This window comes from Sciurus vulgaris, assembly GCF_902686455.1.
Source record: "Sciurus vulgaris genome assembly, chromosome: 15".
Classification (NCBI taxonomy): domain Eukaryota; kingdom Metazoa; phylum Chordata; class Mammalia; order Rodentia; family Sciuridae; genus Sciurus; species Sciurus vulgaris.
In genome coordinates this window covers 76,912,448-77,179,206 of record NC_136476.1, presented here as the reverse complement: position 1 = coordinate 77,179,206, position 266,759 = coordinate 76,912,448, and the positions used below count along the sequence as shown (strand labels likewise).

Genomic DNA, 266,759 nt, shown 5'->3' with positions numbered 1-266,759 from the left:
TGAAATGGGCTCCCCACAAAAGTAGGGGAGATGTGCGAAGAGCAGCTAGACCCGCAGAAGGGAATAAAGGGGAATCGTTCCCATCTTTATCTAGAATGAAGAACAGAGAAACGCCACGTGCATCCCTGTCCTAAAATGAAAACAGTAAGTTGGGGCTTTGGAGTCAGAAGTCAAGAGTTGGAACCCTTGGCACCTGCTGGTCCTGTAACTCTAGGCAACTGAGTTAACATATCCAGGGCGCAGTTTACTCGTTTGTGAAATGGGCACAATTACTTGTCTCTTTATGGGGCAGTGGGAAGACTCGGTGGGAGAAAGATTTCAGCACAGTGGCAAGTGCAGAGTTCTCCATAAATGGATGTGCTCAGTAATGTGATGGTGCATACTATCTTAGGTGATTGGGAAAATCCACACTGGCCAGAGAGATGAGTGCAAGGTCACTTGTACAGAAATCAAAGATTTCATTTATCACAACAGTTTCACACATGCATTTGAGAAACAGTCATTTATAAATGGAGCAGGGGATAAGACAGTCTCCCAACAGTCCCAGTACAAATATGAGTTCCCAGGCCTCTTGCAGGTGCTCCATGACTCCAATTTGGGAGAACTCATGTACCAAACAGAGGACTGGACCATATGACTGAGATGTCCATTCCCAGCCTGATTGCTGGCAGCAGCACCATGTTGGACCAGAACAAAACTCCCTCTGATGCAAGGTAAAATGGACCAGAGTCAATAATTGCTGGGTGCCAGGAATGAGAGCAGGAAAGGCTGGTGGTATTCAAATGGCAGAGAAAGTGTGCCAGTGCAGAACTCCCTTCCTGGTTTTTCCATTGAGAAGCAGCCTGGGAAGCCTCAGGGCCTGGGGAATCCCTCCTGGCTCTTCCTCCTGCCCAACTCTCTTTGTACAACAGCAGAGATCACAGCCTCCGCTTCTTCAGTGCTTCGCACCAGGCTCCAAGCTTCCTGCTCGTTGCCAGCTTCCATTCTCCCCACCCCTGCCTGCCTCTCAAGGTTTGCATTACCACGTGCATTTTTCAGATGAGGAGGCCAAGCCACAGAGGGTTAAGTAGCTCTGGATACTGTGCAGTCTGGTCCTCTGTGCAAGAATCCTTGGCCCCAGCTCCTTTGCTCAATGTCCAGTGTCACACTCTGCCACACTTGCGGTCTTGAGCAACTGCCCAGTTCTACTTTCTCTGAAACAGAAGCAAGGTGCCCACCCCCAGGGAGGTTCACACCCTCTCTACCACTCTGATTTTTCTAGAGCTCTCTGTGGCTCACTGTGGAGCCAGGGAGGAAGAAGGCAGAAACACAGGCTGCTTGACTCTGAGCTCTTTGATCACAAGCTCCGGCATACACATACCTTGGAATTATCTAACATATCATATCATTTCTAAACCCCGAAACTCCTCTGAGACTATGGGAGGTGGACCTCTGAATCTGTGCCTGCATAGAGCTGGAAAATATCGTATCAGGATGGAGAAAGCACTGGGGAACATCTGGCACAATCCCTCATTTTGGAAATGGGGAAATTGAGACCAAGAGAGCAGAGGAACTTAACACCCATAATCCTGTGATTTCTCCATTTGGTGGCTGGAAAGGCACATAGGCTCAGGCGATCTATCACCAAATAATGAAAAATAATAAGGACGACAACGGTGATGATAACCACTACTCATTTAGGAGGGTCAAGCAGGTTCCCCACGCTTTGCTTTATGCTTTAACACATGTGTTTCACAGTTGGTCAGCCTGTTCCTTCAGGGTCACGTCTGCCTTGTATGGGTGCCTAAAAGTCCCCTTTGTTTGTCCTCATTCCTTTCCAGACTCCTTGGCTCTAGATATCAGTCAGGACTATTTATCTGGATCCTCACCTCAGAGCGAATGTCTTGCTAATATGAATCTCCTCTGATAAAGAAGTTGGATATATTCTTTTGCCAAAAGACCACCTCTTCCCCAGAGTGAGGATGGGAGAAATGAAGACCACATGCAGGAAACAATCGGGGTACCTGTTCTCCTTGAGAACACCTCTTCCCACTTGTGGGGACAGCTCTCACTGGGCGCCCATGTTTGTACAATTACCCCCATCCCCTGCAGCACTGTCGACAGCTTTAGTAGTGGACACTTCAATCAAACTGGATTATCAGAATTTGGAACTGGAACTTGGACATGACAACTGTGGTTAATTAGCTGGACCTGTGAGGACGGGTCATCTCTGAAGGCCAAGGCTGTGCTGTTGAGGTAACTGTCTTCTATGATTTTCACAGAGAAAGGCAGAAAGAACCTCACAGAAGGCTGGACTGACCAGGGAAGACCTCTGGGTCAGTGGGGTTCTTTTGATTGTCAATTTGTCTGAGAGCTAACTAAAAAATAAGTTATTAGAAGACGTATTTGCTGATCATCCAGTAGCTTATAGCAGATTCCTAGAAACAGAACCAAGACAGGGATCTCGTCAAGGGATGACTTGAAGGAGTACTCTCTGGAGACCTGGAACACCCCATGGTCGGCAGGGCAGGGATGCTGCTGGGCTTCCAGGTTAGACCACAGAGGGGCCTGAGGACTAAAGAGAACTCAGAACATACCCTCACCCCATCTTCCCTCTCTGCCCACCACTTCATGCCTCTGCCTCGTGTCACACAAGCATCCCTGCTTTCCACAGAGTAGCACTGACTAGCAGGGAGATGCAATCTTTATTTGTGGTCCACATTCTAACCTGGGTTAGATGACTACTCTTTATTTCAGTTAAAAAGTCGGCCAGAGTGGCAGGGTCATACTGCCCAAACCTAGCTATTCCCTCTGCTGTGGATGGAGGGGCACAATTTCCAGAGAAAACATGGAGAAGATCTGGCAGAGAAAATGGCTTCTAGGCAGGAGGCCTCAGTCACCTTTAAAGGATGGAAGGGTAGGAATGAGGTAAGGAAAGGGACAGAATCTTCTGCTAAGGCACAGAATAAGCAAGAGCAGGGAGGTTGGAGCAACGCAGGGCTGGGAGGACTGGGGATGGGGAGAGATTTGTTTTGTTCCAGCCTGGATCCACTTTGTTGGTATGCTAGAGCCAGCTGCTGCTAAGTCATAAAAGCTGATTATTAAATCTCCAGGAATTTTTACACCAACTGGTAATCACAGCCTTCAGTGAAGATTCATATAAACTTATAATTAAATAAATTATAACGGTAATTCTCAAAGCATAGCTTCACAATAATTTTACTATGCTTCATGACAATCTATGCTCTTAAGTTTATTTTAGTGATTTATCTAGATGGAAGAAATACTATATTTGACTGCGTACTCTGGCACATCTCTTCCTGACTCCAATGACATCATGTTGGTGGCCTGAAATCAGCCAAGGTAGGAATAGTTATACTACAGAAATCAGTGAAATCTGTAAGCCCATTGTTTAACATTTCCCAGAACACCATTTGCCCATGCCCTGGGTCCCCTCGGGCCCCCACCACCCCTGCTTAGCTCTCTGCATTCAGATTGTTTATGGGTTCATTGCCTTATTAGACTGGGAGCTCAGTGCAAAGAGGAAGTGTATTTGCTTGACTTGGTTTTCCAATATAATCCCGTGACAAAATAGTGCCTGGCACAGAACACATGCTTAGCAACATTTTTATTGGATTAATTAGTGAATGAGATGAGTTTGGTCAGATAGAGGCATTTGGGACACTTAACAGAGGACTCAAGAGTGGGTTGCAAGGGCTGTCAATCCAAATGTTTCCTAAGTGCCCTCAGCAGGAATGTGTTTGTTCCTTTGTATTTTGGTGGCTGTCGTTTTGGGTGCTGGGGATGGAACCCCGGGCCCCATGAATGCTAAGCATGGGATCCACCCCTGAGCTACACCCTGGCCCTGTCCTTTAATTTTAATGAGAATTTTAAACTCTGAGTTTCATACAAACACTGCAGACTCAGCCCTAAGGTCTAAAGTTTATGGATTTCCACACCACTGGACTCCCAGTAGCATGACTCTAATTATGCCCCATAAATGCCACAAAGATGCCATGCAGAATGGGCATCGGCAAAGGTCACTAATCGTTACACAACAGATTTCTCAGCCGGCCCGCCTCCCAGGTTAGATTTTCAAGGAAGGACCCCAAGTGCCAGATGTTCTTCCTCCTTCTGCTGAGCTTACAACTGCTGCCTCCGGCTCCATACAGCTGACCCTACAACAGTGGCATTTATTATAATAATAATCAGAAGCACAATTATAACGACTCTATTTTGAGTGCTTTCTCTGTGCTGGCCACTTTATTACTTCAATTAAACCTTGTAACTACCAAGTCAGGCATTGTTATCGTCCATGTTTCAAATCAGAAAGCAGGCTCAGAAAAGATAAGTAACCTGCTTCAGCTTCCATAATGATAGAACAGGATTTGAATCCAGATCTGTCTCCAAAGCACAAATTCTTTTTATAGCCAAAGTGAAGAAGGCCAATGGCAAGATAAGTTCTTTTCTGTGCTTCCTGTACAGGATCAGGAATTATTTCTCAACAGTGTTAGGTCCTGATGTTGGCCTCTTCCTGTCTACTTTAGGCAAGTATTAATAACAACTTACCGATCTCTCTCGCTCTCGCTCTCGTTCTCTCTCTCTCTCTCTCTCTCCCTCTGCTGGGACATGAACCTAGGACCTCCTACATGCTAAGCACTGCACTCTACCACTTAGCTACACCCTGCCCCTACTTACTGTTTCCTTATATGGAAGGTATTTGGAAGTGTTTAAAAAATATAGAACTATTTTAAAAGAGGTTAGAAGATGACATGCTTTAGAAATGGAAAATAATTCATGTCAGGCACACTCAGAAGACTGAGGCAGGAGGATCACAAGTGTGAGGCCAGCCTCAGCAACTTAGCAAGACCCTTAGCAACTTAGGGAAATCCTGTATCAAAATAAAAAATAAGTAGCTCAGTGGTAAAGCACCCCTGAGTTCAATCCTAGCACACGCACACGCACACACGCATAGTTCATAAAATTCCTTAAACACACACACACACACACACAAAAAAAAAATCTTCGATGAGGTATTGTTTCTGTTCTTGTAGGCATTGGTGGACACCCCAAATCACTCAACCTCTCCATGCTTTGGTTTCTTCTGATAATAGTGTTCACTTTAAGAGTTGTGGGGGAATTAAAATGAAATTATCTATGCCAATGTCTGGGCAGAGAAGGGCTCTGTAAATAGCCACTGGTGTCATTAGGGGACCCCCCCTAGAGAAAGGCAGGGAGGTGTTTAAGGTAGGTAGGCTTGTGCCAGCCTGTGGAATTGTAAGGCACGGGGCTGAGTTACGGACCAAGCCTGGCAGCAGAATGCATCCAGAGCACCTGTACTCATGGGTGCCTGCTCTGGGCACTATCTCCTTCAAACCTAACAACAAATTTCACATTCCCACTTCACAGCTGGAGGCTCAGAAACTTCACCTCACTTTGCTCAGTTTCCATTGCCTGGTTGTGAAATGGCAGGGCTGGGACTAGAACTCAGATTTCCTTCAGAGGCACCGCCTCCTGTGTGGGGCTGGGAGCATGCCAAGCAGGGGAATGGGCAGTGAGAAGCTGCCGAAGGCAGAAGACTGACACCATTGGAGCTGGATCAAGAAGACATTTCCTGCAGAGGGGCACAGGGGCCCGCTGGCCTCACAGCCTGTGCCTGCCAGGGATTTAGCAGGAAGAGCTGGCTTTTGTTCTAGATGAATCAGGCCAGCTGTTTCTGAAAGGCCAACCCTACTCTTCTGGGCTCAGGGCACCAGAAGGCATTCAGCTGTCCCCGCAGGTCACCAATGGTGGGGGGGAGGGGCGGTACTTTGTACACTGGTCTACACCATTTACAGAGTTATATTATCATCACGCGGAACAAAGGGCTTTTCAAATGTGGTTCTGTGTCTTGGTGCTGTCAGGCCAGCAATGAAGTACCTTCTTTGAAATTTGGAAAAACTTTTATTAAAAAAAAAAAAAAAAAAAAAGACAGCTGATGGGATTAAGCCTTTATTCAAAAGTTGATCTCCTTCATTCCCCCTAATTTCCTTCTCCTCCCTTCCCTCCCCCCCGCCTTTTTTCCGTGCTTCTCTATTTCTTTTCCCTCTTTTTTTCCCTCTCCCCCATCTCCTTATTCTCTCTGACCCGTGACTTCAGCAGTCACAGCACTTCGTTGGAATCCAAGTAGCCTTGCTGGAGGAGGGCCGCTGGAGCTCCACTCTCCTGCCTGTCTTGTTAGTGACCTGGGGAAGTCATTCACTTCCCTGGACCTCCCTGGTCTCCTCTGCAAACTGGAATGCTGAAAGAAACTACCCTTAAGCAAGATCATACCTGGCTTCAAGGACCAGGAGTGTTGCCAGACTCCGGTAGTGCTGCACTGGCCCCAAACTGGGTTCTGGACCCAAGGACGGCCCGAGGGCATTTGTTTCAAAAGATCAGATAAACTGTCCTTCAGTTCCTTAGCCCTTAGGGCAAGTCACTCTTTTTTTTTTTTTTTTTTTTTTTAATTTTTTTAAATTCTAATTTGTTGTACATGACAGTAGAATGCATTTATACATTTTGATAGATCATACATAAATGGAGTGTAGTCTCTCATTTTTCTGATTATACGTATTGCAGGATCATATCAGGTGTGCAGTCATATATATATATATATATATATATATATATATATATATGAGGTAATAATGTCTGTTTCACTCTACAATCCTTCCTACCCCATGCTCCTCCCCCCTCCCCCTCCCCTCCCCCTCCCTTCACTACCCTCTACCTAATCTAAAGTAATTCTATTCTTCCCTATCCTGCCCCACCTCTTATTGTGAATTAGCATCCACATACCAAAGAAAACATTTGGTCTGTGCTTTTTGGGGTTTGGCTTATTTCACTTAGCATGATATTCTCTAGCTCCATCCATTTACCAACAAATGCCATAATTTCATTCTTCTTTGAAGCTGAGTAGTATTCCATCGTGTATGTATGTGTATATATATATATATATACACTACATTTTCTTTATCCATTCATCTGTTGAAGGGCATCTAGGTTGGTTCCATGTTTTAGCTATGGTGATTGAGCTGCTATAAGCATTGATGTGACTGTGTCATAATAGTATGCTGATTTTAAGTCCTTTGGGTATAAACCAAGGAGTGGGATAACTGGGTCAATTCCAAGTTCCATTCCAAGTTTTCTGAGGACTCTCCATACTGCTTTCCATAGTGGTTGCACCATTTTGCATTCCCAACAGCAATGTATGAGTGTACCTTTTTCCCCACATCCTGGCCAACATTTATTGTTGCTTGTATCCTTGATAATTGCCATTCTGATTGAAGTGAGATGAAATGTTAGAGTAGTTTTGATTTGCATTTCTCTAATTGCAAGAGAAGTTGAACATTTTTTCATATATTTGTTGATCGATTATATATCTTCTGGGAAGTGTCTGTTCAGTTCCTTAGCCCATTTATTGATTGAGTTATTTGTTTCTTGATTGTCTTATTTTATACCTGTAACTTGTAAGAAACTCACTGTGCACATCAAGCACTTCATTTTTTTCTCAAATGGAAGCCACTGGACTTGAGAAACCTAGTATCTGATTAGCAAGAAGCGTGATGTTCCCCACATGGAACTTTCTGCCTCCGCCTGGTGTTCCCCAAACTGGGTCTGAACAGGCCCTAGCAGGGAGGGGGTCAGCCCACTGCCCACACCAAGTAGGCAAGCTAGAGCGTTTCCTTTCTTCTTGTGCAGTTTTGCTGCTTTGACCTTGGCCTCAGACAGGTGACCCTGCAGATCCAGGTGACTGGGCAGATGCCAGGGGGCTCAGTGGTCCAGCTCCCTCTTTGCTTAGTCCAGACCTGTGCTTGGTTTCTCACATAGCCATTCTCCAAGGTTCGAGTCAGCCTGAAGCCCTGTATCAAAATTTGTTTTTATATGCTGCCTCAGGGACTGACCACCCTCTTCTTTACTCCAGATGCCCTCCATGTCCCCCTTAAGAGATGAAATGCAACCCTTGGGCAGTTAAAGGCAAAGTACACCAACAGGATTTTAAAGCCATTTTTTCTCTAGAACTGAAAAAGAAAATCACTTAAATCTTTAAACTGTCAGTGGGCAGCCTGCGACACCTCTCTTAAAGCATACATCTTCATCATAGCATAAAATACAATCGATGAAGTCTGACTTTATGAGAACAAAGAAAAGACTCTGGGACCCTTGAGTGCCCAGGGCTGGGGTTTGATAAGTTCTACATTTTACCTCTATCCAGACAAACTCCAGCTTCATCTCACCCACTTCCCGCCTGAACCCTGTACCCCTACGCTCCTGACTTACCAGTCCCCGGGAAAGTCGTGCTTCCTGGCACCCTGGTGCCTCTAAGCCTCTGAACCCCAGCTCTCTCTTTCTTGGGATAACCCACCATGACATTTCCCCCTGACTCCTTGGAAAGCTTTCACCAACTCCTCCAAAGTGTATTGGCTGCCTGTCTGTGTCCTCAGCTTCCTTCTCTTGCCTTCTGTGCACTACTGTGCTGAGATGGGTTCCCTGTCCTATTAGTCTTCATCCCAGAACTCCCTGTCATTCCCTCACGAGTGATGCTTACTTGTAATGGTTAGTTATTGGGTTTTCTGTCTCTTGACTTGGCTGTGAGCTTCCTGAGAACAGGGCCAGATATCTCTTTCTTCACTGCCTCCAACAGTGCTTAGCACCATACTCTGGACAGAGCAAACCCTCAACACACACTGAATTATCACAGTATGTGAGAATTATCTGTTTCTAGCTCTGCCAGTTGGACCCCCAACGGACAGGGACCAAGCCTTGTTCACTATTATGCTTCCAGTGCCCAGCACAGAACGTGGCATATTATAGACACTAGTGAATGTCTGATGGATGGATGAAATGGATTAGAAAGAAAACTAACATAAAGCAGGAATAAAAGAGGATCAAATGAAGGAATTCCAAATAACCTTACAGAAACAACCAATTGATAATTCTACTATTTGAAATAAATATGTCTTTTTTTTTTTTTTTTTTTTTTTTGCTCACTTGTACTGTTGTGGGGGGGGGGAAAACAACTTCTAATGGAGTTGGACCAGGTCGACCTTTAAAAAACAATCACCACCGAAATCCAATGACTGGAGTAGCCTTTTAATGACTAGGCAAGATGTTGATATCAATTTACATTAATTAGTAAGTGTAAGATACCTTCTCAAAATGTCTGCTCCCTTAATTTCCTAGATTTGTATCGGATATCACTTCTTAGTTTTTCCTGTTTCATATTAAAACAAAACACCATAGCAATTGAAGTGCCTTCAAAATAGTCTTTAGCTTAAGTAAAGTAGCCATATCTCTCCCAGTTTCCCCAAATCAGAGTACAGCACCTGACTGTCAGCAATCATACCTAAGGCTGCTCTAGAATATTTCGGATGGACATTATTTAGCAAGTATTCTTCCATGTTGCTGCCTATTCCTTATATTTCTCTGGACGAGTCATTCAACCTAGGCCTCAGCTTTCTCAGCTTTGTAACACCAACACCTCCCTCTGAGCTCACGAGAGTTCAATGAGCTAATGGGAGGGGCTGTCCTAGCTGGTGAGAGGACAGACTTTGGTGGTCATGTATCTTTCTAGAATCCTGGTTCTGCAAATTCCTTATCATCTCTTTTTTTTTTTTTTTTTTTTTTTTTGTGGTACTGGGGATTTGAACCCAGGGCCTTGCAAGCACTCAACCAACTGAGCTATATCCCCAGCCCTTCTTATCATCTTTGATTCTCAGTTTTCTTATCTGCAAACTGGAAATCACAGTGCCATATGTGGAGAGTTGGTATAAGGATTAAAATGAGTTCTACAAAATGCATATGTAATATTTAACCTAGTGCCTGACACAAAACAACTCTTAATAAACGGTAGCTGCTGTTATTACTGTTCTTATTGTTGCTTTCATACTTTCCTCTTCCATGGAGTTCATGTATCATGATTAGTTAACTGTTACCAAATGAGTTCCTATTTCCTTGACTCTTATGTAATTCTGCAAAGTACACCCTATGGCACAAAACTTTTTCTTCTCAAAAATTTACTTAGAAGGTTTAAACTCCCAAGAAGTGCCAGCACAGCCACATAGTGCCCCTTCCTGCTTCGTGAGCTCCTGATTCTTTAAGACCCAATTGAAAAATCTCCCCTTCCAGAAAGCCTTCTTTGACCCCCCCACAAAAGAGTGAGTGTTCCCCAGACTCTCTTTACCTATAGCACACTATCCCTCTCTCCTAGGTATCTTCAGGTCCTCTCCCTCTAATCAATTCCCACTTGGTCCCAGAGGATTTTTCTAGAAACACACATAGAGTGTTATATGGGAAAACAGAATTTCTTAAAGGCTAATATGAGTGTAAATTGGGACAAGCAAAGAAAAAGACAATTTGAAACATCTTTCGTTCTCTTTGACCCAGCGATTTCACCTCCAGGATTTTTTTTTTTTTTTTCTAAAAATGTCAAAATGGCTTATCTACAAGGTCATTTAAGTGTTGTGTATAGTAACAAAAAATTGGAAATCCCCTACCTGTGAACTAGTAGAGGATTATTTAAATAAATCCTGATGCACACCTACACTCATATACCAATACATTGTAAACGAGGAATGAGGAAAGACTTAGTGAGGCTACATGGGGGCATTCCCGAGAGTTAGCCATAATTTTAAGTGAAAAATAATGTGCAAATAATGTATCTGAATACCAGCATGTGTTTTAAAAACAATAAGAAGGGATATAGATGTATTTGCATGCACTTACATAAAATACTTTGGAAGGATATATAAGAAATTGGTAACATTGTTACAGGGCAAAGACTTGCCACACAGAGCTGAGGCAGCCTGGCGATCCTTCAGTTGGTTCTGGTGATCACGCCAGAGATTTCAAGCATGTTGCTCAGAGAAGCAGGCATGAGTTTCTTGAAGGGATAGGAAATGAGATACTCTCAAGCGAGAGAGTGGTTTCTCTCAGAGTGAATGAGGAGAGCACACTCCTCCTACCCTCCAGTTTTATTGGGGGAGGGGGTCCCCCCAGGGAAGTTTCTAGAGAGTTCTATTCATGTCCATCTCTTGTCTTTTGACTGATATCAGACTTTCAAATCCCCACTGCTCGTGACAACTCTAGGTCACTTTGGCTCATGTGCCCCAGTTCTAACTAGAATCTGATCTTACAGATTGTAAGTTAGAGGGAATTAGCTTCATCACCCCAACTTCCAGGATCTGGTCTATGTTAGGGTAACAAAAGTCCCCTCCTTCGGGGTAACTTGTGAACTTTTTATTGGCATTTTGGGCCTGCATTTCTCCTGCAGAAAACAGGTTGTTGCTGAGGAATGGAACATAGCCTATTGACTTAAGCCAGGCATGGCTGCAGGTAAGATGCATTTTGAAAAAAAGAAAGCATGGGGGGTCAGCACAGTGTGCCCAGTTTATGGAATTATTCCCTTAATCACATGTTCCCACCACTCACATCTATCTGTTCCCTATTGATATTGATCTCTTCAGGAGACAACTGGGTGGCTGGCAGATGGGGTCAGAAAGATTTTTCTGTGCTTCTCTTTTCATTGCTTTTGAATTTTAATGTACATGTACGTATTACCTACTCAAAATAATAATAGAGTCAGGGAACACCTCTAATTCCAGCTTTTGAGAAGCTAAGGCAGGAGGATTGCAAGTTCAAGGCCACCCTAGACTACTTAGCAAGACCCTGTCTCAAAATTAAAAATGAAAGGGTTGCAAGTACTCGGTGGTAGAGTGCCTGCCTACCATGCACTCTACCACAGATTCAATCCCCAGCCATAGGCACACACACAGATTTTGCTATCTGTGCTTGTTGCTACAGGTCTGGTGGAAAAATTCATGTTTGGGAGAAAATTGCTCTTGCATTGGGAAGAAATACCTTCTAAGTAGCTTTTGGTTGTGCAAAGCCAAAGATCAGAATCCAGAGTGGAGGAGAAAGGTTAAGCTATCATAAAGTGGAGGCTGCCTTCTTCAGATGAAAACATAGTTCTGATTTTAAATAATACTCTACCTGTTCTGGAACAGACATGAGAGCTGGAGTTTGGCTCACTGGAGGGAGAAGGAGAGAAAAGGAAAGAGAAAAAACCCAGGTCTAAATAAGAACGGAACTCAGAGCTGGGATTTCTCTCCGTAAATGCTGTAAGCTGGGATCTCATTTGGGGAAGCTAAGTCTGCCGTCATATGTGTAATGAGGTGTGAAGGCCAACAACTGTTTTCGTACAGAAGCTGAACCATCTCATGGTGGACTCTGTTTACCTAACACAAGCATTCGCCCTCACGTATTACACAATTTGAAGCCAGCAAGCACCTCTACCCCTCCAAGAAGTCTTTTTTTTTTCCTCTTAATTTTCTGATTGGTTTGTATTAATTGCTGATGATTCAGACTCTAGATTTAATAGGACATCAAGGTTTCTGGTACAATACACACACACACACACACACAGAAGGATGGAGGAACTAGGAACTTTAAGAGGGCTCAAGAAGGAAGTGCCAAGGAGGAAGCCCACAAAGAAGAAAGGAGGACTTCTCGAGGTGGTCAGAGGACTGGGGAGGAGAAGGAAGTGAAGGGAGGGTTCCCAAGGACCGGCCAGCCTGGGAGCTCATCTGGGATAGTTTACTGGAAAGCTCAACTGAGACAGGTGAGTGGAACTAGCGAAGGAAGACTTTGAGAGACACCGTGACAGCAAGGAGCAGGATGAGACCTGAGTCATTGTCACAGATTGCTCAGCCATGACCAGGGAGAGCTTCCTGTTGCCTCCACCAAACCCATCTGTGCGCATTGTTCCTCTGTGGGCAGCTGGGGACTGTGTCGTTCCTTTAGCATTGATAACTCACTGGACGCCTGCCTGGCTGGAGAGATGCCCATCACGCCAAACGACCTCAGTATGAACCTATCCCATTACTCCAGGTGGCACACACACCTACTCCGTGCCCCAGCGAAACCTCTAACCTCAAAGCGAGGAAGGGGGCTCTGGGCCCAGGGGAGTGGTGACAAGAAAGCTCTGGGCATCTGTGCTCAGTGTAGGAAGTGGAACAAAAGGTGGGGGCAGAATTTAAGCTCCACCCCTCCCCAACCCAAAACAGGATGGTTAATGATACTGCTGCTACAAGCGTATGGGGCAATCTGGATGGCAGGCATCTGGCAAATCTGACAACATTAGTCATTTGCTAGAAACCTACCAAGGGTCGTGCGATGGACTAAACGTTTGTGTCCCTCCCAAATTCATATCTTCAAACCCCAAGCCTAATGCATTTGGAAGTGGGACCTTTGGAAGATAATTTAGTATGCAGTGGAGCCCTCGTGAGTGGGATTAGAGCCCTCATAAGAAGAAGCCAAAGAAGGAGTTGCGTGCTACACGGCTCTAATCCCAATGACTCATGAGTCTGAGGCCAGCCTCAGCAACATAGCGAGATGCAGTATCAAAATAAAAAATAAAAAGGACCATGGATGTAGCTCAGGGATAGTGGGCCCTGTGTTCAATCCCCAGTACCACCAAAAAAAAAAAAAAAAAAAAAAAAAAAAAAAAAAGGGAAGAAAGAAAGAAAAAGAAAAGAAAAGCCAAAGAGCTCTCTGCCTCTCTTTTCACCACGTGAAGGTACAATAAGAAGTCAGCAGTCTGCAAGCTGCAAGAGGGCCTCATCAGAACCCAGCTGGCACTCTAAAGTGGGACATCCAGCCTCAGGAACTGGAATAAATAAATCTCTGTTATTGTGAAGCCCGCCAGTCTACGGTACTTTGTTATAGCAGCGCAAATCGACCAAATCAAGCTACTGTCTTCCTCCAAGGTAAATCATAAATTTCTTAGCTAGGTATATTAGTCAGCATAAGCCAGGTTATACTTCATTAACAAATTAACTCCCCAGTCCTAGTAACTTCTTGATCAGAATACGTATTCAGTGCCTGTGAGCCACACAAGCACCTGTGGACCCAGACTGGTAAAGAGGTTACCACCTTGGAGCTGACCGGTGGGCTCCAGGTCACTCCATGGAGCAGGGTAGGAAAACTAAGCGCAACTCACACCTGCTGTTTTTATGCTGTGGTCCAGAAGTGATACGTGTGACTTCTACTTAAAGCCCTATGGTGACACTAATCATGTCTTTTCCTGTAAAACAAAAAGACAAGGAAATGCAGAGAGAAAATGGCTGTTTGATGAACAGGAAATATCTCTGTCCTGAGTGGCATTCTAGACTGCCTGCAACGTGCCCCCAGGAGCCCTCCAGCTTCATTTCCTTTGACCTGTCACCACCCCCATTCCTTAGAAATTCCCTTTTTCTTCCTTCTCTATCTGCTGAAATTCTACTTCTTCTTTTAAACCCAATTTGATTACTATCTTCTCCATTTCTGATCCCGTGGGATGAAGTTAATTCCTGCTTTGGCCACATCTCTTTGTGTATATTCCCATTAGCACTTGAGTTCTATGAGACTGAATTCCTTGCATCTTCCACAGTGCCTGGCACGTAGTGTGCACTAAATAAATATTTGCTGAAGAATTGCTTCTACTTTAGAATTTTTCAAATGATACTCAAATTGGATGTTTTTCTCCATATTCATCCACCCACTCCCAATAGGCCATGAATTCAGGGTGATACAGGTCAGGCTTCATTCATCTCCTTTGGCCCACTACCTGCCAGCAATCGGACATTTTTCACTAAATATTTGGGTGGGGCGAATTTGACTTACCTTATATTTAATTTTGAATGAGAATGTTAAAAAAAATTGCAAATTTTTTTTTTCTTTTAAATGAGCCTTGGTGACTGAGAATGTAGCTCAGTAGTAGAGCACTTGCTTAGCATGCAAGAGGCCCTGAGTTTAAATCCTAGCACCATACACGCACGTGCACGTACACACACACCCACAAGATTTGGTTGTATGTATATTTCAATTTAAAAAGGAATGATAAATATGCATGTGTCAATATAGTATGAAGATTTCAGTTTTTGGGGTAAATACTAAGGAGTGGAATACCTGAGTTACATGGTGGTTCCATTCCTAGTCTATCAAGGAATCTCTATGCTCATGTCCATAGTGGTCGTACTATAATTAATTATACCTACAATGTATAAATCTTCCTTCCTCCCCACATTCACACCAGTATTTACTAATCATATTCTTTTTAAAAAAAAAATTTTAGTTGTTGATGAACCTTTATTTTATTTATTTATTTACATGTGGTTCTGAGAATTGAACCCAGTGACTCACACGTGCTAGGCAAGAGCTCTACCAATGAGCCAAAACCCCAACCCCTTAATTATATTCTTGATGATTGTACTTGAAGTGCAGTGTAGTTTCAATTGGCATTTTCATGATAGCTAAGGATGTGGAATATTTTTTCACATCTTTGTTGGCCATTTGCATTTCTTCTTTTGAGAAATGTTCACCTAACTTAAAAAAGACACACATTACCTACATACATGTCCCCATCATAATGGTAATTGAAACCATGGGAATGAAACATCTATGGTTCCACACAGATAGAAAAACTGAGAGATAACAAGCATGCCCTTTGTGCCATGATTAAAATGTAGGGTAGACACTTTAACATGCTACTTGCTTGTATGACCAGAATGTTTAATAGAGGGGTATATTATATAAAATTGCCTTTTCTGCTCTCTTGGCACATCTGAATCTATTCAGTAACTGCAATTTAAAGACGTGCTCAAAACAATTCAGAACCAGGCTCACTTTCATACTTTCAAAAGTGAGCATGTAGACATTAACCCAAAGCAATTATAGAAGGAAAATAAAATAATACTCAATGTTTGAGAAATAAAAGAAAAAAAAGCAATGATAAACCAAAAAGAGAATTATTGAGAGAATCAATTTTACAATCACAAAGGTGCTTTTAGATGATAACAATCACTGGTGTATGAGTTTTGGAAGGTTACCTGTAGATAAATCTAGTAAATCTCTCTTGGGTACCGTAATATAAGCTGGAGCTAAAGCGATATGGTACCCCAGGGTAGAATCTCATCCTGGCCTCAGATTAAGCAGAACCAGGTTCCAAGTGCTGTAGGGGACACACTCAGTCCTGTGTTCTTGTCTGTTCCTCTCTCTGAGCCTATACTTCATTATTCTCATTCACTAAACTCCAGCCTTTTCTACTTCCCAGAAAACAGCCACTTGAATCACAGCCAACAGCTACCTGGTTTCCATCTCCTTTCAAGACAACAGCAGCCATAGTTGTTTTCCAATTTCAAGATTCCAGAGAAAGACTCTGATTGGCTCTGCTTGCTCAGATGCCTACCTGGTCCGTTCACTGGGGACCAGGGTGGAAAGTCCCCAGGAATACACATGGCTGTGTCTCCCTATGACCTATTTACAGAGGAGCCAGACCCCAGAAAACAGCCTGAGAAGAAAAAGCTATTGCCATCTATTAAAATAAGAAAGGAGAAGTATTCTTTAGAAGTATTCTTCTAAAGTAGTTTAGAAAGAGAGAGCATTAAATACAAATATAGACTCTGAAAAAATCCATCTAAGGACTTACTGTCTTGGAAGTAATTAACTGGTGGCACCCACTCAACAGCCACCCTCTCACGTCCCCTGTGATCCATCCCTCCTGCGCCTCCACTGTCAAGTTCCGCGGATTCTATCTTGGAACTTCTGTGCAGTGACTCCCTCCCCATCACCTCCATTGCCTCAGATCTTTGGTCTGGACTGTGCAACAGCCTCTCAACTCAACTCAATGGCAGTCTTGTCTCGTCCTAATCATCCAACACATGATGGCCTCCAAGTGATCTTTCTTACAAACACATCATCCTGCCATTCCCCTGCTTTAAACCCTTCGTTGGCCCCATCTCCTTCCCAACTTCTTAGCCCTGCCTCAACACCCTCCATGACCTGGCACCAGGCCCATCTCCTCTCCCCAGAACTTCTTCCTGTCCCTTTTGCACCAACAGCCTGTGTTTCTGCATCGTCTAAAGCATTTGCTCTCTCTGTGCCCTCTGCCTAGGTGCCCTTCCCACCTCCATGATCTCTGCCCAGTGGTGCTGCTTACTCTACCAGGTTCAGTTAAGTGTCCTTCCTCCCTCTGGGATGCCTCCACATTGTTTCCAAGGTGGACACACCTGTCTCCCCTGCTGTGTCCTCTCAGAGGAGTTGTCAAGTCTCACTTCTCTTTGAATCCCCGGGTCCAAAGCTATGGCCTGGGGCATAGGAGGAATCCACAGATGCTGATGGAAGGAAGGAGGGAGGGAAGAGGGCAGGTGAGGAGGGAGGAAGAGGAAAAGGAAAGAAGAGAAGGGAAAATGGAGGGAGAGAGGAAGGAAGGAAAGAAGGAAGGAAGGAAGGAAGGAAGGAAGGAAGGAAGGAAGGAAGGGAGGGAGGGAGGGAGGGAGGGAGGGAGGGAGGGATGATGGATTCAGAAAAAAGCCAAGGGTTTGAAGCTACAACATTTGTTTTCTCCTCTCTGTGAATACCTTGGACATATTACAGCTCTTCCCTGAGTCCACTCTATAAAATAATAATAACATCTTTACCACCTAATGCACAGGCTTATTGGGGATCACATAAAGAAGAGAATGTGGAAGTACTTGATTAATTTCTATGCAAATATTAGTTATGAATTGGTCATTGTGTGGCATGTATTTTCCTAAGTACAACCCCGCTCTTCGGGGAATCCTTTCACAGGCTGCACTCCCTGCAGTGGGTGGGGCCCTGGGGTGGGGAGGGGAGGTTGGTCAGTGGTGTTTTATCAATGAGTCATTACCAGATTCTTGTGAGTCAGGTGAGACTAACTTTGGGATTCATTAGGGATCAGGTGGAGCAGCTGAGCAAGATGACATCATTCTATTTGGGCACTTTGTATACTTATCTTAATTCTTGGGTGCTCCTTTCCTCCTGATTCAAATGAATACTATAGAATAGCCGCAACTACTGGCAAGTAATGATTTCAACTTGGAATCCAACATTTTTACTGGCTTCTTTCTGAAGAATCTGGGTCCATTTCATTTGAAAAGTGCCTTGGACTGAGGGCAGAGCCCAGTGTTCAGAGTTTGCCTAGCATGCACAGGCCCCGGGGGCCAGCCCCAGCACCTCTCGCCTCCACACACATACACAAAGGGACCTGAACCTGACATTGCGGTGGGAACTGTTCCAGCATGCTACTCCTTGTCTGTGTGAATCAGGGCTCTCACAATACCCTCTAACCAAAACAGGAGGCAGGGGGAAATTGGAAGCTGCTTGGGTGGAGGACACCCTTGTCATGTTGCTTTTGTCTGGCAGACCAGATGGGGCCTGTTTAAGAGCCCTGGCAGGGTAAGAAGTGAAACAAGGTGAGACAGCAGTGAGCAAGGGTTCCCTTATGTAGAAGTAGAGGGTTTCTTGAGTGCTGGCCCAGGCTTCCTGAGGAGGGCCTGGGCACCCTGGGGCCTGGTTGGTCCCTGACTACCCATGTCGAAATCATTTTGAACTCAAGATGGTTACAAAGAAGTAAGCAGAGGAAGAATTCTCTCTCTTTCCCCCATCGTCCTTTTAAAGATGGGCAAGAAATTCTCTTGCTTGAGACAAATCTTATCTTCCCAGTGATGGCCCCAAAGAATCTGCAAACAAATCTTATTCCATTAGTTTGCTTCCATGTATTTGCCTTCCCATAGTTTCCTGTCTCTAAAAGTCTAAAACCGCTTTCCTTGGTCTGGTCAGCTTATTTTGCTTTGTTGGGGAGTTACCTTTCATGGAGGTTTCTCCTGCATCAGGTGCACCCAGGGGCACCATAAGTGTTACCTAGCTTGCTTTTCTCTTGTGAATCTGATTTTTGTTACAGGGCTCTCTCCCAACAAATGTACTTAAGAGGAAGGAGAAGCTGTATTTCTTTCCCAGCCCCTGCAATTCATCCCGGCATGGACGGATATCACAGGCACTAGGTGAGGGAAAGAAGCCAGATTTTAAAGCAACATACTTGTGGTGACTTGTTATAGGAGCCAAAGGAAAAGAATGTACCCTCCACAGTGGCTGTTCTGTTTTACAGTCTCATCAAAAATGGAAGGCATGTCAGAATTGTGTCACATGCCCCTTCCTAAGCCAATCACTAACAGGAGTACTCGACTTCCTCCTGCCCCTTGGTAGGAGACCATTCTGTCCAGAGCCTCCCAGTCTCAGATCGTGAACAATATCAGGATCTGCCTTCAAGGAAGGAGAAAGGCATAGCTTTGGATTGGCAACCAATAGTGCTTACCTCAAATGATTTGCCCAAGGGATTAGAAGACTGGCTCGGGTAGAGAGCTTGCCTGGCATGTGCAATCCCCAGCCCTAGAAAAAGAAAAAAAAAAAGTTTCTTTATTTAATATGTACTTTATTAAAGCAAAAAAGAAAAAAAAAAAAAAGAAGAGAAAGAAGAGAAAGAAAAACCAACAAACAAACAAAACAAAAACAAAACAAAAAACCGTTGGACTGGACTCTGAGGACCATGGTTTGCAGCCTTCCAGACCAAGCATCCCACGTCCAGCACAGTTTGGCTCCACCCTCTTCTCTTCCTCTTTGCAGAGAAGGCAGGGCCTCGCTGAACCTTTATTGTGAGTCATTTAACCAAGGTTAAATGAGGCCTTATGAACACACAGACATCTTGCAGAAAAATATTCCACTTCCCAGAACTGACTCAGGCCCTATTAAGGAAACTGTTCTTGTTTTCTTCCTGTTTTAGCCTTTCTCTGACATATCATCCTAGAATTTCATACCTGCAAAAGCCCTTAAAGTAATAATAATGGTAACAGTTAATTATTTATAATGTTCATTTCTTGAGCATTTACTAGGTTCCAGGCACTTTGTATGTATTATCACATTTAATCCTCAGGTCTTCTCTATGAGGTAGGTATGTTTATTATTGTGCCTGTCTAGTAGACTTTAGAACCTAGGAAAATAAAGCTAAATGCTGGCACCAGGATTCAAACCAGAATGTATTAAGATTCTAAAATTTAATGCTCTCAAACACTCTGAAATTCAATTTTTTTAATTCTACGGGTGGGAAATGCCACAGTATTTTGTGTCCCCCCAAAAGTTCCTATGTTGAAAATTTAATCCCCCAATTCATGTTAATGGTATGTGTAGGTAGGACCTTTGGGAGGTATTTTAGTTAGCTATTGCTGTGACCAAAATATTCCAAGAACAACTAAGAGGAAGAAAAGTTAATTTGGGGCTCATGGTTTCAGAGGTCTCAGTGCATGGATGATGACTGACTCCACAGCCCTGGGCCCAAGATGAGGCAGGACTCTATGGGACTGGTGGAGGGTTGCTGCTCAGCTCCTGGTTTCCAGAAGCACAGAGAGGAAAGGGGGGCCACAGGGAAGAAGCCCCCTCCCAGGACAGGCCTAAGTGACCCACCTGCCTACAGTTACTACCCAGTCAGTTCATTCAAAGCAGGATGGACTGATTAGATTATGGCTCTCATAATCTAATAATTTACCTCTGAATTTTCTCACATTAATAGGAGATCATAGGGGACATCACATATCCATAGCAAGAGGTAATTAGGATTATATGAGGTCATGAGATTGGGGCTCCCATGCTGGCATTAGTGGCTTTAAAAGAAGAGGAAGAGAGATTCAGGCTAGCATACTTGCTCTTTCTCACCATAACATGGGCACACCATATTATGACGCAGCAAGAAGCCCTTGCCAGATGCTGAGCCCATCTTAGACTTTCCAGTCTCCAGAACCATGAGCCAAATAGATTTCTATTATTTATAAATTACCTGATCTCAGTTATTCTGTTATAGCAATGATACTGCCGTTTATCAGTGATGAGTTCTGCTTCCTCAGATGTTGAAGTATAATGCCAGAGCATATTAAACAGGTTTTATTTAAAGGTAGTAACACAGACTTCTCCCAGGATGGAGAAGGGGGCCATGGCTGATGTTCTAGAATCCCAAGAAGTGAGTGCACCCTGCATCTTTTATAGATTAGGGCCTCCTTTGTTCTCCTGCTCTCTCCCCCTTATCTCTCTCCTTCCTGCCTAGGCCCAGAAGATGCCAGTGAGATGGCAAAAAGGTGAGAAGCAGATGGGCAGGAGAAGGGCCAAGTGGAGGCAGGGGCCCAGGGCGCATTAATTAGTAATTCCCTGCCTGCAGCTTTTGGGGAGGGGGAGTATAGGCAGGTAATCTTGGTGATCAAAGGGCTCTGGAGACACTGACATTCTGATCTACCAGGGTAGTCTCAAACTTCCCAGACTCAGAGGCCTCCATCCCTCCATTCAACCTTATTGCCTATAATTTTGGTTTCAGCAATGGAAAACAAACTAAGACAGGGAATGTCAACTGCCTGGGGATAAGGTGACCAGAAGGTGTAGAAGAAGCTTCTCCATTGCATGACTCATGTGTGGATGAGTGAGTGGCTGCCCCCTCCCTTCCAGTGCAGCCTGCAGCTGGAATTAGCTTTTTCTCTCTCTTCACAAGAACCAGATATGTTCAAATGTAGCAGATATGTTTAAACTGAGTTGAAGCAAGAGAGAAAGGTACTTGTTTGTTTTGGGAATCAGAACAATGGGCATTTTTTCCCATTTTTTCTGACAGAGCCAGAATCAAAACCTGCGAAGGAAATTTGTTGGCTATGAGAACCTGACCTCTGTGGACAGAGTCTTCCTAAGAACGTTAGACTCATATTTCCAAGTTTGAAAGCCTCATGAAGGTTTCGGTTAGCTGAGATTTGTTTTGTTTGTTCGCTCAGCTGAGATTTTTCACTGAAATCACCTTGGGAGAAAGGACATCTTCCTTATCTTAAGCCTTCCCATCCTTCATCTTTTATGCCTCCTAAAAGAATTTGCTGTTGTTTTCTCAATAAAAACCCTCTTCAAGGGCTGGGGAGATAGCTCAGGTGGTAGAGTGCTTGCCTCCCAAGTACAAGGCCCTGGGTTCAATCAATCCCCAGCACTGCAAAAAAACAAAAACAAAAACAAAAAACAACAAAAAAACTTTTCATTACTCTGTTTTTCTTTTCCTTTCTTTTTTTTTTTTTTTTCTTTTTCTTTTTTTTTTTTCTTTTTAATGTGTGTGTTCTGGTGCAGGGATTGAACTCAGGGCCTTGCAGATGCTAAACATGTACTCCATCACTGAGCTACACCCCCAGCCCAGCCATGTGCATTGCTTGTTGAGTTTATCCCTTTACAAATTGCCTTTGTGGCTGAGCTGAATAATGTTTTTGGTTCTGTTACGCTTTATTCTAATTGATTTCTATTGCATTACTATTATTATTTCCAGCTAGTAACATGATACTTGGTTGAACATCTTATTTCCAAGAGCTTTTCAGTTGATTCTCTCCAGTTTTCAGGATAGAATTATACCATCTGCAATATTTGAAACAGAAAAACAAAACCTGCTCCCCTGATTCCACCACAACTGCTCTTTTTACCACATGACACTACATTTTTCCACAACTCTACATTTTCCAAATGACCAAATGGTTCCTTTATTTGTGCCATAGAGACAAAGCTGTCTGAGTGAGTAGTCTTTCTCGACCAAATCCAGTGTGCAGACACCTGTGGTTTCCCCTATGCAACATATCCCTCCCCTATTTTTTGGTGGCAGCCCCTCACCTTCTTTGGGGGAACTGTTCTTCCTCTTCTCCTGAGGTCCTGGCAAGATTTCATTGATCTCATTCACATGCCTCCAAAGAGGCCTTGGTTTCCACCATCAGTCAATCCAATTAACTCTTCCAGGAATGTATATCTTTAGAGAAGGGACACCTGGCCAGAAGGACATTGGAGTGGAGTTGTCTGGAAGGCAAGCCTGAGGCTGCCCTGATTTCTGTCTCTCCCAAGAGCTGACAGTTCAAGTTCTCTTTTGATTCCCAAAGCTAACCAATATTCTTCCAATGCATTCTCTCTCTCTCTCTCTTTTTCTGAAGTTGCTTCCATTACAAAGATAAAGATACTGGCACCCAGGAATCGGTTGCAGACAGTAGACCCTATAGTGAAGGGAATTGTGTCTTTTCCAAAAAGATACATTGAAGTTCTAACCCCATGACCTTGTGTGAAGCAGAGTCTTTATGGAGTTATAAAGGTAAAACGATATCATCAGACTGAGGCCTGATCCAAGGTGACTGTGTCATTGAAAGGGGAAATTTGGACACAGAGGCTCACGTAGAGGGAAAACTCTGCGAAGATACACAGAGGGGTGCCATTTCAAGACAGAAAATCGTGGAGTGAGGCCTCTACAAACCAAAATGCTTGACCCTGGCAGGAGCAAGGAGAGAGCCTGGAAATCGGTTCCTTCCGTGGTGTCTGTGAAGGGATCAGAGCTCCACCAACATCTTGATTCCAGCCTTCTGGCCTCTAGAATGTGAGATGATAAATTTGTATTTTTTAAAATTTATTTTATTTGTTCTAATTAGTTGTACATCGCAGTAGAATGCATTTATACATTTTGATAAACCATAGATAAATGAGTGTAATTTCTCAATTTTCTGATTGTACACATTGTAGGATCACATCAGTCACATAGTCACATATGTACATGAGGTGATCATGTCTGCTTCACTCTACTATCCTTCCTACCCCCATACCCGTTCCCCTTCCTTCACTCCCCCCTACCTGATCTAAAGTAACTCTATTCTTCCCTAGTATCCCCTTCCCCTTACTGTGAATTAGCATCCGTATATTAGAAAACATTTGGTTTTTGGTTTTGGGGGTTTGACTTATTTTGCTTAGCATGATATTCTCTGACTCCATCCATTTACCAACAAATGCCATGATTTCATTCTTCTTTAAAGCTGAGTAGTATTCCATTGTATGTATATACCACATTTTCTTTATCCATTCATCGGTTGAAGGTCACCTAGGTGGTTCCATAGTTCAGCTATTCTGAGTTGGGCTGCTATAAATATTGATGTGGCAGCATCACTTTTGTAATATGCTGATTTTAAGTCTTTTGGGTATAAACTGAGAAGTGGGATAACTGGGTCAAAATGTGGTTCCATTCCAAGTTTTCTACGGAATCTCCATACTGCTTTCCATAGTGGTAGCATCATTTTGCATTCCCACCAGCAATATGTGAGTGTACCTTTCCCCCCACAACCTGGCCAACATATATTGTTGCTTGTTTTCTTGATAATTGCCATTCTGATTGGAGTGAGATGAAATCTTAGAGGAGTTTGGATTTGCATTTCCGTAATTGCTAGAGATGTTGAACATTTTTTCATACATTTGTTGATCAATTGTATATCTTCTTCTGTGAAGTGTCCAAAGGAACGTGCAATCTTTTCAATGATGTGTATCAGAAAAATCCCAAACCTAAAGAATGAAATAGAAAGTCAAATACAGGAGCCTTACAAGACCCCAAATGTACAAAATTACAGCAGACCCACACCAAGACACATAATGAGAATCACTAAAATACAGAATAAGGATAAAATCTTAAAAGGCCATGAGAGAAAAAAAGCAAATTATGTATAGGGGGAAACCAATTCAGATCTCAACTGATTTCTCAATCCAGACCCTCATGGAACAACATATTTCAAGGTCTGAAAGAAAAGGGATGCCAACCAAGAATTTTATATCCAGCAAAATTAAGTTTCAGATTTGAAGATTAAATTAAAACCTTCCATGATGAACAAAAGTTAGAAGTATATACAATAAAAAAAAAAAAAAACCCTGTACTACAGAACATTCTCAACCAAATATTCCATGAGGATGAAGGGGAAAAAAAGTGCAAACCAGCAAAGGGAAGAACTACACTAAAGCAATAGTCAAAGGAGAAACTAAATCAAATTAAAAGCCAGAAATAAACCAAAATGACTGAGAATACAAATCATATCTCAGTAATAACCTTGAATATTAATGGCCTAAACTCACCAATCAAAAGACATAGACTGGCAGATTGGATTAAACAAGACCCAACAATATGCTGTCTCCAAGAGACTTACCTCATAGGCAAGGACATCCACAGACTGAAGGTGAAAGGTCAGGAAAAAACATATCACTCATATGGATTGCATAAACAAGTAGGGGTTTCTGTCTTCATTTCAGATAAAGTGAACTTTGAACCAAAGTTAATCAGAAGGGACAAAGAAGGTCATTTAATTCTACTGAAGGGCATTATACATCAGCAAGACATAACAATTGTAAATATTTATGCCCCAAACAATGGAGCTTCTATGTACAAACCCTTCTCAATTTCAAGAATCAAATAGACCACAACACGATAATGCTGGGTGACTTTAACACACCTCTCTCACTACTGGACAGATCTAAACAAAAACAAATTAAAGAAACTATAAGACTAAAATAATAATTGATATTTAACAAACATATGTAGAATATTTCATCCATCAATAAGTGACTATTTTTTCTCAGCAGCACATAGATCCTTCTCTAAAATAGACTATATCTTATGCAACTAAGTAACTCTTAGTAAATACAAAAAAAATGGAGATAATATCCTGCATTCTATCAGATCATAATAGACTGAAATTAGAAATCTACAATAAAATAAAAAATAGAAGCTCTAATACTCTAATACATGGAGACTAAATAATACACTATTGAATGATGACGGGATAGAAGAAGAAATCAAGGATGAAGTGAAAAAATACTTAGAGGTAAATGAGAACACCAATATAACATATGAAAATCTCTGGGACCCTATGAAGGCAGCACTAAGAGGAAAAAGTCACTGTATTGAGCTCATACACTAAAAGAATAAAAAGTCAATGATGAAATGACCTAACATTACATCTCAAAGACCTAGAAAAAGAACAAATCAACATCAAAAAGCAGTAGAAGTTTTTATACGCAAGCGATGAAACAGCTGAAAGGGAAATGAGGAAAACAACTCCATTTGCAATAGCCTCAAAAAAAAAAAAAAAAAAAAAAACTTGAGTATCAATCTAACCAAAGAGATAAAATATCTCTACAATGAAAACTACAAAACACTGAAGAAAGAAATTAAGGAAGACCTTAGAAGATGGAAAGATCTCCCATGTTCTTGGATAGGCAGAATTAATATTGTCAAAATGGCCATACTACCAAAAGTGCTATACAGATTCAATGCAATTCCAATTAAAATCCCAATGACGTACCTTACAGAAATAGAGCAAGCAATCATGAAATTCATCTGGAAGAATAAGAAACCCAGAATAGCTAAAGCAATCCTTAGCAGGAAGAATGAAACAGGGGGTATCGCAATACCAGAACTTCAACTATACTACAAAGCAATAGTAACAAAAACAGCATGGTATTGGCACCAAAATAGAAAGGTAGATCAATGGTACAGAATAGAGGACACAGACACAAACCCAAATAAATACAATTTTCTCATACTAGACGAAGGTGCCAAAAATATGCAATGGAGAAAAGATAGCCTCTTCAACAAATGGTGCTGGAAAACTGGAAATCCATATGCAACAGAATGAAACTAAACCCCTATCTCTCACCCTGCACAAAAATCAACTCACAATGGATCAAGGACCTTGAAATCAGACCAGAGACCCTGCATCTTATAGAAGAAAAAGTAGGTCCACATCTTCACCTTGTTGGCTTAGGATCAGACTTCCTTAACAGGACTCCCATAGCACAAGAAATAAAAACAAGAATCAATAACTGCTGGGATAGATTCAAACTAAATAGCTTTCTCTCAGCAAAGGAAACTATCAGCAATGCAAAGAGAGAGCCTACAGAGTGGGAGAATATCTTTGCCACTCATACTTCAGATAGAGCACTAATTTCCAGAATATATAAAGAACTCAAAAAACTCTACATGAAGAATACAAATAACCCAATCAACAAATGGGCTAAGGAAAGAACAGACACTTCACAGAAGAAGATGTACAAGCAATCAACAAATATATGAAAAAATGTTCAACATCTTTAGTAATAAGAGAAATGCAAATCAAAACTACACTAAGATTCCATCTCACCCCAATTAGAATGGCAATTATCAAGAATACAAGCAACAATAGGTGTTGGAGAGGATGTGGGGAAAAAGGTACACTCATACATTGCTGGTGGGACTGCAAATTAGTGCAGCCACTCTGGAAAGCAGTGTGGAGATTCCTTAGAAAACTTGGAATGGACCCACCATTTGACCCAGCTATCCCACTCCTTGGCCTATACCCAAAGGACTTAAAATCAGCATACTACAGAGATACAGCCACATCAATGTTCATAGCGGCTCAATTCACAATAGCCAGACTATGGAACCAAACTAGATGCCCTTCAATTGATGAATGGATAAAGAAACTGTGGTATATATATACAATGGAATATTATTCAGCTATAAAGAATAATAAAATTATGGCATTTGCAGGCAAATGGATGAAATTGGAGAATATCATGTTAAGTGAGATAAGCCAATCTCAAAAATCCAAAAGAGGAATGATCTCGCTGATAAGTAGATGATGACACTTAATGGGGGGTGGGAGGGGGACAAGAATGGAGGAAGGAGGGACTGTATAGAGGGAAAAGAGAGGTGGGAGGGGTGGGGGGGAAGGAAAAAAACAACGGAATGAATCAAACATCATTACTCTATGTAAATATATGAATATGCAATTGGTATGCTGTTACTCCATGTACAAACTGAAACAACATGTATCCCATTTGTTTACAATAAAAAAAGAAAAAAAGAAAAAAAAAGCAGTAGAAGACAGGAAATAATTAAAATCAGAGCTAAAATCAATGAGATTGAAACAAAAAAATTCAAAAAATTGACAAAACAAAAAGTTTCTTTGTATTGTTTTAAACCACTCTGTGTATAAAACTTTTCAAGGCAGTCCTAGGAAATTCACACAGACCTTCAAGGAAGTAAGACCTATTTGGGATGATGTTTGGCAAAGATCACTAACTGTTCGCTAAAACCTCTCTTCCTTTTGGTTGCCCACAGGTAGAATTGTAGCCAGGCACGTGGCTACTTTGCCAGCCTCCTGTATTTAGAGTGTCCCATGTATCTGAATTCTCACTGATGGAATGAGGTAGAGATGATGTGCTAGAATCCAGATGTGAGGGCAACCCAGCTTCTACAGAGAAGAGAACATGACCTTAGGAAAAAATCAATGACAAAGGAGCAAAATTTCCCTGCTACCCCGGACTGCTCTCTTCACTTATGAAAATGTCACTTGAGTTTGTCTTTTTATAAAAGGTGCTTGACTTTCCCTCTAACTGATCCATGGTGCTTAAGCTGAGTTGGAGTGAGATACCGAGAATCTTAATTATCTTCTAGAATGGCAAGTGTCAACCTATAGAACATGGTGGGTACATAAACGGTCTCTCTTAGTCATTGGACAAGCCAAAGCCAATGGAAAAGTGTGCCTAGAGCTGTTGAAACCAGTAGATTGGCTGTTGCCAAAACTACCATGTCTCTTACATTAGGGTGATAAAAATTTTTTTTGTTTAAACCCTAAAGTCTTAAGACGTTTGCCCCAAGGCAAGAATTGAAACTCAGGACTGCTCTGTAACCAGGTGGAAAACTTTTATTGAGGACATGGACTCAAGACGCTGAAGCCAAACTCAGATTTTAGGAGTTGCTGAATTTCAATGTCAGCCAAGTGTGTGATGTCGCCAGGCTTCCTGTATGAATGGATGGCATTATCTGGAGGTTGCTGAGGACTCGTGAACTCTACCCACTAACTGCCTGCAGCCTCGTCCCCCTCCTGGAGAAGGAAGCTAACACTTTCCTCATGCCTTCGCCTCTTTACCGCTTAGCTGGGACTCGCTCCATCCAGGGTGGGTAAACTGTTCTCCCAGCAATGTCCAACATTTATGTTTGATTTGGGTTTGCTTTCCTTGCTCTTCCGGGCTCTAGAAGCACCACAGCTCATAAGCTTACAGAAAGCTTTCTACCCTGTTCCGGTATATCACATAACACCACCTTGCACTGAGGAATTCACTTCACATCGAAAGTGGTGGTGGCCTATTACGGATATGGAGAACAAGAAATTCCCAAAATAATGAGGCCTGAGAAAAAGAAAAGGGAGCAAAAATGAAGGCCACGCATCGACAGCTTACCTTTCATCTCCCAAGACGAAAATTTTCCAGATGCTGGCTGCGGGCAGAGAGGATGTTTTATCACCCTCAAAAGAAAGAGTCTGTAGGAGGCGTCATCTCCTCCGGAGCAAAATCCATTTTAGGCACTGTCCACTGTCCACTGACCTTGACCGAAAGGACGCACATTCCTGACTGTCTAAGCAAAACTGACATATGTCCACTAGAGCACCCCTCAAAATAACCTACATAAACCCATCCCTTTCTTTGTTCAGTGGGTCCAGCAGAGCGGGTCCTCAGGCACCATTTCATCCCCCTGAATAAAGAGCTGAGATGACGCGTGCGGTTTTCATCCTGTCCGGTCTTTTTGTGCTAACAGCCTAATGCCAAAATGATTCACTGTTTGCCTGACGGTCCCCGCCCCTCCATGATCCAGGAGTATCTGGCCATATACAAGAGCAGAAAGGCTTTGACGAGGCCCCCCAGTGTCCACTGGGAGATAACTGCTCCCCATGGGAAGGATCCTTGCAGCAAGTCAGCACCCACCTATGAGGCGCTTTCCTGGTATCTGGCTCCAAGACAGCAGTGAGGCAGCCTCTGCTAAGAGTCTCCCAGTAGCCTTTCTTACCAAAAGTTGCAGGATTTAGAGCTGGGTGCATGACTTTCCAGAATCAAGACAGCATTTCTAGCCTCCTAGGCATGACCACAAGAAGTGACATGTGATAGCTTTAAACGACATCACACAGAAGTTATGCTTTGTGTTCTTGTCCCTTCCTTCATTCTAGTGCCTGAAGCATCATCTTGATCTATAAGGCCGACATCACACATAGCACAGGAAAAAGGTAGAAAACTGGTGTCCCTGACAACTTATGGCAATATTTCAGCCTGGACTGTTGCAGGACAGACTGGTTGAGAAGCAACAAACAACTCTTGGAGAGGAGAACTCCAAACTTTTTACTCCAATGGGCCCCGAGGAAAATAAAACTCCAAATTCCGAGCCCCCATCCATAATTTCTCACGACATTTATAGGGTATCTAGTGTCAGGGATTTTTGAGTGTACCTGATATAGGGTTGTGCACAGGGGTTTCTAGTGGGAAGCATGTTTTACAGAAACAGAGTGTGATAAGGAGAAGAGCTGACTCCTTTTACAAGGCCTGCAATAAATCTCTAGTCTTGGGCTGGGAACCTCCACAGGTACGTTCACACTTCAAAGGGGAATAGTCAGACTCCCAGGGGAAATTATCTATAATCCAAAAGGTAGGGACACAATCCAAAAGGTAGGGTCAATCAGGTTTCCTAGAGAAAGGCTGAGAGAGGGAAAGGGAACTGACCCCTTCCCCAGGCATTGGTTTCTTACCATAACATTTTTATAATTTCACTTCACAACCAAGTCTGGTTTTGCCATCACAGGACCACTTACCGGGACCTTTTTGAAAGAAACTTCCATGTTGTTTAAGGGTTATTGTCTGGGACTTTCTGTTGCCCAACGAGGTCAAGCTGAATCTCAGCCAGTGCAATTGGTTCAGGAACCAAGGCATGGAATCACTCAGATTAACACCTAAGATACACTCCCAATGTTCAGCTTTCTGTCCTGAAACTCTGGGCTCTGCTAGTCTGTAAGTTTTCAGACTTCACTGGTTATCTATTATTGTGTAACAAACCACCCCAAAACTTTGTGGCTTAGAGCAACATACAACATAATCGTTATCTCTCAATGCTCTGTGGGTTGGCTGGGCTTAGCTGTGTGGTTCTTGCTTAGAGTCTTTTATGAAGTCGCAGTCAGATAACAGGTGGGGTAGTGCCATCTGAAGGTTTGACTGAAAGGTGACTTCTACATTTGCACTTAGTGCTCTCCCTTTGCCTGTGGCCTTTGTCCCCAGCAAAATAGCCTGAGCTTCTTGCATGGTGGCTTAGGGCTCTAAGAGAGAGGAGGAAGCTGCCAGCTTTATTAAAGAACGAACAGATCGTCTCTTCTCACCACATGTTATTGGGCAAGCAGTCTCAGGCCAACCCAGATTTCAAGGGGAGAGGAAACAAATTCCATCTCTCAACAGGAAGTGATAAGGAATTGGCAGCCACCTTAAATATGCCACAAAGCCCCTAGGGGAAAAGTTTCCACCAGGGGCTATAACCATGTTCTCTTGACTTGGAAGCTGAGGCTTCCATTGAACACTTTGGCTCCCCAAGTTCCAAAGAAAACAGGAGGAAAAAAGGGGAACTTTCCTCAAGGAAATGCCTGTGAGCCCTGAAGTTTTGGTTTCTGTCCATGGTTAACTGTTGCCATTGTTCTCTGAATTCCAGCACTAAACAAAGTTCTTGGGATCAATTCCACACACACAAATGCCCCCTTCCCCTCTCTTGGTTCAAGATAGCAAGATTGAATAAGCTCTAGAGAACTGCCTACCACATTGTACCTACAGTCGATAACGTATCGTATAGAAAAAAATGTCTTAAAAGGTGGATATCATGTTGCGTTCTCACCAAAATAAAATAACAAAATTTTTAAATGGTGAAAGACTGCAGTCCGCTCTCTTGCTGACACACTCACCCACATGATGCAAGAATAAGCAGACTTTTACTCTTGTAATTCCACCACAGGGGCTCAAAGCTATGAAAAGGGATCACTGACTAGCACCCCTCCTCAAGGTTAAACTGAAGTGTGACTTTTATCTATGCAGACTACAATTTTGTAGTCGTGAGAGAGGCCCTGAGGTGTCAAGAAGAGGTTCGGTGACATTCCCAAGGCTGTTGTATAAAGTTCTCACTGGGTGCTAGACCCTGTTCTTGGCACTGGAGAGACCATGTGAAGAAAGTCTAGGCCCTGACCTCAAAGAACACCAACCCGCTTTGAACCACGTTCTAGCAAATCAGGTTTGGGATCACCAGATCTTCTGTCTTTCCTATGTTAAATCTGGAATAATTGTATCTTAGTCTGTTTTCCATTGCTGTAACAAAATACCCGGGATAATGACCTTATAGAGAGAGAATGTTTATTTTGACTAATGGTTTCAGAGGTTTCAGTCCTTGGATCTGTTGCTTTAGGGCCTGTGATGAGGCAATAGGTCATGGTGGGAAGCACATGGTGTAGCAGAACTCCTCACTTTGTGGCCAGAAAGAAAGAAAGAGGAAAAGGAAGGAGCTGAGGTCCCACTGCCTCCTTCAAAAGCACACCACCAATGACCAGGAGACTGGTCCCCATATCCTAAAGGCTTCACCATTTCCCAAGAGCACCAACCTTGGAGACCAAGCCTTTAACATGGGCCTGGAGGGAGATTCCAGAAGCAAACTACAGTAAGCTGCAAATGCTTTCATATTTTTAAGATTAAAACGTTTCTCCATCATTTTATTTTATTTTTTTTTATTCCCCATCTTAAAAGCCATGGAACACGTGCCTGCTCCATTGCTACAAACGCTTATAAGGCAAGACCTGTGGTCAGCTGTCTGCTGAAAAATTCGGATCACTTCTCCCCCCTGTTTCCCAGGTCTCAGTTGAATTGGCTGGAGATCCAACGACACCCAATGAAGTCACTGGGTTGTTTTTTTCCTTCTCTCCTTAGAAATAGTGTCCTAAATGAATTACAATTTCCAAGGGCTTTTTGGCCAACATTTTCAGTTGAGCCATGTGGTTCTGCCAGGGCTGGAGCTCTGCTACCTTCACCTGGTTATCATTTGAAGTGCAGGAGGATGGTGGAGTCCTTGGTAAATCATACTAACCTATGACTCTCATGAGTTATCACAAAGATGGAGAAGAGGAGACTGTATATTCAGTCTGTTGCTCTCCTCCCACTGACGGGGTCCCTTGAAGGAATGCTGTTCTGTGATGACCATGATCTTTGTCTTTACAGGGCTTGGTAGCCTTGCAACGCATTTTCACATCTGACTCATCCGCTCGGGATCACCAAGAGATCCTGTGCTAAAGGAGAAGGACGACAGTGCTGACCCTTTGCTTTGGCGTTATGAATGTGATTATCTGGCACACAGCAGGTGCTCGTGGCATTGGTTGGGTGATGCTGTGAGTTTGCAAGGGAGGGATTATGAGCTCTGATTTATATGTGAAGAAAATGAAGTTCATGAGAAGGGGGACAGGACAGGACTTGTCTGAGGTAACGGCTGGACAAGGGTCTTCAGAATCTAAATCCTCTGCTTCTTCTACCATCTTAACTCACTGAGTAACAGGATTCTCTCACATTTTAATAATAAAAACAATACTGTTGGTAACATCGGCTTTTGTTTCTGGAGCAATTAACCCTGTCCAAATACTGTACTAATCATTTTCTCTAAGTAACTTCATTTAAATTTATGGGGTGAGTATGATTATCCACTTTTACAAATGGAAAAGTCTAGGATTCAACAAGGTAAAGTAACTTTCCCAAAGACACACACAGGCAAGAATTTACTTGGGTGTTAAAGGAAAGCTTGGTTCTTCCCAACTTCAAAGTCCACCCTACAACTTTCCTCATGAATACAATACCCTTGGAATGTGTTGCTAATGATCAAAGTTCAAAGTTATTATCCAGATGTCCCCATCTTCTCAGACAAACTCTGTGTGGTCAGTTAAGGCTTTAGCTGTATTTGCAATCATTTATATGTCTTGATAAGGTCTTTTCTGAACTTAAGGACTGGTTGGCCTATTACTTTCCTAGGAATCTGTAACTGAAAGTGCTGAGCTTGATCAGCATCTCCCAAATATTGTGAGAAGGAAAGCCATTTATTCCTCCTCTGTGAAATAAGGATAAAAGGCAAGTCTGGGATATCTTGTGCCAGAAAACCAAGACGTGCTCAAAGCTATGGAGACACATCAATGCACACAAGGATAATGTTACCTAAGATCAAAAGAATAAATCAAAAAGTAAAACATATTTATTATTCATTCAACAAACATAAACTGAGCAGCATCTCATATGTGCAGGGGCTGTACAACCTGATGGGGACAGAGGGAGGAGCAAGCAACTTCCTTTCTCATAGGGAGTTCCTGGCTAGTGGAAGGAGACATATGAGTAGGTAATTATAACAAAAGATAAGTGACAGAGAAAAGAAAGTGTGACTTGGCAAAGGAGAGTGAATAATTGCATCAGAGTTAAGATCAAGAACTTGGGCTGGTTGCTCATTTTCTGGTTGTAGAGGTGCAGTAGTCAGTAGGTTGCATCTGAGTTTCTGGATGCACTAATCAACCCCCATATAGACCAGGTCGCCTTGGAAGTGGTGAGTTCCTGGTTCTAGAATGTTCAGAATCAAAGTGAAACAAACCCCTGTTTGGGATGCTGGAGCCCGCATTCCTGAGTGGGGATGCTGGGCCCAGGTGGTAACTGTCTTGCTCAGGCTCCAGTACATTAGTCCTCCTCTGATTTGTCCAGGTATTAAAGAGAGGGAAAAAACCCCACCAAAATCCAAAGTGTGTCTCCTACGCTCACACATCCCTCAACACATGTGGGGTCCTGGGGCCTCTCCCACACACCAGGCACCTCTCCAGCAGGCACCAGCTGACTGTCAGGCTATTCAACTGCGACATCATCTACCTAGAGATACTACCAGATCCCACAGCTTGAGGGCGAGTCCCACAAGACTGTCCCACTTCAGACACCAATGAAGAGTAACAGGCTGGTCACCTATTCTCTCACCAACCTGCTATGGATCAGGGCTTCCACTACCTGCTCCTCAGGTTCAGTTAACTTGCTAGAGTGGCTCTCAGAACTCAGGGAAACACTTTCTTTACACTTACAAGGAAGAAAGGATATAATAAAGAAAATGGTTGAGCTGTCAGATGAAGAGATTCATAGGGCCAAGTCTGGGAGGATTAACTAGGCCATTCAGAAAGAAGCAAAAACAAAAAGTAAATGCTCAATGTGTACCTCATCATCAATGGATCAAACATTTGAACGAAAGAACGAACAAATGAGTGAATAAATAGACTATAAGAAAACTTCGTTCTACAGTTTCTGCAATTTATTTAAAAAAAAAAGAAAATTTTAACAAATTGGGATATTAAATGCTTTAAAATATCTAAGTGGCAAACCCCACAAAATCTACTACAAATGGGATTTTAAAACAAAGGGAAAATTTATCCACAATTTTACTTTCTAAAGCACAAAAGCACATATCGGAAATCATTCCTGGATCAGGTGCAGTGGCGCATGCCTGTAATCCCAGTGGCTTGGGAGGCTGATGCAGGAGCATAGCAAGATCAAAGCCAGCCTCAGCAACTTAGTGAGGCCCTAAGCAACTTAGCAAGACCCAGTCTCTAAATAAAATACTAAATAAATAAATAGATAGATAAAGGGCTGGGGGATGTGGCTCAGGGGTTAGGTGCACCTGAGTTTAATCCCCAGTACCAAAAAAATAATCATTTCTGCCTTCACCAACTGCCAAACAATTATAGGATTAGGAAAAACAATGCTTGTGAAACAATGGTTGTTTGAAAGCATCTTTCATCCAGTCTCATCTCCAGGACTACCTAACTTAAAGGTGCCTTCACTGCTGATGGATTCCCCCAGTCACCCCCACTGGTGTTCATTGGCAAGCAGCAGTGGTGGCAGAAAGAAGTCAGAGTCCCCTAGGCAGAATCCAGTTCTGCCCCAAACATGCGGGGTGACTTTGGACAGGGCCCATTCCTTCTTTGCATCTTACTTTGAACTTACAACTCTACCACTGGGGGAAAGGAAGAAGAATAAAATCATCTCTGGCACTGACAATTACCCTTCCAGAAGAGTCCTAAAGAACTCTTGTGTCAAAAAGAAATGTACATTAAAATAGCACTGAGATAGCTTTTTTCCACTATGGGACCAGCAAGTATTGAAAAGACTGTTATTACTCATTGTTAACAAAGATACAGGGCAACTCTTAAAAAAAAAAAAACAAAAAAAAAACTCAAAGCTGACTGCTAGTGGAAGTGCAAACTGATAGAACTTTTTAAAGAATGATTTGGTCACATACACGGAAAATAAAAATGCATACCTTCTTGGACCCAACAATTTCCACCTTGAGGAATTCTGAGAAACAGAGGATGATTTCAAGATATGCATTGAAGCACTGTTCATCATAGGGAAAAAAATGTAAATAACCCAAACACCCATTAATTGCAAGCTAGATAAATAAACAATGGTGTTACACAGTAGTTAGAGCTCAAATTCTTACTTTCGCCCTTTGTATGAAATGTTGGGCAATTTATATAACCTCTCCATTACATAAGTTTTGTCATCAGTAAAAATGAAACCATGAAAGGCTTATTTTGAAGATTAAGTGAGATAATATTCAGAGTAAGAACTCACAACCATGTCTGGCACATAGTAAGCACACCCAAAATGTTAGCTATTATAACCATGATATATGTTCCCATGAAAATTGTGGAAGTCTATTGGGTGTCCTTTCAATGGAAAGTTGGGTGTTGTTTAGATGCTATGGGGGTTACCTGATTCTACAGAGGTCTTCTAGGTTAATTTGCAATTCTAGCGACTGTAGAAAAGTGATAGCAATGCAAATTACTCTTCCCCACATAGAAACACAAATTGATTTTGTTCAGTAAATGTACAACAAAGATGATTCCAAACATCACAATTTATATATAAAAAATAATAACCCACTTTGCATCTACTACCGAATTTATTTCTGCACATCTTTTATATACATTTGTGATAGATCGGATTCTCCTTTCAACTGGTTTTGATATATTACTGGTGACCTCATTAAACACCAAGTTGAGTAAAATCTTTGACAAGTGATCATTTTGTATTTGTACAAGTTGTTTACCTTTAAAAAATTAAATTATAATTATAGTTGTATTTGTAGAATAATCCTATCTTCATTATAAGATATATGTCTTTCTATTTCTTAGAGAAAGCCTGAAAGGATGGGTACACAAGTGTTTGTGAAGGATATCTTGGGTGGGGTGGGTGGATAATATTTCATTTTACTTTTATTCTCTTCTCTATACATTTCATGTTGTTTAAACATTTATTTATTTGGTGCTGAGAATTAAATGTAGGGCCTGGCATATGACAAACTCAACTGCTGAGCTACACCCCCAGTCCCTCTTGAAACAATTTTATACTGGACACTTGCTTTAGGGCAACTTAAAACAAGTAGACAATAACCACAAAAACCTATCTTCTTTTTAAAAAGACAAACCAGGAAGTTCTGCTGCAAGTGGTCACTGGGATGGGGGGAGAGAGTGTCTCGGGTCAAATGTGAGTGGCCTCTTCACTGCAGGGCTTGGTTATTGATGTAAGGAGCCCCTTCCGGAAGCAGGCGGATCAGCTTCGGTCCCTGTAGACCTGTTTTTCCTGATATGAGCACTCGGGCATGAAAAAACAATTGGAAATGGCAAAGCGTTAAGTCCTCTTAGTGGCCAGGCTGGGGACGGTCAGGTCTGAGAGTTGGGCCTCAGCTTGGGCTCCTTCAGTCTCTTTGATCTGGATCTGGTTAATAAATTCAGACTCGGGTTACAGTCCACAGGATGTCTTCTAATCACATCCCTTCTTTCTACTACGGGGAAACTGAGTCCTAAAGAGGGAAGGGAACCCATGGATGGCGTACAGCAACCTGGGTGTCACTTCAGCACTAGAACTCAGGCGTCCAGAGTCCTGGCCAATGATTTCAGACTTCATCATACTGGACTGATTGTGAAAGGCCTCGAAGGCCACGCCAAGAAAACTGGTCAAAGAAACACGGCCTGTTTGAATGCAGAAGAGCCAAAGCCAGGACTGGGATTTGAAAAGAGTTTTCACTTAGAGCAGGTAGGAATGGAAGGATTAGGGGGCTGGACTGGGAAGGGGGCCACTCTGAAGACCTGATGTTCCACCAGGTCTTTAATAAACTCCCTTGCAAAGCAACCTGTCATTTAATTGCATTTGAAAAGAAAACTGGCTGCTCTTTTTCTGTTGTGGTTTGGGGAAAAACACAGTCAGAGAATGCTGTCATGCAAAGGAAGATGGAAACTCCCTCGAAATGGAGAAGTGTCCAACAAGAAAGTTGCATATTGGAAAGGCGGAACTTTCTTCATCCACGTGAACTGGCTTTCTTGGGGCTGGAGCTTGGCTGGAGCTTAGCTGGACCTCTTCTTGGGGTCCCTGCCAGGAATGGAGGAGAGAAGCAGCCTCTGGGCACTAGAGAGGCCGGAGACGATTCTGGCATTCAGTTTTAAGTTTCTCTTTATTACACACAGTGTTCCCCAGCCTTGATGCCCAAATCTCACAATTTTTACCATTTCAACCAACAGACTGCACTACTGTTACTTCACTTTTCTGCACATCTATTCCTTTTTAATAGATGTGTTTTAAGAGAACAATGATATGACTATGTCCGTTTTTTCAATTGAAAAAAAATTTTATTTTTGATAGAAATCAGCATCATTTCCACAAAAGTAAATACAAGAACAAAATGATGTGATTAAATTCTAGTGAGCTCTTGTTGCCTACTCTTTGTTGGAAAGGGAGGTTGGGTGGGTGTTAGAGAACTTTTAAAGACTCATTAGAAAGAACCCAAGGCTTTCCTTGATTTAATCAGAAGGAATAAAAGACAACTGACAATGAAATGACTGGTGGTTTGGTTACTTAAGGGCTTTGTGTGAAACAGCTAAAATTAGCTGCAGTTCCACTGCTGACAGTAGCCAAACTTTGGAAAGTACTTTAGTCTGGAGCTACTGGGAGAAGGGACCTCAACTCAGAACAAGTGGGGTTCTTGACAAATGTCACAGAAATGAATTTAAGGATGTGCCCTTTAAAGGCACAGATGGGTTTATTTAGGAAAGAGGAGACACGTTCAGCTGGAAATGCAGGATATCTTCAAAGAGAGACTGTAGGGGTGTGCCGACTACTTTTTCTTCATTTTTTTTTGCATTATTTTAATGTTTTTGTCAATGCATTGTTATTATGCATTCTAGTGGGGCTCATTGTGACATTGTCACATATGCACACAGCACAATTTGCTCCAGGTCATTCCCCAGTGCCTCCCCTTGTGCAGGTTTTTCTTTTAGAGGTAAGTTGGTGAGGGGTGGGCATGGGAAGTTATTTGGGGATGTCATTGGTCTGCTGATCACAAAATGGTTTCATGGTGGTTCAGGATCCTTAGGCTGATGTGGTCTCCATTATTTGATTAGTAGACAACTTTGGAAAGTACCCTAGATTATAGGTTTCTTAAAATATCATATCTCTCTTTGCTTAATCTATTTACTATGTAGGCTAATTAACAGTGCATAATGCAATTTTCATAAGGAGGTGAATTTTCAGTAACTCTAAGATTGTGAGTGAAAATTTGTAGATTTTCCAGAAATTTGGTAGCAAAAGGCTTGGAAGAACTGATTTTCAGAGCGAGAGTCCCAGGAGAGAACTGGCTTGAGGAGAAAGGTATGTAGAACTTGAGCACAACGTTTTTGGATTGAAGTTATACTTCCTTGTCTTTCTTTTGTCTTTTTTCTACCTTTTGATTAATTTCTTATATCCTGCCCCATCGCTCTTTGGCTAAGAGACTCTGGGAAAGTTTCTCGATCCCTCTGAGCCTCTGAGCCCTCACCTGTAAAATGAACATGTTAACAGAATGTACACTCTAGAATTCTGCCAGATGTGGGGATGTGGGTCACATGAAGTGCTTCACCTGAGTCATATTCTATGAGAGGTAACAATGGTAGGAGACACAAAGGCTTTAGTAAAATTCCTTAACTGGAACCTACAGCTATTAGATGTGCTTTGGGGAACTGGGCAGAGTCTGGGTACTTGTTTGTATCGCAGAGGAAGCAGTAGGCAGGATCCAGCAGAACCGCAGGATGGAGGAGTCCACTCCACCAGGCGGATTTGTGGAAAGTGGAAGCATTATCTGGGATTCTCAGAAACATCAAAGAAGTGAAACTGGGACTGGGGGCGAGCCTTGGGGGCGTAGTGCTTGCCCAGCATGCGTGAGGGCCTGGGTAGATTGCCCACACTGGGGGAAAAAGAAGGAAAAGAAAAAAAGAAAGAGAAGTTAAACTGAATGAAGATATATTAGAGTTTGGAGGTAGGTATATTGTCCCTAAAGAAAATGGGGACAGTTAAATACCATGTCCCTGAATGTCCCTTTTTCTGTTCCCTAAAACCTAGGCCAGGAAATCCAGATATGTGTTCTCTTGAAAGACCCTGCCTCCCTCTTACGCTCACTGGGAACCAGGGAAAGTCAGCGCTCTCTGTCAAAAAGCTACTTTCTCTCACCGACGCTGGGACAGTAGCTCCTTGGGATGCTGATCATGCTGATGATGTCTCTGCTCCGAGTGGGGATAGGTGCCAGGCGAGGGCTCTGTGGGAAGGGACGTGTGTCGCTCATCCACCAGTCGCTGCTGGACAAAGTGCTGTGAGGGAGAGAAGGCGCTGCTTGGCAAAGCACCTTGAGGGACCCAGGTGCCATCTGTCAGCCTGTCGCCACTGAACTATTCTGCAGCAGTCACTGCCCTCTTGTGAGCTTTCCCCAGCAAATCACCGCCTCCCACGCTGGCTCTGGGCACCGTCTTCTGCTTTCCTGCAACCTACCCTACTGCCCTGGCACAGCTGGGCTATGGACGTGATGGGGGGCCATGCAGGATGGATGCTTGGATAATACTGGTTGAATATTAAAGTGAAAGGTAACACCTAAATGCCAGGTCCCTTGAGGCCCCCGGGAGATGACTGTAATTACTGTTCTCTATTTTGCATATAAGAAAAAGATAATATATAATATAATATAATATAACATAACATTAGGCGAGTGCCAGAAAATTCACAGCAGACCCATATTCCATGCCTGCACTCTTTTCAATATTTCCATGATTCTTCCAAACATAGCTGATCTTTAGGTCAGGGCATGGGATGGGGGGGACACAAGGAAAATGAGTAAAATTAGGATTTGCAAAATACTATACATAATATGATCATATGCATGTAAAAGCAAAACCACACCACAGCTATCTCTTTATGTAGGTGCACTCATATATGCAAAGGCTTAGAAACAGAGCTAGCAGTGTAGGATGGAGTGGGCTGGGGAAAGGAGGACTATAGCTTTACTGGCTTTGTTTAAGGTTGTACTAAAACATTTCTAAATTCTTTGAGTTATTAAAAACTTAGAGAAGGACTTATAGGTCAAATTGTGAGCCTCCCTTTACCCCAAGTTGAACTGAAGCCCTAACACCCAATACCTTAAACTGTATTTGGCAATAGGGTCTTCAAAAAGGAAATTAAGTTAAAAGGAGGTCAGTAGGGTAGACTCTAATCTAATGCCACTGGTGTCCTTAGAAGAAGTGGAGATTAGGACCCAGATCCACACAGAGGAAGTCAAGTGAAGACACAGAAAGAAGAGCCATCATGAGTCAAGCAAGAAACTGCCCTTCAACACCTTAAGCTTGGACTTCCAGCCTCCAGAATTGTGAGAGGATCATTTCCTATTGGTTAAGCCAACCATTCTGTGATTTTTTTTTTTTTTTTTTTTTTTTTTTGTTATGACAGCCCCTAATGCTATAGTTTGGGTCTTTGAATCCCAAAGACCCAGTGCTAAAAACTTGATTCCCAGCTTGGTTCCATTGGGAGGTGGTGGATTCTTTAAGGGGTGGGGCCTAGTGGGAGGGAGGTCTTTAGGTCATTGGGGCATACCTTGAAAAGGATCATGGGACCCCAACTCCCTGCTACTCCCCTTTGCTTCCTGGCCATAAGGAGAGCAGTTTTGATCCTGCATATGCTCCAACCATGCTCCCATGATGATGTGCTGCCTCCTCACTGGCCCAAAGCAAGAGGGCCAATCAACTATGAGCTGGAACCTCCAAACTGTGAGCTAAAATAATCGCGTTAGGTATTTTGTTATGGTGTTGGAAAGCTGACTGACACACCTAGCAAACTAATACAAAGCCAAGGTAAAGTTCCAGTCTTCTAGGAGCTCCTAGTGAGAGATGTCCCATAATATCTTGAGATATAATATCAGGGGAACTGGGAGAAGGACTGCAAAATGCAAAAGCAGGTAGTATGGAACTTGAGGGTAGGAAGACACTAGGACTCCAGGCAGAGATCACAGAGGACGTGGCTTTTGACCTGGGCCTGAAAGGAAGAGGAGAAAATCAGGCTGGCAGGAGATGGGGGGCGATGGGCACTGTTTCTGGGGCACATACACAAATCAAGGCTGGCGGTGAAAGTCTGTCCTGTGATGGATCAAAAAAGGAGTGCTGTCCATCAGCACAGAAATGTGGTGGAGAGGCAGCCCAAAGTGTTTGTTGGAAGTGTTTATATATATTTGTCAGTTCTTGCTGACAGCTGTAGGCCATTATGGAGTGTGTATGGATGTGTGTGTATGAGTGTGTGTGTGTGTGTGTGTGTGTGTGTGTTTCTGTGGTACTGGCGATTGAACCCAGGAACACTCTACTACTGAGCAACTGCCCCAACCCCTATTTTTGCTTCAATTTTTTTGATACAGGGTCTCACTAAGTTGCCCAGGCTGGCCTTGAACTTGCAATCCTCTTGCCTCAGGCTCCTGAGTTGCTGGGATTACAGGCTTGTGCCACCATCCACTTGTGGAGGGTTTTTAAGCAGAGAAGTAATATAATCATATCTGCCTTGTAGAGTGATCCCTCTCATGGTCCATGTGAAAGGGGATGAAAAGTGATGCTGAAGAGCCTTTCAGGTCCACAGAAATGTTTTATTTCGTGCACCCAGTTTTTAAAAAAAATTAATTAGCTTTCTAACAATATGTATGCTACAAATAATTATAAATACAATTATAATTTATCCAATATTTAATATATTATTTTACATTTATATTATAAGCATCATAATTAATTCCAGTAAGTTAACAATGCATTAATGTTATAATTATGTTAATGTAATTTTGGCATATATTACAAATATTAATAAATTGGAAAATCTTATAAAATTTCAATTTTTTTTTTCAGTAGTGAGGATTGAACCTGGGGGCACTCTAACACTGAGCTACATCTCCAGTCCATTTTATTTTTTTCTTTTGAGATGAAGTCTCTTAAGTTACTGAGGCTGACCTCAAATTTGAGATCCTCCTGCCTCAGCCTCCAGAGTAGCTGGGATTACAGGTGTACACAGTGCTTGGCTTCACATTTTTTAAAAAATGTTTTAACAAGTGTTGTGAGTAAATTGTGTTCATCCCTCACACCCACAGAAAAAATAGATGTGTTGAAGTCCTCACCAGTGGTACCTGTGAAACGGACTTTATTTGGAAACAGGTCTTTTAGATGAAATTGAGATGTAAACGAAAATGCGGTCACAAAGGGTTGGGGTGAATCCTTAATCCAGTATATGACTCGTATCCAAGTAAGTGGAGCAGAAGAGACACAGACACCTGGCAAAGGTGGCCAGGTGAGGATAACAGAGGCCTAGCTGGGAGTGAGGCAGACACAAGCCAAGGGGCGGCAGCTTGAGGAGGCCAGCAAGGTGCCCACTCCGCCTCAGCGGGAGCGCAGCCCTGCAGATGCCTAGGTTTGGGACTTCTACGCGCAGAACTGTGGGAGAATACACTCCTGTTGTATGGAGCCACCCAGTTCTGGTACTTTGTTACTGCAGCCTAGGAACCTAAATAATAAGGAATGGACGTTCCCTCCTAGCAACACTTGGCTGGAGTCCCTGAGGACATGCCTTGGGGTGAGTCCTCACCAGAGGCATTGCTGCTTCCTCAGGAGGTGCAGATGCAGCAGCAGAGGTCCAGGGACAAAAGACAAGTCTCATTTACCGCCAAACTGTAGGTGGTGAGAAAATAAGAATCACTGTGGATTTTTTTTTTCTTCCCAGTATTGGGGATTGAACTCAGGGCCTTGTGCTTGCAAGGTGAGCACTCTACCAGCTGAGCTATCTCCCCAGCCCATGACTATGGATTTATCCCTTAGTTAACTGGCGAGACCGAGGCAGGAGCACAGGGCTAATAGTTGGTGACAGTCAACAGAAAGGCATTACATCTCCCATGCTTAAGATCATGGCAGGGACAGGAATATACGGTCAAAACTGAAGTGGGAAACGATTTTAAGACAAGCAGTGCATACCATATGCTTAAGATCGATGGTAAGGACTCCCCTTTTGTCCAAAGCGGTGTAAAGAGTTCTGACCTAAAGTAACCAGGACCCTCATTTAGATGCATTTTCATGTTAAAAGATGTGCAGGGGAGGGGGGGAGACTTAACACACTCTTAGACACACTTAAGTGTGAAAAATGGCACACTAAGAGATTATGACATGATCATAAATGTTGCTGTGTGACCTATAAAGAAGCCAATTCCTGATCCACAACTGTATGAACATTGTTCACCCTTTGGCTTCCTGGCCACTCTGCAGGGGGCATGGTCACTTTGCTGCCTGGCTACTCTGCTCATGGGGTAGCCAGCACCTTGCTATTCTAATCAGTGCAGTAAATGAATTTTTCTGACCCTCGGTTAGCCATGTTTGAGTCTGTCCTGTGCAAGCTAAAGCACCCACTGAGCTGGTGACAAGACCTTGGACAGGAGCTCTGTAGGAATGTGAGACACAGAATGACCATGTGTTCTTGGGAACGATATCTGCTAGGTCTTTGGAACTTGTAAGAATTCAGACTTATTCCTCTTTGTTTTTAGAAATAGTCACCCCTTACCTCGTGAAAGGGAATTAGCTAGTATTTGTTATAATCTATTATATTTTGTATCATTACTATGAAACAGGCCTTGTGCTGAGGGTTTATATATTGTGTCATTTAATCCTCCCACCACCTATGAAAAACCCCCACTTTATAGATAAGAATACTGAAGCTTGCAAAGCTTATGCAACCTAAATTTTAAGAACTAAAATTTAAGACTAGGGGTATAGCTCAGTGGGAGGGTATTTGCCTAGCTTGTATGAGGCCCTAGGTTTGATCCCCGGGAATGAAAAAGTCCAAACCAAAAAACTAATATTTATTTGATGCTTACAAGGTGCCAGGCACTGAGCTGAGTGTCTGTTCATTGAATTCTTACCATACCCTATGAGGTGGCTATATCTTTATCCCCATATCATGCGCCTCCATTAAGATGAGTGAACTGAGAGGTCAGGTAACTTGCCCAAGTTAGTAACTGCTGAAGCTGTGTAATGATGAACTTGTTGGTTAAAAGAGCTTTTAATGTTCACATTCATTCATTTACTAGTGAATGTCTTTATGCTTCATGCATTTTGGAGAGAAGGCCCCTGGTGTGGCTGAGAGAACACCAGTCAAAATGCTGAGAGATGTAGGCTCTGATCTAGCCTGGCCCTCCGTGACTTCATTCATGCAATACAGGGGTTCTACTGACTGATCTCGAAGTCCCCTTCCTATGCCAAGAGTCTAAATTTTGTGATTCCCCAGCCTTGAATGTAAGTCACCAATTATTGCAGCAACTGAGAATGTCAATTTGCCATGATCTCAGTCAACAGCAGGGCCAGGATTTTAATCCAAGTCCACCTGACTTCAGTGCTGTCTCACTTCCTTCTGGGATGTGAGGAAGTAACAAAGAGGCTGAGGAAAGCCTGCTGCCAAGCCAGGTCTAAAAAGAACCAACAGCCAAGCAAAGGCTGGGCAGTCTGCTTCGGAGCTGGCCTGGTGTGGACCTGTGGCACCCTCTTGTGGAGCATGTTGGAAATGCTCTGCTCCCCTAGGTTTTTCTGTTTTGACACAGAATAGACAAGGATAGTGTGAGTAGGAAGTGGTTTTCCCAGTAGTTTTTGGAAACCAGTGACCCTAAGATAGGATGGGAGAAACTTAAAAAAAAAAAAAAAAAAAAAAAAAAAAGGTAGAAAGGAGACAGAGGAAGGGAAAGGAAATAAGATTTTTTACAGAGGTTCTACATTCTTTTCCAGATCTGTCACTCTCTAAACCTGTCTCTTGTCCAGGCTGGTTACTTTCAAATTCCTGAGAAATCTACAAATCCACAATTAACTAATCTCCCAATAATTGCATTGAACAAAGAGATATAATATCATGAGGAACCTATAATGTAGGGGACTTTCCAGTGCTATCTATTGATCAGATAATGAAGACCTACCACATCAGCCTAAGGAACCGGAAGTTGAGAGATCAGAATAACCATCTTGAGATCGCCAGACTGAGATGTATGAATTCAAATATTTTAAGGAACTCAAATAACTGGAATCTCACAATATTTGTCTTTTCAACTAGTTTAATGTCTTCAGTGTTTAACCATGCCGTAGCATGTATCAAAATCTCCTTCTTTTTGAAGGCTGAATAATATCCCATTGTAGATACAGACCATGTTTCATTCATCCATAGACATTAGTGGAGTTAATAACACTGCCTACCCCATAGTGTAATTGTGAAGCCTGAGTAAAGGGCGTATCAAAGTGCTTGTTTATACACAAATAAAGTCAACAAATCATTCCTGTGTGCAGAGAGAGCGTGAGTTATTTTATTAAAAAGCACTAGTATCTCTCCTGATACACTCATAATGGTAAGGAAACGCCCTCATGGGAGCATGGGACTTCACAGTTTACAAACCACATTCACATCTGTGGTCTCGTTTTAATTCCTACCCCTTCTCTGTAAAGTTCACAGGACAGGAACTGCTAACCCACATTTTATAGAGGGCTGCTGTATCTGCTGTCTTTCTGTCCCTCAGGTGTGTTTGGATAGGAAGGAAATACACTGTGGGACACTGTCCATCTAGTCACCTCCCTCCCAGAGAATTATACACCCTAAGGCTATCAACTTAAGGCCAGAAGACTGAAATTTGAGAAGTGATTTGGGCTACTCTGGGGCAGAAGCTTGAAGACTCAGTAGGTTGTTTACCAGGTCTCTTTTCCCCCTGCCATGAAATATGACAATAGTCCAGAGAGAGACAGAGAGAGAGAGCAAGAGAGCGAGCGAGAGTGAGAGTGAGTGAGAGAGAGAGAGAGAGAGAGAGAGAGAGAGAGAGAGAGAGAAAGATCCAACAGCCTGGGTGCTGGAGGGAAGATGATGTGGCACAGGGAAGCAGTTGGAACATTTTGGATGTAGAGGTGAGCAAGAAAAAATACACCTCCATGGTGGTTGTTAGTCACTGAGATTTGGGAGTCATTTGTTACACAGCAAAACCTAGCCCAGACTAACTAATCTATCTGTAAAGGCAGTATTCTCTCCCGACCACAGGGAGTTGTGATGTCAGACTCCGAATCAATCCTGACTGGTCCACAATCGTGTGTGTGTGTGCACATGTATGCTTGGGGTGGTATGGAGGATACAGGAAAAAGAAGACCCAGCCCAGATTGTCTTGGATGCTAGCCAACCTTCCAGACCAGCAAAGCCTGCAAAAGCCTATTTCCCATTCTTTCCTTCTTCTCTCCCTGATTATTCATCTTACTCTTTGGAAATGCTTCTGGTCTCTGTTCAAATCCATGATACCAGATAAAGGTTTTCTTCTTTCCCAACTTATATGGAGAAACGGCTTCAGGCGCGATTGACTGGCTCTTAGAAATAATAATAGCCACTTCTGCTCTCTGGGTGTTTATTCACTAGCAGGCACCATGCTAAGAGTTTTTCATGTTTTGCCTCATTTTATCTTAATAACTGCCTTAGGAATTTGATACTGCTACTTCCTCATTTTATAGACAAGGAAATGAGGAATTAGAGACTCTCCTTAAGGAACTCATCCAAAGCTTCACAGCTACTAAGAGGCAAGGCTGGGCTTACATCCAATTACAGCATTGGGTAATTTCTGACTTGTCAATTTGGTTTCCTGTTATATTTCTAGGCTCTGTTATACTCGCTTGCTCTGCTATTTCTTTCTGTTCCCTCCCCTTTTCCCTTTCTTTTATTTGCCCATCCTTTCTTTTTTGTTACTGGGGATTGATCCCAGGAGTTCTTTATCACTGAGTGAACACTCCCCACTGTGCCCTGAATTTTTTATTTTTTTATTTCGGAGACAGCATCTACCTGTTTATGAGGCTGGGTTCAGATGTTATAACCAAGAAACCCCCAAATGATAGTAGTTTTCATGAGATAGAAATTTATTCCTCTCGTATATGAAAGTCTGGGTAGGTAGTCCACAGTTGATATGGCAGCTGGAAGGCACCCCCAAACCATGCTTCTGTCTCATGGGAGGAAACAGGAAAGGGGAGGAAAAAAATAACTGGATGCCACATACCTTTAAGTGTACGATCCAGAAGTTATGCACATCGATTCTGCTCACATCCCATTGCTGAGTCACCTGGCCATGCCTAGCTGCAAGGGATGCTGGGAAATTTAGTCTTTACTCTGAGGGGATTATTACTAATGGTGGATGAAATGAATGGGTACTGAGAAACAATTAGCCATTTCTGCTACATTTCTTCTTTGCTTAAGAGAAGGCAGGCATTAGAGCAGCTTGAAGGCTCAGGGAAGCTGGAGTTAAACCCTCAAGCCACCAAGATGAAGAATGGGAGGAGCAGTAGAACACGAGAACTTTCTCACCAGAGTCATTCACTCAGGATGCCTGTTTGAGGTTCTCCACGGGACTTTGGATAAATGGCATTCCTTTGCCTAGCTTTAGTTCTGAACAAGTTGAACAACAAAAGAGGAAGAAGCAGAGGGAGGCCAGGATATCCCCTTTATATATATAGACATCATGGAGAAGAGGATTTCAGGGCTGGTAGCTGAAGGGAAATGCTAATACTAGTCCCCAGACCTTAGCTTAGAAGACAAAGGCAGGCCTCCCACCATGGGGGCAGGGTGCTGAGTTACACATGACCAAGTATGCTCATATTTACCCAATAGGTCAGTCTTTCTTCTCCTCAAGAATGCATAAAGCAGGAGAGGAACGAGGAAAGTGCTCAGAACAAACCCTTCCTCATTGAAACCAGGACTGGGGAAAAGGAGTTCTCCTGTACTGTCACACAGAGCAAAGAGTGGGACTTAAAAGAATTTGCAGAGCAAGTGACTCGGGATACGGTGTCAGATACCGTCAGTTACACTTTCTCAGTTGATCTAAATAACTATTCTGTGGAACTAGAGCTTCCACCCCATTTTATAGTTGAGGGTCAGAGAAGTTAAGTGATTTGCCTAAGGTCACAAAACTAAAAAAGAGCTATGTTGGAAATGGAGGTAAGGTCAATCAGCTCCCAAAACCACAGTTTTTCCTCCTAGGATACCATTCACTCATTATCCCCTTCCAAAGACAATATTCTATGACACAATAAAATCCTGTCCTTGGGCTCGGGTAGTGGCTCAGTGGTAGTGTGCTTGCCTAGTACGTGCGAGACCCTGGGTTCGATCCTCAGCACCACGTAAAAATAAAATAAAAGCATTGTGTCCACCTACAACTAAATATATATATAAAATCCTGTCCTGATGGGGACAACTGACCATGGGTCTCTTGTGTTTCTGAAAGTCTTGTGAGCAGAGGCCTGTCTGCTCTTTGCCCCAGACAAATAGGCCCCAGAGGCCTGTTTGCTTTTTGGAGACAAAGCATAGTAAACAGGCTTAGAGGATAAAGATAGTGTTTACCTCCAGAACAAAGATAGAAATACTCCCCATTAGAAAAGATTGGATTCCCTAAGTTTGGGGTTCTTCTGTAACACTACCCACTGTGTGTACAGGCATCCATTCACATGACCACCCATGGGACTTGGGGACAAGTAAAACTGATGCTAGCATGCTGATGCTCGTGCTGCTTGCTATGCTGTGAATAATAAAATTCTTTGTCTCTGAACCATAAGTCTCACATCTTCTGCTTATATCCATGACACTGTGGCAGGCTAACTTAGCTGGCAAATAGTGTAAAGTCTCAGGGTTTTTTTGTTTGTTTTGTTTTGTACAAGGGATTGAACTCAGGGGCACTCAATCACTGAGCCCCTTCCCCAGCCCTATTTGGTATTTTTTATTTATACACTGAATTGCTTAGTGCCCCACTGTTACTGAGGCTGGCCTTGAAGTTGTGATCCTCCTGCCTCAGCCTCCTGAGCCACTGGGATTACAGGCGTGTGCCACTGCGCCTGGTTAAAGTCTCAGTTCTTGACAGCACCTGCCATCTCTGTGCCATTGTGAGAGTCACGGATGGTGGATACTGCTTTGTCACATCACGTGTGCTTTTACATTTCCTCCTAAATGGACAAGGTCAAAGCATTAAAGAAGTAATTTAAACTCGAATCTCCCTTATTTCTAGTTAACATGCCTGCCTTGAAGCAAGAATACAAAGAAAGGGTTGAATCTATTTTAGCAAGTTTGTTTTCTACATAAATCTTGTGGTGTGGTCATTTTGCCACACTGAATGTGACTCTAAAGTTCAAAGCTGTGTGTGTATATATATATATATATATATATATATATATATGTATATGCATATACATATATATACATATATGTATATATATGTGATACTTGTCCTTTTTTAAAAAATATTTTTTAGTTATCAATGGATCTTTTTATTTTATTTATTTATATGTGGTGCTGAGGATCAAACCCAGGGCCTCACACATGCCAGGCAAGTGCTCTACCACTGCGCTACAACTCCAGCCCTGTAACTTGTCCTTTATATCAAAACCACCCAATTCTTTCGACGGTCAGACAAAGAAATGGCTTAAGAACCAATGTCAGAGGAAAACTGAGATAATAGTCTTGAGGATTTTTCCTGAAAACATTTCAAGTATGCTTCCTATGTGTTTTTTGTTGTTGTTGTTGTTGTTGTTGTTGTTAGGGGAGAACTTTATAATGTCACACTCTGACTCTAGAATATTATATTTTTGGAGGTCAGCATAAAGTATATGGGAAGGGAGAATGTCAGCCCATAAGGGAATGCAGTGTTGAGGAAAAGACTCTCTAGTCTCATGCACTTGATTTTAACTTCTTTGTCAACCTGCCAAATTTTGAAGCACCCCATTTGCCCTCAGTACTGCATTTCCTTATAGGCTGACATTCCTCCCATTGCCCTGGTCTTTCTTTCCACTCATTAGTGGTGACGGTGTGTCTGTGGGGAGGAACTGGAATGGGGTCTAGGTCAGGGAGTCCTGGAGTGGAGGTAAGGTTTGGAAGAAGGCCTGGTTTCTTGAACAATAAGTCTTTCTATGCTGTTAAGAAGGTAGCTGGTTCCAGGCATTGGAATGTAGATGTAGAGTGTAGGCTCCTTATGGACTTTCTTTTTCTGGTTTAGCCTCAGCAGCAGCTCCAGGACAACAGGAAAAACCCCTCCCAATGTCCAGCACACAAGCATCTATGTCCATTTCACCCTCCTCTTATGGTTTAACAAGTGTTGACATACTAGTTTCTTTATCTCGTTTTATTCACTTAAAGCATTTTTTTAAATTGCCCTGTATTAGAACATATAAGTGGGCCTCATTCTTTTTAAAGGCTGCATAGTATTCAAAATATGAATGTACTATAATTTACGTTAACGGGTCTCTAGTAATAGATGTTTTGTTTGACTCTAGTCTTTTGCTATTACAAATGATTGCCAAGAATATTGTGTGTATACCTCTCTTTACATAGAAGTGACTTTTAAAAATGTTAACTGAAAATGCTGACAGATGTTTGTCCCAATGGCATTCTTATTAATTATGCTGCAATTGGTTACACGCAGTATCTCCGAATTTTGAAAACTTTGGGGATTGTTATAAGAATTGACTTTTCCTACCTTCTGTAACTGCATTGTTTAGCCTATGGCAGGCATTCTGCATTCACAACATTTCTGTTCCAAACTGTATTAAAATGATATCTTAAGCAACCATTAGGGATCTACATTTAAGCTGGCTATGGTGCTATAAGTGCAATTAAGGGAGAAAGTACAGAGTGGCACTTAGAAATGGTAGCTTTAGAGTCACGTGTGGCCAAGTTCAAGGCCTAGCATTTCAATTTTTACCTCTATTGCTTTAGGACTTCAGACCTGTATGATACTCAGTTTTCTAATGCAAAAAAATGGGAATACAGTATGGATTTAATGTGGATGCTGTAGGAATTAAATAAGAGAATAGGATTTTTGGATAGCTCCTGGAACATAAAAATTATTCAATAAACATTAGATACACAGAAAGTTAATTCAAGTGACGATTGGATATACAGAAACTCTATAGCCGGGCTTAAGTTCATACCTGGACAAGTAAAGGCAAATGCTCATAGATTTCTCCTTTATTTAGCACAAGAAAGTTCTTTTCTTCCTTCCTTCTTCCCACTGGAAAATAATGGATTATCGCCTTATATTAGATCATCGTATAACAATCATTCCCATTTGAATTCCTATATGCCAGGCATTTTGCGTATATTATTTCATTTAATTTTCATGAGGACCCATGTGCCTTAGATATGGCTATTCTATTGCAGAAGAGACTGAGGATCTGAGAAATCGATTGATATGTGCAATGGCATTAGTAGATGGCAGAAAAGGGACTTGTACCTAGGTCTTTCTAAAAATAAGAGATTTGTAAACTGCCATATATATTTTTTTCAACAAAATATCACTAACCCATGGCAGAACCCATTCAGGAAAGATCTTAAATGTCAAAGGTGAACTTGAACTTCATTTGGGTGTTCTGAAGCCAAGAGCACTTATTCATTGTGTTCTCTAGGTTTTATAAGTCAGCAACAACACATGTTGTTGAATACATTAGAAAAACAGGTTTATGAAGCATACATACTGTTTTGAAGACAGACACTAAGAGACTCTTGGAAACCTGCAAACCATTGCTACGTGGTGGTTCCTTACTGTCTATGAACTTTTGTTTGTGCAAGACACAATGTGTAAACACAATGCTTAGGGTCCACAAAACTTTTAGGGATGCCCAATAATGCTTTAAGGTCTTTTAAAATTGGTAGAAAAATGAATTTTTACCTGCAAAAATGTCTTGCTATATATATTTTATTTTTTAAAACTTTTTTTTAGTTGTCGATGGACCTTTATTTATTTATTTATATGCGGTGTTGAGAATCAAACCCAATTCCCCACACATGCTACGCAAGTGCTCTGCCACTGAGCCTTTACTCCAAACCAGCTATACATTATTAATATGTTATCTCTATACCAACGAAGTTGTAAAATAAATTAAAAGTAATATAAAAATAAATAAATCCATATCCACAAGTCACAAGGTTCAAGAAAATAAAAACGTGGATTGCATAAACATGTGTTAACTTTCTGGGGCGGTGATAATGAAGGCCGAGTTGAAAGATGGGAGGTGGAAAATGTCACAATTTCCCCCTTCTCGTCAAAGGCACCTTCAAAGCAAGATTAAAAGAGACAGAGGTGATACACACGCCAGAAAGGGATACTTTCTAGCTGCATGATCTTGGACATGTGAGTTGATCAATGTGAACCTCAGTTTCGCCACCGCTGAAATGGGGAGATATCTCTGGGGTGGTTGGTCAGGGACCTAGTCTGCCTTGTTCACGGCTGTGTATAAACCAATCAGTACATACATGTTGAAAGACTGCAGTAAATGCATGCTTAGCACAGTGGCCAGTATACCGCAAGGGTCCACTTAAGTGGTGTCTGCTAGCATTCAAAATAGTGAAAAAGTCTCAGAGACCAACAGCCGTAGAGCTCCAAGACACACACGCACCCGCACCCGCACCCCAGCTGATTCCACGCAAACCTGCGCACTAAGTTCCCAGGGAGGCGAGGACACGCGACTGCGCTTGCGCATCAGTGCTTTCCCCCGCCCCTTCAGTCGCGAGTCTAGTGGGGCGGGCCTCGGCGGCTGCTCGACGAGTAAAAAGGGGAGGACCGGGAAAGGGGCGTGGCCAGAGGGCCGACCTCCACCACCTTCTTCCGGGCTCCGCCAGCTGCGCGCGCATCCTCCCCCCTTCTTTTGTGGTCCGGCCCATTGCGAGGGTGACAGGAAACCCTGTGCAGGGAGCGCCGCCATCTTGGACCAGCCCGAGGAAGATCCTGAGGGAGCCGCAGGAGCAGTCGCCGCCGTCACCGCTGCTGCCGCCGGCGCGTCTGCACCTCTTGGCTAGCCCGCCTACCTGCCGGGGCTCGGCCAACCGCCCCCGCCCCCTCTCCCGCCGCGGCCGCACTCCTCTTCCTCGTCCTGACGCCCCCCTCCCGCCCGGAAAGCTGCCCAGCCACCAGCAACCCCCCAGGTAACCCAGGCCTTCCGCAGTGTCCGTCCGGCCCGGGCCTCCTCGCCTGGTCCTTGCAAGGGGCGGTGGCGGCAGCGAGCGGGCCGCGGCGGGCGGCGCCCGGGCCAGGCCCCGCAGGCCGCAGCGAGCCCGGGTCGGCGGAGGGCGCCGCGGCGCCGGCCTGACAGGACGCGTGCGGGGGCGCAGGTGTCCCCTGCGCCGCCCGGGTCCCCTCGTGCTGCCCGCCGGGCGCAGGGCTCCCGGGCGTGCGGGGAAGGGTGTGTTCCGCCTCTCCTTCCCCGCCTCCCGGGCAGAGCCGCGGCTCCCGCGGGCCCCTCTCTCCCGCCGCTGTCCCCGCGGCCGCAGGCCTCCCCCGCAGTGTTTACCCACGCGAGCCGCGCCGCCGTCCACCCACGAGCCCCAGACGTGGCATTCGCACCCCATAGGCCGCATCTGGTCCCGAGTACAAAAGGCAGCAGCCCGTAGCCTCACCGGCATCTTAGACTAGCTCCCGTGCCCTTGTCGATGTGGGTAGCGGGTCTAGACCCGGCTGGGGACGGGTCTGTGGGTCTGTGCTTGCCGGGTTCTGGATTTGGTGAGCCTCTGTAAGTCCCGTGGATTTCGTGGAAGGCTCAGAACCTACATAGCATTTAGAAATGATGAAGAAAAAAGTTTTGGCATTTCCAGAATTTAAAAAAAGAAGACGCAACAAGAACGTTTCGAGGGTCTGCACTCTGCTGTGTGCCGGGCACAGAGAGCTGTCTATACTTATGCTTATATGGCCTCACGTCGTCCTTGAAGATAGGGTTGCATTGTTCCCCATTTTACAAGTGTGGAAACTGAGGCCTGAAGTTGTGATGTAGCTGGCTAACGATGGTACACACAGACCGACTTCTCTCCACACTGTGGCTGGTGTTCTCTATATTATACTCCAAGTTAGTCCAGAGACCCTGTCTGGTCGTGTCTGACAACTGAATTCCTTTTTTCCTCTGTTTGCTCTGGATGATAACTGATTACCCTTTTATGACCTGGAGTCTTCAGGTCAGCTGCTACACTGCCAAATCCTCATGCTCACAAACCTTGGAGGAGATATTGCAGGATTTCCATTTCGTTTGTGAAGTAGTAGTTTCCCAGAAGGCAGGTGTTTTCTTGGTGTTCCCGCAGCAAGTGTCAGAGCTCAAATTTGAACTCTTGGAAAATTTACTATTTAGTGCATTACTGATCCAACTACCTTTTTTTATTTGGGTACAGTTATTGAGGACAAACTTGACCTTACAATAATCCAACTTCCACTTCTTTCTCTCTCAAGACTTTCCAAAGTTTTTTTCCAGAGTTCTCTTTTGGTGATTTTACTTGATCATGACTTGAGGCATGTAGTAGTTAAGGTTTTGTAGTCCACCTGCCTAGTCCCATTTCAGTATTGTCCCTTCCTAGATAAGTGACCTTATGTGAGTGAGTTAATCCCTCAGACTCAGTGTCCTTATCTATAAAAGGAGTAATTGTACCTACATTTTAGATTAAGTGGGATTTAAGGAAAGCCTTTTGAAAGTTGCTCAATTTAAGTGACCCAGTGCCTGTAATGGGTGTGTGATATCTGTTGTATGAATGAGTGGAGCAAGTCTTTAGAGAGCTGAAGAGTTTGACTTTTAAAGAGTGGGCTTTAATCCTGGCTCTGCACTTAGTAGTATATAACCATGGGTATATCATTTCTCTGACCTAGTTTCCTTATTTGTAAAAGGAGTTTTTAAGATTAGAGATTGTTTATAAAGTAGTTGGGATATAATAAGTACTCAGTAAATGGCAGTGATTATAAAGATGTAAAGCCTTAGATTCTGATATATTAAAAATTCCTTGGTTATGTGCATATATGAAAATAGCATGATGAATCCCACTATTATGTATAATTATAATGCACTAATAAAAATTCCTTGGAATTAAAGCTATGTTTTCACTTTTTATATTTCCTGTTAAATTTTATAATTGTTGCATACTTCAACTTTCCAACAGAATTGTGTTCTTAAAAGTAATTTTTGTAATTATCAAATATCTTTCTTAATCTTAGTAAGATTCAAGATAACAATGTTAAAACTAGGACTATTGAGAGATATTCCACTTTAAAAAAAAAAAAGCTCATAGCATTTTTATGTGGTTAAAAGTCAGTGGCATCTGCCTTCAGTTCAGTGACTTGGAAGACTAACTGGAGAATCGAATGGTAAGTCTCTCTCAATATAAAAAATGAAAAAGATTGGGGGTGTAGCTCAGTGGTAAAGCACCTCTGGGTTTAATCCCCAGTACCAAAGCAAAACAAGTGTCAGCCATGGTAGGAAAAAGCAGTTTGCAAACAGATTGGAGTTAATTATATTTTAGTTTTTAAGACCTTTTTATTCTAGACAATTTTAAATGTATACAAAATAGAGTAGTACATCGCCAGTAAAAAATTCACTGTTAACTAATCCTTTTAAACTCTAGTAGCAAGTACAGAATTTTGTTTTTTGACTGTTAAGTATTTATATGAACAAAGGTACTTCCTATTCAATAGCATACCATAATTAAATGGAAGATTTTGCCCTTTTTTTTTTGACACTTTAAGCAATCCAGTTATTATAATCATTCACATTAACTATTTTGTGAAATGTGAGTTTTTTTTCTTTTTTTTTTAAAGTGGGTCTCCAAAAAGGGGCGTATTATTTTCAGAACTTCTAATACTGTTGCAGAAAGGAAATTCACCACTCATTTTGATTAGATTAAGTTGTTAGCTGCAGAAGTTTTGTATCTACCTGACAGGTAGCATTCCACTTTAGTGGGCCTGTAAGTAAATTAGCATACTTCTGTTCTTGAATTCAAGGAAGACACAATGTTATCTTTTTTGATCATTGTATTATCAAATCTAGCACAATGCTTTGTGCTCAGTAGATAATATTTTCATGATTAAATCACAAAAGCAGTCCATCTTGGTGCTTGTGTTTATAGGTAAATGTATTGCTTATTGGAAAAAACAAAAACAAAAGATCCTGAACAGTGAGGCGAAGAAAGACTTCAGATCACCAGGAATATTTAGTGGGTTGCTTTTCCCATGCTGTCTTGAATCAGCCATGTAAAAATTTTACAGTAACATCATATGCTCTAAGAAGTAGAGTAAAATGGCCATAAAATAATGTGAAAGTGTATAAACAAACTTAGTAAGGAGTTAAACTATTAAAAAATGAAAAAAATCCTCGCTATTGGGTGTTATTTTTTTTATTTTCATACTTTGTGTATTTTAGAACACATTACCAAATGAAATAGTTTTTTCTTATGTTACTGCAGGAATGTATAAGGTTTATAATTTCCCTCTTTGCCCTTTATTCTCTCAGACATGTATTTTCTGAGTATGTGTGTGTTTGAAATGAGGTATGCTATCTCAAAACTGCAGCATTTTTAACTTAACAAAATCATTGATATGTTTCCAGATTAACGCACATAAGTCTAACTGGTTTTTAAACTGAATGTATATGATTTCATAGTACATATACATGTACTTTATTCGGCCATTTCCTTGTTGATGGGAATGTAAGATTGTTCTCATTTTTTTTTTTTTTTTGCTATAAAAATGGTGCATTAAGTGTATCACACAGCCTTATGGACTGAAGTTTTTGTTTCTGTAGAATATTTTTAAGTGGATTTGGGAACCAAAGGATGATTTGGATTATTTTGAAGATGTTTAAATATACCGATAACTTTACAGAAGTGTGGCATTCAGAGTTCACATCTCTGTGCCTGCACGTTGCAAAACTAGTCATTTAAATATTTGTATAATTAGGACGGTATCTGATTTAGTAAATGAAGACCGTGTGTTCTTCTTTTGGCACAACAGTGACTAATGTTTATATGGAAATATGTTTATGAGTTTGTTAAGTGAAAAACATGTGTTTTATGTGTTGACATACCCCATCTTAAAATATATGTCTGACCTTAATAGTAGTATGTTTCATATTCAAGATATAAAGCTGAAAAATCCTTTGTTAAAGCCAAATTAAGTGTAATGCTTAACATAAGAGGGATCATTTGACTACATGGAACAATTTGGGTTTGTTATGCATTTAGTAAACATTTCTCTTGACAACTGGGAAATTTTATCTGTCTACCTGTATATGCCATTTAATTAGGTCCTTTAGGGAAAACCATGGCTTTGGAATCAGGCCTGGGTTCAAGTTTTAGCTCTACCATTTACTACCTTGTAACACTGGTTAAATTAGCAGATATCTCCAGACCTCAGTTTCTTCAAATTTAACATGACAGTAATGATTCTACAGAGTTGTGAGAGTTAATGAATTTATGTAAGACAATATAGGGAAAAGTAATGCACATCATCATGTGGTTTACTCTCAATCGTTAGTTTTCATGAAACTTTTTAAAGTAGATAAATGATAATGACTGCTAATATTACTGTTCATTTGTACCTACAAATTTTTATCACAATGCATCTTTTGCATGTAATTGTTTTATATTTCTTACTCACAATATTAAATTAGGACCAAGTGAGTGAACTGAGAAAGCTCTGTGTCCCAAAGCAATACCACTGAGTTTTTCATAACCATGTGGAGGAGGCGGGAATATGTAGTGGTTAAAGAGGAATCTCTGCAGACAGACAGTGTCAGATGCTGTAGTGTCATGTCCACTTAAATTGTGGCCTGGACATGTTACTGACCTGTTGCAACTATTTCTCATCTGTAAAATGAGAGATAATAGTAACTATTTTGTAAGGCTAGTAAAGATTAAGTGAAATACATGTAAAATGTTTAGCATATTGCTTGGCACATGTTCTGTACCCAGTAAATGATAACTGTAACAATTGTGTTTGTTGTTAGTTTACAAATTGTTCATCATGTATTTGATGATGCCTGTTGTCTGAAATATAGTAATTTTTTCCCCTTGTAAATCAGAAGTGGCTTGATGTGGTGGTCCACTTCTTTAATCCCAGCTACTTAGGAGGCCAAAGCAGAAGAATTGCAAGTTTGAGGCTAGTTTTGGCAACTAGGCAAGACCCTGTCTCAAAAAGGATTGGGACTGTAGCTCAGTGGTAGAGCCCTGGCTAATAGTAAAGCCCTGGTTTAGTCCCTATCAACACACATACAAAATCAGAAGCATTAAAGGAGATCTTGTCTGTATGTCATCTTTATTTAAATGCTAAAGAAGTGGAAGTGCATTTCTGATCACATCAGGAGTTGTATACAAGTTATAGAACATTACCAAGGTGTTTTTGTTTGTTTGTTTGTTTTTTCCCCACTCCACGTAGTGGAAATTGTAGTGTTGAGTGGACTTGTGTTTTCAGAGTATTTGAATAGACCAACATTTCTTGCCCCTCTTTTGGATCTTTTAAGTTCTCAGAAGGTAAAGCAAAAGCAAAAAAAAAAAGGAAAAATTTCCCTTTACAAAGCTACGCAAAGGTATGCTTTTCACTAACTAATTGGTGCTGTTTGGTGTTTAAGAAATGAGACCGAGAAATCCTTTTTTAAAGTAATACTAAGCATAGGGGCCCCTTGAATATAGTTCTATTGCAAATATATAGTTGACTGAATATAAACTATTGGAATGTTTTTAAACCAACCAGTTTTTTATGTTGGAGTAAAAAGAGCCGGGGTATGTTGGGTTAGCAGCTACGGTGTTAGGTATTTTGTTTCCTTTTTTATATAGAAATTAGTAAGTTTGAGTAGTTTTCCTCTAATTCTGTTTTTAGGTTTGTTTTTGTTTGTTTTCTTAAAGAAACTTGAGCCCCAAAATTGTGTGATGAGGTAGAGGCAAAGAAAAGTGCTTGTATTCAATCTGAAGTAGTGATTATTTTGTTTATACTATATTGATTTTCTAATTAAAATTCTCAATTTATTAACTTTGTAGATATTTAATTAATGAATGCTTTGTGTGATAATAAGCAAGTACACAAATTTGTAAAACTAGAATTGGGTTATAATTTAATGATTAGTCTTTTGAGCATTTGAGGTAGAAATTGGGATTGTTTGAGGCCATAATTGTGTGTGTGTGTGTGTGTGTGTGTTGCTGGGGATTGAACCCAGGTCTTTATACTTCCTAAACCTGTGCTCTACTACTGAGATTCAGCCCCAGTCCTTGTAATTGTAATACAGTAAAATAGAAGGGAGCAAAGTATATACAGCTGTAACTTTTAGAAGATGGAAAGAAAATAGGAAAATTAAGGGAAGGAGCACGAGAGAAACAGTAATTCAAAAGTGACTATTTACTTTTACTGAAGTTCAAGTAGGGGAAGAAGCGTATAGGAGTTAAAAATTAATTAGAAAAAAAGTGTACTCTTTTCATGGAGAAAAGTAATGCAGGTTAGGAAGTTAATAACCTTTAAAAATCATTTCTAATGCAAGAGGTTTTTTTGTGTTTGGCATCTGGTTCAGAGATCTGGTGAATAATCCAGACCAAGTTCAACCTCAAGACCAAGTTCGTTCTTAAAAGTTTTAAGTCCCTAGTGGCTGGAAAAGAGATGGAAAGTGATATTCCAAATCAGAGTTAATCTAACTCGAAAAACTCCCTTTCCTGACAGAACTGGTTAAGGGAGTTTTCTATGATGTAGAAGACTGATTGTAAATGTGTTACAACATGCCAGACTGTAATGGGGAGCAAGGAATCTGCTTGTACTGAATGAAATGCATTAGCTAAATGGGAAGACTAAACTGTGTGAAGTGATTGTTTAATAACTTGCTCTAATTAAGAACTTCCTCTTCCTTGATAATGATTCACTTATTGTGAATATTCTTTCTACAGGTAAATTTTGTTATTTATATAGAAACTTTCCTTGAAATTTGGTATAATTTCAATAGAGGAATTTCTCTAGTCATATCAGATATCTTGCTTGTGTAATTTGATATTGACCAGCACAGTACAAATCAAATTTTAAAAAATACTGTAAACCAATTTTCAAAAAATGGGTTTTTATATTTATATCATTTGTATATGTATAACTGATGAGAATAAACTTTATTAGAAGTTATTGCCATTATTAGAATTACCCCTTGTTTCTCTGGCACCAGCACAGTGTCTGACACATTAAAGGCATTCATATGATTTGTTTGGAGAAATTTTTGTTGTCATTGTTGAGATGGCATCTCACTGTGTTACCCAGGTTGGTCTTGAATTCCTGAGCTCAAGCAGTCTGCAGTCTCAGCCTCTTGAGTAACTGTAACTATTAGGTGTGTGCCACCACACCCTGCTGAGAATTTTTTTTAAAGTTCTTAAAATTGGAAACAAATTAGAGTTCTTTAGGTTAAGTCTGTGTGAAGGTAATGAATGGGCTGTGACCTTTTGAAATATCTTTATATATAAACTTTCAAATTTTACAAGCACAAGTAAATTTTTCTGGTAGTATTTCTCAGCATCTATTATTTCTTCAGCACACCCCTAATATATTATTAATCTGCAAGTCCTGTGTTGAACCATATGAAATTGCCAATGATAATTGTCCTTTTAAAAAATAAAATACATAGTAACCATAGTTTCATGTAATTCTATATAATTCTGACATCATCTTGATTTGGAAATCATGTGATTGCTCATTGAATGCTCTGCTATTGATTCAGAGTAGACGATAAAAGTTATGTTTGTGTTTACTTTCTATCATTCTGTTTAAAATCCAACTGAATAAGTATACTGTCTGTAACTTTCTTGATCTGTTAACAGCAGAAGGGATGTTAAGGGGTGGAGGACTCTTTTTTTAGAGATTTTTTTTGGAAATTTTTCCAGAGTAACATTTCTTTTTAGATATTCCTAAAGTGAAATATTGGAGTTTTTTTGTATATATGGTGTCTCATATTTCTGTGGCTAGTGCATGATAATGTTAAAGCCCCATTTATTGAAGAGAATTGGTGTATTGATCATTGGTGAAGAGAATTTTACTCACTGTAACCAACATTTTGTTTGCATTCAGTGTACTTTATTTTATATATGTGTGTGTGTGTATATGTATGTGTATATATATATATATATGAAATAATTTACAGTACCTGTATCTTTTTAAAGGCTAGCAGTGATAAGTTTGGATAACTTGTGTATACGTTTCCTTCTGCAGTAACACAGTTTTCTTTGTTTTTAGTGCCACCATGGCAACTGCACCATACAACTACTCTTACATCTTTAAATATATTATTATTGGTAAGTTTATTTAACTTATACTCTAATTCCCTAAAGAATGTTGATATACAAAACATTTGTATACTTAAACATTTGTATATGTAAATATACCTTTTGCATTGTGGCCCTAGATACTTCTGTAGTATAGTGCTGGGTACCTTGTGAAGTGATCTTGGTTGTTCTTGAAGGCTACCTGATAAATTGTTAATACTAGGAATGAAGAATGTGATTAATATTTTAGTGGTGCTGAAATATTCTAAAAATTACTTGAAAATTCAGATATTCCCCTGGATTCCAAAAATAGGAAGAGAACATTGATTCAGAATAATTTCTGTAATACACATAAAATATAATATGGGTATATTCCCTTTGTTTCAAGATTTTGCCCAAATTGAGTCTTAATGCTTTTCAGTCATGTATAGTTGTAAGATAATAGTTTAAGTCCACACGCCTTTTGATGAATTTTTCACATTAGAACTTTTTGCTCTAATGTTTATGTAATTTTGTAATCCTCTCTTTACCAAGGGTTAGGGTTAGGGTTAGGGTTGCTGTAGTGTAGTCACGAATGAGATTTGTTTTGTCACAGTCATGTGATACAAATGCTTTTCTTTTATGGCATTCTATAAGAAAAAATATGAGAAAAAATATAGAAAAAATATGAGATAAGACAGAGGATCTAGTGATTCAAGCTTGCAAAATTTAGTTAAGTTTGTTATTTCTACTAATATGCTACCTCATTTGTTACTCCTTTGCATCTGTGTGTTCAGTTAAGGGGGTAAAAAACTTTTATACAGCTCAAAGTAGTAACATTTTCATAATTTCCCGGTAGAATTGATGGCTCACTGTTAACATAATAATTTATAACCAAATTCTCTTGCTGTTAAAGGTTGGAACTGGTCAGTGAAAATGTACCTACACATCTTTTTAATCTATTATAAAGAAGGGAAAACCACATTTTCTAAGTGTTCCAGAAACTTGTGATATGATATGGTAAGGGGCATAAGAGTCATCGCATATGATGATAATATAAAACTGAGAAATGTAATTGCTATCTTAAACTTCTTTTCTCTTTTTTAAATAGGGGACATGGGAGTAGGAAAATCTTGTTTGCTTCATCAGTTTACAGAAAAAAAATGTAAGTTCAATATATGAAGGAAAACTTTAGTAGCCTTCTTCATTGTCACATTTCTACTTTTTTAAGTCATTTTCAATGTACTTTATGAATTTAAATATAACTTTCCCTATATTTACACTTTTGTCTTTAGATACAATGATTTTTTTACTTTGGTATAGGTAAAATGAAACATTACCAAATTGAGTATTGTTTTTTTTTTTTGTTTTTCTGTGGTGCTGGGGACTGAACCAGTGCCTTGGACATGCTAGGCAGGCACTCTGTACCACCGAGCTACACCTTCAGCCCAGAGTGTTAATTTTTATATATGGCATATGATCAATCTGACTCACTTATTTAGATTTCTTGATGATAAAAATGTTATTTTTAAAAAATGCATAGAATAATGTCAAATTTAAATAATCTTTTATTATTCTTTGTTTTAGAAATGGATTATCTTATTATGGTACATTTGCTGCATATATCATTTGTTAACTAACCATTAGATATGAAATACTTAAAATGGAATTTTTTATATTTATGACCAGTTGATTAAGATTCAGAATACAACACTTACACTTTGGGTGATAAGCGAAGGGGGCAATTTGTTGTGATTGATATGCTAAACATAAGTGAAGTTGTTTGTATATGTTGAAGTTATTTCTATAGCATTTTTGTGCTACTTACCACAGAGATTTGATGTAACATCTTATGAAGTGTCCTTTCATCTGTGTAATTGTACCAGAGAATAGTGAGTTTAGGTTTTAAGTGATCTAATTATAAGGAAAGGACTTGTACTCTTGGCTTAGATGTATGTAACTTGTTAGTGTGTAATTATAAGTATTTATTAAATGTGGTGAGATGATTTTCTTTGAGACACTGATAATATTTTCCAGGGTAAAATTTGTTTGACTAACAATTCCTAGAGTCCTGAAATCTTTAGTTGATTTTTTTAAAATAGGTAATGATTGTCAGATGGCTCACTAGTATAATTTTGGCATTGTGAAGAGTTTATTAAAAATCTTATTTGTACATTGCAGATTCTTTTAGTCCAAGGGGTCAGCAAACAGTAGCTAGTGGGTTAAATCCAATTATTGCCTGTTTTTTAAAATAAAATGTTATTGGAACAGCCATGTCTATTTTACGTGTTGTCTGACTGCTTTTTTTTCCTTCAGAGGCAGGTTTGGGTAGTTGTGACAGAGCCCTTCTGGCCTACAAAACTTAAAAAAATCTATTGTTCGGTTCTTTCCAGAAGTTTGCTGACCCTTATACTAGTTCATTCACATTTCTCTGACTTCTAGTTCTTTGCTTCCCCCACCCTGTTTCCCATTCCCCAGTGGTAGAATTAGTCTAGAGCCTACAAATATTAGTCTTTTGATTATTCAGTGGATTTTCCCCAGTAGTCTAAATTTGAAGTTTTCTGAAAGTTGGGATATTATATTTTTTTCCCCCTCCTTAACAGTTATGGCTGATTGTCCTCACACAATTGGTGTTGAATTTGGTACAAGAATAATTGAAGTTAGTGGCCAAAAAATCAAACTCCAGATTTGGGATACAGCAGGACAGGAGCGGTTTAGAGCTGTTACACGAAGCTACTACAGAGGAGCTGCGGGTGCACTTATGGTGTATGATATCACTAGGTAAGAGGTGAATAACTTTTCAACCTTCATACTTGGGAATAGAAATCTGCTTTGAGAAATGTGGTTTATTTGTTATTGATTTAGGCTTTCTTTAGTTTGTAATTGGATGACTGAATGTATTTGGTTTTACAATTTAAGTTGCTTTGTACAACTTGATATAACATGTTGGTTTTTTTTCTGAAAGTTGGTACAATTGAAGAAAACTTTAGGAGATGGTGGGTGGAGCTAGTTGAAGAATACAGTTCTGAAAAGCAGCATCAGTTGAATTGTTTGAGAAGAAATGATTATATACGAAGCTTTCTTTGTTCTTTCACTTCAGTAGAAAGCAAGCAGGTCTTGAGGAGTTACTTCATTCAGCCTCTAGTGCTAAAATTGATGCCTTCTGAAAATAAGACCAAAAAGTTAAATATACAGTTTTGCTAATCCAGCATGATAGATTGCGAGTGTTTCTTATGCTAGCATCTGAAGGGAAAAGGGTGCTATTTTAATATATATAGCATCATTTTTTTTGACATTTAGATGGTGATTTATGTATAATACTTAAATATTTAATTGTTCATTTACTTAAATTCTTTTTTGTCCTAACATGGATTGAAGTGACTTTTAATACCACACGCAGCAGGATTAAATTTATATCAACATGGCTATTTCTGGAAACTCAAGGCACTTGATATAAAGTAACAAAACTGGACTGTAAGGTTTACTTTGGAGAACATGGAAAACTGTGCTGTTTGTCTCCTGTAAGCTAGAAAATGAACTGGATCACCTTTCATGTTGATGCAAAGCACCAATCAAAAGCAGCGTGACTCTCTCTTTTTAGGGGGTAGAGATAGGTGAGTGGGACCAAGCGATAATTACTTTGAAGCATATTTCTGTTTAGGAAATGCTTTATACTATTTCCTCTTATAGAGTTGCAGTGTGGATTAGCATATTAAGACCTTGAGAAATTCTTCAGTAAAGAAATTCCTTACTGTTTAACTTTGTTTAATTTGGTGTTTCCTAAGTTTATTTTATTGAGGAACACACACTATGGGAAATGCTGCCTTGGAATAAAGATGGTGTCTGATTGTAACTATAGTACCTAAAGTCTCAGTAAATTCTAGAACTGGGTGGTCTCAGGGAAAAACAGTAAAATAAGCCTTAAATGCTGTTTGCTTTAGCCTGGCTGTTGGTAACATGATCAGTAAATGGTATTATGTTATAAGACTATTTAAAAACCTGGCTATCTGTGTAGAAATGTCTTCCTTTATTAAAAATGCCTTGCATTATTAATAAATTTAAATATGGTGATTTATACCTAAAATGTAACTTACATTTAAAATGTTTTTGCTTTTAAACATCTTTTAAACATATAGTAAAATATGTCTATTCAAGTCATCAAAAGTACTTCAGGTAGTAACAATAGAATGTCCATCAACTGATGAATGGGTAAATATATGGTATATCCATACAATAGACTGTTTTTCAGCTATAAAAACAAATGAAGTACTGATACATGCTTCATGGAGATGAACCTTGAAAAACATGCTAAGTGAAAGAAACCAGGTAGGGAGGCCACATATTATATGATACCATGTATGAAATATCCAGAATAGACAAATCCACAGAGACAGAATATTGCCAGGGCATGCGGAGTTACTGGGAGGGTTTCTCTTTGGGGTCATGTAAATCTTGTAGAATTAGATAGTGGTAATCAGTGCGCAATTTTGAATACACTAAAAACATCTAAATTATATACCTTAAAAGGGTAAACTTCCTGATGATTGTATTTCAATAAAAGTGCATGTAATTGTTACAGATAACAGGTACTTCAGGCTCTACACAGTGCTTTCTTGACTGACACTTTATAGTGACATTGATGTTGGCATCATCGACACCAGTTTTCCTATTCTTAATACTTGATATTTTGTAAACTTTCAAGTCCCTGCTTTAATAAGACTTTTAATTCTTGGCATTAACTGTGATTGTTATGGGATACATTTCTAAATTGAGAGCAGAGCTTATCAATCATTGCAGTTGTTTTGCCAAATCAGTTTTGATATATATCTAATGTCCACCCTAAAGTTAGGAATATTTTAGTACTTTTTTCAGTACTAGAACCACCAGTTAATGGGTATTTGAATGATTCTTTATTCATAGATAAAAAATTATAGTGAATTTCAAATTAGTAACCCAACAATTACCTGGATCATTGGCAGAAGTGAAGGTACATGTAAATAATATGATTTACATGATCTTGATGCTACTAACAAAGGATGTGTAGACTTTTCTTTTTACCAGAGTGGTGGCAGTTTATAACAATTCACTCTTCCTGTCAGCTTTGAAATTTTTAAATTCATCAAAATCAGAATAAGTCTGTTTGGATTTAGTTATCATTTGTGTAAGAAATAAAACATCCCTATGTGTGTGAAGTCACAATATGCTGGTACTGCCAACATTGAGCAGTGGTAAGGCTTGTGCTTTTTAAAAATGATATTTGAGTGTTGTTTACTTAGAACATTTTAAACCATTAGGGAAAAGGTGCTATCTTGATATGTGACATCATTTTTTGACATTTTGGGTCTGATTTATGTATAATTTGAGATAGTCAAAAAAAGGGAAAAAAAGCATCTGAATAAGGAATTCTTCTCAGTTCCCATTGGGGAAAGAGTAAATATTTGGAATAGTAAATATTATCTGAGCACTGGCATTTAGAGATCATGGAATATATTCAATACAAGGCTAACCTAGAAACACTTTAAGGACACATGGTATGTGTGACAGGGTTGTAGATCTTGATCTGAATCCCTATGGCCTTCTCTTTCCTTACATGGCATATGAGTAAGATGGATTAATGTTCAGAGTCTAAAAATCAGAAACATTTTTAACTTCATAAATTATAGCTTGACTTCTTTGTTTTACTCTGTATATTATCATACATTACAAATGTTCTTTAGCAATGGAGTTAAATTTGATAATTCCTTTTAAGTTGAAAATAGCATTAGTAAAAAATGCACATAATATTCTGATAAACCTATAGTAAAATCAAGTGGAAGCATCATAAGTTGGACCATTTGTATTTGGATTTGCTTGCTATCCTGGGGCCGACTTGGCTAGTGCAAAATTAGCCTATGACTTTTTAAACTTTTGCTTGAAGAAAGTAGAGAAATAGGACATTTGAATCTGGAAATGCCGCTGGGTAAAAAAGAATGCAAAGTGAGGCTAAACTTCCTTTCTGATATCTGAGAACTTGAATTTCCAGTTGAGTGTACAAAATACCCTTTTAAAACCAGTTTTTATGCTTTATAATTAACTTACTCTTTAAATTATTACTAAGGAAAGATGAATTACGTACCAACTTATACTGCAATTGTTTGGTTTCTAATTGAAAATTAAAACGCAAAAAATGTTTTCTATTGAATGTGTCATTGACTAGGCATTTTGGTACTATGTTGTGTCCATTTTGTGGTTGAAAATCTGAATAATTTCAAAATAATCTTGATTTTGACTTCAAATTGTTCCATGCTTACTTACTGGTTTATTTATGGGTATACTTTAAGTGTAAATAATTTGATTCTGACATGTCTTTAACATAGTTGTTGGGTGTTATTTATTTAAACATAATGAGTTTAGCTAGGTTTTTAGAAAATTACATGGTTGTATTTCACAACTGTTCTTCAGAGTAACTTGTCTAGTCAAAGTAAAAACACTCTTAGGATCTATTGACTAAAGCGTGTATTTTAAATATTTGCCGAAGTTTCTTATTTTCTGTTTAAATGGTAGTTGTATGTGGAAGTCAACAAAATTAAACTTTAATTTTTGCAGAAGAAGTACATATAACCACTTAAGCAGCTGGTTGACAGATGCAAGGAATCTCACCAATCCAAATACTGTAAGTTAAATGATATCTTACTATACAGAAAAGTTAAGATCTAAGCTAATCCAAACAGGAAAGCCTTTTACTGGTGAGATTTTTATATTTGGGTATTAGGAATGAGGTTTTTTGTTGTTGTTGTTGTTTTTGTGTGTGTGTGTGTGTGTGTTGTTGTGCTGGGAATCAAACCCAGAGTCTCATGCATGCTAGGCGAGTATGCTACCAATGAGCTATATCCCCAGCCCCAAGAATCTTTATTTTATTCTTAAATTAACTGAAGAAAACTTAACATTTTTTCTAGTTCTAATTGCTCCAGGTTTTCTGTTTTATTATAATTGGTTTTTTTGTTCATGTTTGTGGTTTAAAAGGGTACACAGGACTGTTTTGCTGTGAGTCTAGTTATTTCAGGTAAAATGTTAAAGATACTTATTGTATAAGGTCCATGAAGGAATGTAATAATCAAATTAGGCATGTCCTTCCTGTCTCCTTTATACCTACAATCTAACCAGATCTTCAGAAGAAGAAAATAAATCTCTTCCTGGAGGTCTAGCTCATAAATTACATTTTCTATAAAGTTGCCTTTGGCTTCTATATAGAAGTTATAGATATTCTCATTTTGATAGATATTCTCATTTTGTTGCCAGTATGTTCTATACCTCTGTGATATTAGCATGCCACTTTGTGTGTCCCCTCTCCATGAGATGAGAAGCCTGATTTTGAAATTCTTAAGTAATTGGGAGGGAGACATATTCCTCTCTCCTTACCTCTCATGAAGCCAAGGCATTGGTCTAGTTAACCATACTGCAGGCAATTTTCCTTGTTTTGAGTACCTGTCTTATAGCCCTGTATTAGGTGATTTTGACTTTTACCAGACTTGATTTTTAAAAAAATTGGTATCTTTTTTTAAGTGCTATTCTTTAAAAGACTAATGGATTATAGGTTAGGATTTCTTTCCTTCTCAGGGGGCATTTGTTCATATTGAGTGAAGAATGCTTACTTTTGTTGTACTGCTTGATTGATGTCCTTGCAGGTTTACATTTGGGTCAAAGTGATTATTTACTTCACTGGACACAAATTTTTGAAAGTGTAAAAGCCAGGTGCAGTAATTTCACATGAAAAAAATTTAACTGATGGAAGCACCTTTTAATTGACCCCCTACCTGGATTACTATATCTGTTTGGAAGGGGAAAGGACAGGGAGATTTTGATGTGCAAAATAAGCTTTTACACACACACACAGCATACCTCTGACAGCTGGTCCTCCAGAAGGCACTGCCCCATAGAAAGGCCAAAATCCTTTGCTATTTCAAGACTACACACTGTTTTCTTAAAACTTCGCAGAGCTTTCTTTAACTTTAGCATAACTTTGCTTGTATAGATGGTTCCAAATTGAATATTAAAAGGTGTGCAATATTTTGCCCTGAACTTGAGCCCATAGCATTTGAACCCTGACCCTCATCCTCAGTTGCCCCCGTGGATACACATTTGTGTTTACCTGCTATGAACTTAGTCCTGCCTAGAGATAGTATAGTAGGAGAGTCTTTGTCTGCAGGTCACAGTGAGGGTTTCCTATTGGTTCTAATGTTCTCCTACCACTGACCCAATGAGTGGCTTTTGGCAAGTCCCTTTGCCTTATTTGGGCTTTAATTTCCTATGTGTCACCTGAAGGAGTTGGAACTAATGGTTTTGAAACTTTCTGATAGTCCCAGAACCTTTTATAGATATGTATATATAAATAAACATATATGTATGTGTACATATACATATATATATACGTGATTTAGTAATATTACTCAATCTTTGGCCTATACCAGAAGTGAATAGACTGGCCAGTGGAATCACATCTGACCCACAGCCTAGTTTTGAATGGTTTGCAAAGCTAAGGATGCTTTTACATTTTTAAGGGGTTAGTAGAAAACAAAAACAAAACAGCAAAGAATATGTAGGCCGGGTATGATGGTACATGTCTATAATCCCAGCGATTGGGGAGGCTGAGGCAAGAGGATCGCAAGTTCAAAGGCAGCCATAGCAACTTAGCGAGATCCTGTCTCAAAAGAAAAGATAAAATGGGCTGGGGATGTGGCTTAGTGGTTAAGTGCCTCTGGGTTCAATCCCCCCAGTACCAAAAAAAAAAAAAAAAAGTGGAGACCATATGGGGTCTACAACCTGAAAAATACACTACCTCTTCTTTACAGAAAGCTTGTTGAGCTCGGGCCTGTGTGACCTCGAAGGTCTTTCTTCCTACTAATGTCTTTATGATACTGTAGACCTGCCTGATGGGTAATTGCTAGTACTTGGTTGCCTTTTTGTTCTGTCAAGATTTTCTGGGTTTCAGAATTTGTGTGGTTGGTTTAAATGGTTCCTTTTGTTTTAAGATGTCTTTCTTTTGATTACAAATTAGGTAATAATTCTCATAGGAAATAAAGCAGATTTGGAGGCACAGAGAGATGTCACATATGAAGAAGCCAAACAGTTTGCTGAAGAAAATGGTGGGTTTCTTTTAACACTTAATGATCACACTTGGGAGAATTTCTAAGAGAAGTTGGGATTTTGATACTGCAGATTATTTGACAAATTTTTAAAAATGCAAACTAATCAAAAATCTCAAGAATGAGGAATAAAATGTGTTTCTACTTCAGTGAAATTCATTTTAGGAATAGTATAAGTAATTAATGAGAAATATTAAGATATAATCCCAATCAAAACCATACCCTCTTTCATACAGTAACTACGGGAGGGATATTGACAGCTGATGGGGAAACTTACTCAGATGTTACTGAAGAGAAACACTCTCGTGAGTTAGTTTGAAATGTCCTAATTACAGTCTCAATTTTATTTTTAGGCTTATTGTTCCTTGAAGCAAGTGCAAAAACGTAAGTATAGTTGAAGTGTCGATTATGTTTCAGTTATACTGTTTCTCAAAGTAGAACCATGTATACAAAAAGTATGTAATATACACACATTGTAGATACACACAAATAACTAATACATCTGTGTGTGTGTGCTGCTGGAGATTGAACCGAGGACTTTGTGCATGCTAGGCAAGCACTCTACCACTAAGCTACATCACCAGCCCCACTTGTAGTTCTTATGGCAGGAAGAACAATAAACAAATAGCCCTTCCCTTTTCACATTTAAAAATAAGGTGAACTTTTATTACTTAAAAGATTGTACCTTGATTGTACCCATTGGTAACCTGGGTTAATAAATGAAACTGTTTACATTTCAAAAGTGTTTGACTTTCATAACAGGAATTTGGCATATTGGATGCAAGTTTGGCTAACCTGTTCACATAATCTTAGGATAATGTTAAAAAGCATGACTTAAAGGAATCATCTTCGTGTGTGTATGATATTGGGCTTTAACCCCTGGGGGCTCTAACACCCAGTTACACCACCCCCAGCACCACCACTGTGTTCGAAATAGGGTCTTGCCAAGTTGCTCAGACCAGCCTGGAACTGGGAATTCTCTTGCCTCAGCTTTCTGAGTCACTGGGATTATGTGCCAGACTGGGAATATTGTCTAATCAGAGACTTGATGATCATTTTCTAATTGTTCTTCCATTGAATCCTTGTACTCCCAATCATTGTTCTTCATTTGTTAGGTCAAAAGTCCTTGCAAGTGACAAGTGGGGGCTAACTTATTTTTGTTTAGTCTTACCTGTGTTGTTAGTCCCAAGAGAACTGAAGTGTAAACATGGCTAAGCATGAGTGTGTTAGCATCATGTGATAAAAACAGGACCGTCCATGCTTGTCTGATCAGACAGTGCAAATCCTGGAATCCTGTTCAGCTTGTTTGGAGAAATTTCCATTTCTATTTGGCATACTCTCTCTGTTGTCACAGAAATGACCTATCTCAACCATCATGTTCTATGTTACATGCACCATTTTAATGATTAGAACACATGTAATGCCCAGATAGGGTTTGTGGAAACAGATGTTAGTATGTGTTTATTCACTTTCCACCAGAAATATCTTCCCACATTCTCTTAGCCCAGTCTTCAAGTAATCTCTTATTAGATAGCACTGGCTGAGTTGAAGACATCATGGTAGTTGACTAAAGGCTAGCAAAAAAAATCAATGTATAATGTGGTATTTATAGAAATCTATGGTTCTTAAAGAAAATTGTTAATTGCCTCTTAGGGGAGAGAATGTAGAAGATGCTTTCCTTGAGGCTGCCAAGAAAATCTATCAGAACATTCAGGATGGAAGCCTGGATCTGAATGCCGCCGAGTCTGGTGTACAACACAAACCTTCAGCCCCGCAGGGAGGTCGGCTAACCAGTGAGCCTCAACCCCAGAGAGAAGGCTGTGGCTGCTAGTGACCTCTTTGCTGTGGCCCCTCATTTGACCTTTCACCTCTGTCTGTTGGAAGCAGTACTTTTTACTGCCACGTTGTCTTCTGTACATCTTACTGGGTTTAATTAAAAAACAAAAAACAAAAAAACAACTCTGTTGTAAAAACAGTTTAACACAATACTAAACTGCTAAACAACTAGATGTAATCAGGTTATCAAAGGCAAGTAGAGTAATAAATCTCTCCTGCATGGTAAATCTAGAATTTTTTTTCCCCCCTCAATTGTCCTCGTGATAGATATGTCACCAATATATGATTTAAACTGAGCACTGATGCTGGACTTGATGATTTTTACCCTCCCTCCTTGGCAAGTCATTGTCTCACTGTACGGTTTAATTTGATGATATCTTCAGCCTTTCTCCCTATCTTTAACTGTTTTATGTTTGTTGTAACCAGTAAGTTCATTGCTGTGAAATGACTTCTGATGGTAGAGAAGGGTTTCTACAACCGCTTTTGTTTTGTTTTGTTTTGTTGGATAAATTCCCTGTTGTCAGGTGGCATTTTTCTTGATGAGGTTTGCTTCTGTCTTAGCCTTGCACAGGGAAAAATATCCATTTATTTTTTCTCTTGTGCTTAATTAATAGCTTTATCTTTATCTTTTTTTTTTTTTTTTTTTACACCATTTATCCTTTCCTCTTTAACAGAAAGTAAATATGTATAAAATTTGAAGGAACCGAACTAACAATACATCTTGTGTATATTATTTTAATGAAGAAAATAAATTGATTACTGGCATTGGAACAGTATAAAATACCAGTTTGTACAGTATGACCTGTATGTGACCATGTTACTCCCTGCCATTTCACACAAGGAAATAGACACAACTGCAGTTCACAAGTAATACTGGCTCCACCCCTTGGTGCTGGCAGTGTTTGGGGACATTATGCTGGAAAGAGCTCCTAGCGTCAGCGGATTAACACTAGCAGATTCTGTTCCATCTTTGCACTGTGGCTTACCTGCTGATTTTCTTAACTCTTCTCGTGCAATCGACAATGTGCTAACCTGCTTTTCTCTTTTTGTAAACATTTTGCATTATGGGCTGCATTCTTGCCTTACTGTATAGAAAAAGAAAAAAGGCTGGGTTTATTATTGCACATTTTAAGCTTTTATATCTTTATCTTCTTGGAATGGTCAAGATTGTGAACCAGATAGCCAGAACCATAGGTCTGCTGTTAAGGGATTTTAAATTGTGCATTTTTAACACCACAGTGAAATGAGATTATCTCTTGTGTTCATAGTAGAAGGGGCTAGTTTATGTCATGTTGGCATAAATCCTTTTGTAAAAGGGAAAGTGTTTCTAATGGCGTTTCAGTGTTTGTGCTGATACAAAGTAAGTTATTACTTTGCCCTAGGTGGTTTGGCCACTGAAAGAATACATATTTTAAGAGAAACAATCTTCCTTCTTTAGAAAATAGTTTGTTTTACTAAGTTCTTCACTTCTGTTGATTGATTTTTTAATCGTTTATGGTTCAGTGGCTGGGGATTGAGAAGTTACTGGAATTGTAGGATAGATAAACCTGATCATACTGTATAAAATGCACTCAGCTCAACTGTTGTGTTTTAAATACACATTTTAAATCCCTATTTACAGACACTAACATAAAATTACATCTTTCTGGGCTATAAACCTGTCGTAGTTCCAGAGTATTGTATAGTCAATGTTAAATAAAAGCCAAAACTGGAATGTGCAGAAAATAGGATTTGGTTTATTTGTGGACTCATTTTTATTTTTGTCTCTGTTAAACTTTTTTAAGGAGATTCCTGGAGTGGATTGGGATATTCTGTTAGGCTTACATTGGTCCATTTTGCTTACACTGTTGCATCACAAGGGATTTGCCCAGGGACCATGACCTGCTGGTGTGTGTATATAATTACAAAAACAAAACAAACAAACCACCTACTGGGATTTAAGGTAGCAATCACAAACTAAAGACTGCTTGTTTAGGTGCAATACCCTGATTCCCAAAGTTAGTTACAGTGGGTCTTAATTGTTTTTGTGACAGAAGGATTTATTCAGACTGCTGTACTCTTCATTTGATGTAACAAAATGCTATTAATCTAAATATTTGTAAATAAAGTACCTGTATCTAGATTAAATTAAAATTGGTTGCATTATTTTCTGAACTATGATAGGATTTATTTTCTTCAGGTGAAGAGTTTTTTGATGTAAGTGTTCAGTTATTATTACATAACTGTGCTTATTCATTGTATGAAGAGGTCTCCATATGCAGCATATAAAACCACATCAATAAGTAATTAAGCTAGTTTCGTCCTAATATTTACATAACCCTTGGATTATTTTCATTTGACCTTCAGTTTGAGGTCAGCATGTGTGGTGGCTGGTAGTGTTCTCCATTGACTGTACATGGGGCCAAATTTTATTATTTGCATGTGTGATCCCCATAATAAACTTGGGTGCTCAAAAGTAGAGGAGCAAATTGTCCTATTGTAACATCAGTGTGCCAGACACTGGGTAGTCCACTTTGGAGAGAATGCAATTCTTTTAATTTTTTTTTTTTTTTTTTTTTTTTTTTTTTTTTTTAATTGTAAACAAATGGGATACATGTTGTTTCTCTGTTTGTACATCAATTCTTTTAATTTTTAACCCACAAGAGTCTCCCGCTTGTGTGGTCACCTGCTTCTTTGGATTACTCATTGCCCTGCACCCTTGAGAAAGCCCTTGGATTAGTTATTGGTGCTCAGTATTATTTATGCGTTAGACATTCCAGTACAATGTTCAAGTTATTTTTCATGGATAATAAAATGTTTGATGCAGTAATGTTGATTTTATTTTTTGGGGGGGTGGGACTGGTTGGTGGCATATACAAATACTAGTTAGAGGCAGCAAAAAATTTTTTTGGAAAGATGTCTTTTGAAATCATGTATTCGGCGTCATAACATTAATTACCTCACTTCTCTAAATCCCTAAGGCCATAGTTTTTATAGAACTTCCTTTGCCCTTACATGCATTGTTTTAGATGTAACCTTTATAAAAATAGAATTGCCCAATTCACTTACCTTAAAGAGAAGACCAGATATCTTCCATTCCTGTTCATTTGGGTCTATGGAGAGGGTTCATGTGGCAGTTTAGTTACCCACATTCAGCACAGGCCTGGAAAACTGTCCCCTTGAAGAATGTCAGAACTGTGAATGGGCCAAGCCTTTAACCATTTTGCTAAGACTTGCAAAAATGAAGGAAAATGTAAATACAAAAAACAAACCAAGTTTTGTTGTAGAAATATGGCTTCTAGAACATAGTCAATAAATTGTATGTCACTTCCGTTGTCTTTATTGTAATTACATTTATGCAGTAGCTTAATGATCCAGTTCTAGCCCAACTTTAGGAATCTAAACCTTGGTGGCAAGGGATTATTGTACTGTGCTATTTTGTATGATAACATGGTATAATGCTGATTATGGCTCAAAAGCTATTTGGTGGCCTAGAAAACAGTTCTTGGGAAAAATTGAAACCTCATCTATTACATGTTTACCCTTTGGGAATAATTCTATTACCACATAACTGTGATGGTATTTTTTTCCCTGTAGTACTGGGGATTGAACCTAGGGGGCTCTATCACTGAGCTACATAACTGGCTCTTTTTTTTTATTTTGCTGAGGCTAGCCTCTTAATTTGGAATCCTTCTGCCTCCTAAGTAGCTGGGATTACAGATGTGTGCCTACCTGTTCTTGTTTTTAGAGAAATGTATAGATTATGGAATTGAGCTGTTAATTATAATTCAAAAGTTTAAAAGTCTTAAGTACAATATGAACTTATGACTGGGTTAGTGTCTATAAAAAATAAAGTTTTCCTAATTCCCCCCCCAAAGAATATTATTGGCCAAGGAAAAGTGTCTTAAGCATAATGGTCTTATAGTATTTTTGAATCAAGAAACATTCAAAGATGGTAAATATGACCAATTTCCAGGTAAAGGATGGTAAAACCATCTGGAAGATTGTCATTTTCTTGGAATTAAATTTGATGGCTTTCACATGTCATAGATGTGTGAAATATAAAGTTAGATGACAGACCCAAGTTGCTTGTACCTTTTATTTTTATATGAAAAATAAATTTTAAGCAGAACCCAAAAATAACTTAAAACTATATAAAAGAAGAGGGGCTTTAAGGTAAGTACATTCTTTGAAACTAGATTTTCCAGTGTACAGATTCAAATAATACAATTAATTAAGGTCAGCACTGTCTTTATAAAAACACATTCCAAGATTAAAAATTCAGCCATCTAGGAAATTGGTTTAAAGTGTTTACAACTATTCCCATATATACAAGTGGTTTACAAAAACATTGGCATTCGTGGTACAAGCACAATAGAGTGGGCTTTCAGCATCTTGATCCGCTGGATCTTGATAAAACCAAACGACGATGCAATCTGGGAGCTAGTGAGGTAGTGGAGAAAGGTTTGTCCTCAGCTGCGTTTACACAAGATAGTACAGTACTCATCCCAGTGGGCCATCCTTTTCCTACAGTGTAAGACAAAAAGGTGCAAAGGATGAATTCAGGCCTTCTGACAGTGAAAACTGCCTTATCAGAAATGATGGCACAGTGGCTGACAGGAAAAATCATACATGGAGTACCTCTGGACTTACTTTTCCCCCCCCAAGACTGAGGTCTGAACCCAGGCCCTGATGGGCTAAGTGCACTATCACTGGTCTACATTTCCAGCCAAAAAGTATTTTAAGATTAACCACTTCAAGATTATGAGAGAAAAAAGTTAAAGATTTTTTCATAAGACTGCTGGAATTGAAGATCATCCAATTGAAAGTGCTTGGTTTTAAAAGATCTCATGTGGGCTGGGGTTGTGGCCCAGTGGCAGAGCACCTGCCTAGCATGTGTGAGGCACTGGGTTCGATTCCCAGCACCACATATAAATGAATGAATAAAATAAAGGTCTATCAACATCCTAAAAAAAAAAAAAAAAAAAAAAAAGAAAAAAAGATCTCATGTGCTAGGGATATAGCCCAGTGGGAGGGGAGTGCTTGCATACCATGTGTTAAGGCCCCAGGTACAGTCTCCAGCTCGTGAGAAGGGGGAAAACAGAAGGAAAGAACTCTTTAACATGTACCCTGTGAGCAGGAAGCTGTTAATGGCATCCGTGCTGGTAAACGTCTGGCAGTTCTGATGGACCTTGTGGAACTTGGAAGGAGCCCTGGAAAGAAAGGAAATGTGCAATGGCTCACAGGCCAGCCCCCCACTCCAACCTAGTTCAACCTTTATTCCACGGAAGGCTGGATTTCAGCCCCAGGTTTTAAACCATTCTAGCCACCTTGCCCCTCCTCCTGCTCCAACATCTCATTTTCCTGCATTGGAGCATCTGAACTCTTGGGTGCAATCTTGAGCTGATAACTGAACCTGGCTCCTGACCCTCCACGTGCTCTTCTCGCAACTCTAGGCTGCAACTCTAGGCTGCTACGGGGCCCACCTGTTTCCATGCCTGGTGCTCATCCTCTTCCTTGACCCTGCTCTGAGGCTGTGATGGAACTTCTGGCCTTCACCTCACTTGGGTCTCACTACAGAAGGTGTTAATGTAATCATATTCAGATCTTGGCTCTGCTACTAATTAGTTTTTGTGACCTAGGTAAGTCACTTACTTGCCCCTCTTGGGCCTATTAAAGAGAAAGTTGTCCTTGAATTTCCTTGTGGTTCAACCATTACAATAAACGGCTCAGACTGGCCACTAATTCCTGGATTTGTCCTTTGCTACATCTTTGACCAGGTCATTTATCATTTTAGTATAAAAGGACATGCCGGGACGTAAAGATAAAATGGGATGTTATATGTAAAGGGTTCACAGTGTGTGTACATAATAGGCACTCAAAAACAGAAGCTATTTTCTGTCTCCTACAGTAATTCTGGTAACAGTTCAATGAGAATAGTTTCATGTTCCTCTTAACCTTATCTAGGTAAGTCGCACACAGGAAACTTTTGTGAAATTCAGTTTGTTACAGACCTACAGTTAAGAGATCTTCATTCAAATTTTTTATTGCAAAATAATAATAAGCACTATCATTATTATTAATAGTCATCTTTCCCCAGGACACAGGGAGACAGACAGATGAAACTCAAGACTCAAACTGGCCTCATCAGTCTAAGGACATGGAGGACAGAAGGAGCGGAATCACTGCATCCCTGCCAGCTCGCGCACTCTTTAGTGCTGATCCACTTCCTAAGCCTTCGGCTTTCCTTTTTGGATACCTATGAGCCAGGTGACTCCAGCTTTCCCACAGGCCACAAAAAACTGTCTTTGATAAACTTTTCCAGAGTTGAAGGTGGCATTTTGACCCTGGTCCTCTCTAGATCATGTATCCCAAAGCTTTCAAGTACTTCCCATGTAACATTAAACTCTGAGGGCTTCCTCTTACCTGACTTTGCCCGAGTGGACAGTCTTCTGCAAAGGAAGACTCCAGGTGAGACAGTGACGACGCTGAATCTGCAGAGGTGCTGGTGACCAATTCCCCTAAAGCATCCACTTGTCTCCTCAAGCTATGTAAAGTGCCCTCTGTCTGCTGCTTTCCTTTGATTAATACTTCCGCTTGCTTGGACATACAGCGGCGAAGCTGGGCCTGAAAGTGTTAGACAGAACAGGTTCTGTGCAGCAGACACGGGCCAGTGTTTGTTACACCGCTTCCTTATCCTCCACAGTAGGAGTGACTGCTGGAAATGCTGAGTCCTCAGAAACAACTGAAGGAGGTGCCAGGGAAGGACGGAAGCCCCTGTGGGCCCAACAAACTTTTACCATTTGTGTTGTCATTAACTGGGTCTTTCGCCCATCCATTCTTTCCACTGTAGCAACACTCAGGATTTCTGCCTCTCCTGACTCCCCACCTAATTACTGCCTCGTCTTTTTTCTTGTCTGTCAAGGATCAGAGGCTTAGTTAATGCCTGGGATCTGCAGGGTCTCCTCACTATGTGTTTGATTCGGTGTCTTTCAGCCTCTGTGCTCTAATCCTGAGATGATTCAGTCCGAAGCAGCACACTACACCCTCCGCTGCACTTTCTGCAATGATGGAATGTTCTGTATCTGGTTGTAGCTATCTAGAGCAGCCACTAGGCACACGTGGCTACTAAGCATTTGAAATGTAGCAACCAAAGACTGAATTTTTAGCTTGATTTCATTATATAACTGACTAAAACAGCCATGTGTGCAGGAGAATGTCCCTGGCAGTCACAGGGCTCCACTCAGTGCTGCAGTGCTGTTCCCTCCTGGGCTCTGCTGTGCAGGAGCGGCCACTGCCAAAAGATGCGTCCTGTCCTCTCATTCTGCCTCCCTCTCATTTCAGCTCCTAGTACTGAACCCCCAGATCCTTAGGTTGAAGCTGGTCACTAAATCCCAGTCTCCTGCTAACAGACCACAGGCCTTCACACAACATGCTCTGAGCCACACAATTCCCTATCTGACACTCAAAGGCCTGCTTCTCCAGGGTTCTCAACCTTTTCCCAACCACTGGCGTGTGGTGTCTTTACAGTTCATCACTGTGTCTCTCCTGTTTCAAATACTTAGTTTCTGTCAGTTCCAGCTGAAGTAAAGCAGCACTGCGCAGGTTAAAGAATTTTGGACTTAATGTCAGAATTCATGTTTTTGGGGTGCTGGAGACCAAACCAAGGTTTGTGGTTCTTGCTAAGCAAGTGCTTCACCACTAGCTACACCCCGGCCCTAGAATTCATGATCTTTTAAACGCTGACTGCCATTCACTAGTTGTGTGATGTCCACTTCTCTGAACTTCAACCATCATGTCATCTATAAACTTTTGAGTGCTGCAAAATAGTGGATGTGAGAGCAGCTTGTGAATGAGAAATTTCCCCCTCTTTCCCCCAAGTGCCAAGAATCTCACATCGTTTTGTTTTGTTTTGTGATGCTGGGGAGGAACCCAGGGCCAAGTGCCCTACCACTGAGCCACACCACCAGACTGGTTTTTTTTAAGGGTAACCTTGAGTCGATCTTCCCGGTGCCGCAGTCTCTCTCGGAGCGCTTCCCCACGCCAGTGCTCATCCTTTTGCAAAAGGAAAAGGGAGACCTCAATGAGTCACCAAGTGCCACGGGTGGGAGACGACCACCTTTCCACTCCCGCACCTCCAAACCTGTTTTTAGCTGGACTGGAGGAGTGGAAACCAGACTCTCCTCCTCCGAAGACGAGGGAATAGCACAATACACCCTTACCGTTACGTGAACTTGGGAAAAACTAGGTTTTTCTTCAAACGGCCTCTCCTTCACAGTGAATGGGAAGTTCTCCTTCAAGCTTTCCAACTCTCCTTCTAGGTTTTCATTTCTTTCCAAAACAGCTGTTAGATTTTCTGGTAGTTCTGGAAGAAACTGGTTGAGGTTCTTCAAGCTGGTTCTTATTTCGTCTTTAACCTCAGACTTAAGTGTCCTCATTGCATCACTGATTTCCATTTGTCTTCTCTCCAGGTCTTTTTGGTTTGCTATCTAAACAAAGAGTTAAGTACCTAGAGTTGAGCTATCTAACGTGTCTAGTATTCAAAGATTTACAGTTAACAACTGCAGACAATCCCTGTCTTAAGATGGTTCAACTTAAAGACGTGTTTTGAGACAGGGTCTCCCCGTGTTGCCGAGGCTGGTCTTGAACCTGAAATCCTCCTGCCTGAGCTGCCCAAGTAGCTGGGATTATATACAGCTATGTGCTACCATGCCTGCTTCAACTTAATGATTTTCTGGCTTTATTATGGTGCAAAAGTGATATACGCTCAGTAGAAAGTGTACTTTGCATCTTGACCTTCTGGGCTAGCCACATGCACACTCCTTTGATGCTGAGCAGCAGCAGCAAGTCATGGCTCCCAGTCAGCCTGACCTGATCACAAGGGCAAACAATCTCCACAGTGTACTGTGCTGCTGAAGTACGATACTCGGCAGGGTAGGTGTATTAAATGCACTTTCAACCTATGATACTTTCAACTTAAGACGGGTTTATTGGGATGTGACCCCATCAGAAGTTGAGCTTTTGAACCATGAATAGTAGAACTGTAAAAACATGATCTTTCAATTACTCAAGTATCTCCAAGCTACCAAGTAAACAATTTTATTATATTACCATTCCAATAGGCACAACTTCCATTTTGAAAAGCATGTGCATAATGTTTCTCGAAGGTGAATTACTCTCTAGAAGTCGATTTCTTTGAAGTTAGAGCTGAATGCCAATCTCGGTTCCTGCTTACATTACCAGTATGACCTCAGAGCAAATGAGCTGATCTTCTGTTACCTCACTTATATGGAGATAATACCTTCTCCTCAGAAATAAGAGTGAGAATTTGGATGAAGCACCCTGGTGGTACCTGTCACCGCCTGCGGCAATTTGTTACCGCCTGCAGCAACAATTGCGTGGGTATTTATTGGAGGTGGACTGGAAACTGAGCTACTTCTATCTTTCTCTTTAGTGCACTGCTTTCTTGCTTGTTTGTTTATAGAGGATAGAGGAAATGAGGCTTACTTGCTTTGAGAGGAGAGAGAGAGAGAGACTTTGCTTAAGAGAGACTTTGAGAGAAGGACAGGCATTGCTTAGAGCTTAGAGGAAGAGAGACTTGCTACACCTTGCTTAAGGTCTACTGCTTCTTACTGGTGCGTCCTGCATCCTGTGAACTAAGGGTGCGTCTACCTAAGATGCTTTAGTGATGCGTCCCGCGTACTACGATCTACCTGTCTGTGATCTGCAACCTAAAGGTGTGTTCTCAGTTCTCCGCTCTGCGATCTGCCTTCCGCCACTGCCCCTACTCGCTGCTTCTATCTGCTTGCTGCTTCTTCTTCTTCCTTTCTGCTAATGTCTTCTCTGCGCTTCTTTCTGCTAGCTGCTGATCCTCTGTCTTTTCTTTCTGCTTGCCGCTTCTTTCTGCTAGCTGCTGCTCTGCTGTCTTGCTCCGCCTACACTTATATCACCTCCAGGAGGCGGAGAGCACGCCTCTTATGCAAAGATTAAGCAAGCTGCTAGATGTCTGAGCAGGCACGATTAGGAGTGCTCGAGAACACATGTGCATGCATTGTGTGCGTGAACGATAACCTGAGTGTGCTTATGTCAATTATGTCAATTAACCTCCTTGCTGCCGATGTGATCAGGTGCCGTTCTGGCGCCGTCCGCATGGCACAGCCCCCAACAGTACCTAACTGGCAGCTGTAATAATGAAACTTCAAATGAGAAAAGGATCCTTTACTGAAACAGGTCATACATGGTCTGGACTGTAGTGCGAAGCTGCGAGGGACCTGAGGGATGTCCTGGTCAAACGCGCTCACTTCACGGAACAGTCCGGTGGTTTGAGCAGCCTGGAGTTTTCCCGAAGTGTTGGGCTGTTTAACACCTGAGATTTGTGGCTCTCCCCATAAGTAGCTTATTAGCAAAGCTATTAGGTTCATTCCTTCTGTACTGCTAACTGCCCTACCAAGTTTGCAGAGCCAGCTAGAATAGGTAAGGGATGTGGCTTGTAAATCATTTTTAAAAGTATTTTCCCTTGAGTCAAAGGGTGTATGTGTGTGTGTTGGGGGTGGGAGGATTGGGGACTTTGGCAGCACAGGTGAAACTGGAATGGTTACATGGAATCACCCAAACTACAAAGTAAGGCCAACTGAGTGGCCACAGCAGCTCCACTAGAATTCAGGGCTGGCCCAGATGCTGGTCTTGGCGAAGGGACAACAGGAGCATCTAGTGTTGGAGACAACCAGTCCATGCATGAACTGGTTTTATGCTTTCCACCTGGTTACATGTTACCAAAGGTTTCCTTGGAATTATTTTTTCTTGCCTGGAGATTTGGTTATTATAGACTTATTTCTAGCATAAAAATATTTGGGCCATGATAAAGTTTAATGCTAAAGAATTGTTTTATTTCAATAACCTACATAAAAAGCTTATTGAACTTAAGAAGAAAATTTTAGTTTTGTGTTTGTTTTTGTTTTTTTGCAGTACTGGGGACTGAACCCATCCCATGATGCTCTACCACTGAACTATATCCCCAGCCCTTTTTATTTTTTACTTTGAGACACCTCAGTTGCTCAGGCCAGCCTTGAACTTGGGATCCTCCAGCCTCAGCCTCCCAAGTAGCTGAGATTACAGGATTATAGGTGTGCATCATCACATCTAGCTTTAAGAGAATTTTAAAAGCATATTTTTTGGGGGTAGGGGGTAGGTACTAAGGATTGAACTCAGGGGCACTTGACCACTGAGCCACATCCTCGCCCTATGTTCTATTTTATTTAGAGACAGGGTCTCACTGAGTTGCTTAGTGCCTCGCTTTTGTTGAGGCTGGCTTTGAACTCTCGATTCTCCTCTCTCAGCCTCCCGAGCTGCTGGGATTACAGGCGTGTGCCACGGCACCCAGCTTAAAAGCATATTTAAACAAACAAATACTTTTAAACAAATACTTTTTTCTCTTGGGGAGGTATATTTCAAAATTTTAAGTTAAATCTGTTGTTTTAGATTTGACTTACAGAACCTTCTTATCACCAGCCCTTCAAGATTTCCATAAAGAAATAATCCTCTTAAGAGATACTAAATCCATTACAACCTGTTTAAGCCCTGAGGGCAAGGAGTGCTTACTGAGCCCTCCTGCCGAGGCCGGCCAGCAGAGGGTCCTGGTCACACACCTGTTTCCTGAGCTCCAGGTACTCCTGCTGCATCTGGGTGAGCTCCTTCATCAGGCGCCTGGCCCGCTCATGGTTGTCCTGGGCTACCAGCTCCATGGTTGCCATCTCCTTCTGCATGCAGCTCTTCTCCTGTTTCTGCTCCTAGACAGGAGAGAAATGACCCCGCGCTCCAAACATGGCTCACATATTCACTAGCTCTGTGACTCCATCTCACTCCTGACCTCAGTTTCCCTAGCTATAAAATGGGGATAAGTCTATTTTCGTCTTTGGTATAGCCAGGAGTCCACACATGTCAATCTATTAGCCCAAAGTCTGAACCCCCATCTGCTGCATTTCCTTTGTTAAGTTACTTTCTCTGAGTCTCCATTAATTGTCTGTAAAATGGGAACACCAGAACCCATCATCATAATGTTATTGGGAGGAGTAAACTTTAAACATCTATATTCTATCTTTACAGTCACCTTGTCTATTGCTAGCTGCAAGTATACCACCCTCTGGGAACACATATGGTTTAAAAGTTCCTTTCACAGAACAAGGCTCCTTAATCCCATCAGAACATTATTCCTGTAAAAGTCATTGAGCCACTTGCCTCTACCCACCACAAATAGCTCTCAACTATTTAATTATACCCACCCAAATTTATTTCAGGGATAAAAATCACGGTAGATTGAGCTTCCTGGTCTTAGGATAATGATTAATGCCAATGCTGACTAAAAAGCGCAGGATGAGAATAATTTGTAAGCGATGACTGCAGCTGTGTAAAAATGTCTCCCAAGCCCTCTCCAACACCCTCGTCCCCAAAGTGGGCCACCGCAGAAACTCACTCTACTTTGTGCTGACACTGGTTCATGGGATGCTGTCCAGCCAGCAGCCAGCGCTACTCTGGGGCTGCAGCCCAGTCGCAGGCAAAACTTACCATGAGTTGCAAGAGCAAATTCTCCACAAGCACAGCAACAACAACAGCTGGCTTAGGGACTGGGTGGTTGGGTATTAATATTCTCGTGTTGCAGTTTAAAAATTTAAATGCAGCATCATCTCATAAACTGCCAGGGCGACAGGTACTCACAAGAAGGTTTTTCTCCAGCTGGCTCCGCTGGATCTGGAGTGCTTCCTTCAGGCTGGCCACCTGCTTCTCGGCTTTCTTTCTCTCTGTTAAAAGCTGGTTCCGCAAGAGGCTGAAGTCTGCCCTCATGGTGTCTGTCTCCTTCTGGAGAGCCAGCAGCTCGTTTGACTTTTCCACTAACTGCTGCTCCCGTTCTGAAAGCTGCAGCTCTGAAATGAGCATTTTAGGTAGTTTGGCAGGAGACCCTGGGGCAGCTGCAGGCAGAACTTTCCTTTCCTTTCCTCACAGGCAGACTGCATAAGAGTGACAGGCTACCTGCTTGGGGCTGCCCTCCATTACCACATCTCACCAGTATGCCCCGACCACTCCGTGAGACCAGGAAAGATCCAAGTAAGGCACATCCTGAGGTAACTAGTTCCTGGAGGCCTGATGCCAAAATGACAAAAACTCTTTCCTCATTTATTCTCATTGAGACAAAATGAGAATAAATACAGTCCCAGTCCTCAGATGCAGGAAACCCACAACAGACTCCTGAAGTTTTTTTTTTAATAAAACTTGATTTGGTACTGCGGATTGAATCTAGGGGCATTTTACTCCTGAGCTACATCCCAGTTTATTTTTTTTGAGACAGGGTCTTTCTACGTTGCTGAGGCTGGCCTCAAACTTGCAATCCTCCTGCGTTAGCCTCCAAGCAGCTTGGATTACAGGCGTGCATGACTGTGCCTGTAATCAAACTATACAAACTTTGATTTTAATAAAGGGAGACACACCAGTACTTCCTTCACAGGAGGTGGTGCAGTAGAAAAGGCACCGGATTTGGAGCTGGTTCCTGCAGCAGCCTGGCCCCATTTTATAGCTGAGGAGCATACTTCCTGGTGTTTACTGGAACCACATAGGCAAACACTGGGGACAGAGTGAGCACTCAATAAAGATGCTTACAAATAAAAGTGGCATTTTAAAAGAGATTTTTTTTATCACCCTATCAGGAGTAGCACTCTACCCGTATTTCACGTTCAACACCTCTGGCGCAGTCAGGACTCAGCGTATTTGTTAGTTTCATTTTCATTATGAAATGACTGGGTCTAGGTGTATCATGAGTTGCTAGAAAAAAGGAGTGACAACCCTTTCAGACACCCGAATCCACAACATTTTCTGAGCCTATTAAACCCTGTGGTTTAAGAAAGAGAAAAATTGTTCATTGATGACCATGTACCTTGGATTTTCAAACAAACTTCATTTACATAAGGTTCAAGAAGGAGCAAACTGACTCGAAGGAAATACTTGTATTTTTTAAGAATATTTTTTAGTTGTCAATAGACTTTTTTTACTTACATGTGGTACTGAGGATTGAACCCAGTGCCTCACATGTACTAAGCAAGTGCTCTTCCACTGAGCCAGAACCCTAGCCCCCCAAATACCTGTATTTTAGTACCACTTACTATGTCAACTGAGGACAGAAGAATTGTTAATATTGTTTTTTTGACTGGTTGAGCAAAACAGATCACTATTCCCAAAGTGCATAGTGTGCTGGGGAATATCTCCACCCTTCTTTGCCATACTGTTCCACTTTCTTGAGGTAACATCCTTAAAGGAGGCAATGTGGTAAAGACTGCTTTCAGTCTTAGGATCAAACTTCTCCAGCAAGACACACATCCCCCTTGTCTCTGTTCCTGTCTCCTCATCTCTCAGGGCTGCTGCTTTCCTGCTCAGCTTTTCCTGCCCCTGCCTAGGCCCTGGCTGGGGCCCAGGTCTCCTTCACACACTTCACCCTTCCGTCCTCTGGGCCCTGCCCCATCCCTGCCCTGGGCTGTTTCAGGGTACATACTGGTTTGGGACAGAGTCTTCTCCAGGGTCTCGCCCCACTTCTCCTCTTCTTGCAGAGTCCTCACCCGCTCTTCTGCCACTGACATCTGAATGAGCACCTGGCTCAGTTTGCTTTTCTGGTCCATTAATTCCTTTTCCAGCTGGTGCCGCTGCTCTTTCAGTGTCACTTTACTGGCTTCTAATTTATTTTCTTCATTTTCTCTCTCTCTATGGAGCCTCTGAAACATCTTAACAGAGAAAAACCTTGGTCATAAAATAGTAAACACTCAGTGTCCCAGATGAACATGAGACAGATTTCAGTTCAACAGAAAGGAGAAAAACAGCTACAGGACAGAGTAAGTGCCTTTGCAAAAGTGATGAAAACTGATGAAGCAGAGGCTGGGAAGCCACCTGGGCAGCAAAGGGCATGTGGCATTATGATTCTTTACAGGACCAATGTCCCATGACTTTAAGGGACCATCATTTATATTAATTCCAAGAGAGTCACAGAGCTGGTGTAAAAGCTGCACTTAGTTACACAGGGCAGCGGAGAGACAAGGGTGCTTTCCAGCAGCTCTCTGTCACAGGAAAAAGTTCATACAAGTAAGAGACGGGTCCTTTCATGTAGTCATGAACGTGTAGTACCGTTTCTTGCTGGTCTAGCTTCAGCTTGTTTTCGTCAATCTCATTCTGAAGCACTTGGAGTTGTTGCTGTTTAGCCTCGGCTTCTTTTTGATAGTTCTCAAACCTCTCTATCCACTCACTGATGTCCTTCTGGAGCCGAGTCTGCTCACCAAGCAGTACATTCTGACGGCTGGTGGTATGAAGCAGGTCCTGTAGGTAGAACAAATCGAAATTACTCACACTGTCTTACAGGGGTGGCCAGTGCCAATCCACCATCTACCATGTTTGATGAAATGAGAAGCATTGTTTCCATAGCCTTTATCTCTCAACAAACTTACAGAAAAGATTCAGGAATCAACTTAATTGCTGGCTTTCCTCTTTTTTAGTGCCTAAAGAATAAGGTGTCAAAAATCTTCAGTAAGACTCTCAGTTCCTCTCAGCTTTAGCTGCCTTGTCACTGAGGTGGGTGGATGGGGGGAAACAAAAAACAAAGAGCCACCTCACAGCTTGTTTGGAAATTAAATGCCTTTTTAAGGAACCCAAATTAAGCATTTTAAAGCATATTTCTAACACAAAAAATATTCACAAGAACCTTTGCAGGATTTTTTTATAAGTAGACTATTTTGATTATAAGTTTTATATTTCTCAGAAACACAATCTTAAAGGTACAAGGAAAAGAATTTAGATGTTTAATCTAACTTCTAATTTACACAGTAGAAAATGAGACCCAGAACTTGCTTGAAGTTCTTTGAAAATCAGATTATAGCACTCTTCTCACAGGACAACACTGAATCACCTTCAGGAAAATGATGATAAGACCAGGGTCAAGAATCTCCCCTATTCACATCAAACCCTGTGCATCAACAGGTGATCAGTTCTAAGGCTCGTCTGGAGGCCTTGCCTATGCCATGGATAAGGGGTGGTCCCCCTCTGGTCCCCAGAGGAACTGCATGGCTCTGGTCTAGCCACCACTATATGTACTTGTTTTGAGTAAAACTTCGTTTGAATCAAGAGTTCTAGGGCCAGATTAAATTAGAACACCACTGCTGTATAGCGAAGTGTTACCTGAGAGATGCATTATATAAATGGCCCTATGACCTGCTGGTGTGATAGGAAATCAGCCTACTTGACATTTTTATTATGTCGCCAATTGTATGCATGCCTTCGGGATACTAACAGAAGATCATACTTGTTAACCTTACCTGTTTTGCTAGGTTCAAATGGTTCTGTACATTAGCTAGTTCCTCCTGCAGTGACTTCACAGCTTCTCGTTTTTCTACAGAAACAACATTTTAATAAAATAACACACAGTATGTATACATAACAGATTTTCACCAGTCGCCTTCCCAAAAAAAGTCCAACAGAGTGAATTCAAACTTATTTCTGTTGAATGAATGACGATGTCACACTCACTTATTACAAGTCAAAAGACAGGGATAAATGCACAACCCAGATCTTGACTGGGAGTCCAGGTTTTTAAATATTTTTATATTCAAAAATCTCACAATAAAAACAAGTGGTATACACTTGTAATTCCAGCAACTTGGGAGCAGAGGCAAGAGGATCACAAGTTTGAGGCCAGATTGGGTTACCTTAGACCCTATCTCAAAAAATGAAAAGAATAAAAGGGGCTAAGCATGTAGCTCAGTGCTACAGTCCCCAGAGGTTCAATCCACACTGAAAACAAAGATTCATAAATAATATTGTTGGTGAGATGCATGGTGTAAAAATATGTACCTTCTACATGCTGGTAATGTAAATTTAATACTTTTTAGGAAGACAATTTAGGAATTAAATTTATATCTATATTGTCTTTGTCAATTACTAATGTGACTCAACATATTATAAGAAAACTAAGCTTAGGTTTCCTCATATGTAAATGGGTAAACAACAGTTTCTATCTCCTAAAAATGTTATGAGGATTAAATGAGAAAATGCATTAGGTCGAGTGCATAATAAATGCTCAACAAGTTATTATTAGCTAGAACGACAGCAGTTTATCCTAAAAAATTATAAAGATTTGGTAATAAAAAATGTTTATTATTTGCATTAAACCACACACACCCCTAGGAAAAATCTGGAAGAATATTTACCAAACTGTTAATGCATTACCTTTGAGGGTTGAAGTCAATAATAATTATTATTTCATCTTTTTTGTTATGTTTTAAAATTGTTCTCTAAAGAACATGAATTCAAGTTTTTAGAAAAACAGATATATTGAGATAAAATTCACATATCCTGTATGTCCTATTTAAAGTGTACAATTCAAAGGCTTTTAGTATCTTCAAGAGTTGGGAAACCATTACCACAATCTAACTAGAAAGAAACCCTTGCCCATTTGCATAAATTACTTCTGTAAAAAGAAAAAAAATCACACAAAGAATTTAACAAAGGGGGGAAAAAATCACATCTCTCCTGCTCTGCTGCCTCCTACCGTGGAGCTGTGGCTGCATTGCTGAAATGTCCTTATGCAGTGACAGCTTGTCTCTGTTTAGCTGGTCCAGCTCCTGCTGTAGTTTTCTGACATTCAATTCCAAGTTTTCTAAATTTGACTGCTCCATTTTGCTATTTTCTTCTGTAGTTGCTAAAACCCTACCACACAAAAATAAGTCAGACTGTCAAATGTGAAATAGTTAAGCACACACAAGATATGACTGAGGAATAGCGTTGCCCTTTCACAATGTACAGTTATGGAAAGTCTGAATGAATATAAATCTTAAAAAAACTCAAGATTGTTGAACTCATTTTTAAATGAAGTCTTATGAGCTTTCTAAATAGGAGATATTTCCTCCTCAAAGTGACTTGCTAAATTCAGGTTTTATAAAAATCATGGATAAAAAATGGATGATATTAGAATTCGGGACATCTGAGGATCAAAACGTACTGCTAACTTGTGACAGGCGAAAAAGCAGGAAACACAGTGGTACAGGGTTTATCCCTATCATAGACATGCCTGAGGTGTATTCTACGTATCAAGGGCAGAATGACTGAATCTTTGAGTAGGTGTACTTCTGATTTTTAAGTAACTGCCAAACTGTTTTCCAAAACAGTCGTAGCATTTTACATTCCCATCAGTTGTGCATGAAAGTACTTCAATAACGTGGTATGGTCATTCTGATAAATGTGTAGTGGGTATTACATTGTGGTTTTAATTTGCATTTCCTTAATGAGTAATGTTGCTGAACATCTTATCACATTTACTTGCCATCGTGTATATTCTAGAGTGAAATGTCTGTTCAAATCTTGTATCCATTTAAAAACTTTGCTGTTATAGCTGGGTGTGGCAGTACACACCTGTAATCCCAGCAACTCAGGAGGCTGAGGCAGGAGGCTTGCAAGTTTGAGGCCAGCCTCAGCATCTTAGCAAGATCCTCGGTAACTTATTGAGACCCTATCTCAAAATAAATAATAAAGGGGCTGGAGAGATAGCTCAGTTGGTAGAGTGCTCGTCCTCGCAACCACAAGTCCCTGGGTTTGATCCCCAGCACCACAAAAAAAAAAAAAAAAAAAAAGAACATAAATAAATAATAAAAAGGGCTGGGGATGTAACTAAGTGGTAAAGTGCCCTGGGGTTCAATACTCAGTATCAAAACAAAACAAACAACAATGACAACAACAAAACTGGGTTATTTTCTTACTATTGAGTTTTGAGAATTCTTCATGTATATATAGTCTGAATACAAGTTACAAGTCCTTTATTGGATACATGGTCACAAAGATTTTTGTCCCCAGTCTGTGTCATGTCTTTTCATTATCTTAATAGTGTTTTTTAAACAGCAGATGTTTTAAATTATGATGAAGTTCAATTTTTTCAATTTACTATTTTATGGATCATGTTTTTGGTGCTACACCTAAGAAAATTTTGCCTAACTCAAGATCACAAAAATTTTCTCCTAGAGGTTCTATATTTAGAGTTTGCACTTATGTTCATGGTCCATTTTAAGTTAATTTTTGTATACAATGTGACATGTGGATCAAGGTTTCATCGTTTTGGTTTTGGATATCCAATTGGGTTAGCAACATTTTTTACAGAGACTATTTTTTCTTTACTGAAACAATACTTTGATATCTTTGTCAAAATCAGTTGCCCATATATGTGAGAATTATCTTTGACTTTCTATTCTGTTCCAATGAGGTATTTGTCTACTTTATACCAATACCACAGTGTTACTTACTATAGTTTTATATTTAAGTCTTGAAATCAGGTAGTGTTAGCCCTAAACTTTTGTTCTTCTCTTTCAAAGTTATTTTGGTGTTATGTCTTTAAAAAAATGCATAAATTCTATTCTAGATTCTTTGCATTTCCATTTGAAATTTAGAACCAATTTATCAATTTCTACAAAAAACAAAAAAGGCTACTGGGATTTTTAATTGCAGTGTTTTGAATTTATAGAGCAATTTGAGGAGAACTAAATCTTAATGATATTGTCTTTATCCAATGAATTAGGTACACCTCTCCATTTAATTCCAGCATATGTTATTTCACCTCAAAGACCACAACAGATAATTTTAAAAAGTAATTTTGAGGGGGGAAGAAAAGCTAGAAGGAAATTCACCAAAAAATGCTATTGGAGAATTATACTATGCTGCCACATTTGAGTACTTTTTATTTTTTCCTTTTCTCTATGTTCTAATTTTGTTTTATACAGTCCCTGATCAGTTATTTTTGTTTTATTTATTTGCAGTACTGGTGACTGAACCCAAGGCTTTGTACATGCTAGGCAAGTGTTCTGCACTGAGCCACATTCCCAGTCCCTATACTCTCATTTTAAAAAGTGATCCCAAAAGCTTGTTTGTTCTTGCTCTCACCTTTTGGTTTGTGACAACTTCTTTTCCCAACTGTCACATTTCTCTTGGAGATCTTCCTTTTCTTTGCTCAAACATTCAACACATGACTGTAATGCTTGGATCTCAGCCGTCATTCGCTCTATTTCCCGTTTGTTCCTCTCAAGGAGCTGTTTCTGCCACTCTATTTCCCCTTTCTGTTGCTGGGCTGCCTGCTGCAAATTCTCTAATTCGATTTTCTCCTAATCAGATAAAAGAGATCTCAATAGACTAAAAGAGAAAGACTTCAGTTTGCTAAGGTGACAACAGCGCTGTTCATTACCTCTAGTACTTCGACCTGAGTCTTCTCTAACTCAGTCACCTTCTGGTCGTGTTGTAGCTTCAAACCTTGTAGTTCACTGTTTTCAAGTTGCAATATGTCCATAATGTTCTTTAGTTCTAATAGACAGAAAAAAAGCTCAGTTCATGCTATTAAATAAACTTGGAAATATTTATAAAATGAAACAAAAAATAATGCTACTGACTGATAGAAGAAACAACAGATAATCAAAAAAATTTTATTCAGCTCAATAAATGATGCTAATTATATTTTTAAAAGAAAACCTTTTAAAAGTATTGATAATTATTTGTTAGAAGCATTTCAACAAAAACATTTAACGAAGAACTACTTTGAAAAGCATTTATATCTTTACATATACACAAAAGAATGTACTAAGAACATTTTATACAAATTAAAATTAATCAAAATAGGGAAAACTTTATATAAGATTGATATGATTATAGTTTTGCCCTTTGAGATAGATATTTAAATATTAACTTTTCTGATTATAAAAATATTTGTTCACTGTAGAAAATTTGGAAAAACTTTAAAAAAGCATAAGATAAAAAATTGCAGATGTATCATTATCCTAACATCCAAAAGTTATAACCATTACAATGGCATTTTGAGGTATTTCCTTCCAAGAAAACACACCCACACCACACACACACACACACACACACACACACACACACACACACACACATTTTAAAATAAACTGGGGTATACTCCATATTCAGTTATTCATTTGTTGTTCACTGTTCTCTTGAGCACTTTTGAATGTCATTAAATATTAAAAAATGATTTTTAAATTGGTCAATTGTTTCCAAATTTTTATCATCATAAATATTACTATGAAGCATGTAAAGGCATGCCATTGTGTATGAACAGAAGAGGACTCACTGGTCCAACAGATGTGAATTCTTTTTTTTCCTGGTGCTGAGGATTGAACCCAGGGCTTTGTGCACGCGAGAGAAGCACTCTACCAACTGAGCTATATCCCCAGCCCCCAGATATGAATTTTTTAAGAGTCCTGAACCCTGAAAGAGTATTCCAGTGTACACGTCAATGGGTCACAGGCATATACTTGCCCTTCTGTCAGCATATATTGGTCAACCATGAATATAACTATTTCATTTTACATAAACCATATTAAATTGAATGGCAGAAAAGAATATATTCCTTTTCTAATCTGTCTTTCTTGGTCATGTATTTTTCTATAACCTGTAACACAGGTATTTCTAACACCAAACTTTACGATTTTCTTTCAACTTACCAGTTTTGTATTTAGACATCTGCCTTAAAACTACCTGAAGATTTTCTTCCTCTTTTTCAATTTCCTGCTTTATAAGTGCAAGTTGAGTTTTTTTTTCACTAATGTGGACATTCAGTTCTCCTTTCTGAACACTCAGTTCTTCCAGAAGCAATTTTACTTCCTGTATTTAAAACAAAAAGTTATCCTACCCTTAGAAATTATGTATGGAAATTTCTCTAAAATCAATTCTGTTCTTGTCTCATTTTGCAGAATTTCTTAGAAACAAGCCCATTTTTGCCTTATGTCAATAACAGCACTATTTTTTCACTAATATATTTCTTATATATTTTTTAATATATATTTCTGAATAATGGAAGAAAGTAACATCTTTACACAAAGCATTGACTACATGCAAGGCAATGTGTCATAGAGAAAAAAAGGCTGATTCAGACATAGCCCCTACCCTCAAGGGGCTCAGCAGCCAGTGCAGAGGTAAGGCAGGAAATAAGCATAATCTTGGAAAGTCAAGGTGCTCAAGGAAACACAAAGAACATTGCCAAACTCAGGAGAGGAAGAAACTCCTTCCAGAGCAAAAAAGTCAAGGCAGTCTTCTGAGAGAGAGTGGCGTGTAGCTAGGCCATGAGAAACAGGTGGGATCTGGCTAGTGACAGTGCAGAAAGGCAATTCCTATAGAATGAAATGAAATGGGAAAGGCAAAAGACAGTAGAACTTTAGCCATATCCAGATAACAATATGAGGGAACTTCACATGACAGCCACAGCCTGGACACACAACACAGGCCAAATGGCATTAGGGAGGAAGCAAGGTTTCAAGAATTTACATCTTTGGAGAATGAAAATACCTCAAAATAAATCTCTGGCATTGTCCTAGGACTCTTAAGAAAACCTACTGAATATCATACCCTAATGTGACTGCACTTCTCAGTGACTTCAGTTTCTCCCAGAGTCAGGGCTTCCTGGAGGTCAGCTTTGGCCTGGACCATGCTTTCCTGGAGGAGTTGCAGCTCCTCCTTTTTGTGCCCTAACTGCCTGTCCAAGATAGCCATCTCCTGCTGCTGACTTGTCACCTGAAAAGGGAAGAATGCAAAGTTTGACAAAAGCCACACAGCCTTCAGTGCTAGCCTGAAGAGTAAGTATTTATTTAGTCCAGTCAAAGAACGTGGGGGAAATGAGAAACTTCAATACCAGCCCCAACAATCAGGAAGGCCAAACTTGGAGGTGTGAACATACAAAGCCTAATGAAGTCCTTCAGCTCTCATATTTAAAATTGCTCAGATCACAGAAAGAACAACATGATAATAGTGATTACCCCTCAGGTTATGGGTTTCCAATAACTTTCATATAAATACAAAATACACCTTAATTCCATTTTGACAATAACCTTGGCAATGTAAAGCAGAAAGTTTTAGGATTTACTCACTTTTTTAAATTTAAAAATTAATTACAATTTTAAGGGCAATACATATTTGTTTATAGAAAAAGCAGTCAGAAACATGGAAAGGAAGAAAATAGAAAATACTTATAATGTGCCCTTATCAAATGACCACTTTTATACTTGGTTTAAATGCACAAGTGTTTATAAATATATTTAACAGAAAAAGTATACTATGCATTAAGACACACACACAATAATTGCTATAGTTGGGCTCTTAAGTAGCTGCTACAAGTCCAGTGTTACTTAAGGCTTAGTCCACCAGAGTGTGCCACTGGGAAGTGGGTCAAATGGGAGATCTTTGGGTCATAGGGGTGTGCCCTTGAAGTAAATAAAGGGATTCTGGCCCCTTCCTCTTCCTTTTATTCACCGCCCAGACACTGCCCAAACACTCGCACGAGATGTGCTACCATAGGCCCAAAGCAATGGGTCCAAGTGATCATGGGCTGAAACCTCTAAAACTGTGAACCAAACAAATCTAAGTTGATTACCTTAGGTATTTGTCATAGTGACAGAAAGCTGACTATACAATAATATACTGTACCGTGCTGGGATTCAAATTTAGATTTTATGCTACACTTTTCTGACACGTAGCCTCGTTTATTCTTTATACTCTATATTTTCCAATCTTTTTTACAATCAAATGTATTACTTTCATCATCATAAAATATAAGTTGGTTCTAAAGCAGTATGAATTTTATTTTGCAGGTGTCTACTGCCATACCTGGCTTTTTAGCCTTTCCAGCTCGGCTTGTTTGGCTTGAAGGAGGGTCTCAGATTCCTTAAGGACCTGCAGGTGCTGATGCTCACTGTGTTCTGCTGCCTCGATATCTTTTTGCAGGTTCTGAAGCCTAGAAAGCACCAGCAGTACTTGAGCAGACTCTATGGGAGACTGGGCCACAGAGCTGTCCCCAGCATACACCCCTGTGGCCCAATAGAGGCCTTACTTACTCTTCTGTTAGCTTTTCCTTCTTCTTGTTTAAACACTGGAAGTCTGCATCTTTTGCTACTACAACTTTGTTTACTTCTTTCAAGATTTCTTCTTGCTTAATTTTGTGCTGCTCCAGATCCTTTGCATCGGCTTGGAGCAATCTAAAACACATCATGTTATTCCCCCCAGACCAAAGACTTAATCAACATGCATTACTTATCACAAACCAACTATTAGCCTCTTAGAATCAAACTTCATTCATCTCCCCACATACCCCAGTAGCTCAGGGACTCCACCTACCTCAGCTGCTGATCAGCTTTCACAAGGTTAACAGCAGTCTCCTGAGCTCTCCTTTCTAACTCCTCAGCATCTGATTCAATTTGCAATAGATTTCTCTTGGCCTCAGTGAACTTTTCAACAGTATTTTTTGTCTAGAAAAGAAACTGTCATTAAAAGCAATTCACCTATAATATTCACTTACAATGACTAGCAGTATAAACTGGTACAACACTTGGAAAACAAGACAATACAGAAAGGCATAAAGATGTCCACTTGTTTTGACTCTACATTTCTCAGAAAATAATGAGAAGCAAAGAACTACTACATAAAAATGTACTGAAATGATATAAAACTTGAAATAAAGATTAAGTGATAGTACATTAAACACAATAGAATATTTCATAGCCTTGTGTAGCAAGATGCAAGGATGTCAACAATATTATGTTGGCCAAGAAAAACAAATTTAAAATCACATAAGCACTATGAGAGCAACTATATAAAACTAAATCTATGTCAATAAAGACAAAGAGCCTCTCCAAAAATAAAGTCATTTGAAGATGGTGAACTGTAGATGACCTTTTTATTTCAAAACAATCTGCAATATCATTTGATTAATTCCCAATTAAATGCCAAAGAAGTGATTTTACCAATATTCTTTGTACACTGAGACTCCTGCTTACTGTAGATATTATCAAGTTAAGTGAAAACTCATTTTTGGATGATTTAATTATTGTTAAAAAATACAAATATTAAATTCTTTACAAGTAGTTAAAAATCTTCCTGCTGGGCGTGGTGGCACATGCCTGTAATCCAAGTGGTTCAGGAGGCATGCATGAGGCAGTAGGATCCCAAGTTCAAAGCCTCAGTAACTTAGTGAGACCCTGTCTCAAAATTAAAAAGGGTAGGGGATGTGGCTCAGTGGTTAAGCGCCCATGAATTCTACCCCGGTACCCAAAAAAGGAAAATCTTCCTAGAAAAGATCTGGCAAAAACCACTTTTTTTGTTTGTTTTAAATCGGCTCAGTTTCTTTTTTTGCCTAAAATAAAACAAGCTGATTATAAAGTCATCAAAAGATACAAAAATAAGTGTTTGGTCTGTACTTCATCGAGCACTGACTCAACATCAGCCAAAAAACTGAAGCTCTGCAGTTATACTGAAGTCAGAGGAGTCTGCACATTAGTTTTGCCTATTAAATATCCCATGTGGCAGGTCGGCAAGCCCTCAGAGGGCTAGGTATTCATCATACCTCTCTGTTCCAGAGAGCTACTTTATGCCAGTTCATCAGCAAAGCACCAGACAAAACTCACTACACACTCCAGAAGGCCACATTTTGTCCCCTCCCATGTCAGGTTTTAACAAGTCTGGCACATTCCTTACAAAATACAGCTACTTCCTTTCCCTCCCTCTTCTTAGCAAGCTGCCTCCCTGAGTCATTTGGGTGGAAAGGCGGGGTAAAGGCAAAAGAGCTTCTCAGCCCTGGTTCACTTACCACCTGTGCCTTTACAAGAGCCAACACTTTCCTTTCAAATACCAGTGATAATTTTTTCTACAGTTCTAACACCTATTTTCTCTTACCGTAATCTAACATGTAAAAAGGAAATGCTCACTTGAATAGAGATGAGAACTTTTTCCATTCTTATTAAAACCAACACTCACAAAATATCTTTAATAACTGAAACCATTTTAGTTCCTGGGCAATAGATTTCTATTAACTTAAATAGATCCAAGTTGAAATAATAATGTAAAAATAGTTCCTTGTGGTCCATGTGAGTAAAGTATTTTTTTCATCTTGAAATTCTCATTGAACTAAAAAAACTCTTGAGTAGCAGAACTTCAGCTGTGTAAGTCTAGGTCAGTTACAAAACACTGTGGGCTACATCTGTAAACTGAGTTACTGCCATCTTACAGAGTTGCCAGTAAGGTTAAATGAAGTGGTATTTATCATGGCCCATGTGTGACAACAGAAGGGGCTCAGTAAAAGGAAGCCCATCCCCACCCCACTCCAACTTTCCTGTGTTGTGATCTTTAAAGAATACTATCTTGGACCAAAATATATCATTATTCCCATTTACATTAAAGAAAAAGTAAGACTTGTGATGTCCACTGTGGCTTTATAAGAATTGGAATGGCCAATTTAAAAAAACAGCAGAACCCAACACACACACACACACATACACGGAGGATAAAGTAGTGGGATGTGCTGGGAACTAAATAAACTTCAGAAATCTTAAATATACTATTTAATTTCATTCATACTGAACAGCCTACATATTCTTAGCCTGAATTTATAGATGAGGAAAGCAAAGCTTGAAGACTTCAGTGACTTATCTAAATTCTCACAAATTATCTAAATTCTAGAGTCCAGTCTGGCACCTGGCTACCTGACTTGGACAATTGTGTTCTTTTCACCTGTTTTCTTTGCAATCCAGGCAGACAACAGTAAGCTGCCCTACCCGCAATAAGTTGATGCCCCAAACCACAAAAGACATACTTTCTCTTTCGTGCACGCAAGTTCACTCTCAGCCTCTGCCAGGAGTCGGTCAGCTTCCCTGAGCTCTGAGCGACGTTTCATAAGGGTCTTCTCTATGCACTCAATTTCATCTACAATATCTTCATGGTGTTTGAGTGATTTTTCCATTTCTAGTTCAGTCATAAGACTCTCAACATTTCCATCAATAAAGTCCCTAAAAAATTATATTCACAAACATTAAAAGATTTTAAATGCAGAAGATTTTAAACAGACAATATGGGTAGTAGCCTATGAAAAAGATGCACAATAATTTTCTAATTTTAATGGAAGGGACAAGAAAGGCAGCTACGTTTGGTTATGTTCAAAGTTAATACCCACCTTTTTGTTCAATACGGAACACTACTAGAAATAAATGTATAATACCTAGACATATGTAGAACTGTTTTTCCTTTTAAAAATAACAGCAAATAGTTTCATGTTGTTAGTATCTGGCTAGACAGTGCTGACACATCTGTGCTTCTGATGTATAAAAATGCACTGAGCTGGGGAGATAGCTCAGTTGGTAGAGTGCTCGCTTCGCAAGCACAAGGCCCTGGGTTTGATCCCCAGCACAAACAAAACAAAACAAAACAAAACAAAACAAAACAAAATGCACTGAAATATTCTGAATAGTCTGAAGTATAAAAATTTACTACTACAATAAACATCCATTCCCTCAAAACTGTTCTCAAGGCCCAGTTCAGTCTGTCCCAAAGACTGACCTGGTTTTGGGATTTATTCCATTCTGTTAGGATAAAACTATGTTCATATGTCAAAAGGTAAAGTACATGATTAAACAACTCAGCTGGGTGCAGTGGTGCATGCCTGTAATCTCAGTGGCTCGGGAGGTTGAGGCAGGAGGATCATTGAGTTCAAAGCCAGCCTCATCAAAAGTGAGGCACTAAGCAACTCAGTGAAACTGTCTCTCTAAATAAAATACAAAATGGGGCTGGGGATGTGGCTCAGTGGTCAAGTGCCCCTAAGTTTAATCCCTGGTACCAAAAAAGAAAAAAGAAAAAAAAAAAAAAAAAGATAAAACAACTCAAGCCTAATATGACAAAATTATTTGAAAATGGGACTATCTGGACTGCATGATAGAAAAACATGAAAATAAATCCAACATGTTAACAAACTTTTTTCTCCTTAAATAAATGCATACAGATGATATTTAACTTCTTTCATCAATTTTGTGTTACCCAAATTTCCTATAATAATCATTTTAATACACCTTATTTATAACTGGGAAAAGTAGTGGATATCCTACACTCTAGCATCCCCTCAAAAGACCTCAAAATAAAACTCCTCCCAATATATTTATATACTACTAATACATAAAACCATCTCAACCCTCCAAAACTCAGTCCCAATCTTCCTGGTGTAGCCCTTTTGTTCCCTTGCTGGGATTTTAATCAATCATGTGTCTGTTCCTGGATGGCAGTGGCCACGTCTCATTTACTCTGAATCCTCCGCAGGTTTCCCTCCTGCCCTGGGACCTGAGCTAGTCTGCCTTAAATGACAATAACTTGGGACATGCCTAACTCATGGACTCCTACAGAAGGTGGGTTTTACATTACTGATTCAATCAATGATGCTACCTTCATTATGCCAGGTACAGGGAAATGGAGCCTCCCCGACCCTCTCGGGTGATGGAGGCCCAGCCACTGTCTTCAAGGAGCTCCTGGGCTCCTCACAACACTGTGTGGACAGTGCTACACCAGTGCTACACCCAAGGTTGCTAACCAGAATTAGGGGTGCCTGGGAGGCAAAAGGTTTTGTGTAAGAGGGATCCCTGACCTTCGTTTGATAGGGAACACTACTAGAAATAAATGTATAATACAGGCAGGGAGAGAGAAGGCATTTCAGACAGAGGATGTTGGGGAAAAACATGGTATCTGGAAGGCCACAGGAGTCAGGGGTTGAGATCAAACACTGTATGTGGGAGGGAGGGATACAAAGGACATAGGGGTTCAGATGGTGGCAGGAATTGTGCACTGCAATGGGAACAAAAGTCAGTGTCTAGGATAGAGAGAGAAGACATGGAAGGCAAGTATGGATCTATTACAGTGGCTGAGGATGACAATGAAGAAAGGCCAGAGCAGCAGAGGTCAAAGGGTCAGTTTGACAGCTCTTTGTATGTAGTCAGCAGAACTCAGAGGCCAACTAGATGCCTAGGGGAGTAAGGGGAAGGGAAATGGTTGTGCTCTTCTCCAAGAAGGACTAGAAGAAGTGCTGATTTGGGACCAGAAGAGAACTTAAATTTGTACTGTCCAAAGTGTACTATGTCGCTACTAATCAATTAGAATTAAATTTATTTCTGTTCCTCAGATCCAGCAGCCACATTTCAAGTGTAGCTCAGAGGTAGAGCAGCACTGAGTTCAATCCCTAGTACCGCAAAAAAAAAAGTTTTATTAGCATTGATTTGGTTCTTAATAAACTAATACTATATCCATCTGAATTATGAAAATATAATGGCTAATAATAATTACTTTCGCTGTTGATGTTTCTGGATGGTTCTATGTAATTCTTCAACTTCACATTCTAATTCCTTCTTCTCCTGCAAAAGACCATCAATGCTATGTTGCAGTTCTTCCATTTCTTTCTCAGACTGCTGCCTGGATGCTCTCATCCACCGTTCTTCCTGTCGCTTTGATTTTAAATGCTGCATTATGTCTTCTAATCGAGAAACTTCATTCTCCTGAAACAGAAAAAACAAAACAAAACAAAACAAAAAAACAGTACTGAAACATCAGAGAATATATTTCCTCTTTTTTTTTTTTTTGCCAGAAGCTGAAATTAACTGTAGTTAAAATGACATCTATAGCCTGAAAAGTGGTAGCAGATTCTGACTTTGGTATGAAAATAAAAATTAAGTGGAGCCAATATTTTCACATGCTAAAGGTGATAGAGTTGGACTAATATAACTTAATCAATCAGTATGACTATGGTTGCAAAACATCCACCAAGCTTCTTCCAAATGTCTGCTTCCAAAGCATTCAGAATCTAGCAGAAGAGACAGATGGAGGCTTCTCCTTCCTCTGGACATGTGGAGGGGTGCTGTCTGAGAAGGCTGCCCAGAGGAAGAGATGTTTTGCCTGGATTTTAAAAAATGAAAAGGGGAAAATCTGAGCTGAAAAAATAATATGTGAAAATGTAGAGAGGTATAAAGGCATACTTGAGAAACTATATAAGGAGTCAAGTACTTTCAGAGAATAAAAGAACCAATTTAAAAGCTTATTAATAAATGCTGAGTAGACAGAATGGCTACAAATTACATTGTACAATGAAAAAGTCACAAAAGAATATGAGCGACCACCAGCGTAACCACATTAATGCACAGAGGCCCTCTGAAATCAGTCTGAACCATTAAGATAGGACTATGACATGGTAACAAGTGTCCTAGTGCTTTACCTTCCCTTCAATCTGCTGAAAAGGGAAGGGGGGGGGGGGAAACAGTCTCTAGGTGTTCTGAATTTGAAAGTGGAGCTTGGAATGAAGCTTTAGAACTCAAAAGTTAGAAATTAATCTAGTGATTAGGAAGTAATCCATTCTTGGAATCTACATACAGTCAGTTATAGGGCCTAAAAATAAATGTACAGTTATTAAAATACTTTCTAAAAACATTAGTAAAATCATGGGGAAAAGCTTATAATGTGAAGTGAGAAAGTCACAAAAATAACTATGAAAGTAAATTAGTAATAATCAAGAAATCCTACCATTCAGAGGTAATTCCTATCAAAACCTGCTATATGCTATTTATTTGTGTGTGTATACACTTGTGCATATGCGTATGTGTGAGCATACACATATATGTACATGCACAGGTACAGGCACTTGCATATCTACAAATACACATTAACACAGCACTTGTCAATAGAAAGATACATGAAAATGGTTCATTTCTGAACTGAAGGCATTTCTGTAATAAAATGGACAACCCAGGTTTTATACTGGCCTGGGACCTTATATCCAATTAAAAATAGAATTTTAATAAGAGAATTCTTGCTCAGTTCTAAACATCGGCCTCAAAATCATTCTTCTGGAATACAAGCCATTCATTAAATGTACATCGTTATCAGGAACACCTGGAAGCAGTGTGGGTACAGCAGGATGTCTGTCCACTTACTAAGTCATGGTGTTCTGGCACATTGCAATGTAGCACACCCACAGGGATGAGGGGGACGGAAAAGCCGGGGGGCGGTGGTCCATAAGTGATGGGGGCTCCAGCAGGGGGTGGGCCGTAAACAACAGTGCCAGGGGTGAGAGGTCGGCTGTTGTTGGGCAGGGGAGGAGGAGGTGCATACAGGGCCATGCCCTGGGGTACAGGAGAACCATCAGGAAGAACAGTATACATCATGTATCCAGAAGGAGGCACAAATGGGAGCTCCTCTTGTTCATCCATTCCACTCTCTTCCTGGCTATCTCCTTCACTGTCTCCATCTTTAAAAAAAATAAACAGAAGAGTATGTTACCCCAAGGTTTAGTAGATAAAGAGGTTTATGTGAGAACAGTAGATTTTGATCCTGAAAGTATGACAATAAAACTCTCAAAGAAGTGCCTGGTGATGTAGCTCAGTGGTAGAGTGCTTGCCTAGCATGAGTAAGGTTACAGGTTCAATTCTTGGCACTGAAGGAAAAACAAACAAACAAACAAAAAAAGCAAAACAAAAACTGAAAAAAAGCAATCCCGAGAAGTAGGTCAAAACCGATTTAAAGTGCTTTCCGCTGCTGATACTTGAATTTTTCCTATGCCTATCTTGGTTTATTTCTTCATTCACGAGCTTATTCATTGATCCAGTAATCATTTGAGTGCCTGTCTGATGCTATATTAAAGATTAACAGAGATGTGCCATGAGATAGGATAGCAATGGCATCACCCAGCGTTTACCACTGCATGACACCTAACACTCTCCAATATGATGGCTTGCTTACTTGTCACCCATAAAAGGAGGAGCCTAACACACCACAGGTGCTCAATAAATAGTTCCTGAATGAACATATCCTCAGAAGGTAGTACTCCTATATTAGAGATTAACCATCACAGAGATAAATAATTTGCCTATGATCACAGTTACTAAGTGCAAGAGCTGGGACTTACCCAGGTCTCACTCTTCCCCTGAGTGCTTTGGAAGACAGACCTATAACACTTCATTCTAGTAGAGCTAGGTCACTGCCCAGGAATCCAGGCCCCAAACTCCAGAAATACATGCAAAAAAAGCTGCTTGGTTGGAAGGCTCTCTAAAAGGGGTGCTGTTTTAGGACCTGGGCCTTACTGAAGAATGAGAGGGAACTGGTTTGCAAGAGAAAGAAAGGAGAACATTTCACACAGAAAGTTTAAAATATGAAAATTTGGGGTGGAGGAGTGGTTCAGTGGTAGAGTGCTTAAACTGTGGCAGTCTGAGAAAACTGGTGTGCTGTGAGTCTCTTAAGCCATCAGGCACGGTATAAGAGGTAAGAGAAATCATTGGCCACGACCAGGTCACAGAAAGCCTTGCAGAGTAAACTACAGTTTGGACAATATCTATGGATTTCAGGAAAACAATAAAAGGTTATTAAGCAAGCAAGAGAAATACAACTTTCCTTAAGTGATGTGATTTACCTCTATGTGAAAACGATTTATGCAACCCGCTCCTGATAGGCGAATAGACCCAGTATCCTGAAGCAGGTGGAGGTCCAGTGCTGTCCTTTCCCTCTTGTCCAGGCTGTGATTTTCTGAAAGGAGTTGAAGCTGTGTACTTGAGGCCCACACCAGAATCCTTGGTGGCCTGGGAACTATGGCTGGAAATCTAAAATAAATGACAGGAAAGCACACTGTCTTTTAAAAAATGGAATGGTTGATTTTGAGAAATGTAAAGTCTACAGCAACACTGAGATGTAACAAAGTTGAGAAAGTGCTAGGTTTCTTTTCGTTATCATAATTATTATTTTTCACAGACAGGAGATGTGATTACAAGATCACATAAACTGCAGTTCCACACATATGATTCAGTTGATTTACTTGCATCTGGACTTGATCAACATGGCAGTGTTAGGGAGGCCATGCAGAGAGAAGGGCTGTATAAGCAATGGCTAGGGTCATGGCAGACTGGACTGTGAAAGGGAAAGGCTTAAAGTGTGGTAAAAGTAACCAAACTGGTGTCTATTTAATCTCTTCAGAAATTATTTAATGACATCTGCCTCCTATCCTATATTTTGGTACCGTTTTCTAGAAATAACAATGCTGAAATGGTAAAAGCATGTTACGTGGCTGTCTGACTGGGTTATGTTTATGCCACAATTCCCCATAAGATGAAATGAAATTCCAAGCTCTCTCTATATACGTGAGCAGGTCCCTGGGTGTCAGTCTCTCTTTTACCTGTGCTCATCTTTCCTGTGCTTTCTCTTCTTTTGCCTTGTTTTAAAAGCCCAGCAACTGAAGCAGTGGACAGCAGCAAACTTGGGGTGGACACTAGTCTTCTGCTGTTCTGGCATGTTTTTAAAGCTCGACTCTGCTACTCTCCCTCCTTTCCAGCCTGCAGCTCTAGCCTCCAGGCCATACTTTGTTCTAACATAAGGTGCTTCTCCAGCCTGGCTGTGCCCAGGGTGTTGGCTTCCTTCAGATTTCTGGGAGGAGGAGGATCTCAGATTCTGCTCTTCAGGTTCTGGTTAAAACTAGTTAGGTCTCTGGGATCCTGGCAGGTTGAAGGCTGCTTCTCCCTGACTTGCTGGTCAGTAGTACGTCACCTACTCTTCTATTTTGGGTGATCACAGCTTACAGCCCACTCCTCACTTCCCACATTCAGGCACCTACTTTGTCTCCTCACCATTCCTTGATCCATCTCTTCTTTTTCAGCTTCACTAACACAACTCTGGTTTCTTTTATCTTTCACTTGAAAGAGTTCAAACAGCTCCCCAAAAAGCTCCCCCTGCTACAAGTCTAGCTTCTACATTCAACTACAATACTCTTCCCAACCCCAATCATGTTAACATAGAACCTCAGCTTCCCATGACCTAAGTAATTAAGTGAAAGGGATTCTACAGCCCTTTGAAAAGAAGCATGACCCCAATCTACTTTTCCAGCTCCCTCTTCCACTGTTCTCATAACCCTCCAGTCCTACAAGGTTACTTGCCAAGGCTAAGCCAGCTTCCCCCTTCCACACAAGCTGTTTCCTCCCTCCCCAAAGCCCAGGCCTTGCTGCTTTCTAAGTGCTGATTTCACAGTGCTGCAGGTAAAGCCTTCCTCCCTAAGCTTTCTCAGGAGATGAGTCCTTAACATCCCTCTGTAACAAGTGTGTCGTCAGTAGTCACAGTAGCACATGCTTGTAATCCAGCCACTGGGAGGCTAAGGCAGGAAGATTCCAATTTCAAGGTCAAGATATCTCAGGAACTTAGTGAGAACCTCAGCAACTCAGTGAGACCCTCTCTCAAAATAAAAAAAAGGCTGGGGAGGTAGCTCAGTGGTAAAGCACCCCCTGGGTTCAAACCTCAGTACCCAAAACAAACCCCCACAAGTCTGTTATAACATGCCTATCACTGTTTTGTAATTACATTAGCATACCCCATGAGTGGCTGTAAGAGTAGGCTGTACCACTTGTCATCGTACCCAAATACTGCCAGACACCTGGTCTAGACTTCAGTAAGTACTAAATGTTTGTTAAAAGAAATGAAATCCAGGTACCTATTTTTCTGTCTGGACCTCTGCACAATTCTATACATATTTTCAGCAGGCTCTCTGACTCAAGTCACCATATCCTTTTCTAGAATCCTCAAGTCAGGGAACCCCATGATGCAACACCTGGCCCTGAAAAGGCAACTACTACCTTCTGTTGGAAAGCCCTATTTTCATCTCAAAGAGTAAAAACATTTAAGAAGCTCAGGGCAGAAATGTTCTTGGCACCAGTACACAAATTTGGAGAAGCGGATAATGTCACACTTAAAAAAAAAATTAGTGTACACTTCCAGCACGACAGAATTCCTACTTTAGATGATGATGGTGGCGGTGGCATGAAGTACCAATAGCCTCGTCTTCTGAAAGGATCTGCCATGCTGCTGATGTAATCATTCTGGGAGGAAACTTCACGGCGCAGCTCAGCAATTTCTTCTAAAACATTTTCAAAGCCTCCTTTGTTATCTGTAAAGGAAAGCCATTCTATGAAGTTGGCATGAAATCATGAATTCCTTTTCTTTCTCAATGTAAAAAGAGATTCCATGAGAGTCAGTGAATTTCATCAGTTCCTTAAGGAAACTTTCAGCTGTCCTTTGGTAATTAGTTTTTGCTGACACTGACACTAAGAGGATAGGTACATTCGTCTCTCTGTCTGATTCCAAAGTAATACACAGAAATCAAATAAATAGACACATAAGCATTATTTCTTTGAAAATTACAAATACAAACACCTTATCTCTAATCAAGTCCCCATATCCATACTTAACACAGAATGTTTTTTAAATTCTTTAACCTATTAAATAATTTTCACAACGCTCTTAAGTCAAGCATGGAATTTATTTACAACAGTTAAATACATTTTTTAAAGGTAAAGAACAGTCAGTTTGATTTTAAGGCTACAAATATAAAATCATAGCCCAATAGTATCTTACCAGCCCCAGTGAGGTCTAGTAAATCCCGCAGCCTTGTGATCTCTGCCCTTTGCCTCTCCATTGTCTCATTCAGTTTCTCGATTTCTAGCACTTTTGAGGTTGCTCCTCCAGTGCCTACATCTGTTTTTTCCATTTCTGTTCGAAACTATTTAAAAAATCATATAAAGTATCATGAATAAATCCTTTCTCAGATGCATGTGTCCCTGCAACTTGACTGTAATTCTGTAACTTTTATTTAGTCCCTACCGGTGAGGAAATCAACTGACTCCTTATATTTACAGTGTTGCGTCCCTGGCATACAGTGGAGGCTCAAGTACTGATTGACTATTGATTGCACTTCAGATCTGAGATATCACCTGCAGTATTTTCATCTTTTAGGAACTGAGAAAGATCTGGTAGAGAAAATGGCTTGGGTACCGACACTGACCTGCTCCTCTCTCTCCCTGAGAAGATTCTGCAGGAGCTCGATCTCCGCTTCTGCTCGAGTCAGGTCCCTGGCGGCTTGTGCTGCCTTTCTGCTGAACCTCTCCACTTCCTGCAGCTCCTATGGGGACAGAGCATGAGGAGGCCACCACAGGTTGTCATCTTCCTTCTTTCTTCCTCTCAGTTTGATTACTGTTTTTGTCACATTGCCTGCCTGGCTGTCCCATGAACATGTGAGGCCAAACCCCACTTTCTCTGATGTTGTTCCCCATTGCCGGGCAGCCCGCTCCACTCTGGTCAAGTGGTCAGAGTGCTGCATTACAAGGAAAAGGGTTTTTTTCTCCACTGTTCTACAGTCTTCCACAATTGGTCTCTCTTTGGGCTCCCATCATTAGACCTTTTTGGTCCTATGATCTTACTTTAATGAGTGTCTGTATCCTATAAAGCACCATGACAAACATTACCTCAGTCAGGAGTCATAACAGCCCTATGAGGTGCCATTTTCATACAAACACACAAGATTCAAGGTTCAGACAGATTATATGGCAAGACTTCAAAACCTTTGTCCACATACATGTTGACAAAGACCAAAGTCTATAAAAAGAGACCAAACACAAGTTGCTAAATTTTTTTTGCAGCAGCAGTGGTGTAAGCTAGTTCTGATGATGTGAACTAACCTCTGCTCTCTCCTGGTTAATTTTCATAACAGTGCCATGAAGGGACTTCAGTTGGTCTTTGGCAATGGTGAGCTCAGCTGTAGCTAGTTTATCAGAGGCAGCCACAGCTTTCTTCAGATTCTTCAACTCTTTGTCTAAACCAAGAAACTGTTCTTGAGATTTGGCATCTTCGTGTTTCTTCTAAAATTAAAAAAAAATAAATAAATTACTTAACTAGACAAATCATTTGGTAGCAATGAATTAAGATGTAAGCTTCAGAGGGCAGAACTGCTCTCCACTGCATGCACCATGTCTAGAACAGTCCCAATACACAGTCAGTGTTCCAAAAGTGTCTACCGAATATATAAATAAAATTTTAAAAATCTCAAAACTGACAAACTTTTTAAAGAACCGGTTTTCTTAGTTAAGAATCTCACTGTAAACTTCATTCACTCATTGGAAACACATTTCTTGGCACCTTCATTAAGAAATGGATGGACCAGTCTTCAAAAGTCACTGAATTAGGCTCTGGGCATTTATTGGTAAAGAAAGAAGTTGACTATTTTTATTGTTGTTTTTGTTGCATTGTGGTGCTGTGAATCAAACCCAGGTCCTCACACATGCCAGGCAAGCACTCTATGACTGCATCACATCCCCAGCTCCCAGAAGTTGGCAGGAGGAACCAAAAGAAGGAGCATAGTGAAGAGAGAATTACCTATGGGTAAACCATTCAGGGTCTCACAAGTTTGAGAAACTGACTGTAGCCAATCTGCATTTTAGAAAGAGCACCCTGGTTGCTCTGTGGAGCACGCCATAAGTAGAGCTGTGGTCAGGTGTGTGGGAAGCCATCCTTATTTAGCAGAATCAGACTAGGCTGAGTCTAGTATGGTGCTGCGTGGGAGAGGTTCCCTGTCTCCTTCTGGAATTCTCCCCCTAAGAGGATGGCTCCCCTAACTCCACCCTATCCTGTCCGTCACAGAAGAAGCTCCTCCTAGTCCTTGCCCCCTTTTACCTGCATATTATAAAGGAGAGTTGAGTGACTCAGTTGTTGCAAAGAGGCCAGAATTGGTATGGCCAGAAACGTCACACCCCCTCTCATAAAAAGAGTACTGGTTCTTTTGTGTTTATTAAGTAGGTAAGTTTTTTGGGTAATAGATAAGAAAACCACCAACATCCTCCTCCAGCAGTTAACCCTTTCCTCCTTCACGTGATTTGTGACAGAGAGGACACCGACACAGGTGGCCACAGCAGTTATCCACAAGAGAGCTGATGGCTAGACAAGGGTGGTGGCATCAGAGAAGGAAAAAGCACATATATTCCAGATATATTTTTGGGGTGGGCTCAACAGGATTTGAGGACTAATGGGTTCCTGGTGACATATAAAGTAAATCATTGACTGAGCTGGGAGAAGGCAGCCAGCAGGTGTGGGTGAAAAGGCACAAGATTGTGGAGTGCAGGAGAGCAAGCTTACTGAATGCTGCTCATGGGGCTGCCGACCCTGAGATTATGACACCACTATGCTGGATGATTTTCTTTTTCCCCTGGAATACCTAGCATGGATACAGGCCCAGGGAAATGGGTAACTTCAGTTTTGTCAGGGAGGTAAGACAGGAGAAAAGGGAAAAGGATTTGAGGGTATTTGTAAAAAAGGGCTTAGTGGTATACTGTGGAATTTAAATTAGATAAGGAAAAGTAAAGACAGAAAGGGTTAAATAGAAAAGGTGGGACTAGTGAACTAGAAGCTCAATAAGGTTGAAAAGTTGTTAGCATGGAGGTGCCAGCAAGATAAGAGGTTCCAATCAGAATGGGATACTTCAGTATGTGACTTCAAAAGTGGTGAGTGCAATTTCTGGATTTAACAAGTTCCATGTTGAGACCATGGGAGCAAATGTTTGAAAAAGGTAATCAGAAGGCCAGGGTATTAAAAAGGAAGATGGGGAAGTTGAAAGGTATTTCCCATGGATGTGACCAATTGGGCCAGGGGTTTCGAAGAATGCAAACACATTCAATTATCATTTAAGTATCACCTGACTCTAAGGTTAGTCCAAATCTCGTTTCCATCTATCATGATGCCTTGGTTGTAGGTCCTTGATTTAAGGACATGCATCCAGGTTTCTATCTGGTCAGGTTTAGCTCTGTGCCAGCAATGAAGCCAGAGGTAATTATGGATCACACTATTCAGGTGACTGGATCACCAGTCGGCAGAACCTGAGAAACAGGTACTCATGTGTCTGACTTTCCGAGCTTTCCCACCTTTTTCTCTAATTCCTGGAGTTGGGCTAGAATTCTCTCCTTCTCTTCATCAGCTTCCTGAAGTTGGAGATCTGTAAGGCCTTGGATTTCTTCCATACTTTTTAGATTTTCTTGCAAATAGCGAATTTCACTCTCTAACTGTTGGATTCTTGCATTATGATGACGCTTATCAAATTTAATCTGTGAGAAAATCAAGTTTCAAGGATTATTTTTAAACAAAATATGTCTAAGCAAGTTAAAAACTTGTTACAGAATTGTCTTTCTCTTTACTATAGAGTGTAATATAACAAAATCTTGTACCAATGAGTTCACTGGGGATGGTTTTATCTTGAATATTTTCTATGAGCCATTTGAATATTTGCTTCATTATTATAACATCATTACTTCAAAAAACAAAACAAAACAAAAACAAAAACCACAACCCAGCTTTTGGCACCACACTGGACTCTAGCAATGTGGTCTTATCTGTCTCTTACAAAACATCTCTCACTTGCTTCCAAAGCAAGGAAAACTGTCACAAATAGACCATATTTGGGTTTGGATTTTAGTCACACTGAACTAGACTTGCTATGAGTGAAAATAACTGTTATGCTGAACTTACATTAAGGAAACATTGTAATTTTCTGGAAAACATTAGCATTTGTCAAACGCCACCCTCCAGCTGCCTCCGCCCCCTTCTTACTCGAGCTTCCAGGGCTCTTTCACAGGCCAGCCTGAACTCCTCTTGTCCGTTCACCAGTTTCTCCTGCTGCAGAGCCATTTCTTCCTGGAGTTTTCTCTCTCTAACTTGTGCTTCCTCTCTTTCCCACTGGGAGCGTGCAAGGATTTCACTGAATTCTTTCTGTAAATCTGCAAGACTTTTCCCTAATACATCCGAAGGACTGTGGATTCTAATAAGAAAAAAACAAAATGGCAAAAATGTGACATTTCATTTTTGATGCTGAATGCAAACATGCTGTTAACATAGAGCTGTGCAATCCACAAAAATTTATTGAGTACTTTCTAAGTGCTGGTCATTTTACCAGACTGCTACCACTCTGAAAGCACAGGCTCATATCAAGCTAAGAGTAATGTCCATATGTTGAAATAATCATCAGTTTTCTTTTGATATTTGTTGTTTAAACTGTGTGATGCAGCTCTAGTTCCTGACCATATATAATGAATTTTCATGAAAGACTCTTAAATACTTATGTTTTTAAAATTAAAAGTACCAAAAAACTTAAAAGATCTAAAATGTAAAAACAAACAAACAAACAAACCAGTGACAATTAGAATTAAATGATCTCATATCTCAGTCTTGAAAATATCATAAGGAGAACCTTGTAAAAGAAATCAGACCAATAACAGAACCTAGGAAGATAAGTTCATCTTTGAAGCTCATACTCTGAGGTGTGAGGCACGCTCTCTGCTTTGAGGTCTAGATTTCTCCTTACCTCATTTCCCCAGCTCCTAAAATCAGTTTCCTCCTTAGCTCATCCACACGAGCTGCCACTTCTTCTGGATGAATTAAACCATCAACCACATGGTTAAGGTGATTCTGGAAATCCTTAAGTTGCTGTTTTAAGAGGTTATTATCATCCTATGGAGGGAGGTGGAATGGGAAGTATCTGTTACATGACAGCTTATTTCACTACTAACAAATTAATCAACATATCTAGATCACAGAACTAAATTCAGATAGTGCCTCCTTCAAATAAAAGTTGCTAAATTTTCCTAAATTATAAAAAAGTTCCATATCCTGATTATATTCTTTTGTATTAATAACTGAATGATTAACCTATTTCAAACTCAGTGTAACACTGTTACCTAAAGTGGAGAATTCAGAATTGCTATTTTTGTGGGGGGTACTGGGGATTGAACTCAGGGGCACTCAACCACTGAGACACATTCCCAGCCCTATTTTTTTTTTTTTTTTTTTTTTTTGTATTTTATTTAGAGACAGGGTCTCACTGAGTTGCTTAGTGTCTCACTTTTGCTGAGGCTGGCTTTGAACTCACCATCTTCCTACCTCATCTCCTAAGCCACTGATTACAGGCCTGGGACACCTGCACCTGGTTCAGAACTGCAATTAATGTTTTAAATGCTGGTACCACCTGGAGTCCTTTCTTATGCAAACTGTTCCTGCTCGGTGCTCTGATGCAGCCATTTTTACACCACAGACAGTTCCCTACTTTAAGAAGAAACTGAACTTTAATTTCTAATTTTTTTCCAGGCAAGTAGTATGTACTATGATGCTTCCTCGTGATTGTGTTGATGGCAGGAAGCTGCAGCTCCCAGTCAGCCATGAAAAAACCCATTTTCTACAGTGTACTGTGTGACCAGTGTTTTTCATATTTTGTTTTTTGGTTTTTTGTATCCCATGATGTTTCTAATAAATTACAAGACCTATTCACTTACCATAAAATTGGCTTTGTGTTAAGATGACTTTGCCTGACTTCATGCTAAGGAAGTACTCTGTTTAAGGTTGGCTAAGGTATGTTATGCTACTCAGTAGATTAGGAATATTAAAAACATTTTTCAATGTAACAGTATTTTCTTCTTTTTTTTCTTTTTTGGCATAAGGGATTGAACCTGGGGTCCCTGAACCACTGAGCCCCCATCCCCAGGCCTTTTTATTTTTTACTTTGAGATAGGGTCTCACTAAGTTGCTTAGGACCTTGCTAAATTGCTAAGGCTGGCTTTGAACTTGCAATCCTCCTGCCTCAACCTCCTGAGCTGCTCAGATTTCAGGTGCACCCAGCTCAACTTAATGGTATTTTCAACCTATAAAACCCAACTGTAAATCAAGGAATATCTGTATTATCTAATCCTGGCCACAGGTAATGTGACCCCAGGCTAGCCAATTCACTGACTAGTAAAAAAACATCTTCTCACTCTTCGCAATTTGATCCAAGATTCAGTACAGCAAGTTAAAATAACTGCTGAACCTGAAAAGATACATTAGCTCAGGGCTGGGGGTCCATGTTGGGCCAAATACAATTCCCAGAGAAAATGGGAAGGAAAAACAAGGGAGCCCTATGGCCCCTGAAAACTGATAGAATGGACTCTGGTTCCCAGCAAGCTGTCTCCTTTCTTGAGCTCCTGAGAGCAGTTTTTAGTTCACTGCAACAAATGATTTCTGAGAAAAATGTAGAGTGGGATAAACTTGGGCTTCCTATTGGAAGGTTAGGACCAAAGGAGCTGGCTTTAATCAGGATAGTCCCATGGCATGGCCAGTCTTTTGGAAAGCTTCTACCTTGGAGAAAGTCCCCAAAGAATATATTTTAGTGTTTTTCTTTAAGAGATGTATACTTAAGTATTTATAGGTAAAACAAAGATGGATGAGACTTTCTTTAAAATATCCTGGTCAAAAAGAGGTGAACTAAATGAATGATGAACAGACAATTGTTTAACTGGGTAATGGACAATTAAAGGGTCATAAGACTATTCTCTTTGTTTTTCTGATTATTTGAAAATTCTTATAGTAAAAATAAAAACTAAAAATCCAGTGAAGACCAACACACATACTCACTACACACACCTCTCACACAAGAATGGAAAACATGTACATCTTTTATGGTATTTGCTTCAGAAGTTGAACTGACAGCAGTAAAAATTAAAAATTCTACATTATCAGATTTCCTTAAACTTTGAGGAAAAACATGTTTGTGGTGTTAAAAAGAGAAAATTTGCACAAGCATAGTCTTATTTATCAGAATCCTCCCTGCACTGTGTTTTGGAAGTCTTCCCCCAAAACAAATAAACACTGCTCCTTTATTCCTGGTGGTAGCAGTGACCCCCTCAGCTGGCCACATAGCCGCAATCTCACAGATCTGAAGATGTGACTGCTGGTTCAGGTACTTTTTGTTACGAAGACATTTGTCTTCTTTGATAGAGTTTAATTATCAGGAAAATCCTGTCCAACTAGTTTGTTGGGTATATTATTTTGAGAATAGCTACAAAGATATTCTGTAATATATTCTCCACAAATATAAAATCATTTCATTTTTAATAGCATCCTGAGGATTGTGAAAACTGCTTACAATTAAGAAATCCTACTATGACCCACTCCAGTTAAATTCATAATTACAAACATTTCAGCTGAAGAGGAATGCATAAATCTAAAAATAGATTTATAACTCAGTCTGGTAACAAATCAGCTTCTCAGAGAGATACAAAAGTATTGATTTCCTCCGTGAATTTACATAGTACACTGTTTCCTACTGACATTGTTTCTATCTCTTCACATCATCATTAACAATGTAAGGAATATTTATATTAATAATCTTCACACCATGGTCACAAGGGATCAGAGGCTATAGTACTGCCCTGCTCAGAATTTTTTTAAAAGTAATTTGAGTTGCACATTACATGTTATGACAGGTTGTTAAGTGCCTGACTACAGAGATCACCTTTGGGTGATCTATGTAAAAGAGTATTTCAAAGCAACAAATCTGCACCTGTAGCTGCTTAAGTTGTGTGCGGAGTTCACTGTTCTCTCGTTCCTTTTCTTCTGAGAAATGGGCTTTTCCAAGGGCATTCTTGAGGGATTGTCTTTCCTTCTCAAGTTCTGCTTGAAGTGTTGATTGTTCTAACTGTTGTCACAGGAGGCAACAATATGAAAGTGTAAAACGGCAATAATTTATGATCCAAAAAGGCATAAATACACGTATAGACACAAGCTATATTTTAATAACAGTTTCTATTTGTACTCTGAAAATTAAAACCCAAGATAATTTTTTGCATGTCTTTTAAATTATTAATACTTAAAGAATTAGCATCAAGATCAGCTAGGCCTGAATACATCAAATCAAAATATCTCAGGGTGGCACCAAACATCCACCCTCAAAAGCAAACTATGTCCTCAAATACATATATTAAAATCACTTGGTGTATCTAGTAAAAATGCAGATGCCCAGACTCCATTCTGGACTGAATGGTGAAAATCTCTATGGTAGAGCCCAGGAATCTGCATTGAACAAGCTTGACAAGTGATTTCATGTAACTGAAGTGTACCAGAGATCTGTAGATCTTTAGATCAAAGGAGCAAGAACTTTAATGTTCCATATTCTCAAAGTATGGTCTGAAGATCAGTTCTGGCAGTCCTGGTGCTAAGAGGGGGAGTGTCTCTTTCAATGCCAAGTGCTCAATAAAAAGGCCAGGCTCTTGTAACATTTTTATCAAGACTTAGGAAATTGTGTACAATGAATCAAAATACAGTGTATAAAAGTAAAAAAAAAAATTTAATAGAAAAAAAATTTTTTAAAAAGATTTAGAAAAAATAAAAGACAATGAAAGTACAAAAGAATACACACTCATGCACACACACACACATACATAAATGTATATATACATATGTAAGTTGAAACTAGTAAGGGCTGTCTTGAAAAAAAGCCATTTTTAAGGATACCATTTGGAAATTTTATTTGCTATTGTAAAATATGTATTTACTGTTATTTTCCCCGAAATTCTTGTTTTCTGTGGCTCTGATCTGTCAATTGTAGTTTTGCAAAATTTGGTGCTCTAAGAAGTATAACCCTGACAAATGGCAAGTGAATGATATCTGATAAGAAAATACAATAACATAATTACTATAATAAACCAGACCTACTCTTAGTTCCCCTTCTAATCATATGAATGCTCTTTTTTATGCATTTTTGAGATTCAAACTATCTTATTTCATATTCATCCAATGTGCACATACTGATATTTCTCATGTACCAGGCGCTGAGTTTGGGCATTCACCAAACTCCGAGTCCAGCTGCCACGAGACAAGCAATCTAAACAGGTGATCGTCATACTTATAAAAGAAGGCTTTAGGGCTGGGGATGTTGCTCAGTTGGTAGAGTGCTTGCCTCACATGCACAAGGCCCTGGATTCAATCCCAGCACCACAATAAAAATAAAATAAAATAAAATAAATAAAATAAACAAAAAGAAAAAAGGCCTTGACTAAGCAAGGTTCTAGGAAAATCAAAGTAGAGTCCTGAACCTGGATTCTTAGCAGGCAGAAGGAAAAGGTGGTCTTTCCTGTAGGAAGATGCAGACCATTTGGTTAACAACCTAAATAAAACCATATTTTCAATCTGATAAAGAATATAGTACTTCTTCACTATCAAAAGGAATTACAGCTGTCAAAGAATCATCATGGACCTGAAGATAATTTCTTGTGAAGTTGAATGCAAATGTACAGTCATTCAAAGTTTTTATATAAAAATACCAGGAATCTTCACTTTCGCTACCTTGATATAGCATTGGTCTGTCAAATTACAATTGAAATACATCAATTTATTAAAAAATACTTTTATAATAAAAAGAGAATATAGTACAGATGGCTTTGCCAGTCTTTTTGGCCTTCTTTCTCACTCTGTTTCCCCACTCTTCTCTCTTCGCACTTGGCATCCTGGAGGGACACTTTGAGCACTTCAAATGCAGTGTATCCTGTCTCCTTGCTCCTCTGTCTTCCTGTCCCTAGCCCTCATGTCCCTGCCTCTCTTCCCAGTCACATTCTGCTCATTCTTCAAGCCTCAGATGAAACATCATTGCTACAGGGTGGCCTTCCTTGACCATCCACTTCTTTGCCACAGAACACTGTTCCTTTCTTTCCCCCACACCTTCTCCATTTGCTGGACTGTGACCATGTCTGTGCTGTTCCCTGGAGCATCCACAACCCCTGGACCTCAATGGCCAATCAACAGATATTTATTGGATGGATAATGTTCACTCTAATTTTCAAGTGCAATAAACTAGTGGTTCTTTCAACCAACCATAAAAGGAAACAGCAAAGTAAAATTTAACAGCAAGTTGAGAGAAGTTCCTTAAAGCTATTCTGAGAAAGAAAAAACCAGAATTTATTGAACATCAACTACCAGTTGCTTGCATGCCCATTCTCATTTGCCCTAACCTTTTGTCATTTCACAGAGTAAGAAGAGGCTGGGAGGCTCAGAGTCATGAAGCAATTCGCCAGGGTCACACAGGGCTAGTATTTGAACTTAGAAAGTCTGACTTGGAAAATGTTGCTCTATGTATATTGTATTACAGAGCATTTAATCTTAAGATAAAATAAAGGTAGGATGATGGCTTTTTTTTTTTTTTTTTTTTTTTTGGTACGAGGGGTTGAACCCAGGGGCACTTAACTATCCCCATTCTTTTTTATTTTGAGACAGGGTCTTGCTAAGTTGCTTAGGGCCTCAGTAAGTTGCTGAGGTTGACTTTGAACTTGTGATCCTCCTGCCTCAGCCTCCTGAGCCTGAGGTGTGTGCTATCTTAAGGTGACATCTTGAGGCCTGGGTTAGAAACTTAGTTTCTGATTGGCAATATGACTCTCACTTACCTGGTTAAGCCTTGTGAGTTTTTCCAACTCTTCCTTGAGCTGGCTGGCTTCAGCCTCTCTTAGTTTTAGCTGAGTCTCCAGCTCAGCTTCATAGGCACTGAGATCTCCTTGAGTCTGCTGCAAGGAAGCATTCACTTCATGCTGTTCCTGGAGGGCACTTTCTAGTTCTGCAAGTTCCTGAAAAAGTTCAGTGTATTTAATTGTGGAACCCTCACTATGCTGCTGAAGCATCTGCAAGTCATTTTAAGTAACTTGTGCACCATAAACTGAGGATAGCCAATTGCCACTGCCTAAGGATAGCAGCATGACGAAGCCTCAGGCAGTGCACAGCCCAACTGGAGAACAGAAGAAGCCTGACTAAATGTAATCAGAAAAGTCAGAAAGCTACCAACACATTGCTTCCTGAAACCAGTTGTGTGATACCTTAAGAGAATCTGAAAACATATAAAAAAAAGACAGGATAGAAAAAAATAAAGAGGATAAAATTAAAGGCCTGTTTTCTTTTCTTTTTTTTTTTTTTAATTGTTGATGAACCTTTATTTATTTATATGTGGTCCTGAGAATCGAACCCAGTGCCTCGCACATGCTAGGCCAGCGCTCTACCACTGAGCTACAACCCCAGCCCCAAGGCCTATTTTCTATCAGATATGGGACTAAATGTTTTCACATTTATTTATTGTATCTTCACAATAACTGTGTAAGGCAACTTGAAGTTTTACAGATGAAGAACTGGAAAATGACCATCTCAATAAATTGCACAATGAGGTATAGCTAGAAAAAGGATGAAATCAGGATGTGAACCTAGACTTCTGACTCCAAAGTCCATAGCTCTTCCTATTAAACCACAGTACTTTCACTGAAGAAAATGGGATTGGCACTCTCTAATATTAAGGATGAGAAAACTTAAATGTGTGCTCTAAGAATATAAGTACATATTGGTTAGCATACTGCAGTTCTAATTCATTTTAAGCTGTTTTTTGAGAGTTTTCACCTATCTATTTGGGAGCTTGAAGAATTAGATCAAACCATTCCAGATTAATAGGAGGATGCTGTGATAACTTTTACAGAAGAATATCTCAGTGGGTGGTCCAAAGACCACTGGACATTTCAATCACTGGGGCTTCTTGTGTGAAATGCAGATACCACATAAAATCAACAAAGGACTAATATCCAGAATAAAAAAAAAGACAATCCAACAAAAATCACAACAAAAGGCAAAGAATATGAATAGGCAATTCAATGAAGAGGAAACCTAAATGGCAAATACACAAATAAATGCTCAACATCTCCAGTAATCAGAGGAAAATGTGTTAAAATAAGATACTATTTTATATGGAGCACAGAGGAACAAATTTAACAAACCACAAGAAACAAATCAGGCAAATCCAGAATGTCTGACAATCTACAGCACTACTCGCTTTGATTCTATACACACATACACCTTCCACATGTGTCCACATGTCCACACGCTATAAAAACATTCTTGGGATCACTGGGAAAACTGGAATATGGTTCAGGTCTTTGATGACATTAGGGAATTACTGCTAACTTTCCTAGGTGTAATAATGGTACAACAGTGATATAGGAAACATTTTAAGAGATGTATGATGAAAAGGTGATATGTCTGCAACTTTCTAGTGATCAGGAAAGAAAAAGAAAATGTTATCTGTGAGAGAGAGAACATAAATTCAGCAAAATATATATTAAATCTAAGAGGGCTCACAGAGAAGCACTTCAACTTTCCTGTATGTGCAAAAATTTTCATAATACAAAGATGGTGGGGGAGATATCATTTAAAATTCAGCAGCATGGCAAACATGAAGTTTGACAAAATATTACATTTTCTGAATCTAAGAGTTAATCTGTTTTTACCCTGAAAAAATATCTTAGGAAACACATGCTGAAATATTAAGAAGCAAAGGCAGATGATGTCATTAACTAATTATCAAGTGGTTTGGAAAAATATCTACTTTAAAATATACATAAAATCATGTAAAATGATATATGAGATAAAGCAAATGGGGCAAAATATTATTGCTAACTGAGTGAATGATAAATAAGAATAACATAAATCAAATTAAAGCTTAAAAAATAAAAGCCTCACACTGCTGCTGATAGTAGAACTTGACAGAATCACTATGGAAAATAATTTGACAATATTTAGTGAAGTTAATTAAAGATGCACATACTCTGACCCATAGTTCTACTTCTGATCACAGTCCCCATGTTAGTCAGATTTCCCTTACCATGACAATACCTGAGATTATCAACTTAAAAGGAGAAAAGATTTATTTTGGTTCATGGTTTCATTCCATGGTCACTTGGACCAAAGAATGCATAGTGGAGGAGGCCTGTTCATCTCACTGAGGCCAAGAAGTAAATAGAGAGAAAGAGAGAGGCTGGGGTCTCTATATCTTCCTCAAGGGTACACCTCCACTGACCTCACTTTCTTACACTAGGCCACACCTCCTAAAGGTTCCACTACCTCCCAATAATTCCACAGGCTGGTGACAAAGACTTTAACATATGGGCTTTTGAAGATTTTTATCCAAACTACAGCAGTCCCCAGGGTCAAGATGTGTTAAGAATGTCATGCCCAGCATTGTCTGTAATAGCAAAAGGCTGAAAACTACCCAACTGTCCCCCACAAAAGAGAATGAATAAATAATAACTACGTATATACAATGGGATGCCAAACACATCAATAAAGTAGAGCTGCAAAATCAGTGTGCATAATTCTCAAAAACATAAATGAAAGGAAGTGCCAAAGAATAAGTACACTATACCTTTCATTTGTCTTAAAAATCACAAATAAATGTTTACATATATAATAAAAGAATAGAGGGGCTTGGTTTGTGGCTCAGTGGTACAGTGCTTGCCTACCATGTGTGAGGTACTGGGTTCGATCCTCAACACCACATATAAATAAAGAAAATAAAGGTCCATCAACAACCCCCCCAAAAAAGAATAGAGATGTAGGGAAATAATAACCATATTCAGGATTTTGTTACCTTTGGAAGGGAGTACATAGAAGTTTTTAAGTTTATCTGTAATGTTTTATTTATTAAACGGGGTTATGAGTATGTGGTGTTAAATATATATTTGATACTTTTGATACGCCTGAGAAAATTTATAATATTAAAAAACATTAATTCAAGTGTCTGAAGTCAGCCCTAATGAGTAGGAGGTTTAGGAATGTGTGGTTCTCATGCATGACTGCCTGCCAAATTAAATAAGGCAAGTAAAATCTCTTAATAAATGGGCAACATATCAGGTATGGAAAGGTATAATTATAAAAATGTGTCTGTCTTGTTAGCTATAAAATAATATCAAAAGTATCAAGTGTAATAAGTTAAACCATGTGCTTAATTTTGCTGAGCAAATAATATGAACATGAAGTGTGGTTTTTTGCTTTTGTTCTTTTTTAAAATTTAGTATAGTATTTTTAATTCATACAATTTTATATTCTTTAGAGTCATTTGACAACAATACATTTCAGGGATGGGAGCACAGCTAAAATATCCTTCTTTTCTTAGCAAAGTAAAAATGATTCACAGATAAATAAGAAAAAACTTTCAAGTTTTTAAAAGAAAAAAAGAAATCATTACATAGCCACTATTACTTTATGCCATTTATAACTGCACATTTCTAACTTCTTCAACTAACTTAATTTAAACATCATCTACTTCTGAAGTTAAGGAAAACAGGCAGGAAGAAACAAATCATACCTTCCTCATGTTTTCTGCATCCATAGCAACTATTTCCAGTTCATCCCTCTCCTGCTTGACTTCAGTCAATCTCTGCAACAATGTCCCTTTCTCTTCCTGTAGCTTCCTGCACTCATTCTGGGCTTGAGTTGCCTGGTCTTTGATGGTTCCCAGGTATTCCTGCAATCCACTGATGACACCTTCTAAATCCCTCTTCAGAGCTTCATTTGCTGCTATTTGGCCTAAGCAAGACAGAAAAAGGTTAATAATGTATGTTTGAAAAGCATTGCTTTGTCTCCTTAGCGATTTCTTGCTAGCCAAGAATGAAATTAAGCTTCTAATTATATCCTATCTTATTTTTCTTTTTCAGGATGTAGTAATACTTTTCTTCCTGTTATTCACAGTACAGAAATATTAAGCAGGTATAGGATAAAAATAGTATATTTAGTGGGAAATATTGACAAAATGCCTGATTCATGCTGCAAAATGCTTAAATAATTTCCAAATAAAATGGTAAAAATATGCAGCAAAACCGTTTTTGTTGCTGAAAACACAAAACAAAATTGCTCAATATACAAGACTAGACTATTCCAATACTGTAACCTGAAGACTCAAAAACAAAAACCAAAAAACAAAACAAAAAAAAAAATCACACCAGACACTGGGTACCCACTATGTTGCCACTTTAAGAACACTCGCTTTTAATTCTCCCAACAGCTCATGATCAAGAGAGAAATAACTTGTCCAAGATGACACAGTTGACAGTGCCAAAACAGGGACTGTACCATTTTTTAAACTGAGCCCAAGTTCCTATTGTCTTCTTCTTTCACTATTATGGGAATGCCACAATTTAAATTAACATCGCGAAAGTAGATCCTAAAGTTCTTTTGAGTCTCTTCTTTTTGGATACTGGGGATTGAACTCAGGGGCACTTGATCACTGAGCCACATCCCCAGCCCTGTTTTGTATTTTATCTAGAGACAGGGTCTCACTGAGTTGCTTAGCACCTTGCTCTCACTGAGGCTGGCTTTGAACTCTCGATTCTCCTGTTTCAGCTACTGGAGCCACTGGAATTACAGGCGTGTGCCACTGTGCCCAGCTCTACACTCTTCTTATAACTACATGTTGACTTCCCAGGTGCCAATGGTTCTTTGCTGCTGAAGGGGTTTTATTCCATAGAAGACAATCACATGGCAGAGTTTCTCATCATCATCTACTGACTTCTGGTTCACTGGGTGGACTGACCTGACTCACTAGCAGCAATGCAACAAAACATACTAAAGTAATTTTTAAATTTTTCTAAACATTTTTGAGTACTCTGTATTTCCCAATCAAATACTAGCACTAAAAGCTGAACTAAATTAAGAAATATCTAGTTTAATATCTGTCTGCATATCATCTTTCTTCAAATATTGAAACTGATTGATCTTAAATCAATCTTAAATTCTCACCTTCAGTAAGTTGCTCTTCAAGGTCCTTAATCTCTTCAGTCTCCTTAGCAATTCTAGAAAGTATTTCATCTAAACGGCTTTCAAGGTGTTTGTACTGCTTGTTCATAATGTCAAGTTGTTGTTCTTTGCCCCTTTTCTGAGCCTTCATGTGGGACTGAATTAAAAAACAAGTTCTTTAGACTTTTAAAAATAATAATCCTTAAAAACATTTTTAAAGGAAGACTAGAAAATAAAAATGAAGTGATCTGCATTAATGTTGTGTCAGGCTCTGTACTGCTTTCATGTGAATGCTTTTAAATTTCAAGATAACCTGATAAAAGAATCATATCTTTTCTACAAATGAGAAAATTGAGGATCAGGGAGGATAGGTGACTTTTCCAAGTACACAGCTAGAAGATAACATAGTCAAGTTCAGTGTTATCTGTTGGGCATTAAAAGGTATCTTTTTAAAAAAATTTCCAAAAAATAAAAAATAAAAATAAATAAAAATAAAAAAATAAAAAAATTTCCAGAAAGTTAATTTATTATATTGACATATATTATGTTTATAGAAAAAGACTAAAAAAAAATTCTAAAACATTAAAAGGGATTATATTTGGATGGAAATATTACAGGAGATATTTTTTATTTATGAGATGTTTTAATATTTTGAAAATTTTGATAGGTAATGCCTTTTTGACCTCATTTAAAAAAAAAAAAAAACCCCTACATCAAATGTGCCCTAAAAAAAGTTTATTAGGAAAAATAAAGATATAAGATAAATACTAACTTGGAATTCAAGTTTATTTTCAATTTCTTCTGCAAACAAACATTTTGCTCTTAAATTCAATAAACCGGGAGCAGGGAGGGACCTCAAAGACCTTGGGGAGACACACACACCCCTCCACCACCACCTAGGTCTCTGGTGGAAAAAACAGCTTTCACACACCCACACACCCTGATAGTCACTGCATTGGAGAGACACTATTAACTGAAAGGATTGGGCTGTATTATTTCTTAGATGTGCTGGGGGGAAAAAAAGGAGAATCACTGATCTTTTCTAACCCATTGTTTCACAAATAAGAAAAATGAGTCTCAGATCCATCAAATAATTTGTTCATGTCTCCTTAGGCAACTGTTCATATGGAGACAAAATAATTCCCCAGTGAACTTCTGCCCTCCTACTCACCCCACCCCACCCCCATGACTCTAAATTTGCCCCACAGGATCAAAGGAACACAATATCTAATGAAAAAGTTATCAGAAGAGAAATCTGTATCAGAGTCTGAGCAACAAACACCAAAATTCTCAAGTTTAAGACCCATTAGATCATAACATTTGTCAATTTTAGGCATCTGCTTCCCCCAAATACTAGAAAGAAATGTCTTTTCATTTCTGAAGAACAAAGTGGCAGCTTGATTGGAAGGTTTTTATTTTACTACTGGTAAAACTTGGCATTTTCAAATCTTGTCTTTCCTTACATTCCCCAAAATACCCATCTGAAATCATTCTGAAAAGGTAACTGCAGATACCAGCTTACATCTTAATCAAACTTAGGATTTTTATGGCTCAAGAACCAATAAAAAACAACCACTGTACTCATATCTTTAAAATTCGCCATTTAAAATTTCACTGAAACCACTTCATATGCAGGATAAAAAAATTTGGTTCAAAATATGATGTGCATTAAACACACTGAGCAACAGCAGATCCTGCAATGTTTACTCCAATGGAGCTCACAAAAGAGTTATTGCAAAAACAGGAACTTACATCTGACTCCTCCTCCTCTAAGTCCTTTGTACAGAAAGAGAAAATGATCATACCTTAACTTAGAATTTATCCTGAGCCGATGAGAACAGAGAAACTGTGGGCGGAACGCTTTCTAGCGCTATCTTCAAACTCATGTGCACTTCCCTCCCTGACAGCCACATTTTTGCAAGTGTCTCGAACCTCAGTAACTTCCCAGCGCCTAAAACCACGTTCCTGGCCAAAAGTGAGTGGCAGCCCAGCCTGTCCAGTCAGGAGAGCCTCTGCCGGCAGGCCCCACCCTCCTAGCTTTAAATCAAAACACAGGAAGCTCCCGAGGGCCAATCACGCCGCAGCGCCGCGGAGATCGCTTCAGTCGAATTCCCTCTGGAGAACTGCTACCTTTTGCTTCCTTTGGGCATTTCCCGACAGATCTACACAAGATCCTTTTAATCATATCTGCTAATGCGGTATTTGTTCTAGCTACGAAAAACTAAAATAATTTGATTTTTAAGTGGTAGCTTTTCCCTTTGAAACCTGGTCCCTCTGAGCTAATTTTGAAATGATTTCCTTAGACCTCCAATCCCTTTGTGAGGAGCTGGCATAAGGGCTCTGCCTCTTCCTAAAAGGATTATTTGGGGGCAAATCCCTTAATCTTTCCAAATCACATTTTCATCCCCTTCAAGTTGAAGAGAGAGAGGGAGAAAAAAAAAAAAAAAACTTGACACCTCACTTAGATGGGATGATTTAAAAAAAAGTACCTCACCAGTATGTACTGGCACAAGGCAAGATACATGGTGAGCACTTACTGTGCTTGTTTTCTATATCGCATTCCAACTTTTACTGTTGACTTTTGCTTTTCAGGAAGATACTTTTAAAAATCTAACTAAACACAAGCCAATTAAATAAATGTACCTAATCTAAAGAAAAATATGCTGATCTTGATTCTTTTTCTTTTGCTGAAAGGCTCACTCACATTTTGTAGCCTAAAAGGGTGGCTACCACTAGCCAATACACATAGCAACTTCAAATAAATTAGAAAAAGATGCTCCTCTAGGTGAACAAATTAAAGAGATGCCATCTAGTGCAGGGACTATGGCTGTAACCTTAAGAACTAACTTTTAATAGTTTTAAACAAAACCAAAAAGGAAACTCAAATCTAGTTTGTATGTTCCAGCCCCACTAGCACAGATTGATTCTAGCTACCTTCAAAACTTGGATAACATTCCTATGTCTCTCTGTGCCCCTTTCTAAATGTAATTCTTTATAGAGATTCAGTGAAAATTAAACTCTCCATCTGCCAAGAATGTCAGTCATTTGTTGGAAGCAAACACACAACCTGGGTTTTAATTAGACTCAGACCACAGAACTGGAAGGGGCAGCACATGAGCGTTGGGTAGGGCGGTGGGCTGTTCCTTCCTATCTTCCAGAATGCAAGCATTCATAAACAAAGGCCTGGTCTCTGGGGACACAGCCTTACCCAGCCAGCAGACTTCTAAACAAATAAACGCAATAAAATATTATCAACCTAAATTGTAATTTTTCATCTAATAAAAATTATTTAAAATAATCAAGATAAATTTTGGTTTTAATTTTAATATCAAATCAGGTTTTTGTTAGAAAAGACTTCATAATTGTGGAACTAGAGAGAGAAAAAAAGAATAAAACAAAGGTATCTCACGGAATAGAAGAGAGGTAACAAGAAGGAGATAGGGAGAGGGAGTGAGAAGGAGAGGGCATGGGAAAGTACTGGGGGAACACTATGTACTAAATTATCCTATGTCCATCTACATATATATTACAATGAATTCCACTAAATCAAAATAATACGAGATCAATAGAGCTAGCAGAGGAAAGGAAGGTACTGGGGAATGGGACTGATCAAATTACATTATGTGCATGTACACATAAGGCATAATAGTTTACTAAAATGTTTCAAAGAATAATTACCTAACTTGTCAAGTACTTACAGCAATTATGTGCATGTTATCAGTTAATTGAGAGATCTTAAAATTTTTACAAAAGGTAAACTTAGTATTCAAAATATATCAGAAAAATGTTTAGGAAATACTTTTACTTACTTTAGGAATACTACCTGACATATAAGCCATTAGTAAGATTTCTCAGAGAACTGACAGAAAGATTTGAGCCTGACCCTATCATTCAGCCTCTGACCACATCTGACCACACCTTAGGAGGACATACTCCTGAGAAAAGTTTCATTTTTAAGAACAAAACAATATTAAAAAAACAAATAGCTTTAGTAGAATATTTGCATAAAGGATTAAAGAGGTAGAAAAAGAACTCTGAACCCCCATCAGCTCTTCATATTACTATGAAAAAAAAAAAAAAAGAAGGCAAGGAAAGAAAAGGAGTTAAGAAGTTTGGAGAGCCTCTTGGAGCAAGTTTCTTTTGTTCTGAAATACAATGAAACCGAACCATTACTAATTAAGTGTACTATTTGGCTGTCATTTACTGAAAGCTACTTCCTTGAAGACTAGTTGTTTTATTTTGGAAATATACACACATTTTCTATGTATATACACACGTATTTACATATATGTATAAATATATAGGACATGCACACATATATATGTACATGTAACACATATTCATTATACATACATACATACATATCACTTAAATTGTACATCAAACCAAAAAGAGACTTTCAGAAAGAACTCTACTACTAAAAATAGTGAAACAAGTACTATCCAGATAGAATAATATTCAAGTGTTTCAACAGAACAAGTTGAAATTTCTTAATTTACTTACATGTTTTGGGTCTTTGGAGTCCAGGCTATCTATGGCTATTTGCAGGTCCTTGATCTCCTTTTGCTTTTCAGCAATTTCTTGCCGTTGCTTTTCCATCTGCATTTCCAGATCCAGAGTTTCCTGGCGTAATTTATTTAGAAGCTGTATTCTACCACTCAACTGCTTGAAAAGTAGGTCTTTCTCTGCTTCTGAAATCTAATTCCCCCACACCCCAACACCCCAATAATTAACAAAGGACAGAAACACTGATTTATAAAGACAACTTCCACAATGTAAAACGTATTTTATGTTCTATCAGGCTTCTTTCCCTTTTTTCCCCTTTTTCTTTCTCTCTCTCTCTTTTTTTTTTTTTTTTTTTTTCTTTGATCCTCGGGATTGAACCCAGGGGCACTGTACCCTTGAGCTATATCCCCAGCTCTTATTTATTTATTTAGAGACAGTCTCACTAAGTTGCTGAGACTGGCCTCAAACTTGAAATCCTCCTGCCTCAGCCTTCTGAGTGGCTAGGATTATAAGTGTGTACCACCATGCACAGTTTTCAGGGTTCTTTATAAACTAAAATGTGGGAGATATCTAGGCACTCCCCACATATATCTTATTATGGAGGAAATCTTATTTTACTAGTTTGTGAAAACTAATAATTTAATAAATATAGTTGTCATTCTAGTACAAGAAACTTGTAAAATATTAATCACAAACATAAGTATTAAGGATAGCTGATTTTACATAGCACTTACTATGTGCCAGGCACTGTTCTGAACACTTGATATATTTCAACCTACTTCTCAAAACATATAAAGTAGAAAGCATATTTATTATAATTTTACAGATAGGGAAACTGAATTATAGAAAATTTAGATATTTTGCCCAAGGTCACACTAGGAGATTGTGGAACTGAGATTTTGTGCGACTTTAGATAATTTTACTATCATAATACAGATTTCTAATTAGTTTAAATATGAAGAGAAGTCAATCACTAAATCCTGAATACTGATAAAGCAACTATAATTTTATGCTCTCTCTGCTACTTCTAACAGTTTTTAGCACAGAGATTTGTACAAATATAGAAATGTTTCTCAAAAGGCTATACAGGGGCTGGAATTGTGGCTCAGTGGTAGACCACTTGCCTAGCATGTGTGAGGCACTGGGTCTGATTCTCAGAACCACATACAAATAAATAAATAAAGGTTCATCAACAACTAATAAAAATGTTTTTTAAAAAGTCTATATAGATGTGTGAAAAAACATGCAAATAGAAGCTTAGCAGGAAATAATACAAAATATTGGTGATGATTATACAATTCCCCATAGTCACAATAATTTCAAAGTCAGGAAAAGAATTTAAAATTCTGTGTTACCTGGTAAGTAAGATCATCTCACCCTACAGAATTATAAAATATAAAAATGTTCTTGTTAAAGTCAGGTGATCTGTAATCCTAGCTACTCAGGAGTCCACGGCAGGAGGAAAGCAAGTTTAAGGCCAGCCTTAGCAACTTAGAGAGACCCTGTCTCAAAAATAAAAAATAAAAAGGGCTGGGAATGTAGCTCAGTGGTAGAGGATCCTGGGTTCAATCCCCAGTACCACAAACAAAACAAACAAATGAACACACAATCTAAATATTTTCAGTGTTTTTCCTATAATACTGGTGCTGTTTAACTACATATTCCCTTTTTACTTTTTAAATCTGTTTATTGTCTATTTTCTCTACAAGTTTGTCCATGAAGGAGGGACACATATCTGTCCTTCTAATTAAATGGAGATTTTTATTTTATTAATAAGAACCAGGCTGAAACTTACCTTAGCTACCAGGTCAAGTAAATAAGCAGTGTAAAGAACAATAATCTAGGCTTAGGTTTACAAATTTTAAATAACTTTTTTCAAAACATATTTTATAAATGGGCAATTTATATTTAAATAATGATTTAAATATCTATATAAAACTTTGGCCACTGTTATTGTAAAACATTCTTTTTAATTTTTTTTGTACCAGGATTGAACTCAGGGCACTCAACCACTGAGCCACATCCCCAGCCCTATTTTGTATTTTATTTAGATACCAAGTCTCACTAAGTTGCTTAGGGCCTTGCTGAGTTGCTGAGGCTGGTTTTGAACTCCGGATCCTCCTGCCTCAGCCTCCCCTAGCCAATGGGATTACAGGAGTGCGCCACCTTCTTATTTAACTATTTAAACCATCTTGATGCTCCCTCCACCTGACTTCCCATTTTCAATTCATCTGGAAGCCCTGACAGTTCTCCTGCCAATCTGACATGCAATTTAGTTGGCTTTCTCTCCCTAGCCACCATCACCTTCCTGATTCATGCAGTCTGTTACTGTTTCTTGTTTGAACTAAATACCAGCTTCTTAACCAATTCACAAATCTTCATTCTCTCTCTCTCATCCTATTTCACCATTAAGCAAGCAGTGGCCATAGTGACCTTTTATATAGACAAATAGATGAGCCATTCTATTTAAGCCCTTCAAAGGTTTTCCATTGCATGAAGAATAAAATCCAAGAGTCTTAAAATGTCCATCAAAGCCTGGCATGGTCTTTAAACTCATGACTCTTTGAATTCATTTTCCACTATACTTTCCCTCACTCAGCTGAGGAATTCTTAGTCTGAGGGCCTTTGTGAACACTGCCACCTGTGCCTGGAATACTCTTCTTCCTACTCTGCCTCCCTAGCTCCTTCTCATTCTTTGTGTCACCTTCAATCCCAACACAGTGGAAGTATAGACCCAGCTACTTGGGAGACTGAGCAGAAGGAGCACTTGTATCCTAGAATTGATAGACTAGCCTGGGAAACAAGGTGAGACCCTGGTCTCAAAAAAAAAAAAAAAAAAAAAAAAAAAAAAAATCTAAAACACCACCTCCTCAGAGACACCTTCAAGAGTCCTATAATCTAAATTATTTTCAGTGCTTTTCCTATAATACTGATGCTGTTTAACTACATATTCCCTTTTTACTTTTTAAACTTGTTTACTATTTCCCCTACAAGTCTGTTCACAAAGGAGGGACACACATTTGTTCTGTGCATTACTCAGGATCCAGCCTAGTCAGTGACTGGCATATAGTAAGCTCCCAGTAAAATTCAGCTTATTTCTAGTTACTATGTAATTTAAAAGGAACACTGTGGTTTATCTTTTAGAAGAACCTACAGTTTGGACTTCACATTTTTTTCTACCTATTACGAATGAATGCAGTTACCATTATAATTTTGAAATACTAATTCTTACAAGTTGTAAGTAACTAAAACCTTTTATGCATTTAAAAATGAAAATTTCAAAATACTTCCTTTTTTGAATCCCCCACACCACAAAATTACATCATGAATTTGAACTACCCACTTTTACATGAAATACTTTGGTGATTTCTCAGAATACACTACTTTCATCTTTTTGTACATCATATATCTTTTTGGTTTGTTTGTTTCTTGTTTTATAATGTTCATACTATAGTAGAGATGTTTTCTGGTTCTTAATCTGGGTCCCAGGATCTTAAAGGTGGAGGGTACTTGGTTAAGTTAGAAGCAATATCAGGAAGTGACTCTCTTGGATATAGTAGTCACTTTCACAATAAAGTAGACCAAATACATCTTTTCACATGAATTTTCCGTCGTTTACTTCTATATGCTTTATAAAATGTTTAAGATATCATCATGAATGAAAGGAAAATATAAATGAGAAATGCTAGAACCACATTTGACTCTGAAATTCATTACTGTATGATTGATTAGACTTACTGACTTTAAAATAAACATGGTTAAAGAGGGAACACACGTTTCATTTTCACTTTTTCATTTCCTCTTAGCATGACTGCTTTGCTTTTACATACTTTTTTCCGTTGTATAGCTTCTTCCAGTTGTTTAAATTCTTCAGTAGCTCTTAAAACTTTTTGTTCTGCCTTTTCTATTTCATTGTGCAGTTCTGACAGTCGAGTTTGTGCTGCAAATTTAAAAACCATGCTCACATATACACACAAGTCAATTCTGAAATTTCTGCAAAATTTTTCTTTGCAATAATCTCTTCTTCCTCAAATTCTGTCTTTATAGATAACAGATATTTTAAAAATTATTTATGATAGCTCTCATCTCTATTTAACCTTGTAAGAAAAAAACGTTCATGGTATGCTCTAGAACTATAATTGATCTTTTTATCTGTAAAATTCTTAACATAAAAGGGACTATACTTGAGATTCCCAATATTAGTGAATGAACTATTTTGAGAGAAAGAGGATTTTATTGGGAAATATAAACTTAATATGCCACTAAGTCATAATTAGGATTAGGCAAATGCTTTACAATGGGACTCAATATTTTAAAAATTCAGTATTGGAGGTAACTGCAAATCAATCACTTTCTACCTCAAATTTCAGATTTATTTTTCCCTCTCTCTCTCACCCTCCAATGAAACTATAAACCCCTGAAGCTAGTTTGCACATACATCTGATTTTTTTTTCCTTTTCCTTCCAGAGCCTTGCATATAATAAATGTAGACAAGGAGAACTCAGCTTCCTCTCTGCCCTTGCAAAGTCAACCTTTACTGGTCATCCATATTTTTCATTTAATTACCAGTCAAGGGAAGATGAACTGCTAATTTGATGGGTGAGAGCCTCACAGTGGGCCATGATTACTAATGGGATACATAAATTCAGGTTGGCTTTTTCTTTTTTCCATATCTATACAGCTAAGTAGGTAAGTGGATTCAGAGTTTGACACTTGAGGGACTCCTAAAGTGTCTTTTGATTTGACTTTTTCCTCTATGTGACTTGCCAGAGGTGGTGAGATCCCTTGAATTAGATGGGGGATGGAGGGATGGTGGTGAGGCAGAGTGTGGAGCTCATCAGGAAGTCAGAGCTCAACCACAGACCCAGGCCTAAGAAAGGTGCTCTGTTTCAGCCTATCCAAAGAACTGCTTCAGGTTTTGGCTACATGCATGATTATCAATAGAAGTGATTCTTTACCTGCTTCAATTATTACTAATTATGTCTTTTAATGCATACTTCCAACGCCTATTGGCAGGATGGGATTTATGCATTCTTGGATCCCCTGGACATGTTTCCATCATTTACTGTCAAACATACCATTTGCAACAATAACAGGAATCATTTTTCAAAAATCTGTTCAATAAGCCAGTATTTTTAGGCTTTTCACATTAATGATAATATAATAAATACTATCAGCATGCTTAATTAAAAGAATTATAAAACAAAATTGGCCTATGTATTCAATCTTTGTATATTTCTAAAGAATTTAATATAACTTTGTTTAACCTGCACTTATTTTTTTTTCTTTATCTTCCAGTTGTATGTTCAGCGGCACATGGGCTCTCAAGTTCTCCTGTGCATTTCTAAGCTGTTCTCCTTCGTCTGGTCCCATCTTCTTGATCTGTACTGCCTGGGCGTTAGTGATAATGAAACTCTCTGTGGCAAACATATTTCTCTTGTATCTGGATTTGCCAATGTAAGGGCTTTCATCTGGGACCTTATCAATTTCAGCACACTAAAAGCAAAATAATGGATTCATGGTTTAATAATAATAATAATAATCAAATGACATTATTCATTTTATTAGTGGTAAACATGTCACACAATCATCCAAATTTCTACTAACCCTACATCTTAGAAGCTGAAAACATTACTCTTTTATTTAAAATGGAATTAGAACTAAAAATGGTCTCAAAAGGATTCTTCCTCCTACACCAGTGAAAGTTTGGGTCAGTTGATTAAAGAACTGCCCATAATTATGTCATTTTTAGCACTGCTTAATCTCTCAATCTCCCAATCAGAAATCTGGATGTTTCATTTTGGTTCCTTGATGGACACAGTAAAATGTCAATGTAATCAATTTTAAGAATTGGGCTTTTAAAATTTAAACAACATATGATATTATTGAAATCACCGGTTTTTAGAAGTTAGGTAGGTCCCCTGTTTCCATGATATTTACAGCATCTGTACCAATAACGGTTGACTAATTCTGAACTCAATGAGTACTGAACAGACTTGTGGGGAGATGACTATCCATGATACTAAAGCATTTTTTCTGATCAAATCATTCTCTTAAGTGAGGTAACTGAGGGTTAAGGAGGCTGTTTTTACTTAGAGATATGGCTGTAGGCAAAAATTCTCTTGGGGCTTTTACCTCTTTAGGATATTGTTCTAAATACAGGAGCTAACTCACAGATGCAACCAAAACATAGTTTACTCTGATTACTCATAATAACAGAGTGGAATCATTACTAAAAAAAATATTCCCTTAAATTTCCCTACCATCTATCCCCTTCTACCTCACTTCATGCTGGCTTTAATTCTGGATTACTAAAGAATTATAATAGCTCACCTCTGATGGATAATAATTTAGTGGCTCAAATTTAGCATCGATTTTATAAAAGGCCAATTCCTGTTCCAGCTCATACTGCTTCTGACATGCTCGTGTTAGTTCCATGGTCTTCTGTTTTAGCTATCAACCCAATTTGATGAGACAAAATAGTTTCAAGTGAGTTAGTACCAAAGTGCAATGTTACCACAAGTTCTCATCACTAATAACTATCTTATAAAAACTAGCAAATAACACAACACTCAGAATTTTATCTTAGTTCTCTGTTATAAAAAAATGAAATACAAAATTATTGTTTCAGAAGAGATCACATAAAAGACCTTTGAAGTTTACATACTATTTCAGGATACAAAGAATAAAGATTTTAAGTCATTTAAATTTGTTTTACCTAAATATAAAAATAGTCCCGTATTAACTATCTTTAAAGTGGCCTACTAAATACCTGCTTCGTGATTTCCCAAGAATTAGTTACTAATTTATTTAACTTGCTCTTTGGTTTTAATGATATCTTCAAATCATAGGGGAATAATACTTGACAATAACTTCAGAGCAGTGAGAAGGAGGAAAATAGAGATTGCTTTTAACTGTGCTGTTGCTGCAATAGTAATTTGTGGCTAATGGCATCTTAAGTTTCACTGTTCAGAACATCATTCTTTGTAACAGGGTTAGGAATTTAAATAAGCTTATCAGATTCAAATATGTAATTTTTAATAAAGCAATTTTACTATAACTTTTAAGTTACTCAGAAACTTTTGGAGCTGGGAGAAGGAGGATATATGAATTATTCAATCTAATTTTCTGAATATATAAACACAGATTGGTGATTGACTGTCAAAAGATAGTGGTAAAAGCCACGTTATTTTACTACTATCAACACAAGCCCTCTTTCTATTAAACCTACTCTTTGAGTTCATTTCAAAGGTCCACTAAGTGATTATAATCTTTACTTTTACCAGCATTTGATAGAGATCTGACAAAAACATGCAGAAATAGTTCATAAATACAAAAATGCAAGCCAAAGAGAATAAAACATAAATAAACACAAGCACTTTACAAGGCCAGGAAATCAGTCGTGCACAATTTAACTTACAGTCACCTCCTGATAATCTGTCAAAATGGACGTAACACTGATCTGAGTACTAATTCTGGGCTAGATGCTGTGTGAGACACATCTGCTATCTCACTGGAATGTTTACAACTACATTATGAGATGATAAAAGCTGCACAGAAGAATTAAAGGACTTGCCTTATTGCACAGCTGATAGCAGAAGAGGCAGTGTTCAATTCTAAGAGCCTGGTTTTGAATCCAACACTCTTGCCTACGGTCCCACGCTGCCTTCAAGGTCCTATTACAGGGTGCCTAGCATATTAGCCTACTTATCTTTTCAGTGAATACTCATAAGGCCGTGAGTCTTAACAAAGCAACTCAATCAACAACTAATCTCTCTCTGTAGTTCATTGACAATAAGGCCAAACCAAAGGTATATCATGGAATGTGCCTGGACAGGTCTCTATAATAAACAGCCTATGTATTTCAAAGTCTTTTTGTGTCTTTTATAGCCCTAGGCTTAGTAGATAGTTAAGTACTCAATAAATGTCTGTTGAAGAAATGCATCAATGTCAGCAAACTAAAAGTCAAAGGAACTGGAAAGTAGGCTAGCTGCAGTACTAGCTATGGAAAATCAAGAGATGACTGTAGTCAACATATTTGCCAATAGGAAAGATAATACAAATTCTTTCCCCAACATTCGAATTTGCTCCCCTATGTACAAATCCATTCAAAACATAATACATATACACACAGGCACATTTCTCAAAGAGGCAAGCCAGTTTCAAAACTTAAAACATAAACAAACATATGAATACAAATTATCATGCAAACCGTGAAAAGCATGGTAGGCAGTTCAGCCCTGAAAGAACTACCTTTAAGTAAGAATAAAGAATCAGCAGAAAAGGGCCTGCAAGAAACCAAAACAAGGGCTAAAAGAAAAAAGAAGCAAACAGATATTGTCATCTGGAGAACTCTAAGCCATGATACAAAAAATGCTCTTTGCTGACAACTTACCAGGTATGGCTATTAGTACTTGCATTATTCTTATATGGACACATCTTATCCTCATTCCAACTATGAGTAATAAATTTACCAACTTCCATTACTTAGCTTGATTCATTTCAAATTATTTTCACATTTGTAACCTCATTAAATCCTCACAAGTCTATAAAGCTGGCAGGACAAGCAAATCATCCTCATTTTAAAATTAAGTAAACAGAAGGATAGGAATGAAGTGACTTGCAAAAGGACAGAGTAGGTTCACTAACATTTTGTTGGTGTTGGGACAGGGGACTACTAGTTTGAGTGGCCACCAGAAGACTAACCTCAATGCTATTTTTCTTTCATAAAGGAACTGCTCTAATGCATGAGCAATTATTTTATAAAACTGGAAAACAAAGCAGGTGCAGTGGTACATGCTTGTACCCAATTACTATGGAAGGTGAGGCAGGAGGATCTCAAGTTTGAAGTCAGTCCAGGCAACTTAGCAAGACCATCCCCCTACCCTACCTTTGGGGCAAAAAGAGGCCGGGAAAATAGCTCAGTGGCATAGTAGTACCTAACATCTAACATGCAGGGGCTCTGAGTTTCTGAGTTTAATCCTTAACACTACCAAAAAAAAAAAAAAAAAAAAAAAGGAAAATGTACAATTGTAGATAATATCAAATATTCTTCAAAAACTAACAGAAAATGTTTTTCAAATATATATTCTTAAAATAAGGCTCAGATTGTTTTTAAACATATTATAAGCATTTGTAGTAAGAGAAGTATAGACAAAAAAATATGAATGGCAATTTAAAGAATAATTACATAATAGCCAATAAATACATATGTAATATTCAGCTCTCCAATAATTATGGAAATGAGAAATTAAAACAATAATGACATTCCATATTTTCTATTATAAGTTCAAAATAACAATATTCAGTTGGAAATTGGACCCTTTTTTTCACTTACTGCTATGGAAGTAATTGTCATAAGTTTTTTTTTTTTTTTTTTCTTTTTGCAGTGCTGGAAATTGAACCCAGGGCCTTGTGCCCAAGGCAAGCACTCTACCAACTGAGCTATATCCCCAGCCCGGTCACAAGTTTTTTGAAGTGGGTATTTAAATTTATGGAAAATTTAAAAGAAAATTATACAGTAATTCCACTCAAAGTAATTTATGCTGAAGAAATACTAGTGTGAGTGCATAAGGCACATGTATACACACACACACACACACACACACACACACACACAGATTTTCTCTGTATTACCTACCTCTAATATCAAAACAATCAACACTAACTAAATTATAGAGGATTCACTTAATGGAACACAATTTAGAATTTAAAAAGAAAAAGAAAGATTTACACACACACATAGGGAGACATGCACATATATACATATATTTTCAACTTGTAGAGCTATACTGTTTTGTGAAAGATAAGATGCAAGATAATCATACATAGTAAGATTCCTTTTTAAAAAAGATCACCAAATATTCAAGGATATAATGTATTTAATTACATATATATTGTATATGTATAGAAAACAAAAGGATACATATCAACATCTGGGGAAAGGAGTGGGGAAGAGTGGACCTTCATTTCTACTGTATACATCTGTGTTGTCTGAATTTGTTACAAAAATATACTTTAATTATACGTTTAAATGTTTTAAATTGTTATTAATTATAAAAGTAATAATGACAGAAAAAAGCACAATCTAGCAAAAATAGTTACAGAAAAAAGAGCAAAACTGTTGACAATTTACAAAACATTTATTCATGGCACAAACACATTAACAACAACAATAAATAAGCAAAAGAGAAAACTTTAACAACCACATTTTGGGGACAATGCAAAGCCTTAAGACATATTATTAACTAAGGTGTTTAATGGGTTAACATGCACCAGGGAGTCAGCATACATAAAGTTCTTTTATCTTAGTAATAAAATGGATTCTATCTTCTAAAACAGAACAATAACTCAGGAAAATTTCATAAATGTTCACAAATGTCACATGATACCAAGTAAGTATTGTGTTTTATTTCTGTATGCTACATGATGACAAGAAGAGTTTGTTGTTTAGGTAACACTGATTTCCATGTAATTCTCCACTCGTTTCATTACTCATCAATCCATTCTATTGTGAACAACATATTCAGTATATGTTGCTGAACATTCTATTCAGCAACTGAGTCTGAATAATCTGAAATCACTGATAATCATCTACTAGCATTAATATATGCCTTCAGGATACAGCTGAGATATCTGCAAAATACCTTCAAATAAGAGGCATATGAAGGAACTCACAAATGCTCTGAACACTGGAATAACAGAGCTGGGGAAGCTGTCTTGGATTTCCATCATGTTCCCTTTTCTTTCTCAGGCAAAGGAGACCTCAAGTAGGAGGTAGTTCGAATTCATATTTCAAGAACAACTTCCTTCTATACACAGAGGGGAGAATATTCTTTTGTCTTTGTTTTAAAAAGTAAGTGACTAGACAGAATTCTTCTTGTTAACAAGTAATGAGTGAGAATGCCAAACTTGAAAGGGAGATGCAAAAAGGATAAATTTATCAAAGACTTTATTATTTGCACAATAAGTATAATTCCCTGAGTTATACATAATCAAAATAAGGAGTTATTTTAAAGGGGCGGGGGAGAGAGAAGAATACTAATAATTATTTTTTCCTAAATAGCCTAATAAGTTTACAAAGTTAGATTCTTTGTGTTGAAAAGGCCTTTTAAGGTCATTTGTCCATCTTCCTTTCAAATGTCCTTGATCTTTCTCCAAAACGCTGAGTAGATGGCCAGCCTCTGTCTATTTCAGTGATAGCAAACATTCCAGTTTCCTATTTCAGATCAACTATTAGGAATTCCTTTATTACTAAATTAAAACCTATTTTACTATCAATTGGTTTACAAGATCTTAATTTTATCTGATGGGGGTCTTGGTCTGTAACACTAATTCATCTTCCTTAAAACAGTTCTTTGAACATCTGAGTCTCCTTCTCCAGCCTGGACTAATCTTTCCCTCGGATCATTCTTCACATAACACCGTCCCAAGACCTTTGAAGTATCTTAGTTAGTTACTTCTCAAATTATGCCATTTAGGTTGTCTAAATCTTTCTGTTTTAGTATCTTTTTTCTGTTTCAACCACAAAGCCAAACTATACAAAATTTATCCATTACAGATATGCATAAACAAAGTGTACTGTAATTACACTCCTCAGAAATACATACTTTCAAGCGTTTGGTATTTTGCCATTTCCCCCCAAAAGAAACTATCATACACTTTAAGATAAAAGATCATACTTGATTTTGGTACTTTTTGCAACTTGCTTTTTTATGCATAGTAAAATGTATCAGGTATCTTTGATGTTAGGACATAAAACCCTATCTCATTTTATTAACAACAATTTATTATTCTATCACTTCAGTGTTCACTGTTGGTCATTTTGGCTATTTACAGTTTTTGATCATATGAATAATACTGCAGTGAATATACTTGTATATGTATGTGTGTGTTATGTGTTACGTATACTCAAATATATACAGGTATATGTAATAATATATATATAATCTTTACACATTCTTGCTACTATTTCTACAGAACATATTATTGGAAATGGAATCACTGAGACAGAGGGTCTGTTTAAAATTTGGATATTTTTGCCAAATTGTCTTCTAAAAGTTTTTGCCAATGTATACTCTCATCAACAATGTTGTTGCTTAAAAAAAAAAAATATGAACATGGTAGATAATCTCAAGGACTTCTCACAGAAAGGGATGCCACCTTCCCCCTTTGTGCTGTCCCAGACAGCACTAGTCTTTCTGGCAGCCATATCACAGGTGCACCGTCAACTACAGTCTGTAAAGTCTTTTGCACATATTCTGTTAATCTACATCTTCCCCTTTCTAAGGTAAGGAAGTTGTATTTTTAGATACAGGGTGCAAACAATTTTCTACCTGAAGAGAATATAATCAATGTGATGTAAAATACAGACTTACCAATTCATTTTTCATGTTTAGGTCAATTTCTAGCTCCTCACAGCTCTGTTTCTGTAATATTGCCTCTTCTTTTAATGATTTGTTTAATTTATCTTGATTTTTAATTTCCTCAAGGAATTTTATTTGTTTGCTCTTAAGTTCTTCAGTTTCCATCATCTTCTTTTCTAGGTCTCTTTCCAGTCTTTCTACCTCTTCTGTCAATAAAAATGGAATAGTATATTTATCATTATATTTCTTACTTGAAAAAAGGTAAGGCTATTTCTTAAAAGAATAGAAAAATAAGTTAAGAATGGTGTAATTACAATTTTACTTCTAAAGCAATACACATGGCTTTGGGAGAAAACCATCTTGAGCTTGAAACTGATATCTATTAAGAGGCAAGAAGGTATTATTGGGCTGGGGTGTGGCTCAGTGGTAGAGTGCTTGCCTAGCATGTGTGAAGCACTGGGTTTGATCCACATAAAAATAAATAAATGAAATAAAAGGTATTGTGTCCATCTACAACTAAAAATATAAAATAAAATAATAAAAAAGAAAGCATTATTATTTTGATGACATTTTAAAAAATTTATAAAATTGACTTCCAAGCATTTTATATTAGTTAGTATGTTGGAAATGAGGTTTTTTTCCCCTAGTTCCTTTTAAAAAATGCTATATTTTATTTGATATGAGTAATTACATTTTCAAGATACTGTAAACATCTATGCAAAACATGATATTATATTGAAATCCTTCAAATACTTCCTATTACTCTTAGGATAAGATTCACAAAGCTTCCATAAAGGTCCCAATCTCCCTCTTGAGCCTCATCTTCAAGCATACCTCTGCAGCTTTCCTGAATCACCCTTCTTCACACTGCCAATGCCTCTTCACCCCACAGGCTTATTCACACCCTCTGTCTGGACCTGTCTTCCTCCATTTCCTATGGGTCTGTTCTGCATCCTCTAGGTCTTTAGCTTTACCAACCATGTGGAGAAGCCAGTCCTGACCCTCTGCTCTCCCCAGGTTAGATGCTTCTTAGGGAGGCACCCGTGCTACCCTGAACTTATGCTCTGGCCCTTGTCACACAGGGAGTTGAAAAATGTGATCTACTATCCTGTCTGCCTGCCTTCCCCACTAAAGTTTCAGGAGAGCAGAAACTCCATCCACCTGGTCTCCACTGAGTCCTAAGAGCTCAGCACATAAAAGGCTCCTAATTACCATCTGAAGTCATGAATGAGCCATAAGTGGTTGAAACCTTTCTTCAAACAGTACATTTATATGATGACTTTGTTTAAATTTTTAATGATTCCAAAACGAATGTCAGGAAAAAAGAAAAAGTAGAGTTGGGGGTCCTAAACTAATAAAAAATTTTCCCAGTTTCTGAAGTATTGGATCAAACCATATAAAATTGCTATAGATTGTAGTAGACTGAATGTGGACTAACATCAATTCCCAGCAGTTAGACATACAGGCTCGTTACCCAATACTCTAAAATGGCAATTTCATAACTTCCTGTTTTTTCCTCAAACCTCCTGTAATTCTTTGAGTTTCTTTCTCAGCTGATGATCTCAAGTTTTATTGAGAAAACAGACCCCATCAGTGGGAACTCCCTTTTTTTTCCCACCACCAAAGCAACAAAACTACCCATGACCTGCACTGCTTCTCTCCTTTCTGATGGAGAAAGTGTTCCTTCTGTGAAGGGATGATCTCTCTTCCTTCTTTCCTCTAGTTCCACTGAGGCATGATTTGTCTCTGCAGTCTGCTCACAGATATTCTGCTTATTTCTTTGACTACTGGTTTTGAGGTTAACTACATTTTGTTTCTGCCCATTTCCTGGTCTGGAAGCTACTGGCAAATTTTCAGTTTAGTTTTGTTTTGTTTTGTTTTTTTAACTTTAAACAGTAAACACACATGCACACACACACACACACACACACAAACCCAGTCCACCTCATTTATTAAGTATTAGAGGAGAGAAACTGTGGGAGGATATTTCAAATCTTCAGCTAAATGTCCCCCTCCTATTCTTCAATACATTATAATCCAGCCTCTCCCCCATCCCTCCTTAGCTGGTCCTGTCACAATCAGGCTAAAGTACTTCTCTGTGCTCAGCTTGATGCCTCAGCAACATTCAACAAGGTTCCCACATCCTCTCTTGAAGTCTGCTTCTCCGGGCCTCTGTAACCACTGTTTGCTGGTTTTCTCCTACCCTGTTGGCCTCACTTTTTCAGTTTTCTTAGTTGGCTGCTCTTATTCCTCCTTCCCTGACTGAATGAGCAAACTGATTCCTATGGAATTAAGTGTCATTTTTATGTGATGACGACCAAATTTATTCCAGCTAAGTCTCCCTTTATCCAAAATTCTTGGAACTGATTTCAAATATTTTTTAGACTTTGGAATATTTACAGTTACATAAAGAGATATATTTTGGGCATTGAACCCAAGTCTAAACACAAATGCATTTATATTTCACATACATGTTATATACACACACATAGCCTGAAAGTAGTTTTATACAAAATTTTAATGTGCCTGCTTTGACTGTGACCAATATCACATGAGGTCAGGTATGGAATTTTCCACTTGTAGCATATGCCAGCACTCAAAGTTTCAGATTTAGGAGCATTTTGGATTTTAGATATTCAGATTAGTGATGCTCAACCTGTGCCTCTAATACAGACCTCTTTGAACTCTAGACATGTATATTTTATTCTCTATTTGATTGTCTCACAGATAATTCAAATTTAATATGTCCCAAATTCTCCCAGTTTTATAAATGATGTCTCCAACTAGCCACTTAAGCCAGAAGCCTGGGAATGTCCCACTCCATTAGAAAACTGATCCATCTATCTTTCATTTCCACATCAATCGCCTAAGCACAGGCCCCCCAACTTCTAGTCTGCATTTACTATCATGGCCTCCTAACACGCCCCTCCATCTCCACTTTGCCCTGTTCCAAACCATTCTCCAACCTGCATCAAAAATGATCTCCTTAATATAGGACCTGTTCACGGCCTATCCCTGCTTACAACTTGTCCAAGGCTTTCCACTGCAGCTGGAATAAAATCCAAACCCCAAGGCCCTGTGCCACCTTGAACCTCCCCCTTCTCCCCAAACTTTAGAGCCACTCCTTTACACCCCTCTGCACCACAGCAGGGATCCCCTCTCTTGCTCTACCTGGGTTTCATTGCTTTGTGACTGCTCCACCAAACCATAAGCTGTATGAAGGCCAGCACCAAGTATCCTGCTCACCATTGTACCCTCAGTGCCAAGTGCAGTGCCTGGCACACGGAATATGCTCAATAGTTATTACATTCATTGATTTATGATGGCATTTCCACAAATGTTAATGTCACTAGAAAGTTGATGATACATTTTTTTCTAGATAACCTCTGAAAACAAACTTTCCTCATTCAGATTCAGGGTTTTTTAAAACTGTCCTCTTACCTAAACTGAATCTCTCAAAAGCCTCCTCCCTGTCCTGAGTGGTTACTGGCTGACCTTCCAAACTTTCCAGTGAACGCAGGTGGAAAATGGTAAACTGGAGGTAGTGAGGAAGGGTCACGACTGGATTTTCAACTAATATCAGAGAAGTCAAATCTTGAAGTGGTTTCAATTTGCTTACATCCTGGAGCTGAAATGACATAACAGTAGTATTGGTATATTGTACTCTAAAAATGATAAACTAACTTAAGGAAATAGTAAATTCAGAAAATTGTTCTTAATATGCCACAAAACCTATTCATGGAACCCAGTGTTCAAAAGCAGCATGAGGGAAGAAACAGAAAGGCAGGATGTGAGTAGTGTATTGGGACTGTACTGGGCATTTTCCTAATTAGCATTCTATTTGTAACTCTTCCCAACAACCTATGATAAAAGTATCATCTTAATTTTATAGATAAAGAAACAGATTGAAGAAGTTAGGTGACTTGTCCAAAGCTCAGAGTCTAAGTGAATAAAACAGGATCTGAACTGGTCTTTATCATTCTTCATTATTTAATTGAACAGATCAAAAAATGAATAGTAGTAAAAAATATTTTAGTATAACTACAGATAACTGAGTTATAATTGACACCTAAAAGACATGAGGATATGTGCCAATACCCATATTTTGAAGTAAGGTAATATTGCCAGGAAAAAAATTTAAAAAAAAAAAAAACCTCTTCTAGGTATTCAGTAGTCTAAATTCTAGCTCAAGCTGTGACTTTGAATAGGGACCTAATGTGTTTGAGGCTTTACTTGTAAAATGGGAATAAGAGCTCAAATGAAATGATAAATGCTAAGAGATAAACTCTTAGTTGCTAGGGAATCGATACAAAATGTGAACCTTCTGTATTTAATGACTGTATTCAGGTTATATCTGAATTTGGTGTTTGATCAATGGACAATAAAGAAATCCCATTTTTAAAACTTGGGTTATCATTTTTCTCAATAAATTAAAAAATTTGAAAAAAATTCTTACTAGTTTGAATAACTTACTGATGATATCTTGTTGCCTTTCAGATTGAGGACTCGCAAAGATTTCAACTTCTTCCCTAGCCATACTGGAATATGCTCAATCTCATTTCCTGCAAGGTTTAGCTTCTGCAGATTGCACATATTTTCTATGCCTTCAATTTTGCTGAAACCAAAAGACAAAGCCAAACAAATTAAATACACTGATGAATTCCTTCTACTGTAATTTTCATGTTTTTTTAGGTGCTAGGAATTAAATCTCAGCTACACACCCACCCAAAGTTTGAAAATCCATATGCTTTACAACCAAGTTAGACTTGCTATAAATATGATGACTAAAAAATCAAAACAAGAAAACTAACCATTGATGAAGTTTCAATAAGACAAAATATATCATTGACTCCATGTGAAGTTACTTTTCATAATTATGGTTTATCATCCTTTCTGATTGATGAGAACAAAGTGGCTACAAAGAAATTTACCAAAGTGGCTAAACTGCCAACTCTTATGACTATGCCTAGGAATTGTACTCACCTTACTCTCAGACCTCAAGACCTGCTACAGAGGACAAAGGAGTGTGTCTATGCCAGTTCCATGGAGTACTGTGAGAAGAACTATCAGTCAGCCATTTGAGAGCTGGAAAACCCCACAGTGCATACTGTGATACATTCTGCAGTCTTGCCCAAGAGATGATCATAGTTATTACATTAGGCCACTGCCAAATGTTAACTGTGCAAGATTTCAAAGCCCCTAAAATGATACTTTGCTTATGAACATAAACATTTTTACAGAATATTTAAATTAATAAAATATTTATTACCCATATTGATAAATTTTCATTGATGAAAAATTTTCCCAAGTTACTTGTAATACATCTTTTAATAACTTGGTCTATATTCTATACCAGGAAAATATTCCTAAGCTAGGGCTGGGGATGTCTCTCAGTTGGTAGAATGCTTGCCTTGCAATGCACAAGGTCCAGAGTTCAATCCCCAGCACCACACACACACACACTATATATATATATATATATATATATATATATAAAATATATATTTATATATTTCTAAGATTGTCTATTTTCATTTCCATTTTAACAAAATGATTATCATCAGGATCGATTCTTTTTTACACAAATTTTATATTAAGATTTTAATTAGTATTTTTTCATTTCATTTTTGTCTTGTTGGAACTTCTGTGGTTGTTAGTTGTTTTGTTTTGGTTTGCTGGCTATCGCATTTAACAAGACTAATGTGGGAGAAAAGCATATTCACATAAGATTTTCAACCTTTGGCTTGGGGTGTAACTCAGTCATAGAGTCCATGTTTGCATGTGTGAGGCACTGTGTTTAATCCCCAACACCAAAAAGACAAAACAAAATAAAAAAGATTTTCATTATTTGATTCTTGCATCATTTTGTCTACAGCAAATTTTCAAAATGTAGTTTTACCCATGTCAGTTTTATTATGTTTATTTCTCATAATATTTATTATGAATTGGAAACATGACTGAGAGTATATGTAACAAGTGAAGAAAATGAAGAAAAATACCTAAGATGAAATGGTTAGAAAATCTTTGGGCAAAATGGCAGGACTAAAACATTCTGTTTCATATCCACATTCTTCATGCAATAAAACATGGAGAGCACCCGCCAAGAGCAGACAAAATTTGGTATTCAAAAAAATGTATCTATAGCTGAGCACGATGGCACATGCCTATAATCCCGGTGGATTGGAAGGCTGAGGCCAGAGGATTTCAAGTTCAAAGCCAGCCCCAGCAAACACTAGGTGCTAAGCAACTCAGTGAGAACCTGTCTCTAAATAAAAAATAGGGCTAGGGATAGGGCTCACTGGTTGATGCCCCTGAGTACAATTCAAGGTACCCCCTCTTCAAAAAATGTATCTGCTCCTTCCAAAATTCTAGATATTATTCTGTATTTAAGTAATGCCAAAACATAAAGTTATCATATGTGAAGATCCAGTCTAAAAATGAATAAGGATTTATTAAAATATGTGCTGTTTCAAAGGATTCTTCCAGTAACACAGGTGGCATTAGTTTACCTCTCTAACAAAGAAGACCCTACAATGCTACTTAAAGAAATACTTACTCACCTGATTTTATTATATGATAAGTTGAGTTCACGTAATTTTAAGAGCTTGTCCAGCTTCTCAATCTTCCCTATTAAATTATAGCTGAGATTCAGTACTTCAAGTTTAACACATTTTTCCAAATTCTCGATATACTAAATGGAAATAAATAAGCAAATTCTTTACACGACAGATGCCAGGACATAAAGAAAAATATTTAAGTATGTGCATCAGGGGCTGTTTTGACCAGTCATCAGAAAATTAAAAACTCTACTGGACAATCTCTGGAATAGCAATTCCCCTCAAGCTGCCCAAAATCTCCTTGCCCCTATGCAAATGACAGCACTGCCCACTTAAGAAGCTCAAACTATCCAACAAGAATTCTCCACTCTCATTCTCTCTGCCTCAATTTTTCTATGCCTTTCTGCTTTTCCTCCTTTCTTCTTAGAGAAATCTTTCTTCTTTAGGTTCTATGTGTTTGTGGTATAACTTCTCCCTCTTTTCTTCCCCAAATGCCCTTGCATATTCAACCTTCTCTCTCCCCATGTCCCCTCAAGTTTAAAGGCAGTCATTTTACAATAGACACGCTCTATGCACTTACTGTCCACAAGTGTGGCACCAGGCAGTGGGCTGTAGCGGTGAACTGGACAACCCCTCCCTGCTACACACAGCTTAGTTTCAATAAGCTCACAATTATTCTATAGAAAACAAATCACTCTTGTTCTCCTATGAAGACATAATCTTACTCTCCTTCTATGTCATCTGCATTCTCACAAGAATTGTCTACATTTGTTCACTTTGCCTTCTACTCACTCCTAAATATATTAGTAAGGTGATACATCCTCTACCAAATCAATGCATTCAAATGGTTCTCTCCAAGATTGCCATTCAATATTCCACAAATTGAACATGGATTATGTGTCAGAAGCTGTTCTAGGGACAGGAAATATGATGGCAATTAAGGAAAACTAGAAAGTGTATTGATCTGCAGAGACACACAATAAAGAGGCAAAGAAGATTTTCAGACAACAAACAATACTAATAAGAAAGTAATAAACATCTTGTGATAGAATGCAAGGCACAAACAGGGCAGATCTTGTCTGTTGTGTACAGTGCCATGGTACCACTACCTGACACATAGTGGGTGCTAAACAAACATCTCTTGACTAAAGAGTGACTAACTGTGATTGGGTGGTAAGAGAAAGCCTAAGTACACCAAGATGAGACCTTAATAACAAGAATCTAGGAATATGAACATCTGGGGTCAGAGAATACTAGGCTGAGCAGAAGAAAATGCAGAGGTTCTAAAAAAAAAAAATGAACTTGGTGGGTTTCAGAAACAGAAGAATGGACTTCTTAATTGCAAAATCCATTAACTTCTATGTTTTCCTCTTATTTGACAATTCTATAACTTTTTTTTTTTTGGGGGGGGTGTGCTGGGGATCAAACCCAGGGCCTTGTACTTACAAGGCAAGCACTCTACTGACTGAGCTATCTCCCCAGCCCCGACAATTCTATAACTTTTTAATCATTACTTTCTGCCTGAAGCTCCCACTCTTTAGCCTCCACTCATCACACTCTTGGATCTTCTATAAGAGCTCCCTCAGACCTTTTCACTGGGTAGGCCTCACCCATACCAGCTCTATGATTGTGTCTCCTCTTAATCCTAGGCATTCATCACTCTAAGTCCTAAATGCACTGAGATTAAAAACTAAGCTTATTCACTTCTGTATCTACTGCCACAGTCCAACATTATGTGTGGTATATAATAACTACACAGTGATTATTTATCTCATATCTCATTTTTGCAAGTTTTGAACTCTAGCATGTTTCCTTTTTTATTTTTTAATTATACAAGGAAGACCTGAATATATTCTAGAAAAAAATTCAAATTCTTCATCAAGGCCCCATATCCTCTTACCTACCTTCAACCCCCCAAAACTCCTAATACTCAAACCATTTTTAAGAGGTTGGAATGTGTATACCAGATATTTCTACTTATTTCCATCCATTTATACTCACAGAGAAAACTAGAATTTAAAAAAAATGTTAAGAACATAAAACAACTGTGTACATATTTCCACGTTAACACACAGAGCTCTAAATCGCTTTTTAAAAATAGTCATAACAGCCAGACTCAGTGGCACATGCCTGTAATCCCAGAACCTCAGGAGGCTGAAGAAAGAGGATCGAGAGTTCAAAGACAGCCTCAGGAGCTTAGCAAGACCCTAAGCAACTGAGCAAGACTCTGTCTCTAAATAAAATATAAAAAGAAAAAAAGATTGGGGATGTGGCTCAGTGGTAGAGTACCCCTGGGTTCAATCCCTGATACCAAAAAAATAAAAGAGGCATAGCAGTTCATGGTATATTGTGCCACATTTTGCTTAAATGATACCTTATTCTCTCTTGCCCTCCGGCCTTCTGACATCTGATGTCATGAAAGAAGGTCTCACCAGGCCGGGTGAGACTTCCCCACCGGGGAGGTAGGACCAGAGGGCCGAGCCCAGCACAGAGCTGCCAGGTGAGACTTCTGTACCAGGAAGGCATGCCCAGAGACCTGGGCCCAGACCAGCTGGGCCCCAGCCACAGTCTAGTGCCCCTGCAGTTGACCACCTGTCAATACGTGGAGGTGCCTCTGCCCACTACCAGGGAATATACCCCACCGGGAGGCCACCATGCCTAAAGGGGCAGCATCCTTTTTGGGTCACTGCATTATCAAGTTCCTCCAAGACTTAAGACTACTGAAGACTAGGAGGTGAGTTACTGGAAACCTGCAGGGACACTATAAGTCTACAGGAGGGAAACTGCAATACCTCAGATTTGCACTCCTAGAGGGGAAGATACGTCAACAATATGAGAAAACAAGGGAAGAAAGTGTCCCAAACAAACCTAGATGCTACATCAATAAAATCCAATGACAGCATGGCAGAAGAAATGTCTGAAAGGGAGTTCAGAAAGTACATAATTAAAATGATCAGAGAAGCAAACAATGAGATAAGAGAGCAAATGCAGGCACTGAATGATCACACCAATCAACAGTTAAAAGAGCAAATGCGGGAAGCAAAGAATCATTTCAATAAAGAAGTAGAGATTCTGAAAAAAACAAACAAACAGAAAGGAAGTCTTGAAATGAAGGAAACAATAAAGCAAATTAAACTCCATAGAAAGCATAACCAATAGGATAGAACACCTGGAAGACAGAACCTCAGAAATTGAAGACAAAGTATTTAATCTTGAAAACAAACTTGACCAAACAGAAGATAGTAAGAACTCATGAACAGAATCTCCAAGAATTATGGGATATCATGAAAAGATCAAATTTAAGAATTATTGGGATTGAGGAAGGCACAGAAAAACAAACTAAAGGAATGAACAATCTATTCAATGAAATAATATCAGAAAATTTCCCAAATCTGAAGAATGAAATGGAAAATCAAATACAAGAAGCTTATAGGACACCAAATGTACAAAATTGCAACAGACCCACACCAAGGCACATTATAATGAAAATACCTAACATACAAAATAAAGATAGAATTTTAAAGGCTATGAGAGAAAAAAAGCAATCAACAAGCAATCAACAGATGTATGAAAAAATGTTCAACATCTCTAGGAATAAGAGAAATGCAAATCAAAACTACCATAGGATTTCATCTCACCCCAATTACAATGATGATTATCAAGAATACAAGCAACAATAGGTGTTGGCGAGGATATGGGGAAAAAGGTACACTCAGACATTGCTGGTGGGGATGCAAATTAGTGCAGCCACTTTGGAAAGCAGTGTAGAGATTCCTCAGAAAACTGGGAATGGAACCACCATTTGACCCAGCTATCCCACTTCTTGCCCTATACCCAAAGGATTTAAAATCAGCACAGTACAGTGATACAGCCACGTCAATGTTCATAACTGCTCTATTCACAATAGCTAGATTGTAGAACCAACTAGATGCCCTTCAACTGATGAATGGATAAAGAAACTGTGATATATATACACAATGGAATATTACTTGGCCATAAAGAATAATAAGATTATGGCATTTGCAGGCAAATGGATGAAGTTGGAGAATATCATGCTAAGTGAGATAAGCCATCTCAAAAAACCAAAGGCCAAATGATCTCTCTGATAAGTGGATGATGATACATAATGGGGGGTGGGAGGAAGGCAAGAATGGAGGAAGGATGGATTGTATAAAGGAAAAAGAGGAGTGGGGGGGGTGGGGGAAAGGAAAAATAACAGAATGAGACAAACATCATTATCCTATGTACATGTATGATTACACAAATGGTATGACTCTACTTCATGTACAACCAGAGGAACAAGTTGTACCCCATTTGTTTACAATGAATCAAAATAAATTATTTTAAAAAATGATACCTTATTGACATTTAATTATTTCTAATTTTTTATTTAAATAGTGCTTAATAAACATTCCTATATTGATATTTTTGCATATATGTACAAACAATACTGGTACAATAGACATCAAGGAATAGAATCACTGGGTCAGACAGTATAAGCACAATTACTTGATCAAAAAAAAGCACATTAGAAATTTTGATAAATATTCCCAACCACCTTCCTAAATTGCAGTACTTATCTATACACCCACAAAAAATATGAAATATCCATTTCCCATACCTATTGAAGTCTTGTCCAACAGATGTTATAAAACTTGTTTTATTTCCTATCTTTCATATTAAAAATTGAACACATTTTCATGTTAATATTGGTCACTTACAGTACTTTTTGAACTGCCTGCTCATATTTCTTGCATGTGTCATTGAGCTGCTTCTCTCAATGGAATTGGAGGAGACCCACATATTACAGGAATATTGTTACAGATTCTGCAAACACTATCTGCCAGATTTTCCTTTTTCTTTTAACTTTTAAAAAGATTCTCTCATTAAACACAACTCTTCAATCCTTATGTAAAATAAATCTATCAATACTTTTCTTTGTGGTACTAGGGTTACTGTTTGCCCATTCTTAAGATTTTAGTTACTCTCTCATACTCTTCACACACACACACACACACACACACACACACACACACACATATATAATTTTTTTTTATTTTATATTATTGTTTTGTTTGTATTGGGGATGAACCAGTACAACTTTACCACTGAGGTACATTCCCAGCACTTTTTGAGATGGGGTCTTGCTAAGTAGCTGAGGGTTCTCTAAGGTTGCTGAGGCTGGCCTCAGACTTGGGAATACTCCTGCCTCAACCTCCCAAGTCACTGGGATTACAGGTGTGTGCTACATGTCTAGCTCTTTCCTAACACTTTTACAAGCATTTTGTTCGTAAATTTTTGTACAGGTTTGTTTTCATTTAGCTCTTCAACTTTCTGAAATTATTTTCTGTGAACAATGTGGTAGAATCTCAGTTTTATGTATTCTAAGAAAAGAAGTGAAGGTGTCTATTACACTGTGTTCACATTGTATAGCTTATTAGTAAAGTATTAAACACTCCCAAAGCAAGGACAGCAAATTTTTAAAAAATGATCATTATAGTCTCTTTTTCACACTTTATTAGTGCATTATAGACCTATATGATAGTGGGGTTCATTATGACAGAATCATACTAAAATACAATTTTCTCCACGTCAGTCCCCAGTGCTTCCTCCTTCATCCTGTTCTTCTTGCCCTGTTCTCCTTCCTCTACTCTACTGGTCTTCTTTCTACTTATTGTTTTTTAAAATTCGTGCTTTATATTCATAAAGCTGAAATTCAGTGTTATATACACATATGTACATAGCATAATTTGGTCAGTTTCATTCTATTGTTTCTCCTTTTTCCCACCCCTCTTTCCTACCCCTCTACCCTCTAATCCACTGACCTCCTCTCTATTTTCATGGATTCATCCTGTCCCGCACTCTCCCCTTGTTTTCTCTAGCTTCCACATATGAGAGCAAACATTCAATCCTTGACTTACTGAGTCTGGCTTATTTTGCTTAGCACAATGTTGTCCAGTTCTGTTCATTTACCAGCAAATGCTATAATTTCATTCTTCTTCATGGTTGAATAAAACTCCATTGTGTGTCGATACCACATTTTCCTTAACCATTCATCTGTTGACAGGCACCTGGGCTGGTTCCATAACTTGACTTTTGTGAGTTGCTCTACTATAAACATAATGTGCCTGTATCACCATAGTATGCTGATTACCTGCGGTTGTTGGATAAATACTGAGTGGTTGTACTAACTAGCAGTTCCAGCAAAAATGTATGAGTGCACCTTTTCCCTGACATCCTCACCAGCATTATTTGTATTCTTGATGATTTCCATTCTAACTGGAGCGAGGAAATCTAAATGTAGCCTTTTGTAAATTTTTTGTTGTACATAGACACAATACCATTATTCATGTATTTATATGCAGTGCTGAGAATCGAGCCCATGCTAGACAAGTGCACTACCACTGAGGTACAGCCCCAGCCCTTCAACGTAGTTTTGATTTGCATTTCCCTGATTGCTAGATACAGAACAGTTTTTTTATATTTGTTGGCAATTTTTGTTCTTCTTTTGAGAAGTGTCTGTTTTGCCCATTTATTATTAAGTATTTTGAGTTCTTTATGTATTCTGGACATTAATTCCTTGCCAGAGAAACAGCTAGAGAAGATTTCCCACTCTGTAGGCTCTCTCTTCATGCTTGTTTCCTTTACGATATAGATTTTTATTTTGATGCTGTCCACTTACTAATTCTTGATTTTACTTCTTGAGCTTTAGGGGTGTTGTAAAGAAAGAGACAGTGCCTACACCATTATGTTGGAATGTTGACCATGTTTTCTCCTAGCAATTGCAGTCTCTGATCTGATTCCTAGGTCTTTGATTCACACTGAGTGGTCTTTCATGTAGGGTGAAAAATACAGATCTAGTTTCATTTTTCTACATAGGATATCCAGTTTTCCCAGAACCATTTATTAAAAAGGTTATATTTTCTCCAATATATGTTTTGGCACCTCTGTTGAGTATTAGGTGATACTATCTATGTGTATTTCTCTGTGCTTTCTGTTCTATTCCACTGGTCCTCCTAGATTTTCCTCATTCAAAAGTATATTATTTAATCTCAGATGTCAAAATGATTTACAGGGTGGATCCAAGATGGTGGACTAGAGGCAGGCTGCGTTCCTTGTCACTCCATAACTCAGGTTTCAAGCAGAGGATATCTGTTTCTTGGTGAGACAGTTTTTGCTCCTTATTGACCCCCTGCTGTTTACCCTATTTGTCACTGCAATCACCTGCAGCCTGCCAGCATATCGACTATTTTTTGAGTACAGATTGCTCACTGACTGGCTCTTGCCTGTCCATCGCCTGCCTTTCACCTACCCATCACCCACCATCTGAGATTCACCTCCTGATGGTCTGACAGCAACCAGTAGACTGACCGCAGACTGCCAGTGAGCACCAGCTACCTGCTGTTGCCTGGCAATTCACTGTCACAGAACCTGCAGGTTTAGTTACACGTGGCTGCTGCCATTTTGAGACAACAGCCAGGACCTGTAGGACCCCTGGCTGGTCTGACTGAGCCCCATCTCCAGGACCCCTCAACCCAACCAACCACTTCCTTCCTTCGGGGCCCTCAGACCAACTGACTGCTCCCTGCCACCAAGACCCCCAGACCAAATGCACCCTACCACCAGGACCCCCAGACCAACTGACTGCACCCTGCTTCCGGGATCCCACAACAAGACCAACCACACCCCAACTCCAGGACCTCTGCCCAACCAACCACACCCCGCCTCCAGGACCTCCAGCCGACCACGCCCACACGAGCTGCAGCTCCCCATTTGCCAACACATTTGGAAGCCACAGCAGCTATCTTGGATAATCCTGGAAGCTGTATCTCCCATCTTTAGGTAGGGCAAATCTCATCCTAAGACGCCTGCTGGAGACTGGAAGCTCATTGTCAGGTACGTCTCATGCATCAGGCTACTGAAGACTGGGAGGTTTGAATACTATATGACTGTTATAGTGTAGATTTTTTTTTCTCCTTATTAAAAAATTTTAAGTTTTTTTTTTCTTTACTTTTCTCACTCTTTTTTCCTTTTGTTTACCTGATCCCTCAGAGTCTCTTTCTCCCTTTTCACATGCTTCTTTTGATTACACTCTCACTCTTTCTATGATCTAGAACTTCTATATACTCTTTTCTTGTCCTATTAACAGCTACGTTCTACACCCCTCCCCATCCTCTCTGTCCTCCATTAGAAACTACAGAACTTATTGCAAATCTATTTGTTATACTGAAGATAATAACTGAACTCACTCTGTTTATTATGACAATATTGTTAATGTCCTCATAGGGGCTATTTGGCTTAGGGTTGCATATTGTCTGTACTGGGCACTGCTAGTATTGATCTCCCCCTCAAAGAAAAGGTTTTGGAAATCTATAGGGTCACTATAAACCTATAGGGGGGAAACAGCAATACCCCACATCTGTACTGCTAGTGGGGAAGATACATGAACAACATGAAAAAACAAGGAAAGAAAATGATCCAAACAAATCTAGATTCTATATTAATAGAATCCAGTGACAATATGGTAGAAGAAATGTCAGAAAAGGACTTCAGATTATACATAATTAACATGAATCATGAAGTAAAGGACGAGATAAGAGAGCAAATGCAGGCAATGAATGATCACACCAATAAGCAGTTGAAAGAGCAAATGCAGGAAGCAAAAGATCATTTCAACAAAGAGAGATTCTCAAAAAACCCAAATTCTTGAAACGAAGGGAACAATAAACCAAATAAAAAACTCAATGGAAAGCATTACCAACAGACTAGACCCCTTGGAAGAAGAAACTCAGACACTGAATACAAAATAGTTCATCTTGAAAATAAAGTGGCCCAAACAGAGAAGATGGTAATAAATCATGAACGGAACCTCCAAGAACTATGGGACATCATGAAAAAAAAAAAAAAAACAAATTTAAGAATTATTGGGATTGAGGAAGGCACAGAAAAACAAACCAAAGGAATGAACAACCTATTCAATGAAATAATATCAGAAAATTTCCCAAATCTGAAGAATGATACAGAAAATCAAATACAAGAGGCTTACAGAACACCGAATGCACAAATCAAACAGATCCACACCAAGGCACATTATAATGAAAATGCCTAACATACAAAATAAAGATAGGATTTTGAAGGCTGCAAGAAAAAAGCATCAGATTACATATAGGGGGAAACCAATAGGGATATCAGCAGATTTCTCACCCCAGGCTCTAAAAGCTAGAAGGGCCTGGAACAACATATTTCAAGCTCTGAAAGAACATGGCTGCCAACCAAGAATACTAGACCCAGCAAAACTAACCTTCGGATTTGAAGACGAAATAAAATCCTTCCATGATAAACAAAAGCTAAAAGAATTTACAAATAGAAAGTTTGCACTACAGAATATTCACAACAAAATATTCCATGAGGAGTAAATGAAAAACAATAATGTAGGTCAGCAAAGGGAGGAATGACCTTAAAGGAAATACCATTCAAAGGAGAAACCAAGTGAAGTTAAAAATCAAAAATAAGCCCAAAAGATTGGGAATACAAATCATATCTCAAAAATAACCCTGAATGTTAATGGCCTAAACTCATCAATCAAAAGACATAGACTGACAGGATGGATTAAAAAGAAAGACTCAACAATATGCTGCCTTCAAGAGACTCATCTCTTGATCATTTCTCATAGAAAAAGACATCCACAGACTAAAGGTGAAAGGATGGGAAAAAACCTACCAAGCACACGGACTCAGTAAAAAGCAGGGGTTTCCATCCTTATTTCAGGTAAAGTAGACTTCAAGCCAAAGTTAGTCAGAAGGGATAAAGAAGGACATTTCATACTGCTTAAGGGAAGCATAAATCAGGAAGACATAACAATTGTAAATATTTATGCCCCAAACGATGGTGCATCCATGTATATCAAACAAATCCTTTTCAATGGCAGGAATCAAATAGACCACAACAAAATAATTCTGGGTGACTTTAACACACCACTGTCACCAGATCTTCCAAACAAAAACTAAACAAAGAAACCACAGAACTCAATAACACAATCAATAACTTACACTTAACAGACATATATAAAATATTCCATCCATCAATAAGTGAATTCACTTTCTTCTCAGCAGCACATGGAACCTTCTCAAAAATAAACCATGTTATGCCACAAAGCAGCCCTTAGTAAATGCAAAAAAATAGAGATACTGCCTTGTGTTCTATCAGATCATAATGAAATGAAAATAGAAATCAATGACAAAATAAAAACCATAAATTACTCCAATACCTGGAGACTAAATAATATGCTATTGAATGAAGTATGAATAACAGAAAACATCAGGGAGGAGATAAAAAAATTCTTAGAGGTAAATGAGAATGACAATACAATATATCAAAATCTCTGGGACACTGTGAAAGCAGTACTAAGAGGAAAATTCATTTCATGGAGCACATTCAAGAAAAGAATAAAAAATCAACAACTAAATGACCTAACATAGCTCAAAGCCCTAGGGAAAAAGAAAACCAGAACAACACCAAAAGTAGTAGAAGACAGGAAATAATTAAAATCAGAGCTGAAATCAATGAAATTGAAACAAAAGAAACAATTCAAAAAATTGACAAAACAAAAAGTTGGTTCTTTGAAAAAGTAAACAAAATAGAAAAACCTTTAGCCACACTAACAAAGAAAAGGAGAGAGAAAACTCAAATTATTAAAATTCGTGATGAAAACAGAAATATCATGACAGACACCACTGAAATACATAATATAATGAGAAGATACTTTGAAAATCTATATTCCAACAAAATAGAAAATAACAAAGACATCGACAAATTTCTAGAGACATATGCTCCTCCCAAACTGAACCAGGAGGACATACACAATTTAAACAGATCAATATCAAGCAATGAAGTAGAAAAAGCCTACCAACCAAGAAAAGCCCAGGACCAGTTAGATTCTCAGCCGAGTTCTACAAGACCTTCAAAGAACTCATTCCAATAGTTCTCAGAGTATTCCAGGAAATAGAAAAGGAGGGAACCCTACCAAACTCATTATATGAAGTTAATATCACCCTCATACCCAATCCAGACAAAGACACATCAAGGAAAGAAAATTTAAGACCAATATACTTGATGAATATAGACACAAAAATTCTTAACAAAATCCTGGGAAACCACATCCAAAAACATATTAAGAAGATAGTGCACCACGATCAAGTGGGGTTCATCTCAGGAATGCAAGGTTGGTTCAACATCTGTAAATCAATAAGCATAATCCATCATATCAATAGGCTTAAGGATAAAAATCATGTTTATTTCAATTGATGCAGAAAAAGTATTCGACAAAATACAACACCCCTTCATGCTCAAAACACTAGAAAAAATAGGGATAGTAGGAACATGCCTCAACATTGTAAAGGCTATCTATGCTAAGCCCATGGCCAACATCATTCTTAATGAAAAAAAATTCTAAGCATTCCCTTTAAAAACTTGAACAAATCAGGGATGCCCTCTTTCACCACTTCTATTCAACATCATCCTTGAAATACTCGCCAGAGCAATTAGACATACTAAAGAAATTAAAGGGATACGAATAGGAAAAGAAGAATTCAAGTTATCACTACTTGCTGATGACATGATTCTCTATTTAGAGGATCCAAAAAACTCCACCAGAAAATTCCTAGACCTGATAAATGAATTCAGCAAAATAGCAGATATAAAATCAACATGCATAAATCTAAAGCATTTTTATACCTAAGCAAAGAAACATCTGAAAGGGAAATGAGGACAACTCTGTTCGCATAGTCTTTAAAAATAAAATAAATACTTGGAAATCAATCTAACCAAAGAGGTAAAAGATCTCTACAAAGAAAACTACAGAACATTAAAGAAAGAAATTGAAGACGACCTTAGAATATGGAAAGATCTCCCAAGTTGTTGGATAGGCAGAATTAATATTATCAAAATGGCCATACTTCCAAAGGCACTATACAGATTAAATGTAATTCCAATTAAAATCCCTCTGACATTTCTCATAGAAACAGAAAAAGCAATCATGAAATTCATCTGGAAGAAAAAAAGACCCAGAATAGCCAAAGCAATCCTGGGCAGGAAGAGTGATACAAGAGGTATCACTATACCACACCTTAAACTCTACTATAGAGCAATAGTAACAAAAATGGCATAGTATTGGCACCAAAATAGACAGGTAGACCAATGGTACAGGATAGAAGACACGGAGACATACCCACATAAGTACAGTTATCTCATACAAGACAAAGGTGCTAAAAACTTACAATGGAGGAGAGAAAGTCTGTTCAACAAACGGTGCTGGGAAAACTGGAAATCCATATGCAGTAAAAAAAAAAAAAAAAACACCCCTATCTCTCACCCTGTACAAAACTCAACTCAAAATGGATCAAACATCTAGGAATTAGGCCCAAGACCCCTCACCAAATAGAAGAAAAAGTAGGCCTGAATCTGAATCATGTTGGCTTAGGACCAGACTTCCTTAACAAGACCCCCATAGCACAAGAAATAAAAGCAAGAATCAATAAATGGGATAAATTCAAACTAAAAAGTTGTTTCTCAGCACAGGAAACAACCAATAATGTGAAAAGAGAGCCTACAGAGTGGGAGAAAATCTTTTCCACACATACTTCAGACAGAGCACAGATCTCCAAATTTTATAAAGAACTTAAAAAACTTACACCCAAAATACAAAAAATCCAGTTAGTAAATGGGCTAAGGAAATGGGCAGACACTTCACAGAAGATATATAGGTAATCAACAAATATATGAAAAAGTGCTCATCCTCCCTAGTAATTAGAGAAAAGCAAATTAAAACCACCCTAAGATTTCATCTAACTCCAATTGGAATGGCTATTATCAAGAACGCAAGCAATAATAAGTGTTGGCATGGACGTGAGGAAAAAAGCACACTCAAACATTGCTGGTGGAGTTGCAAATTGGTGTAGCCACTCTGGAAAGCAGTGTGGAGATTCCTCAGAAAACTTGGAATGGAACCACCATTTGACCCAGCTATCCCACTCTTCAGTTTATACCCAAAGGACTTAAAATCAGCATACTACAGTGATGCAGCCACATCCCTATTCATAGTAACTCAATTCACAATAGCTAGATTGTGGAACCAACCTAGATGCCCTTCAATAGATGAATGGATAAAGAAACTATGGTATATATATATATATATATATATATATATATATATATATATACACACAATGAAATATTACTCAGTCATAAAGAATAATAAAATTATGGCATTTGATGGTAAATGGATGAAGTTGGAGAATATCATGTAAGTGAAACAGGCCAATCCCAAAAAACCAAAGGCCAAATGTTCTCTCTTATAAGTGCATGACAATATATAATGGGGGTGGGTGGCGGTGGGGAAGAGAAGAATGAAGGAACTTTGGATGGTATAGAGGAAAATGGGGTGGAAGGGGGAGGGGACAGAAAGATAGCAGAACGAAACAGACAGTATTACCCTATGTATATGTATGATTACATGAATGGTGTGAATCTACATTGTGTACAGCCAAAGAAATGAAAAGTTGTACTCCATTTGTGTACAATGAATCAATGCAGTCTGTCACAAGCATGAGGCCTTGGGTTAAATCCCCAGCACTGCAAAAAAAAAGAAAAAAAATGCAGTCTGTAAAAATAAAAAAGATTTTAATTAAGAAAAAAGAAACCAACCCTGCTGACACCTTGATCTTAGACCTCTATCCTCCCAAAATGAGAAAATTGATTTTTTTGTTTCAATTACTATACTCAGTCTTTGATATTTTAGTATGGCAGCCCTAGCAATAGAACACAATTTACTCTGGAAATATACTAAAAACCATTCAATTGTACACCTTAAATGCTTGAAGCTATGACATGCAAATAATATCTCAATAAAATTATTTTTATAAGAAAAACAAAATGATTTACATTTTTATCTTACTGTTGATTTCTAATTTCATTCCATTATGATCTGATAAGATTCAAGGAATTATCTCTATTTTTTTGTACTTGCTAAGACTTGCTTTGTGCCCTAAGATATGATTTATTTTATAGAAAGTTATATTTGCCACTGAGAAGAAAGTAAATTCAGTTGTTGATGGATGAAATATTCTTTAGATGTCTGTTAGGTCCATTTCATTAACAGTACATTTTAGTCCTGAAGAGTCTTTACTTGATAAATGTCTGGATGACTTATCTAATGATGAGAAAGGTGTGTTGAAATCACCTAGTATTATTGTATTGTGATGTACTTGATTCTTTGTATCGAAAAGACATAAACACATAAAAAGATATGTTTTATGTATGTTGGCACAACAGCATTTGGGACATAAATACTCCAATCATTATATCTTCTTGTTGATGATTCCCCTCACCTTTATGAAGAGACTTTATCTCTTCTAATTTTGGCTTGAAGTCTTCTATGTCTGATATAACAGGTGCTACCCCTGCTTGCTTTCAGTCTTCATATATATAGTATATATATTTCCATCCTTTCACATTCAGCCTGTGGAAGTGCTAGCTCCAAACAAGCACCCTCTACAGGCTTCACTGGAGCTAAAGTTAAGATGGGCCAACTCGTATCTACTCCCATCATGGTGATGGCTAAAACCCTGGTGAGTTGCACTAGTGAGTACAAGGGCTTCTGGGCTAGGATCTCTTGCCACAGAGAGCCTGCACCCACAGGACCCACAGTTGAAGACAGCTACCAAGTGCTTTGATAGCATCTCTCCATAGAAAGGTTCATAATGGTGGGCAAACTGAAGTTCCATACCAGTAACAGGAACAGAGCCCCAGTAATACACATCAGCCAGGGTGGAAGCTTCTGCATCACAAACCACCCACAGAGAACCAGCAATCATAGGCTTCACACTTGCAGACAGATACCAACCCCTCTGATACTTTAATGAAGTCCCTGAGGACAGTGGCAGGCACCCAGTATTCCACAACACTCAGTGTGACTATATTCTATGCCCCGTATCCAACAGAAATAGCATAGCATTCTCTGAGTATGCAGGTTCAGGTCCCTGAGCTAACAAACAAGTACTGGTTGGCAGATAATGCAGAGCAATCAGGGAAGTCTCTCCTGTGTACCAGCACAGGTGTACCAGGTGGATCCACAGCTCTAAGTTCCAAAGTCGCCTTTAACTCATTCTCATTCAGGCACTCGAACCCCAGAAAGCAATTTCTGAGGTTAAGCCAAAGAAGTCAATGGAGAACCTCACACATGCAAAACAGCAGTATACTCCAGAGAGAGGCTGAGAGAAGAGCACCCCAGACACTAGACACCAACCTGTGGATCCAGATACAAGTCCACCGATCGCTGGCTGGTACATTCCAGAGAGGAAGTAGCCCTTTCAGCCCAGCAGGCCACCCAGGACCACATCAAACAGACTAAAATACCTCTACCTTAAACAATCACAACACACACTCCAAAATATTTAGTGTAGCTCACACTGGATTTGACAGCACTGAATAGAAGGAGCTTTCAGCACTGAATAGAAGGAGGGCACACAAGACTACACCCTGTAACAGAAAATAATGGATTTGCTAAGTCACAGGATATCAGGGACCATTTCCTCTAACCTTAACAGAAAGCTAGGGGTCCTCCAAGAATTGTATTAGAGATGAGCTAGTGTGATAAACATCTCACACTCAGAGAAACACAGGTGAATTTAAAGAGTAGTTGGTATCTTCTAAGGTCCCAAATTCTGATGAAATCCAAAGAGGAAGACTCAATAATTAATTTCTCAACTTCAGCATGCATAATTTTATATAGCTCTAATGTCAATTTTGATCTTAAATATATTGCTTTTCATTTTGCATTGATTAACATTCCTCTATTACATGTGATTGCATCCTCAACCCACTAGATTATATGTCTTCTAATGTTTTAAAGCATTAACTGGAATCATTCTCGCTTTCTTTTCATAACTCAGGTTTATACTTGCTCTTCATAGTCTCTCTTTTCTCTATTGTATTACCTACACTTGCGTTAATTCCCTCCCCCCATCACCACCTTTTTCTTCTCTTACTTGGTTTTTTATTATTCTTTTCTTTCTTTTCTTTTATCTTTCCTTTTCCCAATTTTTTCTCCTCCCCTTTATAGCTCCTATATAATATAATACAAATTTTACTATAATAACTCATTTCAACCTATTCTAGAATATTACTACAATTTCATTCCATATCAGAAAACTGTGTAAAACATTGTCAATAGTTTTTTTTTGTTTCCTGAGGTCTAATAGTACATGGCTGTGCTCTGAAAAGATTGTAGTTAATAGGGTTTAGCATCTTCACTCAAAGTGGTACTGATACTGGGAACAGCAGAGGATATACATTGACTGCAAGTATTAATACCTGGTTATTCGTCCAGCCTGGGGCACTTAAGAAAAAGAAGTTCACTACATAGTCCTTGGCATAAAAGTAGAAGAGATAATCATCCCAGCAGATCAGTACACATAAAAACAATATGAGAAAGCAAGGGAACAAACCACCTCAAATAGTCCACAACTCTTTAACTAACAACACATTGAGGAAATATCAGAGAAAGAATATACAAAGTTCATAGTTAAAATATTCAGTGAGTTAAAAGAAAATGTAAGGAATCAATTTAAAAAATAGAGGAAGTGAAAGATAATTTCAATAAAGAGATGAAGATTATGAAAAAGAACCCAACAGAAATCTTGGAAATGAAAGACTTAAAAAGTAAAATTAAAAATTCAGTTGAAAGCATTACCAATAGACTAGACCTCAGAGAGAACATATTCTCAGGCCTTGAAGACAAAGAATATAATCTTGGAAATAAAGTCAATAAAAAAGAAAAGATGTTAAGAGACCACGACTAGAATATTCAAGAAATCTGAGATAACATAAAGAAAACAAATCTATCACTGGCATAGATGAAAATCCCAAAATATAGAACTAAAGGAATGCACAACCTTTTCAATCAAATGATACCAGAAAATTTCCCAAACCCTAGGAATAAGATGGAAATCCAAATACAAGAAGCATTTAGAATTTCAAATAGACAGGATCAGAAAAGATCTTCTCCAACATACATAATAATCAAAATGCCTATGATGGAGAATAAGGATAAAATTTTAAAAGCTGCAAGAGAAAAATAGCAGGTCACATTTAGAGATAAGCCAATTAGGATATCAACTCCTTTCTCATCCCAGACCCTAAAAGACAGGAGGGCTTGGAATATTTACCAAGCCCTGAAAGAAAATGGGTGCCAATCAAGATTACTAAACAAAACCCTCCTTCAGAATTCAAGATGAAATCAGAACTTTCCATGACAACCAAAAATTAAAAGAATTCATAACCACTAAAGTTGCACTACAAAACATACTCAATGAAATACTGTATTTAATACTGAGTAATAGATGATTATGAATTTGGAGTTCTAATACTTCTGATGTATAACTTTCACTAGAAACAATAAAAGGTCTGCTACAAATTAGGTGACATGAGGATGGGATTCAAATATTTTTTTATTTTACTGGCAATTTTAAAGCACAAAAAGTTAAAGTCAATGTCTATATACAGAAATCGTTGGTAACATACCCTAAACTTCTTGCCACCATCTTTAGAAAGTGAAAGATTCAGAGACTTTACCAAAGCCAAATTGTCTTCTTTAGTGAGTTTTTTAATGAGGGCCTCTGTAATATATCTAACTCCTACTTTTGAATCAGCTCCTGAAATTACAAACAAGATTATTATCAGTAGAGGGAGATATGCATATTCCAAAAACTAATCATAATTTTGACACTATGTAAGAAAAAAATTTTAAGCCAGGCAAAAGTTTAAAAAATACCTTAATAGTGTTTTAACTTATAGAATTTTTGTAATAAATAGCAAGTACACTGTAGAAATATTAGATGTGTGCCAAGCTTTGGGCTAACAGTTAACATTTTACAAATTTAATTTGTACAACAAACTTTTGAGATACACATTTTCAGAAATTTTATTTGCTCAAAATCTCACAACTAATAAGCTGCAAATCTGGAACTTGAACAAAGGAGTTAAATTCAAAACTTATAATATTATCCATATGCAGCATCAAGTTTGTTTCAAAGTAATATTTTCAAGTCAGTGTTTAAAAATAAACTGATACTATTTGTTTTTAAAATGCCAAAGTTCAGAAACTAAACTCTCAAAATCCTATTTTCTTCCTTTTTAATAGTGAGAAACTCTAAATTTGTTGCTCTTTTAAATGCAGAGTATCACAGCATACAGAATGAAGATTCAGTACCAACCTGATGAATAATAGCACATTTTGTTTTATGGTCATCCTGATTAATGTAGTAAAAAATTGTTAAAATCATATTACATTTTCTGAAAGTAGCTATGAAAAGGAAATTGTTTTGTGGCTCTTTACAAGTCAGAAAAAAATAATCCTGATTCAGATCTAGGCTATGGGCCAAGGGATCCCTATAATGACTTATATGTTAATATCAAATTAATTTTAGTTCAAAACATTGATTTTTTTCTTTAATTTGATTTGTTCTAGGAATAAAAATGACTAATATCCTAGAATATCAATCAAATAGAAATAATGAGAACAATTGGCAACAAATATGTAGTACAGTATAAACTCAATGCTGATAGTGTTTATTAATAAAAAATTGATCAGATATTCAAATTAATAGTTTGACAGCTGTGACTTCAAGACCTACAAAGAATAAGACATTTTTGAAAACAGACTCCCAACTAAAAGAATGCTTTTTAAGAAAAAACGAAAATTGTTGATGGAACATATGCATTTCTCAAATGTGGCAATCAGTCCACTCACAGACCAGCAGTTTGAAAGTAAGCAGACTGGCACAGCCTAAGTGTAGATAACATTTTCATACTGAATATTTATACCAAAGGCACTCTGAAAGGCAGAGGTATGCCCTCCTCCTCACTCAGGGTGGCACAACTAGAGAATGAACACATAGGCCCTCTTCCACAGGAAAGAAAGCTTCCTCTTTCTGGAAACTCCCCTCCCCTAAGACGACATCTTCACCCTCACCCAGAAGCCTCATTTCTCTCACTGTCCTTCCACAATTTGTCAGTGAAAACAACAGTTCAAGTGAGTACCAGGATGGGCCAAAAATGTAAATTCAACAGTTTCCACCTCTACTTACGTATGTGGTCAGACAAATTCTCAGACGAAAAAGCGATACCTTTGTGGTCTTGGCAGCCCAAAATCACATTGTGTTCATCTTTAAACTTGACTTGCTCACACCACTGTCCTTCAGAATGAAATGGCAGAGTCTCAGATCCAATCAAAGGTGAAAGTGACCTAGATCTCATACTGGACGTAAGGGATGGGCTGGAAGTGTGACATGATGGTGGCATCTTGGCTTTGGAGAATTTTTTTTGTTGAGAACCTTTCTTCATTGCAAGGATAAAGCCAGGTGGTCATCAAAACCTGCAAGGGTTTTCAGAATATTTAACATGTTAATTTTTCCAGAACTATCAAAACCATTAAATTATTTCTAGAGCTTACAAGACACAAAGTTATAAGCTCAGAGGTTATACAGGGGAGGAGCTATGCTACCCTAACCTGACAGAGCAGACACTATTCTGAACATCACTGATGACCTGCCACAGGGAAGAGACATGCTCCAGCCAGAAGTGTTACTGTCATCCTATTCTCAGTTGACTGGACTACACTAGTCACAAGGTCTCTTCCACACACCAAAGAAGTCCCAGGATGCAGGAAGCTAGAGATAAGTGGGGACCAGCAGTCTTTTACACTGATAGCTCTCTCTCACTCCTAAACAGTTTTTGTGGCTTCTGGGACACCACATTCTCCTGGTATCCTCCCACCTCCCTGATCACCCCATGGCCTCCTTTGCTGGCTCATGTTCCTCTATCTAGCCTAATTTAAATGCCAGTATTCCTCAAAGTTTCCTTCTAGTTTCTCTTTAATTTCATCTTGCCAACCTAACGTATATTCATGGTTCCCAATGCCACTTTTATACTGATATTGATATCTTCTATATGACCTTTCCTGGAGCTCCAGAATCATCTTCTCAATTATTTGTTATCTCACTGACACTCTAAACATTCTAAACTCAGTTCAAACAGTCTCATTTACCCTTTCCTCCCTTCCTCTCTTCCCACTCCATTCCTCTTCCAGTGTTCTCTCACCAGTGAACAGTGCTCAGAAACCTGGGAACCTGGCTCGATACCTCTCTTCCTTTTTCCCACACCAATCAATCACTAAGTCCTATAAATTCTAACTCCTAAATATCTTTCAAATCAGTCCACTTATGTTCATCTTCACTCTTGTCCACTCTACTCCAAGCCTTCGTTATGCCACTACAGTCAGGAAGCCAGAAGGATCTACTTATAAAGCAAAACTTGCAGTCTATAAATGAATACCTGTTGAGCCCTTCAAGGTCCCCCATGATCAGGTTCTATCCTCGTGACTCACCTCTATCACTCATTCCCTCTACTGTGGGCTCAGGCATACTGACCTCCTACATATTTTCTGCTGCCTCAAATGCTTGACCCCATTCTTTTTTACCACGTTCATTCTTAGTCTTCCTTCTCAGAGCAGCACACACTGCTGCTTCCTCAGAAGCGCCTCTGTCTAGCACACACAAAGTCAAGTCTCCAGTTCTAAAGTTTCGATTAATTACTATTTTCTCCCTCAATCATGTTTTACATGTATACATGTATGTGGTTTTGATGAACATTTGTCCCCCTACCAAACTGTGAGATCCATGAGAATTTCTTTTGTTTACCACTGTTTCCCCATTCCAGCAGTGCTTGGCACCTACTAGAAATTTAATAAATAAATGAATGAAAGGTGTTCATTATCTTCCACTTGCCTTTCTCCCTCACTCATCAAGTTATTGATTCAATCTCTGCAATATTTCTAAACTCATCTCTATCCATTTTCATTGCTCTATGTTAGATCCATCATTCCTCATCTCTTTCTTAGACTATACTTTCCTTCTAATCTTCCTTTGCCTTACCCCCTTAATACATTCTCCTTCTGTTGTACATACTTCAAAAAAACAAAAGAAGCTAGAGGATTCACACTGCCTATACTACACATTTCAATAGTACTTATAGGACCTGTCACAATCTGGTCTCACGTTTCGGGCCGACTCTCTTACCCCTCCTCACCATGCACCCCTATACTCAAGTCTATCTTTTTTTCATTATTTGAATCCATCATAAATTTTTGCTCATGACAGTCCTCTCCTTAAAATGGCATCCTTCTCTTCTCTAAAGGCTTTCATGAAGGCTTTCCAGAAATTCACATCCTTAAGGTAAAACAAATCTTGTCTGCTTACCACACTGAACATACCTCTATCAGAGAACATGGTTTACTAGGAATTTTTTGCTGGCCCATGATGTAACACCCACAAGTAGAGGCATAATATCTGAACTCCCAGCAATTCACTGGTATAAGTCATGAATGTTCTATTATCTTGCAAACAGAATTCCATATGCTTAGAAGTCACACTTTCAAGAGTGTGTTCCTGCGCCCATCCACTCTGCATATATATGTATAGGTGTGTGCTTGTCTTTGTAGCAGTCTATCATACCTGAACTGAACTTCAGTATACAGTTCCATGAATTAGTGTCTTCTTTCCTTCCTTCCTTTTGTTTTGTAAAGATAGAAATTTAGGAAGCAGAGACGCATGCAAGAGAGAATGCGGGCCACCTTAAGAGCAGGAGACAGCCTCCATGAGTTCCTATATGGTGAATACAAGCTGTATAATCAGTATCCAGATCCAGAAACAGAAAAAACACCAGAATCTCAGAAGCCTCCTCATGACCCCTTCCAATCACTGAACTGGTACTCACTATTCTGACTTCCAACACCAGGTTCTAAAACTGTTTTAGAATTTTACCTAAGAAATCATACAAAATAAATACATCTTTTATCTGTCTTCATTTGTTAAACATTATGTTTCTATAATTCATTCATGTTTGTCTCATGCTGTATGAAGACTTGTGATCACTTCAAACTCTGGTGCCTATTACTATGTTTAATTGCTAAGCTCTTTGTTTCAACTAAGACACTTTAGAGATGCTTACAAGGAATCAACCAAGGTCACCCAGTCTCTCTCACTCATTATTTCATATGCCTGGAGTAAATTTTATTCATTATAATACTGAATTCTCTGCTTAGAAGCATTTATGTCTGCCGTCTTCCTTTTCAACATGTGGTTTGTGACCCTCAACTAAACATGCTTAGGAATGTGCTGCCATCTTTCCTTTTAAACAAGTGATTTATGACCCTGAACTGAACATGCTCAGGAATGTATCCATCCCTACAAGTGCTTTCCTATCTGAATATGCAGAGGTTCTTCAATAAACCCCCTTGCTTGCTTGCTTTAAGTAAACTGCTTTGTAAATCACTTCTTACTTGCTGTAAGAAGTAAGACTCTCTCCATTCTACTTTTAGGTTGGCTCACTTGCTTTGTTTTCTCCAAGAGGAGAACCCATTTTTCTTCAGTAGTTTACTTATTGACAAACGAAATTTTATTGAAGCTTAGATCTTCTAGAAGGAAGTAAAGCAATTATTCTTTAAAGGGACCTTGTTCAAATTCCTTTATTTTTCATGTAAGGAAATCAAGACTCAGAATAGTGACTTAGTTAGTCAACATGCTAGCAACAGTAAGCTCTTGTAACAATAAATTGTTATCTGAAACTAATATGTAGATCGAATCATACATCCAGCAGAATATAAGCTCCATGAAAGTAGAAATACCATTAACTAATGTATTTGATGCCTGAAATATAGCCTAGCACAAAGAAAATAAGTTATTGAAAAAACTTGTCATAAAGAACATGAAACTGGTAAATATTATTTAGCACCTTAACAAAGCGATACCTTCATGATACTACCTCCAGGTACACAGAGTTGAATTAAATAAGAGGACATGAAGCAAGCGTCCAGTAGAGAAGTGCGTGGTGTGTGGGCAAAGAACCCCCACACATCTGGTATCAGAAATGTTATATTGCATGGTGTTACAAGAGTAGGAAAAACATTACTTTGGGTTTTTCATATCTCTATTAACATGCAATATGCCTTTGTAGGTTATACGGGCTGGGATTATGAATAAATGAATTTTTTAAATGATTGGGGCAATACAGTATATAGGAAAGAAGTCTTCCATTAATATAATCCATTAATATATTCAATGAATTAACCTGCATTTAGCAGATGTGATACTGTTCAATGACCATACTATCATTCTAGGAATATTGATCTTTCCCAAAACATTTTTGGAATTCTTCTTTGGGTCCTGTTTTCAGGTTCAATTTATAAGTCACACAAGAAATAGAACTCATCACTTCAGATATACACATGAGTAAATATGACTCCAAATAAATTTTGTTTACTTCTAAAAATCTAAGCCTCTTTGAAAAGACGCTGATTCGTTATCACTGAAGTTAATTCCAAAGAATATGTTAATGGCAAATATTTACTGAGGCTTACCATGTACCCAATTGTGAGATGAGCTCTTTATATGTCATCACCTCAGTGGAAGAACTGTATAAAACTCTATAAGTGGCATTTTTGAAGATGAAAAGGCAAATCTGTCCCACGTTCTGTAGCTAATTGCATAAGCCAAGATCTGAGTCCTGATCTGATTCCAAAACCCATGCTTTTCATGACCATGTCATAGAACTTGAGTTTTCTGGAGTCCATATTATGTTTGCTTTGTCCTCTAGAACCCAGTAGACCACCACCTTACACAAAACAGACCATAAATAAATGACAGTAAATGACCTGGATAAATGGATGATATGCACCAAAAAATAAATAAATAAATAAATAAAAAATAACCAAAGGGGAACTAGGAAATTTTATAGTGAGACAAGATCACTAAAGTCATGACCTAGCCAACTGTAGTTAACTAGTTTCAAGGGAACAAAACCTGCCATATTTGCTTTTTAAAAGTCAATTATTATTTCATGGACATAAATTATAATATGGCAAACTGCCTCACTCTAATATCCTAGAATACTAGTTTAAACTTCTTATATGGGTCTGTATTTTTCTTTCATTTCCTCATGTGTAACTATTCATATGAGTCAGACCCCCACCCACCGACCACCCTGCCAATTCACATGACTGCTAATTATGCCACTGCCACAGACTTTTAGTCCTAATTTCAAAAGTGTGGTAAGCAACTTTTACATCTAATATCATACCATTCTTCCATGGAAAAGTTTCTTAGTAATTACTACTGATTCTGTGCTAAGTTGAATTCCTTCTAAATAAGAATACTCTCCAACCTGAGAACAACTGAGAGGCATGTACTTAGGTAAAATTTTATTTACTCCTAAATTAAATGGGTTAAAGGATGACATACACTATACTATATAATTTTCATAAAGGTGATAAATTTAAAAAAACAAAAGAGGAACCACAGCCCAGTCATACTTTTATATTTTCTTTCTTAAACCTAAATGACAGATTTAAACCTAACATGACAGATTATAAAACTGGAAAAAATGTGTACTACATGCTAGAGATAAAGATTTAAATTTTTTTGTTAGTTCTTTAAAAAGCATCTCATATTTTTGTTATCTTGTATCCTCGCTCTCCAAATTTTTAAAATACTGAACCATCCCGAACTCCGCCATAAGATCCTAATGACCACATCCTCAGGTTATCATGAGGTCTTTTGTTCCCTTGGCTGATTAGTATAACTCATTCTTACTCATTGACAGAGGTTAAAAATATGAGAATGGATTCCAGAAACTTAGATCAACTCTTTCCTTTTATGATTCTAACACAAAAGATTAAATGATGGTTCCAAAGTCACAGAGCATCCCCAGATGCCTTCCCTGGGATGGCACAGCTCCTATAAAGGCAGCTCATTGAAACAACAGCTGTCGCACACAAGAGCTAACTCAAGTGAACCATTCTTAGGCATTTATAGTGTTTCAGAATGGCTGGCATTATTTCAGAGACTACTGCCTTAAGATCATAAATCTTCAACAACATTTTTTTTATCTTTTATTGGTTCTTTTTAGTTATACTTAACAGTAGAATCCATTTTAAAATGATTACACAAACATGAAATATAGCTTGTTCTAATTCAGACCCCAATACCTCTCCTTTCCCTTCCCTCTCCCCATTCCCTGTTCCCTTCTCACTTCAATAACAATTTTAAGATAGTAATGAGAATAGAGTTTGACCCTAGGATGTGTCTGCAACAAGAACAAATATCAACTCATGGGAAAAGAGAAAACGGCTGAGAAGTAGGTGTAGAAGAAGTGAAGGGGCAAAAAAGAGAGAAAACAAGCAAAAGAAGTCTAGAGCTGGAGACACATTGTACAGGCACAGAAGATGGTCTGTAGAGCAAGAGTGTTGACAATCAGAATCAGATGACCAGGCTCCCAAACACTAGCATCTGCCCAACAATCCCAAATACCAGCCCAATCTAACAACCCCTTCCATCACAGTTTCTCACACGTGGCAAAGTCTGCTGCCACACAGCCCTTCCTGCCATTCCAAGCTCTCCATCTTCTTCTCGGATCTCCAAATGAGGCAGAGCTTGACAATCCCCAAAACTTCCATCTCTCCCAAAAGACCGTCCAAATATACAAATACTTTCCTACCTTTTGGACTCCCATGTCCCTTGCCACACTACATCCTCAGTTCTTTAACTGTATTTCAATCAATTTCTTCCTATTGTGCTTCATTTCATAACCCTGGAGCTACTGAAACTACTCGAACCTTCTCCAGACATGTCAAATACTAATTCCCAATCCTCTTTAAAGTCCCTAATTCTGGCATTCTTCCTAAAGCCAGCTCCCCATTCTGTGCTTCTCATCCCTTTTAATCCCATTCTGACTGCCAAGTTTTCCCACAAATTCTGTTCCAATTCCCTAACGCAGTACAAATTCCCCCCATTTCTCTAAGGTTTTAATACCCCTTAACACTTCTATATCCATCTTGTCATCCCAAACTGTTCATTTATTTTCATTCCAGCATGTATCCTCACCAGTCAATACTCTAACCTATAATCACTCCCCTACTCAAACTAAATACCCAAACTCTATCCACTCCTGTTCATCCCAAACTAACTGCCTACCTGCTTGGCGTTCACATCTAACACCCTGGCCAGTGTCCTTCTGGAACCTATTAACACCCTGATTTTGCCTCTCCCATTCTCTTTCTATTCAGATACCCTAAAACCTAAGCTTCCCATTAATTTATTTAGTTATCGTTTGTGTGTGTGTGTGTGTGTGTGTGTGTGTGTGTGTGTGTGGTGCTGGGGATTGAATCCAGGGCATTGCGCATGTGAGGCAAGCACTCTACCACTGAGCTATATCTCCAGTCCCTAGTTATTCAATTTTATTCAGCAACTTTTATGTGCTAAGAACTGCAGGGTTCCTACACTCAAGATGTACAAGAAGATTGTGTCCCCCTGTTATACATGGTCTATGTACCAAGAAGTCTCCTCTATAAACATACAATTGGAATTAAGTAATCATTTCTGGAAGTGCTTAATTATTCCACTTGTCCTTCTAGTCTATAACCTACAAGGGAGCAGGGTCTCTGTGTGTCTTTAGTTCTATGGACAAAAATTATGTTGACTGAATGACCATGATAAACACTCTATAGACATGACCACATTTACATCCTCACAGATGCTGTACAAGATCAGAATTACCAACCTCACTGACGAGTGGCAGAGCATCATTAGCAATCAAGTGACTGCTGGAATTCAAATCCAGAGTTTTCACTTACTGTGCTACATAAGGTAAATTACCCAACCTCTGGTGCTCAGCGCTATCACTTTTTAAGTGGGAATAACCACCTCCCGCACGGTATTTCAAATGAGTTAATCCATGCCAAACACTTAGAGCCCAATCAGACACATCGCGGACACTCAAAGGTGGTCAGCTACCAAGCTTACGGATGAGGACACCTGCTCAGGAAGTGAAGCTGGGCCCGGGGTGACGGGGCCCAGCTTGAGAAACAGGAGCCTCAAGACCTTCACCAGGGTTCGCTCTTCCCCTGCCTTCGCCCTCCTCCCAGCACCGTCCCTGGTCTTCCTGACCCACTGCATTCGCCCGATTCCGCCCGGTGGGACGCCCGCAGCCCCTTCCCTCGCGCTCACCGCGCGGACCCCGAGCACGCCCGCCGACGGCCGGACCCCCGACCCGCCCGCCGCCGCGGCCCAACTCCCACCCCGCCCCTCGGCCGGGTCCCGCAGCGCCCTCCGGAACCTCGCCCCGGCCTCCACCTGCCCACGTTCCCCGCCCGCCCATCCTTCCCGTCCAATCCCAATCCCCGGGCACACGCCCCCGCCCCAATCCATCCCGAGCCGGCCCACCGCACGCCCGCCCAGGCCTTTCCGCCTTTGCCCCCGGCTCCCGCAATCGGCGGGACGCCGGAGGACAGCGTGGTCTAGGCTGGGCACTCACCGCCCAAGAACCGAGCCGAGCAGCGCCGCGGGACGAGGCGAGGCGGAGACGCGCGGGTTCTTCCCGTCAGGCGCCCGGCGGCGCGGAGGCCATTTTGTTGTGTTGTGCCGGTTGCCGGGGGGCCCGCGAGCGGTTGGGCGGGGCCTGTCCTGTGTAGACCACGCCCACGGGCCACGCCCCTCCCTCCTGGAGCCGCTGGGCGGGGCCGGAGGCGCTTCCCGCGGATCTGGCCGCCTGTGCGGCTGGCGGGAGAGGGCGCGGGGTTCTGCTGGTCCCCTGTCTTCCCGCCGCGTGGGGCGGCGCTCTGTAGCGCCCCAGCGCTCGGGTTGCGACGTGGGCGGCGTTGGGGTCGGAGTTCTCGGGAAGCGTGGTTGTCTGCGGCGGCAGCCCGCAAGGACGCCCTCTTCGCTGAGTGAAATTCTCGGGGCTGGTTCCGAGGACCACCTGAAGGGCCGACGCAGCGCAGTCAGCGGCCTCCTCCACTTGGGGTGCTGGCGAGCTGGCCTGGAGCAGGGGCACCTCGCGGCTAGTGCTGCTAGTGCCGAGGCGAAGTCTCTTCCTCAGGGACCCAACCCGCCAGCAGAGGCCGAACCTCAGAGCGGACGCAGCGTGGGTGCCGGCCGCCGCCAGGGCTTAGGGAGCCACTCCCGCCCGCCAGTCCCGGCAGAGTGCTCCTCGGGTCGGTACCGGGAAGCCCAAGCAAGAAGCCTCTGCAGAGACTTCAGGTGGGGCTTGCCTCAAACTTCTGCCTGCGACTGCAAACGTTCGCCAGCTCTTCGAAGAGAATGTAGCGGACACGCTCCAGAATGCTAGGACATGCAGTGCAATTAAAAAAAAAAATTATCATCAAGAACACTTGCTTGCACTCCAGCCTCCCATCTCCAGAGTATACCCAGGACCCGTTACCCTCAGAGGCTGCACCAACTCCAGAAACCGCCAGTGCAACCTCTACCTCTCCTTTAAAACTAGATTTTTTAAAATTATTTTTTAAGCGGTCAATGGACCTTTACTTTTTCTTTATTTATCCAACCAGGTGCCTCGCACGTGCTAGGCAAGCGCTCTGCCATGGAACCACGACCCCAGCCCTAATCCTCGATTTTTAACTACATGTTTGGATCAGAAGGTCCCCATCCCAGCGTAATTCTAAATTTCCCTACTAGTCTACAGTCCCTTGTTCCTCGCATTTTCTCACAATCATTCCCTCCTATCTTCGTTTCCTTCTTCACCACGGAGTTCATGAGCCATCTTTATAACACTACTTTTGGAAATCCCTCGTTTTCTGTCTCAGTTTCCTCCTCCGTGAAATATGGTAATCTTCCCTATTTCCCACAATAGTTCTAATTATGAAACAATGCATTTGAAAGTTTAGAACAGCACCTGACCCATATCGAGTTCTCAGTACATTTTAGTTATCCTATTATTAGTCAAGTGATGTCACATCCTAAGTCTGAAAGAAGAGTTCGTCCGGGAGTAGAGAGGTGGGGAAGAAATTGCTTGGTAAGAGAACAACTTGCTGGAATATAAGTCATTCCGTATGGCCGGTGCAAAAATCTGGAAGGAGAGGCAAAAGCCGGAAGAGGGGCCTTACTACATTAGCACTTTAGATTTCCTTAAGGCAGAAATGGCTTCACTTCAATAGGAAATTCAGGTGACCTCCAATAGGGACACCATTCACATGTGAATGATGCCCCCCTCTCACCAACTATTTATGCAATACAGAAGGAAGCCCTTGGAGTTGTAGAAAACCAGAATTCCTGAAAAGCTCCATTTAACATTAAAAGGAGGTTGTATTCATTTTCAGTCAAAATTCACATGATATGTATTAGTTTAGAATGCGTACAATGCTGAAAGGTTATTATCAGTTTATTGTTTTTTGACACTTGTCATTTCCACCATAGACTTGGATTTATTGTGTAACCTCATTGCTTTGCTCCTCAAAGTCTATACTGGTGTTCAGGTGAGCTCCATTGTCAAATCATGGTGTGCCGGTGATAATGCATAATCTTTTTAGTGACTATCAACCATAGACATAAAATCCAGAGGAAGCTGCGAAATACTTTTCACCTGGATGATCTATGAGACCATGCCTAGGTAGCCTCATGTGGGCATTCTCCATTCTCATTTTGCCTCATTTCCCTTCTTCATATAGTCCTTTGCAGGTTTCTAGCATGGTGAAGGCCTTGGTTATGCCTCAGGTCTTAATGACTTCAGAGTGGAGAACTTTCTCTCGTTAATTTGAATATTAACTGCCTATCAGCATACTAAAAGAAGCTTCCTCAAGAAGGAGCAAGGAATAAGAAAGAGTGAGGGAAACTCACTCCAGGCTAATTCATATTTATCTGATAATGTGGAAAAGTTGTCATTTTCCTGAGTTGTATTTACAATAGAAATAGCCACAGGAGAGTCGATCTAGCTATTTTGAACTTGCTTTACCTTTTTCAGCCCACTTTAATCATTTACTTTAAGAATCAGACTAGCTTGTCTGGCAAGTTCCACTGTTGCCATTTCTCTTCTGTGCCTTGCCAGTGGGACTATGAAAATCAACAGAATTACAGATATATTTAAAATAAATGTTTCTAAAATTTTTTTCAGAGAATAAAGCATAATTTGCAATATAAAAAAATCATGTCCTGTATCTAAATATAAATTCTGTATTAGACACCTGTGAATATTGATATATGAATCTGACCTCAGTCTATGCGAGTAGGATGGCTTGCCACCCTTTGCAAAATATCAAATTTCATAGGATGGCTTGCAAGGCCCTTGGTAATCTTTCCTCAATGTATTGGGTTTGTTAATTGTTGAAGTCTCAACATTCTATTCATTCATTCTGTGAGTATAGATCTTAAAACCCTATTATGGGTCAGTTCTGTGAGAATGCATTGTGAATGAGATAGACACAGTTTCTGCCCTGAAAGACATTGTAGGAGGGTGGCGAAGACACAAAAATAAGGCACTATGGCAGTGAAGTACAGTTTAAGATTTGGCATTGTTCTGGGTAAATCTATTTATGGATGTGGGCCTAGAACGTAAAGACCTACAATGTCTAGTAGTTCATAAAACTCTACCCAGGTTATTCCTGGACTGTAATGAGTGCCCAGATTTCAGGGGACACTGTCACTCCAGGAATTCACAAGGCCTTCCCTCTTATTTGAGGTTTACTGTAAAGAGGACCAGGTCAAGGCTTTATGTTCTGAGCTCATGTCAGGCAAACCCAGAACACATATCTATATCTATAGCGCTCTCTCTCTCTCTCTCTCTCTCTCTCTCTCTCTCTCTCTCTCTCTCTCTCTCTCTCTCTCTCTCTCTCTCTCTCTCTCTCTCCCTCTCTCACCACCCCTCATCCCCTCTGAACTCCACCACCTGAATACAAACTTGTACTTACTATTCTGTTCACTAAGACCAGAGAGACTCTCCCATATATCTGAAATGGCAGACTGAAATTCCTATCACTTCATTCTTAGTTTTAATGTTAATGATTTTGTAAGTTAACATTTTGAATTTCTATAAAAGGGAAAGCACTTCTTTTCAGAAGAGTGCCAGCTAGTAGATAAAGAGACAGAATTAGGAGGTCATCATTTTGAAACTCTTAATGTATTTTATTCAAAGATTATCAATATATATTAAGGATTGCATGAAATGTTGGGGCAAAAACATTTGATCTCAAAATATCACTCCACAGGTTACATATTTTTTACAAAAGGAAAATCACTTATAATGTGAACTGAGGAGAAAGAGAAATAAATCACTTTATTTAAAATTTATTTTTGTTGGCAACATATCTCTCCCAAATTCCATTGTAAGATTCACATGTGTTAAACCAGAGTTACATAAATTTAACACATGTATGTATTGTCCTTGGTCATCATGTACAATTTTTTTGATGTATTGAATTTGGTTTGTTAATATTTCATTAAGTATATTGGAATGTTCTTTAGAGATATTGACCTCTAGTTTTCTTGTGGTGTTTTCTCTGGCTTATGTCAAGATGATTCTGGCTTCACAAAAAGTATCTGAAACTATTCCTTCCAACTCTATTTGTTTGGAAAAGTTTAAGAAATATTGGTGTTAATTCTTCTGTGAATGGTTGATAAAATTCAGCTGTGAAGCCATCTGGTCCTGAATATTCTTTGATGGGAAGCTTTTAATTACTTCTTTTGTCTCTTTCAATGTAATTGATCTGTTCAGGCTTTCTGTTTCTTCCTGATTCAGTCATGGTGGGTTGTACTTTTCTAGGAATTTATCCATTTCCTCTAGGTTTTCCAGTTTGTTGGCATATAATTGGTCATAATAGTCCCTTAAGGCCTTTTTAATTTCTGTCACATCTGTTGTAATATTTGTACTTGGAATTTTGTTTTATTTCTCTCTTTTTTCTTAGTTTCTAGTTAAGGGTTTGAAATTTTGTTTATCTTCAACTATTAGTTCTATTGATGGCCCCCCATGTATGGTTTTTCTATTCTCAAGTTATTTCTTCCTTCTGTTGATTTGGGGCTTAGTTTGTTCCTCTTTCTACAACCTGGAGGCATAATATTAGACTACTTGACATCTTCTTTATTAATGTATGCATTTGGTGTTTTGAACTTCCCTCTTAGAAGTAAATTTCATTATGTTGGATTTTCATTGTGACTTGTCTCAAGATAATTTTAAAATACTGTTTGGCTTTTTTTTTTTTTTTTTTTTTTTTTTTGATCCATTGGGTTATTCGGGAACATGTTTAATTTACATGTTTTATGAAGTTTCCAAGGTTTCTTCTCTTACCTATTTCTGTTTCATATCAGTGTGGTTGGAGACAATACTAGCTATGATTTCAGTCTTCTTTAATTTGTTAACTTCTTTTGGGCACTAACATATAGTCTGTCCTGGAGTATACTCCTAATGCACTAGAAAATAATGTATATGACTGGGTACCTCAGTGGCCTACAGGAATTTGTAGCAGTGGTGGTGGCATTTAAAGGTTTTTGAGGTTCCTTTATTCTTTATAAATTACCTAGACTCAAGCATTTTGTTAGAGCAACAGAAAATGGACTAAGAAAATGTGCCTTGATATTAATATATTTTTACCATTTCACTTGGCATTTAGCAGATTCTTTCAATTTGACAACTCATGTCCTCTGTTCTGGAGAATATTCTTAATTATTTCATTAGTGATGGCTCCCTCCTGTTTTCTGTTCTTCCTTTCCTTTACCACCTGCTGAAATTCCTAACCTGCTTCTGTAATTGCCTTGTCCATTTTACTCCTATTTATGATCAGTTTTGTTTTTTTGCCTTATTTTTTTTTTTAAGTTACTCAACTTAGTTTTCCAGAGTTTTCTATTTATGCTGTTGGAGTCTTTTAAGAAAATATTTTATTAGTTGTGGATGGGCCTTATTTTATTTACTTATATGTGGTGCTGAGACTCGAACCCAGTGCCTCACACATGCCAGGCTCTACCACTAAGCCACAACCCCAGCACCTGCTGCTGGATTCTTAAGGTTTAAAGACACATTTAGTTTTCTGAATGTTCCCTTTTTATGCTATCCTGTTTTTACTTCATATATTTAATGTCTTTCCTTATCTTAAGGGTACATTAATGGCCAGGCACAGTAGCACAGACCTGTAATCTCAGTGTTTTGGGAGGCTGAGAAAGGAAGACTTAGAGTTCAAAGCCCAGCCTCAGCAACTTAGTGAGACTCTAAGCTACTCAGCCAGATTCTGTCTCTGAATAAAATTTTTTTTAAAAAGGGGGTGCTGGGGATGTGGCTCAGTGTTAAGCACCCCTGGGTTCAATCCCCAGTACCAAAACAAGCAAACAAAAAGTATATTAATGAAGGGTTTTGTTGTTGTTGTTGGTGGTGGTGGTGGTTAGAATAATGTTCTTCACGTTGTGCACCCAAGTTTTTATTTTCCTCTGAATATTTTGGTCCTGATTTTCCATGTTGGAGGCATGGTAAGACTTTGCTGTGTTGAAGAAGAAAGATCTTGGCAAATTCAGTTTTCAATAGACTGAGTTTAATATGTTATTTAGATATACAAGTGTAGCCATTCAATAAGGCAGTTAGATATACAATCAGTTGTTCAGGAGGGAGATCCAGGAGATTAAATCAAGGTGCGTTGGCATGTATAGATGATATCCCAAGGCCATGCAATTGGATGCAGTTGCTCAATGAGTGGATTTCGACAGAACAAAGGTCTGAGTCCTGAGTCCTGGCCACTACAACATTGAAGGGGAGAGGTTCCTACTGGAGATATAAATTTGGAAATCATCAGTTAATAAGTGGTGTTTGCGGTGGTGACTCCTCCTTGTGAAGGAAATGAGGGGATAACAATTTTCCATAGTAACTTAAAATAGTCAAATAGCGTGATGAGGAGCCTGCTGAGTTCTGTGTCTTCCATAGGAATACAGGTAAGTACTTTCCCATCTGCTTTTAAATTCTAAGCCAAGCACACGGCAACTCAGTGTTTTTCAATCAGGAACCAATTAGCCCTGCCCTTAGCTGGAAACATTTTGCTAAAATCAAGGACATTTTGTTGTCATGACTCAGAAGATTCTAGTGACTTCTCATGGGTGGATTATTTCTAGAAAGGCTTCAAATGCACAGGGCAGCTATCCATAAGAATCATTCCATTCAAAATGTCAATCATGCTGTGATTGAGAAACATTAAGATATTCTTACCTGTATTTTTTTCACCCATTTGTGACAAGACAGGGGAAACAAGTCTAAAAATTTCAGAATGTCAAATATTTGTGGCCTCCATTACACAACTACTGATAATGGTGTGGAATTTGACCAGACAGTTATTTTCGGGGGGAGGGACAGTGTTGGGTCTCCAAATATTGTCACTATGTTTCTTCATAGTGACAACTGAATCTAAGTATGAGAATGAGTACAAGACAAGAAATAAAAATTGTCTTGGGGGCCAAAATTGGAAGACTTGTATAAGAAAGGCTGATCCAATGTTCAGTGTGTCCTTGAAATAAAGTTTTGTTTTTTCCTGCAGGTGGTTTCAGATATGGAGACAATTAGCCAAAACTTAAAGAACAGCTGCAATCATTCTCATAAGAGATGAGAGTATTTTTAGTCACTGTCTGAAAATGTTCTGAACTGAATTAATGACAGATTTATCTGTTCTATTGGCCGATCTAAAGATCCTTTATATTATATCACCTTTTCCAGTGCATTATTGATTAGTGATTTTCCTGTCATCATGTCTGCGATGTCCTGTTTGATTTGGTTTGAAATTCAAACTGTGCTTTAAATAATAGCCTGCTGACCTAATTCAGAAAATGTGCACAAATATACACAACATCACTTGCATGAGGATATTCATTTACTACTCATACAATTTCATTAGCTTTGCATTTGTGAGACTCCTGATTAACCTGATATCAAAATGTGCTGTCATGGTAGATCTTTTAAAAAGTTACTGTTGTAAATGAAAGTTTGACATTCAGGTTTTATCCACCTCTGCGTGCATTTTATCTTGGAGAACTATTTCATTATTACTTTGCGTAGCATATACTAGCTGTCTATCTTTTTGATGGGAACAAAGAACACAAATAGGTCCTAGAAGCAGCAACATGTTTGGGATCTGAGCAGCAATCAGTCCACCCTCAGGCTCGGTTTCAACATTATCTCCTCTGGATCATTTTACTGTTCATTCATTTTGCAAGAATTTGAAAAGGGCCCAAGTATCTTTTATGTCATTGCCATAAATTTGGGAGGATGTCCCCGTTGTATGTTAGACCTTGTGCCTGTTCTTATGGAATTTATAGTCTGTTGGGGATATAGAGACAAGTGAAGAGGCAATTATAAAACCCATTACCCTAACCAGCAGCCATCCCAGCTGTACCTAGAGACTTGTAGCTCAGTATGGGTACATGCATGCAATTAAGTTCCAATGGGAGGAAACCCATGACAGCAATTGTAAAGCTTCCCTGTCTGTGTCCTGGCCAGTGTGACTCATTTCTAGTGCCAGATTCCTGTGCCATCTCAGCATTTGAGAGGTTGCTTTGGCTGTCACATCTGCTCTTCAGAGGATCAGTACAAGCTTCATGGTACTCAGCTCAATCCAGATCCATTCCAGGGAAGGCTCACAAACATCTTTGCCATGAGACATTCTCTATGGAGTCCAGGATGACAGTCCTTCACTATGTTCCTTAAATTTAGAGTGTTTCTAAAAAGCTTCACAGCAAAGGAAACAATCAAGAACATGAAGAGAAATCCTGCAAAATGGAAGAAAATCTTTGCCACCTGTACTTCAGATAGAGTATTAATTTCCAAGATATATAAACAACTCAAAAAACTTAACACCAAAAAAACAAATAACCCAATCAATAAATGGGCTAAGGAACTGAACAGACACTTCACAGAAGAAGAAATATATCTGGGCAAAAAATATATGAAAAAACATTCAACATCACTAGCAATTAGAGAAATGCAAATTAAAACTACACAGATTTCATCTCACTTCAGTCAGAACAGCAATTATCAAGAATACAAGTAACAATAAATGTTGGCGAACATATAGGGAAAAAGGTATACATATGTTGCTGGTGGGACTGCAAATTGGTGCAACCACTCTGGAAAACAGTATGCAGATTCCTCAGTAAACTTGGAATAGAACCACCATTTGACCCAGGTGTCCCACTCATCAGCATATACCCAAAGGACTTAAAATCAGCATACTATAGTGACGCAGCCACATCAATGTTCATAGCAACTCAATTCACAATAGATAAACTATGGAACCAACCTAGGTGCCTTTCAATAGATGAATGGATAAAGAAAATGTTTATATATACAATGGAATATTAGCCATAAAGAAGAATGAAATTATGGCATTTGCTGGTAAATGTATGGAACTGGATACTATTATGCTAAGTGAAATAAGCCAATCCCCAAAAAACCAAAGGCTGACTGTTCTCTCTGATATGTGGATGCTAACTCACAATAGGCTGGGGTGGGGCAGGGAGGAGTGGAGGTTCACCGGATTGGACCGGGCAGTAGAGGGAAGTAAGCGGATATGGTTGGGAAAGACAGTAGAATAAATAGGAGATAACTTTCCTATGTTCATCTATGGAAACCAGTGTAATTCCACATCATGTAAAAACACAAGAATGTGTAGTTATACTCCATGTATGTATGGTATGTCAAAATACATTCTGCTGTCATGTAAACTAAAAAGAACAAAAAAATTTAGAGTGTTTCCCTAGAAGCAGAACCTGAAATGGGAACATTCGTATGAAGTGGCTTATGGAAAGACTGCTCTTACTCTAGGAGAGAGAACAGTACAAGAGAGCAAAGACTGGGGTCTGGCCTCAGTTCCATCCCACAGGGACTCTGGAGCACAAATGCTACCACAAAGTTGTCCCACCTTGAGGCTAGCCGTTTTTATGGCCAGCTATTGTTTGTGTACCACTCTCACAGAAAGGATAGAACTTCTAAGATATTTCTGGGCAAACTATCTTCCATGACTGAGCTGGGTTAACTGGAGAAGTTAACTGGAGTGTAGAGTAAGGAAACTTCGGCAGCCAGCACTCAGCACCTGAAGGATAAATGTAACAGCCCAGTAGAGATCTGGTCATCAGATCTATGGTCTCTACTACACCCAGAAAATGTGCATGACCAGAGCAGCCTCTGGATAGTTTGTGTCTGTGTCCAGCTTTGAAACATTTTCCTAGAGACTAGCATTTGAGTATCTTTTCCATTTTACATATCAAAATTGAGTTTCTCCTCTGAAATCCAGAAATACCTGGGGACATTAAAAGGTTGTCATTTAAGTTTAGAGGTTTACCTATCAGTGTTACTACTATTTGACATTAATAACTCGCTCGAGGGCTAATTTAACCAAATTCTTCAAGCTGAGTTCACAAAAAGTGCAGTTTCAAGAAAGGTTCTTCTGTCAGTGATGTGAAAGCTACTCCAGGCATAGATTTTTTTTTTCCCCCAGGCATAGACATTTGAAGCATAGTCTGTACTTTTTTTCTGCTTGGGAAGAAGCTAGGACAGGAGCAAATGTCAGTGAAAAATGCCATTTCCACTTGAAATGTACCTTAGTTTTATTTTTTGAGAAAACAGAATTTAGTCAATGCCTCTGCTTATACTTTGGATATGTGGTATCTCCCAAAATTTCCTGTGTTAATGCAGGAATATTCAGAGGTGAAGTGACTGGATTATGAGAGCTGTGACCTAACCAGTCCCTCCCAGCTGGAATGGACTCCTTGGATAGTGTCTCTAGACATGTGGGGTGAGGCTGGATAAGGTTGGTCCTGGGGGTGTGCCTTGGAAGGGTGCATCTTCCCTGTGACCCTTCCCCCTCTGAAGAAAGGTGTGAGAGAACTGATGTCAGGGCCACCTGGGGATGTAGATGAGGAACAATGGGCACATAGCAGGGCTGTCCCACTCTTGTTCACCTAGAGCAGTTCCACTCTATTTACATATCAAACTTCCCTGTTGGGCTTATTTTCAATAAATGTTTGGGCAGCTCAATGTATATTTCAGCCCACTTACGTACACACATGCCCAATGGAAAACAAATGAGTAATGAGAGATATGTATTCTTAGTTTTCCTAACTGGATGTAGTTTGTATTCTGAAATTCCTTTCCACACTGCTATTAAGGGGAAGCACTTAAATAAAGGCACTGCGTGTGCCATGTTCTCCAGAGCTGGAAGCAGTAATCCATATATTACCCAGAGTTCCACAGACACTGAGGGTATAAGTAGATGAAGAACAGCATGAAGGCATGAGACTACGGGTAGGCTGAGGAGCAAAGGTGTCCTACCCAGAAGCACCGAGTGCCGCCCTTCCACGTTTGAACATACCTTGCATGATCCCAAGTCTCAATCGAGAATGATCTAATTCTGGGGAGACACCTCCTTTTCTCTGGTGGGTCCCAGAGACTGAACAGGCCTGTGCAAATTGCATGGGGCATTCATGGGCCATACCACCTCTCCTGCACCAGCCAGGCAGCAGGCGCCTGAAGCCAGCAGTCTGGTGGGCTGAGTTCCTCAAAATAAGAACACACACAAAATTTTTTTTTGTTTTCTGGATTTAAAACCCAATTATGCCTATGAATTGTTGGTTTTAAAAATGATAAGACAGTAGCTGAACAAATTTCATAAAAATTTACAGCCCAGCAGAGGGGAATGCACAATAGAGTTGTTTGGTATAATGAGATAAGGTCTGCTCTAAAATTAATGTTTGCAGTGACTAGAAGATGTCTATAAGCCCTTCTCTAAGACTCAGGATGTCTGAATTGCTTCAGACAATCCTGGAATTGTGAAAAGAAAATCGTATGGAATAAAATCATTTATCATATATAAAAAGAGGTCTGCAGTTTTAATTAGTAGAAAATAAGTTTCTAGACTTTTTTTAACTAAATAAATGTGAAATATATATTCAAAGACTGTTTAAAATATGCAAAATTATTATTTTTCTAGGAGCACCTTCATGTCATGGTGACTTCAGGGAATCATCACACTTCAGACCCTTGGCTGTGGGAAGGATGAGGCCGTGGAGGCTGGAGAACCAAGCAGGACCAGATCAGGAGGGGCCCTATAACCAGGTTAAATCATTTGACCTCCACTTTGAGGCCAGAATCCAGGTTAAGTGACCATCAAAGCTTCTGCCAGATTTGAGATTATCCTGCTTTAGAAATGTAGTATTTATACAAAAATAAAATCAAAGACTCACTCAAAAGTCACATTGTACACCATAAAGAAAATTCCATCTTCAATCCACATTTAAAAGACAGATTAAAAAAAAAAACCTTTTAGTTACACTTTTAGTTAAATTTTATTTGAAAATCTATAAATTGTTGAACTTTAGTTCTAGTCAGAATCTTTGAACTCCATTGTTCTGTAAATATTTTCTACCAGCGATACATGCAAATTCCATTTATTAGTATTTACCCTATAGAACAAGCAAATAAACTTTGCATTTAAAGCAACATATTGCCCACATCTTAAATTTCTAGTCCCAAAAATGATGGCAAAAGTACTTTGTTTGCTTTAATTTGCCCCATCTTTGACAACTGAATCATTTCACAAATTTCCTTTTGAGGCAACTGGCCTTAGATATTCAGACAAGAGTGGCAGATTTCTGCCATTTCAATATTTGTAAGAGACACCTTTAGTGAAATTAGTAGTCAAATTTTCTTTCATGTTGGTAAATACAGCCTTATTAATTCAATGCAAAGAATGTCAGTGTGACCATAAATATCCAATTTATAGAAATATGTTTAGAGACAGTTGTTTTATTTAAAACAGAGTACCTATTGTATTCTAAAGTGGAAATGAGTAATAATAAATGTTAAATTTAAAATGTCTTATTAATACAAAACATAAAAACAAAAATATTAAAGAAATTTTTAAAAATCATATTTACTATGCTCCATTGTTATAGGTAGTTTTAATATTTTTTGAGGTCTTATTTTAAAATTATTAAAATCCCTACTGAGACATGAGTTTCTAACATGAAGATATTCTATTTCTCAATGTATACTGAATTCAATGAGCAGTGTATATGGATTGAGGTATTAGAGGATATGTATTCCCTTCTAGCCACTGAAGTGTTTGGTTGGTACTTAGAGAATGCAGGCAGCATCCAGAGTATGACATGCTGGTTGCCAGTCAAAAGCTTTTCTCTGCCTCATGCTCAGCTCTTTCTCTAGACTGGGAAAGACAAGGAGCCAGTCCTTGGATCCTCTTTGCAGTTGTAGTTTATCCTTAGACTGTTTCCAGCACCAAGGATGGGCCCGGCAAAGGTTTTCTCTAAAAGAGACAACCTTGTGAGCCTTGACTCATTCAGACCCCTTCTAAGACCATCTGAGTTTAAAACTGAATCCAGGTAAGTCTTCTTCAGTATCAAAAAACGAGTGCAATTGACCAGATACATGCAGAAAGATGATAAGCCCAGAGAAAATTCCCTGTGGTAAAGAAAAGGAGAAGGCAATGTGGCTTCCTGGTTTTTTAGCACTGAGCCATTCTTCATAGTGCCAACTCCAAAATCAGAATTCTTTTATTTGTATTGTGAAAAGTAAGTTCTCTATGCACATTGATGTGGCTGTATCTCTGTAGTATGCTGATTTTAAGTCCTTTGGGTATAGGCCAAGGAGTGGGATAGCTGGGTCAAATGGTGGGTCCATTCCAAGTTTTCTGAGGAATCTCCATACTGCTTTCCAGAGTGGCTGCACCAATTTGCAATCCCACCAGCAATGTAAGTGTGCCTTTTCCCCCACATCCTTGCCAACACCTATTGTTGTTTCAAAAAACCAAAAGCTGAATGTTTTCTCTGATAAGTGGATGATATATATATAAAACGGAACAGGGAGGGGGTTAGGGAAGAATGGAGGAAGGATGGATAGTATAGAGGGAAATGAGGGGTGGGAGGGGGCAGGGGAAGGAAAGATAATAGAATGAGACAAACATCATTACCCCATGTACATGTATGATTACACAGTGTGACTCTACTTCGTGTACAACCAGAGAAATGAAAGTTGTACCTCATTTGTGTACAATGAACCAAAAAATAATAATACAAAGAAAAAAGAAAAAAAAGTAAGTTTCCCCCAGGTTGGGTGTAAATTGCTCTAAAATACCTCCTATCCTTGTTCCTAGGCATGAAAGGGTGTTTTTGTTCTAATTTTAGTTTTCTTAGAGATACCTCTTTCAGAATTAATAATTAACCAGAAAAATAATTTATCCAGCTCTTTAAACTCAATTTATTGAAAAGGAAAGTAGCTTCAAACAGGTTGAGTCCATGGTTTTGTACCACCTGTAGCCATGAGCCTGTTGGAAATACTTTGTTTTTTAATTTTTCTGGAGACAAGTTGGGGACAGGAACAAATGTGAGTAAAACAAATCATCTTCATTTTATAATGGATCTTAGTGGTGATGAGTGGAAAAGCAAATTCAACAGATTGTGTTGATTTGAAAACAACTTTCTTCTGAGAGCACCAAATGGATAGTCTCAGTTCTGAATGGAACTAAGTCAAGGAAGCATTTGATTTGATGAGTGACTAACAAAGTGACAGCTTTTGTGAAATTGTTACTTATAAAAATTTACATAAGTGATTACTCAGATTCCACTTCAAAAAGGGCACAAAGTCAACTCAAGAGAATACCTTATTTGTCATTTCTTGCTTATTTGTATTTAGTGCTTAATTTGCATTTTTCATGGACTATACAGAGTTTCTTGGGGGTCAACTCTCATCCTGTGATTTGAAAATTTATTGTTGTAATTAATTATGTCTACATTTCTGAGCTGATTTTTTGCAAGACTTTTAGTGATATTGAAATTCTGTGCATTTTTAATTTTGTCCTACAAACAATGGTTTCATATCTAGAAATAATATTTGAGTACTGAAAAGTAACTGGGTATAATCAAATGGAACCAACTCATTTCATGTATGAGGGTAAGTCCAGATAGGGCAAGTGATTGGCCAAAGGTCATACCACTAGAGAGAGACAGAGGCAGGACTTTCATTCATGTCTTCTCCTTATCACTTCAGTTTTTTCCATTGTCAAAAATGTGCATATAGGGCTGGAGTTGTAGCTCAGTGGTAGAGCACTTGCCCAGCATGTGTGAGGCATTGGGTTTGCTCCTCAGCAAAATAAATGAATAAAATAAAGGTATTATGTTCATCTATAACTAAAAAAAATGTGTATATAAACATGTGAAATGTATTGTAAATATAAATATATACTTAGGATATCATAAATTTATAGTATTTTCTCATCTCTAGTCTTGAGATTTTGTCACATGGTCACAATCACACCATTACCTTAAGTAGTTTTTATTTTCTCTTAAAAGACAAGGAATTGAAGCTCAGAGGAATTTGTATTAATTGACCTCACATTAGTGGTAGAACTAGGGCTAAAACCTGGAATCCTAAGATTCTTGTCCAAGGACATTCTGAATTCTTCCCTTCTCCATTGCATTGACCCTTACTAGGAAGCACCTCCTCACCCACTCTGAAGAAGTGAGAGTGTGCCATTTACAACATGGTAATCAGTTACTTAGAATGGTTGACTGAGCAGATATTTATTGAGCACCTACCATGTGATAGCACTGAGGGTATGGCAGATGACAAAAGACATCTTTCACAGAAGCAAATGAAGAATGAATGAACCAATGAAAGAAGGAATAAATGAAGATAGGCAGCTATTAGTATTATGAAGTGAAAAATCCAAAGAGAAAAAGTTGAGGGGCTGGGGTTGTGGCTCAGTGGTGGAATGCTCGCCTAGAACACGTGAGGCACAGGGTTTGATCCTCAGCTCCACATAAAAATAAAATAAAGATATTGTGTCCACCAACAACTTAAAACTATATATTAAAGAAAAAGTTGATGGAGCACTATTTAAAAGTATGGACAGGAGGGATCCTTTAAGGTAACACTTGAGCAGATATTGAAGTGAGATAGGAAGCCATGTGATCATCTAGGGAAAACATTCTAGGTAGAGGCCAAAGAAGCATTCTCACCTCTCTGCGAGCTCAGCGGCTGATCCTCTGCAGCTGTTGAAAGAAAAAGAGAATATGAAATTCATCATATGGATAGATCATAATATCAGTACATCAATAAGGATTCCAGAGTCATTTTAAAGAACTACTAAACACTGAATAGGTTGTGTGTCACTTCTACCACCACATAAACAACTCGAAACCATACTGAACTGAAAAATACAAAGTTTTTAAAAATATTAAAATTAAAATAGCCTTTAATGCCTAGATTTTTTCTTTTTTCCATATTTTATTGGTACATTATAATTATACATAAGGTTGGTGTTTGATGTTATATATTCCTACATGTACACAATATAACAAAATAATTTGGTCAAGATTTTTCCCAGTATTTACTCTTTCCAACTTCCTATCTCTCTCCCTGGTCCCTTTCCTCTACTGTACTGGTCTCTGATTTTTCATGAGGTTCTCCCTTGCTGCACACCTTTCATGTCCATTTTCCTCTCTGGCTTCCACATATGAGAGAAAACATCTGACCCCTTACTTTCTGAGTTTGCCTTATTTCACTTAAGATAATGTTCTCAAGCTCTGTCCATTTTCCTGCAAATGACATCACTTCATTCTTCTTTATTGCTGAGTAAAACTGCATTGTGTATATATATATATATATAAATATATATCATATCTATTCATCCATTGATGGACGCCTAGGCTGGTTCCATATATGGGCTATTGTGAATTGTGCTGCTATAAATGTGTACATATGTATCACTGTAGTATAATTTTAATTCTCTAGGATAAATACAAAAAGTTGTACAGCTGAGTCTTGTGGTGGTTCCATTCCTAGTCTTTTGAGGAAACTGCACACTGATTTCTGTAGTAGTTATACTAATTTATAATACCATCAACAGTGTATATGTGTTCCTTTTTCTCCACATGCTCTGCAGTATTTATTATAGTTTGTATTCTTGATGGTTGCCATTCTAACTGGAGTAAGATGATATCTCAGTGTAATTTTGATTTACATTTACCTGGTTGCTAAAAGATATTTGAACATTTTTTCATATATTTATTGGCCACTTATATTTTTTCTTTTGAGGAATGTCTATTTAGTTTACTTGCTCATATATTAATAGGTATATTTGCTTTTTCATGGAATGAAGTTTATTTAATTCTTTATACATTATAGATATGAATCCTCTGTCAGAAGAGTAACTAACAAAGATTTTCTTCTGTTCTATAGATTCACTTTTCACATTCTTAATTGTTTCCTCTACTGTGCAAAAACTTTCTCATTTGATGTCATCCCTTTATTAATTCTTGGTATTATTTCCTGAGTTTTAGGAGTCCTATTGAAGAAGTTGTTGCCTGTATATTGACCCTATATTTTCTTCTAGGAGTTATATAGTTTCTGATCTATTTCCTAGGTCTTTGATTCATTTTGAGTTGATTTTTGTGCAGGGTGAGATATAAGGGTCTGGTCTCATTTCTCTACTTATGAATGACCAGTTTTCCCAGCACCATTTGTTTAAAAAGCTGTCTTTTCTCCAATGTGTTTTTAGCATCTTTATCAAGGCTCAGATGACTGTATCTCTGTGGGTTTGTCTCTGTTTCTTATATTCTGTACCATTGGTCTACGTACCTACTTTTATGCCAGTACCATGCATTGAACACCATCAAGTCCTCCCTGGTTGCTGTTATTACCTTTCTAAACATAAACCAAATCCCCAGATCGTGGAAACTATGTTGAAATTATCATAGATCACAAAATAAATTTTGATTTAAAAATATCATTTTAAGTTAAAATATGCTTATTTTAAGCTGAATCTTACAAATGAGAGGAAAAAAATACATAAAGTATAAGAACACATGTTCTATAAATATACCCAAACTTTTTCTTTTTCAACAGCTATGTCATTTCAGCACCAAAAGTATTTCATGTTGGAGCATCTGAAAATATTGTAATTCAAGCTTATGGATACACCGAAGCATTTGAAGCAACAGTCTCTATCAAAAGTTATCCTGATAAAAAAATTATTTACTCTTTGGGCTATGTTATTTTATACCCAGAAAATAAATTCCAAAACTCTGCAGTCTTAATGGTATGTATTTGTCCTTCATTTTCTTTATATATACAGAATATTTCTGATAAAATATGTATAAAGCTTGAATATTGATAAACATAAGATTTAACCATTGGCACCCTGCTACCACTGTGTAATTATTAGGTGGTTAATAGTCACTAATGATAATATGAGTGAAACAGAAATTCTAACCTGAAGAATTGTGTCTTCTATGCAAGTGAATGTTCAGATTCTCTTTTTAAAAAAATATTTTTTAGTTCTAGATGGACACAATTCCTTTATTTATTTATGTGGTGCTCAAAATCGAACCCAGTGCCTTACACGTGCTAAGCAAGTACTCTACCACTGAGCTACAACCCCAGCCCCGTTCAGATTCTTATTGGAAAGTAACATGTGTGCATTTGCTTAAACTCAAATATTCTAAAATGATAGCTTCCAAGGGTAATAAAACTATTGACTGCTAAAGTGAATAGCTCTCATCAACATTCCACAGTAAATAGAAATATCAACCTTGACCAAATAACTTTTTCTATTAAGATATTGCTTAACAGACTAGAGAATGCTCACAAGTCATTTCTTATTTAAAATTCTGATATTTAAAAAGAATCAGAAACATTAAGGAACATCAAAGTCAGAAGGGGCTCTGGGGCTCATTTACATTATTGTTTCTCTACAGTAAGTTGTTTATAAAGAAATTAAACATTAAAATTTTATAAAGAGCTTCAAATTAAAACTATGTTGCTTTTTAAATATTTTGAACTCATTTTTAATTATGTAAAAATAATGAGCATAAGATTATACCTAATATGAGGTTTATATTTATTAAATCATGTTTATGTTATAAATAATCAAGTGTCAATGCTGAGACTTTTATATATTTTATCCTTTAAAAAGTGGTGTATAGAATTAGGCGCACTGGCGCACATCTTAATCTCAGTGACTTGGGAGGATGAGTAAGGAGGATCGCAAGTTCAAAGACAGACTTAGCAATTTAGCGAGGCCCTGTGAGGATGTTGCTCAGTATAGGGTGCACTGGGTTCAATCCCCAGTTCAAAAGGTGGTGCATATATTACTCATGTTTAAGAAATATCGATCTTAATAAATTCTAGCCAACATAGGGATTCTTTATGAAATTTTAGATGGCAAATACAAATACTTTCAGATTTCTTAAGAATTAAAATTTATCCCCCCCAGGTGTTGTTTTCAGTAGGCACTCTCTCATTTCAAAAGATGCAAGGTTGCCACTAGCCACCTGTGGTGCTCACCTTTAAATTTAAATCAATAGCTGTGCTATTGAACAGTCTATTGAAAAAGGAGATAAGGCGAGGGAATCTAAAAATCAATGTTTCTGAAGCATTTAATTTTAGCTTAACATTCTAACGTATCTTTCTTTGCCAATTGTTGGATGTTGTGCCACGATCTTTTAAGGACAAGTCCACTGACCCGAGTTCAAATCTTATTTATTACAGGTTACACCTTTAATTAATCATATGTGTTCTACAGTGTTTCTTAAGAGTGGGGAAAGAAATTAAGATGTTTGCCAAGTAATCCGAGTGCAGAATTCTACAGATTTTTACTATGAGTTCAAAATTGCTACAATAATCTCAAATATATAGTTCTATAGCTCTTGGTTTTAGTATTAATTTTCACCCCAGGTTTTAATTCCTGATTTTCTGAGAAGCACTGTTCTTCCTGTATTACATATTTTTGTGTAAAATTTGCACATCATTGAATGCAAAGGGGATCAGCATAAGTACATGCTCAGATTGGGAAGCATGCACGGTGGCCCCTGGAGCAGCAGTGGGTGATGGGCACAGTGTGCCCAGCATGAGCCAGGCTGCCACAGTGGCAGTGGAGAGCAGGGCTCATGCGGGGAGCTGACCAGGCAGCTTCTCACGAGTTCTGTGGCAGGGCTGCCTTAAGAGTGTGCCAAACTTAGCAAGCATGGAAGCCAGAAGACTGTCAGTTCTTAAAGTTGGTGATGATAGTTGACACTGAAGGGCTCTGGGCAAATTTGATGAATTCCTCTGGCTCCTGTACCACTTCACAAATGGTGAGATGCGCACGCTCATTTTCGGTTTTAATGAGAGTGCTGTGGTGTTGAGAAAGTCAGCACGTCTTAGAACCCTAGAATTACTTTTCCCTTCTGCATCAACATTTTCTTTTACAGATACAACCCAAACAGCTGCCTAGAGGACAAGACTCTGTTTCACATGTGTATTTGGAAGTCATTTCCAAGCATTTTTCAAAATCGAAAAAAATGCCGATAAGCTATGACAACGGTTATCTCTTCGTTCATACAGACAAACCTGTTTACACTCCACACCAGTCAGGTAGAGTGCAAGATGCTTCCTTCTCTGGGGAAAAATGATGCTATATTGTAGAACTTTTTAACACCTGAAATTAAGTGGAGACAGGTTTTCAACCTGCTCAAGAGACTGAATTCCTAATGACTTTTATACTTTCCAATAGCATTTTAATTTAGGTAGAAATTGCTAAATAGATTATGGAATAAACAAATTATCTGGTCTATCACAGTTATTTTGCTTATTAAGCTTTATAAAATATTGAGTTATTTATTAAATATAAGACTTAATTGCAAATGTAATTTTGGCGATGGGAAAATGATTTATTACAGAACCACCTACATGAAAATTTTCACTTACTCTGGAGAGAATCCCCAATAAGGAAAACAAATCCAAGCTGAGATTAGATGTTTCAGCAGAGAATACACCAGATCACAGAAATGTGTGGATGTTAATTTTCAAAGAGCTTCTACCTGAGAAAAAGTCTGTTAAAGACTCTGTTCTTCTGGTAGAGGGGAAAGGCAGAAGAGGCGTCAAACCCTGATGGAGGAGTGCCTGGATTTAGTCTCACTGGACCAAAAGTTCAACCCAGAAAGGCACCACGCTGCCCACAGGGTCACGTGTGCAAAGCCTTCCCTTCCTCACCTCTCCTCCTCTTTGAGCACTTCAGAGACAGACATGAGAGATGTCTGTGGAGAAGAGGAGCCTCTGACATTTTATTAATGAGTTTTGGGAAAGGACAGAGTAAAGGGGGCAGAACCAGCAGGTTTCATTGAAAAGCTTGGCGCACCGTGGGCGCTGGCTAAATGCTGGTGGGCGTGGACACAAACAGTGAGGTGGGGTGGCCACTACCTTTTCCTCAGGGGCACCTGTTACAATCCACTCATGTTGGAAGGGCCCAGAGAGGGTGGGGAGATTGCCATCATCTTAGACAGAATGTCCTTGCAGGAACAGAACCATCTCCTGCCCCTTGACAATGACTCGGTCAGCAAGGCAACGGTCTCTGCCCACAAAGGTCCTTTTAAGCGGATCACACCTAGAAAGGAGCACAACCTCGCCCTTTCTCCTCCCTGTGTCAGTGATGCTCCTGACTGGGTGCTGTTCACTGCCTACCTCTTAGGGTCAGGAGTCACTGTCCAGTAAGAAGTAGTCTAACGTCCAATGTCTAGGACCTTCCATGGCCACCAGTGCCTTCCTGAAGAACCCCTCATTACTCACTTCTCTACCAGGCTTTAACGTAAGAAGGCGAAGGATCCTGTGTAGTGTAGTCACGGAGAAGATGAGACACTTCCTCTAAACACTGCCCCATTCGTGAGAGGAGCGTGTGTAGGGGTAGAAGCAGACTCTGGAGCCAGATTTCCTGGGTTCAAATCCCGGCTTGGGCTTTTATTGCCTGTATGACTGTGTGAATAGACTCTCAGGTCCCCACTTTCCTCTTCTGTAAAATAAAATTAATAATACAATGTACTTCTTAGAGTTGTGGGAACTAAGTGAATTCATAGGTGTAAAGCACTTAAGACAGTGCCCAGCACAGTAGACACTAGTGTTTCCCAGTATTATCTAATCTGTGGAACAGCTCAAAGTCTTATTTGCACAGAAGAAAAAGAATTACTTTGCAAATTATTTTTTCAAATTGATTTTTGTGGGGTTTTTTGTTTGTTTGTTTGTTTGTTTTTTGTTGTTGTTGTTGTTCTCTTTTATGTCAGTGCTGGGGACTGAACCACGGCCTCAGGCATTCTAGTCCAGGACTATACCACTGAGTTATATCCTCAAACTTTTTAGAAAACTTTTTATGCCAAGATAGGATATCACTAAGTTGTCCAGGCTGTCCTTGAACTTGTAATCCTCCCACCAAGTTGCTGAGATTTACAGGTGTGCACCTCACCATTAAAACTTGATGAAGTTGATGTTTGCAGCTCTTTCCTCCTAACACATTTAATCTGAAGAGCCACAAGGGACTTTCAGTATAAGCACCCCAGGATAAAGGCTGAAGTCTCAAGGCCTTATAGGTCAAGGGACTGTAGCATATGGGCTAAAATCCTTCAGTTCTCCGCAGCCTGTGGCCTGGTCTTCCCCAGCTTCCTCACCTTCCACGTGCCCCTCAGCTGTGGACACGGGACAAACACAAGCCACGCTGTCCTCATTTCAGTTGCTTCCTCACCCCATTTTCCCGTTCATGTCCAGGCCTGTGTAACGTGCTGTTCCCTCTGCATGGTCCGTTCCTGCCCCTCTGTGCCTGGCTGGCTTCTGCTCCACCCTTTCCTGTGATCACAGGACCCTCTAAAAGGCAGGCTTCCCTCACCCTCCTGAACACTTCATATCTTCCCCTTCTCTACTCCCAGGAAGCCAGGCAGGCACTGGAATTTTACATATAATTGCATTTACCCCTCTGCTCCCCATAGAAGATGTCCACATGATTTGTTTCACCTCTTATTTTACTGCCTAGAACAGTGCCTGGCACATTTGGTAATTTTTAAAAAATTAATAAAAATATCTTCAGTACAAAGATTTTATTGATCTTGCCGCTGATACACCATTGATTAATATTTGTATTAAAACACAAACTTGGTTAGAAACTCAATTAACAATAATCATAGAGATAATAATAAACATTTATCAATTCTTGTTATGTGCTGGGCTGTGAAAAGCGTTGTCTTTTTCAGTTCTCTCAGCAACACTAGGAGAAGATTCTGGAGTATTCCTGGTTTACAAGGAGTTAACTCAGGCTTCAAGGGGTTAAGTGCCCTCCTCCAAGCCACACTAGAAGGTGGACCCAATGTTTTGAACTCCAGGGCCGGTGCTCTAGCTTTTGCAACATGCAGCCTCTGACATTCTCCCAGTGATGCTCAGACCCAGGCTGGTGTGTCCATAGGGAGGATTTGAGGTGACAGACAGGTGTGAGGGGGAGGAGAGAGAAGAATGTGGGAGATTTACTCAGCATGTTGCTTTTAACTTGTGGTCTCAGTAAAACTGATTTTAATGTGGCTTCTTTATAGAGTTTCGTGAAATACTGACTCTCTAAATCATATTGGGCTTATGGTACCAATTCTGTTTTATTATGTGGGTACAGTTTTGGCCATGAAATGATTTGAACACCATCAAAACCTTAGAGAAATTACAACATGTCATTGGAAGGCACCTGGTCGGTGTTTATCAAGCAGCAATGAGTTGAAAGCTGAACAGAAGATACGTTTTAAAAGCAGGGATGTATTAATCGACAGAAAGAAAACTAACAGTATGAGCCCTGGCATTATACTTTTAACCATGAGAAAATAATGGTAAGGATCTGACTCAATAAATATGACAAAACAGACTAGAATTGTGGCTCAGGTGCTTGCCTAGCATATGTGAGGCACTGGGTTCAATTCTCAGCACCACGTATAAATAAATAAATAAAATAAAGGTCCATTGACTATTAAAATTTTAAAATAAATAAATAAATATAACAAAAGCATATCATTCAAAGTTGCCTTTTGCAATAAGAGTTAATTTGGGGCCTTGTTGGATTTCATAAGTAGAAAAGTACATGAAGTCTGACTCAAACTCCCAATTTTTCATTGAAATCTTTAACCCTAATCTAAAACAATGTTTTATCTTTCCATATAACCATATGGTAGATGTCACTATTTTGTGAATCTGAAATCTGTGATAAATAATGGCCTAATTATAGATGTAACTAATTTTGTACTATAGTTATGTTTAGCATGACATGTTGAATAGAGTGAACTGTGCTTTAAATTCACTGGGAAAGCCAGGTGCAGTGGTGGATGCCTATAATCCCAGCACCTCGGGAGGGTAGGGCAGGAGGATAGGAAGTTCAAGGCCAGCCTCAGCAATTTAGTGAGGCCCTAAGCAACTTACAGAGGCCCTGCCTCAAAATAAAATATAAAAAGGGCTGAAGATGTGGCTCAGTGGTTGAATATTCCTGGATTCAATCAATCCCTGGGGAAAGAAGGAAGGAAGAGTGGAAGGAAGGAAGGAAGGAAGGAAGGAAGGAAGGAAGGAAATTTACTGGAGAAGTAACTCTTTAAAGAAATCCCAGAGGATTCTTTTTAACATAAAGAATATTTAGGAATGTCTATGTCTACAAAGTGACATATTTTTCTTTTAAATGTGGATTATTATGTATGTTTATTAAGTTTTTTAAGTGACAATTTTTCTTTTGAGGATGATTATTTAAAACATTAAAATATCCTCGTGTTTAGCACAGTTTTTGATTCTATTAATTTTTCTTACAGTAAAGGTTAGAGTTTATTCTCTGAATGATGACTGGAAGCCAGCCAAAAGAAAAACTATTTTAACTTTCATTGTAAGTATATGATTTATTTAAATAATGTTAACTCGAGACAAGAGTCCCATTCCATAACCCTGTTCTTACTCTACACTCAATCATTCAATATCCCATAAATGGTTATTAAACATCTACTATGAAAATAACATTTTAGACATATATGTCTATAATAAAAATACATAGAAAGCTCATAAAAATCAAATCTCTAGTTGAAGAATTTTAAACTAAACCATTTGGATACATCCTTTGTATTAATTTCATTTTTAAGAACACCTGTCAGTCACTAAGGATTAACTGAGTATCTAGTATGTGTAAGATTTTTTGATTTGCATAATTTAAGATGAAGAATTACAACCCATAGTTCTTACTTTTAAGGAACTTGGAGGTTAATAACTAATATGTAACACATGTGGAAATATTTGCTGAACTATGACATGAGCAGTTACCAGCCTTTTGTCAGATGTGACATACATAACAAAAGATGTGTAATGAACTTCCATGGTCTTACCTGGTTTGTAAGATTGTAATAAACTGATCATGTTACCCAGTTTAAACACACACCCAGGACACTTTTATGGGGAAATAAAATCCTGCAATTACTCCTAACTACTCACTTATTAACGGTAGGTACAGGAGTAATGAGCCTTTACAATAGGCTGTGGTACTTCTTCTTCTGAAAAACAACAAAACCTTATCAGAATTCAGGTACAAAAGAGTAGATACTAGAGAGAAAAACTACAGTCGAGTTTAAACTGAACCATTATGCAGCAGGAAAAATAACGTAGGAGACAGAGGCTCAGAGGAAAGCAAAATAGGGTGAGAGCAAGGGCATACATAATCCTTTTCTGGAATAAGTAAAGGAAACCTTGAACTGGATCTTATTGAAAGGAACTGACTGTTTTAGTCAGCTTTTTTCACTGCTACAACCAGAAGAACTGAGAAGAACAATTTTAGGAGTTTATTTTGGGGCTAACAGTTTCAGAGGTCTCAGTCTGTAGATGACCAGCTTCACTGCTCTGGGCCCAAGGTCAGACAGGATATCTTAACAAGTGTGGTAGAGGAAAGCAGATCAGGACATGGCCACCAAGAAGGGAGGGGGGCAGGGGGAGGGAGGGGGAGGAAGAGAGAGGCTCTTGCCTCATCATGGACAAAATATAAACCCCAAAGGCACACACGTGCCCACCTCCTCCAGCCATGCCCTAGTTGTCTACAGCTACCACCCAGTTAATCCTTTCAAGTGAATCAATCCACTGATTAGATTGAAGTTCTCATAACCCAATCATTTCACTTTGAAACTTTCTTGCCTTGCCTCACACATGAGTTTTGGAGGACATCTAATATCTAAACCATAACACTGACATAGGTTCTTTTGAAATAATACATACCATTCCCTTTAAGCAACAGCATGAGTTCATCTGTGGGAGCAGGAAGAATTTTTAAAAAGTGAGAAGAGTAAATAAACTGGCAGACTCATAGAATGTCTGAAAGAGAACTAAGCAGAAGCAACCTCAGGTCTGTTGGAGAATGCCAGGGCTGTGGACACAGGCTCTCTAGCCCAGACCTCCACGGCTGAGCTTGGGTGAAGCAAAACCCTGGCACTACATGAAAATGGATGCCAGTGATCCCAAGTAAGCTTCCCCAGGGAGCTGGGGGTGAGGAACTGATCCCACAGCTTCAGGGAGTCAGAATGTAGGAAGTTTCCTGAAAAGAGTACTCAGAAAGATCATCTTAGGAGGATCCTGTACAACTGATGATTAGAGGAAGAACAGCAGGGAGATACTTAGCTATGAGTGTCCTTTCTTCCTCAAAATAGACCTTTGTAATTATTATAATTTGTCATTTAAGAGGGGGAAAAAAAGCTTAAAATTCCAACCATGAATTTCAGTCTGAGTAAATGGTGTAAGACTTTTAGTTAAGGTGCAACCAGATCTCCAAGTGTAGTTCCAAGACCCACAAAACCCCATCCTAATAATTTGCTAAATCAAATGCCAAATGAAGGGGAAGTTTTATAAGAATTTTCAAGTTTGTTCAGTCACTTCGAGGGTTGTAAAGGCTTAAAATGTCCATAATGCACATTTATCAACTGTCTAGCTAATAAAATTCATTTTGTAGAATATTTGCTTTGGAAAATTTTGAATGAACATAGTTAAAAAATAAATTCTGGCATTTCTAAAGCCTGCTAGGCTCACATTTGGCTTATCAGAGGCATCAGGGATAGTTTGCTGTTGTTGCCCACACGTCGCTGCACTTCTTTTTTTAATTATAAAATAAAGAGTGGAGCCATTTCTGGATAATGAGGACAGATGAGAGAGGTTCCCAAACCAAGAAGGAAGTGACTTTAAATGAACTGTGTGTACCTGTCATAACATTACATCGAATTTTGTTTTTCATATTTAATTTGAAAACAGGAGTATTTGTTGGTAAGTATTTCTGTGGGTCAAAGATCATACAGTTAGTTGAAATTGTTAAAATGTGGTTTCTGTGCTTTGGGGGCTGCTGTGGGTTGAGTATGTGCCCCAAGCCCAGGTGAGGCAGTGCTGGGAGGTGGGGTCAGGGGAGGGTTAGTTCAGAAGGCTCCGCCCTGATGAATGAATGAGGCCATTCTCAGGGGAGCAGGGCAGTTCTCTGGGAGAGGCTTTGTCTTCAGAGCAAACTCTCCCATGGGCTTCCTTGCCCCTCCCCTTTTTCACCATAGGAGGAAACAGGACCAGGGTCCCCCTAGATGCAGGCACCATCCTCTTGGACCTCCCGGGCTCTAGAATAGTGACCCCAAATAAATCTGTGCTCTTCACCAATTGCCCAGTCTCAGATATTCTTTTATAGTTGGAGAAAATAAACTAAGACAAGGGTGTTTGTTTTTATTCAAAGGATCCCCAAGGATCAGAAGTCGACATGGTAGAAGAAAATGATTATACTGGAATTATCTCTTTTCCGGACTTCAAGATTCCATCTAATCCTATGTATGTAAAAATATTACTTGATAAAGTTTTCCCTACACAGCTCAGCAGGAACGCTTGGCTGTGAACAGAGAAACAGTCAAATGGAGCCACCTAGTGTTGACGAAAGGTGTCACAAATGTGGGGATGCAAAGTCTTCAGTCTTTTGAGAAGTTAGGATCAGTTCCTGGGGGGGAAAAATATCCCAGTACTAGAACCTGACCAGGCAAGTTGATAGACCTTGCAGGAGGCAGAAGCAGGAGATTGGGGTCACAGTGGGCTAAGTTGTGACACCCAGTCTCAAAAGAAAAAATAAAATTCCAATACATCTTATTATCTTTCCATTTAGTAATAAAAATTGGGAAGAGACAAAAATAGTCCTTGGGTTTCTTTTCATCAAAACCATCACCTCCCGCCTCTGAAGGAATCCAGTATGCTGTGGGTTCAAGAGGCTGGTGTGGTGCCATTCCTTGCCTGGGCATTAATCAGGTCCTCTGTAGTTTTTGTGTGTGTAGACCTCCAGAAGGCAGAGTCCAAGGGCGGGTCACATTTAGAGCCATTTGCCCATTGGTCCTCATGTGAAAGGACTTAGAATCATGTCTTCATAGGATCTGATGTAAAGCTTCTTTAGTGAACACATTCCTGGCATGTGTAAATCACAATAAAGGAAGAGGTGTCCAATGGAATACAAAAGTCCACAATCCCTGGTTTGAAGCAACTTAAAATAGGGAGGATGTATAAAACAAGGGCACTTAGGGATGGCTACTTTGTAACTTTGAGGCAAAATGTTTTTTGGGAAGGGGTACTGCAAGTTGAACTCAGGGGCACTCAACCATTGAACTGCATTACCAGCCCTATTTTGTGTTTTATTTAAAGACAGGATCTCACTGAGGTGCTTAGCACCTCACTTTTGCTGAAGCTGGCTTTGAACTCTCTATCTTCCTTCCTCAGCCTCTGGAGCTGCTGGGATTACAGGCATGCATCACCCTGCCTGGCTGAGGCAAAATCTTTTTATGATCATTTCTCCTCTGTCTTCTAGAGGGGATCTAGCATTTAATTAATTGGATTATCAATTCATTTCCTAAAAATTTGGATTTATATTGGGGGATTTTGATAATTTGAATAATTTACAAATTGTGTCTGTATACTCTAGAGTACGAATTGAGCCTATTACTTTACTACTGTTATCATGTCTCTATCTTGTCACCTTCCCCACGAGAGATAATGGACTGGCAATGGGAATCTCATAGGACCAGTAGTTTCCCAAGCCTGTAACACCTGTTTAGAGTGTGCTTCACCTTGTCCTCCACAGAGTGAGCTTCCTGTCATGTTTAAGCCTCAGAGAAAATGCTGCCTTTGCAAAAAGGCTTTTGATCTGTGGAGTCCCTCGCTTCCTTTATCACCATACTTGTGTATTTTCTTCATGATACCTCAACATGGTGATTATTTATTAATTGGTTTGGCTTTTATTCCCCACTAGATTGTAAATTCCTTGAGGGAGGGGCTTTGTCCATATAGCTCACTGCTATATCTCAGCACTTCAACATAATAGGTACTTGGTAAATACTCATTGAGTTATGATGATGCTAATAATCATAGTCATAATGTTAACATTAACCGACATTAATATTAACATAACCAATCTGAAGGTAGGTTTAACATGTGCAAGTTAAACCTGCTAGTGTAAATAGAAAAGTGACAGTTTGAACTCACATGGCCTGTTAGCTCCATAAAGACCAGGGCTCTTCTATTTTATTCTTTTCTTAGGGAGAGGGGTACCAGGGATTGAATCCAGGGACACTTAACCACTGAGTCACATCCCCAGCTCTTTTTATTTTTATTATGAGACAGGGTCTTGCTACATTGCTTAGGGCCTCACTGAATTACTGAGGCTGGGTGTGAACTTGTAATCCTCCTGCCTTAGCTTCCTGAGCTGATGAGATTACACTTGCATGCCATCATACCCAGCTATTTTGTTCACTTTTAAATTTCTAGAACATGATCTAGTGCTCAGTAAAATTTTTGAATGAAGGTTGTTGGTTAAGTAGGTCATTGTCTTTATTAAAGAAATCATAATTTGTCTCCAACCAGAATTTCATTTATAAGAGGCATGAATATTGTTATCCATTTTGGCTTGACCTATAGTGTATGTTTCCAGATATATTATTATGAATCTGCTACTCTATTGTGGATTTTAGTGTTATGCTAACATAGTTAAGCTCCAGGATTAAATAAAATTTCAAGTTGTCATCAGTTCTTCAAATCAAAGCTAATGAATCTATATTAAGTTAAAATAGGTGGGTATGATGCACACCTGTAATCCCAGTGACTCCAGAGGCTAAAATGGGAGGATCACAAGTTTGAGGTCACCTTGGTAACTTAGATAGACCCTGTCTTGAAAGGTGAGGAAAGGGAAGGGGAGGGGAGGGGAGGAAAAAGGAAAAGGAAAGAAAAAAAGGCTGGGGATACAGCTCAGAAGTAGGGAGCCCCTGGGTTCAATCCCAATACACAAAGAAAAAGAAACAAACAACAACAACAAAAAACCTGGAAAAATAAACCAATATGTGAAAAACTAATTACTAAAAATTTCTATCATCCTGAAAATGCTCACTTACTTGTTTTTTGCTTAAAAATCTCACATACACAAAACATTTACTTAGAAGATATATATAAACATGTATGTTTATATATATATTCATTGTAACTTCTTTAAAATAGGAATTTATTCAGATTCCTCTAAGTGAATTAAAAATATTTTATCACATCTATAATATTAAACATTTTGCTTCCGCAGATTTGGTGTGTGGACAATCAAAGCTAAATATAAAGAGGACTTCTCAACAGCTGAAGCCACATACTTTGAAATTAAAGAATATGGTAATTTCTGACAATTAAAAACCTACCTACTAAAAATTGGGGTCCTTGTAGTAATCAGATGAAGAGAGTGCCTCCTGCTGGTATGGCTGAGGACTCGTTGAATGCCCAAGTTCTGACTCCAGTTTTGCCCTTGTTAACCTTGAGCAAGTGACCACCTTCTCTGCACTTGGGTTCCTCTTCATAAAGTTGGAAGAGCCTAGTTCCCTAAAGAGCTGGACTTGTTAAGTCCTTTGGAGAATTATGATTTTAGGAGAAATAAACAGATGAGGAGAGAAGAACCCAGGAAGTCGAGTAAATGAATCACTCAAGTCTCGGTCACAAAGTGACAGAGGAAAGACAATCGAGTTTCCTTACAGCTAGTCCAGTGCTAGTTTCCTTCCAGCTTACAAATTCCTACCATATTAATTTGGAAATTTAAGGTAGTCGTATTTGAAATCAATAATATTAATGGACTAATAATTAACATGTAAATAGCTTAATTTCTTCAGTTCTTGTAGATTACTGGAATATCCATAAGCTCTGCTATCAAATTTAACTTTCTACTGCTTGAAGTCATGTTTCATTCTCTCAGGAGACTCATAATGCTAAGGGAGAAGGATAAATGCACAGAATTTAACAACAAGGAAAAGAGTGACAAAAGTTTTATACTGACACAGAAACTGAAAGATTACAGGCTGCCAGGGACACGGTGTTCGAACTGATCTCAGTTCCTCCACATGCTCTGCTGCTACCTGCGTGTGTGTAGAATTCACCCACTTTCTGTAGCCACCCTGGTCAAGTCATCACTAGGCTTCTCCATGACTGCAAACGCCTCTCCATCTGCTGTCTGCTTCCAAGTCTTAGTATTAGCCAAAAACAAAAACAAAAAAACACACTTATTTCTCTGGATGATGAAATCAAAATCCTTATTGGGAACTGGCCCCAGCTCTTCTGCATCCTCACTTCACTCCTGGGCTCCCTGACCTGCAGCACAGGGCTTTACACCGATGTTCTCTCTGCCTCCAACACTCTTCCCCTCCCTCCTGGGCCAGCCAGCTCCTGCTCATGGCTCATGTCCAAGTCGAAATCCCTGTAGACAGGAAGCTCTCCTTGAACTCCTTTCCCTGGGTGGCGTCCCTGTATTCACATTCGTGCTCATCACAGTAGCTTGGATGTGGATCTGTGTAATTAGCTCCCTGTCCTATCTTTGCTGCTTGTTCCTGTCTGTGCTGCTCATCCATGTGTACCTGCTGATAGATGTGTGCTGCTGCATGGCAAGCAGGTGTCTGCTGGAAGGCTGAAATCATTCCCTGCCCTCCTATCCTGCAGATAGCACACCGCCTTGGTCTCTGATGAACAGACTGCTTCATTCTGTTTCTTCTACCTTCCTGTCTGGCAGACCCGTGAGCCACAGCCACACCAACTCACCCCCTCTGTGCACAATATCCACTTCCCTCAGTCACCCAGTTCGTTGGTTTTCTGTTAACTGTGGTGCAGGTCACCAGAATCACCCTCCGATGTGGTCTGAGTTAGCGTAAAGAGAAGACAGAGCCATTGCAGCAGACTGAATTGTTTTCTCTTGGGCAATCAAGATACCAAAGAGATAAAAGAGAAAAATTAAACCCCTGCCTCCTTTTGGTCTTATTTTTAAATTTGACATTGATGTTCATTCCTCTAATTGTGAGTTCTCTCCTTATGAAAGCCAGAGTTGTATGCTGGCACTTGCACACTAGATGCATTTTTTTCTGCTAGATGAAAGTGGGAGATGCTAAATAAACCAAAGTTTTCCATTTCTATTTCCAATTTAATAAATTACTATATTAGTAATTACATTACATTACATTACTATTAGTAATGTATTACATTACTATTAGTATACACATACTATATTAAAGATTTGGGAGAAGGGTGAAGGAAGATAAAGAAAAATGGGGGATGGACTTTTATTTGTTTTGAAGGAGCCCATACCCAGTGGAGGGAATACCCTGTTGCCTGTAATAAATTCTGCAACCAAAATGGAAGAAGCCAGCTGTTTCTGGTGGGGAGGCTGGACTGACTGGGCCAGGAAGGTTCCCCAGGGGCATTGCTGCTGATGACGGTGGTGGCCAAGGCAGATGTGGTGCTGAATGGTGCCGCCTGCCCAACTGTGCCAGCAAGGAGAGCCCTGTGCTGTGTTTTCAAGGCCTCGCTCATTCATACGGTAATATTCCTCCTTTTCTCTGTTTTCAGCCTTGCCACACCTTTCTATATCAATAGAACCAGAAGGTAATTTCATTGGATACAAGAACTTTAAGAATTTTGAAATTACTGTAAAAGCAAGGTAAGAAAGTTTTGTGGTTTGTTTTTGTTTTTGTTTTTGTTTTTGTTTTTGGATTACCCGGCTAAATTAGGAAACATCGTGCTCCTAGTTTATTTGCTTTTTCTGATTTTAGCTGAATCCGATTTTAGGTTTGTTGATTATTCATCAGTGGGAGGGAAAAGAAGAAAGAAAAAAGAAAAAGGTCCTAAAGATTTAAACTCTGTATATATGTTTGGAAACCAGGATGACTGAGCTTATCTGGGCTGAAATAGGAATCCTTCATCCTCGTCATTTTTAATGGCTTACTCAGCCAGCAAAAGCTCCATAATCATTTCTAATCCCGTGCCTTGATGTCACCCCTGTTTCCTAGTCAGTGGGCAGTTCTGCTGATCTGGGCCAGGCTGATGTCAGCTGGGCTCACCCACATGTCTACACTCAGTAGACAGGTCATTTGGGGGGAGGGGGTGCTGGTCCAGGAAAGTCTTATTCATCACTTGTCTGTCAACAGCTGGCAGGGAGGGGGACTCCCGGGGCCTAGACCGCGCATGGATCCTCCCCAGCAGGCTAGCCTTTAGCCTCAGCAGTGCCTTGACAGAAATGTGAGCAGGAAAGTTCCCTGGAGGCCCACGCTTGGTCCTGGCACACCATGACTTCCCCGTGTCCTTTTGTCCAAAGCAAGTTACAGGGCCAGCCCAGAGGAAGCGGGCTCCTCCACACCTTCTGCAGGCCAGGACTGCGAATGTCGTGGATCTGGGAGAGGGAGAGAATTGAGGTCAGCGTTGCAGCAAGTATGGCAAGAGCCAAGGTCATTTAGAAATGTCAGTATAATGTAGTTGTTAAAAACCAATTTATACAGCACATGTGTCCGCACAGCACCTCTGCATAGCCCAAGTGAAAAAACGGAGGTAGATAAATGCTAGATAAGTTGCTCAAGATCACACAGCTAGTAAGTTGCACAGCTTGTTGGCTCTGGAGCCCAGCCTTTAAATGCTACCCCATACAGCTTCTTTTGTAGCATTTACTCGTACATAAAATAGTGTCATTTAGTCTACATTCATGTAAATGGCACACTTGAGAGAAAATTATAGAAACTAACCTCTTGTAATGCAGACAGTTTGTTCAAACCGTGAATAAGGAAAGTTAACTCTTGCTATAGTATTATTTGCTATGCAGAAAATTCACTTTATTCTTACTCTAATTCTAAACTAGAAAGGAAATATGCTGATTTTTTGTCAAAAGAAGTTTTCACTAACAGTAAGATCAGACACGGTACTTTTAAAGACACACAAAACAAGGAGTTGTTCCCCACTGATGTCAAGATCATCCAGAAAATAATGCGGGCTGGAGGAAGGCCCCTGGAGCTGAGTGTCTTCTTCTCCCCAAGATCAGCTGCTTCTTTTCTCTCATAGTAGTAAAAATCCATACTCCAGCTTTCTTAGTTTGGCTTTATGAAGTGTAATTGTAGATGGAAGTGTATCAAGTGCTTTATGTGATTTCAGATCATTACAGTTTATCTGATTGCTATTGTAACCATGTTGGCAACACAATTTTATGGTATTGTTTGACAGATATTTTTACAACAAAGTAGTCACTGAGGCTGAAGTTTATGTCACTTTTGGAATAAGAGAAGATGTAAAAGATGATCGAAAAGAAATGATGCCAAAAGCAATGCAAAACACCAGGGTGAGATGCTAAGACGCGTTCGTTCATAAGGATGGCGTGAGAGCTGCAGGGTTATTTCAGAACCCTCTGGTCCAATCCCCTGTTCTGCATAGGTGCAGAAGCTGAGGCTTAACATCCTCCACTGGCTTCCAGTTGCCCCTGGGATAAAGGCCAGGGCATCAACCAGCTGATCTCGAGCCATTTTTCCCTCCCCACACTCACCACAACAAAGATTATTCTTTCCAAAATGTCAGCAATGTCAAGGGGAAATAATCTTTCCTTTTTGTAATGGCTTATTTACTTATCTATCATTTTTGACATTAAACTCTTTGCAGGTCCAAATCATTCTCACCATATGGTCAGAGACAGCATATCTCCTTGCAAAGAATGAGGCCCTGTAAATATTTGGGAGGCTATTTGTTCATGGTTAGGGGCCAGTGATTGCTGATACTGAGATCAGAGCCCTGGAGCCCTGTCCTCTCATTCAGTGTTCTTTACGTTTTACCATGGATGATAAGAGTTTATGTCATTTTTCCTTACTTTTGCATATTTACCTATTTTACATCGTGAATTATTTATCTACTGCTTTTTAAAAAAGCCTTATATATTCAAAATATAAGTGTAATGTCTTTAAAAAATGCAAGATTCTGCCCTTGATGCTGATATTTAAAACTAAATCAAGGCATGGATGTAGCTCAGTCACAGTAAATTCTGAGTATGTGTGAGGCCTTGGGTTCAACTTTTAGCACCAAGGAAAAAAAAAAGACAAAATAAATAAAGCTAAACCATATAAAATGCCCAGTTTTAAGACAAAGACTTTTAGAATACAAAATAAGGCAAAGTAATGCATATGATTTGGCCTCACCTGATACTCCTTTATTTTGTGGTATGTTTTAAAGTTAGTGTTTAAAATGATCAATAGCCAAGTAAAAATTAAATATAAAATCCAACAAACTCTCAGCTAATGGCAGAAGCAGCATGAAAGGCCTCTGAAGGTGGATGAGGACTCAGAGGTTGGAAGAGGCATCTGTGTCTCTAGTACCCAAAAGGCCTGTTGTTCCCCGTCATGTTCCAGCTCCTCCATGTTTGTAGCTCCACGGAGGAAGCAGGAAGAGACGTGCTGGCCTAACTGTGGCCTCAGTCGTCCACTTTACTGACAATGCCAAGACAGTCATCCAACATTTGCCTTCAATTTAAGGCTAGTTAATGCAGATTGTTAAATTTTCCTCGTAAGTTCTGTAAAATAACTTCTTCTATTTTTCCCTTCTTAAAAAGTTGATAAATGGAACTGCTCACATCACATTTGATTCTGAAACAGCAGTTAAAGAGTTGTCATATCACAGTCTGAAAGATTTAAACAACAAATACCTTTATATTGCTGTCACAGTCAAAGAGTCTAGAGGTAAGTGTGTGTGTGTGTGTGTGTGTGTGTGTGTGTGTGTGTGTGTGTAACTTTCTTTTTAGGAAGTATTTAGAGAGCATAAATGTGGAGCAAATGATTTCTAGGGTTCCTTTACATTTTATTATCATTCATAGTTAAATTTTACTTATCACCTTTTATTTCACCGAGGACTGGATCAGAGAAGAGCTCTGCCACTCTGTAGTCACTGGCAAGCCACTGGGACTCTATATTTTCAACAACAGAAATAGGATAATCCTGCCCAGCTGATATCCAAAGTGGCTCTGCAGGCCATCTAGCTTGAATGTCTGGTACCCCAGTGTTTTCTCCTGGTGAGAATCAAAATCAACCTGAGATTATGTATGTAAAACCGTTGGATGCAATGCCTATGATGAGAGTTATTCGTGTTATCATGGTTCTGGTTTCCTTATCTGTACAGTGAGGAGGTTGAACCTAATGCTTCCCAACGCCCTTTTAGATGCTGACTCTGCAGGAAGGGAGTGAGAGAAAGAGTAGGTGTCTGGAGTCCTAGGGACGACACAGATATCCATACAGATCATTAGATTTCAAATATGCTGACACCGCTCTTGTCATTTCCTTAGGTGGATTTTTTGAAAAGGCAGAAGTACCTGGCATCAAATATGTTCTCTCTCCCTACAAACTGAACTTGGTTGCTACTCCTCTTTTCTTGAAGCCTGGGATTCCATATTCTATCAAGGTAGGTGGGGCTGGGGAGAACCTGCTTGTCTTTTTCTGTGTATGGAGGTGAAACAGAAGGGCGCTGGCAAGGCCAATCACAGAGGGACTCCTTGGGTGAGGCTGACCCCTCCTGTGGGTGCAGACAGGTGTGGCCTTGTGGGTGATTGACAACTCAATGCCATTATTTAGCCAGCCTTGCATTACGCATCTCCTCAACAAGCACTGCAGTACATTAGTGTAGATAAAACCCTGTAAGTCCAAAATTCAAAACCACTAACATTTACACAACTACAATGAACCAGTGGAAAAAATGGAAAAAATACTAACATTTAAATGTATTTGGTGGCAAGTTTTTAAAAAGCCTTAAGCTGAAGAGGTCATTCCTGAACATAGACCCCTTTCTCTCATCATTTTGCTCCTGCTCTGTCAGAGTGTGCCTTTCTGTGGGCTTCATTTTCTCTCTCTGCCCTCTCTGTGCACAACCCTGTTTGGTCTCTTCTCTCTCTGTTTCTCTGCCCTTCCCATTTTGATCCTTTCTGTCTCTGACTCTTCGTCTTTTTTGCTCTCTTCTTCCTCTCTAATTGTTCTCTTCTTCTTCTACTTTTCCCTTTTGAAATGCTGATAGGATAGAGTCAATGCATCTTTTAATTTTTATTATATTTATTAGATTAAATAGCATATTAAAAATAATGTTACATATTATATTTATTAAATGGAAATTTTAAGCTGTCTTTAATTTAGAAAGCCTAGAGCATGATGTTTTAATTTTTTCTTTGAAAACATTTTTCTCTTAATAAAATTCTTAGGGATCCAGTCAGTCCTCTATGTCCATGGTGTCTGTGTGTGTGGCTTCAACCAGCTGCAGATCGAACATGTGCAGGCTTTTCTCCTTATCATTATTCCCTACGTGATTCAGCATAACAATTTCTATGAGGTTTCTATCATTGTTAGGTATTATAAGGAATCTAGAAATGACTTCATGTATAAGTCTCCTATGCCAGAGTTTTATAGGAGCCTTGAGCATCGTCCTGGAACCAATACCCCATGGATACAGAGGAATGACTATGATTAAAATGCTTAACTTGCTACTTACTTACAGACTTTTAAAAGAGCAAGATTTGCCAAACTTAAAGAAAGCATTGGATGTGCTTATAAATTCTTACATACATGCACAATATAATATGTTATCACATAATAAACAGGTATATGTAATCTAATATATAAAAATATGTGAAATGGTATATGGGATTTAAAATATATTTATATCACATATAAAAATAAAAGATATCCTTATGGAAATTATGTATATCATATATAATCATAGATATATGTGTGATAATTAGAAGAAAGAAATGTATCCATTTATTGTTTCTCATACATAAAAGAATCATTCCCAGAAGCCATTTGCTTCATTTTCTCTATTCAGTCCTAACGTATTTAAAGAAATGCAGAAGTTGGGTCACAGTAGATCTTGTCACATCTTGTGGGTTTGCATAAGGAATGATATTTATATTCTGAGTCTGATTGATATATGGGGGAATCCACTCAAAATGATTAAACTAAACACAATTGAACATTTCTATATGTCACGAACACACTTCTTACTCAATTAACTGTACTGAATTTGTGTCTTGGTGGAAAGGAAGGAAAATGACTCAGAGTTGTTGGGCTTCAAAGGACACGATGAGCTGTTGACATGGATGGAATTGTTCTGACAAACAGGTGCAGGTCCAGGATTCTCTGGACCACTTGGTGGGAGGGGTCCCTGTAACCCTGAATGCACACAGCGTGGATGAAAACCAAGAGACGGCGGACTTGGAATTGCAGAAAAGCGTCTCACGTCTGGATGATGGAGTAGCCTCGTTTGTGGTTAACCTCCCATCTGGAGTGAAGGCACTGGAGTTTCATGTGAGCTGAATCTCTGGCTATATTTTCTAGGACGAAGTGCACTTTTGACTGCATGTTTTGGCAAGTGTAGAGAACAGATGTGGCAGATTTTATAAGTGAGTCCGGTGAACAGTTCTACAATTTGAAAACAAACCAAATGACTACAAAAGACAATCTTCTAACTCATTGAATGATCCTTGAGGAAGATCCATATTCATCTGTATTTCATTTAGGAATTAATTATTTTCTCTTACACCAATAAAACTATGTTAGAATCCAGAAGTTTCAGAACAGGTATAGCAGTGGACACCAGTGGTAGTAACTCCCCCCGCTACACACACCCATTCTTCATCTCTTTTCAGGGCCACATAAGGGTCAAATGTGGAAGCCTCCTTTTTTCTACTGCACAAATCACTTTACTTTAGGGCTCAATCTTCTTTTCTCACAAATAATGTTTGGGTTCCCAGTCTCAACTGAGGTATAAGTTAACTACACAGGTCAAAGACTGCAGCACGCATAGACTCACTATCATCTACCCAGCCCTTACTGAATACACTTGCACGTTGCACTAAGAGATTTCTGAGGAACACACTTCATAACTATTTATCAGCAGTAAGAGGTGGAAAATGTTATCTTTGCCATTTTGTGACCAAGGAAACACGTTTTCTAACCCCTACTTTGATTGAATAACTTGTCTAGAAATTAATAAGTGGCAGCACCAGGATGCAAACCAGTGTGTATCTGATCCCAGATCACAGTCTAGTAAGCTTTCTGCTGCCTGAAGACAGATATTCCTGCCATGATATCATTCTGTCCCACCTGTGTTTAGGAGCACTCCACTGTGTCACTACTTCACAAAGAGACCGATGGTGTGTGTGATGTTCATTCCTAACTTCTGCCCCCAGTGCTTGAGTTGGTGCTACCTCCCACTTGCTCCCCTCTCCTCCCTCAGTCCCTGTCCTCCCATCCCCAGAAAGAGTCCAGCTTACTCAGTATTTCAGGAAGGGAGCCAGTGTTTCTCTCTTCATTTCACCAGACTTTTCCACCATGGCCCATAATCCCATCGTTATTCTTCAGTCTTTACGAAGTTAGTTGATATCGCAGCTATACAACACTGGAGTACTAGAGGGCTTATTTTTTCCCTTTAGCATTTGTAATTGTGAAATTTAGAAATGGAAAGAGTAAAGAATTTAAAAAGTATGTTTTACAACAAGCACAACTCACAGTCCAAGCATGTTTTTGAATTTTTCCTTTTCAGGTCAAAACTGATGTCCCAGATCTTCCAGAAGAAAATCAGGCCAGCAGAGATTACCAAGCAATAGTATACTCATCTCTCAGTCAAAGTTACCTTTATATCAATTGGACTGAAAACTATAAGCCTCTGCTAGTGGGAGAATATCTGAATATTACTGTTACTTCCAAAAGCCCATATACTGACAAAATAACTCAGTATAATTACTTGGTAAGTACAACAATGATAGACTTCCCTCTAATTTTCCCACCCTGAACATTTTCTTCTCTGATTTATAGAGAAACATTGGAATGTTTCTTTGCATTTATCAATACAAAGCACTTTCGTGAACACCATCTAATTTGATTAATAGCTTTCAAAAACCTTTGAAGTAGGGCATGATTTTCATGACCATTTCACAGACAAGGAAACTGAGGAGAGAGGTTACATGAATCACCATGGTCACTTAGTTCAGAAGAGAAAGATTTTGACTTGAACAGAGGCCTCCGTTTCTTGATCTAATAACTCTTCATCAAACAGAGCCTGATTAAATTACATCACCTCTGCTCTATTTCATGGCCCCAAATTATATTCCCACACCTAGTTCAAATATATGCATTTCATTTTCACAAAAGGGGTGACCCCACTCCAGCTCTGAAGGATTGAGTCTTACTGTCCCCATTGTAGTTCTGCCATCAGCAGCATCCCTACTGCACCAGACACATTTAACAGGAGGTGCAGCAGTCAGGCCTGTTGGTGAAACCTAGAAAAGGGTGTGCAAAAAATGTCAAGGGCTTCCTGATAGTTGCCAAAGATATAGAATGATTTGTTCCAACAGCCAGATCAAGCTGCTGATGATGGAATTTTCAACATTTTTGAGAAAAAAAAATTGAAAAAATATATGAAGAACAGAAAATATTGACAAAGAATTAGGAAATTGCTTATGGATTACATACCAAAACCATGTATGCATGTATGCATGTATGCAGTCTTGTTCTCAAAGGACAATTATAGGGATCTTTGAAGACATTTTGGCTTTATGTGATTTTTTTTTTTAACCCTAACCTCCTTACCATCTAATCTATATTTAAAAACCTGAATCCCCAAATAAGGTACACTCCATTTATTCATCAGGTTTCTTGTTTGTTTGTTTTTTGTTGGTATTGGAGATTGAACCCAGGCCCCACACATGCTAAGCAAGTACACTACCACTGAACTACATCCCTAGCCTCTTTTAACATATTTATTTTGAGAGAGGATATTGCTAAATTGCTGACCTCATATTTGTGATCCTCCTGCCTCAGCCCCTTGAGTAGCTGAAATTACAGGCATTCACAATCAGGCCCAGTGCATCTAATTCTTTTCGTCTTTTATCCTGGTGCTAGAGATTGAACCCAGAGCACTCCACCCCTGAGCTACATCCTCAAGTCCTTTTTATTTTTTTATTTGGAGACAGGATCTCACTGAATTGCTCTCTAATTTCTGGTTCTGACACTTTGAACTAAAAACAGTATGACTTTCAGATTTCCTGAGCCTCAGATTCTCCAGTGGCGGCACTATGCCGGCCCCACTGCTGTACCGTTAAGAATTAAAGGAGTTAAATAAGTGTTAAAGTTCCTGGCGCATAGTAGGAACATACATACACGTCGACCTTGTTCTCCAAGCTCCACCCTGATGCACAGGTTTTGTTTCTGTAATTTTTTTCACGGCTACTCTTTATGTTTAGATTTTATCCAGGGGCAAAATTGTACACTTTGGCACAAGAGAGAAGGTTCTAGATTCATCTTACCAAAGTATAAACATTCCAGTGACTCAAAACATGGTTCCTTCAGCTCGACTCCTGGTCTATTACATCGTCACAGGAAAGCAGACTGCAGAGTTGGTGTCCGACTCAGTCTGCCTAAATATTGAAGAGAAGTGTGATAACCAGCTCCAGGTGAGACACAAATTACATGTCACAACTGGATTTTCTTCTAAATGAAGGAGGCTGCCTCTGTCAAAGCAGTTGCTTCTGAACAATTCTATCTCATACAAATATATTTTCTTTTTCACATGACCTTCTAGGTTCATCTGTCTCCAGATGCAGATGCATATTCTCCAGGCCAAGCTGTATGTCTTAACTTGGCCACTGAGTCAGAGTCCTGGGTGGCAGTGGCAGCGGTGGACAGTGCTGTGTATGGAGTCCCAGGAGCCAGAAAGCCCATGGAAAGGGTTAAGTAGTGCTGTTGGGGGTCGCTGTGGGGGGTGTGGCTCAGTGCAGCCTTCACCCAGTGTGGCCACCAGCACAGGTGAGGGGAGAGTTAAGGCAACACGGCCTGATTTTCCACAACGTCCTCAGCACCGTGGGTCTCAGGAAGGGGAGCCACGCTCAGCCAACATCCAAAGCACAGGTCGGTGATTTTCGTTTTCCAAATTCAGATCCAAGCACTTTAAAAACACACCACCATGGTAGCAATCGCATCCATGGAGCAAAAGCGCCCTCAACTGAGAGAGTTGGAGGATTTGGGGGCATGAGGCGGTGGTGACAGAAGCAGCACAAGAGAAGCCCGGACACAACCCTTGGGTTTGTTTAACTCATTAGAATCTGTGGTGCAGAATTTGAAAATCACTCCATTCCTAAGTTCCCATTTATTTCCACAACACTGAGCGAGTATTGTCTTGGCTTGGGTGTCTTTGAACAAGGGAAGAACAACGTAAGAAATTGCAAAGTTTAAACTATTTAGAGAGGAGAGGACATTTGAAGTCAAAATCAAAACTGAAATAAGTCCCCAGAGCAGTCCTTCCCACTTAGAACCCAGAGCTCTCTCCCGAAAACATAAGAGGGTATGTTCTTTTTTGATTTAGCAACTTGAAATTAATTTGTTGATTCACCCCTTGTGCTTTCACTTACTCATTCATCTGGTTTAGACATTGATTGCAGCAGGTAGTCTATGTACAAAACACCCTGGGTCAGTTTCTAAGAATCTCCGTTCTCAGTTGAATTTTGAATAGGCATCTATTTATAAATATAAAACCACAAACTAAAGGAATGGAGATGGGAGACGGTCCTGGTCCTTGGATAAACCAGTGCCCTGTGCATCTCACAGGTTGGGCTAACCATCCAATGGCCAGTACCCTCAGTTCTTCACACACCTGAAGATGCTCACCGTTTCACCTTTCTGGACAGGTGTTCCAAGCTCTAGAGAAGAGTGACCTGGGCTGTGGGGCAGGTGGTGGCCGAGACAATGCAGATGTGTTCCATCTGGCTGGACTCACCTTCCTCACCAATGCGAATGCAGAGGACTCCCAAGACAATGGTAAAGCCAGCATTTATCACTGAGACTGACTTTGATCCCTTGCCTCCCAGATCTCTCCTTATTGTCCCTCTTCCAGAATATTCCCCACAATGATCTTACAATGCCGTGACTGCGTAACTCCCCTGTATAGAGTGTATCAGTGGCCTTCAAGATGAAGAGCAGATTCTTTAGCATAGTACTCAGCGCCTCCTGTGATCTGCTCCATGGTCTTTCCATCCTTTCCTGCCCTGCTCTTCCTGTCTGTCTACACCGTACCAGGCACCAGGCGTAGCTCTGGTCTGCTGCTGAGCTATTCACACCTGTGGGCCTTTTCTCATGGGGATGGCTTCCCACCTATGAGCCTGGAGAAGCAAGTAGAAGAATCCTCTCCTCTAGGAGGCCTCTTCCCCACACAGAATGGATCACTCTCTCCTGCTTCAATAGGAGGGTGTGGCAGGGACAGATCGCTTTATAACATGACAGCACTGGGTCACTGCATACCTCACACTTAATTATAGGTCACGTCCCACTCACAGCAATGAAGGCTCTTCAAGGGCAGCGACCACATCTTAATCACCTTTCTGTCATTTTAAAATGGTTCATAATTATTCTTGGTACTCTAATATTTTATTTGCATTTGTAATAATATAACTCAAAGAACAGATAAGAAAATAGATTAGTCAACAAAAACTTGGTTCACTCTAAATGCTTAGATAGTTCTTTATAATCTATGGATCAAAAAGTTTGCAGGATTCCAAACCAAATTCAGATTTTAAAAAAATCAAACTATAGGTCCTGAGGTCCACTGTGCTGAAACAAGTGCTACTAAGATGTATAGTAGCCAGTGCTTATTCTGAAGCAGGCTTTCAACACAGATTTCTAGAATGAATCACTTGTGAAGGTTTTCAATATTTAGTTTCATGCAACATTTTTAAAAATAGATTTTAACTTATCCCCCCTTCTCTTTGTCTCTCTCTCTTTTTTTATATATAAATAGATGAACCTGGTAAAGAAATTCTTAGGACACTAAAAAGTCTGCAATGGCAAATACAGGAACCAGGTACTCTAAAAATTTCATGTGATTGTAAAAAGGTTATGATCATATTGGAGATGAATGAATGACATGAATGTTTTAAATAGTCCATGCAACTTTTTTATTTTAGATTTTTATCAACCCCCCATTTCCTTTGTCTCTATCTTTTGTTTGTGTTAGATGAACCTGCCAAAGAAATTAAGCCAATTTCAGCAGGAAACCTGCAACAGATAATAGAGGAACAAGGTACTCTAAGATTTTCATGTAATTGTACAAAGTTTATGATGATATCATTCAAAAGCTGGAGAAAATGAAATATTATGTGATTTCCCTTAACTCAAATAGAATGGGTGAAAAGAAAGATATGTATGTATGTTTAGCTCACCTCCCTCAGAAAGATTAATCCAAATATATCTATATTTATATAAATATATCTAATATTTTCCATAACCTTAATATGAAGAGAACAGATCTTTATCAGTTCTTTCTCTAAAATGTGAATTATGATCTTCAATTTGTCACAAACATTTTCTCTCTACAGGTTTCATCTAACAATAAAAATATTTTTCCATTTTATTCTGACAAAATCCATGATTTGATTAATTTTGGAATATATGTAGAAATCTATTTCTTCTATTTCATATATTTAATAGCTAATAACTTTGTGGATCATTATTTGGAAATAAGTCCAATGGGAATTATTTAAATGGTGATATGATAATCGGTCATGTTACAGTAAAAAGAACATCAATCTGGAGTCCATAGCCTGAGTTCAGCTAGTTGTCATTCTTAGAGTAATATGACTTCTTCCATTTGTATATGAGTATTGTAATTCTCTTTGTGTGTGGTGGGGAATTGCTGAGTATTGAAAAAGGGGCACTTTATCACTGAGCTATCTTCCCTATATTTTTAAAAATTTTGAGACAGAGTTAAGTTGCTGAGACTGGCCTTGAAATTTCCGTCTTCCTGCCTCCCCCTCCTGAGTCACTGGGATTACAGGCTTGTGTTAGTTACTGTAAATCTAGCTTTCATTGTCTATTCTAATGATATGATATTAGAGGTTGATTAATCTAAGCACTTACAATGAAGGAAGATGGCACAAGTGGAGGCCTACAAACCATATCATATAAGGAATGTTTGGAAAAAGAAGGCTAGTTAGCTAATGGAAGATAATTCTTACATAATAATAATAGCCATTTTCAAATATTTAAAGGCTTCTTGGATATTTAACTTATACTCAAATGCTGATGAACCCAAAGTTCCGGTTTCAAAAGTTTGTACCTAGCTTGGTTTCAGGAAGCCCTTTGACCATTTAGTGTGAGTTGGAATGGATCACCTGGTGGGGTCACATTCTCTCTAATCTTACTGGAGTTCCAAGGACACACTGGTCAATCAGCTAGCTATGGCTCCTGTGGGTAAATGGAGTATTTGGTAGTAGAAAACGAGTATTTCTTGAGATTCCTTCTAAACTTGAGATGCTGACTCAGCCTGATCAAGGGCACTTACATTATTACCCTTTCAGTTACTAAATACAAATATGAAGTGCCCAAGAAGTGTTGCCGTGATGGAGCCCATCGTAACGATGATGAAACCTGTGAGCAGCGCGCTGCACGGGTCACCAGAAGCACATACTGTGTTAGAGCGTTCAAGGAATGCTGCATCATCGCAAACCAGTACCGAGATAATGAATCACATAAAGGACCCCTTCTGCTTGGGAGGAGTAAGTATGGCATTTCTATCAGAATTCTGTCTAATGTGGGGAATTTTGTGTAATAGTATGCTGCTAAGAAAGGCAATTTTCATGCTGTAATTGAAAGTAGAAATAGCAACTTGTAAATACCCACAAAAATCTGTTAAAATTTTTGGGAATTTGAAGAGATATAGAACAGAGCAGAGTATATTAGACCAGAACCAAGACCCAGTGAATGACAATTTATCCTCCCTGAGCCCCCAGCAGGAAGCTTGGACCAGATATCTCAGTATGCCTCTGAGTTCTAACATTCTATGATGCTATGGCATTACAACCATTGAAAATTCTGTTCATACCTACACTGCCCAAATGTAGCATAAAGCTCTAAATATAGCACAAGGTGAAGTGTGTTTCTAAAAGTTGAAATCTTATTACTTCTTGGTTTCAACCATAAAGTCAAATTGTGTAAACTTTAATTATTACAGATATGTATAAAGGTCAACTTAAAAACTTTCAATAATTTTCCTCAGACACAATTACTGTTAAGAGTTTGGTTTGTATTCTGCCATCCCTCACCACCCCAAATATCCTTACGCTATTGAGCATTTATATATATAGGATCATACTTGATTTACCGTTTTGCACCTTGCTTTTTTTTCATATAATAAAATGTGTCCAACATCCTTCCAAGTCAGGACACATAACTGACCTCATTTTATTAACAGCAATATGCTGTGTCACAGCATCAAAACCACTCAGGGGCATTTTAGTTATTTGAAACTTTTGCTCATATGAAAAGTGGTATAGTGAGTATCTCTGTTGATCTGTGTGTTTTATATATATGTATGTATTTACATATGTACATGTACATATACACATACAAACATATACCCATGACATAGGGACTCCCTGTTTAAAATTTGGATATTTTTGCCAAGTTGCCTCCTAAACCTTTTTGCCCACATATACCCCCACTAGCAATGTTACTGCTTTACAAAATACACCATCATCAGGCACTATCTCATCAGGAGTGCCACCTTTCCCCTTTGTGCTGGATAATGCAGCCAGCGAGAGCCCTGGTCTTTCTGGCAGTCAAATCACACAGTGCATAGTCAAGTGCAGTCTGTAAAGCCTTTTGCACATATTTCTATTAAACCATGTCTTCCCTCTTCTATCATTGGGAAGTTGATTTTTTTTAGATCCAAAGGTAAAGAATTCTTTACCTTAAGAAAACTGACAAAGCAATGTAAAATACAGACTTACCAATTCATTTTTTGCTGTGTGTAGATCAATTTCTAGATCCTGAAGGATTGTATAACATGATATCCTCTCTTAATGGTTTAATTTATTTTGATTTTGAATTTCCTTAAAGAATTGTGTTTGCTCTAAACTCTTCAGTTTATAGCATCTTCTTTTCCAGGTCTCTTTCTGACTCTTCTGTCAATAAAAGTGTAATTATTTATTTATCATTTTATTTCCTCCTTTTAAAAGGATAAAGAACATTTCTAAAATGAAACAATGCAAAAGAAGTATAGGAAGAGCAAAATTGCACTTTTTAAAATTATATACCATGACTTTGGGAGAAAAGACCATGTTGAGCTGGTCTATTTTAAGAGGCAAGAAAGCATTATTATTTGTATTTGGATGACATTTTTAAAGGATTACACTTTATTTCCAAGTATTTAATTTTTTTATTGTATTCATAAATGCAATTTTCCTCCAGCCCCCTTTAAAATGCAATGTCTTATTTGATGTAAGTTATTACATTTACTAGGATACTGCAAGCATGTTTGCAAAATAGTACATTATCTTAAAATCCTTCAAAGGCTTTCTGTTACTCTTAGGAGAAGATACAAAAAGTTTTCATGAAGAACTGGGGATGTAGCTAAGTGACAGAGTACTTGCGTAGCATAAATGAGGTCCTGAGTTTTTCTCTAGTAATGCAAAACAAATAAAGAAAATCAAAGAGCCTTCAGAGGCTCTTCCTGATTTGGTCCCAATCTCCCTCTTGAGCCTCATCTTCAAGCATACCTCTGCAGCTTTCCTGAATCACCCTTCTTCACACTGCCAATGCCTCTTCACCCCACAGGCTTATTCACACCCTCTGCCTGGACCTGTCTTCCTCCATTTCCTATGGGTCTGTTCTGCATCCTCTAGGTCTTCAGCTTTACAAACCATTTGAAAATCCAGTCCTGACCCTCTGCTCTCCCCAGGTTAGATGCTTCTTAGGGAGACACCCGTGCTACCCTGAACTTATGCTCTGGCCCTTGTCACACAGGGAGTTGAAACATGTGATCTACTGTCCTGTCTGCCTGCCTTCCCCACTAAAGCTTCAGGAGAGCAGAAACTCCATCCACCTGGTCTCCACTGAGTCCTAAGAGCTCAGCACATAAAAGGCTCCTAATTACCATCTGAAGTCATGAATGAGCCATAAGTGGTTGAAACCTTTCTTCAAACAGTACATTTATATGATGACTTTGTCTTATTTAGATGTTTAATGATTCCAAAACAAACTTCTTTCAGGGGAAAAAAAAAAAAAGTAGAGTTGGGGGGGTCCTAAACTAATAAAAAATTTACCGTGTTTCCGAAGTACTGGATATGAATATGAACATATGAAGTTGCTGTTTTTGTAGGTTGAAAGTGAACTAACATCAGTTCCAAGTGGTTGAACATACCAGCTCGTTACCCAATACTGCACAATGGCAATTTCATATCTTCCTGTTTTTCCTCAAACCTCCTGTACTTCTTTGAGTCTCTTTCTCAGCTGATGACCTCACATTTTATTGAGAAAACAGACCCCATCAGTGGGAACTCCCTTTTTTTCCCACCACCAAAGCAACAAAACTACCCATGACCTGCACTGCTTCTCTCCTTTCTGATGGAAAAAGTGTTCCTTCTGACAAAGGATGATCTCTCCTTTTTCTCTAATCCTACCCTCTGATATTTTCAAGGATAAAACAATTGAGACATGATTTGTCTCTGCACTCTGCTCTTGATTATTTCATTTCTTAATTTCTTTGACTACTGGTTTTGAGGTTAACTACATTTTGTTTCTGCCCATTTCACGGTCTGAAAACTATTGGTGAATTTTTAGATTTCTAAAAAAATTCCTATGGAATTAAGTGACATTTTTATGCAGATGACTATCAAATTTATTCAGGTTGAGTCTCACTTATCAAAAATTCTTGAAACCAGAAGTATTTCAGATTTTGGATTTTTTTTTTCAGACTTTGGAATATTTGCAATTATATAATGAGATAGCTTGGACATTGGACTCAATTCTAAACCCAAAATTAATTTATAGTTTATATACATGTTATATACACAATAGCCTGAAAGTTTTAATGTGTCTGTTTTGATGATGACCCACCACATGTGGTCAGGTGTGGAATTTTCTAATTGTGGTATTGTCATGCTCAAAGTTTCAGATTTTAGAACTAAACATTTTAGATTTTCAGACTAGATATTCAAATACACCCCCTATCTCTTCGTCTCTGTGTTTTGTTTTTGTTTTAAATGGATGAACTTCAGACTCCAGACTCATGTTTATAACTCTGTACTTAGTTGTCTAACAGATAATTCAAACTCAACATGTCCTAAAGAAAGCTGAATTCTCCCAGTTTTATAAATGGTATCACTGCCGAGCCACTTAAGCCAGAAGCCTGGGAATGATCCACTCCATTAGAAAACTGATCCGTCTATCTTTCATTTCCACATCAATCGCCTAAGCACAGGCCCCCCAACTTCTAGCCTGCATTACTGTCATGGCCTCCTCACACGTCCCTCATCTCCACTTTGCCCCATTATATAAAGTCAGAAATAATAAATATTAATCCATGCTACTTCTTAGTTCTCAGGATGTTACTACCTAAGGATCAACTACTTTGCTGTATATATATGACAAATTTAGATTCATGGCTTCCTCTTCCTGTTATTCCATAAGGTCCAGAACTCCAAGTTGATACTGTACTATATGGTGTGGGGCTTGGCTCTGAGGTTCATGCACTGTCAGAGTGAAATGGTAAGAGAGTTGCATTACCAGATGAAATAAAGAAGCATAGATAGTTAATAAAACAGCATTAAAGAAATGTTGCTCATTGTTGGCCTCTACAGATGAAGGTTTAAGGAACACAGCCTTAGTTATTTAGTATTTTTAAAATAGTTTTAGTTTTTAAAGCATTTCACAGATAACATTTCCTCTAAGCCCTATAATACTCCTGTAAAAGAAGCAGTACATAGATTATTTTCTCCAATCTACACAGTGAATTTTAGAGGGATTAAGGAGTTCTCTAAGGTCACATGAGGAAAGTCTAGGCTGATACTTGAAGTCACTGCTTTCACTTTCTATTTTATGACTGATGTTCTTTAAATTCTAGCATGACTTTTCCAATTTTAAAAAGAGCTTAAATAATCTTTTAACTTAGAAAATACTTATTGAACATCTTACTATAAATAAATACCTGAAGAAAATTATAAATTGTACTCCAGAGGAAATATATGTCATTATCCAATTATGTGAACCAGGATAACAAAGTTGCTTTACTATATAAAGCTAGCGAACTTCCTCTAACACCTAATGCCATAATCAAGATTAACTCCTATGTGTCACATGTTTACTATAAGGTTATGTTGTCAGAACGAAAGAACTCTTCTAGGCATTCAATAATCTGAATTCTGGTGCAAGCCGAGACTGTGGATAAGGAACGTGACCTCTCTGAGGGTTTACTTGTAAAATGGGAATAAAATGAAATGATAAATGGGAAAATGCTAAGAGATCAACTCTTAGTTACTATGGAGCCTATGCAAAATGTGAGCTTCCTGTATTTAATTACTCTAGAGCATTCTACATTCTATTTGAATTTGGTATTTGGTCAATGGAAAAAAGGAGAAATACCATTCTTAAAATCTTAGGTTTTTAAGTCTTTTTTTTCCAATGAACCTAAAAATTTGAAAAAAAAAATTTCACTACTGTGAATAGTTTACTGATCATATCTTGTTGCCTTTCAGATTGAGGACTCACAAAGATTTCAACCTCTTCCTAGCCATACTGGAATATGCTCAATTTCACTTCCGTGAGGCTTAGTTTTTGTACATTGCACATATTTTCTATGCCTTCCATTTTGCTAGAAACCAAAGGAGAAAATCAGACTTAAATAGAAAATGATAAAGTTCCTTCCTTGTAATTTTGGAATAAGTACCCTTGGTTCCATATGAGGTTTCTTTTCATAATTTTGATTTATCAACCCTTGTGATAAAAGAGAAAAAAGTGACTAAAAACAAACTTACCAAAGCAGCTAAACTGCCACCTATGCTTGGTAATTATGCTCATCTGACTATCGGACCTCAAGACCTGTGACAGAGGACAGAGGAGTGTGTCTATTGCCAGACCCACTGACTACTGTAAGGAGAACGAGCAACCAGCCAGGGAAGAGCTGAAAACTCCACGGTGCACACCATGCTACATTCTGCAGTCTAGCCCAAGAGATGGCCACAGTTACTACGCTGGGCTACTGCCGAATGTTAATCATGCAGAAGGATATCAAGCCCCTAAAATGATGCTGTGCTTATGAACATAAATATTTTTATCAGAATATGTAGCTTGATAAAACATTTATCACCCATATTGGTAAATTTTCATTGATGAAATTTTCCCAAGTTATCTGCAACATAATTGTCAATTTAACTCCATAATCAGTTTTCTACACTGGGCAAATATTTTTACTCTTCTCTATTTTCATTTTTATTTTTCCAAAATTATTTTCATCAGGATTGATTTCTTTTTATACAATTTTATACTAAGACTTTAGGGTTTCTTTTTTCCATTTTAGTTTTGTCTTTCAGGAATTTCTGCAACTGTTAGTTGTTTTGCTTTGATTTGATATTTACCAAATACAACTTGGGGACCAAGTATATATATATATATCTGTATGTATCTGTGTATATGTATGTCTGTGTGTTTACACAAGCACATTCACACACAAACACACACATATAAATACATACACATATATATAAATACATATATATATATGTGATATATATATATATATATATATTTGATGAGGTGTAGCTAAGTGGTAGGACACATGCTTAGTATGTGTGAGGTCCTGAGTTCAATCCTTAACACTAAAAAGACAATACAAAACAAAACAAAAAAAGATTTTTCAAGATTTGTTTCTTGTGTCATTTTGTTCATACAAATTTTCAAATGTAGTTTTACCTTTTGATAGTTTTATCCTTTATTTCTTCCTAATATTTATTATTAATTGGAAATAAGATTGAGAGTATATTTTTGTAGCAATGAATGAAGTACATAAGAATAAACATATAGGATCAAATGGGTTGAAATATATTTGGGATCAAAATGTCAGGGCTAAAACATTGTGCTTCATGTTGACATTCTTTTTGCAATAAAATAGTGAATAATAGACAACATCTGGGGAACCTTCCTACCCAAAATGGAATTAAGATAAAAATCTGGTATTGAAAAAATGTATCTGCTTCTTTGATAATGCGAAATAAGATATTTTTCTGGACTTAATGCCAAAAGATAAAGACAGTTGTCATATGTCAATCAAACAATGCTTGGCATGTAAAATAACCACACAGTAACTATTTATTAGTTTGACATTTTATATTTAAAATATCACCATGTTTTCATTTGTAACTTTACAAATGAAATGAAACTTTACAAATTACATAAGATCTGAATATTCTAGAAAAAATATTAAGTAAAATATAGAAACTTCTGTTAATTAAGCCCCAATATGCTCTTCCCCCAAAGTAACATTGTTTCAAAGTTGTCTTAGTCAGCTTTTCATTGCTGTGACCAAAACTCCTGACAAGAGTAACTTACAGAAAAAAGTTGTATTTCGGTTCATGGTTTCAGAGGTCTCAGTTCATGGTCAGCTGACTCCATTGCTCTGGGCCTGAGATGAAGCAGAGTGCCTGTGGTGGAGGAAAGCTGCTCATCTTGTGGCAGTAAGGAAACAGAGAAAGGACCAGGGACAGATATAGTCCCTAAAGTCACATCTTCAGTGAACTACTTCCTTCAGCCACCCAATAGTCCCTTCAAATTATTAATCCACTGATGAGTTTATATCCCTCATGACCCAATCATCTCTTAAAAGCCCTGCTTCTGACATTGCTGTACCCACTAACACATGAGCTTTGCAGCACATTTCAGATCCAAACTGTAACAAAAGTTAGCAATTGTTAAGAGGGTGGTATGTATGCATCCAGATCTTTTTATTCATGTCCATCCATATAGTCATGCAGAAAACTAGAATTTTTTTTTTTTTTTTTTTTTTTTTTTGCTCTGCTGGGGATCTAACCCAGGGCCTTGGGATTGCAAGGCAAGCACTCTACTGACTGAGCTATCTTCCCAGCCCAGAAAACTAGAATTTTAAAAAATATTTTGTGACAACCAAATAAAATGCTTTAGAATATTTTAATGGAAATTACTTTGGACATTTTTTCATGTTAACACATAGAGATCTAAATCACTTTAAAAAAAAGAATTCATAGTATTTCATTTCATATAAAATATGTACCATAATTTATTTAAACCAGCCCCTATTGACAGATTTTTAGTAATTTCTAATATATATTTATATAATGTTTAATAAACATTACAATATTGCCAATTCTGTATACACGCACAAATAACATCAGTAGAATAGACATCAGGGAGTGGAATAACTATAAACCCTAAGTACAAACTCAATTACTGGATGGAAGAATAAGTACATGTGAAATTTTGATAAATGTTACCAAGCCACCTTTCTTTAGGAAGGCCACAGTTCAAAAATCTATTTAAAATTCCCTACCTCTAACGGACATATATAGAGTATACCACCCAACAAAGAACAAATACACTTTCTTCTCAGCAGCACATGTATCCTTCTCTAAAATAGACCATATTTTATGCCACAAAGCTACTGTCAGCAAATACAAGAAGATAGAGATACTACCTTGTATTCTATCACATCATAATGGATTGAAATTAGAAATAAATGACAGAATAAAAAACAGAAACTTCTCCAATACCTGGAGATTAAATAATATGCTATTATATGATGAATCGATAACAGAAGACATCAGGAGGAAATAAAAAATTCTTAGAAGTAAATGAGAACAAACACACATCATATCAAAATCTCTGGGACACTAAGAAAGCAGTACTTAGAGGAAGATTTATTTCATGGAGAACATTCAACAAAAGAAGAAAAAAATCAACAAATAAACGACTTAACACTACAGCTCAAAGCCCTAGAAAAAGAAGAGCAGACCAACGCCAAAAGTAGAAGACAGGAAATAGTTAAAATCAGAGCTGAAATCAACGAAATAGAAACAATTGAAAAAATTAACAAAATAAAGGGTTGGTTCTTTGAAAAAATAAACAAAATTGATAAACCCTTAGCCACACTAACAAATAGAGAGAGAAAACTCAAATCACTAAAATTCGGAATGAACAAGGAAATATCACTACAGACAAGAGTGAAATACAAAACAATTAGAAGCTATTTTGAAAATCTATACTCCAACAAAACAGAAAACCTCGAAGACATCAACAAGTTTCTAGAGACATATAAATTACCTAAACTGAACCAGGAGGACATAGACAACTTAAATAAATCAATTTCAAGCAATGAAATAGAAGAGGTCATCAAAAGCCTACCAACAAAGAAAAGTCTGGGACCAGATGGGTTCTCAGCCGAGTTCTACAAAACCTTTAAAGAAGAGCTCATTCCAATACTTCTCAAAGTATTCCATGAAATAGAAGAGGAGGGAACCCTCCCAAACTCATTCTATGAAGCCAATATTACCCTGATACCCAAACCAGACAGAGACACATCGAGGAAAGAAAATTTCAGACCAATGTAATTAATGAACATTGACACAAAAATTCTCAACAAAATTTTAGCAAATCGCATACAAAAATATATTAAAAAGATAGTGCACCATGATCAAGTGGGTTTCATCCCAGGGATGCAAGGTTGGTTCAACATCCGGAAATCAATAAATGTAATTCTCCATATCAATAGACTTAAAGTCAAGAATCACATGATTATTTCAATAGATGCAGAAAAAGCATTTGATAAAATACAGCACCCCTTCATGCTCAAAACACTAGAAAAAATAGGGATAATGGGAATATTCCTTAACATTATAAAGGCCATCTATGCTAAGCCCATGGCTAATATCATTCTAAATGGTGAAAAACTGAAAGCATTCCCCCTAAAAACTGGTACAAGACAGGGTTGCCCCCTTTCACCACTTCTATTCAACATCGTCCTTGAAATGCTAGCCAGAGCAATTAGACAAACCAAAGAAATTAAAGGAATACGAATAGGAAAAGAAGAACTCAAACTATCCCTATTTGCTGATGATATGATTATATACTTAGAGGAACCAGGAAATTCCACCAGAAAACTTTTAGAACTCATAAGTGAATTCAGTAAAGTAGCAGGTTACAAGATCAATGCTCATAAATCCAATGCATTTTTATACATAAGTGATGAATCTTCAGAAAGAGAAATTAGGAAAACTACCCCATTCACAATAGCATCAAAAAAAATAAAATACTTGGGAATTAATCTCACAAAAGAGGTGAAAGACCTCTACAATGAGAACTACAGAACACTAAAGAAAGAAATTAAAGAAAACCTTAGAAGATGGAAAAATCTCCCATGTTCATGGATAGGAAGAATTAATATTGTCAAAATGGCCATACTACCAAAAATGCTATACAGATTCAATGCAATTCCAATTAAAATCCCAATGATGTACCTTACAGAAATAGAGCAAGCAGTTATGAAATTCATCTGGAAGAATAAGAAACCCATAATAGCTAAAGCAATCCTTCGCAGGAAGAATGAAGCAGGGGGTATCGCAATACCCGAACTTCGACTTTACTACAGAGCAATAGTAACAAAGACGGCATGGTATTGGTACCAAAATAGACAGGTAGATCAATGGTACAGAATAGAGGACATGGACACAAACCCAAATAAATACAACTTTCTCATACTAGACAAAGGTGCCAAAAATATGCAATGGAGAAAAGATAGCCTCTTCAACAAATGGTGCTGGGAAAACTGGAAATCCATATGCAACAGAATGAAACTAAACCCATATCTCTCACCCTGCACAAAACTCAACTCAAAATGGATTAAGGACCTTGGAATCAGACCAGAGACTCTGCAGATTATAGAAGAAAAAGTAGGTCCCGATCTTCAACATGTCGGCCTAGGACCAGACTTCCTCAACAGGACTCCCATAGCACAAGAAATGAAAGCAAGAATCAATAACTGGGAAGATTCAAACTAAAAAGATTTCTCTCAGCAAAGGAAACTATCAGCAATGCAAGGAAAGAGCCTACAGAGTGGGAGAATATCTTTGCCACTCATACTTCAGATAGAGCACTCATCTCCAGAATCTATAAAGAACTCAAAAAACTACACCAAGAATACAAATAATCCAATCGACAAATGGGCTAAGGAAGTGAACAGACACTTCACAGAAGAAGATGTACAAGCAATCAACAAGCATATAAAAAATGTTCAACATCTCTAGTAATAAGAGAAATGCAAATCAAAACCACCCTAAGATTCCATCTCACCCCAATTAGAATGGTGATTATCAAAAATACAAGCAACAACAGGTGTTGGCGAGGATGTGGGGAGAAAGGTACACTCATACATTGCTGGTGGGGCTGCAAATTAGTGCAGCCACTCTGGAAAGCAGTGTGGAGATTCCTTAGAAAACTTGGAATGGAACCACCATTTGACCCAGCTATCCCACTCCTTGGCCTATATCCAAAGGACTTAAAATCAGCATACTACAGAGATACAGCCACATCAATGTTCATAGCTGCTCAATTCACAATAGCCAGACTGTGGAACCAACCTAGATGTCCTTCAATTGAGGAGTGGATAAAGAAACTGTGGTATATATATACAATGGAATATTACTCTGCCATAAAGAATGATAAAATTATGGCATTTGCAGGCAAATGGATGAAATTGGAGAATATCATGCTAAGTGAGATAAACCAGTCTCAAAAAACTAAAGGACGAATGATCTCGCTGATAAGTGGATGATGACACATAAGGGGGGGGAGGGGTTAGTGTTAGGGTTAGGGTTAGGGTTAGGGAGGGGGGCAAGAATGGAGGAAGGAAGGAATGTATAGAGGGAAAAGAAGGGTGGGAGGGGTGGGGGGAAGGGAAAAAATAATAGAATGAATCAAACAACATTACTATATGTAAATTTATGATTATACAAATGGTATGCCTTTAACCCCTGTACAAACAAACAACATGTATCCCATTTGTTTACAATAAAAAGAAAAGAAAAGAAAAGAAAATATCTGAAAAAAATAAATAAAAGGAATCCTGGTGGTATTATATAAAAAAAAAAAAAAAAGAAGAAGAAGAGCTCATTCCAATACTCCTCAAAGTATTCCATGAAATAGAAGAGGAGGGAACCCCCCCAAACTCATTCTGTGAAGCCAATATCACCTTGATACCTAAACCAGACAGAGACACATGGAGGAAAGAAAATTTCAGACCAATATCCTTAATGAACATCGACGCAAAAATTCTCAACAAAATTTTAGCAAATCACATCCAAAAATATATTCAAAAGTGCACCACGATCAAGTGGGTTTTATCCCAGGGGTGCAAGGTTGGTTCAACATCTGGAAATCAATAAATGTCATTCACCATATCAACAGACTTAAGAATCACATGATTATTCAATAGATGCAGAAAAAGCATTTGATAAAATACAGCATCGCTTCATGCTCAAAACACTAGAAAAAATAGGGATAGTGGAAACATTCCTTAACATTGTAAAGGCCATCTACGCTAAGCCCATGGCCAATATCATTCTAAATGGTGAAAAACTGAAAGCATTCCCCCTAAAAACTGGAACAAGGCAGGGATGCCCTCTTTCACCACTTCTATTCAACATCGTTCTTGAAACGCTAGCCAGAGCAATTAGACAAACCAAAGAAATTAAAGGGATACGAATAGGAAAAGAAGAACTCAAATTATCCCTGTTCGCTGATGACATGATTATATATTTAGAGGAACCTGGAAATTCCACCAGAAAACTTTTAGAACTCATAAGTGAATTCAGTAAAGTAGCAGGTTACAAGATCAATGCTCATAAATCCAATGCATTTTTATACATAAGTGATGAATCTTCAGAAAGAGAAATTAGGAAAACTACCCCATTCACAATAGCCTCGAAAAAAATAAAATACTTGGGAATTAATCTCACAAAAGAGGTGAAAGACCTCTACAATGAGAACTACAGAACACTAAAGAAAGAAATTAAAGAAAATCTTAGAAAATGGAAAGATCTTCCATGTTTTTGGATAGGCAGAATTAATATTGTCAAAATGGCCATACTACCAAAAGTGGTATACAGATTCAATGCAATTCCAATTAAAATCCCAATGATGTACCTTACAGAAATAGAGCAAGCAGTTATGAAATTCATCTGGAAGAATAAGAAACCCATAATAGCTAAAGCAATCCTTCGCAGGAAGAATGAAGCAGGGGGTATCGCAATACCCGAACTTCGACTTTACTACAGAGCAATAGTAACAAAGACGGCATGGTATTGGTACCAAAATAGACAGGTAGATCAATGGTACAGAATAGAGGACATGGACACAAACCCAAATAAATACAATTTTCTCATACTAGACAAAGGTGCCAAAAATATGCAATGGAGAAAAGATAGCCTCTTCAACAAATGGTGCTGGGAAAACTGGAAATCCATATGCAGCAGAATGAAATTAAACCCCTATCTCTCACCCTGCACAAAACTCAACTCAAAATGGATCAAGGACCTTGAAATCAGACCAGAGACCCTGCACCTTATAGAAGAAAAAGTAGGTCCAAATCTTCAATATATCGGCTTAGGATCAGACTTCCTTAACAGGACTCCCATAGCACAAGAAATAAAAGCAAGAATCAATAACTGGGAAGATTCAAACTAAAAAGCTTTCTCTCAGCAAAGGAAACTATCAGTAATGTGAAGAGAGAGCCTACAGAGTGGGAGAATATCTTTGCCACTCATACTTCAGATAGAGCACTAATTTCCAGAATATATAAAGAACTCAAAAAACTCTACACCAAGAATGCAAATAATCCAATTAACAAATGGGCTAAGAATATGAACAGACACTTCACAGAAGAAGATGTACAAGCAATCAACAGATATATGAAAAAATGTTCAACATCTCTAGTAATAAGAGAAATGCAAATCAAAACTACCCTAAGATTCCATCTCACCCCAATTAGAATGGCGATTATAAAGAACACATAAAGAAGCTTTAGTGCATGGGCCATACTAAGTATTCCTTTGAATATTAGCTGCAATCAATGAGTGAATTAAAGGTATATTATCTGATGTTACCTACAATTTTAAATGTGATGCTTTCACAGATACAGTTTGTGGACAATTAAAGCTAACTACAAAGAGGACTTTACAACAGTAGGAACTGCAGATTTTGAAATTAAAAGACATGGTAATTTCTTATAAATTACTGAGATTTCCAAAGTGTGTGTTTTTTAATAGTTCTCAATAATTTTGCAGAACAAAACTTCAGTAAAGAGTGAAGAGGGTGGAGAGGTGTGATGGACAGAGGTGGGCTGGGAGTCAGAGTACTGTCCACCTGGCTCACCGCACTGTATTCCTTGAACTCTCTGTGCCTGGTTTCCTCATCACGATTGTGCAGCTGGTCAGATCAATGGGAGGAGAAGACTGAACCAAGTCCTAGAAGATCTATGTTTCTCTAACATTGTAGAGATTGTCTACTCCAGTCCGCTGGTCCAGGTTCTCACAACAACTTTGTTTGGTCAGAGAATCAGAATGCTACCTTTGAACCCTTCAGCTCAAAAAACCGATGGTGTGTTTGGAAAATGACGATGTTTTGGGGAAAAAAAATACCATTTAATCTGGAAATAGTCATATTGATTATACTAATAATTAACTTAAAAATGACTCCTTCCATTCATTTCTCATAAGAATTTCCTAGAACACTAATTTGTATGTAAAGTTGCTGTTTAAGCTTTATAAACCGTGTTTTCTGCCCACCAGGTTGATGAGAGGAAGAGAGGTATTTATATTTGAAGGATAAGAGCAAGTACACATAAAAATTGAAAATGTTTAACGTGCTAAAGCCACAGCAACAAAATACCCTCAGAAACACCCAAAGTCGGCTTATTAACTCTCTTGGATGCTGTTCACAGTTACAGTCCTTACTCTGGTTTTACCTCTGCCCTCCAGGGCAATTTCCTCTGTCCCAGAGAGCAACAACCTGAGCAGGTGGACTCTGGCTTTGCTCTTCTGTAACCTGCCCTTCACCCTCTGACACTGCCCCTGTTGGGCAGCCTCCTCCTAAGGGTTAAGCAGACTGCAGAAAGAGCATGTGGGTAGGACTGGGTGGTGTAACAGCAGTTCTCAGTGGACATAGGGAAAAGATGAGAATTTGAGATTTATATTCATATTTTAGATCCAGAATGGAAGGGAATCGCTAAACCCCAAATAATTTCCAATTTAATGAATATTTATCAAAACCTTACCATATGAAAGGCTTTGGGGGGAAGGTTGACATAGAAAGAAGACCAGGTCTGTGACCTTGTTGAGCCCATGCAGGGTTTCTGGGGCAGAAAGCTGCCAATCACTGAGGGGAAGATCTTGACGATTCCCAGGGATACTGATGATGATCACGACAGGGAAGAATAGTGATGCTGGTGATTTTCATCTATCCATTGTAACAAGACATTTCTTGCTTTATAGTTTCAACCATCTTGCTTTTTGGGTTTTCGTTTGTTTATTTTTGTTTGGGTTTTGCTTAGGTGTATCTTTACTTCTCTATCTTAGTACAACCAGAAAATTGCCACATCAGCCACAAAAACTTTCAGAATTTAAGATCACCATAAAAGCTAGGTAAAAACACTTTTTAAATTTTCAGATTCTTGTAGTTCCTCCATGGAAAACAGGTTTCATTTCAAGTCAAAAGGACTTGTCTGGGACCCTGTGTTGAGAAAGATTCTGAGGCTCAGTGTAAAAAAGAAAACCCTTATGATTAACGTGATAGTCGTGGAAAGTGGGTTCAAGAGGGTTGACTGAAGTGTTTTTGCTGATTCCCCTCTTGCTCTTATTCTTAGTCTCTTCAGCACATAGTCCTAAAGTTAAATATCATGGTCAGGTATCAAAACTGCATGAAAATATTCATATCTTTGTTACTCATGGCCTAGTTAATATTAATTGATCATACAACTTAATTATCAAAATCATCTATAGAATTGATTTGAACTAGCCCAAAAATTCCAGTTGGCAGATGTGCCATGGAAAATTGTCTTTGGGGATACTGGCTTGTCTTTTTTATATTTAAAGATAGAAAATTCATGTTTTCCTTGAACTTAAAAGGCAAAAATGGGCTAAACTAAAAATAACTTGCCTCAAATGCATGATGTTGTGCCCTTGGCGAAAAGGAGCATCAGGGAGTGGGTCCCTAATTTTGCCACACTGTTATAGTCATGGCAGCACTGTGGTCCCTTATAAAAGACCTGGATGCTGGTTCAGTTCTTCACTAACTCATTATTAGCATAACAACTATGGGAAGTTAGCAAGTTTTTCCATCTCCTGGGACTCCATTCTCTCTCATGCCCATGGGAATAATACTTGCTCTGGTTCTACCACTACAAGAGTGCAAGAAAATGTAAAACTTGATATGAGCACTGTTTCAAGAGTAAAAAGCTAATTAGAACAAATTTTTTAAAATAAAAAAAAAAGAGTAAAAGGCAAATTTCACATGGCTGTGTTTTATCTGTATCTCATTACACCAATGATTTTATCCAAAGAGGTTAATTATATTCTCTTTGATAGATATTCTCATAATCAGAATATAACTGAAGCTTAGGTTTCTGTCATTTTTGCAATAAGAAGTGATTTGGAAAAGAAAAGAAAGAAAAGAAGTGATGAAAGAAGCAACCGAAAAGACACAGGTAAGAGAATTCATTCACAGAAATGGAAAACTGGGAGCAATTTACCAGAGTATAGAGGTATAAAGTGGGTTTTCTTCCCTAAATGTTCACAGAACTAAAACACTCAAAACTTTGGGCTTTAGGAGCTTCCACTGTTGGAAATAGGTAGGTTACAGTGACATTTGTTTTCAGTTTGGAAACCTGAGTAGGTAAAACCTAGTTTTCATAAGCAATTTATGCCATTTGGACATGAAATCTTGAACTCTGGATAAGGTTCCATTAGGGAGAAAGTGGTACCCAAATCAGAGACTCAGATTCTGAACATTATACATAATTTCGAATCAAATATTTTAAGCCAGGGGTCTTTCTGACTGTCCTAGAAACTTCTAGTGGGATTGACAATTCCTTGAGGGCATAAGTCTCTGTTCTGCTTATTTGAAGAAAAAAGTGGGAAACTAGATCTGATAAATTCTCTGGAACAGGACACAATATTTGAAACAGATGAATAGGCATCTTACCAACCTCCTAAAAACCACTTTATTAGGTCACGAAGTGGCCAGGCTTCTCCAGAGTGGCCATAGCAAAAAATTCCAGCTTAGGTTAATAATTATGTTTGAAGTGACCAACGATGGATGAATTCTTATCCTTATCGAAGTAAAGAGATACATAGGAACAGAATGGGGACCCACATAGATCACAATACTGTACAGTACTTGTGAATTTCTCAAAGCAATGCACATTATTCCATTAGGTAGATTCTTCAGAGAAATCCAAGTAACTGATGTCAGATATGTCCTCTCTCCCTACACCCTGCATTTGGTTGCAACTCCTTTGTCTCTGAAGCCTGGGATCCCATATTTCATCAAGGTTAGTTGGTTAGAATAGCTAATATGGCTATATTTCCTTATTTATTTTTAGGTTGCTTTGTCTATGCAAGGACAGAGGGGAAAAAATCTCAGATTTTGTTCCTGTGTGACCTCAGTGTAGACATTGGAATGGAGAAAAGAATGATGGTGGGGTGCAGGGTGAGATTGGGCAAGACAGTCAGGAAAACAAGAGCTGAGATCGGGCCTGCTAGTAAGTTCACCAATGTCTTAAGTACCACCACGTACGAAGTGCGCTGTTCTTATCAAACATTCAGTAAATGTGCACTGAATTGAGTTAAATGTAATTCACATCATATGTGCCCAGAGGGGTGAGAATGCACTAAGACAAACTCATTTGACTCTTGAGTTAAATCTTATAAAGTCTGTGCTTGGGAACAAAGGAGGGAACTGTGTCATGATGCAAAAATAATAAATGTTAACTCTTAGAATTGATTTGGTTTCACCAGGTACAGGTGAAGGATGTCTTTGGCCATGTTGTAGGAGGGAATACAGTAATCTTCAAAGCACAAATAGTGAATGCAACTGAGGGAAAGACAGATATGGATCCAAGGAGAAGTACAACAGATCATCATGGAGTTGCTTCATTTATGGTTGACATTTCCACTGGTGTGACAGCCCTGGAGTTTCATGTGAGCAGAATTCTCATGTGTTGCCATTTCTACTATTAATCTGTGTGGCAGCTATTATATAGGAAAGATGGCGAAAATTTTATGTATAAGTCCAATGAGCTGCTTTAAAACATTTGACCTGTATGCACAGAAGATATATAGATATCAGTCTCAATAAAGGGTAACAATCCATTGATTTTGTTTTTAGGAATTTTTTCTTATGTTAAACAATATCCAAATCTGAAAACAAGAACCCACAAGTGGAATGCAAGAATATTAGGGGAATCTTCTCTTACCTGTTATTTTCAGCTATCATCAATCATCTCTCCCCAGTCTCACAGGGAAAATCCATCGAGAATCACCTACATTTCCTTTCTCCCTTCCAGTCCCCACCCCTCCTCTGAAACTGCCCTTGCATAGGTTATCCATGAGCTACTTGCTAAAATCACTGAATAATGTTTGGCCCTTCGCTTCCTCCTAGATATTTGGTGCAACGAACTAATATGCTTTTCTTTAAACAACCTCTGTCACTCCAAGTTTTCTTGCTTTTCATTTTTCTTCTTTATTCTTTAATCCTCCATTATGGACCAATGAATTCTTGCTTGCCCTCTCACCTCAGGTATCTGGTCTGACACTCCTCTCTTTTCAAGTGACACATTCTTATTTGATAGATTTCCTTCGTGATCCCATCTACTCCCATCCCTTATGGTGAAGACGCATCTCAGACACTCAAGAGCCTTATGCACTTTGCCTTCCCCATATCTTTTTGTTGTTGTTGTTCTCCTTCGTTGTACAAGACAGTAGAATGCATTTTGACACATTGAACATAAATGGAGTATAACTTCTCATTCTTCCAGTCGTATCTTTTTGTTGAATGGTTCAAGAAGCACAAACACTACTTTGTTCAAAACTAAGAAATGCCTGCCAACCTCACACCTCACACACTCCAGGTGCCCTAGTTCAGGGGAGAGTCCCAGTGGCCACCCAGTTCCTCACTCTCCTCCCTGTTCCTCCCCTCACTGTGGCAGGGAGATAGGGCCATCACCCCGAACACACATCTGATCTTGATTAACCTTGTCCTTCTGTCCTCTCCAAACACTGCTCACCACTCTTCCCGGCACACCTCAAGCTCTGGCATTCTGGATGGTTTGAGGTGACTTATGGCTTGAGTAGAACAGCACAAAGAATTAAGTGAGTCCTCCCTTTAAGTTATCCTTTTAGATATATAAAGAATAATTACCCGTGGAATTTACTTTCCAATTTATTTTGTTCGGTGAGAACACACTTTGGGAATATCCTCAATGAAACTCTGAAATTCAAACTTCTCCAGAAATAAACTAAAATAAAACATAATTAAATCCATATCCAGCAACAAACCTTCAAAGCGACCCTTTCCAAGTTGCCTTCCTTTTAGTGACTGACAGCAGCGCCTTGCTTACTAAGCTGAGATTCGGATTAAGTGATAATTTATTGTCTGTGAGAGAGGGGATTTTTTAAGCTAAGGCATAAAAGTGCATTATTTGCCCACTCCAGGGAAGGGACGTGACTGGCAATGCTGGGATTGTGGTGACTTGAGTGTCCTGAATCCACCAGAGGAATAGTGGAGAGGTCAGGAGAAACCAGGCATGGTGCGAGAGACGATCCAGCTGCATAAGAGAAAGCAATGGCAGCCATCGATAGCTATTTCCTCTCCATCAGCCTCTTCCCCAGACACAGACTTCCTCCCGACACCCACTCCAGTCACCAAGAAGCACTTTCATGCTTCACATGGGCCATGATCACAACTTTGCAAGGACCAAACCCTCCCCACCAAAATTAATTCATTGAGTATTTCCCTGTTTGTGCGCTGCTTCATCTTGAATGGAGCAATGGAACAGAGGGTCCCGTCCTTCCCAGAGCTTAGAAAGGGACCCTGAGGGGTAGTGAGTGCTTCCTCTCCTTATCTTTGATTCAAAGGATATTTTATTAGTTCATTCAGTGTGCAGAACTTTAAGAAGGAAGAGCATGAATCATTTTCTAAGAACTTCCCCGTCAGAGTTATATCCTCAAATTTATCTCCTGGGTGAATTTTGACTAGTGTATAATGTAAACCCATAAGGTGAAAACTAGGGAAAGAAGAAAGGCGTGGGAACATTTGAGAATTAGGTTTTAATCTCTCAGTAAGGGAGTGACTTGCAATTATCATTCTCCACGAGTCAGGTGCTCCCTGAAACAGTTTCTGAATGTTGTATTTTTAAGGGAGTGACTTTCTTTCTAACAGGTTCTTGGAGCTTTAGATAAAAGTGACCAGAGCTGTAGGGCAAGTGGTGGCAGAGGCAATGCCGAGGTATTCACTCAGCAGGACCCACTCCTCACCAACATGGACGCACACCACTCCTACCAAGGGGTAACTCATCCCGTTCCCAGTCAAGTCACATGAGTATTCTTACCCTAAAAACCCACTGCTTTTCCTGGCCCTGCACTCCTTCTTCCTCCAAATCCTGTTTCCAATTAAACATAATAAAAGAAAACAAAATAATTTAAAAGTTATTTTAATATGGCAAGAAAACTTAACATGAGATCTACCCTCCTAACAAATTTTTGACTGTGCAGTACATGACCACTGATGATAGGTACCATGTTGGACATAGATCTGTGGACTTATTCATCTTGCTTAACTGAAAATTCATACCCATTGACTAATAACTCCCGATCCTCCCTCCCCCGCCAGCCCCTGGCAACCATCGTTCCATTCTTAAATTCATTTCTCATCCCTCATATAAGTAGTGTTGTGTATAATTTGTCTTAACATGAGTGTCTTATTCCACTTAGGCAATGTCCTCAAGGTTCAACTATGCCTTTGCATATTGCAGAATTTTCCTTTTTTCTGGGGCTGGGTTGTATTCCAGTGTATTCCAATGAATTCCTTTTCCTCTTGGATTCATTTGTGGATGGACATTTAGGTTGTTTTCACTTCTTGACTGTTGTCAATAGTACCGCAATGAACAGGGAATGATAATATCTCTTTGAGATTCTGATTCCAATTCCTTTGCATAAATACTCAGGAGTGGGGTGGTTGGATCATCTAGTAGTTATATTTGGTTTTTTTGAGGAGGCTCCAGAGCAGCATTACTTTACGTTTCCACCAACACTGTGCATGTGGGTTCCAATATCTTCACATGGTCACCAACCCTTGCTCTCCTTTTTAAAAATAATTGACATCTTGATCGATATGAGGTGATATCTCATTTTGGATTTTATTTTGCATTCTAAAACATGCAGTAATATTGACATTTTATTTATGTAGCTATTGACCATTTTTATTCCTTCATGAAAAATGTCTATTTGAGCTCTTAGCCCATTTTTAAATTGAGTGATTCATTTTTTAGCTATATAAGAACTCCTTATATATTTTGGAGATTAACCTCTTATCAGATGTATAGTTTGCAAATATTTTTTCCCATTCCACAGGTTGTCTTTTCACTCTATTGTTTGTTTACTTTGCTGTGCGGAAACTTTAAGTTGATGCAATGCCGCTTATTTATTTTTGTTTTTGTTGTCCAGGCTATTGGTATTATATTTATGAAATTAGTGCCAAGAACAATGTAGTGAATATTTTAAGATTTTTAAAATTATTATTATTATTAAGATTGAATAAATTTCCATACTAATTATTGGTCAATTAAGAATTTATTTCTTCATGATTGAATCTTGGTAGTGCTAAAAGAAAAACTCTTGGCAAATCCTGCAGAATATTGAGCAAAAAGCAATTCACAAATTGGACAGCCAGCAGAACTAGGAGAGGTTCAGAGAGCTCTAACTGAAATGTGAGCCAGGAGTATCCACATTCACCTGCTGAAGACAGAAGAGAGGAAGAGAAATAACTTCAGTGTTTGCCTTATTTGGATATGGTGTGATAAGTTGACAACTTTTGGCAAACTTAGCTAATTATTACCAAAAAATATGCTCTCGGTAATCTTTCAATTTGTTTCTGTACTTAAATTAGCTTGCAGTCTATTACCTATGAGCTCACTGTATAGAGGCAGCCTCAGGCCAAATTTAGTTTTAACAGTGGGTTCTGTGCTTCAAGATATTCATCCATTTCTTCCAGGTTATCCAGTTTGTTAGCATATAATTGCTCATAGCAGTCTTTTATTTCTGTAGCATCAGTTTTAATGTTTCTTCTTTCATTGCTGATTTTATGTATGTAAGCTCTTTTTAATTAGTCTAAGTGTTTATTTTTTTTTCTTTTCAAAAAATCAACTCTTAGTTTTATTGTTTTTCTACTTTCTTTTTTTTAAATTTATGCTCTAATCTTTGTCATTTCTTTCCTTAAGTTTGGGCAAAGTCAATTCTTTTTCTTGAGGAGTAAATTAGGTTGAGATTTTTATTCTTTTCTAATGTAGGCGTTTATTGCTATTAATGTTCCTCTTAGTATTGCTTTTGATGCATCCCATGAGTTTTGGTATGACTTGTTTTCGTTTTCATTTGTCTTGGTGTATCTTCTGTGTGTATTCGTGTGCGTGTGTGTGTGCGCATGCGTGCGTGCATGCACACTGGGGAACAAACCAAGGGTCTCACACATGCTAGGCAAGCGCTCTGTTGCTGAGCTATACCCCCAGCCCATCTCAATGTATTTTCTAATTTCCTTTTTTTTAATTCTTCTATGACTTAGTTTGGGAGCATGTTGTTAATTTCTTCATATTTGTGAATTTTCCAGTTTTATTTCTTCTATTGATTTCTAGTTTCATTCTGTTGTGGTCTAAAAAAATACTTGGTATGATTTCAATTTTCTTTAATTTGTTGAGTCTTATTCATGACCTATCTTGTCATCTGTCTGGAGAAAGATTCATGGGTGCATCTGAGAAGAATGTGCATCCTGCGGCTGTTGCTTGCTGTATTCAGTTTATGCTTGTTAGGTGCCTTTTGTTTACAGTGCTTGCTTGACTCCTCTGTTTCCTTACTGATCTTCTGTACAGATGTCATTTCCATTATTGAAAGTGGGTGTTGAAGCCTCACAGTTACGTATTGCTGTCTGTTTCTTCCTTCAGTTTTGTCATTGTTGGCTTTATATATTTAGGTGTTCTGATGTTAGCTGCATATATATTTATCATTGTTAGACTGTCCTAGTAGACTAACCCTTTTATCATCATAAAACATTCCTCTTCGTCTCTTTTAACAGTCTCTGATTTGAAGTCGATTTTGTCTGATAGCTTTTTTTAGGTTACCATTTGCATAGAATATCTTTCCATTCCTTCACTTCCACAGCACAATTCAAACAGCTTTGTCAGCGTTCCGCATCAAATTCTTCACCAGATTCCAATCAGCTCTACAAGTCCAAAGCTATTTTGAGTGGGAATAAACTCCTCCAAGACCTTCTCCCCGCTTTCCAGCTGGCTTCGTCTTTCATCCTTCTGTTCCACATTTTCCTTTCCAAGGCCTTGTGCTCGAATCTCACTCACTTCCTTAAGGTACGCGAGAGGGGTCCTCGTTCTGTCCTGCCTCTGCCTGGAGGGCCCTTTCCCTTCTAATTTGCCACAAAAGCTCAAGCTTCACCTTCTCCTCTGACCCCTGCTCCCAAGCAGGCCTGGAAGAGCTGACCTCTTCTATCTGGGTTTACTAGGGCTGCTATAATGGAGCCCCACAGACTGATTGGCCTAAGCAACCAGGAAATTTGTTTTCTCACGGTTCTGGAGGCTGGAAGTTCAAGGTCGAGGTGTTGCGAGGTTGGTTTCTTCCAAGACCTCTCCCCTTGCCTTATGGATGACCGCCTTCTCATTTGTCCTCACATGGCCATTCCTCAGTGTGCATCAGTGGTCTCATCTCCTCTTAAAAAGGCTCAGTCATATTGGATTAGCTTCCACTCTAATGACCTCATATGATCTTAATTATCTCTTCAAAGTCCCTGTCCCCAAATACATTCGGGTTCCGAGATCCATGGAAGTTGGGACTTCATCATATTAATTGTGGGGAACACAATTCAGTCCATGGTAACCGCCTTGTACTCGGGAGGGTGCTATGCCATCAACAGAATGGACTCATTTCATTCTTGAGGACAGGGACAGGATTTTGCTGAAATTTATGTTCCTTGCCTGAAAGAAAGGAGCTTTCACTAAACGTGTTTTAAAGAGATGGATAAACCACCTTTAAAAATATGTGTATTTGTTGCTTTAAAATATCCTATTTGAGCATCTTGAGACAATACATTTGCAAAGGGTATAATGTCACTGCTACCAAGAAATGTGTTTAATCATGTCCTTTACTAATGGTATGGATCAGAATTGCTGTGGAAAATAGAACCTGATATCTGATAAAATGGGTTCTGTTTGAGTCTGAAAATGCTTTGAGTGTTTAGATAATTTGATTGAAGCATTTATTCTAAGGGATGTTCTGTGTGTGTGTGTGTGTGTGTGTGTGTGTGTGTGTGTGTGTGTGTGTTTTAACAGATGAGTCATATGAGAAAATTCTCAGATCAAGAGAGTCCTTGAAAGAAGAAATAGGAAATCTACGGCTCCAAAGTTTCATTTCCCCCGCACCCAGAAGTTATGATGGAAAAACCCAGGATCTGCAACATTTTGTCATTCTAGCCAGTTGGTGTAGAACAGATGAAAAGGTCTATAGTCACTTCTGGTTTTTACTTTCAGAGAGGTGAAATAAACTGGTAAAACTAACCCACATTCATTTAGCATGGTCTTACCCTAAAGGAGACATAGGTATTCCTCATGTCCGTTATCTATAGAGACAGAGTCCTTAGCGAACTCACTGAATCTGCCCAAGCCTCAGTTTCTTTCTAAAGTGTTCTCTTGCTAATGTCACACTCAAACTTAGACTAGACAGAAATCTGATCAGCATTTCACCATGCCAAAGTGAGTTACTGAAATTCAAGTATCTTGCCAAGTTAAAATAACTGCGAGAAAAACAGACCTTCTTTACAGTGGTCCAGTGTTTTATCTCATGGTATTCCCTCTTGGCCCCTGCCCTGGCACTGCCCCTTAGCAGGTGTAACCACTTCATACCTTTGTCATCCCTCAATGACAGGAAAGGACATTATCACTCTAAACCACCGTCAGTGGTTTTGGAAAAAATAGTAGATTCTCTTCTTACAGGCTTCCTACTGACTTGACTGTGGTTTTAGTCAGTTTTTGTTGCTGTGACCAAAGCACCTGAAGAGAACAGCATAGATAAGGAAAATTTTATTTTGGTTATGGTTTTAGAAGTTTAGTCCACAGTTGGCCAAATCCATAGCTCTGGGCCCTAGGTGAAACAGAACATATGACGCAAGGGCTTGGCAGAGGAGAGCTACTCAGGACATGGCAACCAGGAGACAGAGAGACTCCAGTCACCAAGGACAAACTATAAACCCCAAAGGCACACCTCCAGTGACCTCTACCCACACCCTACCTGCCTACAGTTACCACCTAGTTAATCCATATCAGTGGATCAGTTCACTGGCCAGAAATCTAATCTGATTGTAATCTAATCATTTTTATCTCTGAATATTTTTGCATTGTCTCACACATGAGCTTTTGGGGGACACCTCACATCTAAACCATAACAACTGCCTTGGTCATGGAAATGTTCCATAGAGTATGACTATATGAAGATTTTAAACCTGATCTAAATTAAAAAAAAAAGTCCTAGGGGTGTTTAATGGAGTATCTCCATCAGTCTCTGATACTATAACAAAATACCATAGGCTGGGTGGTTTATAAACAACAAAATTGTATTTCTCACAGTCCTGGAGGCTGGAAAACTGGGATTAGAGTGCTAGCATGATTGATTTTGGGCATGGGCCTTCTTCCAGGCTGCAAACTGCCAACTTCTCACATATTCTTACATGGCAGAAAGAGGGAAGTAAGAGAACTCCCTGGCTCCCATTCATGACGGCCAATCTTCCAAAGGCCCCACCTCCTAATATCATCACATCCGGGCTTAAGATTTCATCATATGAATTCTGGGGAACACTAACTTTTCCATCCATAACACAGAAAAGGGGTAAGACTTAGGTAATCATGGTGCCTATCTTTAAATATTTGAGGAACTCATGGTCAGATGACTTTTTCTGCACAAGAGAATTCATCCAATGGCTCTCAATAAGGTTACCAGTAACAGGAGTTAGATTTTGGTTAAGAAGATGTCAGGAAGAACTTTTCAGCAACTTAGCTCTCTGAAATAGAATAGGCTCACTGGGGAGGAGTCAATTTCCTACTCTGGGAGGTGGTCAACCACTAGTACTAAGTTGGGGGAGGCAGCGTGCACCAGGAGGAAGTTTGATCAGAGCCTCCAAGTTCAGCCCTGAGACTTCAAATCTGGACTGGCTGAGAAGTGTTGTGTCATCATCTCAGCATTCCAACTCAGACATCCGCTGATCCGGAAGTGAGGGGAGCTGCAGGGAGAGAGCTCTGAGGATCACCACTGGCCAGAGGTGTTCCAGCACTTTCTCGATGTGCTGTGTCCTGGCAAATGAGCATCGGGCCAACAGTTCTCACACCGATGTATCATGGGAAGGACAGGTAGGTGTAGAAGCTCCCATTCCTTGTGCCATGCAGTGGTAAGGTGCTGGGTGGAGTTTGTACTGCCATGGGAAGAAGTTGTTCCAAACTAGTCTTTAATGTACACAAGATGAAGTCAACTCCTGCAGTTCACCTCCAAAAGCGGAGCTGGCAGCGACAGTCATACCCGTTTGGGGATCACTAATCCCATGTCACCACTAACTCACTGTGGAAGTCAAAGGTCTTTATCCTCTCAAAGCCAGTTTGTAAAATGAAAATATTTGCATGATTCTGTGGCATTGATTTTCTGCAGACTTCACTGGCTACACAGAGCATGGTTATTTTTTAGATCTTACATAAAAAACAATAGCATACTTTAAAGAATCAAAATGTTATTCTTGATTTCACCACAAACCACAGCCAATAAGATGTACCAGAGGTTGGTGCTTTTTCAAGCTAACACATTCTCTCTTTTTCTTCCTCTTTCCCCTCCTCCTCCCCCTCCTCTTCTCCTCCTCTGTCCCTTCCTCTCCACTCCTTCTAATGGCTAAATGTTAGGACTTGGTCACAGCTGAAGGCCCTCATTATTAGTAATGATGCTGGTATTGATGAAATGTTTGGATGATATTAAGTTGAGAAATCTTTCTTGACATTAGACTGAGAAATGCTTTTTTTCCATAATTAATTAGTGAAAGAAAAAAATGTATCAGAAGTAAAAGGAATCCTAAGAGGCATACATGGAAAAGAATTTCCTTTAGCTCATTTTCTCAGGGTTTAGGCACGTACACATCAAAGAATGATGTGAATAATTTATTAACATTTTCTTCAATTTTTCAGCCCTACTTTTAAGCCTATTTTCTTTAGTTTCATTTGCATTCTAATTAACTACACTACTGGAGAGATCATACAAATTAAGGAAGAGGTATCTAAGAAATATATTGAAATTTTTGTTTGAAATTGTACTCAAACAAGTAGGTAGCTTATTAAAAATGATCTAGTGACATTCTTATGTCTTTGCATGAAACTGTAAAAGTGTATGAATAAAATCCATATTTTAAAATATAAAATATAAAATTTATATAATTTTATATAAATTTTATATAAATTTATATAAATTTATATAAATTTTAAAATATAAAATTTACCTTAAATCCTCAATAGTAGTGGTAGTATAAGGGAAAACCTATTATAATTTACGAGTGCATATATTTTTAAAACTTAAAGAAATGAAGGTAATTTAGCATACAATTTTAAAAGGAAGTCCACAAAAAATTTGGGAGAAAATCAGTTAAAAAATTAAGAGCCAGCATTTCAAAATGTCTGTCACCTTCCCCACAGTGTTAACTACTGTTAAGAAATTTCTACAGAAAATGGGATCACACTACATAAATGGGATACATGCTCTTCTGCAATGTGCTTTCCTGAAGTGTTGGCAAATATCATGAACTCATTTTCACATTATTGCAGAGAAATCTACCTCATTCTTTTCAAATAATTGCATAGTACTTGATAAAACCACTATGTCTTCATTTTCTTCACTGCTTATACATTAATGGGCATATTTGCTTCTGGGGCTGCCATAACAAATTACTACCAACTTGGTGACTTAAAACAATGGAAATTCATTCTCTCACAGTTCTGGAGGCCAGAAATCCAAAAGCTGTCTGCAGAGTCGGCTCCCTCCAAATCTCTAGTACAGAATCCTCCCTTGCCTCTTCACGTATCTGGTGGCTGTTGGTGGCCCTTGATGTCCTTTGGGTTACAGACACATCAGTCCAATCTCTGCCTCAGGCTTCACATGGCTGTCTCCCCTGTGTTTCTGTGTCTTCTCTTTTTCTGTCTCATATAAGGACGCTTTTAATGTTATACCTAATTAAGACTTCTTATAAGGAGTTAGAGTCCACTCTAATCCAGTATGATCTCATTTCAAGACCATTAACTTAATTCTCAAATAAGTTCATATTCCCAAGTACCAGGAGATTTGGACATAGCTTTCTGGGATCACAGTAAAAATTAGGACATACCTTATTAGGGCCATTGACTAAATATTTAAATAGTTTTCCCCACATTTTCATTATTAGAAACTCCTGGGGGGAAAAAAAACTATCATTTTGATCTTTTTTATGTGTCTGTATTTCTGTAAGAACTATGTCATTGTGTCTTAGTTCGGGCTACTGAAACAAAGATACCCTGGAAGGGGAACTTAAACTACAAACACTGATTTCTCACGTTCCACAGACGGAGAAGGCCAAGGACAGGGGGCCTACTGATCTGGTGTCTGCTGAGGGCCCTCTTCCTTATCTGCAGACTGCCATCATTCTCCAGGTATACTTACAAGGTGGAGAGAGAGTAAGGGCTAGCTCTCTTCTCTTCTAATAGAACCACTAATTCCAACAAGGAGGCTCCACTCTCATGACCTGACCACCTCCCAAAGGCCTCCTTCCAAAATCCAAAACCCAAAACCCATCACATCAGGGCTTCAATGTACCGGAGCACCGAACACTGTAGCACATTGTCTGAAGGTGGAATTGCTGAATCAGAGTGGGCACATAGATGGACCGGATGTATATTTAAAAACGGATGGTACCAATTTCTACTCCCCCCAACTGCATTTAAAGCCTGCCTTTCAACCTTCTGCCCCCTTGCAAAAATCTATTAACTTTTGTCAATCTGTTGAGTCAGAAGTGTTTCACTTTATTAAGAAAATCAATGATTCCCTATAAATTGATGACCATAACTATGTTTATATGTTTCTTGGACACCGATAGTTCTGTGATTACCCTTTTCATATTTTGGCCAATTTTTCTTTGCCTTGTCTATCTTTTGCCTGTGGTTTTATAGACGTTTTTATAAATCATGGAAACCAACCCTTGTCTGTTACGTAAGTTGCAAATATAGGCTTGTGTATGAAGTACATGCACACACACAAACACACAAACATGCAGACATAAAATATACTCAATATGTTGCAAGTATTTTCTTCCAACCCATTGGGTTATTAACCTTGCTATGGTAGCAGGAGTTTTTAATAGTTGGTAAAATTTGTCTAGAGTTTCTGGAATTGATGTTTCTCTCTATAGATCCCACTAGCCTCTTCCTTCTACTTTCTTTATCAGTTGTTCTCTTTTGAAATTTTTAAGTGAATTACAGTATTTTCAGTAGTAAATGTTTAATTGAGTCTTCTCCTTATATTTCTAACAGGTTTTGCTTTATGCGTTTCAAAGCTATGTTAAGTGCAAAAGGCATATGACTGGTCCATAGTTTTAGTAAATCATAACTTTTTAATCTACATAAAATACTCCTCATTGTCCATTGAATATTGTGAGTTCTATTTTATCGGACCCTTTATTTTCATTCTTCCCATATCATTTGGTGACATTGCATATTTTTAAAAAATACTTTTATTGCTGAGAATTTTTGTTCTTCAACAGTTTCAAGAATGTCTGACTTTGAAGGGGATATTTTAAGCCTGCCTGAGTTTGTTGAGTCTGTACTTATTCCTGTTCCCTTGTTTTCTATTTCTTTATATCCTTTTCTTCCTGTTGATTCACTTTGGTGCATCCTTCTTTATCCTGTTAAAATGTTATGTTAGTTTCCTTGATAAACATAACACTATATAGAAGAGTAAGAAGTGCAAGGTAAATGTCCTTGACTTCACTTGCTTTCAAAGTTATGGCCACTGTGGACGATTTCATCTCCTCTCAGAAAAGTTCTTTCCTATATAAACATCTACATCTGGATCTATATCTGTATCTTTAGTTTTATGCCTAGGGGATATTTCCATTCTGTGCCTTGGTTTTACATTTTTTATATATATATATTCATATATACTTCATATATATATTATACTTAATATATTCTAGACAGCTTAATGCTTTTATTTTCCTATTTGGTATTGCAACAATTAAATATTTGACTGAATTACTTACAATTTTTAATTAAAAGTTAACCATCTTTAGCTGGCACAGTGGTGCATGCCTGTAATCCCAGTGGCTTGGGAGACTGAGACAGGAGGATTGAGAGTTCAAAGCTAGCCTCAGCAACTTAGGGAGGCCCTAAGTATCTCAGCAAGATCCTGTCTTGAAAAAGAAATATTAAAAAGGGCTGGGGATGTTGCTCAGCATTTAAGCACCCCCTGCGTTAAATCCCCAGTACCAAAAAAAAAAAGTAAACCATCCTGCTTTAACATATAACTCTCTGTATGCTTTGTTTAACCTTCTGTATGTTCCTTCCTTCCTTCTTCCCTGTCTTCCTTCTTTCCTCTTTTTTCCTGTGGTGTTGGGGATCAAACCTAGGGCCTTATGTATGCTAGGCAAGTGTTCAACCACTGAGCTACATTGCCAATCCCTGTGCTTTTATTTATTTATTTATTTTTAATTTAGAGATGTCAGCGGACATAGTGCATGTGGTGAGGAAGATTGTTTTAGAAAACTGGTTATGGAAAGTATATCACATTCCTAAAAGTTAGTTTAAACTTTTATCTTTATTTTCCTTAGAAAGCATTCAAATATGTTGAATACATGATCTGCCACTCTTTCAAAAGTTTCTTCATTAACTGAAGATAGTGCTGACATTTGACCAAGGTTAATTCGGTTGGTGGTTGGGTTGATTTTTTCCTCAGTACCTGATTACAAAAATGAAGGATCTTGACAGAAGAATTTCATTCAACTTGCCTTGAACAATAACTGAGCTTGTCTGTAGTTTGGGATGATGTCTGGGCTTTGCACTTTTTTATAATTATTTCAGTCTTTCCAAACTACCTCTTTAAAACAAACTAAGAATATATATTGTCCATGTTGACATGAATATCCAATGATATTTTTCTATATACCTAGGAAAAAGAGGCAATATTTTCCTAATATAATAAACACACTCTGAAAGATACTAACTAGCCATATGGCTTAGCAAATGTTGTTTTGTTCAGTTATCACATTGGGTTTGATGTCCAACGGCATCCCGCCCCCGCCCCCTGCCCCAGTCTCCCCCCCCTTCTCTCCTCCATTCTCTCAGCACAGCCACCAAATCATTATATTAAATTCTGAATCCAATCATGCTGCTTCCCCACCTAAGCCCAGTCTCGTGCCCCACCCCACAGCTCCAGCTGCTTCTTCTTGTGGTTCTTGCCATTGCCCCTGCTGCTGGTTTTCTGTTCCAGCAATACATGCCCATGCCCCCTGCAGTCTTCAGACCTTTTTCTGGAAATCCTTTCCTAGTTCCTGATAAACTCCACTTCACTTTTAAAAACCCAATTCAGTCCATGGGTTCTCTACAAAGTAGCCTCCAGAGAATTAAATAGATGACTTTTCTACACACTAACTATAGTTTGTACAAGCTTCTACTGAAGCACTTACTACCTTCTATGATAATTTGCTTACATATTTCCCTCCTCTTCTTCAGTACATTCCTTGTGTGATGGGCTGACAGATCTGACTTCATTAGAATGTTCTAGGCCAGACTCTAAGGGAAATGACTAAACAGACTCCATTTTGCTCTGAGACTCCATGTTATGTAGGAAATAAGCTTCTCGCATGGTAACACCCCACCTCTGTACCCATCATCAGTTACTTAGTGTGACATGTTTAACAATACAGAATGACAATTCCTATGTAAAGAAACATTGCTCTCTTTTGATCTCTATTGCTCCTAAACAATGTACCATGTGAACGGTGATTGTGTGGGTGTTAGTATAACCATTCGTTAGTTTGTTCCTAGGTAAGGGTCATTTTGACCCATGTCCCCCTCTGTCGATGATCTCATGATGTTAATGTGTAATTTTGAATCATAGCAACAGACAATTATGATTAATGTGATTTTTGGTAAAAGAACCCCTACAACCCTGTGGTCGGGGCCATTCTCCCAATAGCCATTTTTTGGGGCGGTGTATGAGACAGTCAGCCAGCCAGCTTAATAAAGACTCTCAAATTTGGACTTCTCAGTGGTGATCGGTCCGTTCTTAAGTTGCGCCCCTTAACACTTAGCACATCCTGTTATCCTCTGATCTTCTGATCTTTTCTTAGTCTCATCCGCACTCACAGTCATTGATAAGTTAATTTCATTGTGATTTGCCTCAAGAGTCCAGATGAGAAAAGCACATTCTGATGAACAGATCTCACCAGGTTGGTTGCCATTAATCAAGGCCCACCTGTGCTCATTGGCTGTGGACTATTTATCTTCCAGGCTTCAGCTGGAGTTGGTACTACCTGATTGTGTAACTACCTGGGAAATTTAGGGTGTTGGCATTTCAGATAAAGTAAGTAGCCGGTCTGATATACTGAATTAGGGAAGAGTGTGCTCTTTGAGATATATCTATCGTCTTATTGACAGTTCACCCAGGACTTTGGTAATAACATATTTTGTACTCTCATCGTAATCCAGGATAAAACCAAAATATCTGTCTCTGAATATATTTTGTTCATTTGATGTTTTTTATAAGCCATCCTTCAGTGAGCAACAAATTACAACTTCCCACTTTCCTAAAATCTTTCCAGTCCACTGTGGATTCAAGGTGAGGAATAAATGCAGAATCCATTAGTGAGCTCTCTCACGAGTTATGGATAAAGTACCATTTGAAAATTATTTTTAATAATGTTTATCTGATTTTCATAACTCAATATCTTCACCTTTCATCTGGGATTTATAATAATGAAAGTTTTGCTGTGTTGAAAAAACAGGATAGGGAAAGACTGCTTAGAAACCTATGTAACTTTGTAACCACCTCACTATCAACAATGGAGCAAGGATTCTGAGAAGTTAAAAAAAATTTTTTTTATTCTAACAGAGAACATTACAGTAGACACAGTAAAAGAGGGTGTGTCGGGGGAGGTTGGGGAAAGGCTGAGGCTGCTGAGTTAACAGAGATAATAAAACAATCCACTTTAATTTGTTGGCTATGTTCAGCCGAGCAGCATACTCTGTTCAGCTCATATTACATAGCGGTAAAAAATATTAATATGCTAGAAAAAATTGCAGATGAATCCATGGGATACCTTGCTATCATTCCCTTACTTTTCAATCATTGTAAACTAATTAGCATTCAGGCCTACACCTGTCGCCAAAGAGACAAGACCTAAAAACAAATGTTGGTATGTATTTATGTGATTAATATTTTTACTCTAGTGCCTTAAAGAAAATGACCTTGGGACTAAAAAGAAACTATTTTTGTATTCTATTATTTTTTAAAAGTTCATGAACTAATGGAAGATATATGAACACTATGACATTAAGAAATTATTTGAGGGATGTGACATAATGATATTGCAGATTTGTTTGAAAGGAGAAATTACTTCTTAGAGAGATATGTACTGAAATATTTACAGAGGAAATAATATGATTCAGGGATTTACTTTAAAATCATCCAGGAAATGGAGCTGGACACGGTGGTGCATGCTGATAATCCTAGCAACTTCGGAGGCTGAGGCAGGAGGATCACAAGTTTGAGCCCAGGCTCAGCAACTTAGTGAGATCCTGTCTTAAAATATAAAGACTGGGCATATGGCTCCGTGGTAAAGTGCTCCTGGGTTCAATCTCCAGTACAAAATAATGACAATAATGACAATAATAATAACAATCTATGAAATGTAGGGAGAAGGAGGTGTAGAGGAAATAAACTTGTCCATGAGTTGGTAATCACTAAAGCTGGGTAATGGGTAGGTGAGGGTTCAGTATACCATTCTCTCTGGTTTTTTTTTTTTTTTTTTTTTTTTTTGTATAGGTTTAAATATTTCTATTAAAAGTTTTAAGTTCACAAGTAATCATAATAAAACTCTTTATGAATGAGCATTATTTGAAAATTCAAGACAAAGCTATGTGCCCCAGATATCTGCCCCCGCACAGGTGAGTCTGCCTGAAAGACGATCTGTTCCTTGTGTTTTCTCAAACCACCCTGCCTGATTTACTACATGTATCACTTCCGACATTTCGTCACAGCTGCTGTGTCTCTGACTAGGTTATAAGCACCATAAAGGCAGGGGTTCTGTCTGTCTGGTTCTCTGTTGCATTCACATCATCTGGAACTGTGGCTGGCCCACGGCAGACTCAAAATATCAATCGATTCTGCGGAAATTCAGGTCACAAAACAGAACTTTCAAGAGCCATGAGAAATATAGGAGGGGAGAAGGAAACCTGATTTTAGATAGTCTTCTTTTCCACAAAGTAAAGGCAAGAATTTGAAAGATAAAGTAACCCAGGAGGACCCTAGTGCACAGAAGTAGGCCTGTGTATAGCTGACACGCTGCAGCTGTACATGTACAAAGACCACTTCTCAGTCACAAGTGATCGTGCTACAAGAATCAATTAAAAGGGACAGTTTTCAGCATTAGAACTCCAGGATTCCAGGGAAGTAGGTAAATGCACAACGGAGACTCCATGGTTGGGAAATCTGATAGTAAAGTCACTTCACTTTAATGCTCAAGGTATCTAAGTGCATGTTGGGGAAGGCAAAGATAGGGAAGAGGAAAAAGACCCTCTTCCAAATTATACTGTAGCAGGAGGGAGCCAGATGAAGATTCAGGTGAGGACAAAGTCACTTTTTGTTGGAAATGATGGGAGATGAGAGGTGTCCCCTAGGTAAGTCAATACATCAAACTATAAAAATATTTAGAAGATACTTCTACATAAAGACTATCCACATTCTCTTCCCTATCAGCATGCTTTCTCCCACCCAGGGAAGCAGCACAATCTGCAAAATGCCAACTCACAAAAAGCCATGTCACCAAAAGAGCCAGTTTATGGAGGATCAGTTACTCAATATCAACCTCACTGACTTCACCAAATTTATGAACTGGAATGGCAGACCAGTTTTATCAGGAATCTCTTTGACATCCTTGACAGGAACATTCCTTTATGAATTTTCCCAATTATTTTCTGGGTGCTTTCAAATTTCAAATTAAAATTAACTTTATGCTTTCATATACTTTGCATTTTTAATCTACATTTGAAATTTGAGTGAAGTTTAACTTGTTTAAAACTTAAATGACATTCAGCATTTAAAATTAAAATTTTTTTAAAATCTGATGTTTTCTGATGCTTTTTAATTTAATTTTAAAGATATTTTTGATAGAAATACAAAGTTCAAGTCAGTAAGCCATTTAAGGAACTGATGATAAGAGAATACAAAAAACATTGTTAACATTTGAATTACTACAAAATGATACTAAAAATAACAGATCCTCTCACATATGAAAACCTGTGGCAAAAATCTGATCACATCAGAAATGCTGAAATTCTGGTTACAAGTAAGATCAATTAGGATATGTCCTCTTGTTAGCAATTCTAATATGAAAGGGGAAAAAGAACATGCAAAGAAATGTATGAGGAAGTCAACAAATTGAAGTGGATTGTTTTGTGGTTTGTTGAGATGTAACAAGTATCATTTGAAACTCAGCAACTCTGTTAGGTAGGTAGATTGCAATCCCTATTTTATAAGAGAAAAATTAATCATGTTAAGTTTTGAAAATAGTTAAAATGTGCTTAACTGTTTATAGTGGAGAAAAGAAATGGAAATAAAAGATAGAGGAGAAAAGAAAGGCAGGACAGAAGTCAATGTTGGTAAGATTCATGAAAAGCAATGATCCAATTCTCACAAAGAAATCTACTCAAGATATACCAAATAAATACTATTTCCCAGAATAAGCACTAACTTTAAGTTAATTAAATTTTGGAAGGCATTTTTACATATCTGTCTTTTCATAATTTACAGTAGAATAAATCACTTTTTACTCTATTAACTGGGAATCATCACTTTTGTTTCAAAGAATTAAAGGTGTAACTTCATGGAAAAACAATCTAGTCCTATGACCTTTCTGAATATTGCTGCTAAAAATTGTTCAAAAATATTTTAGGAATTGCCACTAGCACTTGAAAATGGAAGCTTTTCTAAATTAAAGTTTGAGCCAAGAACAGTGGCACACATCTATAATCCAGCATCTTGGGAGGCTGAGGCAGGAGGATTGCAAGTTCAAGGGCAAACTCAGTAAACTTAGCAAAACCCTGTCTCAAAAAAAGAGAAAGATTGGGGGTTTAGCTCATGGGTAAAGTGCCCAGGGTTCAATCCCCAGTAAAATAAACAAATAAATAAAAATAAATAAATAAAGGTTCAAATCTAACCTATTGATTGAATTTTCCAGAGCTTCTTCATACATCATTAACCCATTTTGTCCCATTATCCCAGATGTGGGATGCCTATAAAAACTTAAATATAGTTTTTAATACATGATATATAACATGATTGTATAATAACATAAGTATCATAATATAACATTATTTAGTATTGCTTAATATTCATTAATATCATTTCCAATCTATTTTAATGCAACTATGTAAATTTTGTGGAAATATTCACAGAAACTGAAAACCTGGAACTTAATGGGTTAATATGCAGTTTAGAAGACATGCAAAGAAGCAGGGAAGTGTAGACATACAGTGGTAAAATCAATAACATCTGCACCGTAGGAGTCTACATATTGGTCTTCCTGGATACAGACATTACATGACCAAAGAACTAAAGGAAGCCATGTCTAAAGGAATAAGATAAATTATAAGGATGATGTCTCCCCAAATAAAGAATATCATCAAAGAGACAGAAATTATAAGTAAGAACCAAACAGAAATTTGGGAGTTGAAAACTAGAATAATTGAAATGAAAAATTCACCAGAGGTATTCACCAGTGGAGTTGAGCATGCTGGAGAAAGACTCAGCGAACTGAAAGAGAGATGAATTGAGATTATCCAGTCTGAGGAGCAAAAAAGAGAAAGAGTAAGAAAAATAAGTAGTCTCTGTCTACCTTCTTGCTATATCCAATGTACCCACATGTGCATGAAGGGAGACCTCCGGGACAACACCAAACACATATGCATGCAGCGAGTTCCAGGAAAGGAGACAGAGAAAGGCAGAAAATATATTGAACAATGGTCAACAACTTCCAAATACAATGAAAAATATTAATTACACATCTCTAAACTCCAAGTATCATAAACTCAGAGACAGCTACGTCTGGATATATTAAAATAAAACCATCAAGAGTCAACGATCAAAAGAGAATCTTGAAAATAACAAGAGAAAAGCAGCACAGTATGATATAAAGGACCCTCTATAAAATTAACAGGCAATTTCTCATCAGAAAACAGGGAGAATCAACAAATGGGCTAAGGAAATGAACAGACACTTCACAGAAGAAGATGTACAAGCAATTGACAGATATATGAAAAAATGTTCAACATCTCTAGTAATAAGAGAAATGCAAATCAAAACTACACTAAGATTCCATCTCACCCCAATTAGAATGGCGATTATCAAGAACACAAGCAACAATAGGTGTTGGAGAGGATGTGGGGAAAAAGGTACACTCATACATTGCTGGTGGGACTGCAAATTAGTGCAGCCACTCTGGAAAGCAGTGTGGAGATTTCTTAGAAAACTTGGAATGGACCTACCATTTGACCCAGCTATCCCACTCCTCGGCCTATACCCAAAGGACTTAAAATCAGCATACTACAGAGACACAGCCACATCAATGTTCATAGCGGCTCAATTCACAATAGCCAGACTATGGAACCAACCTAGATGCCCTTCAATTGATGAATGGATAAAGAAACTGTGGTATATATATACAATGGAATATTACTCAGCTATAAAGAATAATAAAATTATGGCCTTTGCAGGCAAATGGATGAAATTGGAGAATATCATGTTAAGTGAGATAAGCCAATCTCAAAAATCCCAAAGGCGAATGATGTCACTGATAAGCGGATGATGACACTTAATGGGGGATGGGAGGGGGACAAGAGTGGAGGAAGGAGGGACTGTATAGAGGGAAAAGAGAGGTGGGAGGGGTGGGGGGGAAGGAAAAAAATAACGGAATGAATCAAACATCATTACTCTATGTAAATTTATGAATATTCAAATGGTATGCTGTTACTCCATGTACAAACAGAAACAACATATATCCCATTTGTTTACAATAAAAATAAATTTTAAAAAAAGAAAACAGGGAGGTCACAAGATAATGGCATTATATATTTGAGTGCTGAAAAAAAAGACTATCAACCAAAAATTCTGTATAATACCATCACTTTGGTAGTTAGGACTCAGCGTATGTATTTTAGGGGTTACAAACATTCAAACCACAGGATTAACCATCACAGGACACAAGTGCACCTGTTCAATGTTACCTATTTTAGCCTCTTAAAATTTTTTCTTGAATCAGGCGCAGTGGCCCACACCTGTAATCCCAGTGGCTCAGGAGGCTGAGGCAAAAGAATCGCAAATTCAAGGCCAGCTTCAGCAACTTAGCAAGGCCCTAAGCAACTCGATAAGACCCTGTCTCTAAATAAAATACACAAAACAGGTGGGGGCAGAGCTGAAGATGTGGCTCAGCGGTTAAGTGCCCCTGGGTTCAATCCCCAGTACCAAAAAAAAAATTTCTCTTGAAATTTTTGATCACTCTGCAAACACATTGCCCTGCATTATTAAAAGATCTGATGATGTGCTAAGAAATTTGTCTTCAGTATCAGATATAAGTTCACTCCTAATTTACATCCTCTCGTGAGTCAGGGACAAGCAACTTGAGCAATTTCCCAGGGCTCTTCACTCAAGAAGGATTCCAAACTTAGAAAACTAAAGTGTTCTGCCATTGCTGTCTTGAAATTAATAATAATTTTATCTTTAAAGCTGGTTTTTCTAAGTGAACTCTGGTGGGTCAGTGGAGCATGCACAGAACCAGGAGACAGCACAAGACTTACACCCACCATTCCTTGCCACCTCATTCACATACAGTATATACAATACTCCATGAACACAGAGTTCTAGGGCACCCGTGGTGTGTGGAAGTTTACAGAGACTCCAAGTCAGTGCCAGGTGCGTCTGATCTACAGCTGAGCAAGCAGGGCTCAATGGCAGCCCAAAGAGGCCACATTTCCCTTTGGAACCAGAATTCTGAGCACAGACGGAGGCAGTGACATTTTAAAAACAAGGAATCTTATATTATGTACTATGCATATTATTTACCTGTGCCAAAGCAACCACTTACACTGAATATAATATAGAAGAAGGAAAGATAAACCATAGTTCCTTTTCCCTTCAGACCTTTCTTATTCATTTGTTAGCAAAGGTAGAGAGTGTTGTTAGAATACATCAAAAACTAAAATTAAAATAACCGAGCCAATTTTATGCAGCATTCATAGGGTGCTGGGAAGAATGGAATAGACCTGCATGAAGAAGCTGTGCAATGGGAGTCGTGTAATTTGGCCATTTCACCCATGTTATGGTTTGGATGTGAGGTGTACCCCAATAGTTCATGTGTGAGACAATGCAAGAAGGTTTGGAGGAGAAATGATTGGGTTATGAGAGCCTTCACCCAATCAGTGAATTAAAATCACCTGATGGGATTAATTGAGTGGTGACTGAAGGCGGGGCAGGGGCGTGGCCAGAGGAGGTGGGTCACTGGGGGCATGTCTTTCGGGTATATACCCATATATGGAAAGAGGTGTCTCTCTGCTTCCTGATCATCATGTGAGCTGCTTTCTTCCACCACCATGAGGATCTGCCTCACCTCCAGTCCTTCCAGCTGTCTATGGACCGAGACCTCTGAAACTGTGAGCCCCTAAGTAAATTTTTCCTCCTCCAAAATTGTTTTGGTCAGGTCTTTTAGTCACAGCAGTGAAAAAACTGACTAAAACAAACAAGGAGTGGAATGTTTTTATGTTTGCATTTGAAACTGCCTTTGCACAAGAGGAAGAGAAATGGTAAAATTTATGCCATTGAGTTAAATTTTTAATTTTACTTTACTGTTAAGTGCATTAAAAATAAGATTAAAAAGCACCATGAGAAGTTGAGGGAGATACTATACAGAAGAAAGGAAAAGGCTTTATATTTCAATACCTGAACAGCACTCTTCCTTGCTTTTTTGAATGAGAGGCTTCACATTTTCCTCTTGCACTGGGTCCCTCAAATTATAGAGTTGACCAGGTCTACTTTTTATATGATTTTGTTTTTTTGTAAAGACTTTCTGATCATCAGATTTTTTGCTACACTGCAGATAATGCTAAATCATGCCAGTCAACATCAAATGACTTCTGCAGTGGGCAATCATTTCATTAATTTTTTTTCTTTCTAACTTTTATGTACATATTCATAAAGCATTGGAGGGGGTGTCCTCTCAATAGATGAGAAGAAAACTACATAAAGTTGGTGGGGTTGGGAGAATAGACCACACATTTGAGATTTGGCCATTGTTTTGGAAGAAAAGAATCCATTGAAAAGTTGTTTTGTGATATCTGGCTTTTTTTTTTTTTTTAAACACAGATTTCTGCATATCTTTGTTTCAAAAACTTTTTCAGACAGAAAGAATTGGAAAATCAGGAGAAATAAGATGCTAGAAAAAAACAATCTGAATGTTATGTACAAAGCTGGGGCCTTCAGAGAAACTGAGGCAGCATGAAGACCCCCTTTCAAACCCCAATTCTTGCAAACAAGTCAAAGATTTCAGACATGTCATTCAGAGTAACAGGAATGAGTTTATTGAAGAGAGAGAAAAAGGGAACAGGGACTCTTAAGAGAGAGAGAGTGATTCCTCTCAGAGAGGAGAGGGTTAATAGGCCTCAGTTTTACTGCGGAATCCCAGAGAATTCAAAGAGTTCCGCCTAGGTCCTCTTCTAGACTTTTGACTGATAGCAGGGTGACATCAGACTCTGAAGTCCCTACTGTCTGGCAACTCTAGGTCACCTTGGTCAATACTGACTGGTTCTAATTGGATTCTTAACCATACATTCTTACAGATTTATGGTTAGGAGCAACTGTCCTTAAAAGCACCCAGAAAACCACTCCGGACACAGGAACTCACACAACAGATTTTATTAAGCAGACAAACAGAGTGTCTGCCCTTAAGTATGAAAGAAAGAGGGAGAGAGAGGGAGAGGTGGGGGTGCTTTTCTTAAGTAGCGGAAGTTCGTGGGCTAATAACAATCGGACCAATGACCCGTGAGGAAGTTCACAGGTTAACAATCGAGGAAGATGTGAGTTATCTCGATTGTTCACAGTCAGTAACAATCTAGGTTGTAAAATGGTGAGTGTGTTGTGGGGTGGGGGCGCAGAATCAAGGGAGAAATGGCTGCAGCCTTGTTAACTGTCCCTTCAGTCCTTATCTCCCAGAGTTTCAGGATCTGGTCTCAGACGTCTCCAGGGTCCCTCCCGTGGACATTATTTTGGGCCTGCATTTCTCCTGCAGTTAACAGGTAGTTCACTAAGGAAGGAGACATATCCTGTCCCTTAGGCCAGGCAGGGCTACAGGTAAGTGCTTCTTGGAAAAGAAGGCATGTGTGGGTCAGCACTGGGGGCCCATTTTATGAAATTATTCTCTTAATCTCATGTTCCCACCATCTTCATCTGTCTGTTCCCTAACAAGAAGAACTCTGTTATGGTTTAGATATGAGGTGTCCCCCAAGAGCTCATGTATGAGACAATGCGAGAATATTTAGAGGTGAAACAATTAGATTATGAGAGTCGTAACCTAAGCAGTGGGCTAATCCACTGATATGGATTAAATCCACAGGCAGGGTGTGGCTGGAGAGACACTGGGGGTGTGCCTTTGGGGTTTATATTTCATCCCTGGGGAGCAGAGACCCTGCTTCCTGATTGCCATATCCTGAGCTGCTTTCCTCCTCCATCCCCTGACATGATGTTCTGTCTCACCTGGGCCCAGAGCAATGGAGATGTCCATTTATAGATTAAGATCTCTGAAACTATGAGCCAAATAAACTTTTCCTCCTCTAATTGTTCTTGTCAGGTGTTTTGGTCACAGTAATGAAAAAGCTGACTAAAACCTGCACGCATGTTTATATGATTTTTCAATTGTAAAGGATGTCACACGTCAGCATTCCTGTTACTTCCAGGAATTGAAGAAGTTAGTTCTCAGAAGAGATACAAGATCCGAAGCCAGAGTCAACCACAATCAAAGGTGTTGCTAGAGCAGAATGGATTGTTCCAGCTTTCTTTGGGAAGCTATTAACTTACTATCAGCAGGTGGTGCTTTCAAAGCAGGTTTCCTTTAAAGCTGCTGTTCTTTAAGGACTTCAGAACACTTGCAAAGTGCTGATGCCAAAGAATTAAGTTCCTGTTTGTGGTGGTAGTGGATGTAAGCAGCTTTTATGAAAGTTACCTTTTTGGAAAAATATCTGCTCCAGGGTAGAAGTTAACTACTACAGTATTATAAATTACCTCAAAAATTAGTGACTAAAAATAGCAACAGACATTAATTAATCTCCTCGGCTCCTATGGGCAAGAATTCAGGAATGGTTTAGTTGGCTAATCCTGGCTCAGGCACTCTTCTGAGGTTGCAGTTGAGATGTGTGTGTGTGTGGGGGGGGGCTGCAGTCACCTGAGTGCATGGCTAGGGCGGCGGCAGCTTGCTCACAGGCTCTGGTAGAGGCCTTAGCTCCTTTCTACAGGGCCTCTCCATAGTCTTCTCCAGAGTCCTCACTGCACAGTCGCTGGATACCCCTGAAGCAGGCCAGAGACCCCCACCCAAAAGACCCTTACCATAATTAAGCAGTGTTTAATTATGTTCCCATTATGTTTGTAACATGTAAGTTCCTCTTCTTCAGACAGCTTTCTATCAGCAAAATCTTCTGCATGCAGAAGGGCACTATGGTTCGTAATTTCCTCTTTTTTGTAAATGCCAGGTTTGTAGAAGGAAAAAAAAAAAAAAACTTACGAAACCTCTATCTAGAGGATGAATAAAACGTGCTTGTCATATGAACCTCCTGCCCCCTCCCCTGGATATAAAGTTCAAAGAATTTTTGTACTCATTGTTCAGAGGAAGAATTCTTAGGTGCAAGCCACCTCTGAACTTGCAATCAATAAACCCACTTCCTGAAAATTCTCCAGGTGTCCAGCCTCTTCTGTCCCGCTTCACCCCCAGAAAAGGAAATTTGTCAGAGAGCAAGGCAGGAAAAGTCATGTCTTGTATGACCTAACCTCAGAAGTCACCCAGCTTTACTTTAGCTGTATTCTATTTGCCTAATGGCCCAACTCTGATACAGTGTGGGAGGGGACCACAGGAGGGCCCCTTGAATACCGGGGAGGTAAGGATCAATGGGGGCCATCTTGAGACCACTCCTGGCCACTGGAGGAGTAATGGGTACTGTAGTTAGAAGAAGGAACTTGTGTTGAACAAGAAGTAAGGTTGTCTGAAAAAGTGTATCAGTGGAGTCAAAGAGGGAATTAATGGACTGAGCTTGATACATTAAAAGGTATGGGGTGTAGACAGAAGAGGGCCAGTGAGGTCCTCTTCCACACATCTATAGATTCCCTGGAGTGGAGCAGGAAAGGCAGAGTGGGAATTGTCTCTGTTTCTTCTGAAGCAAATGTGCTTAACTGCACTCCATTACTTTATGGCTTGCCACCCCCTCCCCTACTCCGAAGTCCTCTCCTGTCTCATTAATTAGGATCCAAAGTGACCTTTGGAACTTGCTATTCTAACCCACTACTCTAGTAACTTAAAAGAATACTGGGAGCAACATCTTTCCCCTTTATCTTTCTTCAGTTGCCATTTGGGATTTAAATACAAATTCATCTACAACAGAAAGAACGGTATGTTTATATTATTACTATAGATGTGTCAGTAGAAAAGGAGGTTACTTTGTGTGCTTTTGATCTTCACAAAAGTTATGTTTTTTGTGTATTACACCTTGGAATGAATGAATATACAGTAATTTATCGTCCTATTTTGTAAATTGCATTCTAATTTTTGATATTACAAGGAATACCACAAAGAACACCTCTGTACTAATCTCTAGGACACTTTGTGAATTTTTTCCTGAGTATATACCTAGGAGTCACTTTTCTGTTCTCCTCTACCAGGCTTATCATGGTATGTGATAAACTCTTGATGAGGTGTGGGATACTAGATTTGGATATGGATACTGCCTGGTACAGAATTATGAAGGAACAGGGCTGTTTTGAGGGTCTGGTTTTGATAACCCAAGTCACTTGGGAAAATAATTTTAACTTGAGCTAAAGTAGTGGATCACAGGCACAAGGAGAAAAGAGGCTGTGGTCCGCTTTCCATCACTATAACAAACACCTGAGATAATCGATTTATAAAGAGAAGTTTATTTTGACTCTCAGTTTTGGAGTTTCCAGTATGGGAAGCTCGTTGCTTTTTGGGCTCTGATAGGGCTTGAAGCAACACGTCACCACAGCAGTGAGTAGAGAAGCAAAAACCACTCCCCTCATGGCTGGAAAGTGAAAGAGAAAAAGAAAGGGACAGGCTAAGGTCACTACCACCCAGGGCATGCCCTCAAGGCCCTGAAGACCTCCCACCAGGCCCCACCCAACCTCTGGAAGGTTCCACATCTCAATAGTTCCACTCTGAAAAGAAAGCTGTTAATTCTTGGGAGTTTGGGGAACATTCCAGATCTAAACTACAGCAGTGGGTTTCTCCTTTGGTCTGATCAACTGAAAAACTTATTTCAACCTGGATTTAGGTAAGTTGGTAGAGGGAACTAACAGGAACAGAACAATTAAACGAAATTTGGGAAGAAGTTATTTGGTGGTTTAAGTCAGTGGTTTTTAAACAACATGTCCAGGGACCCCAGGGTTCCTGTGTAGCCTCCCCGAGGGCCCTTGAAGGTTTAAATGTGGACAATGGGCAGATAGCCAGGCTGTCCCACTCCGTTCACACATCAAACTTCTCTGTAAGATTCTGTTTTTCAAAAAACACTTTGGTAGCTTAATGCACATTTCAATCCATTTAAACACACACGTGCCCAACAGGAAACAACAGACTGATGAGAGATATTTACTCATAAATTTCCCTAACAGGATGTAGTTTGTACTCTGAGATTTCCTTCCATGCCACTATTAAGAGGAAGCACTTCAGTAAAGGCTCTGCGTGTGCCACGTTCTCCAGAGCTGGAAGCAGTAATCCATATATTACCCAGAGTTCCACAGACACACCTAACAGAGGGTATAAGTAGATGAAGAAGAACAGCAGGAAGGCATGAGACTACGGGTAGGCTGAGGAGCAAAGGTGTCCTACCCAGAAGCACTGAGTGCCGCCCTTCCTCGGTTGAACACACCTTGCGTGATCCCAAGTCTCAATCGAGAATGATCTAATTCTGGGGAGACACCTCCTTTTCTCTGGTGGGCCCCAGAGACTGAACAGGCCTGTGTAAATTGCATGGGGCATTCATGGGCCATACCACCTCTCCTGCACCAGCCAGGCAGCAGGCGCCTGAAGCCAGCTTCAGGTGGCTTCATGGTGGGCTGAGTTTCTCAAAATAAGAACACATCAAATATTGCTGCTTTTTGCATTCTCTGAATTTACCACCCAATGATATTGCCTCCCTTTGAGTTGTTTGGTTTTGAAATTGATACCCAATAAAATCCTTTATCATATATAAAAAAAGAAGTATGTAGTTTGTATTAATTAAAATGGGCTTCTACAACTTTTTTTAACTAAATAATCATGAAATAGCTATTTAAAAGATAAAAAACTGAAAGATGCAAAATTGTCATTCTTCTAGGAGCACCTTCCTGTCAAGATTGGGACTTCAGGGAATCATCACACATACTTCAGACCCTCGGCTGTGGGGAAGAATGGGACCCTGGAGGCTGGAGAACCAAGCAGGACCAGATCAGGAGGGGCTTGTAAATGAAGTTAAGTCCTCTCGGCTCCACCTGGAGGGCAGAATGCAGGTAGTATCAAGAGGAAGGTTAAGTGAGCATCAAAACTTCTGCCAGATTTGAGATTCTCCTCTTTTAGAAATGCAGTATTTGTACAAAAATAAAATGAAATAAACAAAACAAAGATTGACTCAAAGGTCACATTTTACCATATAAAGAAAAAAATCCATCTTTGATGGACTTCTAAAAGGAAAAAAATGTAAACGGTTGAGAATCTATAAATTGTTCAACTTCAGTTCTTTTGAGAATCTTTGAACTTCATTCTTTAAATATGTTCTACAGCGAAACATGCCAAAGCTTTGCAAATACCATTCATAGCATTTGTCCTATAGCACAAGCAAAGAAACTTCTTTGCACTTAAAATACAAATATTACCCATGATGATTGGAGTGTTTTCTTCTCTCTCAAGTTTCTTTTCCCGAAAGTGATGGCGAAAGTGCTTTGTTTAACTTGACCTATCTTTCGCAACTCAGTTTAATCATTTGACAGATTTTCTTCTGATGTTAATGGGCTAAGTGGCCAGACAGAAGTGGCAGGTTTCTGTCATTTCAGCAACATGTGTAAGAGACACATTTAGTAAAATCCATGTGTCCTTTTTCCCCTACCAAATTCAGTATGAAGGTGTTAGTAAATAGAACCTTATCAATGCAAAGCAAAGAATGTCAGTGGGACCACCTCTGATTTATAGAAATATGTTTGGGACGTGAACTCTATTTTAAGTAGAGTATATGTTACATACTAAGGTAGAAATTAGGAGTAAAATTTTTTCTAATGAATATAAAAATTATAAAACCAAATTAAAAATCTTAAAGGGTTAGGCATATAGTTCAGAGGTAGAGAATTTGCCTAGTAGCCATGAAGCCCTGGGTTCAATCCCCAGTACCAAAAAAAAAAATAAAGTTAAAATTTTATTTAATTGTAAATTAATTGCTATACTCAGTTATTATAGGAAGCTTTGTCTTTCTTGAGCTGTAGTACCAAAATTCTAAAGTCTTCACAAAAATATATGAACTTTTAAATACAGATATTCTATGTCTAAATGAAAGCAGATTTTGAAGGAGCAGTGGATGAATGGATGGGTATTGGAGGATATGCATTCCCTACCAAACTCCAGTGTTTGGTTGGTAATTAGCATCCTCAGGACAGTGTTCCATTGACAGTCTCAAGCTTTTCTCTACTTAATGTTCAGCTTTCTCTCTAGAATGGGAAAGACCAAGCAACTATCCTTTGGACCCCTTTTGCAGATCTCAGTTATCCTTAGACCATTTGCAGCATCAATGACAGT

At 38.9% G+C, this 266,759-nt stretch overlaps 3 protein-coding genes and 1 long non-coding RNA gene across 15 annotated transcripts; 3 read left to right on the top strand and 1 right to left on the bottom strand.

The window, feature by feature from the left end:
* Nucleotides 1–53,562: 53,562 nt before the first annotated feature.
* RAB14 (RAB14, member RAS oncogene family) lies at nt 53,563–75,321 on the top strand. Its single transcript, XM_079112285.1, has 8 exons — nt 53,563–53,829; nt 61,898–61,956; nt 63,017–63,070; nt 64,509–64,686; nt 68,491–68,557; nt 70,940–71,027; nt 71,381–71,411; nt 72,681–75,321. Exons 2-8 carry the CDS (start codon nt 61,905–61,907, stop codon nt 72,856–72,858), a joined length of 648 nt encoding a protein of 215 aa, XP_078968411.1. The 5' UTR covers nt 53,563–53,829; nt 61,898–61,904; the 3' UTR covers nt 72,859–75,321.
* A 164-nt stretch (nt 75,322–75,485) lies between these two features.
* On the bottom strand, nt 75,486–174,864 carry CNTRL (centriolin). Of its 8 annotated transcripts, none has more exons than XM_079113657.1 (45): nt 174,727–174,864; nt 166,449–166,735; nt 164,884–165,014; nt 147,310–147,440; nt 145,223–145,364; nt 144,191–144,377; nt 140,762–140,955; nt 136,638–136,694; nt 134,718–134,837; nt 133,652–133,880; nt 132,215–132,324; nt 128,382–128,576; nt 123,882–124,035; nt 122,452–122,672; nt 118,724–118,900; nt 115,852–115,986; nt 112,846–112,991; nt 112,095–112,302; nt 111,413–111,592; nt 109,181–109,360; nt 108,508–108,624; nt 108,081–108,225; nt 107,462–107,613; nt 105,103–105,289; nt 103,631–103,944; nt 101,994–102,202; nt 99,490–99,682; nt 97,020–97,150; nt 96,740–96,880; nt 96,513–96,639; nt 95,259–95,423; nt 94,358–94,517; nt 93,085–93,200; nt 92,787–93,004; nt 90,412–90,569; nt 89,180–89,253; nt 87,999–88,187; nt 87,376–87,601; nt 85,554–85,759; nt 84,488–84,628; nt 81,065–81,331; nt 80,835–80,897; nt 79,269–79,469; nt 77,972–78,055; nt 75,486–77,369 (listed from the first exon to the last, which is right to left on the bottom strand). In XM_079113657.1, exons 2-44 carry the CDS (start codon nt 166,702–166,704, stop codon nt 77,990–77,992), a joined length of 7,119 nt encoding a protein of 2,372 aa, XP_078969783.1. In that variant the 5' UTR covers nt 166,705–166,735; nt 174,727–174,864; the 3' UTR covers nt 75,486–77,369; nt 77,972–77,989. The 8 variants fall into 8 exon arrangements, with proteins under 8 accessions (XP_078969783.1, XP_078969787.1, XP_078969785.1 ...); XM_079113661.1 differs by having other exon boundaries at nt 128,382–128,501; XM_079113659.1 differs by having other exon boundaries at nt 166,488–166,735.
* Nucleotides 174,865–188,423: 13,559 nt separating this feature from the next.
* LOC306645226 (complement C5-like) lies at nt 188,424–225,440 on the top strand. Of its 2 annotated transcripts, XM_079112706.1 has the most exons (20): nt 188,424–188,556; nt 192,079–192,271; nt 194,424–194,586; nt 198,798–198,868; nt 201,719–201,810; nt 204,581–204,663; nt 206,872–206,962; nt 208,510–208,624; nt 209,879–210,005; nt 210,605–210,720; nt 212,424–212,609; nt 213,847–214,050; nt 215,546–215,755; nt 215,884–216,030; nt 216,986–217,115; nt 218,092–218,154; nt 218,308–218,373; nt 219,650–219,847; nt 223,761–223,838; nt 224,825–225,440. In XM_079112706.1, the coding sequence occupies exons 1-19, from the start codon at nt 188,492–188,494 to the stop codon at nt 223,832–223,834; spliced, it is 2,394 nt and encodes a 797-aa protein (XP_078968832.1). In that variant the 5' UTR covers nt 188,424–188,491; the 3' UTR covers nt 223,835–223,838; nt 224,825–225,440. The 2 variants fall into 2 exon arrangements, with proteins under 2 accessions (XP_078968832.1, XP_078968833.1); XM_079112707.1 differs by lacking the exon at nt 223,761–223,838.
* Nucleotides 225,441–233,168: 7,728 nt separating this feature from the next.
* On the top strand, nt 233,169–245,062 carry LOC306645232. 4 transcript variants are annotated; one of them, XR_013759577.1, is made up of 5 exons: nt 233,169–234,787; nt 235,730–235,848; nt 236,579–236,694; nt 237,161–237,343; nt 243,748–245,062. It is a non-coding gene; the product is annotated as an uncharacterized lncRNA (long non-coding RNA). The 4 variants fall into 4 exon arrangements; XR_013759578.1 differs by having other exon boundaries at nt 233,169–235,848; XR_013759579.1 differs by having other exon boundaries at nt 233,169–236,694.
* The last annotated feature ends 21,697 nt before the right edge of the window (nt 245,063–266,759 follow it).

What these genes read in the sequence shown, in the direction of transcription:
- LOC306645226 (XM_079112706.1), top strand. Translation starts at nt 188,492, where the DNA reads ATGAGCCTGTTGGAAATACTTTGTTTTTTAATTTTTCTGGAGACAAGT. An exon ending in AAACTATTTTAACTTTCATT is followed by an intron (nt 198,869 to 201,718) that starts GTAAGTATATGA and finishes TTTTATTCAAAG; the next exon opens with GATCCCCAAGGATCAGAAGT. An exon ending in AAGCAATGCAAAACACCAGG is followed by an intron (nt 208,625 to 209,878) that starts GTGAGATGCTAA and finishes CTTCTTAAAAAG; the next exon opens with TTGATAAATGGAACTGCTCA.
- RAB14 (XM_079112285.1), top strand. Translation starts at nt 61,905, where the DNA reads ATGGCAACTGCACCATACAACTACTCTTACATCTTTAAATATATTATT. An exon ending in ACAGTTTGCTGAAGAAAATG is followed by an intron (nt 71,028 to 71,380) that starts GTGGGTTTCTTT and finishes TTTTATTTTTAG; the next exon opens with GCTTATTGTTCCTTGAAGCA. An exon ending in CTTGAAGCAAGTGCAAAAAC is followed by an intron (nt 71,412 to 72,680) that starts GTAAGTATAGTT and finishes ATTGCCTCTTAG; the next exon opens with GGGAGAGAATGTAGAAGATG.
- CNTRL (XM_079113657.1), bottom strand. Translation starts at nt 166,704, where the DNA reads ATGAAGAAAGGTTCTCAACAAAAAAAATTCTCCAAAGCCAAGATGCCA. An exon ending in GAAGACTCTGTCCCAAACCA is followed by an intron (nt 85,760 to 87,375) that starts GTATGTACCCTG and finishes TGCTCATTTCAG; the next exon opens with AGCTGCAGCTTTCAGAACGG. An exon ending in ACCGGGAAGATCGACTCAAG is followed by an intron (nt 79,470 to 80,834) that starts GTTACCCTTAAA and finishes TAACACTTTCAG; the next exon opens with GCCCAGCTTCGCCGCTGTAT.